Consider the following 243793-nt stretch of genomic DNA (forward strand, 5'->3'; position numbering starts at 1 on the left):
TCTCCGAATTCGCCGCTAGCTCCACGGTCCTTCTCAGCTGCGAGTAGCAGCGCTCGCAGTACATAGAGCTTCGCAAGGACCGAAGACCCGGAGGGAAGTATCGCACACGATAATGTGCCAGGACAGAGACGTGTTCTACGTTGTCCCTTCTCGTCATCCAGTTTGTGCCTCTGCTGCTTCTGCTGTTAGGAATCGCTCCTTGAAAGACGAGCGAGAGCGTCCTTCTGGGTGCATTGCACTGAGTCGAGTGCTCGCTCGGGACTTTGCTCTCGGGGCCAAGGCAAGAGGGCGTGCTTGCCCGCAGAACTGAGAACACGCTGTTGGGCAGAGCTGAAACTGACCGCCGGAGTTCCGCTCTCTCCGGACGGCAGAAGGCGAAGAACGAAGCCGCTTGCGAGCGGCGCAGTGCAGCGAAGAGCTCTCCGAATTCGCCGCTAGCTCCACGGTCCTTCTCAGCTGCGAGTAGCAGCGCTCGCAGTACACAGAGCTTCGCAAGGCCCGAAGACCCGGAGGGAAGTATCGCACACGAAAATGTGCCAGGACAGAGACGTGTTCTACGTTGTCCCTTCTCGTCATGCAGTTTGTGCCTCTGCTGCTTCTGCTGTTAGGAATCGCTCCTTGAAAGGCGAGCGAGAGCGTCTTTCTGGGTGCATTGCACTGAGTCGAGTGCTCGCTCGGGACTTTGCTCTCGGGGCCAAGGCAAGAGGGCGTGCTTGCCCGCAGAACTGAGAACACGCTGTTGGGCAGAGCTGCAACTGACCGCCGGACTTCAGCTCTCTCCGGACGGCAGAAGGCGAAGAACGAAGCCGCTTGCGAGCGGCGCAGTGCAGCGAAGAGCTCTCCGAATTCGCCGCTAGCTCCACGGTCCTTCTCAGCTGCAAGTAGCGGCGCTCGCAGTACATAGAGCTTTGCAAGGACCGAAGACCCGGAGGGAAGAATCGCAAACGATAATGTGCCAGGACAGAGACGTTCTACACTGAGTAGAGACACAGACAGACAGAGAGTTCTACATTGTCCCTTCTCGTCATCCAGTTTGTGCCTCTGCTGCTTCTGCTGTTAGGAATCGCTCCTTGAAAGACGAGCGAGAGCGTCTTTCTGGGTGCATTGCACTGAGTCGAGTGCTCGCTCGGGACTTTGCACTCGGGGCCAAGGCAAGAGGGCGTGCTTGCCCGCAGAACTGAGAACACGCTGTTGGGCAGAGCTGAAACTGATCGCCGGAGTTCAGCTCTCTCCGGACGGCAGAAGGCGAAGAACGAAGCCGCTTGCGAGCGGCGCAGTGCAGCGAAGAGCTCTCCGAATTCGCCGCCTGCTCCACGGTCCTTCTCAGCTGCAAGTAGCGGCGCTCGCAGTACACAGAGCTTCGCAAGGACCGAAGACCCGGAGGGAAGTATCGCACACGAAAATGTGCCAGGACAGAGACGTGTTCTACGTTGTCCCTTCTCGTCATGCAGTTTGTGCCTCTGCTGCTTCTGCTGTTAGGAATCGCTCCTTGAAAGACGAGCGAGAGCGTCCTTCTGGGTGCATTGCACTGAGTCGAGTGCTCGCTCGGGACTTTGCTCTCGGGGCCAAGGCAAGAGGGCGTGCTTGCCCGCAGAACTGAGAACACGCTGTTGGGCAGAGCTGCAACTGACCGCTGGAGTTCAGCTCTCGCCGGACGGCAGAAGGCGAAGAACGAAGCCGCTTGCGAGCGGCGCAGTGCAGCGAAGAGCTCTCCGAATTCGCCGCTAGCTCCACGGTCCTTCTCAGCTGCGAGTAGCAGCGCTCGCAGTACACAGAGCTTCGCAAGGCCCGAAGACCCGGAGGGAAGTATTGCACACGAAAATGTGCCAGGACAGAGACGTGTTCTACGTTGTCCCTTCTCGTCATGCAGTTTGTGCCTCTGCTGCTTCTGCTGTTAGGAATCGCTCCTTGAAAGACGAGCGAGAGCGTCCTTCTGGGTGCATTGCACTGAGTCGAGTGCTCGCTCGGGAATTTGCACTCCGAGCCAAGGCAAGAGGGCGTGCTTGCCCGCAGAACTGAGAACACGCTGTTGGGCAGAGCTGAAACTGACCGCCGGAGTTCAGCTCTCTCCGGACGGCAGAAGGCGAAGAACGAAGCCGCTTGCGAGCGGCGCAGTGCAGCGAAGAGCTCTCCGAATTCGCCGCTAGCTCCACGGTCCTTCTCAGCTGCGAGTAGCGGCGCTCGCAGTACATAGAGCTTCGCAAGGACCGAAGACCCGGAGGGAAGTATCGCAAACGATAATGTGCCAGGACAGAGACGTGTTCTACGTTGTCCCTTCTCGTCATGCAGTTTGTGCCTCTGCTGCTTCTGCTGTTAGGAATCGCTCCTTGAAAGACGAGCGAGAGCGTCCTTCTGGGTGCATTGCACTGAGTCGAGTGCTCGCTCGGGACTTTGCTCTCGGGGCCAAGGCAAGAGGGCGTGCTTGCCCGCAGAACTGAGAACACGCTGTTGGGCAGAGCTGCAACTGACCGCTGGAGTTCAGCTCTCTCCGGACGGCAGAAGGCGAAGAACGAAGCCGCTTGCGAGCGGCGCAGTGCAGCGAAGAGCTCTCCGAATTCGCCGCTAGCTCCACGGTCCTTCTCAGCTGCAAGTAGCGGCGCTCGCAGTACATAGAGCTTCGCAAGGACCGAAGACCCGGAGGGAAGAATCGCAAACGATGATGTGCCAGGACAGAGACGTTCTACACTGAGTAGAGACACAGACAGACAGAGAGTTCTACATTGTCCCTTCTCGTCATCCAGTTTGTGCCTCTGCTGCTTCTGCTGTTAGGAATCGCTCCTTGAAAGACGAGCGAGAGCGTCCTTCTGGGTGCATTGCACTGAGTCGAGTGCTCGCTCGGGACTTTGCACTCCGAGCCAAGGCAAGAGGGCGTGCTTGCCCGCAGAACTGAGAACACGCTGTTGGGCAGAGCTGAAACTGACCGCCGGAGTTCAGCTCTCTCCGGACGGCAGAAGGCAAAGAACGAAGCCGCTTGCGAGCGGCGCAGTGCAGCGAAGAGCTCTCCGAATTCGCCGCTAGCTCCACGGTCCTTCTCAGCTGCGAGTAGCAGCGCTCGCAGTACACAGAGCTTCGCAAGGCCCGAAGACCCGGAGGGAAGTTTCGCACACGAAAATGTGCCAGGACAGAGACGTGTTCTACGTTGTCCCTTCTCGTCATGCAGTTTGTGCCTCTGCTGCTTCTGCTGTTAGGAATCGCTCCTTGAAAGGCGAGCGAGAGCGTCATTCTGGCTGCATTGCACTGAGTCGAGTGCTCGCTCGGGACTTTGCTCTCGGGGCCAAGGCAAGAGGGCGTGCTTGCCCGCAGAACTGAGAACACGCTGTTGGGCAGAGCTGAAACTGATCGCCGGAGTTCAGATCTCTCCGGACGGCAGAAGGCGAAGAACGAAGCCGCTTGCGAGCGGCGCAGTGCAGCGAAGAGCTCTCCGAATTTGCCGCTAGCTCCACGGTCCTTCTCAGCTGCAAGTAGCGGCGCTCGCAGTACACAGGGCTTCGCAAGGACCGAAGACCCGGAGGGAAGAATCGCAAACGATGATGTGCCAGGACAGAGACGTTCTACACTGAGTAGAGACACAGACAGACAGAGAGTTCTACATTGTCCCTTCTCGTCATCCAGTTTGTGCCTCTGCTGCTTCTGCTGTTAGGAATCGCTCCTTGAAAGACGAGCGAGAGCGTCCTTCTGGGTGCATTGCACTGAGTCGAGTGCTCGCTCGGGACTTTGCACTCCGAGCCAAGGCAAGAGGGCGTGCTTGCCCGCAGAACTGAGAACACGCTGTTGGGCAGAGCTGAAACTGACCGCCGGAGTTCAGCTCTCTCCGGACGGCAGAAGGCGAAGAACGAAGCCGCTTGCGAGCGGCGCAGTGCAGCGAAGAGCTCTCCGAATTCGCCGCTAGCTCCACGGTCCTTCTCAGCTGCGAGTAGCAGCGCTCGCAGTACACAGAGCTTCGCAAGGCCCGAAGACCCGGAGGGAAGTTTCGCACACGAAAATGTGCCAGGACAGAGACGTGTTCTACGTTGTCCCTTCTCGTCATGCAGTTTGTGCCTCTGCTGCTTCTGCTGTTAGGAATCGCTCCTTGAAAGACGAGCGAGAGCGTCCTTCTGGCTGCATTGCACTGAGTCGAGTGCTCGCTCGGGACTTTGCTCTCGGGGCCAAGGCAAGAGGGCGTGCTTGCCCGCAGAACTGAGAACACGCTGTTGGGCAGAGCTGAAACTGATCGCCGGAGTTCAGATCTCTCCGGACGGCAGAAGGCGAAGAACGAAGCCGCTTGCGAGCGGCGCAGTGCAGCGAAGAGCTCTCCGAATTTGCCGCTAGCTCCACGGTCCTTCTCAGCTGCAAGTAGCGGCGCTCGCAGTACACAGAGCTTCGCAAGGCCCGAAGACCCGGAGGGAAGTATCGCACACGAAAATGTGCCAGGACAGAGACGTGTTCTACATTGTCCCTTCTCGTCATCCAGTTTGTGCCTCTGCTGCTTCTGCTGTTAGGAATCGCTCCTTGAAAGGCGAGCGAGAGCGTCCTTCCGGGTGTATTGCACTGAGTCGAGTGCTCGCTCGGGACTTTGCTCTCGGGGCCAAGGCAAGAGGGCGTGCTTGCCCGCAGAACTGAGAACACGCTGTTGGGCAGAGCTGCAACTGACCGCTGGAGTTCAGCTCTCGCCGGACGGCAGAAGGCGAAGAACGAAGCCGCTTGCGAGCGGCGCAGTGCAGCGAAGAGCTCTCCGAATTCGCCGCTAGCTCCACGGTCCTTCTCAGCTGCGAGTAGCAGCGCTCGCAGTACACAGAGCTTCGCAAGGCCCGAAGACCCGGAGGGAAGTTTCGCACACGAAAATGCGCCAGGACAGAGACGTGTTCTACATTGTCCCTTCTCGTCATGCAGTTTGTGCCTCTGCTGCTTCTGCTGTTAGGAATCGCTCCTTGAAAGACGAGCGAGAGTGTCCTTCTGGGTGCATTGCACTGAGTCGAGTGCTCGCTCGGGACTTTGCTCTCGGGGCCAAGGCAAGAGGGCGTGCTTGCCCGCAGAACTGAGAACACGCTGTTGGGCAGAGCTGCAACTGACCGCTGGAGTTCAGCTCTCGCCGGACGGCAGAAGGCGAAGAACGAAGCCGCTTGCGAGCGGCGCAGTGCAGCGAAGAGCTCTCCGAATTCGCCGCTAGCTCCACGGTCCTTCTCAGCTGCGAGTAGCAGCGCTCGCAGTACATAGAGCTTCGCAAGGACCGAAGACCCGGAGGGAAGTATCGCACACGATAATGTGCCAGGACAGAGACGTGTTCTACGTTGTCCCTTCTCGTCATCCAGTTTGTGCCTCTGCTGCTTCTGCTGTTAGGAATCGCTCCTTGAAAGACGAGCGAGAGCGTCCTTCTGGGTGCATTGCACTGAGTCGAGTGCTCGCTCGGGACTTTGCTCTCGGGGCCAAGGCAAGAGGGCGTACTTGCCCGCAGAACTGAGAAGACGCTGTTGGGCAGAGCTGAAACTGACCGCCGGACTTCAGCTCTCTCCGGACGGCAGAAGGCGAAGAACGAAGCCGCTTGCGAGCGGCGCAGTGCAGCGAAGAGCTCTCCGAATTCGCCGCTAGCTCCACGGTCCTTCTCAGCTGCGAGTAGCAGCGCTCGCAGTACACAGAGCTTCGCAAGGCCCGAAGACCCGGAGGGAAGTATTGCACACGAAAATGTGCCAGGACAGAGACGTGTTCTACGTTGTCCCTTCTCGTCATGCAGTTTGTGCCTCTGCTGCTTCTGCTGTTAGGAATCGCTCCTTGAAAGACGAGCGAGAGCGTCCTTCTGGGTGCATTGCACTGAGTCGAGTGCTCGCTCGGGAATTTGCACTCCGAGCCAAGGCAAGAGGGCGTGCTTGCCCGCAGAACTGAGAACACGCTGTTGGGCAGAGCTGAAACTGACCGCCGGAGTTCAGCTCTCTCCGGACGGCAGAAGGCGAAGAACGAAGCCGCTTGCGAGCGGCGCAGTGCAGCGAAGAGCTCTCCGAATTCGCCGCTAGCTCCACGGTCCTTCTCAGCTGCGAGTAGCGGCGCTCGCAGTACATAGAGCTTCGCAAGGACCGAAGACCCGGAGGGAAGTATCGCAAACGATAATGTGCCAGGACAGAGACGTGTTCTACGTTGTCCCTTCTCGTCATGCAGTTTGTGCCTCTGCTGCTTCTGCTGTTAGGAATCGCTCCTTGAAAGACGAGCGAGAGCGTCCTTCTGGGTGCATTGCACTGAGTCGAGTGCTCGCTCGGGACTTTGCTCTCGGGGCCAAGGCAAGAGGGCGTGCTTGCCCGCAGAACTGAGAACACGCTGTTGGGCAGAGCTGCAACTGACCGCTGGAGTTCAGCTCTCTCCGGACGGCAGAAGGCGAAGAACGAAGCCGCTTGCGAGCGGCGCAGTGCAGCGAAGAGCTCTCCGAATTCGCCGCTAGCTCCACGGTCCTTCTCAGCTGCAAGTAGCGGCGCTCGCAGTACATAGAGCTTCGCAAGGACCGAAGACCCGGAGGGAAGAATCGCAAACGATGATGTGCCAGGACAGAGACGTTCTACACTGAGTAGAGACACAGACAGACAGAGAGTTCTACATTGTCCCTTCTCGTCATCCAGTTTGTGCCTCTGCTGCTTCTGCTGTTAGGAATCGCTCCTTGAAAGACGAGCGAGAGCGTCCTTCTGGGTGCATTGCACTGAGTCGAGTGCTCGCTCGGGACTTTGCACTCCGAGCCAAGGCAAGAGGGCGTGCTTGCCCGCAGAACTGAGAACACGCTGTTGGGCAGAGCTGAAACTGACCGCCGGAGTTCAGCTCTCTCCGGACGGCAGAAGGCAAAGAACGAAGCCGCTTGCGAGCGGCGCAGTGCAGCGAAGAGCTCTCCGAATTCGCCGCTAGCTCCACGGTCCTTCTCAGCTGCGAGTAGCAGCGCTCGCAGTACACAGAGCTTCGCAAGGCCCGAAGACCCGGAGGGAAGTTTCGCACACGAAAATGTGCCAGGACAGAGACGTGTTCTACGTTGTCCCTTCTCGTCATGCAGTTTGTGCCTCTGCTGCTTCTCCTGTTAGGAATCGCTCCTTGAAAGGCGAGCGAGAGCGTCATTCTGGCTGCATTGCACTGAGTCGAGTGCTCGCTCGGGACTTTGCTCTCGGGGCCAAGGCAAGAGGGCGTGCTTGCCCGCAGAACTGAGAACACGCTGTTGGGCAGAGCTGAAACTGATCGCCGGAGTTCAGATCTCTCCGGACGGCAGAAGGCGAAGAACGAAGCCGCTTGCGAGCGGCGCAGTGCAGCGAAGAGCTCTCCGAATTTGCCGCTAGCTCCACGGTCCTTCTCAGCTGCAAGTAGCGGCGCTCGCAGTACACAGGGCTTCGCAAGGACCGAAGACCCGGAGGGAAGAATCGCAAACGATGATGTGCCAGGACAGAGACGTTCTACACTGAGTAGAGACACAGACAGACAGAGAGTTCTACATTGTCCCTTCTCGTCATCCAGTTTGTGCCTCTGCTGCTTCTGCTGTTAGGAATCGCTCCTTGAAAGACGAGCGAGAGCGTCCTTCTGGGTGCATTGCACTGAGTCGAGTGCTCGCTCGGGACTTTGCACTCCGAGCCAAGGCAAGAGGGCGTGCTTGCCCGCAGAACTGAGAACACGCTGTTGGGCAGAGCTGAAACTGACCGCCGGAGTTCAGCTCTCTCCGGACGGCAGAAGGCGAAGAACGAAGCCGCTTGCGAGCGGCGCAGTGCAGCGAAGAGCTCTCCGAATTCGCCGCTAGCTCCACGGTCCTTCTCAGCTGCGAGTAGCAGCGCTCGCAGTACACAGAGCTTCGCAAGGCCCGAAGACCCGGAGGGAAGTTTCGCACACGAAAATGTGCCAGGACAGAGACGTGTTCTACGTTGTCCCTTCTCGTCATGCAGTTTGTGCCTCTGCTGCTTCTGCTGTTAGGAATCGCTCCTTGAAAGACGAGCGAGAGCGTCCTTCCGGGTGCATTGCACTGAGTCGAGTGCTCGCTCGGGGCTTTGCTCTCGGGGCCAAGGCAAGAGGGCGTGCTTGCCCGCAGAACTGAGAACACGCTGTTGGGCAGAGCTGCAACTGACCGCTGGAGTTCAGCTCTCGCCGGACGGCAGAAGGCGAAGAACGAAGCCGCTTGCGAGCGGCGCAGTGCAGCGAAGAGCTCTCCGAATTCGCCGCTAGCTCCACGGTCCTTCTCAGCTGCGAGTAGCAGCGCTCGCAGTACACAGGGCTTCGCAAGGCCCGAAGACCCGGAGGGAAGTATCGCACACGAAAATGCGCCAGGACAGAGACGTGTTCTACGTTGTCCCTTCTCGTCATGCAGTTTGTGCCTCTGCTGCTTCTGCTGTTAGGAATCGCTCCTTGAAAGACGAGCGAGAGCGTCCTTCCGGGTGCATTGCACTGAGTCGAGTGCTCGCTCGGGACTTTGCTCTCGGGGCCAAGGCAAGAGGGCGTGCTTGCCCGCAGAACTGAGAACACGCTGTTGGGCAGAGCTGCAACTGACCGCTGGAGTTCAGCTCTCGCCGGACGGCAGAAGGCGAAGAACGAAGCCGCTTGCGAGCGGCGCAGTGCAGCGAAGAGCTCTCCGAATTCGCCGCTAGCTCCACGGTCCTTCTCAGCTGCGAGTAGCAGCGCTCGCAGTACACAGAGCTTCGCAAGGTCCGAAGACCCGGAGGGAAGTATCGCACACGAAAATGTGCCAGGACAGAGACGTGTTCTACGTTGTCCCTTCTCGTCATGCAGTTTGTGCCTCTGCTGCTTCTGCTGTTAGGAATCGCTCCTTGAAAGACGAGCGAGAGCGTCCTTCCGGGTGCATTGCACTGAGTCGAGTGCTCGCTCGGGGCTTTGCTCTCGGGGCCAAGGCAAGAGGGCGTGCTTGCCCGCAGAACTGAGAACACGCTGTTGGGCAGAGCTGCAACTGACCGCTGGAGTTCAGCTCTCGCCGGACGGCAGAAGGCGAAGAACGAAGCCGCTTGCGAGCGGCGCAGTGCAGCGAAGAGCTCTCCGAATTCGCCGCTAGCTCCACGGTCCTTCTCAGCTGCGAGTAGCAGCGCTCGCAGTACACAGAGCTTCGCAAGGCCCGAAGACCCGGAGGGAAGTATCGCACACGAAAATGCGCCAGGACAGAGACGTGTTCTACGTTGTCCCTTCTCGTCATGCAGTTTGTGCCTCTGCTGCTTCTGCTGTTAGGAATCGCTCCTTGAAAGACGAGCGAGAGCGTCCTTCTGGGTGCATTGCACTGAGTCGAGTGCTCGCTCGGGACTTTGCTCTCGGGGCCAAGGCAAGAGGGCGTGCTTCCCCGCAGAACTGAGAACACGCTGTTGGGCAGAGCTGCAACTGACCGCCGGAGTTCAGCTCTCGCCGGACGGCAGAAGGCGAAGAACGAAGCCGCTTGCGAGCGGCGCAGTGCAGCGAAGAGCTCTCCGAATTCGCCGCTAGCTCCACGGTCCTTCTCAGCTGCGAGTAGCAGCGCTCGCAGTACACAGAGCTTCGCAAGGCCCGAAGACCCGGAGGGAAGTATCGCACACGAAAATGTGCCAGGACAGAGACGTGTTCTACGTTGTCCCTTCTCGTCATGCAGTTTGTGCCTCTGCTGCTTCTGTTGTTAGGAATCGCTCCTTGAAAGGCGAGCGAGAGCGTCCTTCTGGGTGCATTGCACTGAGTCGAGTGCTCGCTCGGGGCTTTGCTCTCGGGGCCAAGGCAAGAGGGCGTGCTTGCCCGCAGAACTGAGAACACGCTGTTGGGCAGAGCTGCAACTGACCGCTGGAGTTCAGCTCTCGCCGGACGGCAGAAGGCGAAGAACGAAGCCGCTTGCGAGCGGCGCAGTGCAGCGAAGAGCTCTCCGAATTCGCCGCTAGCTCCACGGTCCTTCTCAGCTGCGAGTAGCAGCGCTCGCAGTACACAGAGCTTCGCAAGGCCCGAAGACCCGGAGGGAAGTATCGCACACGAAAATGTGCCAGGACAGAGACGTGTTCTACGTTGTCCCTTCTCGTCATGCAGTTTGTGCCTCTGCTGCTTCTGCTGTTAGGAATCGCTCCTTGAAAGACGAGCGAGAGCGTCCTTCCGGGTGCATTGCACTGAGTCGAGTGCTCGCTCGGGGCTTTGCTCTCGGGGCCAAGGCAAGAGGGCGTGCTTGCCCGCAGAACTGAGAACACGCTGTTGGGCAGAGCTGCAACTGACCGCTGGAGTTCAGCTCTCGCCGGACGGCAGAAGGCGAAGAACGAAGCCGCTTGCGAGCGGCGCAGTGCAGCGAAGAGCTCTCCGAATTCGCCGCTAGCTCCACGGTCCTTCTCAGCTGCGAGTAGCAGCGCTCGCAGTACACAGAGCTTCGCAAGGCCCGAAGACCCGGAGGGAAGTATGGCACACGAAAATGTGCCAGGACAGAGACGTGTTCTACGTTGTCCCTTCTCGTCATGCAGTTTGTGCCTCTGCTGCTTCTGCTGTTAGGAATCGCTCCTTGAAAGACGAGCGAGAGCGTCCTTCCGGGTGCATTGCACTGAGTCGAGTGCTCGCTCGGGACTTTGCTCTCGGGGCCAAGGCAAGAGGGCGTGCTTGCCCGCAGAACTGAGAACACGCTGTTGGGCAGAGCTGCAACTGACCGCTGGAGTTCAGCTCTCGCCGGACGGCAGAAGGCGAAGAACGAAGCCGCTTGCGAGCGGCGCAGTGCAGCGAAGAGCTCTCCGAATTCGCCGCTAGCTCCACGGTCCTTCTCAGCTGCGAGTAGCAGCGCTCGCAGTACACAGAGCTTCGCAAGGTCCGAAGACCCGGAGGGAAGTATCGCACACGAAAATGTGCCAGGACAGAGACGTGTTCTACGTTGTCCCTTCTCGTCATGCAGTTTGTGCCTCTGCTGCTTCTGCTGTTAGGAATCGCTCCTTGAAAGGCGAGCGAGAGCGTCCTTCCGGGTGCATTGCACTGAGTCGAGTGCTCGCTCGGGGCTTTGCTCTCGGGGCCAAGGCAAGAGGGCGTGCTTGCCCGCAGAACTGAGAACACGCTGTTGGGCAGAGCTGCAACTGACCGCTGGAGTTCAGCTCTCGCCGGACGGCAGAAGGCGAAGAACGAAGCCGCTTGCGAGCGGCGCAGTGCAGCGAAGAGCTCTCCGAATTCGCCGCTAGCTCCACGGTCCTTCTCAGCTGCGAGTAGCAGCGCTCGCAGTACACAGGGCTTCGCAAGGCCCGAAGACCCGGAGGGAAGTATCGCACACGAAAATGCGCCAGGACAGAGACGTGTTCTACGTTGTCCCTTCTCGTCATGCAGTTTGTGCCTCTGCTGCTTCTGCTGTTAGGAATCGCTCCTTGAAAGGCGAGCGAGAGCGTCCTTCCGGGTGCATTGCACTGAGTCGAGTGCTCGCTCGGGACTTTGCTCTCGGGGCCAAGGCAAGAGGGCGTGCTTGCCCGCAGAACTGAGAACACGCTGTTGGGCAGAGCTGCAACTGACCGCTGGAGTTCAGCTCTCGCCGGACGGCAGAAGGCGAAGAACGAAGCCGCTTGCGAGCGGCGCAGTGCAGCGAAGAGCTCTCCGAATTCGCCGCTAGCTCCACGGTCCTTCTCAGCTGCGAGTAGCAGCGCTCGCAGTACACAGGGCTTCGCAAGGCCCGAAGACCCGGAGGGAAGTATCGCACACGAAAATGCGCCAGGACAGAGACGTGTTCTACGTTGTCCCTTCTCGTCATGCAGTTTGTGCCTCTGCTGCTTCTGCTGTTAGGAATCGCTCCTTGAAAGGCGAGCGAGAGCGTCCTTCCGGGTGCATTGCACTGAGTCGAGTGCTCGCTCGGGACTTTGCACTCGGGGCCAAGGCAAGAGGGCGTGCTTGCCCGCAGAACTGAGAACACGCTGTTGGGCAGAGCTGCAACTGACCGCTGGAGTTCAGCTCTCGCCGGACGGCAGAAGGCGAAGAACGAAGCCGCTTGCGAGCGGCGCAGTGCAGCGAAGAGCTCTCCGAATTCGCCGCTAGCTCCACGGTCCTTCTCAGGTGCGAGTAGCAGCGCTCGCAGTACACAGAGCTACGCAAGGCCCGAAGACCCGGAGGGAAGTATCGCACACGAAAATGCGCCAGGACAGAGACGTGTTCTACGTTGTCCCTTCTCGTCATGCAGTTTGTGCCTCTGCTGCTTCTGCTGTTAGGAATCGCTCCTTGAAAGACGAGCGAGAGCGTCCTTCTGGGTGCATTGCACTGAGTCGAGTGCTCGCTCGGGACTTTGCTCTCGGGGCCAAGGCAAGAGGGCGTGCTTCCCCGCAGAACTGAGAACACGCTGTTGGGCAGAGCTGCAACTGACCGCCGGAGTTCAGCTCTCGCCGGACGGCAGAAGGCGAAGAACGAAGCCGCTTGCGAGCGGCGCAGTGCAGCGAAGAGCTCTCCGAATTCGCCGCTAGCTCCACGGTCCTTCTCAGCTGCGAGTAGCAGCGCTCGCAGTACACAGAGCTTCGCAAGGCCCGAAGACCCGGAGGGAAGTATCGCACACGAAAATGTGCCAGGACAGAGACGTGTTCTACGTTGTCCCTTCTCGTCATGCAGTTTGTGCCTCTGCTGCTTCTGCTGTTAGGAATCGCTCCTTGAAAGGCGAGCGAGAGCGTCCTTCTGGGTGCATTGCACTGAGTCGAGTGCTCGCTCGGGGCTTTGCTCTCGGGGCCAAGGCAAGAGGGCGTGCTTGCCCGCAGAACTGAGAACACGCTGTTGGGCAGAGCTGCAACTGACCGCTGGAGTTCAGCTCTCGCCGGACGGCAGAAGGCGAAGAACGAAGCCGCTTGCGAGCGGCGCAGTGCAGCGAAGAGCTCTCCGAATTCGCCGCTAGCTCCACGGTCCTTCTCAGCTGCGAGTAGCAGCGCTCGCAGTACACAGAGCTTCGCAAGGCCCGAAGACCCGGAGGGAAGTATCGCACACGAAAATGTGCCAGGACAGAGACGTGTTCTACGTTGTCCCTTCTCGTCATGCAGTTTGTGCCTCTGCTGCTTCTGCTGTTAGGAATCGCTCCTTGAAAGACGAGCGAGAGCGTCCTTCCGGGTGCATTGCACTGAGTCGAGTGCTGGCTCGGGACTTTGCACTCGGGGCCAAGGCAAGAGGGCGTGCTTGCCCGCAGAACTGAGAACACGCTGTTGGGCAGAGCTGCAACTGACCGCTGGAGTTCAGCTCTCGCCGGACGGCAGAAGGCGAAGAACGAAGCCGCTTGCGAGCGGCGCAGTGCAGCGAAGAGCTCTCCGAATTCGCCGCTAGCTCCACGGTCCTTCTCAGCTGCGAGTAGCAGCGCTCGCAGTACACAGAGCTTCGCAAGGCCCGAAGACCCGGAGGGAAGTATCGCACACGAAAATGCGCCAGGACAGAGACGTGTTCTACGTTGTCCCTTCTCGTCATGCAGTTTGTGCCTCTGCTGCTTCTGCTGTTAGGAATCGCTCCTTGAAAGGCGAGCGAGAGCGTCCTTCCGGGTGCATTGCACTGAGTCGAGTGCTCGCTCGGGACTTTGCTCTCGGGGCCAAGGCAAGAGGGCGTGCTTGCCCGCAGAACTGAGAACACGCTGTTGGGCAGAGCTGCAACTGACCGCTGGAGTTCAGCTCTCGCCGGACGGCAGAAGGCGAAGAACGAAGCCGCTTGCGAGCGGCGCAGTGCAGCGAAGAGCTCTCCGAATTCGCCGCTAGCTCCACGGTCCTTCTCAGCTGCGAGTAGCAGCGCTCGCAGTACACAGGGCTTCGCAAGGCCCGAAGACCCGGAGGGAAGTATCGCACACGAAAATGTGCCAGGACAGAGACGTGTTCTACGTTGTCCCTTCTCGTCATGCAGTTTGTGCCTCTGCTGCTTCTGCTGTTAGGAATCGCTCCTTGAAAGACGAGCGAGAGCGTCCTTCCGGGTGCATTGCACTGAGTTGAGTGCTCGCTCGGGACTTTGCTCTCGGGGCCAAGGCAAGATGGCGTGCTTGCCCGCAGAACTGAGAACACGCTGTTGGGCAGAGCTGCAACTGACCGCTGGAGTTCAGCTCTCGCCGGACGGCAGAAGGCGAAGAACGAAGCCGCTTGCGAGCGGCGCAGTGCAGCGAAGAGCTCTCCGAATTCGCCGCTAGCTCCACGGTCCTTCTCAGCTGCGAGTAGCAGCGCTCGCAGTACACAGAGCTTCGCAAGGCCCGAAGACCCGGAGGGAAGTATCGCACACGAAAATGTGCCAGGACAGAGACGTGTTCTACGTTGTCCCTTCTCGTCATGCAGTTTGTGCCTCTGCTGCTTCTGCTGTTAGGAATCGCTCCTTGAAAGACGAGCGAGAGCGTCCTTCTGGGTGCATTGCATTGAGTCGAGTGCTCGCTCGGGACTTTGCTCTCGGGGCCAAGGCAAGAGGGCGTGCTTGCCCGCAGAACTGAGAACACGCTGTTGGGCAGAGCTGCAACTGACCGCTGGAGTTCAGCTCTCGCCGGACGGCAGAAGGCGAAGAACGAAGCCGCTTGCGAGCGGCGCAGTGCAGCGAAGAGCTCTCCGAATTCGCCGCTAGCTCCACAGTCCTTCTCAGCTGCGAGTAGCAGCGCTCGCAGTACACAGGGCTTCGCAAGGCCCGAAGACCCGGAGGGAAGTATCGCACACGAAAATGCGCCAGGACAGAGACGTGTTCTACGTTGTCCCTTCTCGTCATGCAGTTTGTGCCTCTGCTGCTTCTGCTGTTAGGAATCGCTCCTTGAAAGGCGAGCGAGAGCGTCCTTCCGGGTGCATTGCACTGAGTCGAGTGCTCGCTCGGGACTTTGCTCTCGGGGCCAAGGCAAGAGGGCGTGCTTGCCCGCAGAACTGAGAACACGCTGTTGGGCAGAGCTGCAACTGACCGCTGGAGTTCAGCTCTCGCCGGACGGCAGAAGGCGAAGAACGAAGCCGCTTGCGAGCGGCGCAGTGCAGCGAAGAGCTCTCCGAATTCGCCGCTAGCTCCACGGTCCTTCTCAGCTGCGAGTAGCAGCGCTCGCAGTACACAGAGCTTCGCAAGGCCCGAAGACCCGGAGGGAAGTATCGCACACGAAAATGTGCCAGGACAGAGACGTGTTCTACGTTGTCCCTTCTCGTCATGCAGTTTGTGCCTCTGCTGCTTCTGCTGTTAGGAATCGCTCCTTGAAAGACGAGCGAGAGCGTCCTTCCGGGTGCATTGCACTGAGTCGAGTGCTCGCTCGGGACTTTGCACTCGGGGCCAAGGCAAGAGGGCGTGCTTGCCCGCAGAACTGAGAACACGCTGTTGGGCAGAGCTGCAACTGACCGCTGGAGTTCAGCTCTCGCCGGACGGCAGAAGGCGAAGAACGAAGCCGCTTGCGAGCGGCGCAGTGCAGCGAAGAGCTCTCCGAATTCGCCGCTAGCTCCACGGTCCTTCTCAGCTGCGAGTAGCAGCGCTCGCAGTACACAGAGCTTCGCAAGGCCCGAAGACCCGGAGGGAAGTATCGCACACGAAAATGTGCCAGGACAGAGACGTGTTCTACGTTGTCCCTTCTCATCATGCAGTTTGTGCCTCTGCTGCTTCTGCTGTTAGGAATCGCTCCTTGAAAGACGAGCGAGAGCGTCCTTCCGGGTGCATTGCATTGAGTCGAGTGCTCGCTCGGGACTTTGCTCTCGGGGCCAAGGCAAGAGGGCGTGCTTGCCCGCAGAACTGAGAACACGCTGTTGGGCAGAGCTGCAACTGACCGCTGGAGTTCAGCTCTCGCCGGACGGCAGAAGGCGAAGAACGAAGCCGCTTGCGAGCGGCGCAGTGCAGCGAAGAGCTCTCCGAATTCGCCGCTAGCTCCACAGTCCTTCTCAGCTGCGAGTAGCAGCGCTCGCAGTACACAGGGCTTCGCAAGGCCCGAAGACCCGGAGGGAAGTATCGCACACGAAAATGCGCCAGGACAGAGACGTGTTCTACGTTGTCCCTTCTCGTCATGCAGTTTGTGCCTCTGCTGCTTCTGCTGTTAGGAATCGCTCCTTGAAAGGCGAGCGAGAGCGTCCTTCCGGGTGCATTGCACTGAGTCGAGTGCTCGCTCGGGACTTTGCTCTCGGGGCCAAGGCAAGAGGGCGTGCTTGCCCACAGAACTGAGAACACGCTGTTGGGCAGAGCTGCAACTGACCGCTGGAGTTCAGCTCTCGCCGGACGGCAGAAGGCGAAGAACGAAGCCGCTTGCGAGCGGCGTAGTGCAGCGAAGAGCTCTCCGAATTCGCCGCTAGCTCCACGGTCCTTCTCAGCTGCGAGTAGCAGCGCTCGCAGTACACAGGGCTTCGCAAGGCCCGAAGACCCGGAGGGAAGTATCGCACACGAAAATGCGCCAGGACAGAGACGTGTTCTACGTTGTCCCTTCTCGTCATGCAGTTTGTGCCTCTGCTGCTTCTGCTGTTAGGAATCGCTCCTTGAAAGGCGAGCGAGAGCGTCCTTCCGGGTGCATTGCACTGAGTCGAGTGCTCGCTCGGGACTTTGCTCTCGGGGCCAAGGCAAGAGGGCGTGCTTGCCCGCAGAACTGAGAACACGCTGTTGGGCAGAGCTGCAACTGACCGCTGGAGTTCAGCTCTCGCCGGACGGCAGAAGGCGAAGAACGAAGCCGCTTGCGAGCGGCGCAGTGCAGCGAAGAGCTCTCCGAATTCGCCGCTAGCTCCACGGTCCTTCTCAGCTGCGAGTAGCAGCGCTCGCAGTACACAGGGCTTCGCAAGGCCCGAAGACCCGGAGGGAAGTATCGCACACGAAAATGCGCCAGGACAGAGACGTGTTCTACGTTGTCCCTTCTCGTCATGCAGTTTGTGCCTCTGCTGCTTCTGCTGTTAGGAATCGCTCCTTGAAAGGCGAGCGAGAGCGTCCTTCCGGGTGCATTGCACTGAGTCGAGTGCTCGCTCGGGACTTTGCTCTCGGGGCCAAGGCAAGAGGGCGTGCTTGCCCGCAGAACTGAGAACACGCTGTTGGGCAGAGCTGAAACTGACCGCTGGAGTTCAGCTCTCGCCGGACGGCAGAAGGCGAAGAACGAAGCCGCTTGCGAGCGGCGCAGTGCAGCGAAGAGCTCTCCGAATTCGCCGCTAGCTCCACGGTCCTTCTCAGCTGCGAGTAGCAGCGCTCGCAGTACACAGGGCTTCGCAAGGCCCGAAGACCCGGAGGGAAGTATCGCACACGAAAATGCGCCAGGACAGAGACGTGTTCTACGTTGTCCCTTCTCGTCATGCAGTTTGTGCCTCTGCTGCTTCTGCTGTTAGGAATCGCTCCTTGAAAGGCGAGCGAGAGCGTCCTTCCGGGTGCATTGCACTGAGTCGAGTGCTCGCTCGGGACTTTGCTCTCGGGGCCAAGGCAAGAGGGCGTGCTTGCCCGCAGAACTGAGAACACGCTGTTGGGCAGAGCTGCAACTGACCGCTGGAGTTCAGCTCTCGCCGGACAGCAGAAGGCGAAGAACGAAGCCGCTTGCGAGCGGCGCAGTGCAGCGAAGAGCTCTCCGAATTCGCCGCTAGCTCCACGGTCCTTCTCAGCTGCGAGTAGCAGCGCTCGCAGTACACAGAGCTTCGCAAGGCCCGAAGACCCGGAGGGAAGTATCGCACACGAAAATGTGCCAGGACAGAGACGTGTTCTACGTTGTCCCTTCTCGTCATGCAGTTTGTGCCTCTGCTGCTTCTGCTGTTAGGAATCGCTCCTTGAAAGGTGAGCGAGAGCGTCCTTCCGGGTGCATTGCACTGAGTCGAGTGCTCGCTCGGGACTTTGCTCTCGGGGCCAAGGCAAGAGGGCGTGCTTGCCCGCAGAACTGAGAACACGCTGTTGGGCAGAGCTGAAACTGACCGCTGGAGTTCAGCTCTCGCCGGACGGCAGAAGGCGAAGAACGAAGCCGCTTGCGAGCGGCGCAGTGCAGCGAAGAGCTCTCCGAATTCGCCGCTAGCTCCACGGTCCTTCTCAGCTGCGAGTAGCAGCGCTCGCAGTACACAGGGCTTCGCAAGGCCCGAAGACCCGGAGGGAAGTATCGCACACGAAAATGCGCCAGGACAGAGACGTGTTCTACGTTGTCCCTTCTCGTCATGCAGTTTGTGCCTCTGCTGCTTCTGCTGTTAGGAATCGCTCCTTGAAAGGCGAGCGAGAGCGTCCTTCCGGGTGCATTGCACTGAGTCGAGTGCTCGCTCGGGACTTTGCTCTCGGGGCCAAGGCAAGAGGGCGTGCTTGCCCGCAGAACTGAGAACACGCTGTTGGGCAGAGCTGCAACTGACCGCTGGAGTTCAGCTCTCGCCGGACAGCAGAAGGCGAAGAACGAAGCCGCTTGCGAGCGGCGCAGTGCAGCGAAGAGCTCTCCGAATTCGCCGCTAGCTCCACGGTCCTTCTCAGCTGCGAGTAGCAGCGCTCGCAGTACACAGAGCTTCGCAAGGCCCGAAGACCCGGAGGGAAGTATCGCACACGAAAATGTGCCAGGACAGAGACGTGTTCTACGTTGTCCCTTCTCGTCATGCAGTTTGTGCCTCTGCTGCTTCTGCTGTTAGGAATCGCTCCTTGAAAGGCGAGCGAGAGCGTCCTTCCGGGTGCATTGCACTGAGTCGAGTGCTCGCTCGGGGCTTTGCTCTCGGGGCCAAGGCAAGAGGGCGTGCTTGCCCGCAGAACTGAGAACACGCTGTTGGGCAGAGCTGAAACTGACCGCTGGAGTTCAGCTCTCGCCGGACGGCAGAAGGCGAAGAACGAAGCCGCTTGCGAGCGGCGCAGTGCAGCGAAGAGCTCTCCGAATTCGCCGCTAGCTCCACGGTCCTTCTCAGCTGCGAGTAGCAGCGCTCGCAGTACACAGGGCTTCGCAAGGCCCGAAGACCCGGAGGGAAGTTTCGCACACGAAAATGTGCCAGGACAGAGACGTGTTCTACGTTGTCCCTTCTCGTCATGCAGTTTGTGCCTCTGCTGCTTCTGCTGTTAGGAATCGCTCCTTGAAAGACGAGCGAGAGCGTCCTTCCGGGTGCATTGCACTGAGTCGAGTGCTCGCTCGGGACTTTGCTCTCGGGGCCAAGGCAAGATGGCGTGCTTGCCCGCAGAACTGAGAACACGCTGTTGGGCAGAGCTGCAACTGACCGCTGGAGTTCAGCTCTCGCCGGACGGCAGAAGGCGAAGAACGAAGCCGCTTGCGAGCGGCGCAGTGCAGCGAAGAGCTCTCCGAATTCGCCGCTAGCTCCACGGTCCTTCTCAGCTGCGAGTAGCAGCGCTCGCAGTACACAGAGCTTCGCAAGGCCCGAAGACCCGGAGGGAAGTATCGCACACGAAAATGTGCCAGGACAGAGACGTGTTCTACGTTGTCCCTTCTCGTCATGCAGTTTGTGCCTCTGCTGCTTCTGCTGTTAGGAATCGCTCCTTGAAAGACGAGCGAGAGCGTCCTTCCGGGTGCATTGCACTGAGTCGAGTGCTCGCTCGGGACTTTGCACTCGGGGCCAAGGCAAGAGGGCGTGCTTGCCCGCAGAACTGAGAACACGCTGTTGGGCAGAGCTGCAACTGACCGCTGGAGTTCAGCTCTCGCCGGACGGCAGAAGGCGAAGAACGAAGCCGCTTGCGAGCGGCGCAGTGCAGCGAAGAGCTCTCCGAATTCGCCGCTAGCTCCACGGTCCTTCTCAGCTGCGAGTAGCAGCGCTCGCAGTACACAGAGCTTCGCAAGGCCCGAAGACCCGGAGGGAAGTATCGCACACGAAAATGTGCCAGGACAGAGACGTGTTCTACGTTGTCCCTTCTCGTCATGCAGTTTGTGCCTCTGCTGCTTCTGCTGTTAGGAATCGCTCCTTGAAAGACGAGCGAGAGCGTCCTTCCGGGTGCATTGCACTGAGTCGAGTGCTCGCTCGGGACTTTGCACTCGGGGCCAAGGCAAGAGGGCGTGCTTGCCCGCAGAACTGAGAACACGCTGTTGGGCAGAGCTGCAACTGACCGCTGGAGTTCAGCTCTCGCCGGACGGCAGAAGGCGAAGAACGAAGCCGCTTGCGAGCGGCGCAGTGCAGCGAAGAGCTCTCCGAATTCGCCGCTAGCTCCACGGTCCTTCTCAGCTGCGAGTAGCAGCGCTCGCAGTACACAGAGCTTCGCAAGGCCCGAAGACCCGGAGGGAAGTATCGCACACGAAAATGTGCCAGGACAGAGACGTGTTCTACGTTGTCCCTTCTCATCATGCAGTTTGTGCCTCTGCTGCTTCTGCTGTTAGGAATCGCTCCTTGAAAGACGAGCGAGAGCGTCCTTCTGGGTGCATTGCATTGAGTCGAGTGCTCGCTCGGGACTTTGCTCTCGGGGCCAAGGCAAGAGGGCGTGCTTGCCCGCAGAACTGAGAACACGCTGTTGGGCAGAGCTGCAACTGACCGCCGGAGTTCAGCTCTCGCCGGACGGCAGAAGGCGAAGAACGAAGCCGCTTGCGAGCGGCGCAGTGCAGCGAAGAGCTCTCCGAATTCGCCGCTAGCTCCACAGTCCTTCTCAGCTGCGAGTAGCAGCGCTCGCAGTACACAGGGCTTCGCAAGGCCCGAAGACCCGGAGGGAAGTATCGCACACGAAAATGCGCCAGGACAGAGACGTGTTCTACGTTGTCCCTTCTCGTCATGCAGTTTGTGCCTCTGCTGCTTCTGCTGTTAGGAATCGCTCCTTGAAAGGCGAGCGAGAGCGTCCTTCCGGGTGCATTGCACTGAGTCGAGTGCTCGCTCGGGACTTTGCTCTCGGGGCCAAGGCAAGAGGGCGTGCTTGCCCACAGAACTGAGAACACGCTGTTGGGCAGAGCTGCAACTGACCGCTGGAGTTCAGCTCTCGCCGGACGGCAGAAGGCGAAGAACGAAGCCGCTTGCGAGCGGCGTAGTGCAGCGAAGAGCTCTCCGAATTCGCCGCTAGCTCCACGGTCCTTCTCAGCTGCGAGTAGCAGCGCTCGCAGTACACAGGGCTTCGCAAGGCCCGAAGACCCGGAGGGAAGTATCGCACACGAAAATGCGCCAGGACAGAGACGTGTTCTACGTTGTCCCTTCTCGTCATGCAGTTTGTGCCTCTGCTGCTTCTGCTGTTAGGAATCGCTCCTTGAAAGGCGAGCGAGAGCGTCCTTCCGGGTGCATTGCACTGAGTCGAGTGCTCGCTCGGGACTTTGCTCTCGGGGCCAAGGCAAGAGGGCGTGCTTGCCCGCAGAACTGAGAACACGCTGTTGGGCAGAGCTGCAACTGACCGCTGGAGTTCAGCTCTCGCCGGACGGCAGAAGGCGAAGAACGAAGCCGCTTGCGAGCGGCGCAGTGCAGCGAAGAGCTCTCCGAATTCGCCGCTAGCTCCACGGTCCTTCTCAGCTGCGAGTAGCAGCGCTCGCAGTACACAGGGCTTCGCAAGGCCCGAAGACCCGGAGGGAAGTATCGCACACGAAAATGCGCCAGGACAGAGACGTGTTCTACGTTGTCCCTTCTCGTCATGCAGTTTGTGCCTCTGCTGCTTCTGCTGTTAGGAATCGCTCCTTGAAAGGCGAGCGAGAGCGTCCTTCTGGGTGCATTGCACTGAGTCGAGTGCTCGCTCGGGACTTTGCACTCGGGGCCAAGGCAAGAGGGCGTGCTTGCCCGCAGAACTGAGAACACGCTGTTGGGCAGAGCTGCAACTGACCGCTGGAGTTCAGCTCTCGCCGGACGGCAGAAGGCGAAGAACGAAGCCGCTTGCGAGCGGCGCAGTGCAGCGAAGAGCTCTCCGAATTCGCCGCTAGCTCCACGGTCCTTCTCAGCTGCGAGTAGCAGCGCTCGCAGTACACAGGGCTTCGCAAGGCCCGAAGACCCGGAGGGAAGTATCGCACACGAAAATGCGCCAGGACAGAGACGTGTTCTACGTTGTCCCTTCTCGTCATGCAGTTTGTGCCTCTGCTGCTTCTGCTGTTAGGAATCGCTCCTTGAAAGGCGAGCGAGAGCGTCCTTCCGGGTGCATTGCACTGAGTCGAGTGCTGGCTCGGGACTTTGCTCTCGGGGCCAAGGCAAGAGGGCGTGCTTCCCCGCAGAACTGAGAACACGCTGTTGGGCAGAGCTGCAACTGACCGCCGGAGTTCAGCTCTCGCCGGACGGCAGAAGGCGAAGAACGAAGCCGCTTGCGAGCGGCGCAGTGCAGCGAAGAGCTCTCCGAATTCGCCGCTAGCTCCACGGTCCTTCTCAGCTGCGAGTAGCAGCGCTTGCAGTACACAGAGCTTCGCAAGGCCCGAAGACCCGGAGGGAAGTATCGCACACGAAAATGTGCCAGGACAGAGACGTGTTCTACGTTGTCCCTTCTCGTCATGCAGTTTGTGCCTCTGCTGCTTCTGCTGTTAGGAATCGCTCCTTGAAAGACGAGCGAGAGCGTCCTTCCGGGTGCATTGCACTGAGTCGAGTGCTGGCTCGGGACTTTGCACTCGGGGCCAAGGCAAGAGGGCGTGCTTGCCCGCAGAACTGAGAACACGCTGTTGGGCAGAGCTGCAACTGACCGCTGGAGTTCAGCTCTCGCCGGACGGCAGAAGGCGAAGAACGAAGCCGCTTGCGAGCGGCGCAGTGCAGCGAAGAGCTCTCCGAATTCGCCGCTAGCTCCACGGTCCTTCTCAGCTGCGAGTAGCAGCGCTCGCAGTACACAGAGCTTCGCAAGGCCCGAAGACCCGGAGGGAAGTATCGCACACGAAAATGTGCCAGGACAGAGACGTGTTCTACGTTGTCCCTTCTCGTCATGCAGTTTGTGCCTCTGCTGCTTCTGCTGTTAGGAATCGCTCCTTGAAAGACGAGCGAGAGCGTCCTTCCGGGTGCATTGCACTGAGTCGAGTGCTCGCTCGGGACTTTGCACTCGGGGCCAAGGCAAGAGGGCGTGCTTGCCCGCAGAACTGAGAACACGCTGTTGGGCAGAGCTGCAACTGACCGCTGGAGTTCAGCTCTCGCCGGACGGCAGAAGGCGAAGAACGAAGCCGCTTGCGAGCGGCGCAGTGCAGCGAAGAGCTCTCCGAATTCGCCGCTAGCTCCACGGTCCTTCTCAGCTGCGAGTAGCAGCGCTCGCAGTACACAGAGCTTCGCAAGGCCCGAAGACCCGGAGGGAAGTATGGCACACGAAAATGTGCCAGGACAGAGACGTGTTCTACGTTGTCCCTTCTCGTCATGCAGTTTGTGCCTCTGCTGCTTCTGCTGTTAGGAATCGCTCCTTGAAAGACGAGCGAGAGCGTCCTTCTGGGTGCATTGCACTGAGTCAAGTGCTCGCTCGGGACTTTGCACTCGGGGCCAAGGCAAGAGGGCGTGCTTGCCCGCAGAACTGAGAACACGCTGTTGGGCAGAGCTGCAACTGACCGCTGGAGTTCAGCTCTCGCCGGACGGCAGAAGGCGAAGAACGAAGCCGCTTGCGAGCGGCGCAGTGCAGCGAAGAGCTCTCCGAATTCGCCGCTAGCTCCACGGTCCTTCTCAGCTGCGAGTAGCAGCGCTCGCAGTACACAGAGCTTCGCAAGGCCCGAAGACCCGGAGGGAAGTATCGCACACGAAAATGTGCCAGGACAGAGACGTGTTCTACGTTGTCCCTTCTCATCATGCAGTTTGTGCCTCTGCTGCTTCTGCTGTTAGGAATCGCTCCTTGAAAGACGAGCGAGAGCGTCCTTCTGGGTGCATTGCACTGAGTCGAGTGCTCGCTCGGGACTTTGCTCTCGGGGCCAAGGCAAGAGGGCGTGCTTGCCCGCAGAACTGAGAACACGCTGTTGGGCAGAGCTGCAACTGACCGCTGGAGTTCAGCTCTCGCCGGACGGCAGAAGGCGAAGAACGAAGCCGCTTGCGAGCGGCGCAGTGCAGCGAAGAGCTCTCCGAATTCGCCGCTAGCTCCACGGTCCTTCTCAGCTGCGAGTAGCAGCGCTCGCAGTACACAGGGCTTCGCAAGGCCCGAAGACCCGGAGGGAAGTATCGCACACGAAAATGTGCCAGGACAGAGACGTGTTCTACGTTGTCCCTTCTCGTCATGCAGTTTGTGCCTCTGCTGCTTCTGCTGTTAGGAATCGCTCCTTGAAAGGCGAGCGAGAGCGTCCTTCTGGGTGCATTGCACTGAGTCGAGTGCTGGCTCGGGACTTTGCTCTCGGGGCCAAGGCAAGAGGGCGTGCTTCCCCGCAGAACTGAGAACACGCTGTTGGGCAGAGCTGCAACTGACCGCTGGAGTTCAGCTCTCGCCGGACGGCAGAAGGCGAAGAACGAAGCCGCTTGCGAGCGGCGCAGTGCAGCGAAGAGCTCTCCGAATTCGCCGCTAGCTCCACGGTCCTTCTCAGCTGCGAGTAGCAGCGCTCGCAGTACACAGAGCTTCGCAAGGCCCGAAGACCCGGAGGGAAGTATCGCACACGAAAATGTGCCAGGACAGAGACGTGTTCTACGTTGTCCCTTCTCATCATGCAGTTTGTGCCTCTGCTGCTTCTGCTGTTAGGAATCGCTCCTTGAAAGACGAGCGAGAGCGTCCTTCTGGGTGCATTGCACTGAGTCGAGTGCTGGCTCGGGACTTTGCTCTCGGGGCCAAGGCAAGAGGGCGTGCTTGCCCGCAGAACTGAGAACACGCTGTTGGGCAGAGCTGCAACTGACCGCTGGAGTTCAGCTCTCGCCGGACGGCAGAAGGCGAAGAACGAAGCCGCTTGCGAGCGGCGCAGTGCAGCGAAGAGCTCTCCGAATTCGCCGCTAGCTCCACGGTCCTTCTCAGCTGCGAGTAGCAGCGCTCGCAGTACACAGGGCTTCGCAAGGCCCGAAGACCCGGAGGGAAGTATCGCACACGAAAATGCGCCAGGACAGAGACGTGTTCTACGTTGTCCCTTCTCGTCATGCAGTTTGTGCCTCTGCTGCTTCTGCTGTTAGGAATCGCTCCTTGAAAGACGAGCGAGAGCGTCCTTCTGGGTGCATTGCACTGAGTCGAGTGCTCGCTCGGGACTTTGCTCTCGGGGCCAAGGCAAGAGGGCGTGCTTGCCCGCAGAACTGAGAACACGCTGTTGGGCAGAGCTGCAACTGACCGCCGGAGTTCAGCTCTCGCCGGACGGCAGAAGGCGAAGAACGAAGCCGCTTGCGAGCGGCGCAGTGCAGCGAAGAGCTCTCCGAATTCGCCGCTAGCTCCACGGTCCTTCTCAGCTGCGAGTAGCAGCGCTCGCAGTACACAGGGCTTCGCAAGGCCCGAAGACCCGGAGGGAAGTATCGCACACGAAAATGTGCCAGGACAGAGACGTGTTCTACGTTGTCCCTTCTCGTCATGCAGTTTGTGCCTCTGCTGCTTCTGCTGTTAGGAATCGCTCCTTGAAAGGCGAGCGAGAGCGTCCTTCTGGGTGCATTGCACTGAGTCGAGTGCTCGCTCGGGACTTTGCTCTCGGGGCCAAGGCAAGAGGGCGTGCTTGCCCGCAGAACTGAGAACACGCTGTTGGGCAGAGCTGCAACTGACCGCCGGAGTTCAGCTCTCGCCGGTCTGCAGAAGGCGAAGAACGAAGCCGCTTGCGAGCGGCGCAGTGCAGCGAAGAGCTCTCCGAATTCGCCGCTAGCTCCACGGTCCTTCTCAGCTGCGAGTAGCAGCGCTCGCAGTACACAGGGCTTCGCAAGGCCCGAAGACCCGGAGGGAAGTATCGCACACGAAAATGTGCCAGGACAGAGACGTGTTCTACGTTGTCCCTTCTCGTCATGCAGTTTGTGCCTCTGCTGCTTCTGCTGTTAAGAATCGCTCCTTGAAAGGCGAGCGAGAGCGTCCTTCTGGGTGCATTGCACTGAGTCGAGTGCTCGCTCGGGACTTTGCTCTCGGGGCCAAGGCAAGAGGGCGTGCTTGCCCACAGAACTGAGAACACGCTGTTGGGCAGAGCTGCAACTGACCGCTGGAGTTCAGCTCTCGCCGGACGGCAGAAGGCGAAGAACGAAGCCGCTTGCGAGCGGCGTAGTGCAGCGAAGAGCTCTCCGAATTCGCCGCTAGCTCCACGGTCCTTCTCAGCTGCGAGTAGCAGCGCTCGCAGTACACAGGGCTTCGCAAGGCCCGAAGACCCGGAGGGAAGTTTCGCACACGAAAATGTGCCAGGACAGAGACGTGTTCTACGTTGTCCCTTCTCGTCATGCAGTTTGTGCCTCTGCTGCTTCTGCTGTTAGGAATCGCTCCTTGAAAGACGAGCGAGAGCGTCCTTCCGGGTGCATTGCACTGAGTCGAGTGCTCGCTCGGGACTTTGCTCTCGGGGCCAAGGCAAGATGGCGTGCTTGCCCGCAGAACTGAGAACACGCTGTTGGGCAGAGCTGCAACTGACCGCTGGAGTTCAGCTCTCGCCGGACGGCAGAAGGCGAAGAACGAAGCCGCTTGCGAGCGGCGCAGTGCAGCGAAGAGCTCTCCGAATTCGCCGCTAGCTCCACGGTCCTTCTCAGCTGCGAGTAGCAGCGCTCGCAGTACACAGAGCTTCGCAAGGCCCGAAGACCCGGAGGGAAGTATCGCACACGAAAATGTGCCAGGACAGAGACGTGTTCTACGTTGTCCCTTCTCGTCATGCAGTTTGTGCCTCTGCTGCTTCTGCTGTTAGGAATCGCTCCTTGAAAGGCGAGCGAGAGCGTCCTTCCGGGTGCATTGCACTGAGTCGAGTGCTCGCTCGGGACTTTGCACTCGGGGCCAAGGCAAGAGGGCGTGCTTGCCCGCAGAACTGAGAACACGCTGTTGGGCAGAGCTGAAACTGACCGCTGGAGTTCAGCTCTCGCCGGACGGCAGAAGGCGAAGAACGAAGCCGCTTGCGAGCGGCGCAGTGCAGCGAAGAGCTCTCCGAATTCGCCGCTAGCTCCACGGTCCTTCTCAGCTGCGAGTAGCAGCGCTCGCAGTACACAGAGCTTCGCAAGGCCCGAAGACCCGGAGAGAAGTATCGCACACGAAAATGTGCCAGGACAGAGACGTGTTCTACGTTGTCCCTTCTCGTCATGCAGTTTGTGCCTCTGCTGCTTCTGCTGTTAGGAATCGCTCCTTGAAAGACGAGCGAGAGCGTCCTTCCGGGTGCATTGCACTGAGTCGAGTGCTCGCTCGGGACTTTGCACTCGGGGCCAAGGCAAGAGGGCGTGCTTGCCCGCAGAACTGAGAACACGCTGTTGGGCAGAGCTGCAACTGACCGCTGGAGTTCAGCTCTCGCCGGACGGCAGAAGGCGAAGAACGAAGCCGCTTGCGAGCGGCGCAGTGCAGCGAAGAGCTCTCCGAATTCGCCGCTAGCTCCACGGTCCTTCTCAGCTGCGAGTAGCAGCGCTCGCAGTACACAGAGCTTCGCAAGGCCCGAAGACCCGGAGGGAAGTATCGCACACGAAAATGTGCCAGGACAGAGACGTGTTCTACGTTGTCCCTTCTCGTCATGCAGTTTGTGCCTCTGCTGCTTCTGCTGTTAGGAATCGCTCCTTGAAAGACGAGCGAGAGCGTCCTTCCGGGTGCATTGCATTGAGTCGAGTGCTCGCTCGGGACTTTGCTCTCGGGGCCAAGGCAAGAGGGCGTGCTTGCCCGCAGAACTGAGAACACGCTGTTGGGCAGAGCTGCAACTGACCGCTGGAGTTCAGCTCTCGCCGGACGGCAGAAGGCGAAGAACGAAGCCGCTTGCGAGCGGCGCAGTGCAGCGAAGAGCTCTCCGAATTCGCCGCTAGCTCCACAGTCCTTCTCAGCTGCGAGTAGCAGCGCTCGCAGTACACAGGGCTTCGCAAGGCCCGAAGACCCGGAGGGAAGTATCGCACACGAAAATGTGCCAGGACAGAGACGTGTTCTACGTTGTCCCTTCTCGTCATGCAGTTTGTGCCTCTGCTGCTTCTGCTGTTAGGAATCGCTCCTTGAAAGGCGAGCGAGAGCGTCCTTCCGGGTGCATTGCACTGAGTCGAGTGCTCGCTCGGGACTTTGCTCTCGGGGCCAAGGCAAGAGGGCGTGCTTGCCCACAGAACTGAGAACACGCTGTTGGGCAGAGCTGCAACTGACCGCTGGAGTTCAGCTCTCGCCGGACGGCAGAAGGCGAAGAACGAAGCCGCTTGCGAGCGGCGTAGTGCAGCGAAGAGCTCTCCGAATTCGCCGCTAGCTCCACGGTCCTTCTCAGCTGCGAGTAGCAGCGCTCGCAGTACACAGGGCTTCGCAAGGCCCGAAGACCCGGAGGGAAGTATCGCACACGAAAATGCGCCAGGACAGAGACGTGTTCTACGTTGTCCCTTCTCGTCATGCAGTTTGTGCCTCTGCTGCTTCTGCTGTTAGGAATCGCTCCTTGAAAGGCGAGCGAGAGCGTCCTTCCGGGTGCATTGCACTGAGTCGAGTGCTCGCTCGGGACTTTGCTCTCGGGGCCAAGGCAAGAGGGCGTGCTTGCCCGCAGAACTGAGAACACGCTGTTGGGCAGAGCTGCAACTGACCGCTGGAGTTCAGCTCTCGCCGGACGGCAGAAGGCGAAGAACGAAGCCGCTTGCGAGCGGCGCAGTGCAGCGAAGAGCTCTCCGAATTCGCCGCTAGCTCCACGGTCCTTCTCAGCTGCGAGTAGCAGCGCTCGCAGTACACAGGGCTTCGCAAGGCCCGAAGACCCGGAGGGAAGTATCGCACACGAAAATGCGCCAGGACAGAGACGTGTTCTACGTTGTCCCTTCTCGTCATGCAGTTTGTGCCTCTGCTGCTTCTGCTGTTAGGAATCGCTCCTTGAAAGGCGAGCGAGAGCGTCCTTCCGGGTGCATTGCACTGAGTCGAGTGCTCGCTCGGGACTTTGCTCTCGGGGCCAAGGCAAGAGGGCGTGCTTGCCCACAGAACTGAGAACACGCTGTTGGGCAGAGCTGCAACTGACCGCTGGAGTTCAGCTCTCGCCGGACGGCAGAAGGCGAAGAACGAAGCCGCTTGCGAGCGGCGTAGTGCAGCGAAGAGCTCTCCGAATTCGCCGCTAGCTCCACGGTCCTTCTCAGCTGCGAGTAGCAGCGCTCGCAGTACACAGGGCTTCGCAAGGCCCGAAGACCCGGAGGGAAGTATCGCACACGAAAATGCGCCAGGACAGAGACGTGTTCTACGTTGTCCCTTCTCGTCATGCAGTTTGTGCCTCTGCTGCTTCTGCTGTTAGGAATCGCTCCTTGAAAGGCGAGCGAGAGCGTCCTTCCGGGTGCATTGCACTGAGTCGAGTGCTCGCTCGGGACTTTGCTCTCGGGGCCAAGGCAAGAGGGCGTGCTTGCCCGCAGAACTGAGAACACGCTGTTGGGCAGAGCTGCAACTGACCGCTGGAGTTCAGCTCTCGCCGGACGGCAGAAGGCGAAGAACGAAGCCGCTTGCGAGCGGCGCAGTGCAGCGAAGAGCTCTCCGAATTCGCCGCTAGCTCCACGGTCCTTCTCAGCTGCGAGTAGCAGCGCTCGCAGTACACAGGGCTTCGCAAGGCCCGAAGACCCGGAGGGAAGTATCGCACACGAAAATGCGCCAGGACAGAGACGTGTTCTACGTTGTCCCTTCTCGTCATGCAGTTTGTGCCTCTGCTGCTTCTGCTGTTAGGAATCGCTCCTTGAAAGGCGAGCGAGAGCGTCCTTCCGGGTGCATTGCACTGAGTCGAGTGCTCGCTCGGGACTTTGCTCTCGGGGCCAAGGCAAGAGGGCGTGCTTGCCCGCAGAACTGAGAACACGCTGTTGGGCAGAGCTGAAACTGACCGCTGGAGTTCAGCTCTCGCCGGACGGCAGAAGGCGAAGAACGAAGCCGCTTGCGAGCGGCGCAGTGCAGCGAAGAGCTCTCCGAATTCGCCGCTAGCTCCACGGTCCTTCTCAGCTGCGAGTAGCAGCGCTCGCAGTACACAGGGCTTCGCAAGGCCCGAAGACCCGGAGGGAAGTATCGCACACGAAAATGCGCCAGGACAGAGACGTGTTCTACGTTGTCCCTTCTCGTCATGCAGTTTGTGCCTCTGCTGCTTCTGCTGTTAGGAATCGCTCCTTGAAAGGCGAGCGAGAGCGTCCTTCCGGGTGCATTGCACTGAGTCGAGTGCTCGCTCGGGACTTTGCTCTCGGGGCCAAGGCAAGAGGGCGTGCTTGCCCGCAGAACTGAGAACACGCTGTTGGGCAGAGCTGCAACTGACCGCTGGAGTTCAGCTCTCGCCGGACAGCAGAAGGCGAAGAACGAAGCCGCTTGCGAGCGGCGCAGTGCAGCGAAGAGCTCTCCGAATTCGCCGCTAGCTCCACGGTCCTTCTCAGCTGCGAGTAGCAGCGCTCGCAGTACACAGAGCTTCGCAAGGCCCGAAGACCCGGAGGGAAGTATCGCACACGAAAATGTGCCAGGACAGAGACGTGTTCTACGTTGTCCCTTCTCGTCATGCAGTTTGTGCCTCTGCTGCTTCTGCTGTTAGGAATCGCTCCTTGAAAGGCGAGCGAGAGCGTCCTTCCGGGTGCATTGCACTGAGTCGAGTGCTCGCTCGGGACTTTGCTCTCGGGGCCAAGGCAAGAGGGCGTGCTTGCCCGCAGAACTGAGAACACGCTGTTGGGCAGAGCTGAAACTGACCGCTGGAGTTCAGCTCTCGCCGGATGGCAGAAGGCGAAGAACGAAGCCGCTTGCGAGCGGCGCAGTGCAGCGAAGAGCTCTCCGAATTCGCCGCTAGCTCCACGGTCCTTCTCAGCTGCGAGTAGCAGCGCTCGCAGTACACAGGGCTTCGCAAGGCCCGAAGACCCGGAGGGAAGTTTCGCACACGAAAATGTGCCAGGACAGAGACGTGTTCTACGTTGTCCCTTCTCGTCATGCAGTTTGTGCCTCTGCTGCTTCTGCTGTTAGGAATCGCTCCTTGAAAGACGAGCGAGAGCGTCCTTCCGGGTGCATTGCACTGAGTCGAGTGCTCGCTCGGGACTTTGCTCTCGGGGCCAAGGCAAGATGGCGTGCTTGCCCGCAGAACTGAGAACACGCTGTTGGGCAGAGCTGCAACTGACCGCTGGAGTTCAGCTCTCGCCGGACGGCAGAAGGCGAAGAACGAAGCCGCTTGCGAGCGGCGCAGTGCAGCGAAGAGCTCTCCGAATTCGCCGCTAGCTCCACGGTCCTTCTCAGCTGCGAGTAGCAGCGCTCGCAGTACACAGAGCTTCGCAAGGCCCGAAGACCCGGAGGGAAGTATCGCACACGAAAATGTGCCAGGACAGAGACGTGTTCTACGTTGTCCCTTCTCGTCATGCAGTTTGTGCCTCTGCTGCTTCTGCTGTTAGGAATCGCTCCTGGAAAGACGAGCGAGAGCGTCCTTCCGGGTGCATTGCACTGAGTCGAGTGCTCGCTCGGGACTTTGCACTCGGGGCCAAGGCAAGAGGGCGTGCTTGCCCGCAGAACTGAGAACACGCTGTTGGGCAGAGCTGCAACTGACCGCTGGAGTTCAGCTCTCGCCGGACGGCAGAAGGCGAAGAACGAAGCCGCTTGCGAGCGGCGCAGTGCAGCGAAGAGCTCTCCGAATTCGCCGCTAGCTCCACGGTCCTTCTCAGCTGCGAGTAGCAGCGCTCGCAGTACACAGAGCTTCGCAAGGCCCGAAGACCCGGAGGGAAGTATCGCACACGAAAATGCGCCAGGACAGAGACGTGTTCTACGTTGTCCCTTCTCGTCATGCAGTTTGTGCCTCTGCTGCTTCTGCTGTTAGGAATCGCTCCTTGAAAGACGAGCGAGAGCGTCCTTCCGGGTGCATTGCACTGAGTCGAGTGCTCGCTCGGGACTTTGCACTCGGGGCCAAGGCAAGAGGGCGTGCTTGCCCGCAGAACTGAGAACACGCTGTTGGGCAGAGCTGCAACTGACCGCTGGAGTTCAGCTCTCGCCGGACGGCAGAAGGCGAAGAACGAAGCCGCTTGCGAGCGGCGCAGTGCAGCGAAGAGCTCTCCGAATTCGCCGCTAGCTCCACGGTCCTTCTCAGCTGCGAGTAGCAGCGCTCGCAGTACACAGAGCTTCGCAAGGCCCGAAGACCCGGAGGGAAGTATCGCACACGAAAATGCGCCAGGACAGAGACGTGTTCTACGTTGTCCCTTCTCGTCATGCAGTTTGTGCCTCTGCTGCTTCTGCTGTTAGGAATCGCTCCTTGAAAGGCGAGCGAGAGCGTCCTTCCGGGTGCATTGCACTGAGTCGAGTGCTCGCTCGGGACTTTGCTCTCGGGGCCAAGGCAAGAGGGCGTGCTTGCCCGCAGAACTGAGAACACGCTGTTGGGCAGAGCTGAAACTGACCGCTGGAGTTCAGCTCTCGCCGGACGGCAGAAGGCGAAGAACGAAGCCGCTTGCGAGCGGCGCAGTGCAGCGAAGAGCTCTCCGAATTCGCCGCTAGCTCCACGGTCCTTCTCAGCTGCGAGTAGCAGCGCTCGCAGTACACAGGGCTTCGCAAGGCCCGAAGACCCGGAGGGAAGTATCGCACACGAAAATGCGCCAGGACAGAGACGTGTTCTACGTTGTCCCTTCTCGTCATGCAGTTTGTGCCTCTGCTGCTTCTGCTGTTAGGAATCGCTCCTTGAAAGGCGAGCGAGAGCGTCCTTCCGGGTGCATTGCACTGAGTCGAGTGCTGGCTCGGGACTTTGCTCTCGGGGCCAAGGCAAGAGGGCGTGCTTGCCCGCAGAACTGAGAACACGCTGTTGGGCAGAGCTGCAACTGACCGCCGGAGTTCAGCTCTCGCCGGACGGCAGAAGGCGAAGAACGAAGCCGCTTGCGAGCGGCGCAGTGCAGCGAAGAGCTCTCCGAATTCGCCGCTAGCTCCACGGTCCTTCTCAGCTGCGAGTAGCAGCGCTCGCAGTACACAGAGCTTCGCAAGGCCCGAAGACCCGGAGGGAAGTATCGCACACGAAAATGTGCCAGGACAGAGACGTGTTCTACGTTGTCCCTTCTCGTCATGCAGTTTGTGCCTCTGCTGCTTCTGCTGTTAGGAATCGCTCCTTGAAAGACGAGCGAGAGCGTCCTTCCGGGTGCATTGCACTGAGTCGAGTGCTGGCTCGGGACTTTGCACTCGGGGCCAAGGCAAGAGGGCGTGCTTGCCCGCAGAACTGAGAACACGCTGTTGGGCAGAGCTGCAACTGACCGCTGGAGTTCAGCTCTCGCCGGACGGCAGAAGGCGAAGAACGAAGCCGCTTGCGAGCGGCGCAGTGCAGCGAAGAGCTCTCCGAATTCGCCGCTAGCTCCACGGTCCTTCTCAGCTGCGAGTAGCAGCGCTCGCAGTACACAGAGCTTCGCAAGGCCCGAAGACCCGGAGGGAAGTATCGCACACGAAAATGTGCCAGGACAGAGACGTGTTCTACGTTGTCCCTTCTCGTCATGCAGTTTGTGCCTCTGCTGCTTCTGCTGTTAGGAATCGCTCCTTGAAAGACGAGCGAGAGCGTCCTTCCGGGTGCATTGCACTGAGTCGAGTGCTGGCTTGGGACTTTGCACTCGGGGCCAAGGCAAGAGGGCGTGCTTGCCCGCAGAACTGAGAACACGCTGTTGGGCAGAGCTGCAACTGACCGCTGGAGTTCAGCTCTCGCCGGACGGCAGAAGGCGAAGAACGAAGCCGCTTGCGAGCGGCGCAGTGCAGCGAAGAGCTCTCCGAATTCGCCGCTAGCTCCACGGTCCTTCTCAGCTGCGAGTAGCAGCGCTCGCAGTACACAGAGCTTCGCAAGGCCCGAAGACCCGGAGGGAAGTATGGCACACGAAAATGTGCCAGGACAGAGACGTGTTCTACGTTGTCCCTTCTCGTCATGCAGTTTGTGCCTCTGCTGCTTCTGCTGTTAGGAATCGCTCCTTGAAAGACGAGCGAGAGCGTCCTTCTGGGTGCATTGCACTGAGTCGAGTGCTCGCTCGGGACTTTGCACTCGGGGCCAAGGCAAGAGGGCGTGCTTGCCCGCAGAACTGAGAACACGCTGTTGGGCAGAGCTGCAACTGACCGCTGGAGTTCAGCTCTCGCCGGACGGCAGAAGGCGAAGAACGAAGCCGCTTGCGAGCGGCGCAGTGCAGCGAAGAGCTCTCCGAATTCGCCGCTAGCTCCACGGTCCTTCTCAGCTGCGAGTAGCAGCGCTCGCAGTACACAGAGCTTCGCAAGGCCCGAAGACCCGGAGGGAAGTATCGCACACGAAAATGTGCCAGGACAGAGACGTGTTCTACGTTGTCCCTTCTCATCATGCAGTTTGTGCCTCTGCTGCTTCTGCTGTTAGGAATCGCTCCTTGAAAGACGAGCGAGAGCGTCCTTCTGGGTGCATTGCACTGAGTCGAGTGCTCGCTCGGGACTTTGCTCTCGGGGCCAAGGCAAGAGGGCGTGCTTGCCCGCAGAACTGAGAACACGCTGTTGGGCAGAGCTGCAACTGACCGCTGGAGTTCAGCTCTCGCCGGACGGCAGAAGGCGAAGAACGAAGCCGCTTGCGAGCGGCGCAGTGCAGCGAAGAGCTCTCCGAATTCGCCGCTAGCTCCACGGTCCTTCTCAGCTGCGAGTAGCAGCGCTCGCAGTACACAGGGCTTCGCAAGGCCCGAAGACCCGGAGGGAAGTTTCGCACACGAAAATGTGCCAGGACAGAGACGTGTTCTACGTTGTCCCTTCTCGTCATGCAGTTTGTGCCTCTGCTGCTTCTGCTGTTAGGAATCGCTCCTTGAAAGACGAGCGAGAGCGTCCTTCTGGGTGCATTGCACTGAGTCGAGTGCTGGCTCGGGACTTTGCTCTCGGGGCCAAGGCAAGAGGGCGTGCTTGCCCGCAGAACTGAGAACACGCTGTTGGGCAGAGCTGCAACTGACCGCTGGAGTTCAGCTCTCGCCGGACGGCAGAAGGCGAAGAACGAAGCCGCTTGCGAGCGGCGCAGTGCAGCGAAGAGCTCTCCGAATTCGCCGCTAGCTCCACGGTCCTTCTCAGCTGCGAGTAGCAGCGCTCGCAGTACACAGGGCTTCGCAAGGCCCGAAGACCCGGAGGGAAGTATCGCACACGAAAATGCGCCAGGACAGAGACGTGTTCTACGTTGTCCCTTCTCGTCATGCAGTTTGTGCCTCTGCTGCTTCTGCTGTTAGGAATCGCTCCTTGAAAGGCGAGCGAGAGCGTCCTTCTGGGTGCATTGCACTGAGTCGAGTGCTCGCTCGGGACTTTGCTCTCGGGGCCAAGGCAAGAGGGCGTGCTTGCCCGCAGAACTGAGAACACGCTGTTGGGCAGAGCTGCAACTGACCGCCGGAGTTCAGCTCTCGCCGGACGGCAGAAGGCGAAGAACGAAGCCGCTTGCAAGCGGCGCAGTGCAGCGAAGAGCTCTCCGAATTCGCCGCTAGCTCCACGGTCCTTCTCAGCTGCGAGTAGCAGCGCTCGCAGTACACAGGGCTTCGCAAGGCCCGAAGACCCGGAGGGAAGTATCGCACACGAAAATGTGCCAGGACAGAGACGTGTTCTACGTTGTCCCTTCTCGTCATGCAGTTTGTGCCTCTGCTGCTTCTGCTGTTAGGAATCGCTCCTTGAAAGGCGAGCGAGAGCGTCCTTCTGGGTGCATTGCACTGAGTCGAGTGCTCGCTCGGGACTTTGCTCTCGGGGCCAAGGCAAGAGGGCGTGCTTGCCCGCAGAACTGAGAACACGCTGTTGGGCAGAGCTGCAACTGACCGCCGGAGTTCAGCTCTCGCCGGACGGCAGAAGGCGAAGAACGAAGCCGCTTGCGAGCGGCGCAGTGCAGCGAAGAGCTCTCCGAATTCGCCGCTAGCTCCACGGTCCTTCTCAGGTGCGAGTAGCAGCGCTCGCAGTACACAGAGCTTCGCAAGGCCCGAAGACCCGGAGGGAAGTATCGCACACGAAAATGTGCCAGGACAGAGACGTGTTCTACGTTGTCCCTTCTCGTCATGCAGTTTGTGCCTCTGCTGCTTCTGCTGTTAGGAATCGCTCCTTGAAAGGCGAGCGAGAGCGTCCTTCTGGGTGCATTGCACTGAGTCGAGTGCTGGCTCGGGACTTTGCTCTCGGGGCCAAGGCAAGAGGGCGTGCTTCCCCGCAGAACTGAGAACACGCTGTTGGGCAGAGCTGCAACTGACCGCCGGAGTTCAGCTCTCGCCGGACGGCAGAAGGCGAAGAACGAAGCCGCTTGCGAGCGGCGCAGTGCAGCGAAGAGCTCTCCGAATTCGCCGCTAGCTCCACGGTCCTTCTCAGCTGCGAGTAGCAGCGCTCGCAGTACACAGAGCTTCGCAAGGCCCGAAGACCCGGAGGGAAGTATCGCACACGAAAATGTGCCAGGACAGAGACGTGTTCTACGTTGTCCCTTCTCGTCATGCAGTTTGTGCCTCTGCTGCTTCTGCTGTTAGGAATCGCTCCTTGAAAGACGAGCGAGAGCGTCCTTCCGGGTGCATTGCACTGAGTCGAGTGCTGGCTCGGGACTTTGCACTCGGGGCCAAGGCAAGAGGGCGTGCTTGCCCGCAGAACTGAGAACACGCTGTTGGGCAGAGCTGCAACTGACCGCTGGAGTTCAGCTCTCGCCGGACGGCAGAAGGCGAAGAACGAAGCCGCTTGCGAGCGGCGCAGTGCAGCGAAGAGCTCTCCGAATTCGCCGCTAGCTCCACGGTCCTTCTCAGCTGCGAGTAGCAGCGCTCGCAGTACACAGAGCTTCGCAAGGCCCGAAGACCCGGAGGGAAGTATGGCACACGAAAATGTGCCAGGACAGAGACGTGTTCTACGTTGTCCCTTCTCGTCATGCAGTTTGTGCCTCTGCTGCTTCTGCTGTTAGGAATCGCTCCTTGAAAGACGAGCGAGAGCGTCCTTCTGGGTGCATTGCACTGAGTCGAGTGCTCGCTCGGGACTTTGCACTCGGGGCCAAGGCAAGAGGGCGTGCTTGCCCGCAGAACTGAGAACACGCTGTTGGGCAGAGCTGCAACTGACCGCTGGAGTTCAGCTCTCGCCGGACGGCAGAAGGCGAAGAACGAAGCCGCTTGCGAGCGGCGCAGTGCAGCGAAGAGCTCTCCGAATTCGCCGCTAGCTCCACGGTCCTTCTCAGCTGCGAGTAGCAGCGCTCGCAGTACACAGAGCTTCGCAAGGCCCGAAGACCCGGAGGGAAGTATCGCACACGAAAATGTGCCAGGACAGAGACGTGTTCTACGTTGTCCCTTCTCATCATGCAGTTTGTGCCTCTGCTGCTTCTGCTGTTAGGAATCGCTCCTTGAAAGACGAGCGAGAGCGTCCTTCTGGGTGCATTGCACTGAGTCGAGTGCTCGCTCGGGACTTTGCTCTCGGGGCCAAGGCAAGAGGGCGTGCTTGCCCGCAGAACTGAGAACACGCTGTTGGGCAGAGCTGCAACTGACCGCTGGAGTTCAGCTCTCGCCGGACGGCAGAAGGCGAAGAACGAAGCCGCTTGCGAGCGGCGCAGTGCAGCGAAGAGCTCTCCGAATTCGCCGCTAGCTCCACGGTCCTTCTCAGCTGCGAGTAGCAGCGCTCGCAGTACACAGGGCTTCGCAAGGCCCGAAGACCCGGAGGGAAGTTTCGCACACGAAAATGTGCCAGGACAGAGACGTGTTCTACGTTGTCCCTTCTCGTCATGCAGTTTGTGCCTCTGCTGCTTCTGCTGTTAGGAATCGCTCCTTGAAAGACGAGCGAGAGCGTCCTTCTGGGTGCATTGCACTGAGTCGAGTGCTGGCTCGGGACTTTGCTCTCGGGGCCAAGGCAAGAGGGCGTGCTTGCCCGCAGAACTGAGAACACGCTGTTGGGCAGAGCTGCAACTGACCGCTGGAGTTCAGCTCTCGCCGGACGGCAGAAGGCGAAGAACGAAGCCGCTTGCGAGCGGCGCAGTGCAGCGAAGAGCTCTCCGAATTCGCCGCTAGCTCCACGGTCCTTCTCAGCTGCGAGTAGCAGCGCTCGCAGTACACAGGGCTTCGCAAGGCCCGAAGACCCGGAGGGAAGTATCGCACACGAAAATGCGCCAGGACAGAGACGTGTTCTACGTTGTCCCTTCTCGTCATGCAGTTTGTGCCTCTGCTGCTTCTGCTGTTAGGAATCGCTCCTTGAAAGACGAGCGAGAGCGTCCTTCTGGGTGCATTGCACTGAGTCGAGTGCTCGCTCGGGACTTTGCTCTCGGGGCCAAGGCAAGAGGGCGTGCTTGCCCGCAGAACTGAGAACACGCTGTTGGGCAGAGCTGCAACTGACCGCTGGAGTTCAGCTCTCGCCGGACGGCAGAAGGCGAAGAACGAAGCCGCTTGCGAGCGGCGCAGTGCAGCGAAGAGCTCTCCGAATTCGCCGCTAGCTCCACGGTCCTTCTCAGCTGCGAGTAGCAGCGCTCGCAGTACACAGGGCTTCGCAAGGCCCGAAGACCCGGAGGGAAGTTTCGCACACGAAAATGTGCCAGGACAGAGACGTGTTCTACGTTGTCCCTTCTCGTCATGCAGTTTGTGCCTCTGCTGCTTCTGCTGTTAGGAATCGCTCCTTGAAAGACGAGCGAGAGCGTCCTTCTGGGTGCATTGCACTGAGTCGAGTGCTGGCTCGGGACTTTGCTCTCGGGGCCAAGGCAAGAGGGCGTGCTTGCCCGCAGAACTGAGAACACGCTGTTGGGCAGAGCTGCAACTGACCGCTGGAGTTCAGCTCTCGCCGGACGGCAGAAGGCGAAGAACGAAGCCGCTTGCGAGCGGCGCAGTGCAGCGAAGAGCTCTCCGAATTCGCCGCTAGCTCCACGGTCCTTCTCAGCTGCGAGTAGCAGCGCTCGCAGTACACAGGGCTTCGCAAGGCCCGAAGACCCGGAGGGAAGTATCGCACACGAAAATGCGCCAGGACAGAGACGTGTTCTACGTTGTCCCTTCTCGTCATGCAGTTTGTGCCTCTGCTGCTTCTGCTGTTAGGAATCGCTCCTTGAAAGGCGAGCGAGAGCGTCCTTCTGGGTGCATTGCACTGAGTCGAGTGCTCGCTCGGGACTTTGCTCTCGGGGCCAAGGCAAGAGGGCGTGCTTGCCCGCAGAACTGAGAACACGCTGTTGGGCAGAGCTGCAACTGACCGCCGGAGTTCAGCTCTCGCCGGACGGCAGAAGGCGAAGAACGAAGCCGCTTGCGAGCGGCGCAGTGCAGCGAAGAGCTCTCCGAATTCGCCGCTAGCTCCACGGTCCTTCTCAGCTGCGAGTAGCAGCGCTCGCAGTACACAGGGCTTCGCAAGGCCCGAAGACCCGGAGGGAAGTATCGCACACGAAAATGTGCCAGGACAGAGACGTGTTCTACGTTGTCCCTTCTCGTCATGCAGTTTGTGCCTCTGCTGCTTCTGCTGTTAAGAATCGCTCCTTGAAAGGCGAGCGAGAGCGTCCTTCTGGGTGCATTGCACTGAGTCGAGTGCTCGCTCGGGACTTTGCTCTCGGGGCCAAGGCAAGAGGGCGTGCTTGCCCGCAGAACTGAGAACACGCTGTTGGGCAGAGCTGCAACTGACCGCTGGAGTTCAGCTCTCTCCGGACGGCAGAAGGCGAAGAACGAAGCCGCTTGCGAGCGGCGCAGTGCAGCGAAGAGCACACGAGCAGCCAAAGAGCTCCTTCACAATCGCTTTCACTTCTCAGTGCTCTTGCTGCTTGGAAAAGCAGCACACAGCCGTTGCACGCCAGGGCAAAAGCTGGGACAGTGCCCGTCCTCACTCCTTCGCTGTGCTGTACTCCATGCAGCTAGAGCGAAGCGAGAAGGACGCGAGGAAGAAAAAAGCGTTCTTAAAGTAGCCCCCTGGCAGCAACCCTGAAAGGGCGCCTAACACACGGCGTCTCGCTGCCCTCCGTTCTACATACTCGCGGCTCTCTTTGCCGAGTTGCAAAAGTTGCTACCAGAGCAGAGGCGGCCAGATTGAAGAGGCAGTGCCTAGGTTCACCTTCTCCTTACTGCACGTAAGCCACGTCCAGCTCCTCGCTGCACTCTGGATTTCCCTTCTCCGAGGCACTTACCGTGGTGCTGTGTGCAACTCGGCGCCTAGAAGCGACCGCCAAAGCTTTCCCAGCGGGTTGCAAGGGAACCACGGAGCAGCACAAGCAGCAGTGCTTCAGCTTGCTCCTTCCGACTGCTAAGGGCACTTGGGAAGGCAAGCGAGAGTCAACCACCTTCCTCTCCTAGTAGCCTGTAATGTGGTGCACACAAGCACGGGACTAGTGCCGCTTCGTTCACCGCCCTCGCCCAAGCGTGGAGTCGCTTTCACTTGCCGGCGGCCAGAAGCCGCTGCAAGGGCGCCACACAACCACAAGTACGCCGGCAGCCAAGAGCTAGAGAACGCTGCTTCTGCCCAAGCCCGCCTAGGGCGTGCACCTTTATTCTCAGAGCTCCGTGCAACAGTCTGCCTCTCTCGCAGTTCGAATGGAAAACGAAAGCTTTTCGCCTACGCCCGTCACAGAGATCCGTTGCCAGGACGAGAATGCTTTGTGGCCGGAGCTCGCCCCCGCCGCGAGGAAGCTGCTATTAACACCGCATTGCAGGGACACGTCTCGCTTCTTGACTTCGTGCTTAGCGCTCTCCGAATTCGCTGCTAGCTCCACGGTCCTTCTCAGCTGCGAGTAGCAGCGCTCGCAGTACACAGAGCTTCGCAAGGCCCGAAGACCCGGAGGGAAGTATTGCACACGAAAATGTGCCAGGACAGAGACGTGTTCTACGTTGTCCCTTCTCGTCATGCAGTTTGTGCCTCTGCTTGTCGGAGAAGGGAGACCCGGACACCATATGGTCATCAGCAAAGTCTCGTTTATTGATACGCAGAGTGGCGATTAAATACAATGCTTAATTAGCTCATGCATAGTGCAAAATCTTAGCTCCTCATTGGTCTAGATGTGCTGCTTAGCTAAGCACTTCGGCATTCATGTTTTTCTCAATTCTACGTGCCTTCCTTATCTCAAGGACACTGTATCCTTGAGACTGAGGCCTGCTTTGCTAGCCTCACCAAGTTGATCTGACTATTGCCTTTTTCTTCCAGCCATTCCTGCACCAGGCTCTCTACACTTCCCCCGTTTTCTTTTTGAGCTAAAAGAGTGGCATGCCAAGCTTTGCTAACAGTTTTTTGAATAAAATTTTGTAAGCAAGTTATCAAGCAAGGTAGCAATAAAGCTAAGCACAAGAATATACCTAACACCATAATAGCATACTTAATAACGGTTCGAATCCATCTCCCAAGACCTAGGCTTTTTAACTACTCGTCGATGCCCTAACCATTTTTTTCTTTTAGGTTGTGTAATTTCTGCTGCATGTCTTGTATCTTTTTGTGGATGGACTCAGAGTGGCACTTTTGTTCCTTGTGAGTTGTATGAGGGTAGTTACATTGGGGTGAAACATGTTTAGTTTTCCTAGATAGCAAGGCCCCCCTTGAGGCCTTGCGGGGATGCCATTCCAAGCACGGTCCCCACAAATTAAAAATATACCTGGGGGCAATGCCTTGGCCTTGGTGATGTTACTACCGTTGCAATTGGAGTAAAGCTGGAGAGAGATGGTGTCTGACTGAAGGTTAGAGTCTCCCGAGGCGCATGCTGCATTGGAAAAGATTTTGTGCGAGTAAAGTTAGCAAGCATAAGCAGTGCAATGATCATCATTTTGATTTCTTTGGCGGCCTATTCTTTTTACGCCCTGTATTGCTCCCTGTTATCTGCAGTTGTTTCACCTTTTCTATACTTTGATTCAATACCTCCTCTGGGTCTGTACCGGGCTTAACCGGTCCTACCCGAGGCCAAGGCAGGTGTGGGACTTTATGTCTGCATCTTGCAGCGATAATGTGCGAATTTGCATAGATGTGCTGCCTCTTAATCCAGTTGGTAAGTTCCCACCGGGCCCAAGCTAACAGGAGCTGTTCTGGTGTCTCGTATAGGTTTCGTACCTGGGCATATGGCACTCCTGCTTCTTTTTTTTAGGGCCCGACCCCAATTTGAATCTCTTAGGTCGTCACTTTGACACCTCCAGCACCACAAACTAAACACTGTTCTCTGTTCCACGCAAGAGCAGTCCCCACAGCCCCCGCACTTTAGGGCTACCCAGGCTTCACACCATGACCCCCCACACGCACAACAAGGACGGCTGCTGAGAGGCTGTACTTCTTGGTGGACGTGGCTCTCAATCCAATCAGCCCAATTCGGTGGTGGCTGCCTTAGTGCCTCACGGGCAGCGCTGTTATAGCATCCCAACTTCTGTAAATAGGGCCGTAAGGTCACCGTCAACCTCTGCTGGATCCGCTCTTGGTCGACTGGAGCCAGCCGCCTCCTCAGGAATCTTTCTACCAGTTCGGTCATTTAGAATGGGCTTCACCCACCTAGCAGGGACCCAAAGTGTTCCTGTGGGGGTAGAAACACAAACATAGCCTCTCCCCCAATATACCACTTCCGCTGGGCCATTCCATATTCCTGTCTTTGGATCCCGGTACTTTACCCATGCCTTCATGTGCTCTCCTCTGTTACCTTCCCTTCTCCCTCTATGCCTGATTGCAGGCGGCTCAGATTCATCCCCAAACACACACAAATAATTCATGACATAAAGAGCTTTAGCTAGTCTTTCTTGCGGATCGCCTATGGATTTGTGTTTGAGTAGATATAGCTTGAGTGTACCATTGGCCCTTTCTACTATGGCCTGTCCCGTGGGTGAGTGTGGTACTCCTGTAATATGTCTGATTCCCCAGAGTCTCATAAACTGACTTACTTTCCCACTGACATATGCAGGTCCGTTGTCGGTCTTTACCTCCCTAGGCGTTCCCATAACTGCAAAGCAACTTGTCAGGTGTCTAATTACATGGATTGCCTTTTCCCCTGTCTGTGCTGTGGCCCAGATATACTTACTATAAGTGTCTATGGTAACGTGCACATACTTGAGTCTACCAAACTCTGCCACATGTGTGATGTCCATTTGCCAAATTTCATTACTTTCCAGACCCCGAGGATTTACCCCACACCCAAGGCCTACCCCACTATTGTGATGACTGCAGGTGGGGCAGGCTCTCACTATTGCCTTAGCCTCTTGCATGCCTATTTTGAACTCACGCACCAATCCTTTAGCATTTTGGTGAAATCGTGTGTGTGACTCCCTTGCTTCAATCCCCCTGTCATCAGCTACATTCATAACCAGTCTATCCGCCCTGGCGTTGCCTTCTCCCAAGCCTACGTCCCACTTATGACTCCTGACGTGTATTATACAATAAGGCTTGAACCTTGCTCCTACTGCTCGCTTTAGCTGCAGCAAGAGGTCATAGATTCTCTTGTTCTGCACCTCTTTCACAGAGGCGTCCTCAATTCTCTGTGCTACTCCTGCTACATAAAATGAGTCAGTGACCACATTCAAAGGCCCTTGCAGTTCACTTAGTGCCCACACAACGGCAAGCAATTCCAATGTTTGTAAGCTGTCCTCTGGGGCTGCATCTATTGTTTTATTCCTCCACCGAGGGCCTTCTTTCCAGGTGATCGCTGCTCTTCTCGTCTTTTTCCCGGCATCCGTGAAGGCTGTGGTGGCGCCCGCTATTGGCTGCTCCGATCGTAGTGGCTTCGCTATCCAGTCCCAATTTCCTAGCCACTGAAGGTGACGTGGCATCAGCGGTCCGGTGTGGATGGCTGCTCCGACTTCCAGCAAGGCCGTTTGTAGATCTCCTGAATTGAGGAGGTACCAATCTAAGTCCTCCTTTTTCATGGGCAGATAAATTGTTGTTGGGCTCGTTCCGGTGATTTCCATGATCCTTACGCGACCTTTCCGAATCAGGGTAGCTACCTGTTCAATTTTTGTGCTGATTGTCCTTTTTGCTTGTAAAGGTGGGGTTATCCATTCTAGTACCCGTGTCTCCCGCGTTTTCTTTTGTAGCTGTGTGAGTGCACCGAGTAGGTGGTTGGCAGTACTCCAGATGGTAAGATCGATGGGCGAGGAGATATCTCGGCGGGAGACAAACCCCTCATCGATGCAGCGTATAATACCCTTGAGGGCTTCATGTTGTTGCGGGGTTACGGTTACGGGTGCGGTTGGGTCAGTTCCTTTAAGTAGTGGCCTGAGGGAGTCTAGCAAGGAGTTGGGTATCCCAACAATCGGCTTGAGCCATTGCAGATCTCCTAGCAGTCGCTGTGCCTCATTTAGAGTGGTGATCTTTGTTGCAAGCTGGAGCTTCTGTGGCCGTACGATTTGGTCTGTGATAGACCACCCCAAGTACTTCCATGGTGTGGATCGCTGTATTTTTTCTTGAGCTATTATGAGGGATGCCTTTGCTAGGGCGCTTTGAATCTCCTGCATCTGAGTGTCTGTAAATGCTGATTCTTGAGCAAAGAGGATATCATCCATATAATGATAAATAATTGTGTTGGGCCACTGTATCCTCAATGGTTGTAATGCGGCATCAACATACAGTTGGCACAGGGTAGGCGAGTTCTTCATTCCTTGTGGAAGAACAGTCCATTCATACCATTTATCAGGTTCTTCTCTGTTTATTGCTGGTAGGGTGAACGCAAATCTTTTAGTATCTTGAGGGTGTAAGGCTATAGTAAAGAAGCAGTCCTTTAGATCAATGATCAGAAGAGGCCAATGCTGTGGGAGCATTGCTGGGTTGGGGAGGCCTGGCTGTAATGCCCCCATCACCTCCATCTGATCATTCACTGCTCTTAAATCGTGCAGAAGACGATATTTTCCTGACTTCTTTTTGATCACAAAAATTGGCGTGTTCCATGGGCTTGTCGAGAGTTTTAAATGTCCTTGTTGGAATTGTTCCTTTACGAGTTGATGTGCTTGTATTAGACTTTCCCTTTTTAGAGGCCATTGCTTAACCATTACCGGTTCATTGGTAGTCCAGGTGATTGGGATCGGGAAAGTCCAAGCAATGGCAATTACCCCAAAGGGTGCTCGTTGGATAAAACGACCCCCATCTGAGCCAAGATGTCCCTTCCAACCAAGCAATGTACCGATGGCGGTAACGCAGCTACGGACAACACAGTCACCAAATCTTGCCCATCTATAGTGACCCTTATTGGAGGTGTTTTTCTAGCGAGGGTGAATCCTCCGACGCCCGTGACGGTATCCGTAGTCTGCAGTGATGGCCAGTTGTGGGGCCATTTTTCTGGAGAGACAATGCTGGTATCTGCCCCAGTGTCTAGGAGTCCCATCATTTCTATTGTCTGTCCTGCATAGGTTAGTTTCACCTTCTTTTTGGGTCTGGTATGGAGATCCATTGTGAGCATAGCAATACCTGATGATCCGAATCCTTGGTCTCCACGTGGGGTTTGTCTTTGTGGTTGAACACCCCGGCTCAACTGTGGAAGTGGAATAAATTGAGCAACACGCTGGCCCTTTTCAATCGTAATAGGAGGGAAAGGAGTATATACTATTATTTGTATTTCCCCGGTGTAGTCTGCATCAATGACGCCTGGAAGCACAAACAGCCCTACAATGGAGCTCGACGAGCGTCCCACTATTAGTCCTCCATGAGCTTGTCCTTTGATATTTATCGGGCCATAAACTCCAGTTGGGACTTTGACGGGGCGAGCTGTCATCAAAGATGTTTTTACTGCGGCTGCCAGGTCGAGTCCCAGGCTCCCTGTTGTGGCTGGTTGTAGACAGGAGATGGCGCTGATGTCACGACGGCTACTTGTGTCCGGGCGCGGCTGCCGGGCGCGCTCCGCCGGGAGTTTCCCGACTTGCGGCGACAAGCTGACGTGTTGTGCGTGTTGTTCTGGCAGTTTTGGCACCACACTTCTGAAGCTTGGCAGTCCCGCCGGAAGTGGCCTCCGCTTCCGCATCTATAGCATCGCGCCGAAGGAGGCCAGTGGTCGCTCGATGTGGCCGGGGCTGCTGTAGAAGCACGGAGCGGAGCAAGAGCGGCTAGCACCTGTGACTGTGTGGACTCGGCTTGCTTTTGTAGCCCCAAGCCTAATTCTTTTAGTGCATTAACTAAGAAAACCTGCGCCCCTGTCGGCTGTAGAGCCATCCTTTCCAATGCCTCTTCTATCGTCCAATTGGCCCCCAAAGTTGATAATACCCTTTTTGTTGCCTCATTGCTATTCTGCAACGCACATTGCTTTAGCATCGCCCCTCTCATATACTCTGGGACTCCTGCCTTTTCAATAGCAGCAGCAGCCTTATCTACAAAGTCCCCAAAGGATTCATTTCTTCCCTGTTTTATTCCCATATACATGGGTATGCCTGAGCTATCTTTGACCTGACCGATGGCACTCCTTACTAGACGCATGGCTTCCCTAACCTTGTCGGGTCCCGAAATCATTTGAGCCTCTGTCCTGCGGTATTGACCCAATCCCATTAGTTCGTCTACGGTAATTCCAGCTAACGGATCTCCCGGGCCCCTCTGTGCTGCAACTGACTCCTGAACAAGAGCTTGCCAGTGGGCGTTAAATAGCAACTGCTGATGTTGCGTGAAAATCAGTTTCACTATACTTCTCATATCATTTGGCAATAGCAGGTATGTATCAAACAAGAAATCTAGCATCTGCTTAGCTGGCTCACTCCGGAAACCAAACTGACTCACTGTCTGTCTCAGCTGGGCTAGCAGCTTCCAGTCGGGAGGCGAATACGCTCCCACTTGGACGGCTTGTCCCTGTTGATTTATTCCCTGTGTATACGTGACGGGAAAAGCCCAGGCTTTCGCTGCGTCAACAGCGCCCTCGTCCCCAGTCTCCAAGCCGTGTCTGGCTAGCATACTCCACGCCTCCCCCAGCCGTCTTGCCATCTCCTCCCACAGGTCGCTTTCCGCCCTAGGGACCGGAGCTGGCTCCGCGGCAGGCTTAGGGACGCTAGGCTCAGACCGGCAAGGGGATTTTTCGCCGCTGGTCTGGGGCCCTTCGCCCTCGGAAGGCGGGGTTACTCCGCCTTCTGCAATTGTCTCCGCCGCCGCGGCGGAATCCTCCTCAAGCTTTTCTAAGGGAGGTGCCGAGGGCCAAGCGCAGCTGGCCATGTCCGTCATTCCTGCCGTCTCCCCAGAGATAGGTATTTCAACTCTGGTTGTGCTGGGTGCTTGGGGCTCATTATCGCCATACTGAGCATTTCTTTTATATGCCTCTACTGCCTCCCGAGCCACCCTTCTCTCCGCCTGCTGCTTCAGTAGTGTGTTATGAACTACCCGCCAGATCTTTCCCAGTTTTTTTGCTGTTTTGTCATCCTCTAATACCGCCTCCCACAGTGCATCCCCTAACTTACGCCACTCATTCAAATCATGCACGGTGTGAGGATTAGAGAATAAACCTTTAGCATAACCCCAGGCTAACAACCCCGGTATGTTCTTCCTGGGATTAATTTCTTTCAGCCCTAACTTATCTATATGTACTATAAATAAATCATATGCTGCTTGCCTGTCCATTTTTTGTCGTCAGCGCTGTTGCAACTCTCCGGCTTCGGCAGCACGTATGGCCCAGGACTACCTTTGTAGCTCCTGGGGGTGTCTTCCCTACGTCGTTTGACACCGACCCGGTTGCAGCAGGCCCCAACTCTACTTCACCGACCGTGGCGCGTTCTCCCCCGTTTTCTTTTCAGCGACGGAGGGACATCGGGGTTCACCATTTGTCGGAGAAGGGAGACCCGGACACCATATGGTCATCAGCAAAGTCTCGTTTATTGATACGCAGAGTGGCGATTAAATACAATGCTTAATTAGCTCATGCATAGTGCAAAATCTTAGCTCCTCATTGGTCTAGATGTGCTGCTTAGCTAAGCACTTCGGCATTCATGTTTTTCTCAATTCTACGTGCCTTCCTTATCTCAAGGACACTGTATCCTTGAGACTGAGGCCTGCTTTGCTAGCCTCACCAAGTTGATCTGACTATTGCCTTTTTCTTCCAGCCATTCCTGCACCAGGCTCTCTACATCTGCTGCTTCTGCTGTTAGGAATCGCTCCTTGAAAGACGAGCGAGAGCGTCCTTCTGGGTGCATTGCACTGAGTCGAGTGCTCGCTCGGGACTTTGCTCTCGGGGCCAAGGCAAGAGGGCGTGCTTGCCCGCAGAACTGAGAACACGCTGTTGGGCAGAGCTGAAACTGACCGCTGGAGTTCAGCTCTCGCCGGACGGCAGAAGGAGAAGAATGAAGCCGCTTGCGAGCGGCGCAGTGCAGCGAAGAGCTCTCCGAATTCGCCGCTAGCTCCACGGTCCTTCTCAGCTGCGAGTAGCAGCGCTCGCAGTACACAGAGCTTCGCAAGGCCCGAAGACCCGGAGGGAAGTATCGCACACGAAAATGTGCCAGGACAGAGACGTGTTCTACGTTGTCCCTTCTCGTCATCCAGTATGTGCCTCTGCTGCTTCTGCTGTTAGGAATCGCTCCTTGAAAGACGAGCGAGAGCGTCCTTCTGGGTGCATTGCACTGAGTCGAGTGCTCGCGCGGGATTTTGCTCTCGGGGCCAAGGCAAGAGGGCGTGCTTGCCCGCAGAACTGAGAACACGCTGTTGGGCAGAGCTGCAACTGACCGCTGGAGTTCAGCTCTCTCCGGACGGCAGAAGGCGAAGAACGAAGCCGCTTGCGAGCGGCGCAGTGCAGCGAAGAGCTCTCCGAATTCGCCGCTAGCTCCACGGTCCTTCTCAGCTGCAAGTAGCGGCGCTCGCAGTACATAGAGCTTCGCAAGGACCGAAGACCCGGAGGGAAGAATCGCAAACGATGATGTGCCAGGACAGAGACGTTCTACACTGAGTAGAGACACAGACAGACAGAGAGTTCTACATTGTCCCTTCTCGTCATCCAGTTTGTGCCTCTGCTGCTTCTGCTGTTAGGAATCGCTCCTTGAAAGACGAGCGAGAGCGTCCTTCTGGGTGCATTGCACTGAGTCGAGTGCTCGCTCGGGACTTTGCACTCCGAGCCAAGGCAAGAGGGCGTGCTTGCCCGCAGAACTGAGAACACGCTGTTGGGCAGAGCTGAAACTGACCGCCGGAGTTCAGCTCTCTCCGGACGGCAGAAGGCAAAGAACGAAGCCGCTTGCGAGCGGCGCAGTGCAGCGAAGAGCTCTCCGAATTCGCCGCTAGCTCCACGGTCCTTCTCAGCTGCGAGTAGCAGCGCTCGCAGTACACAGAGCTTCGCAAGGCCCGAAGACCCGGAGGGAAGTTTCGCACACGAAAATGTGCCAGGACAGAGACGTGTTCTACGTTGTCCCTTCTCGTCATGCAGTTTGTGCCTCTGCTGCTTCTCCTGTTAGGAATCGCTCCTTGAAAGGCGAGCGAGAGCGTCATTCTGGCTGCATTGCACTGAGTCGAGTGCTCGCTCGGGACTTTGCTCTCGGGGCCAAGGCAAGAGGGCGTGCTTGCCCGCAGAACTGAGAACACGCTGTTGGGCAGAGCTGAAACTGATCGCCGGAGTTCAGATCTCTCCGGACGGCAGAAGGCGAAGAACGAAGCCGCTTGCGAGCGGCGCAGTGCAGCGAAGAGCTCTCCGAATTTGCCGCTAGCTCCACGGTCCTTCTCAGCTGCAAGTAGCGGCGCTCGCAGTACACAGGGCTTCGCAAGGACCGAAGACCCGGAGGGAAGAATCGCAAACGATGATGTGCCAGGACAGAGACGTTCTACACTGAGTAGAGACACAGACAGACAGAGAGTTCTACATTGTCCCTTCTCGTCATCCAGTTTGTGCCTCTGCTGCTTCTGCTGTTAGGAATCGCTCCTTGAAAGACGAGCGAGAGCGTCCTTCTGGGTGCATTGCACTGAGTCGAGTGCTCGCTCGGGACTTTGCACTCCGAGCCAAGGCAAGAGGGCGTGCTTGCCCGCAGAACTGAGAACACGCTGTTGGGCAGAGCTGAAACTGACCGCCGGAGTTCAGCTCTCTCCGGACGGCAGAAGGCGAAGAACGAAGCCGCTTGCGAGCGGCGCAGTGCAGCGAAGAGCTCTCCGAATTCGCCGCTAGCTCCACGGTCCTTCTCAGCTGCGAGTAGCAGCGCTCGCAGTACACAGAGCTTCGCAAGGCCCGAAGACCCGGAGGGAAGTTTCGCACACGAAAATGTGCCAGGACAGAGACGTGTTCTACGTTGTCCCTTCTCGTCATGCAGTTTGTGCCTCTGCTGCTTCTGCTGTTAGGAATCGCTCCTTGAAAGACGAGCGAGAGCGTCCTTCTGGCTGCATTGCACTGAGTCGAGTGCTCGCTCGGGACTTTGCTCTCGGGGCCAAGGCAAGAGGGCGTGCTTGCCCGCAGAACTGAGAACACGCTGTTGGGCAGAGCTGAAACTGATCGCCGGAGTTCAGATCTCTCCGGACGGCAGAAGGCGAAGAACGAAGCCGCTTGCGAGCGGCGCAGTGCAGCGAAGAGCTCTCCGAATTTGCCGCTAGCTCCACGGTCCTTCTCAGCTGCAAGTAGCGGCGCTCGCAGTACACAGAGCTTCGCAAGGCCCGAAGACCCGGAGGGAAGTATCGCACACGAAAATGTGCCAGGACAGAGACGTGTTCTACATTGTCCCTTCTCGTCATCCAGTTTGTGCCTCTGCTGCTTCTGCTGTTAGGAATCGCTCCTTGAAAGGCGAGCGAGAGCGTCCTTCTGGGTGTATTGCACTGAGTCGAGTGCTCGCTCGGGACTTTGCTCTCGGGGCCAAGGCAAGAGGGCGTGCTTGCCCGCAGAACTGAGAACACGCTGTTGGGCAGAGCTGCAACTGACCGCTGGAGTTCAGCTCTCGCCGGACGGCAGAAGGCGAAGAACGAAGCCGCTTGCGAGCGGCGCAGTGCAGCGAAGAGCTCTCCGAATTCGCCGCTAGCTCCACGGTCCTTCTCAGCTGCGAGTAGCAGCGCTCGCAGTACACAGAGCTTCGCAAGGCCCGAAGACCCGGAGGGAAGTTTCGCACACGAAAATGCGCCAGGACAGAGACGTGTTCTACATTGTCCCTTCTCGTCATGCAGTTTGTGCCTCTGCTGCTTCTGCTGTTAGGAATCGCTCCTTGAAAGACGAGCGAGAGTGTCCTTCTGGGTGCATTGCACTGAGTCGAGTGCTCGCTCGGGACTTTGCTCTCGGGGCCAAGGCAAGAGGGCGTGCTTGCCCGCAGAACTGAGAACACGCTGTTGGGCAGAGCTGCAACTGACCGCTGGAGTTCAGCTCTCGCCGGACGGCAGAAGGCGAAGAACGAAGCCGCTTGCGAGCGGCGCAGTGCAGCGAAGAGCTCTCCGAATTCGCCGCTAGCTCCACGGTCCTTCTCAGCTGCGAGTAGCAGCGCTCGCAGTACATAGAGCTTCGCAAGGACCGAAGACCCGGAGGGAAGTATCGCACACGATAATGTGCCAGGACAGAGACGTGTTCTACGTTGTCCCTTCTCGTCATCCAGTTTGTGCCTCTGCTGCTTCTGCTGTTAGGAATCGCTCCTTGAAAGACGAGCGAGAGCGTCCTTCTGGGTGCATTGCACTGAGTCGAGTGCTCGCTCGGGACTTTGCTCTCGGGGCCAAGGCAAGAGGGCGTGCTTGCCCGCAGAACTGAGAACACGCTGTTGGGCAGAGCTGAAACTGACCGCCGGAGTTCCGCTCTCTCCGGACGGCAGAAGGCGAAGAACGAAGCCGCTTGCGAGCGGCGCAGTGCAGCGAAGAGCTCTCCGAATTCGCCGCTAGCTCCACGGTCCTTCTCAGCTGCGAGTAGCAGCGCTCGCAGTACACAGAGCTTCGCAAGGCCCGAAGACCCGGAGGGAAGTATCGCACACGAAAATGTGCCAGGACAGAGACGTGTTCTACGTTGTCCCTTCTCGTCATGCAGTTTGTGCCTCTGCTGCTTCTGCTGTTAGGAATCGCTCCTTGAAAGGCGAGCGAGAGCGTCTTTCTGGGTGCATTGCACTGAGTCGAGTGCTCGCTCGGGACTTTGCTCTCGGGGCCAAGGCAAGAGGGCGTGCTTGCCCGCAGAACTGAGAACACGCTGTTGGGCAGAGCTGCAACTGACCGCAGGAGTTTAGCTCTCGCCGGACGGCAGAAGGCGAAGAACGAAGCCGCTTGCGAGCGGCGCAGTGCAGCGAAGAGCTCTCCGAATTTGCCGCTAGCTCCACGGTCCTTCTCAGCTGCGAGTAGCAGCGCTCGCAGTACATAGAGCTTCGCAAGGACCGAAGACCCGGAGGGAAGTATCGCACACGAAAATGTGCCAGGACAGAGACGTGTTCTACATTGTCCCTTCTCGTCATCCAGTTTGTGCCTCTGCTGCTTCTGCTGTTAGGAATCGCTCCTTGAAAGACGAGCGAGAGCGTCTTTCTGGGTGCATTGCACTGAGTCGAGTGCTCACTCGGGACTTTGCACTCCGAGCCAAGGCAAGAGGGCGTGCTTGCCCGCAGAACTGAGAACACGCTGTTGGGCAGAGCTGAAACTGACCGCCGGACTTCAGCTCTCTCCGGACGGCAGAAGGCGAAGAACGAAGCCGCTTGCGAGCGGCGCAGTGCAGCAAAGAGCTCTCCGAATTCGCCGCCTGCTCCACGGTCCTTCTCAGCTGCAAGTAGCGGCGCTCGCAGTACACAGAGCTTCGCAAGGACCGAAGACCCGGAGGGAAGTATCGCACACGAAAATGTGCCAGGACAGAGACGTGTTCTACGTTGTCCCTTCTCGTCATGCAGTTTGTGCCTCTGCTGCTTCTGCTGTTAGGAATCGCTCCTTGAAAGACGAGCGAGAGCGTCCTTCTGGGTGCATTGCACTGAGTCGAGTGCTCGCTCGGGACTTTGCTCTCGGGGCCAAGGCAAGAGGGCGTGCTTGCCCGCAGAACTGAGAACACGCTGTTGGGCAGAGCTGCAACTGACCGCTGAAGTTCAGATCTCGCCGGACGGCAGAAGGCGAAGAACGAAGCCGCTTGCGAGCGGCGCAGTGCAGCGAAGAGCTCTCCGAATTCGCCGCTAGCTCCACGGTCCTTCTCAGCTGCGAGTAGCAGCGCTCGCAGTACACAGGGCTTCGCAAGGCCCGAAGACCCGGAGGGAAGTTTCGCACACGAAAATGTGCCAGGACAGAGACGTGTTCTACATTGTCCCTTCTCGTCATGCAGTTTGTGCCTCTGCTGCTTCTGCTGTTAGGAATCGCTCCTTGAAAGACGAGCGAGAGCGTCCTTCTGGGTGCATTGCACTGAGTCGAGTGCTCGCTCGGGACTTTGCTCTCGGGGCCAAGGCAAGAGGGCGTGCTTGCCCGCAGAACTGAGAACACGCTGTTGGGCAGAGCTGCAACTGACCGCTGGAGTTCAGCTCTCGCCGGACGGCAGAAGGCGAAGAACGAAGCCGCTTGCGAGCGGCGCAGTGCAGCGAAGAGCTCTCCGAATTCGCCGCTAGCTCCACGGTCCTTCTCAGCTGCAAGTAGCGGCACTCGCAGTACATAGAGCTTCGCAAGGACCGAAGACCCGGAGGGAAGAATCGCAAACGATAATGTGCCAGGACAGAGACGTTCTACACTGAGTAGAGACACAGACAGACAGAGAGTTCTACATTGTCCCTTCTCGTCATGCAGTTTGTGCCTCTGCTGCTTCTGCTGTTAGGAATCGCTCCTTGAAAGACGAGCGAGAGCGTCCTTCTGGGTGCATTGCACTGAGTCGAGTGCTCGCTCGGGACTTTGCACTCCGAGCCAAGGCAAGAGGGCGTGCTTGCCCGCAGAACTGAGAACACGCTGTTGGGCAGAGCTGAAACTGACCGCCGGAGTTCAGCTCTCTCCGGACGGCAGAAGGCAAAGAACGAAGCCGCTTGCGAGCGGCGCAGTGCAGCGAAGAGCTCTCCGAATTCGCCGCTAGCTCCACGGTCCTTCTCAGCTGCGAGTAGCAGCGCTCGCAGTACACAGAGCTTCGCAAGGCCCGAAGACCCGGAGGGAAGTATTGCACACGAAAATGTGCCAGGACAGAGACGTGTTCTACGTTGTCCCTTCTCGTCATGCAGTTTGTGCCTCTGCTGCTTCTGCTGTTAGGAATCGCTCCTTGAAAGACGAGCGAGAGCGTCCTTCTGGGTGCATTGCACTGAGTCGAGTGCTCGCTCGGGACTTTGCTCTCGGGGCCAAGGCAAGAGGGCGTGCTTACCCGCAGAACTGAGAACACGCTGTTGGGCAGAGCTGAAACTGATCGCCGGAGTTCAGATCTCTCCGGACGGCAGAAGGCGAAGAACGAAGCCGCTTGCGAGCGGCGCAGTGCAGCGAAGAGCTCTCCGAATTCGCCGCTAGCTCCACGGTCCTTCTCAGCTGCGAGTAGCGGCGCTGGCAGTACATAGAGCTTCGCAAGGCCCGAAGACCCGGAGGGAAGTATCGCACACGAAAATGTGCCAGGACAGAGACGTGTTCTACGTTGTCCCTTCTCGTCATGCAGTTTGTGCCTCTGCTGCTTCTGCTGTTAGGAATCGCTCCTTGAAAGACGAGCGAGAGCGTCTTTCTGGGTGCATTGCACTGAGTCGAGTGCTCGCTCGGGACTTTGCACTCGGAGCCAAGGCAAGAGGGCGTGCTTGCCCGCAGAACTGAGAACACGCTGTTGGGCAGAGCTGCAACTGACCGCCGGACTTCAGCTCTCTCCGGACGGCAGAAGGCGAAGAACGAAGCCGCTTGCGAGCGGCGCAGTGCAGCGAAGAGCTCTCCGAATTCGCCGCTAGCTCCACGGTCCTTCTCAGCTGCAAGTAGCGGCGCTCGCAGTACATAGAGCTTTGCAAGGACCGAAGACCCGGAGGGAAGAATCGCAAACGATAATGTGCCAGGACAGAGACGTTCTACACTGAGTAGAGACACAGACAGACAGAGAGTTCTACATTGTCCCTTCTCGTCATCCAGTTTGTGCCTCTGCTGCTTCTGCTGTTAGGAATCGCTCCTTGAAAGACGAGCGAGAGCGTCTTTCTGGGTGCATTGCACTGAGTCGAGTGCTCGCTCGGGACTTTGCACTCGGGGCCAAGGCAAGAGGGCGTGCTTGCCCGCAGAACTGAGAACACGCTGTTGGGCAGAGCTGAAACTGATCGCCGGAGTTCAGCTCTCTCCGGACGGCAGAAGGCGAAGAACGAAGCCGCTTGCGAGCGGCGCAGTGCAGCGAAGAGCTCTCCGAATTCGCCGCCTGCTCCACGGTCCTTCTCAGCTGCAAGTAGCGGCGCTCGCAGTACACAGAGCTTCGCAAGGACCGAAGACCCGGAGGGAAGTATCGCACACGAAAATGTGCCAGGACAGAGACGTGTTCTACGTTGTCCCTTCTCGTCATGCAGTTTGTGCCTCTGCTGCTTCTGCTGTTAGGAATCGCTCCTTGAAAGACGAGCGAGAGCGTCCTTCTGGGTGCATTGCACTGAGTCGAGTGCTCGCTCGGGACTTTGCTCTCGGGGCCAAGGCAAGAGGGCGTGCTTGCCCGCAGAACTGAGAACACGCTGTTGGGCAGAGCTGCAACTGACCGCTGGAGTTCAGCTCTCGCCGGACGGCAGAAGGCGAAGAACGAAGCCGCTTGCGAGCGGCGCAGTGCAGCGAAGAGCTCTCCGAATTCGCCGCTAGCTCCACGGTCCTTCTCAGCTGCGAGTAGCAGCGCTCGCAGTACACAGAGCTTCGCAAGGCCCGAAGACCCGGAGGGAAGTATTGCACACGAAAATGTGCCAGGACAGAGACGTGTTCTACGTTGTCCCTTCTCGTCATGCAGTTTGTGCCTCTGCTGCTTCTGCTGTTAGGAATCGCTCCTTGAAAGACGAGCGAGAGCGTCCTTCTGGGTGCATTGCACTGAGTCGAGTGCTCGCTCGGGAATTTGCACTCCGAGCCAAGGCAAGAGGGCGTGCTTGCCCGCAGAACTGAGAACACGCTGTTGGGCAGAGCTGAAACTGACCGCCGGAGTTCAGCTCTCTCCGGACGGCAGAAGGCGAAGAACGAAGCCGCTTGCGAGCGGCGCAGTGCAGCGAAGAGCTCTCCGAATTCGCCGCTAGCTCCACGGTCCTTCTCAGCTGCGAGTAGCGGCGCTCGCAGTACATAGAGCTTCGCAAGGACCGAAGACCCGGAGGGAAGTATCGCAAACGATAATGTGCCAGGACAGAGACGTGTTCTACGTTGTCCCTTCTCGTCATGCAGTTTGTGCCTCTGCTGCTTCTGCTGTTAGGAATCGCTCCTTGAAAGACGAGCGAGAGCGTCCTTCTGGGTGCATTGCACTGAGTCGAGTGCTCGCTCGGGACTTTGCTCTCGGGGCCAAGGCAAGAGGGCGTGCTTGCCCGCAGAACTGAGAACACGCTGTTGGGCAGAGCTGCAACTGACCGCTGGAGTTCAGCTCTCTCCGGACGGCAGAAGGCGAAGAACGAAGCCGCTTGCGAGCGGCGCAGTGCAGCGAAGAGCTCTCCGAATTCGCCGCTAGCTCCACGGTCCTTCTCAGCTGCAAGTAGCGGCGCTCGCAGTACATAGAGCTTCGCAAGGACCGAAGACCCGGAGGGAAGAATCGCAAACGATGATGTGCCAGGACAGAGACGTTCTACACTGAGTAGAGACACAGACAGACAGAGAGTTCTACATTGTCCCTTCTCGTCATCCAGTTTGTGCCTCTGCTGCTTCTGCTGTTAGGAATCGCTCCTTGAAAGACGAGCGAGAGCGTCCTTCTGGGTGCATTGCACTGAGTCGAGTGCTCGCTCGGGACTTTGCACTCCGAGCCAAGGCAAGAGGGCGTGCTTGCCCGCAGAACTGAGAACACGCTGTTGGGCAGAGCTGAAACTGACCGCCGGAGTTCAGCTCTCTCCGGACGGCAGAAGGCAAAGAACGAAGCCGCTTGCGAGCGGCGCAGTGCAGCGAAGAGCTCTCCGAATTCGCCGCTAGCTCCACGGTCCTTCTCAGCTGCGAGTAGCAGCGCTCGCAGTACACAGAGCTTCGCAAGGCCCGAAGACCCGGAGGGAAGTTTCGCACACGAAAATGTGCCAGGACAGAGACGTGTTCTACGTTGTCCCTTCTCGTCATGCAGTTTGTGCCTCTGCTGCTTCTCCTGTTAGGAATCGCTCCTTGAAAGGCGAGCGAGAGCGTCATTCTGGCTGCATTGCACTGAGTCGAGTGCTCGCTCGGGACTTTGCTCTCGGGGCCAAGGCAAGAGGGCGTGCTTGCCCGCAGAACTGAGAACACGCTGTTGGGCAGAGCTGAAACTGATCGCCGGAGTTCAGATCTCTCCGGACGGCAGAAGGCGAAGAACGAAGCCGCTTGCGAGCGGCGCAGTGCAGCGAAGAGCTCTCCGAATTTGCCGCTAGCTCCACGGTCCTTCTCAGCTGCAAGTAGCGGCGCTCGCAGTACACAGGGCTTCGCAAGGACCGAAGACCCGGAGGGAAGAATCGCAAACGATGATGTGCCAGGACAGAGACGTTCTACACTGAGTAGAGACACAGACAGACAGAGAGTTCTACATTGTCCCTTCTCGTCATCCAGTTTGTGCCTCTGCTGCTTCTGCTGTTAGGAATCGCTCCTTGAAAGACGAGCGAGAGCGTCCTTCTGGGTGCATTGCACTGAGTCGAGTGCTCGCTCGGGACTTTGCACTCCGAGCCAAGGCAAGAGGGCGTGCTTGCCCGCAGAACTGAGAACACGCTGTTGGGCAGAGCTGAAACTGACCGCCGGAGTTCAGCTCTCTCCGGACGGCAGAAGGCGAAGAACGAAGCCGCTTGCGAGCGGCGCAGTGCAGCGAAGAGCTCTCCGAATTCGCCGCTAGCTCCACGGTCCTTCTCAGCTGCGAGTAGCAGCGCTCGCAGTACACAGAGCTTCGCAAGGCCCGAAGACCCGGAGGGAAGTTTCGCACACGAAAATGTGCCAGGACAGAGACGTGTTCTACGTTGTCCCTTCTCGTCATGCAGTTTGTGCCTCTGCTGCTTCTGCTGTTAGGAATCGCTCCTTGAAAGACGAGCGAGAGCGTCCTTCTGGCTGCATTGCACTGAGTCGAGTGCTCGCTCGGGACTTTGCTCTCGGGGCCAAGGCAAGAGGGCGTGCTTGCCCGCAGAACTGAGAACACGCTGTTGGGCAGAGCTGAAACTGATCGCCGGAGTTCAGATCTCTCCGGACGGCAGAAGGCGAAGAACGAAGCCGCTTGCGAGCGGCGCAGTGCAGCGAAGAGCTCTCCGAATTTGCCGCTAGCTCCACGGTCCTTCTCAGCTGCAAGTAGCGGCGCTCGCAGTACACAGAGCTTCGCAAGGCCCGAAGACCCGGAGGGAAGTATCGCACACGAAAATGTGCCAGGACAGAGACGTGTTCTACATTGTCCCTTCTCGTCATCCAGTTTGTGCCTCTGCTGCTTCTGCTGTTAGGAATCGCTCCTTGAAAGGCGAGCGAGAGCGTCCTTCCGGGTGTATTGCACTGAGTCGAGTGCTCGCTCGGGACTTTGCTCTCGGGGCCAAGGCAAGAGGGCGTGCTTGCCCGCAGAACTGAGAACACGCTGTTGGGCAGAGCTGCAACTGACCGCTGGAGTTCAGCTCTCGCCGGACGGCAGAAGGCGAAGAACGAAGCCGCTTGCGAGCGGCGCAGTGCAGCGAAGAGCTCTCCGAATTCGCCGCTAGCTCCACGGTCCTTCTCAGCTGCGAGTAGCAGCGCTCGCAGTACACAGAGCTTCGCAAGGCCCGAAGACCCGGAGGGAAGTTTCGCACACGAAAATGCGCCAGGACAGAGACGTGTTCTACATTGTCCCTTCTCGTCATGCAGTTTGTGCCTCTGCTGCTTCTGCTGTTAGGAATCGCTCCTTGAAAGACGAGCGAGAGTGTCCTTCTGGGTGCATTGCACTGAGTCGAGTGCTCGCTCGGGACTTTGCTCTCGGGGCCAAGGCAAGAGGGCGTGCTTGCCCGCAGAACTGAGAACACGCTGTTGGGCAGAGCTGCAACTGACCGCTGGAGTTCAGCTCTCGCCGGACGGCAGAAGGCGAAGAACGAAGCCGCTTGCGAGCGGCGCAGTGCAGCGAAGAGCTCTCCGAATTCGCCGCTAGCTCCACGGTCCTTCTCAGCTGCGAGTAGCAGCGCTCGCAGTACATAGAGCTTCGCAAGGACCGAAGACCCGGAGGGAAGTATCGCACACGATAATGTGCCAGGACAGAGACGTGTTCTACGTTGTCCCTTCTCGTCATCCAGTTTGTGCCTCTGCTGCTTCTGCTGTTAGGAATCGCTCCTTGAAAGACGAGCGAGAGCGTCCTTCTGGGTGCATTGCACTGAGTCGAGTGCTCGCTCGGGACTTTGCTCTCGGGGCCAAGGCAAGAGGGCGTGCTTGCCCGCAGAACTGAGAACACGCTGTTGGGCAGAGCTGAAGCTGACCGCCGGACTTCAGCTCTCTCCGGACGGCAGAAGGCGAAGAACGAAGCCGCTTGCGAGCGGCGCAGTGCAGCGAAGAGCTCTCCGAATTCGCCGCTAGCTCCACGGTCCTTCTCAGCTGCGAGTAGCAGCGCTCGCAGTACACAGAGCTTCGCAAGGCCCGAAGACCCGGAGGGAAGTATTGCACACGAAAATGTGCCAGGACAGAGACGTGTTCTACGTTGTCCCTTCTCGTCATGCAGTTTGTGCCTCTGCTGCTTCTGCTGTTAGGAATCGCTCCTTGAAAGACGAGCGAGAGCGTCCTTCTGGGTGCATTGCACTGAGTCGAGTGCTCGCTCGGGAATTTGCACTCCGAGCCAAGGCAAGAGGGCGTGCTTGCCCGCAGAACTGAGAACACGCTGTTGGGCAGAGCTGAAACTGACCGCCGGAGTTCAGCTCTCTCCGGACGGCAGAAGGCGAAGAACGAAGCCGCTTGCGAGCGGCGCAGTGCAGCGAAGAGCTCTCCGAATTCGCCGCTAGCTCCACGGTCCTTCTCAGCTGCGAGTAGCGGCGCTCGCAGTACATAGAGCTTCGCAAGGACCGAAGACCCGGAGGGAAGTATCGCAAACGATAATGTGCCAGGACAGAGACGTGTTCTACGTTGTCCCTTCTCGTCATGCAGTTTGTGCCTCTGCTGCTTCTGCTGTTAGGAATCGCTCCTTGAAAGACGAGCGAGAGCGTCCTTCTGGGTGCATTGCACTGAGTCGAGTGCTCGCTCGGGACTTTGCTCTCGGGGCCAAGGCAAGAGGGCGTGCTTGCCCGCAGAACTGAGAACACGCTGTTGGGCAGAGCTGCAACTGACCGCTGGAGTTCAGCTCTCTCCGGACGGCAGAAGGCGAAGAACGAAGCCGCTTGCGAGCGGCGCAGTGCAGCGAAGAGCTCTCCGAATTCGCCGCTAGCTCCACGGTCCTTCTCAGCTGCAAGTAGCGGCGCTCGCAGTACATAGAGCTTCGCAAGGACCGAAGACCCGGAGGGAAGAATCGCAAACGATGATGTGCCAGGACAGAGACGTTCTACACTGCGTAGAGACACAGACAGACAGAGAGTTCTACATTGTCCCTTCTCGTCATCCAGTTTGTGCCTCTGCTGCTTCTGCTGTTAGGAATCGCTCCTTGAAAGACGAGCGAGAGCGTCCTTCTGGGTGCATTGCACTGAGTCGAGTGCTCGCTCGGGACTTTGCACTCCGAGCCAAGGCAAGAGGGCGTGCTTGCCCGCAGAACTGAGAACACGCTGTTGGGCAGAGCTGAAACTGACCGCCGGAGTTCAGCTCTCTCCGGACGGCAGAAGGCAAAGAACGAAGCCGCTTGCGAGCGGCGCAGTGCAGCGAAGAGCTCTCCGAATTCGCCGCTAGCTCCACGGTCCTTCTCAGCTGCGAGTAGCAGCGCTCGCAGTACACAGAGCTTCGCAAGGCCCGAAGACCCGGAGGGAAGTTTCGCACACGAAAATGTGCCAGGACAGAGACGTGTTCTACGTTGTCCCTTCTCGTCATGCAGTTTGTGCCTCTGCTGCTTCTCCTGTTAGGAATCGCTCCTTGAAAGGCGAGCGAGAGCGTCATTCTGGCTGCATTGCACTGAGTCGAGTGCTCGCTCGGGACTTTGCTCTCGGGGCCAAGGCAAGAGGGCGTGCTTGCCCGCAGAACTGAGAACACGCTGTTGGGCAGAGCTGAAACTGATCGCCGGAGTTCAGATCTCTCCGGACGGCAGAAGGCGAAGAACGAAGCCGCTTGCGAGCGGCGCAGTGCAGCGAAGAGCTCTCCGAATTTGCCGCTAGCTCCACGGTCCTTCTCAGCTGCAAGTAGCGGCGCTCGCAGTACACAGGGCTTCGCAAGGACCGAAGACCCGGAGGGAAGAATCGCAAACGATGATGTGCCAGGACAGAGACGTTCTACACTGAGTAGAGACACAGACAGACAGAGAGTTCTACATTGTCCCTTCTCGTCATCCAGTTTGTGCCTCTGCTGCTTCTGCTGTTAGGAATCGCTCCTTGAAAGACGAGCGAGAGCGTCCTTCTGGGTGCATTGCACTGAGTCGAGTGCTCGCTCGGGACTTTGCACTCCGAGCCAAGGCAAGAGGGCGTGCTTGCCCGCAGAACTGAGAACACGCTGTTGGGCAGAGCTGAAACTGACCGCCGGAGTTCAGCTCTCTCCGGACGGCAGAAGGCGAAGAACGAAGCCGCTTGCGAGCGGCGCAGTGCAGCGAAGAGCTCTCCGAATTCGCCGCTAGCTCCACGGTCCTTCTCAGCTGCGAGTAGCAGCGCTCGCAGTACACAGAGCTTCGCAAGGCCCGAAGACCCGGAGGGAAGTTTCGCACACGAAAATGTGCCAGGACAGAGACGTGTTCTACGTTGTCCCTTCTCGTCATGCAGTTTGTGCCTCTGCTGCTTCTGCTGTTAGGAATCGCTCCTTGAAAGACGAGCGAGAGCGTCCTTCTGGCTGCATTGCACTGAGTCGAGTGCTCGCTCGGGACTTTGCTCTCGGGGCCAAGGCAAGAGGGCGTGCTTGCCCGCAGAACTGAGAACACGCTGTTGGGCAGAGCTGAAACTGATCGCCGGAGTTCAGATCTCTCCGGACGGCAGAAGGCGAAGAACGAAGCCGCTTGCGAGCGGCGCAGTGCAGCGAAGAGCTCTCCGAATTTGCCGCTAGCTCCACGGTCCTTCTCAGCTGCAAGTAGCGGCGCTCGCAGTACACAGAGCTTCGCAAGGCCCGAAGACCCGGAGGGAAGTATCGCACACGAAAATGTGCCAGGACAGAGACGTGTTCTACATTGTCCCTTCTCGTCATCCAGTTTGTGCCTCTGCTGCTTCTGCTGTTAGGAATCGCTCCTTGAAAGGCGAGCGAGAGCGTCCTTCTGGGTGTATTGCACTGAGTCGAGTGCTCGCTCGGGACTTTGCTCTCGGGGCCAAGGCAAGAGGGCGTGCTTGCCCGCAGAACTGAGAACACGCTGTTGGGCAGAGCTGCAACTGACCGCTGGAGTTCAGCTCTCGCCGGACGGCAGAAGGCGAAGAACGAAGCCGCTTGCGAGCGGCGCAGTGCAGCGAAGAGCTCTCCGAATTCGCCGCTAGCTCCACGGTCCTTCTCAGCTGCGAGTAGCAGCGCTCGCAGTACACAGAGCTTCGCAAGGCCCGAAGACCCGGAGGGAAGTTTCGCACACGAAAATGCGCCAGGACAGAGACGTGTTCTACATTGTCCCTTCTCGTCATGCAGTTTGTGCCTCTGCTGCTTCTGCTGTTAGGAATCGCTCCTTGAAAGACGAGCGAGAGTGTCCTTCTGGGTGCATTGCACTGAGTCGAGTGCTCGCTCGGGACTTTGCTCTCGGGGCCAAGGCAAGAGGGCGTGCTTGCCCGCAGAACTGAGAACACGCTGTTGGGCAGAGCTGCAACTGACCGCTGGAGTTCAGCTCTCGCCGGACGGCAGAAGGCGAAGAACGAAGCCGCTTGCGAGCGGCGCAGTGCAGCGAAGAGCTCTCCGAATTCGCCGCTAGCTCCACGGTCCTTCTCAGCTGCGAGTAGCAGCGCTCGCAGTACATAGAGCTTCGCAAGGACCGAAGACCCGGAGGGAAGTATCGCACACGATAATGTGCCAGGACAGAGACGTGTTCTACGTTGTCCCTTCTCGTCATCCAGTTTGTGCCTCTGCTGCTTCTGCTGTTAGGAATCGCTCCTTGAAAGACGAGCGAGAGCGTCCTTCTGGGTGCATTGCACTGAGTCGAGTGCTCGCTCGGGACTTTGCTCTCGGGGCCAAGGCAAGAGGGCGTGCTTGCCCGCAGAACTGAGAACACGCTGTTGGGCAGAGCTGAAACTGACCGCCGGAGTTCCGCTCTCTCCGGACGGCAGAAGGCGAAGAACGAAGCCGCTTGCGAGCGGCGCAGTGCAGCGAAGAGCTCTCCGAATTCGCCGCTAGCTCCACGGTCCTTCTCAGCTGCGAGTAGCAGCGCTCGCAGTACACAGAGCTTCGCAAGGCCCGAAGACCCGGAGGGAAGTATCGCACACGAAAATGTGCCAGGACAGAGACGTGTTCTACGTTGTCCCTTCTCGTCATGCAGTTTGTGCCTCTGCTGCTTCTGCTGTTAGGAATCGCTCCTTGAAAGGCGAGCGAGAGCGTCTTTCTGGGTGCATTGCACTGAGTCGAGTGCTCGCTCGGGACTTTGCTCTCGGGGCCAAGGCAAGAGGGCGTGCTTGCCCGCAGAACTGAGAACACGCTGTTGGGCAGAGCTGCAACTGACCGCAGGAGTTTAGCTCTCGCCGGACGGCAGAAGGCGAAGAACGAAGCCGCTTGCGAGCGGCGCAGTGCAGCGAAGAGCTCTCCGAATTCGCCACTAGCTCCACGGTCCTTCTCAGCTGCGAGTAGCAGCGCTCGCAGTACATAGAGCTTCGCAAGGACCGAAGACCCGGAGGGAAGTATCGCACACGAAAATGTGCCAGGACAGAGACGTGTTCTACATTGTCCCTTCTCGTCATCCAGTTTGTGCCTCTGCTGCTTCTGCTGTTAGGAATCGCTCCTTGAAAGACGAGCGAGAGCGTCTTTCTGGGTGCATTGCACTGAGTCGAGTGCTCACTCGGGACTTTGCACTCCGAGCCAAGGCAAGAGGGCGTGCTTGCCCGCAGAACTGAGAACACGCTGTTGGGCAGAGCTGAAACTGACCGCCGGACTTCAGCTCTCTCCGGACGGCAGAAGGCGAAGAACGAAGCCGCTTGCGAGCGGCGCAGTGCAGCAAAGAGCTCTCCGAATTCGCCGCCTGCTCCACGGTCCTTCTCAGCTGCAAGTAGCGGCGCTCGCAGTACACAGAGCTTCGCAAGGACCGAAGACCCGGAGGGAAGTATCGCACACGAAAATGTGCCAGGACAGAGACGTGTTCTACGTTGTCCCTTCTCGTCATGCAGTTTGTGCCTCTGCTGCTTCTGCTGTTAGGAATCGCTCCTTGAAAGACGAGCGAGAGCGTCCTTCTGGGTGCATTGCACTGAGTCGAGTGCTCGCTCGGGACTTTGCTCTCGGGGCCAAGGCAAGAGGGCGTGCTTGCCCGCAGAACTGAGAACACGCTGTTGGGCAGAGCTGCAACTGACCGCTGAAGTTCAGATCTCGCCGGACGGCAGAAGGCGAAGAACGAAGCTGCTTGCGAGCGGCGCAGTGCAGCGAAGAGCTCTCCGAATTCGCCGCTAGCTCCACGGTCCTTCTCAGCTGCGAGTAGCAGCGCTCGCAGTACACAGGGCTTCGCAAGGCCCGAAGACCCGGAGGGAAGTTTCGCACACGAAAATGTGCCAGGACAGAGACGTGTTCTACATTGTCCCTTCTCGTCATGCAGTTTGTGCCTCTGCTGCTTCTGCTGTTAGGAATCGCTCCTTGAAAGACGAGCGAGAGCGTCCTTCTGGGTGCATTGCACTGAGTCGAGTGCTCGCTCGGGACTTTGCTCTCGGGGCCAAGGCAAGAGGGCGTGCTTGCCCGCAGAACTGAGAACACGCTGTTGGGCAGAGCTGCAACTGACCGCTGGAGTTCAGCTCTCGCCGGACGGCAGAAGGCGAAGAACGAAGCCGCTTGCGAGCGGCGCAGTGCAGCGAAGAGCTCTCCGAATTCGCCGCTAGCTCCACGGTCCTTCTCAGCTGCAAGTAGCGGCACTCGCAGTACATAGAGCTTCGCAAGGACCGAAGACCCGGAGGGAAGAATCGCAAACGATAATGTGCCAGGACAGAGACGTTCTACACTGAGTAGAGACACAGACAGACAGAGAGTTCTACATTGTCCCTTCTCGTCATGCAGTTTGTGCCTCTGCTGCTTCTGCTGTTAGGAATCGCTCCTTGAAAGACGAGCGAGAGCGTCCTTCTGGGTGCATTGCACTGAGTCGAGTGCTCGCTCGGGACTTTGCACTCCGAGCCAAGGCAAGAGGGCGTGCTTGCCCGCAGAACTGAGAACACGCTGTTGGGCAGAGCTGAAACTGACCGCCGGAGTTCAGCTCTCTCCGGACGGCAGAAGGCAAAGAACGAAGCCGCTTGCGAGCGGCGCAGTGCAGCGAAGAGCTCTCCGAATTCGCCGCTAGCTCCACGGTCCTTCTCAGCTGCGAGTAGCAGCGCTCGCAGTACACAGAGCTTCGCAAGGCCCGAAGACCCGGAGGGAAGTATTGCACACGAAAATGTGCCAGGACAGAGACGTGTTCTACGTTGTCCCTTCTCGTCATGCAGTTTGTGCCTCTGCTGCTTCTGCTGTTAGGAATCGCTCCTTGAAAGACGAGCGAGAGCGTCCTTCTGGGTGCATTGCACTGAGTCGAGTGCTCGCTCGGGACTTTGCTCTCGGGGCCAAGGCAAGAGGGCGTGCTTACCCGCAGAACTGAGAACACGCTGTTGGGCAGAGCTGAAACTGATCGCCGGAGTTCAGGTCTCTCCGGACGGCAGAAGGCGAAGAACGAAGCCGCTTGCGAGCGGCGCAGTGCAGCGAAGAGCTCTCCGAATTCGCCGCTAGCTCCACGGTCCTTCTCAGCTGCGAGTAGCGGCGCTGGCAGTACATAGAGCTTCGCAAGGCCCGAAGACCCGGAGGGAAGTATCGCACACGAAAATGCGCCAGGACAGAGACGTGTTCTACGTTGTCCCTTCTCGTCATGCAGTTTGTGCCTCTGCTGCTTCTGCTGTTAGGAATCGCTCCTTGAAAGACGAGCGAGAGCGTCTTTCTGGGTGCATTGCACTGAGTCGAGTGCTCGCTCGGGACTTTGCACTCGGAGCCAAGGCAAGAGGGCGTGCTTGCCCGCAGAACTGAGAACACGCTGTTGGGCAGAGCTGAAACTGACCGCCGGACTTCAGCTCTCTCCGGACGGCAGAAGGCGAAGAACGAAGCCGCTTGCGAGCGGCGCAGTGCAGCGAAGAGCTCTCCGAATTCGCCGCTAGCTCCACGGTCCTTCTCAGCTGCAAGTAGCGGCGCTCGCAGTACATAGAGCTTTGCAAGGACCGAAGACCCGGAGGGAAGAATCGCAAACGATAATGTGCCAGGACAGAGACGTTCTACACTGAGTAGAGACACAGACAGACAGAGAGTTCTACATTGTCCCTTCTCGTCATCCAGTTTGTGCCTCTGCTGCTTCTGCTGTTAGGAATCGCTCCTTGAAAGACGAGCGAGAGCGTCCTTCTGGGTGCATTGCACTGAGTCGAGTGCTCGCTCGGGACTTTGCACTCCGAGCCAAGGCAAGAGGGCGTGCTTGCCCGCAGAACTGAGAACACGCTGTTGGGCAGAGCTGAAACTGACCGCCGGAGTTCAGCTCTCTCCGGACGGCAGAAGGCGAAGAACGAAGCCGCTTGCGAGCGGCGCAGTGCAGCGAAGAGCTCTCCGAATTCGCCGCTAGCTCCACGGTCCTTCTCAGCTGCAAGTAGCGGCGCTCGCAGTACATAGAGCTTCGCAAGGACCGAAGACCCGGAGGGAAGTATCGCACACGAAAATGTGCCAGGACAGAGACGTGTTCTACGTTGTCCCTTCTCGTCATGCAGTTTGTGCCTCTGCTGCTTCTGCTGTTAGGAATCGCTCCTTGAAAGACGAGCGAGAGCGTCTTTCTGGGTGCATTGCACTGAGTCGAGTGCTCGCTCGGGACTTTGCACTCGGGGCCAAGGCAAGAGGGCGTGCTTGCCCGCAGAACTGAGAACACGCTGTTGGGCAGAGCTGAAACTGATCGCCGGAGTTCAGCTCTCTCCGGACGGCAGAAGGCGAAGAACGAAGCCGCTTGCGAGCGGCGCAGTGCAGCGAAGAGCTCTCCGAATTCGCCGCCTGCTCCACGGTCCTTCTCAGCTGCAAGTAGCGGCGCTCGCAGTACACAGAGCTTCGCAAGGACCGAAGACCCGGAGGGAAGTATCGCACACGAAAATGTGCCAGGACAGAGACGTGTTCTACGTTGTCCCTTCTCGTCATGCAGTTTGTGCCTCTGCTGCTTCTGCTGTTAGGAATCGCTCCTTGAAAGACGAGCGAGAGCGTCCTTCTGGGTGCATTGCACTGAGTCGAGTGCTCGCTCGGGACTTTGCTCTCGGGGCCAAGGCAAGAGGGCGTGCTTGCCCGCAGAACTGAGAACACGCTGTTGGGCAGAGCTGCAACTGACCGCTGGAGTTCAGCTCTCGCCGGACGGCAGAAGGCGAAGAACGAAGCCGCTTGCGAGCGGCGCAGTGCAGCGAAGAGCTCTCCGAATTCGCCGCTAGCTCCACGGTCCTTCTCAGCTGCGAGTAGCAGCGCTCGCAGTACACAGAGCTTCGCAAGGCCCGAAGACCCGGAGGGAAGTATTGCACACGAAAATGTGCCAGGACAGAGACGTGTTCTACGTTGTCCCTTCTCGTCATGCAGTTTGTGCCTCTGCTGCTTCTGCTGTTAGGAATCGCTCCTTGAAAGACGAGCGAGAGCGTCCTTCTGGGTGCATTGCACTGAGTCGAGTGCTCGCTCGGGAATTTGCACTCCGAGCCAAGGCAAGAGGGCGTGCTTGCCCGCAGAACTGAGAACACGCTGTTGGGCAGAGCTGAAACTGACCGCCGGAGTTCAGCTCTCTCCGGACGGCAGAAGGCGAAGAACGAAGCCGCTTGCGAGCGGCGCAGTGCAGCGAAGAGCTCTCCGAATTCGCCGCTAGCTCCACGGTCCTTCTCAGCTGCGAGTAGCGGCGCTCGCAGTACATAGAGCTTCGCAAGGACCGAAGACCCGGAGGGAAGTATCGCAAACGATAATGTGCCAGGACAGAGACGTGTTCTACGTTGTCCCTTCTCGTCATGCAGTTTGTGCCTCTGCTGCTTCTGCTGTTAGGAATCGCTCCTTGAAAGACGAGCGAGAGCGTCCTTCTGGGTGCATTGCACTGAGTCGAGTGCTCGCTCGGGACTTTGCTCTCGGGGCCAAGGCAAGAGGGCGTGCTTGCCCGCAGAACTGAGAACACGCTGTTGGGCAGAGCTGCAACTGACCGCTGGAGTTCAGCTCTCGCCGGACGGCAGAAGGCGAAGAACGAAGCCGCTTGCGAGCGGCGCAGTGCAGCGAAGAGCTCTCCGAATTCGCCGCTAGCTCCACGGTCCTTCTCAGCTGCAAGTAGCGGCGCTCGCAGTACATAGAGCTTCGCAAGGACCGAAGACCCGGAGGGAAGTATCGCACACGATAATGTGCCAGGACAGAGACGTGTTCTACATTGTCCCTTCTCGTCATCCAGTTTGTGCCTCTGCTGCTTCTGCTGTTAGGAATCGCTCCTTGAAAGACGAGCGAGAGCGTCTTTCTGGGTGCATTGCACTGAGTCGAGTGCTCGCTCGGGACTTTGCACTCGGAGCCAAGGCAAGAGAGCGTGCTTGCCCGCAGAACTGAGAACACGCTGTTGGGCAGAGCTGAAACTGACTGCCGGAGTTCAGCTCTCTCCGGACGGCAGAAGGCGAAGAACGAAGCCGCTTGCGAGCGGCGCAGTGCAGCGAAGAGCACACGAGTAGCCAAAGAGCTCCTTCACAATCGCTTTCACTTCTCAGTGCTCTTGCTGCTTGGAAACGCAGCACACAGCCGTTGCACGCCAGGGCAAAAGCTGGGACAGTGCCCGTCCTCACTCCTTCGCTGTGCTGTACTCCATGCAGCTAGAGCGAAGCGAGAAGGACGCGAGGAAGAAAAAAGCGTTCTTAAAGTAGCCCCCTGGCAGCAGCCCTGAAAGGGCGCATAACACACGGCGTCTCGCTGCCCTCCGTTCTACATACTCGCGGCTCCCTTTGCCGAGTTGCAAAAGTTGCTACCAGAGCAGAGGCGGCCAGATTGAAGAGGCAGTGCCTAGGTTCACCTTCTCCTTACTGCACGTAAGCCACGTCCAGCTCCTCGCTGTACTCTGGATTTCCCTTCTCCGAGGCACTTACCGTGGTGCTGTGTGCAACTCGGCGCCTAGAAGCGACCGCCAAAGCTTTCCCAGCGGGCTGCAAGGGAACCACGGAGCAGCACAAGCAGCAGTGCTTCAGCTTGCTCCTTCCGACTGCTAAGGGCACTTGGGAAGGCAAGCGAGAGTCAACCACCTTCCTCTCCTAGTAGCCTGTAACGTGGTGCACACAAGCACGGGACTAGTGCCGCTTCGTTCACCGCCCTCGCCCAAGCGTGGAGCCGCTTTCACTTGCCGGCGGCCAGAAGCCGCTGCAAGGGCGCCACACAACCACAAGTGCGCCGGCAGCCAAGAGCTAGAGAACGCTGCTTCTGCCCAAGCGCGCCTAGGGCGTGCACCTTTGTTCTCAGAGCTCCTTGCAACAGTCTGCCTCTCTCGCAGTTCGAATGGAAAACGAAAGCTTTTCGCCTACGCCCGTCACAAAGATCCGTTGCCAGGACAAGAATGCTTTGTGGCCGGAGCTCGCCCCCGCCGCGAGGAAGCTGCTATTAGGACCGCATTGCAGGGACACGTGTCGCTTCTTGACTTCGTGCTTAGCGCTCTCCGAATTCGCCGCTAGCTCCACGGTCCTTCTCAGCTGCAAGTAGCAGCGCTCGCAGTACATAGAGCTTCGCAACGACCGAAGACCCGGAGGGAAGTATCGCACACGAAAATGTGCCAGGACAGAGAGGTTCTACACTGACTAGAGACACAGACAGACAGAGAGTTCTACACTGCCCCTTCTCGTCGGCCATCTTGTGCTCTGCTGCCTCTGCTGTGACGAATAGGTCCTTGAAAGGCGAGCGACAGCGGCTCTCCAGGCACTGAAGAGAGTTCCCTAGGGACTTTTCGATGTAAAACTTTTTCCACCTCCAAAAATACATGGGTAAGCCCTAAAAGTTTTGGTTTTCTTAAGAATAGTTTCGCCCAAGTTTTGCTGTTCTAAACACCCATGGTTTCAGTCTTCACTTAACTGCTTGTTTCTGTCTTTTTGGCTAGTGGCAATCTAATTCTAAGGTAACTAGATGTGTTGGAAATCCATAAATTACATCTCAAGTTAGGTGGGAAAATTGGCTCGGAAGAAAATGGAATTGAGAATTTGGAAAGAATCCAGAGTGAGCTGATGTCACAATCCGAGATTCCCTTGGGTTCCAAATCCTTTCATTTGTGTTTTTGTGGGCTTTTTGAAGGCGGTGTACAGTTGAAGCCATGATTTAGCTGCGGTGAGACCTGCTCTGCTGTAAAAGCATTATTTTCTCAGTGAGCATGGACAACAGTTAGAGTGTCGTCTTTTAAGATTCCCTGCACTCCACTTATGGTGGCAAAAGCAGTGCCTTGACTGTAATCATAAAAGTGATTACAGCTTCATTGCTTTGACATCATGTAGGATGCTTCCTCCATCTGCTGTGGTCAGCATTAAGTAACAGATTTCTCAGTTTCTAGGAAGAGTCTAGCAAATAATCACCTTGCTCCTTCTCTTGCATTTATTCATCACTGCTATGCTGCTATACAGACAGGTAGTCTGTTTATGATTCAACAATTCAATGGGACATCAAGTAAATAACAAAGCAAAACTAACTACCGAAAGCACTATAAGGGCCAGAGATTAGCTTGGATCAAAACAGGTATTCTCCTAGCATTGTTTACAAACGAGCCAGCATGTGAAACAGAAGGCACAATGTAGTTTGTGCCTTGTTTTGGGCATGCCCGGAAGAAGGAAATTCTGATTTCACATACGGGAAAAGAAATGTTGACATTTGAATGAGATTGTTCATACTCCAGTAAAGGTTGCTTTGAAAGGTTGTGGAAGTCCTGTTAGGAAACATGGCTTTACAAGTCCTTTCCACCAGGAGACAACAGCTGCAGAACATCTGGGTGTGCCAGTGTTGAGAGCACCAGCAAAGATCAAAGTGGAGAAGTTGGTGAACAATGGCAGTGGCCTGGCGGAGGGCAAGTGGGGTGCTGGCTGTGGGACCAGGGGAGTCCTGACTGATTTAGGAGGCGTGTGATGGTCTGTGCCAGCAAGCGGAGTAGTGCTGTGGCCTTGGCACACTGCTAATACTGGAATTCAGTGGGGTCACTGGGCAGGCTGAGTGTGTGAGCTGCTGGAGGGACCCAGGTTGCCCACATGTAAACATCCAGTCTCACTCTTGCCAGCCACAGAAAGGAGCAGGATGTGGCTGCTGGCGATGCCTGTCACGTATACGCAGTGTATATGTGTGCTATCCCAGCCTGCTGGGAACACTTCTTCTTTGGGACTGCTTGGGCTGAGGGAGAGAAAGCAGTGGTAGTTTCTGAGGTTTCGAGTTTGTTCGAGTTTCTCAGGCTGTTTCTGGAGCCACCCAGAGTTCTCTTCCTTGAAGCATTTCAAGTCCTGCTAATTTTCAAAATTCAAACAGACACAGCCCTAAGCTAGTTGATCTGACTTCAGAGCTATTCTTACGCTGAGCTGTTGCATGATCTGATCTCCTGAGATGTCTTCCATCTCAGTTTATGACCTGGTTCTTGTGAAAAGTAGGATCTTTTAGCCTGGAGAAGAGAGGTTTCTGGAGAGACAGTATTGTGGCCTTTGAATATGTAAAGAGGGTATAAGACAAATGGAGAAAGACTTTTTAGGAAAGTTTGCAGAGACAGGACAAGGGGCCATGCTTTCAAACTGAGACTAGGTTTAGATTGGCTAAAAGGAAAAACTTTTCTACAATGAAGCTGGTGAGACACTCAAACGGGTGTTCCAGAGAAGTTGTGGATGCCCCATCATTGAGAGTGCTCCTTATCAGTTTGGCTAGTCTTGAGCAATTTGATCTACTGTAAGATCTACCTGGCAAGGAAGTTGGACTAGATGATCTTTAATCACAGACTGTTGTATGATTCCGTGAAAGACAGAATGCAATAAAGTTCATATTTCAGATTTTGGCGCAGACATATTTATTATTTCTCACTTTATGCATCATTGCAATGACAACTTGTTAGCTTCTGAAATGATTAGCTGAGATTGATTTCCTTCCTTAGTTTCATTTTCCCTGTTATTCCTTCACTCTTGGACTTTTTTTTTCACTAGATTCCCTCATTCAGTAAACTGCCCTTAAGTATCACTTTGCTCCCCACCTGGCTTTTTTTTTTTTTTTCAATGACACCTTTTCACTGGTTCGTTTTGGGCCTTTGCTGCTTGAAGTCCAGCAGCCTCCTTGTCTGAGCATTACGGAGCTTTCTTTACAGCTTCATCACTATGCAAAAAGCCATAAATTACTGTGTTCCATCTCACATACCATCAAGTATCACACTAATATTCCCTCTGCTGAATAGCTGGTTGGCTTACATAGACCAGCCAAACACCAGGAAATCCGGATGGGAGCAAGAATCTTGTAGACTACTCCCGCTGTTCATTTAAATTCTGGAGAAGTCACGTGAGGTATCACATTCTCTTGAAAGAAGTGTCTATCATCTCGGACATTCTAGAATGGGCTATTAATATTGTCATGAGTTTCTGGCTAGACTTTTTAGTATGCAAATTCAAATTCAAATGATCTGAAATGATAGAACTTCAAGAAATTTTTTTTCCCAGAATCGAAGTATGATGGAGTTCCACAGGGAGAATCTTAATCTTAGTTATTCTATTCCATCTCACATCATGGCTGGGGGCAGGGAGAAGGGAGTATCTTTGGGGGACAATGGGTTCCGGTGTAGTCAGTAAGCTGGGCAGAGGAGCCATCAGGTATTTTCTGTTGTTGGGCGGGGGGGGGGGGGGGGATTCGTGTGAACTCTTCCTTTCTTGTACCCTGCCACTAGTATTGTTGCTAAAATTGTTTGTTTTCTCATCCAAGTGACAAAATCAGCACACTTAATGAGGGATGAAGAGGGAGCAGCGACCTCAGAACAGGAGGAAGAAGAAGCAGAGCCTGCTGTCCTCCAGAAGAAAAAAACACTACCAGCCAACTTTGCATCATCTGTGAACTTCCTGGGCGTGTACTCTATGCCCTTGTCCAGAACACTGAGCAAGATATTAAACAGGACTGGGCCCAAGACCGAGCCTTGGGGACCAGCTGGATGAACTCTATTTCCCACCACTCTGTGGGCCTGGCCATCACCCAGTTTGTCACCCAGCAAACAGCCCACCCATGCAAACCATAAGCAGACAGTTTCTTCAGGAGAATGATGTGAGACTCATTGCAAAAAGGATCAGGGAGATGCCTAGGAAGAGTCTCAGGTGAATCCAGGAGACTATAGTGGAGGACTATTCAGTTTTCCAATCAATTTGCTTAAAAAACTCTACAAAACCGTAATAAAAAAACAAACAAAAAAAAAAGCAGACCAAACAAACACACAAAACCCCCCAACCAATAATCCCCAAAGAGACAAAAAAAGCACCCAAAAAAGCCCACCAAAAAACCCACCCAAAACTGAAAAAAAACCCCAAACCCAACACAAAAAATCGGGGTGAAGGTTTTTAGTAATTTTAAAAATAACAAAACAAAACAAAACAAAAAAAACCCCAGAAAGTCACATTTCTAAAGGTGCTGTCCCAGCCTCTTCTCTCAGCAGGGAGGACATCCTGAAGTGGAGCCAGTTGGAGGAAAGCGGGACAGGGCAGCACCTGGGCCATTGTCACAGGACGGCCCTGTGGCTGCCCCATTGCCAAAACCTGGACACATAAATCAAACACAGGTATGCACATGTGCTTAGACACAGCAAAAATATATTTGTCTGAAAAGAATACTGCTCCATTTCTATCACTGGAAAGAGCATAATGCCTCGTCTCAGCTTTCTTTTCAGTCATTACAAATGTTTCAAAAATAAAGGAGTGCAGAAAATGGAAATATCCAAGATCAACATGAGGACCAGTAACAAAGATTCCATTTTTGAAACTGCATTGGGAATCCTCTGCAGAAATTGACTCAGAGCTCTAAGATTTACAAAAAAGACCAAGAGGACTGGAGTCAATACAACACAGTGTCTGGAGACTTCAGCTGGTTGCCTTGATTTCTCAAATATGATGGAGAAAGCACCTTAGCAACTACAGCTGCCAGTTCTCTCAGGGCCCTGACATGCCTCTGGGTGGGTCCCATGGTCTTGCATGCTCAGGTTCCTCAAGTGGTCTGAAAGCTGACCTGCTACTATGGGTTAGAATCAAGTCCACCAGTCCAATAACCTGCGAGATGTGGAAATAGTGACTGGCAGTAAAAATTGAGACCAACACTTGTTGAGTACCTCAGCCTTCTCCTTGTCTGTTGTCACTAGTCCTGTCTGGCTTATGGGGGTGGGGGGGGGGGGGGGGGAATAGGGGAGGTGTGATAGGTTTCTTTTCATCTTCCTTTTCCCACTGAAATACCCGTAGGTGCCTTTATTATTCTTAGTTTTGGCATGCTTTTCCAAATTCAGCTTCAACTGAGCCTTAGCTATACTGATCCCATCCTCACACACTCATGTGTTACCACTGTATTTTTCCCATGATTTGTCTCGCTGTGTATTGTCTGCATATTACCTACTTGCATCACATCTATTAATTTTCAATAACCTTCTGGCTTTAACTTTTTTTCAAAAAAACCTTTTTGTATTACTTGTGTTGTCTCCATTTTACCTTCCTGCTTTTTGAAAGAAGGAGATCCTTAGTCTGCCAAGCTGGTCTCCTGCATTCCTTGACAGACTTCTTAAAAATGGAAATTGTGAGTTCTTATTCTCTAGGAAAAATATATTTAAGTGGGTGTTCAGCTCTATTCAGCTTCATTATCCCTGAGGGCAGTTTCCAGGGCATCCTATCCACTACTTCCCTAAAAAACTGAAAATTTCTTCTCCTAAACTTTAGGGTCTTAATCACTGCCAGACTCTTAAGAGCTCCTGCATATAAAATTCAATATATAGACAAATGTTTACAAAAGCCAGTGTGAATGAGCGTGGGGGGAAAACATTTTAAAAGCAGTTCTAATGCCAGAGATTGCAACCCAGCACTCAGAATTCACAGCTGGCACTCACTCCCAAATGCTGCAGCAATTGTCCCAAGTCCCAAGGCACGGGAAACTGCCATTGCCATTGCACCCCTTGCACTATCCTGAAAAGGCAAGTGCTGGCACACTGCTGCTGTCCTTCCCTACACACGTATTTCAGCACAGACCTTATTGGTTCTCGTGTTGCGCATTCTCAGCTGTAGACTGCAAATGTGGTACGATGAGGAAATGGTTCTTTGTTACACTGCATCAGCAATGGTGGAGATTATTCCATTCCTGATAATTCAACAGAGTATAACTTACAGGAAGAGTAAGTCACCTGTAGCCAAAATTAGGTTCTGTTGCTAATTATTTCACAGAAATTTTGGGGGACTTTGAACATGCCCTCTAGGAATGATTATCAGGCTCCCTGGTTTCTTTTCTTTCTTGCATACTGGACTACTCAAAGGGCTGTGGTACTGATATGTGGTACTGATTCTTTATGACAGACTCCTCTCAGCTTTGTTCTCCACTTAAGATTCTTCAGCATTCCGGAAAAGACCTGTTTTCCCCTTGCAGTCTGTTTATTTTCTGCTACACCTTGGCAAGTAAAAAAAAAAAAGAATTACTGAACTGCTGCTTTGGAGAGGAGAGAGAAATCACCACTGCAACTGAACATGAGCCAGCACATACCCAGGTATGCAAGAAGGTCAAGAGCAGTCTGGCTTCTACCAGGCTTAGTGTGGCCAGCAGGACCAGGGCACTGACTGTCCCCCTGTTCTGGGCACTGCTGAAGCCAAACTTCAAATCCTCAGGTTATTTGTGGGACCCTCATGACAAAAAAGACATTGAGGGACTGGAGTGTGTCCACAAAAGGGAAGAGCTCTGGAGAAGGCGCTGGAGAACAAGGAGCAGCTGAGGGAGCTGGGAGAAGGGGGTGGGGGGTGCTCAGTCTGGAGAGAAGGAGGCTCAGCACAACTTCTGGCGCTGCACAACTCCCTGACAGGAGAGTGTGGCCAGGTAGTGATTGGACTCTTTCAGTTAACAAGTAACAGACAAGAGGGAAGGGCCTCAAGTTGCACCTGTGGAGGTTTGTCATGGAATCATTGAGTAGGCTGAGTTGGATGGGACCTACCAGGATCATCCAGTCCAACTCCTGGCCCAGCACATGACACCCTAGGAATCTCATCATATACCAGAGCATTGTCCAAATATTTATTGAACTCAGTCAGGCTTGGTGCTGTGACCACTTCCCTGGGGGAGCCTGTTCCAGTGCTCAATGACCTTGTGGGGAAAAAACCTTTTCCTGATAACCAACCTAAACCTCCCCTGATTTAGCTTGGGGAGCCAGATTATGCTGAGCCACTGCTTTGGGGCTTTTGATTAATGCCTATTAACATTATCATTATTGATTATTTATCAGAGGTTGAGACAGCAATAAATGATAAACTTTCAGACCAAGTTTGAGCTCTACGGAACAATCCCTCAGCAGGACAGTCTATAAGCAACTGTTTTGAAACACTACTCTGAAATATGAGCAGCCCACATCCTCCACAATTCTCTGTCCCCTGAAAGGAAAAGCTCCAGAGTTCCTGGTCAAGATTTTGTCCATTCGCAAAAGCACTTGCTTGTGACCTCTATGTATGACCAGCAGACATGATGAGCTTATTGCTCCAGCAATACCCTCCGGGAAAGTCTTTTTTCACCTCTAGATCACCCTCTCTACTTGTCGCACATTATCTCCATGCGAGCAGAGTGTACTGCTCTCTGTGCCTTGGTGGCCTTGCCAGCTTCGAGCCTTCCCCACTACTGCTCCCTCCCACAGCCCTGCTCGCTGCCCCTAGGCCGCTTCTTCCCCTGTCCCACATGCCAGCAGTACATTGGACCAGAAGACCCCTGGGGCAGAGCCGCCACTTCGGCTACACTGCCACAAAGGCGCCAGAGCTTCCCAGTTAGACACTTACAGAACTTCAAAATACTGTCATTAAAACGGCCCCTTTTCCACCAAAGAAAAAAACTCGCAAACGGCGGAGTGGCAGGCCATGCTGGCCATGGGTGAACAGCGAGCTCATGAGCTGCTGCCCAAGCGGCGCTGAGCTCAGCTGAGTGACAATGAGTGCAACCAAGTGACACCGAGGGCAGCCGAGGCCAGCCGTGAACAGCTGAGCCCGGCCGAGCGCAGCCAAGCCCAGCCGAGTGGAGTGTGTCGGCAGCAGTGGCGCCTTGCAGGGCCAGTCCAGGCCGGCCCGGGCATTGCTCCGGACTTGTGGTGGCCACTGGCTAGTGAGCAGGATGGTGCTGAATGGCATAGGGGTGGCAGTCCTGGGTGCCTGCGCCCTTCCAGAGTGTAGGGTGCTTCTGCTGGTTTGGGACAGACCACCCAGTGGGAATGCTCATGCCATGAGCTGCTAGGAGAAACTGGAGGGTGATCGGCTCCTGGCAGAGACGTGGGCAGATGCAAACACCTGGAACGGTGATGGGGAACGATCTCTGTGGCGTCCGTGAAGAAAGCTGCCCTGTAGGCATGCTGAGGGTCTCCTGGCCCAGCCAGAGCTGTCTCCATGGGGAAGTGGAGGGGTCCCCAGAATCCTTGATGCAGGGATGGGACAGTGTGTGGTGATCTTTCCCATCAGAGCCCCCATGTCAGACTGCCCTGCTCAGCAGCACAGACGTCCCACCACGGGACCCTGGGTGCATCCCTGGGGCACCAGAGACTGGCTCAGCTGCAGCTGGGGAGCAGGGATGTGGTATGGCAGAACATAGCACAGAGCGCCTTTATCTTGGCTGTCTTGCAAGCAGTGTAAGAAAGAAAATGAAATCCAGACAAAACATATTTTTTTCCAATTTCTGCTCCTTTACCTGCACACCAGAACAATGGCATTTCTTAGCCGCAAGGCAAAAAAAGGCGTTAGTGTAGCCTCAGGAATAGCAACTGCCTAGGCATTAAGTTGAGAGAGCACGTCTGAGGGAGTCTTTAGAGGTTTCCTCCCCCATGGCACAGGTGTATTCTCATTCTCGTGCTGAACTGAAAAGTCCGGGCATGGCAAGTCTGGCCTGCCTTGTGCAGAGACGAACACAAATGTGGGGCTATGATCCTCAGTTCCGGATGTGAAAAACACGTTTCACTGTCCTGGTAAAATTTAAAAGGTATAATAAAAAGACAATAGGAGACAAACATAAAGCAAAGAGTTAAAACGGCCGGGTGCTTGGCATGCTGCTAAGAGCACATTGCTGCTTCGGAAATGCCCCTTTAAATACGTTTTACAATACATCAACCCGTTGCATATTCATAGTCCTTTATGCATAGTCAAACTTTTTCTGGGAGCTGTTTAGCACGGCCACTCCTTGGGTCCGCCTTTTTAGAGCATGCATGTTTCTTGGCTTGTGGTTTTAATCCTCTTCTTATCACCTTTTAATTTTGGTGGTGGTCCCGGCCTTTTGCAGCCGGTGAGTGTTGATAATTGTCTTGTCAGCTGCAGGGTTCCCATCACACGTTCACGGGCTGTTATCTTAACTAAGCGGGTAGTTTAAGCATACTGTCTCAAAAAAACTTATATCTAACTTTTGCTATTAGAAGAGAAAGAGGAAAATAAAACGATATTTGTACAGAAAAGCTATTTCAATATTTTACATACTGCATTTATCCCAATATTTGCAAAAAGCCAACAACATGTCATGTACTTATAACAATAACCCCCTGTCTTTCTTTTTATGCATCATTTGGCTTGAGCAATTTTCCTTGTTTTCTAGCCTCCATTATTTTCTCATTTTTTTCATAAATCATTTTCGCTTCCTTTGAGGGGTTTCTTTGGTTACTTTGTTCCTTTAACACCATGATCTTTTGTGCTGTTCCAGATGTAGCTGATTTTGGGTCTGTAGGCATTGTTACAACTTGCATGCCTTGAACTACACTGGTGATTAGCCAAACAAAACAGGGGATCAAACAAGGAAGAAAGATCAAGCCAGCTGTAGCATATAAAAGGAAGAAGCCTGGCTTCTTCCACCATTCTACTCCTAATACATTATCCCACCAGCTAGTGTTTAGCATTGATTCCCATTTTTGTACTGGTACATGAGCTATTTTTCTGATATCATTGACTATATCCAGTAAAGCATCCCCGTTGTCATCTATCTTCAAACAACAATCTGATATATTAAATTTTCCACACACACCTCCTTCTTCAGCTAACAAATGATCTAAAGCCAGTCTGTTTTGATACACTGCAGCCCTTGTTTGGCTTTGTTGATTTGCTAGTAATTCCATTGCTCGACCAGTTTTGTTTGTTATTATCTCCACCACTGCCTGGAGCCTTATAATGCTATTTAACATGTAAATTGGGGTTTGGTACCCATCTCCCATCTTGTGCCCAGGTGGCTGACCCATATGTTTCAATTATGCATTCAGGAGGCCATTCTTCATCTCCCCATTTTTGGAACCCTCCAATCAATTCCCTTTTGTTTTTCTATAAGTCCTCATAAACTGGTATTCCCAATTTCTCTCCCTTTGGTCCTGGTAAAAGAAAAAATCCTGGCTGTATAATTCCCAGAGTACAACTCCCTTTTCGCTGGGAAGGGGGTTCAGGGTATGATCTTTTTCCACATATCCAAAATAAGCCATCAGCTGCTCTCCAATAATTATTTTTCTGTTGATTTATATTTTCCCAGAATTTGGATATTCCTAGGATTCCTTAGTAAGGATTCTTGACTGTATCATTACATTGAAAAAGTCAAATTTTGTTATTATATTTACAATTTTCCCTTTTTGTTTTGCCTTGAGCCCAATACTGGTTGGTTCCTCGGGGATCCACCACGTCTGTGTTACATTACTTACTTTATATCTCTTACAAGGAGTATTTCCTACTTCCTTATGAAAATTTTTCCCAGTGCGCCAGAGACATTCTTCCCCTATCACTGTTGAACTTAAAATCCACTCTTCTGGTCGCCTTCCCCCTTGGTATTTGTCTGGTTTCACTTAAGGAGTTCAATTGGACCTAAGCTACTGCCTTTCCATGGCCATTCTTCTGACATCAGAGCCCCCTCACAGACCCAACAGTTGGTTACATTAAGCTCCTTACTTATTCTTTCTCCTAGGTCTACAAATTGGTTCTTTTCCAGTCTCAAAATACCCATCTCTCTCTTTCCAGTTGCTTTTCAAGTCTTGCATACAAATTTTGAAGTGCAATTGGCACAATTTTAGGCTGTGGTGCTATTTTTCCTTTTATATTTACTAATTGTTCTTTTACCAAATCTTGGGCCTTACTGTCAGTGATATATGTGAAACAAATCAATTTTTCTCCTTTTGGACATTCACTTCCCAACTGGTTATCACTTATTCCGAGTTTTTTTGCAATCCAATATTTTTTGCCATTTTGTTCACAAGTACTTAGTTTGGATGGGTTATAATAGTGGCTGTTGACATGGGTATGTGTAATAAGGAAAGAACCTTGGTGTCTTTCCATGTACAGCTTCTGGTAGCATCTGTAACATGGTCTTGCTGACCTCCCGACAGGGAAAAAGCAAAAGTTGAGTGACAGAAAAAAGAATATCAGAGGTCCAGTATGGCTTATACCTCCACCTCCCATGCCTATGGGGTTGCAGCCCACAGCAGGTGTTATGATCCTCTCAGTGGCAGATATAGAGGCCAATCCAGTCTTGCCCTCTATTTCCTTGTCACTTACTGTTTTTGACACTCCTTAGCTGTAGATTCCTACCGTTTCCTCAGCTCAGGTATTCCCCAGTCAACAGGCATTAGTAACTCCCATCCACGAAATAGTTATTATTTCAGTGTGTTGGGGGTTGGATTGTTCCCCTTTTCTTTCTGTGGAATTCCTCCCATTGTTATGCTAAGTAATTGTGGCTACACCTTGAAACGACAGATAATGTTCTCTCGTAGGGGGGTGGGTGGAGGGCGAGGTGGGGGGGGAACCAGAAAAGGAAAGGTGGGATGGGGGGTCTGGAGCGGGGCTCTCACTCTCTCTTGGCTTGTGGAGTGGGAAGACAGCCTGGGCTCCACTCTGGCATCTCCCCCTGCCATCCCAGCACTGAGATCCACGCTCCCTGCCTTTGGACATCGCTCTGCTGCTCTCCCATCTCACCCTACTATCTCCGGACACTCTGCTGAGCACCACGACCGACACCGTGAGGGGGAGTCACTTTCCCCATCCCCGCTCACCCCTGGGCCGCGGCCGCCATCACTCCAGCCCTCTTCAACTGCGCGGGACCTGCCCTGCCCCCACAGCACCGGTAACTGAGTGCAGGGAGACGGCCTGCGGCCAGAAGGGACTGGAGCGGAGCTAGACTGTTCTGTTCTGTTGCCAATTTTTATACCTGTTGTTGTTTTCTGCTTTGTTAGATACCAGTAAAGAACTGTTATTCTTATCCCCATATCTCCTGCCTGAAGGCGTCTGATTTGGACCTAAAATAGTTAAAAGGGAGGGGGGTTGCACTCTGCACTGCAGAAAAGGGGGTCCTGCCTTTCCTTAGACCATACCTGTCTTTCAAACCAAGACACAGTGGTTCTTAGTTTTTATCTGGATAGGGAGAAAATTTTGTATCCAGAACTTCCTATAATGAGAATGTTGATTGTATGTATTACAACATCAGTTTTTCTACAATTTAGATCTTTACACTTAATCTAGTGAGTATGTCCAGTGTTTAGGACGAGTCAGACACAATATACTGTATGGCATTGATGGAAGTTGTCATTTGGGTCCTTCCAGTTTGTTACCAACTGGTCCTCGCTTAAGAGTCAATCTAGTGTCACTAGGTTCAGATGCTATAGTCCACTCCTTAGGTTTCTCCACAGGTCCTTTGATTCTGCTGGCATGGATCCGCCCGTGTTCCCTGGTCTGGATAGCAGCTTCAGTTGTCAGCAGTACCTGAAAAGGACCTTCCCACTTTGGGGTTAAAGATTGTTCTTTCGATGTTTTCACCAGGACCCATTCCCCTGGCTGGATATTGTGGATTTTAAAATCTAGAGCTGTGGTTTGAGGGATTATCCCTTTTGACCGCAAGTTTTCAAGGGTTGTTTTTCTCATTACCTTTTTATTTACCTTTTGACAAATTATACATCTTTCAGTTATTTGTTTTGCTAATCCAAAAATCCCAATACACCCGTAATTCCTTAGGAAGTGATCACACAGAGCTTGAGCACCCCAATGAGTCTTTTGATGCATATCTTCTAATATTTTTCTAGTAAGTGCCTTATTAAGTAATTGCCTGCTATCAGGAAGTGTCCATTTCCCATCTGACTTTCCCCCTATCCTACTAATTCCTTTTCTTCTGCTTCACTGAATTTTGGTATTTCTAATTCTTCCCTTTTTGGGGTCAAAATTAGCATAACTTTCTCGACCCCATTTTCTGCTACATCTTTAGCTTCTTGATCTGCAAAGTTATTTCCCTTTATTTATGAAGTCATTCCCTTTTGATGTCCCTTGATATGTACCACAGCTATTTCCTTAGACAATTTTAATGCCTCTAAAATTTCCAAAATGAAGCCCTCATATATTAATCCCTTTCCTTTTGAATTGAGTAACCCCCTTTCTTCCCAAATTTTTTCTGAAAGTGTGTACTACTCCAAAAGCATATCTTGAGTCAGTATATACGGTTCCTTTTTTATGTTTTAAATATTCCAATGCTCTTTTTAGAGCATATAATTCACAGGTTTGAGATGACCAATTGGAAGGTAGTTTTCCTTTTTCCATAGTTTGCATATTTTTCCCATCAATTAAAGCATATCCTGACATTCTTTTTCCTTGTATGCATTTGGAGGAACCATCATCATATATTCTTTCCCCTTCCAAGAGGGCCTGTTCTGCCAGATCTTCTCGAATCTTTGTTTGGTATTGGATAATTTCTAAACAATTACGTGCCAAATCATTTTTTTGGTTCTCCCTATAAAAATTGGGCTGGGTTTAAACTTTTATCTCTAGTGTTAAATCATCACTGTCTATTAAAATTGCTTCATATTTTAACATTCTAGAATCTGTTAACCATTTTTCAGCTTTCTGATTTAACACATTTCGGACTGCATGGGGTGTACACACAATCAGTTTACTTCCAAAAGTAAGCTTATGGCTTTCATCTACCAGAATAGCAGTAGCTGCTATAGCTTGGATACATACCAGCCAGCCATGGCTTGCTGGATCCAACATTTTTGATAAGTAGGCAACTGGTCTTTTCATTCCTCCCCATTCATGAGTCAGAACTCCATGAGCTACCCCATTTTCCACATTCACATACAGATGAAAGGGTTTTTCCAATGAGAGTAAGCTTAAAGCTGGTACTGAGGCTAATTTTAACTTCAATTCTTCTAATTTACCATCATCCTCTTTAGTCTACTTTACATTATCTCCCTCGGTCAATTTTTTTCATACAAAAACTTTACTGCCTGTGTGTACCCTTCAATCCATATTCTACAATAGCCTAATAATGAAAGTAGCTTTCTAATTTCCCTTTTTGAAGAGGGAGGAGGAAGAGATAAAATGCCTGCAATCCTTTCGGGGTTTAGCTTTCGGGTACCCCTGCTTATTAAATGCCCAAGATACTTTACTTCTGATTCCAGAAATTGTAGTTTTCCCATTGTACTCTTAATCCCTTTTCCCTGAGAAAATTCAAAAGTTTTATAGTAGCCTCCCTAACTTTAACTTCAGCTTCCCCAGGTAATAAAAGATCATCCACATCTTGGATAATTTGTATTCCAGGAGGAGTGGGGAAGGTTTGTAATATTGTTTCTAAAGCTTGTCCAAATAAGTTTGGAGATTCTGTAAAACCCTCTGGTAATTTTGTCCACCTTAGTTGCTGCTTTCTGCCAGTTTTTGGATCTTCCTATTCAAAGGCAAAAATATGCCGGCTTTCTTCTGCTAATGGGCACGCCCAGAAAGCATCTTTGAGGTCCACCACACTAAACCACTGATGCTGGGGTGGCACTTTACTCAGAAGGGCATAACGGTTGGGTACCACAGGAAAACGGGTCCGAGTTCTCTTGTTAACCTCCCGTAAATCTTGTACTAATCTCTATTTCCCATCAGGCTTTTTTATTGCAGAATAGAGGTATTATGAGGAGACATACAAGGTTCCAATGTCTCATCCTTTATTAGTCCCTCTATTACCGACTTTAAGCCTTCTCGCCCTTCTAAGGATATAGAGTACTAACGTACACATAAGGGAAATTCTTCTCTCTCAGTTGTGACCCTTACGGGGTCAATATCTAGCCCCTCCCTATTTCCTTCCCCAGCCCACACTTCTTTATTTATTTTATACTCATCTTCTTGGCTAAATTTTAAAATTCTAGCTGTCATTCTCCCCTCTTCTGGTATCACCTTTATTCCTAGCTTTACCTGTAAATCCTTCCCTAATAAATTGCTGCCTGCCCCAGGGACCAATAAGACATCTCCCAGCCAAATTTTTGTTTCTCCCTCAATTATTACATCTTTAATGATAGGCACTGTGAAATCTTCTGCCCCTGTTACTTGTGCAGTGTCTTTGCTTATATTGCAGCCTTTTGGGGGTTCTAATAGGCAGGTTCTTTCTGCCCCTGTGTCAACCACAAGCTCTAATTCCTCCCCCTGGGGACCCACTTTTAACGTTATCACAGGCTCTAGATGGTATTCGTCCCCCAGGAAATAGGGCCTATGACTCCCTGACTCCTCATTTTGATTCCAATTAGGAGGTGCTATTGGCATTTTCTGGTCCCCCGGTGGTCCTTGCTGGTTTTCCCTTTCCCAAAACTTTATTCCAGCATTTCTAATCATTTGTCTCTCCTCTTGGGAAAATATTATTTTCATTATTGATTGCATCTTTTCCCAAGTAAAAATATTTGGGCCTAAAAACTGGTCTAATTGTTCAGCTGTATCTATGAGATCTTCTAATAATCCTTTACTTTCCCTTTTAATTTCTCTAACTTCTGAAGAAGTTAAAAGGGAGCTAACAAACCCTGTTCCCCCTCCTCCTACAGGAACTTCTCGTAAAGGGAATAAATGAATCTTTTCTCCCCAGTCCTTTTGCATACTGTCCCTTATATCCCTCTTTTTTAGTTTCGGGGAAGTATCAGAGGAAGTCTGATGTATTTTGGTACGGCGCTTCCCCTTTAAGAGAAGAGGAGCCTCGCACAGCCGAGGCCACCGTGGCTGAGGGAACGGAGACAGAGGCGGGCGCCCCCTCAGAGCCGGAGTCCTTCGGGGATGCGGCGGGGGTGTGGGCGGGGACTGTTACCGGAACCTCCGGCAGGGCAGAGCCTTCCGGCGGAAACCAAACTAGGGCACGGACAGCCACATGGTTCATGGCGGCCGGAGCGGCGGTGTCTGCCGCCAGCGCGGACAACGTAGCTGGGCCGAGGATGGCCGGGAACGGGGCAGCCGGGGCGGCTGTGGGATAGGCAGGCGGGAGTGGAGTCGCTGGCGCTGCTAGCGTGGCGGCTGGGGCGGGGGCCGTTTCGGGAGGAGCGGCCGGCGCTGGCGGGGGTCCCAGCACGGCCGGCGGGATTCCCGCGGACAGCGCCGCCGGGGCCGGGGCGAGCGGGAATTCCAGGGTTGGAGCGAGGGGGAACTCCGCGGCCGGGGCGAGCGGCGCAGTCCTGAACGGTGCAGGAGCAAGCGGGAACGGAGGGGGCAACATATCTAGAGGGTCCCAGTCTCTTTCTTTTTCTTCTCTTTCTCTTGGATTTCTGATATTTTATAAACTTTTACTCCCAGTGTCTCTTTTTCTCTTAATCCAGCATGCATCATATTCTCCTTCTTCCGGTTTACCCAGTTCTTTTGAATTTACAAGTATGTTTAAAGCCTGGCAAATCCAGGCTTCTAAAGAGCCATATCTGGGCCAATAAACATAGCCAGATCTTATTTCTGTTTTTGCCCATTCTATCATACAAAACTGAATCATCTTTACTTTTTCCTTTTGTTTTTGTAGAAGGGTCAGTATCCCAGTTAGCTAACATAACTCCCAGAGGCCCATCTTCAGGTATCTCTGCTGACACCGTTTTACCCCCTTTTTCTCCTGAGCCTGTTTTACTATTTTTTGTCCCATTTCTCAGGATTTTATCTATTCACACCTGGCCTATTTCTCACTTCCCCAACACTGGAATATTACTCCTCTCTCTCCACCAACAGTGTATTTCACCTCACTTCAGAGAATAAAGTTAAGATTAATAATCTATCCTACATACGCTTTCATTCATTCACACTCATTTTTATTTCTTTATTTCCTCTTTCTCACTCTCCCCTCACTCACAACAAGACACAGACACAGAAATAAAGTACCTCTGTGGACACACATTTAGAGAGCTAGGAAATTACAGCTTGGCCTTTTTTCCCCAAAAGAGGTCCGTGTGTGTTGCTGTCTTTTCTCTCTCTTTGCAGCGCAGTAACCACATACTTTTTAAATCAGTTATTAATATTTACCCATGGGTATAAAACCTCTAAAGCCCAGATTTCTTGGGGTCCTCAACCTGGCAGCTTTTTAAAGCCCAGATGCTCTTGGATTTCCCCTCAACTTGGCAGCATTTTTTTTTGTGGGGCCCTCACTTTTCCTGTTTCCCAGTGGATTGTGCCAGGAAACCCTCGACTCCCTCCGGGGGATCCTTAACCCCTCACCTGGGACCCAGCCCCGATTACCCACGGGGGGGATTCTTTTACTCTTTTTCTCGCTTCGTCTCCTGGCTGACTGAATGTCTCGCGACGCTTCATAACTGCAGCTCTTGGAAAGTCCACACTCGCTTTGCAGGTCTGGGGTAACCAGCCCACGTCTCAGACACACACCACTCGTCCCCCCACGTATCCGCCCCCCCGAACAGTACTTACGATCCTTTTTCTTGTCCGGGTCTTTGTGCACAAAAATTCAGAGGCTAATGCTGCCGTCTTAGGGAGCGCTTTTTCTTCTCCTTAATTTGTATCTTTTACTTTACCCTCTCCTTGTCCTCAGGGTTGTCCGACCTGCAAACCCCAATCCACACCAGGGGAAGCAGAGTGAGGCTGCTGAAATCAGGCGGGGGGTGCCCCACCGCTCTGGGAACCCTGAGGTCTTGGAGGCGAGGTATTCATCCCGGAGGAGCCCCCAGTTGTGAAAAACACGTTTCACTGTCCTGGTAAAATTTAAAAGGTATAATAAAAAGACTGTAGGAGACAAACATAAAGCAAAGAGTTAAAACGGCCGGTGCTTGGCATGCTGCTAAGAGCACATTGCTGCTTCGGAAATGCCCCTATAAATACGTTTTACAATACATCAACCCGTTGCATATTCATAGTCCTTTATGCATAGTCAAACTTTTTCTGGGAGCCGTTTAGCACGGCCACTCCTTGGGTTCGCCTTTTTAGAGCATGCATGTTTCTCGGCTTGTGGTTTTAATCCTCTTCTTATCACCTTTTAATTTGGGTGGTGGTCCCGGCCTTTTGCAGCCGGTGAGAGTTGATAATTGTCTTGTCAGCTGCAGGGTTCCCATCACACGTTCACGGGCTGTTATCTTAACTAAGCGGGTAGTTTAAGCATACTGTCTCAAAAAAACTTATGTCTAACTTTTGCTATTAGAAGAGAAAGAGGAAAATAAAACGATATTTGTACAGAAAAGCTATTTCAATATTTTACATACTGCATTTATCCCAATATTTGCGAAAAGCCAACAACATGTCATATACTTATAACACGGAGCTCTGCTTCCGGGTGTGTGGGCCGCCATGAGCCCGCAGCAGCCGCCGAGGACAGTGTGGATTGTGGATGAGTCTGGGCTGGCCCCCCGCCCCCCCGTTGGTCTGACAGCGGCAGAAGTGGCGTAGGAGCGGCATCGCCTGAGGGCCCCATGGGGGGCGGGAAGAGAGCCGGGAGTGACCCCGAGCGACACCGGAAGCGATATCCGTAGGGCCCGGAAGGCCAGCGTTGCCATCGAGTTTGGCCGGTAGGAGGCGTCTAAGGTGCTTTGAAAGGTGGAGCTTCTTTGCTCTAGGACAGTCTGGGAGAGCTGAGGGTGTCCAATCTGGAGAACAGAAGGCTCCAGGGAGATCTTCGAGCCCCTTGCAGTGCCTGCTGGGGCTCCAAGATAGCTGGGGAGGGACTTTGGAAAAGGGTCTGGGCTCGCAGGACAAGGGGGAATAGCTTCAAACTGCCAGAGGGCTGGGATAGATGGGATATTGGAAAGGAATTCTTCCTTGGGTGGGTGCTGAGGCCTGGCACATGTTGCTCAAAGAGGCTTTGTGGGGGAGCCCCATGGCAGGAAGTGTCCAGAGCCAGGCTGGAGTGGACTTGGAGCAAGCTGGGCTAGTGGCAAAATGTCCCTGCCCATGTCAGGATGTGGGAAGAAGATAATCTGTCTCTAAGGTCGCTTCCAGTCCAAACCATTCTGGGATTCTAGGATTCATGGAAGGCCCCTTTCCAAGTGAAGTGTTGTATCTCTTGGCTCCCAGCTTGTAGTTGCCAGTTCTTCTGGAAGCAGGCGTGGCAAAGCAGCTGTGATGAGCCATGGGTTCTCAATAGGACGAGTGTGATATATTTGCAGAGAGGAAGGCTGCAGACAGATCTTCAAGGTCCAGGTAAAACAAGCAAAGGATTGAATAAAAGCCAAAGATTGGTTGTGTTAGTCAGTTTGCTGGCTGTTGAAATGGCCCCAGGTCATTTTCAACATTTCTAATTTGGATTTGTTTGAGTAACAAATGAATGTGTTACCTCCAGCGTAGGCTCTCCAATGCATCTCCATGTGCTCCCATCTCTTTGTTGTATATCGGGTTCTATTAACTGAAGACAGAATCATAACACAGTAGTAAAACATTTAGAGGTGTAGTTAGCCAGCTTCAGGAGTTTTCAACTCAGCTGTTGACTTTTCTGGTAACTGTAGGCAAGGCAACACAATCCAGTTACTCCACTTTTCCTCTCTGAGGAAAAGATGATCTTTTTTTTTTTTTTTTTCTCATTTTGAAAATAGCCTTGAATGAAGAGAGTTATGCACGTGGCATGTAGGATTCATTATTTTACCTTTCTCTTCTGTTGTCTTTCGCGTACTAGTCTTTTTAAAATTTTTTTGTCTCTGTTCTCCATTCAGTAGGTTTGAAAGAATTCTAATTGTTGAGATGATGGTTCTTTGAAGGCTCACTTAGCCCACCTTTTGGGTGAAGGAAAGAAGAAGACAAGGTCCTCTAGGAAGAGTAAAAAGCATACTTTCAAGAGACATTCAGAGATGTCTGCTGATGCCACGCAATTACCGTGTAATCAGCAGAAATGTGTTGGAAAAACACCCATCAGTGACTTCACAAGAAAGCCACACTCAAGACAGGTAAAGAACAGAAGCATAAAACCCCAAAGGTATGAAATGGACAGATTTTCATTGGGAATGAGCAACTCCTGAATTCTTGGTTCTAGAACTAGGGGCTTGTAATAAATAGACTGTCTCCTTGCCAAACGTAAACTTGGTGTCATGAACTGCTCACTGCCCGTTGAAGTGCAGGGCTAGTAGACTAATATTTGCCATGGCAGGCATATTGTATGGCTTTCCTGTTAAAAAGAAATTGGTTTTGCTCATAGCAATCTAGATATGTACCCAGTCTGACACCTATTTTTTAGGCTATATTTCCAAGTAAATGGCTTCCATGATGATGCAGTAAGTTTATGTCATGAACAGGAATGAAGTGATTGCATGCATCCTTTTTTACCCTAAGCCAGCTGCTGAGTAATGAGACAGAGACTCTCACTGACGCCAAGGAGTGCCCGTGCTTTTGGGAAAAGCACTGGGCAGATAAAGCCTATTTCCACATTTCTTGCTAGCGTCTCCTTCAAAGTTCATGGGTTTGTGCATCTTTTAGAGCTGTTCTAGATGTTCTTTGTAGTTTACATGTACTAAATGTAGCAGGTATTGCTTTCATGCCGTCCTACTAGATTTGAAGTTGGGATCTACTCAGGCTTCAATGTCTCAGAAGAAGCAACGTCGATTCTTTGAATTCTACTCTTGAACGTGAGAATGCTACTTATGTAGTTAATGAATTAATTAAATCGAATTCACTTGAATGGAAAAATTGTCTTGTTCATGTAGATTTTAACTTGGGAAATTGATATTTGAGTTCTACTTTTCATTGTTGTTGCTTTTCTGTATTCTTTGATTGCACAGATAGCAGATGTACTGACCAAGTATTGTGTGAAACTGGAGGAAATGTCCTTCCTCTTGGCAGCTGATGTTCACAAGCTCATTAACGCTAAGGCCATGGTAAATGTTTTACCTGGGGCAAGATAGCAGTCTGAATATTCCTAGAATGTCTTTCTTTCCCCAGATGAAATTCATTTTTTCTGCCTATCAATCACTGAAATATAGAAGAAATTTCTACTTGACGGGGTATTGGTTATCATTTGTGTTCTTTTCTCCCCTCATTTTCTGTAGAAGAGACAATTTTTGGTTTGTTTTTGCATGTTGTATGCTGCTTCTACTTCTGGTTTTGTTTTTTAATACACAGAATATAAACGGAGCACTGCTGGATAATGAGAGGGCAACTGCCAAGCTACTCTTGAATCGAATGAAATCAGAGCTTGAGAAAGAAAAATGGCATCAACTGAAATGGCAAGGGACTGGAAGCTCATGCAAAAGAAGTGTGGAGTTCAGAGTTTCAGGTCAGAAATTTGGCAGTCTTCTTTTGGACAATGAGCAACACCAAGAGGCTAGTGTTCACTTTTGGTTTCTGTTAAAGTAATACTTGATCATTTTTTCTTTCTACGTGATACCACGTATGATATCACATATATCATGTGATTCCATTCTACATATCTACTTTCCATCCTGCAGAGAATTTATGGCAAGTGAAGAAATACAGAATCCCCCAACTGTGAATATGGAAATGGAAAAGTTGATAAAGGAGCAGATGGTACTCAGTGAAGAGAGACTGAAGGTTTTGCAATATATCGGGTATGGCAAAAGAGGGTATAGCATAAAGGAAAACAATTGTTGCTGGAGTTAATGAAGGACTTGGCTACAAAATGCACTTTGCTTCCTGTCAATGTGTGATTGCTAAATGCAGCAGTAAGGCAGGGTCTACATCTATTTCTGTACAGCTCTTTTGAATGGAAAAAATGCATTCTTGATTTTCAGTGCCCCAGCTACACTTAATAGGTGGCGATCAGGCTCTAAAAATGGAGGAATGCAGAAGTAAATCTCGAAACATAGCAGAAATGGGCAAAGAGGGGTGGAGAGCTAGAACTTGGTGTTTTTGTCAAGGCATTTTTTTCTCCATGGCGTGGGATTTTATTTGCGGAATAAATGAAGAGAGGAGTCTGGATAGAAATCTAACGTTGCTACGTTTGAATATCCATCCTGAACACAAGACACATTGGTGTGGGTGCAATGCATTACGATCTTTACAGGGAGGTTTTTTACGGTGGATGTAGGAACCAGGTAGATGACAGTTAGTTCCTTATCGGGCAGTAAACAGTTGGCCTTGAACAACAACAATCTCAGGTTTATTTTCATTGCCAAGATGGCTGTAAATAAAAGAACGCCCAGTAGTATGGATATTCGGATTCATAATTTTATATTTGAAGTACTGACTGGTTTGTATTTTAGGATACCTGACTCTTGTTTCCTGCTTTGATAGCACCCTGTTGCCTCCAACACGTGCCAAATCTGATGGAAACGAATGGTGCAGAACTCTGGAGAATTGAAACAAAAGTCTAGGTAGGTCGGGAAATCCTAAGAACAGTCTGGAATTCAAGCAATATTTTCTTTTCTCCTGGGCAACGATGAGGCAGACGGTTGCTTTGAGAGTGCATGTTTGCTCTATTCTTTGTTCCGTGTGTTGCCACATACCTTCTCAGTTGCTTGGAGGTGGCAGTAAGAGCCAAAGAAGCTGCCTGTGGCATGGCTTTCCTTTGGCCAGTACAAACACCTGTGCATGGGGAGATCTAGCAGGAACTGGCTCGGTTAGAATGAATCTGGGGGAAATCAAATGTTAATTTTGACGTGGATCCCTTCTCAGTCATACAAAAATACTCCTTTTTAACTCCTGGAGAAGAAGAGGGGAAGTATGAGAAGAAGAGGGGAAGTATTGGAGATACTTCCTTTCTCTGTGTCCTTGCAGCATGCCTTCCCGCTCTGTGTCTGCCTTCTCTTGCTCCAGAGCACATCCAGTTGGGATGTTTGTAGCCTGTATGGTAGCAAAGAAGTTGGTAGCGATTGTTAAGTACCTTGCTACTTTGAAGCATAATGATAAACAGCTGTGTATGAAAATGTCTTGATTTCTTTGGCTGGTAGTGTCTGGTGTCTGTAGGCACTGCTGGCATCTGTTCCGTGTGCTGAGATTCAGCACATGGCCTCTGTCACGTTTCCATGTCACACTGCACTGTGAAAGATGGGAATTTTGACTGTGGTCTGTTCCGTATCATTCAGACAGCCCTAATGTGGAGTGTGTGGAGAAAATGAGCATCCAGTATGAGCTGGTCGAGGGCAAATGTCAGGAGAAAGGGCAGATGTGCAAGTTGAGTGCCACAGCTTTTGGCTGTGATAGCCGTGGTCCAATGTGTCATTGGAGTAAAATGCGTCTGAGGATGCACCAGACAGTGAGATAACAAGTGGAATTCCTTTTTAACCTCCGCCTTACTCTGTTCAAAAAGTAAGCCATCCGTTTGGTTTCACAGTAGTAGTTGGTATTTGTGCTTGAAATGTGGAAAAGCTGTAACAAATGCCAGTAATGAAGGGAGTGCTGTCCTACATGAATGTGGAAGATGCAAGGAGCCTCAGCCCTTGTGCTAAATCTGTCTTATCTTGGGAAAGAAATTCCACCTCTGCCTCAATTTCTCCCTTTGTGTCCAACCAGATGGTATTGTTTAGTAATCTAATATGGCATGTAGGAGGCTGAATCTATCTCTGTCCATCACAAGAAAAGAAACACTACGTTTAGCCAGGTTCTCTGAAAGCCACACAGTATTTCTTCTGTGCATGTCAATAATTTGTTCTTCTTTTCCTTCAGATGACCCTGTTGGATGTGAACATTTGCACAGCAGAAGATGCTGAAGTTGTGCACTCCAACATGCTTCAGATGACTGAGAAACGAAAATGTAGGTTTGAAGAAGTGGAGCACGTGGATGTACGTTTCTTTTATTTGATGACATATATCTTCATCACTCCTTGGGATTAGTCTGTTCTTCCTGTGCTCCCACCTGCAATGCCTTCTGCGTGGTAGGCTATTGATGTCACCTTAGAAAGAGGTCCATAGTGTGACAAAACACTCCAGAGAAACAGTTTGGTGTGGAAGAGTTTCATGTGGAAGTGTTCATAATTCATGTGTTTATTATTTGTAATAGAAATAGATTGTATTTTTATGATCATTTCTATCTGAAATACATATGATAGCGATGAATGATGTATGGCCCAGTCTGCTTAAGATCAGACTTCAGGAAGAGCTGGAAATGATCTCCCAAATGTCTTCCAATCTTTTCTATACATAAAAAAAGTCGGGCAGTTGTTTCTAAAGGGATAAATTATAGAATGTGATTTGGTGCTTTATGGTGCCAGAATAAACAGAAGTTTTGAGAATCCGCATTCTTACCAGTTTACTTGGAGACTGATTTTTTTTTACTCTCCAGATAGAAGACGCCATGTTGGATACCAGTCGTAAAATTCCAGGCAGCCTTTTATCATGTTACATATCCTCTTACTCATTCATTTCACCTTCCAGCAGTTTAGAAAGAACTTGTTCACTTGAATGTTTTTCTTTGGAGTGATTTGAAGGAGACAGCTAAATGGCCATAATCCAGGTAGAAACATAAAAACAAGGGTGTGCTATAAAGACAGGACTTCTTAATGCAAAGAGCCCTCTGAAATTCAAAATACCTGCTATAAAATTAAAAATGTAATCTTTGACTTTTAGATGGGAATTTCTCCTCTTCAGTTTCATTCTGTCAGGTGCATTTTTGCTAACTGCTTGATTCACGCTGAATGGACAGTCCTGTCTTATTGTTGGTATGGCAACAGCGATAGAGATCACTGCTGCTTTCTGTAGAAAGTGGCTGCAAGTTGCTATGACGAGATCTTGTGCAGGTCTAGAGTCTGATTGGATGTGAGGTTCTCATTGTTTCAGAACACCAACTTGGGGTGGCAGTGTCAGAGGTGTTCATTATCTAGGAAGATTTTCATAGGCGATGAGTTTTGCTGAGGTAGCTTTCTCTTCTGGGTGTAGAAGATATGTGCATAATTAACTTCCTTGAATCCTAAAGAGCTGGGGAGATTTTAGTATCTACGAAACCATTTTTACTAGCTTTTTTATGTGGCCTTAGATGATGAAAGTGATCTGGATACAATCTTAGAAAAAAGGCAAACGGTGAGCTGTGAGGAAGAGCTGAAGGAGTATTTGGAGAACACCCTTTCTTCTTGAGATCAACTTAGAACAAGGTATGAATTTGGTATGTTTTGTAAACTTAATAGGTAGAGCATCTTTGAACATTGGTTGTACTACTTAGGCCTTGTTTTAATGCTGTTGTGTGAAGGTATGGAAAAAGAGTGCTTTTCACTTCATGTAAGAATATAGAATAATGTCCCTACTGAACAAGGTTAAGGCAAATAATGCCCACGCTTTAGGAATGGGACAAAGGAAGACTGCTATCATTCAAAAACCATAGCACATCAGTATTACTGTGCATACCATCACATCCTTGCCTTATTCAGAAGGTCAAAGTAGTAGAAAGTAGTAGTGCAGATGCTTGGATCACTGGAATCAGAAGTTGGTCTGCACCATCATCTCTTCACTCATAGATTTGATCTCATTCAAAGTTCTAGGAACTCAGACGTTTAAGACAGCCAAGCACCGGCAACTTTAAAAACCATCTAAAAATGGGTACAATACCGCTCTCCTTCCTGAAGATCTTAGCAGCAGCTCTGAAGCCGTAGAGGAAGCAGCACTGTTCACACAGCCAGGAGGTCTTTCCTACCTGCTCGATCAGAGGCACATTAGAAGAGCAGTATGGACCTGAGGGGCAGATGCACATACCTTCACACACCTCGCAGTGGGACTGTGGTTAGAGCTGGAGGTTTGATACTCTTCCTAATAATTTGAGCCGTTAAAACAAAGCCAGAGGTAACAGACCAAGTGAAAATACAATGCCAGGTTGCGGAAAGAGAATGTTACCTATCTGAACTCGTACAAAAATTCCCCATCATTCTCTTTGTTTAGGAGACCAAGCCAATGTCCGTGTAAATGAAAACAAGTGTGAATATTGATTTTTCTTGAATCAAGACTCAGCTTTATGTCCAAGTCAAAGGCAAATAAACCAGAAAGGCTCCGCTGAGCACAGTGCAGAACTAACATGGAAGACAGTCATTTGACCTCTTATGTAAGCAGTGTTGGTGTGGTTCCCCATCCAAAAGGAAGGATGTCAAATGCTTCTTTGGAAATATTTTAACTTCTCTGCGTTTCTTTCTTTGTAATGAACTAATCTCTAACAAGCCAGGACGTGATTGTGTTCAGTAGAAACAGATCAATGGCAACATTTAGCCTAAAGGTTTTATGAGATTGATCAGGAAGTTCGATTTAGATTTAAAGGCACTGTAGTCATATTGAATTTTATTTCTCTCCGCACTTGAGTCTCTTAAACAGGGACCTTCAATTGGACAGGAACGGGACACTGAAGCAAATTGTAATGGATGACGTAATGGCTTACCCAGAAGCATTTTGTGGGAATTGATTTCTTCTAGGTATCCATCAGCCAGCATTTTAGTGTGAAGGGAATCTTCAAACAGGTAAAACAAAAATTCCCGTTGGTTTCAAACTTGACTGCTATATTAATTTTTCACTTTGGAGAAAATCTTCATGACCTTTAAAATTCAGACTGTATCAAGTATTGTTTCAGCCATTGAAGAAAGTGCTTTTGATGGAGATAGGAGAGGGAAACCAAAACATTTCTCAGAGCCACACTTTGAGCTCTGTCCTTGTTACAAACGGCACTTGAGCAAATGCATTTGCCTTTGGAACAGAAAACGACAAGGTAACAGGCTTATCATTACGGATTTGAGTGTTCCAGGTTCTTTAGATAGTAAGTGATCTATTCAAGATGATCTCTTCCTGAAATAGATCCATTTTGAGAAGAGATATGGATTTCTTAGAAGAAAGCAAATCCCTGTTAAAACGGTGTGGTGGGTGTTTTTTGTTGTTTTGATTTTAGAACTTGCAAGGCACAATCGACTTCATAGTTCGAGATGCAGATAAGACCACGACATTCCAAACAGGTGTTTCTTTCTGGTTGTTTTTCAATCTGTCTATCTTTGGATTGTAACCAGTAGAACTGTGCTTGAACTGGAAAGAAGTAGCGGAGGTTTCAGAAGTGGAGCATGCGGTGGAACAGTAAGCTGAGAGCATTGTGCAAGGAGAGGAAAGAGGGGAAAATGGTAAGAGTTTCCTGAGTCGGAAGGGACCCCTAGGGATCGTCAAAGTCCAACTCCTGGCCCTGCACAGACACTCCAACAGTCCCACCCTCTGCATCCCTGAGAGCATTGGCCAAACGCTCCTGGATCTCTGGCAGCCTTGGGGCTGTGCCCATTGCCTGGAGAACCTATTCAGTGCCCGACCAGCCTCTGAGGAAAAAAACCTTTCCCTGATAGCCAGCCTAATCGTCCCCTGACACAGCTCCTGGCATTCCCTTGGCTCCTGTCCCTGGTCGCAGAGAGCAGAGAGCAAAGCTGTCCCTGTGCTGCCCTTGGGAGGAGCTGAGAGGTCCCAAGTGAGGTGTGAGCTCAGTGTCCTCTCTGCAGCTGAACCAAATGCCCTGAGCCACTCTTTGTATGGCTTTCCCTCCAGCCTCTTCGCTATCCCTGTGTCCCTCCTTTGGACATTTCTCCAATAGCCTGAGGTCTTTCTGACGCTGTGGCATCCAAAATTGCCCCCAGGGCTTGAAGAGAGCGCAGTCCCAGCCCAGAGCAGAGCGGGACAATTGCCTCTCTCGAGCGAGCGGTGCCAGAAGATAGGGACAGTTGTCAAAAAATCAGCTGGAGAAAGAAATCTAACAGAGAAACGGGTGATCTTGGCACAGGAAATGGAAGAAGCAGAGGAAGAAGAAGATGAGGAGAGGATTCCTTGTAAAAGTGAAGAAAATGAGCATGCAGAACAGGGACTAAGCATTATGCAGGTAAGTGAGCAAGAGAATAAGTTTTAAAGTGAAGGCAGTTTTGTCCGAAAGAAGGAGGAATAGGAAGTCTTTTTGCTGAGAATGAATAGAAAGTTTTTTTGCATTTAGTTTGTATACGAAGCGCACAGGGCTCTAGATCCTTTTGTGGGAAAATGGAGTGTGTAAAGTTGCCAATCATTTTGGAGTGAATTTGGAGGGTTTTGGGGTCCCAGGTGAATTTTGGGATGAATGTGGGGGGATCCAGGTAGGTTTTGGAGTGAATTTTGGTGATTTTGGGAGTCCCAGATGGATCTTGGGGTGAACTTGGTGGATTTTGGTGTATCTGGCTGTGTTTTGAAGGGGATTTGAGACATTTTGGGATGAATTTGGAAGGTTTTGGAGGGGACTGGGTTTTGGGGGAGATTTGAGGGATTTTGGAGGTTCCAGATGGGATTTTTGGGCCAACGCTGGGGATCTGGGGGTCCCAGGGGATGTTTTGGGAGTCCCGGGTGGATTTTGGAGTGAATTTGTAGAATATTGGGCATCCCAGGTGAGGATTTGGGGGAATCCAAGGTGGAAATTTGGGGTGACTTTCTGGAATTTTGGGGGTCCCGGATGGGACTTTGGGGTTCCCAGGTGAATTTGTGCAATTTTGAGGGTCCAAGATGTAATCTGGGGTTCCAGGTGGGATTTTGGGTGATGCAGGTGGAATTTTGGGGTGAATTTGGGGGATTTTGCTGAATCCAAGGTGGATTTTATGGTGAATTTTGGGATCCCAGGTGGGTTTTGGGGTTCCCAGGTTAATTTTGGGGTGAATTTGTGGAATTTTGAGGGTCCCAGGTAGAATCTGGGGTTCCAGATGGGATTTTGGGAGAAGCAGGTGGTATTTTGGCGTGAATTTGGGGGATTTTAAGATATCCAAGCTGGATTTAAGGTGGAATTTTGGGGGTACCAGGTGAGGGTTTGGGGAATCCAAGGTTGGATTTTGAAGTGAATTTGGGGAATTTTGGGGGAAATTTTCTGTGGGTCCCAGGTGGAATTTTGGGGGAGTTTTTGAATTATAGGTGTCCCAGGTGAATTATGGGGATCCCAGTTGAATTTTGGATTGAATTTGTAAGATTTTGTGGGTCCTAGGTGAATTTTGAGTTGAATTCTGGGGATTTTGGTGTTCCCAGGTGAATTTGGGGGGGGGGGTGTGTTTGGGGGATTTGGGGACATCCAGATGAGTTTTGAGGGCTCCTAGGTTGATGCTGGGGAGAATTTTGGAGATTTGGGGGATCCTGGGTGAATTTTGGGTTGAATATGTGGAATTTTGGGGGATCCCAGGTGAGATTGGGAATGAATATGGTGAATTTTGGGGGTCCCAGGTGAATTTTGGGATGAATGTGGGGGGATCCAGGTGGATTTTCGAGTGAATTTTGGTGATTTTGGGAGTCCCAGATGGGTCTTGGGGTGAATTTGGTGGATTTTGGGGTATCTGGCTGTGTATTGAAGGTGATTTGAGAACATTTTGGGGTGAATTTGGGAGGTTTTGGAGGGGACTGGGCTTTGAGGGAGATTTGAGGGATTTTGGAGGTTCCAGGTGAGATTTTGGGGCAAAGTTGGTGAATTATGGGTGTCCCGGGTGAATTTTGGGGTGAATTTGTGGAATTTTGGGTATTCCAGCTGAGGATTTGGGGGATAGAAGGTGGAATTTTGGGGTGAATTTCTAGAATTTTGGAGGTTACCAGATGAGTTTTGTGGGTTCCAGCTGGGACTTTGGGTGAATTTTGAGGATTTTGGGTTTCCCAGGTGGATTTTTGAGGTGAATTTTGGGGCCCCAGGTGGAATCTGGGGTTCCAGGTGGGATTTTGGCAATTGCAGGTGGAATTTTGGTGTGAATTTGGGGGATTTTAGGGAATCCAAGCTGGATTTTAGGATGAATTTTGGGGGATCCAGGTGGAATTTTGGTGGTCTCAGGTGTGGGTTTCGGGGATTCAAGGTGGAATTTTGGGGTGAATTTGTGCAATTTTGGGGCATCTGGGTGGGTTTTGAGGAAGATTTGAGAGATTTTGGGCATTCCTGGATGGATTTTGGGGGCATGGGAATGATTTTGGATGGTCGCAGATGGGTTTTGGGGTGAATTTGGGGGATTCTTGGGGGTCCCTGAGGGAGTTTTTTTAAGATTTGAGGGATTTGGGGGGATCCCAGGTGGTTAGTGGGGTCCCTGATGGATTTTATTGATAATTTCAGTTGTAGGGGTTCCCGGGTGGGTTTTGGTGTGAATTTGGGGCATCTCAGGTGGATTTGGGGGGAATTTGAGGAATTTTGGAGGGTTCTTAAGGGATTTTGTTGAGGTTTTGGAGGTGAAATTCGGAAGACAGCTTAATTCAATTTAAAAGCCCTTGAAATCTCCACCCCCATGCCCGGGTTTCTCTTTTTAAAAGCCAAAACGGCCTTGCATCGCCTGCTGTGGTGCAAGTAGTGCCTTAATTGACCGCCGCGAGCCCTCCACCACTAATTAGGTTAGTTAAATTAATAAATGGAAGAATTAATGGCTCAAACCGCACAAGACACCACCAGCCTTGACCACTGCCAGCTCTGGACTGAGCCTAGGTGGTCCCTCCCCCTTTGCCGCCTTTCAGCCAATCACGAGGCCGTCTGCCTGAGAACAGCCCGCCCTTTTTCCCGCCCTGTTCTTTCCCGGCCAGCCAATCAGTGCACGGGTCTGCCCTCAGCAACAGGCGTTGGCCAATCAGACAGCGGTACGGAAAGCGCGAGAGTCATCTTCTGACAGTTTCCACCTCTTGAAAAAAAATGAACGTTAACCCTCCAGAAGCTTTAAAAACGAAAAGCTTTTTTAAAAAAATTAAACCCTATTTTTAGAAATTAAGATGTCTCAAATCTCTTCTTTAAGTTTCTCAAACATTTGTAATTCACCCATTCATCTAAACGTAGTTTTAGATATTTATGCTGGATTTATTTTACACTACCCTCTGGCCACTAGCTGACTCTATTTCTGAGGCTGCATGAACTCTGGTGACAAAGAGAGCTTCCTCTGTGCCAAACAGGAGAAATTGAAAACTATCTGATACGACAATATTGATAATAGTGCAGAGAAGCACTTTGGACTTCTCCTAAAGGGCAGGCTGATCTTCATTATCTTCTGTTTGTATTTGTTTTTGTCCCATGGAAGAGAGTTTAGGAGACAGCCAGCTTAGCTCCTTGTTTAGCAGTAATATATATAGAAGATGATAACTGCAGGTACACATTGTTTACTTGATCAATAAGAGTGACTTTGGAATGCAGTCTAACTTGCTTTCTGAGTAATTGAAGTAAATAGACTTCAGTTCCCAAATGCTGCCTAACTCCCAACTGCCAAAATAGGGATTTTTAAATTACTTGCCTCCTACAGCTGGTTAGTAATAGGGACAGAAATTTGTAGGCACCATCCAGATCTTCCTTTGTAAAATAATTTTCCTTGTTTTGCTAAAAATCTTGACTAATTTAAATAAAGATCTCAGTGTAGGCACCTCTGTCTTGCAGAAGGTGAGGCACAGGACGAGCAGAAGGATGATGGAGATTACACAGATTGTGCAAGGCACAAATGTTGTATTCTTTACTAAAATGAAAAGTGCTTGCTAAAAAGCAATCCTCTGGTAAGGCAGTCACCTCAAGAAGGGAACCAGCAGTAACCAGATTTTTATGTTTCTCAGAGCCTGAAATTGTTTTCCAAATACATCAGTTAATGTCAGCTTTGCCTACTTCTGGTCTTGTTTCTAACATTCCTCTATATTTCACTCACAGACAAATGTTTAAAGCTTGGACATTTTCAAGGGATAGCTCTACAGGAGCTGGAAAAAAATCCCAAATTACTTTAAGATATTTGAATACTTGAAACAATGAAAAATAATGATTGAATTACCTCACATCACCAAGCTCCTAGAACAGAGTTTTTGCAGGGCAAATGTAACCTTGCTGTCCTTCCTCTGCCTGCTGCTGTGGGAGTATGAGGTGGGTCAGGATGCAGCCCAACAGCCTGGTGCCAGCCTGGTACTACCACACTGTGGCTCAACCTAAAACCTCTTATAGCCTTCTCTCTCTGCTCTTGGCACCTGTGCTAGAGCCCTGGTGCAGGTGGAAAGGACAGGTGCCAGCATCTCCCCTTCCCATCAGGGCACTCATGCCCTCCATTTGCAGCACTCGTCCTTCCTGTGCAGATGTGGGAGCCACAAACTAGAAAGTGCTTTGAAGTCTAATGGCTTGGTAGCACAGTGAAATGTTAAAAAGACCTCTAAGTCTGCCAGGGGAAAATCTTTGTCTTTGAGGCTGCTATCACAGGTATTTATGGTAAAGAAATGCTGGCCCAAATTCAAGATTGCCTTCCAGATTGGCATCTTAAAAGAGGTAAAGCACAGGGAAACCGTGGCTGACCAAGGAGCTCCTCCCAAGCTTATGTCCTGCAGCACGCAGCACATTCACAGACAGAAAAAAAATGCTATTCCAGGTAAAGGGGAAATGGTAATAAATATCCTAAGCACCTCTCCAGTCTTTGCTGTCCTGGTGTGTTGGCATACTGGTAGTGTCTGAAAGGAATCAAACACGGATTCTGCCTCACTTCTCTTATCCGAACATCCTTCTGATCAGCAATGTGTCACCCCAGGTGGCTGGATGGGTGCATGTCTGTCTGCACTCACCAGCTGAAAACTGCCACCGTACACTTGTGGCTGGAGGAGATGGAAGTCACCACACTAGGAGCAGGAGTTCCCAGGCTGGGGCATGGCATGACTAGCAGTGCTGAACTGCACTACCGGCAAAGCGCACAGGGTCTGACAGCCCAGGAGAAGAGAAAACCCTAGGGGCAAGAAAGCAAAACAGTCCAAAAATAAATATAAGTAAAAGGGGTGTGCAAAGGCTCCCTTCCATGGGCTGGTAGTTGCAGGCTCATGCCTTCATCCAAGGGCACCTGGTGCTCACAAAGTCCTTTCCACCACTGATTTTGTCCTCTCCAGCAGCCCTGGCTGTGTGATAGAGGTTTCTGCCTGCCATGGAGACAGTGTGTTGGTCTTGGATGAGGGACAGCCTCTGATGTTTGGGCTGGGGATCGTCCCTCTGCTCCAGAGCAGGGTCTGCACCACAATTCTGCACATGAGCAGACATCTCCTCATTGGAATGGCCCCTTCCCATGTGGACTCACTTATTAGGGTTCGCCCTGGGCTTCTTGTAGGCTCTTAGCAGAGCTGTGGGCTCCATGGCAAGATCCTGACACAGAAAGTGGGAAGGGATAGTGGAAAGACTCGAGAGGTCCAAGGAACCCAGCACAGCCACATGATAACAGACTAGCAGTAAATTTGTCTGCTGCTTGCAGGTCCAGCTACTTGCTTCTACTGGTTTTACTGGGTCAGATTTGGATGTGGTTGTAACATTCTGCTCCTCCATTTCCTTTTCTTAAACATGAACATTTTGTTTCAGGACATGAAAAGGGAGTGGGGTTTGGGTGCTGAAATTTCAGAAAGAAGGAAACATTGTGCCTTGTCTTTCCAGTTCTTTGTAATTATTTGGCTTTCTGGGTCTTCCCTGAGGGACTGTCCACTTCCGTCTGCCAATTGTATACAGAAATTATTTACTGATTCATATCCTGGACCCTGGCACCTGCTAATTAGGTGTCCATAAGGGCTGCAAGTGGGTATGTCCTACACAGGGCTTCCAGAACTTACCTCAGAAACATAGTTAAATGAGGATTTCCTTTAGTGCCAAAGTTCACTCAAAAATCTCCCTCCTTCATTTCTCTACCTCAAACTACTCATTGTCCTCCTCCTGGACTTCTCCATCCCCCAAGTTTTCTTTATAGTACAGCAGAGCTCCACAGAGACTTACATGGGCACAATCATGAAATCAAGGAAAGAACCCGGAACAGCAAGAAGACAAGTGTCTGTCCTCACTGAGTCTCTGCAAAGGACTTCTAGGTTCCAATGACGTCTCCTGGCATCCAAGCATCTAAGCTTTAGCAAGACTAGAAAATAAAGCAATTTAGACTATGTCTCTTAAGTGTTTAATGCTCAATATCTGTTAAGTGTTTAATGTTCTCAGGAGAACCTGTCTTAGCCGTACACAGTTATATTGCACACCCTGTGGCTGTCCCCAGTGGGCCATGCAATGCAGGGGGGTCAGACCACTCTGTGTTACTTTCACACTCGTTTTTGTTCCTCTCAAGTTATTTCCTGCTGACTTGACAGCTCTCGTGATTCCTGCCTGTGTCTGTGTAAAAACCAGCCGCTGATTCAGCTGTGGCTCTGTCAGGAAGGGACCTGAGTTTGGGTTTTGAGGAGGCAGGCCAGCATCTTAGAGTTTTCGCCTGTCCCCAGTCGAACCCCAGAGCCAGGAATGAAGAAGAAGACAAATTTTGGTTTCAATTCACTTTTTAAAACTAGTGCCTTTTCAAAAACCAGTTTCCATAGTGACAGGAAACTGTAGTACCATTGTAAAGGTCCAAAAAGCCCTGGCTGAGTATTAGCCAGAAATTCAGCAGTGTGGCCAGCTCCTGAGCAGCTTTAGCTTTCCCCAGCCCATGCTGTGCTCACAGCAGGATTCTGCTTCAAACACCTTCCTGCCCACCAGCCACACTTTTAGCTGGCTGTGGGCTGTCCTACTCCTGAGCACTAGGGCTTAATCACAGGTAAAATGATGTTTGTGAAAAAAAGGAATTTACTTCGGCTGCATTTAGCCCTTTCATATAAAGGGAAAAGCTAGATTTGAAGACAGCTTTCACCCATTGTTTCCTTTTGCAGAATGGTGCAGAAACCATGAAATGTGCTCACGATCATCCATGGAACCAGCAGAGGAGCCCGGCTGGAAGCCCAGGTCCTATTTAATTCTTATTTATTATAACGTGCTGCCTCTCACCTTCCCTTTTGCTGTTATAGGGGGTACTTCATCCATGCTACAATCCAGACCTCCCAAAAGGGTTTAGAAACTCTCACACTATCATATTGTTGTCATGGGCCCCACCACAACACACAAGAAGCATGCCAGAGAGAACATCCTCCCTGCTGGGCTCAGAGCCAGGTGGTGGAGGTGACAGACACCATCACTTCCTCATGGATCTTCTTTGCCCTTATCCTTTGTTATCTGCTGGATTATGTTGCAGTCTGTAGTATGCAAAGATACACAACCCCAGCACTCTTACAAATTAACTCTCAGGTAAAGTTACAGGCACCTGTCAAGTGATTGTGTTACCTGTAGCTTTTAGGCAATATATGTTATGTGTGTGTAGGAGGCAGAAAAAAGTGTGGTTGTGCTATTTGTACAAATCTCAGGAAGCCTTTCAGTAGGTCTGGACTCAATGCCTTTCCTCAGGAATAGCTAGGACTGTGGGAGACTGTGGACTTCAGTGAGGGTGTCTGTGGCCTGTGTGCCACCCAGAGTGCAGAGCCAGCCTGCCAGGCGGGGTGAAGATGCTGCCCAAGGGATACAGGAACGTAACAGCCCCAGCATGAACCACTGTGCATGTGGCAATTCCAAAACAGAGCCCAGACACTGAAGGCAGGACACCAACCTGACTCAAAGCATGCACCAGCCACCTCCTCCCTCCCCAAACCAAGCACTATTATCTCTTTCAGTTTTATGATAAACTATAATTTTTCTCAAACATTTAACAATCGTTATTCCCTTCCTACTCCTCCTATTTTTGCCTGCATATCCATGCGACAGTTTTGGGGCTGAGATCACATGCAAGAAAACAGAGTGAAAATGGCAACTAACATAGTTTTTGTTAGAGTTGAATGTTTTGCATGTTGCTTCCTGTTAAACCACTGGAAATGGCATACTCAAACAAGAAATTGTCCTTCTGGTGCAAGACCTTAACTCAGACGAAAAAGGCCAAGTTCTGCAGGAAAGAAAAAAGAAAGGCATATTTGAACTGGTTTTTATGCCAGTATTTTCAACATGAGGGTAGATGTATGCACCAAGCTAAGGGTTTTTCTATCCTAAGGCTGCCAGTGGAGCCCCAGAAGAGGCCAAGAGGCCAGAGATATTTGCTTTGCATTTCCCAGCTTCCAGCAACCAGCAGCTCAGGGAATTCATCAGACAGAGGTGAAACTGTGTCTATATTACCAGGACAAGCTGAATAAAATAAGAACTCTGCATGTCTTGAAAATTAATCATCAGGATTCACCACAACTTGAGAAGTGCACCACTCTGACTGTCTTGTCATTGCAAATGAAGGCACTGTTTTAGGGAGGTACTTCCTGCAGGAGACAAATTTTTCCCTTGCTTCCTTGAGACCTTCAAGTGACCCCACTAAATTGTTAAAATTCCATTAGAAAGTGGCTGGTGGGAATATGTGCAATATATAGCTGCTAAGATCAACGGCAGTCTTGCTGATTTAAAATCAATGTATTGCTTGCTGACAGTGCTGGCAGTGTTTTCCTCTGGGAAATGTAACAGTGATTGGCTTTAAATAAACACAGTGGTAAAAAACTTTATCTGAACTCATTAGTGACTCAGACTCATTTTAGAGTAATCCAGAAAATGCCTGTTGCCCACAGACAAGACTTGGAAGTGATCAGTGACTTTGGATACTGCCATTTATGGTGGGACACTGGAAAGCATCCTGGAACAGAGAACTTCTGAACATGCTCTATGAAAATTAGATACCTAGGGTACCTAGACCACTACCTGGTCTGAAAGCCAACAGTCACTTTTGAAAAAATGACATGAACAGCATTAGGTTACTGTGGCTCTAATGACTACCATCCACTCTTTCCAGGCCCATTCCTTGTTCCCCTCCCAGCTTCTAGCTGGCCTTCATCCCATGTGACACCATGCATTCGCGATGGAAAAAACCTAAAAAACCAAAACCTAAATTGCCTCCACAAGTTGGTCTCATCCACCAGCCACCAGCAAGCAGCTTTGAGCTTTGAGTTGGGATCCTCTCTCTCTTTTTCTTTAAAGCCTCTCTCCCACCATGAGTAGTTTTTCCTCAGAGGCTCAGCTAGATTGCTTTAATGAAAATAGACATGAAAGCATTTGCCCTACCTATACTCTGTTTTGTAACCTAACCATTTAATTGCATCATGCTTTTTCCTACAAATCATCTGATGATGATTCCCAGGACAAGCCTTCACCTCTTTTCCTGCATGTTTTAATACTTCACCTATTACTACATCCTGCTTGTAAATATCACTAAATCATGAGGGGATTGGTCACTAGATAAATCAGAGCTCTTTTTTAAGGATTTCTAACCTGGAAAGTGGAGCACCTGAGTGAGAAACAGAAGCATCAGAACTCTGTAGTCGATGCCTACAGACTGTCCAAAAGGGACAGGCAAGGACAGAGGGCAGAATGTTTGCCCTACATGTGAAAAAATCGAGTGCACAGAACTGTTTTTGAAAACCAGTGATCAAGAGCTTGAGGGCTGAAAGTCAAATCTCGGGGCAAGCCAACAAAGGAAAACTCATGTTTGGTCTTCCTGCAAAGCACCAGAGCAAGGGAAGCTGTTGATGAAGTGTTCTTTGGCTGCAGGAAATGCTGTGCTCCCATGCTGTGATCCTGCTGGGGCACTCCTTGATATCTCTTGGAAAAGCAGCTCAGTAAGCTGTAAGCAATCCAGGAGACTCTTGGAGAGTGTTGAGGATGATTTCTTAATCCAGGTGACAGCTGGACCACAGAAGCATTACCAGTCCTGTTGCTTATCAACAGGCATGAACTATTAGAGATGACAAAACTAGTGTTAGGTCAGACTGCAGCAATCCTGCTCTGGTGGAATTCAGTCTTGAACACCTCCCCTGTGAAGAAAGGCTGAGAGAGTTGGGGTTCTTCAGCCTGGAGAAGAAAAGGCTTCAGGGAGATCTTACTGCTGCCCTTTAGTTTATAAGAAATACATAGAAAGACTATAGTGATAAGAGAAAGGGCAGTGGTTTTCAACCAAAAAAGAGGCTGGACTTAAATGGAATATACAGAGGATTTTATTTTTTTTTTTTAATTATTAGAATGGTTATGAACAGGGCCAGAGAAGTTGTGGATGCCCCGTGATGGAAGTGTTTGAAGTCAGGAGGACGGGGCTTTGAGCAACCTCATGTAGTAGAAAGTTTCCTGCCCAAGGCAGGGGCTTTGGACTGGATGATCTTAAAAGATCCCTCCCAACCCAAGTCATTCTATGATTCTATGATAAACTGTAAATGTTTTAGATTTTGTGATTTACTTCCATGATGAATGGAATTATTTTTTAAAATGGGGACTTTTTTTCCTTCCCTATTAATGTTTTTATAAGATTATAATGTACTTGTTTTGATGGTGATTAGGATATAAACCAATAAAAACAAGGAAAATCCCATAATGGACCTGCATTCTGGATCCTCCTCAGCTATACACAGGCTCATCCCCAGAAATACTAATTTTTTCATAAACATGGACACAAACACATACACACTCACAGACACACACCCCATTTATTAAGCCCAAACAGCAAAGTGGTTTTATGCCTGAGAAAAAAAAAACTTTCAAATAGATAGCCTATAAATAAATTATATGCTGCCTTTCTGGTTCAGTAAATAGTCTGAAAAAGTGCTCTCAGGAGACATGAATTTGCAGTGTCTCCCCCTTTATGCCACTGAGATGTTAATTCTGCTGGCTAAATTTAATACTTTATTGTCAGTATGGAAATTGCCATCATGAGGGAAGCAATTGTACTTTCTGAATTTCTTTAGGGATCAGGAAATAAATCTGTACAGAAAGAAAACAGCCCCCTATCTCCTCATGTGCAGAAGGAAGCACCAGGTTACTTGACATGAAAAGCATTGGGAACTTGTGCAATGGCCAGTACACAAACCACAAATGAGCCTAGGTAAGTTGGATATGACAAAATAGAAAGCCACACTGAATGTATACTGTAGACATTGCTGTCCTAGGAACTGGGATGCTGTGCTTGGAACAGCCAGCAAGAAAACAGCTCAGGAGCATCTCACAGAGATGAATCCAAATAAAAGCATTCCAGCTCTCCATGGTACACTTGTTTTGGTTCTTGAGTAGTTTAATTCCTAGTCACTTTTGTATTAACAGTGAATCTGAAAGTGCAAAACAAAGCATGTGGCTCCATGACCTACTGGCAGAGCCCGTTCCATCAGAGTGAGAGAAGATGCAACTCCTCATTCCAGAGGCACCTGCATGTAAAAAACATTTCGCAATTTTTCCAGCCATTGCTGGAGGTAGGACAACCTCCTCCCTGTGTAATAAACAGATTTCTCTAGCTGTCTTTTCCCCCCCTGCACACCACAAACATGGCCCAGCAGAAGTGCTTTTCAAGCAGAAACATGCACAGAAGTACTTAATGTTTTGTGTTGCTATACCAAACCCCCATAAATTTATGCTCATGTCATTACTGCTCTCTGTTAGCCTACTGATAGCGAGTTAAAAATACCACACACACCCCATATTAGAACTGATTTCTATTTTTTGTTAAATTCTTGCAGTTGATATAGAAGAAAATTTTATGATGAGCCACATGAGATCCCTCTTGCCTGCACTGTCCTGACAGGAGACTGCAACAGTACCAACAGAAAAACCCTACCAAAGGCATGGCATGCACAGACCAAGACAAATTTGACTGTGTTATGATGGCACCAGTCCTGTATCCCATTTCCTTTCTTCATCTGGTGCTTGGTGTTTCTACACTGGGAATAGATTTGAGCCAGGATCTTTTCTATCAGAGCCTGCATTTATATAAAATCTTGCTGCAATATCCAAAGTCCTAGTTTATACTCCAAGGTACTCCTAACTAAGATTAAACATAAAATATTTATGTTATTTAGATAAAATGTAAAATGATATGCAAGCCATTTCTGCTCTATCCAAATTCCTAATTTATACTCTGAGGTGTCTCTCACTTATATGGAGCTACTTACCATTGATGAAACACGTATTTTTGTAGTAGAAATATGGACATAATCAATGAATAATCTTGCAGGTCTTTGAAAGAACATAAAATTAATGTAATATTAAATAAACAATAACAAAATTCCAACTTATATTCAGTTTGTAAAATCTTTGTCATATGAACCATCTCTTTATTACATACAAGTACCATATTTGTCATTTAAGCTTCTCAGTCTCTATTTTAAAAAGCTTTGTGGAAGGAATTGTCTGGAAACCCCATAAGGTCAACCCCTTCCCAAGCAAAACTAATGAGATTGAGTTTCCCAGTGCCTGTTTGAGGTGAGGAAGTCAGGACATGCACACAGTTTCCTCTTCACTTCTGATAGGCTACCCTGAGAAAATAACATTGCATGAAAACCCAACCTGAGCTATTATGTTAATGTATTTTCAATGTTTGCATAAATAACACAGAGAAATACCTTATATGTGAGACCAGGTGAAGCTTCAGCTGGCAGCCAATGGAGACAGAAACTGCATTAGAAAAAAAGAACTAATCCAAAGCTGCAATCTTGCCAGTATCCTCTCACACTTTTGGAGCAGCACAGACAATACCAAATGCAAACACGCCCCTGCTCACTGCACAGGCCTAGATCATCACAGAGAGGCTGGGATAAGCAGATGAACATTTGGCTAAGGACCAAGGAGCAGATTTACTTTTTTTTAATATTGCAAAGCCAAGACACAATCAAGGTCCCAGAAGGATTTCCAAAAGCGATTAGGAACCCAGGTTCCATTCGTCCTTCTGAAAATCCTGTATGGTAGCAAGTGAACTGCACCACTAAACATCAAAATACCTCTGTGCTCCTGCTGCTTCTGCTAGGGTCCTTGATTTCAGAAGGGCAAAGTCTTTATCATAAAAAGGTTAGAAATGTTTTCCCCTTTTTTAGTTCACCTACCTTCCCCCAAAAATGGCAAAGCTTATCCTCTTCTTGGTTAATAAAATTGTTACTGCCCTATGAACTATTTTAACTGAAACTGTAATATCAATCCCCTGGCTATGGTCACCCAGATCTTTGCTTTAATGAAAACAATTTGGTTTCATTTGATTAAGGTTTACCTAGCATAGAGTTCCCTGCAATGCCTCTCTGATCTGATAGTGCAGAGTTGCAGGGTCTTTTTTTTGGGCAGAAATCCCTTTTGGACTGGTAAATGATGCAGAGGTTGGAGTGTCCATCCTGGTGCCATCAGATGGTGGTGGGCCAAACTCTGCCCTCTCTATTTACACATCTTTACTGACAGGAACTGTGCTGTCCATCTGGGACCTTAGGACTGCTGCTCATATACATTTTGTCCTCAGAAATGTGATACCCATCTATTGCATAAAGACTGCAAAAGAATTGGAGATTTTTATTTTTTTTTACTTTATAGAAGAAAGTGTTCCCTCAATGTGATAAACACTGAGCATGACTTTTGCTCAGGCTGCAAAGACCAAATTATTTAATCATCAGCTATTTAAGTACTTGTTTGTTTTGTCATGAAGTGAAACCTGTGAGCGAGATCGTATTACACATAAAGCGGCTTCTTGCATCCTTAAATATTAATCCTCAAGTAAAAGAAATTAAAGGTAGTCCCAGGGTCACTTTAGTAAGTCTGAGCTGATGCGTCCTACTATCTTGTATCCTACATTAAATGTTCCTTGCCATATCTTTTTGCCAACACCAACGTTATTGCAGCATCTGATTGGCCTTGGCAGAAGGATGGGGATGAGGATGTAAGGGACCCAGTCTTGGGAGGGCACAAGGGCCATTACCAGCCACTGGCAGCAGGGACAGGGCTGGAAAATACAGTCAGCCCTGCAAGGGAGAGGGTTTGCTAAAGACCTGTGGTCTTTAGATGGAGATGATGGGAAGAATTAAGGGAGTTATTGTGAAACGAGAGAAGCCCGGGAAAATGAAAAAAATATGTAAACATGAGGTAGGGGAGACTCAAAGTGGAGGAGAAAGAATGGAAGGCCGCAGGGGACTGTGCAAAAAATAGCGCTGCAAAAGGAAGGGCAGGAGCAGGAGCGGCAGGCAGGAAGCTACGGGAAGGGAAGGGAAAGGAAGGGAAGGGAAGGGAAGGGGCCGGGGCTGGGGTGTGCGGGCACAGGCAGCGGACCAGGTGCGTGGAGCGGGGAGCCGAGACGGGATGGGGCTGGCAGAGAGCGAGGGCTGAGGGATGCGCTGAGTCTCGCCCAGCGCCTGGCACCGCCGGTGCCGGCGCCCCGAAGCGCGGGAGCGAAGAACGCGGTCCCGCCCCGTGTACCTGGCCCGGGGCTCCGCTCTCTGACTGGCGGGAGCCCCTGCGGTGCGGGGCTGGCCCGGCCTCGGAGCCCCTCGGCTGCTCCAGGCGCCTCCGCTGCCCTGGGACAGCGCTGGCGCTCGGAACGGCCCGGCCGCCGCCGGCTGCGGAGGGCGCCCGGCCAGGAGGCGGAGATGCGGCCGGGGCCGAGCGAGGCGCTCGCCCTCACGGCAGCGGGCCCGGGGCTGGGGCCGCCCGCTCCGACAGGCGCCGCCCGCCCGGGCGGGTCCGGAGCCGCCCCCTCCTTCTCCCCGCAGCGCATTCGCCGCGGGGGCCCCTCTCCAATGACGTCAGCGCTGACTAAAAAAGCACCCCGGCAAGCGGGTAGGGCAGCGGTAACAGCAATAGCGGCGACAGCTGCAGCCCGCCCCGCCGCCACCGACATGGTGTCCCCAGTCACCGTGGTGAGTGCGGGCCGCGGGCGGGTAGGCGGGCGGGGCGGCCGCTCCGTCTCCCATGGTTACGCGGCCGGTGTCCCACTCCCGGCCGGTGTCCCGCTCCCGGCCGGTGTCCCGCTCCCGGCCGGTGTCCCGCTCGTACCCCGTGTCCCCGCTCCCGGCCGGTGCTTTCCCACCCGCTCCCCGGGCGCTGTCCCCGAGCGCGGCGGGCGCTCCTCTCCTCCGGCCACCGGCGGCCACCCCCACCCCCGGGATGCTCACCCCGGCCTCCCTCGGCAGGTGTTGCTCCAGCGGTGCGCCTGCCCGGGCGGCTCTGCGCTGCGTCCTCCTCTTTTCATGTGTGTTTTTAAAAACATCTCCGGCACATCTGCTCGACATGCGCTGCATCTGCTCAGAGCGGCGCTGTCCCAGCTGCCCTGGGCTCGCATCGCGGCAGTGCTCGGCAGCATCCTCCTGTCCCCGCCGCCTCTCTTGCTCTCGTAGGCACCTCTGCCTCGCCATCCGGAGGTGGCTTTGCTGTCCAGGTCCTGGTTTGAGCTGAGGCGTGTGTTGACCCCTTGTGGGGCACCGTAGGCTGGGTGACCTCTCGCTGAGACCTCGTCTCGTCTGCAAGTCAGTCAGGCACTTCCACCACCTAACGACATGAGATTGGGATTGGTGTCACCTGCCTGTCTCATGGGGAGTCACGATGCTTAATTAACGTAACCAGCAATAATGTAGCAAATCCCTGCTGTCCTGTCAGTAGGTGATGTGTGCAGCGGAACTCTTGGATTGATGGAACCAAGCTGGTAACCGAAGGAGCTGTGGCTTGTGCCAGCAATACAAGGAACTGCCCCTGCAGGTGAACAGGGGCTGTTCCAATGCTGAAAGAACTGCCAGAGCAGCAGAGAACCTGCACTGTTAGACACGCTGCTTTGTATGTTCCCCTTTCTAGAAAGTGAGGGATTTGTTGGAATACCCCAGCAGACTTAACACATGCTGTAAGGACAACTGCTGGTAGGAAAATTTCCTGGTGCTTTGCTGCAGCACTGAACACCTACTGCTGATATCCTGGTTCCCTGTAGATCCATTGTCGTCTTGTTTTGAAATACTTTGGTTAAGGGGAAGGCTATTGCATACTCTCTGGCAGGTAGAAATCTTGTCCTGATCTTAACCCACAAAGCTGGCGTTCAAAACTTTTAAATTGCTTTGCCAGTTCTGCACAGCAGACTGTATTGTTTGATTGTTTGGATGAATTTTCCCCCAGTTATTAACATGTACCTGGTAAGTTCATCAGCAGCCTGGGGATGACTTTTATCTCTAGAGACAGAGGGAAATAGCTTGGAAATTATAACATTGTAGTGCCAAACTTCTTTGTTGGTGTTTTTCCAAAATAATTAAAAAGATTCGGTATCTTTGTGCTTCTATGCGATAAACTAAATTTGTCCCTCAGTAATGCTTTTGGTTATAGTGAATTATGGATGTGTATCTTGGAAGTAAAATCTCATGTTGGGACAGTATTGGAATGGCTCAGAAACTGACAGGATTTGTTTCACAGTTTGCAGTAGGCAGTACTTGGCTGTTGTGATAGCACATCGGAGTGGTCTTGCAGAGTGTTATTTCAACCGAGCTTTGAGGCAAATGACTAAAGCATGAGTACGTGTTGGGAAGGGTGTACAGAGTTCAGACCAGAAGGCTTTAGGAAGGTAAACTGGGGAGGAAAATGAAAAAACCTTATTTTCTCACTTGCCCTTTTGATATGTAAACAAAGCACATTTCTGCTCTGTCTGTATCCCTGACGCAAACAATTTACTTCTCCAAAGGCAACTAATGCAGGTGTGAAGGTATGGGGAGCTGGAGGGACAATAGGACTGGGAGCTGTGACCAGAGCTGCACCTGTTTGCCATTGCTGTAGAGCTGGGAGGGAAGGGCGACTGATCCTCCACACAGCTCACAAAAAAAAAAAAAAAGATCTGCAAGCCTTCAGTGTTGGGAGGAGCAATTTTTCTCACATGTCTGTCAGTGGTTGTCACGTTGCTGTTCCTCTGAAGGAGGGCACCATGCTGCTCCATGCTGGCTGTCCCGTGGCCCAGGAAGAGCGGCTGGAATTGATGTCTTGCAGCAGCCTTTGCTGCCCAGGAGCGTGGCCCTTGCACAGCTAGGGGTGAGAAGCAGGATGGCTCTACAGATGGTGGGCTCCCTCCAGCAAGTCTCTTGCTGAAGGGAAGGGCAGTGGCCATCAGTCTGGCCACAGCTGGGTGCTCGCCTTGGGGCCCAGCCCTTATCTCTGTACTGCAGTGCCTTTGCTGCGTAGATAGACTAGGTCTTTGGAGCCAGCATGGATATCACTGCCATGATGGGGAGATTTTCTGGAGGGGCAGCACCTGAGGCATAATCAAATTAACCAGAGGAATTGAATTTTCTGTAGTGTATGTCCTCTTCCAGCACACTGCAGCATCAGCCTCAATGAGAAGAGCACCAGAAGAGCACATCTGAGAGTGACAGGATTTTTCTTGCCCCTCTCAAAGTGATGGCCTTTGTACAGTACTGCAGCAGGTGGTCCTGACTGCTTACACACAACTTGCTCTCCTGTGCCTCCCCCTCTTTCCTTCCTTAGGACACTCTTTAAACAAGAGTCAAAACCCATGAACTCCAAGCCTGATGTACAACTGATAGCGGGAAGGAATCACGCAAGAAGGCATGGTCCATGGAGAGGATCAAGCTAGGACTGCTTGTTTGTGCCAGCTGCCAGATATGCATCATTGCCTGGAGGCTTGGAATGTCTGCCCAGTGCACACAAAGAATCCACAGCATTGTGCAGAGCTCGTCAAGCTGTGGTCTCTGATGCTGCACAATTCCTGTGTGCTGAGCGAGGAGCATGTCCACAAATAAACAAGTCTGGTGTCAAAGTACCTTTTAACATATTGTGCCAGGTCCTCAGCTGGGATAAAGCTCTGGAGCCCTGCTGATGTCAGAGTCTAGACTTGCATGGCCCGGGGCTGTGGCAGGGAAGATGCATTTGTCTGCCATCCTGTTCCATCTGGTGAGCGATGCTCACTCTGGTTGGAAGTCACCTTGGAGGGAAGCTTTCACTGCTTACTCTGCTAGGCAAGCAGGAGCATCCTGCTTTGAAATTGTTATTCTTGATACTGCTCTGACTAAGAGTTGATTTTTCTCCATAAAGCTATGTGGGCTGAGAGCCTGCAGTTAGAGCACAGTACTGATAAATAGCATGTTTGCTTCATGGATATATGAGGTTTAATTCCATTTTTGTTCAGTCATCACTGGTCCCACTTTAATAAAAGAGCACTTAGTGATTTTTGTCCAGCTCCCCCCCCACACAACACTGTTGTCTAAGCAGTTTTTAGTGTGAGCTTGTGGGAGATAGCTCTTTCCCTAAGGACCTTTCTACCCAGCAGGCACCATGATTGCAGGAGCTACAAGTGTGCAGGAGATGAGCCTGGAGACATGCAGTCATTCTGACATTTACGTAATGCTCCTTGCTCAGAGGGACCCTATTTTGTCCTTAAAGTTAGGACTAAACTTAGTGTAGAGCTTCACAGCACTTTGAGGAAAACAGAGCATGGGAAATACAGATATTAATTGGCTGAGGGTAGATCTCTTTAGGGGGAAGTTATAAATGGTATCAGTGTGTCTTTTAGAGCAAGATGAACTAGGGACTCTCATCCCTACAACATTCTCTCCACACCTGACTTGTACTTGACCTAGCACAGCCATACATGTGGGAGACAGGTGAAACCATATCTTAACAATCCCTATCCCTTCCCTTTCATCCTCTGGTGTATTTGCATCTTTAAACAGAGATAGCTGGGTTGGGAAAGGATACGTTGTTTTGACAGCATGAAGGAAGAGGAGCCCTCAGCCTCATCCCTTCTAGGGGGGAAGCAGCAGCATCCCTCTGAGAGCATCCCTTGTCAACCCTCAGGAAAGATGCAGGATGTCACCAAGACAGAATACAAAGCTGACTTGCAAAAACTGGGCAAAATACCTGAAAGGTACAGTCTGGAAAGATATTCACCAGCAAGAAATATGGAATAGGGCTGGAGAACTGGATGAGTATCATTTGTGTTTCTGAACAGGGGCCAAACCACACGGATCCAGATGGATATGGATACCTGATGTAAATCATGTTGCATAGAGACTCTGCTCTATGGGCAATTGTAGCAGTAGTAGGTCTAAGCATAGTTTTAAAGGTTTATTATTAGAAAGGGTGCTCCATAATCCTCAATCTTTTTCTGAAAACAAGAAAGCCAGATCACCCTGGAACTATTTCAGCCCTTGCTTCTTAAAGAGAGGATGTATTGTTTCTGCATTAATGAATGAAATGTTAGCAACCGTCTAAGTTAGAAGTAACTCTTATGGTTAATTTTACTTTTATGGTTTAATTTTACTCTGTTTATATGCAACGTTGTTGCTTTCATTGTAATTTCCCCCATTACTTAAATGCATCATAAATTGGGATTTTATTATGCAGGAAGATTGTAGAAATACATATTCAGATAATGAACTGACAATTATGGAAATATGGCACTACTATAAACACCAAGCCAGTGTAAATGAATGAAAATATTTCTAAACATCTGAGCTCACTGAAGAAGGAAAGAGAAGAATCACCTTAGCAAAGCTTAACTGGGTCTTAGTAACATTTATGTCAGTCCCACCTTTTGGGAGAAGCCTAAAAACTTTGGTCCTACTGAGCAAAAAGCTGTGCTGATTTATGCCAGCTAAAGCCCAGGCACAGTGTTACATGCCACGATTTATTTTCTCAGACGGAACTTGCACATTCTTGCTGTGACATTGGCATTCTTTGCCGTAGCTGTTGCTAGGGGAGGGCGGGCTAGCGGAGCCTGCAAAGTGCGGGCTTCTCTCACGCTCTTCCCAGTGCCAGGGAGGGAGTATTAAGCAGGCAGCGCTGATCACTGCTGCAGGCAGTGCTGTGGATTCAAGGCTTCATTAACCCAAGTGTATCACTCAAGGCACACGTGTCTGTTCAAAATGTGCTTTGAGCGTTAGGATTGTGGATACAGTTAAGAAGTCTGTACTTACACGTAAATTCCTCTGAAAGGACAGAGATGCATTTCTTCTGTTCTCTTTTCCTGTCCATATATCTCTATCCAAAATACACTGCATGCGGCAGAAGAGCCAAAGTTATCTTTTCTGTGGGTAACTTCATAGTGCTGAGGAAATAATAACTCCATTGAAATTAGACTCTTAGAAAAAGATGGCATCAGGAACCCATCTTCTGCTAGCATGTGGAAACTCTTGAACAGCAAAGACATTATTAGTTACATAATTCCCTTCCCTCCTGGAGGCCCAAGTAGTTATTATATCACCACTTAATTTTTCTACTGTCCTTCATGTCACACAATGCCCAGTAGACTTGTCATTGCAATAGAGACGTAGGTTTTGCTTACTGCAACATACACAAAATGAGGGTGATGGTTATTCCTTCTTCTAGCCTGCTTGTGCCCTTCCTATATCCATTTCTTATACTATCATACTCTAAATGGCATTTCAGCTAATGACAGGTTTCTGTGTGACAAATATGTCAGTCTAGAGCATCCGTCCATATAATGCTGGATGTGAACAAATATCCAGGTGACACGGCACAGAAAACTGTCTCGGAGTTTATGCACCACCAGAGCTGAAAGGCAGTAGATGGGCTGGGCAAGAGCTTTCCTGAAAATTTCATGCTGGGCTGGGAAGGATTTCAGACACCAGCAGAGCCCAGGGTCTCACACTTCAGCGTCTGACTTAGGAGTTGCACAGTTGCACAGGAGATGCAGTTTCGTTCTGAATAAATGCAACTTGTCTCTCTTCTTGCATTAAGTCAGTGTTGCAAGGCTCACTCTTGTATTGCAGATCTGCCTGTTAGTGAGGATGGTGGCTCCTTTGATTCACCTTGCTGCAATCCTATGTAAATGCCTTGTTTCTACCAGCAGGCTAGTCTTCTCCAAAAACTAATTCCTGCAGATTACTGCAGGACATGTTCTTGCCAAAACTGAGAAAAGATGAGATAACCCTTGTTACCGAATTGACCTTGGGACTTTTGTCAAGTTTGAATGAATGGTAAAGTTTCATGTTTTACTTCTCACCAGATACCAGCTTTGGAGGCAGATATGGCATCAGCTGGCATTAGGCATTAAATTTCCTGTTATGTATCAAAATGAGTGCCTTTCTGCTGGTCTCAAGTAGCCTTTGATTGAATCATTGCTTGAGACTGAGGGAAGTTTGACCTTAAGCCAGCTGCTTGTTTTTCAGCGCATTCTAGGCACACCAGACAGATCCTCAGATTTACATGTCTCCCATGACTTCAGCAGAATTGGGCTGAGGCCATGGCTTGGCCACTATATTGCTATTTGCCTGTGTCTTTGATTTTTTAGAGTATGGATAGCAGTGCTATCCAGAGCACAATGACTTGTGCTCGATTGCAGGAGGAACTAAGCAAGTTTTGTGGCTTTTCCCTGCAACTCTGATATAAAAGGAGTGTGATGATCACTTAATTGATGTTTTAATTGAAGTTTCCGCTTTGCTTGGTTACAAATCTCTGGATTTGTACCCTCAATATAAAGGGCATAATCCTGGTAAGCAGCTGCATACTCATTTATGAGTGTGGTCTGTATTTGTTTATGCAGCCTGATTACAGCAGGGGTTTTGCAAGTGTATCAGTGTGAGTCCTGGAAATGTGTGGGTTAGTGTTTGTGCAAGTTAGTGTTTGCACTTTCCCACTCCACATCTGTTGAGACTGGCTGGGAAGATCCAATTTGTCTTCAGGTAAGTTGTGTCTGATACTGACCTATCCAGATCACAGCATCTTGACGCAAGAATAGATATTGGAAATAAAATCTGTGGCTCTGCTGTTATCCTTTGACCTTAACACCCTCCTGTCTCTTAAGCATATTGATCCCATGATAACATGACGAGGGCTGCTGCTTTTTTGTAAGGTATCAGAGCAGCCTATCTCTAAATACACATCTTTATTGTGATTCCTTGCTATTTTTCCCTTCTGATTTTCTTTAATATCAGTATTTCACAAGCTTTCGACCTGCAGGACATGATACACAGGGAGAGTAAAGCATTTAATTCAGCTTCCTAATAGGCATAAGACAAGCTGAGCGGTCTCTGCTGGGCTTCCCAGCACAGCCCTATTTGCCTTTGCTGGTATTATTGCAATCCCTTGTGAGGATTCATACAGCAGAAGTCTCTTGTGCAGAGCCGCCAGCTTTCCCAGACACTGGCAGCCGCCTTCCCCTCCTGTTTCAGCTCCTCCTTCCTGTTCCTTTTGCAAAAGCCTCACCTCTGCCAAGTGTGCACCAGTCTGTTGTGCGAGCCAGAAAGGTGAGCTGCAAAAGTGCCTTTTGAATGCCTGAGGTAGTTTCACCCTTGGCACATCTTTTTGGCAATGGCTGGTAGGGCTGTACAGCCTGTCGTGTGCCACCTGCCATCTGGGCCGCTCTCCTGGCTCTTCAGCTGTTCCTGCAAATGGCTGTGTCAGCACCAGTGCCTGCAGTGCCCTTCATTTAGACCCACATTATTCCACACAGATTGTAGGTAAAATGACATTTCTCTGCTGAAGAGGTTGCTTCTGGATGGAAGGGGCTCCCCTTACCTCACAAATATCAATCCCTGGTGCCAAAGCAGGATGGGGCAGGATAGAGCTTTGCCAAGTGCCCATTTCCCTTCCATGCATCCCCTCTGCCACAGTGAAATGACAGAGTGGCTGGGGCCCTCCAACAAGCACATAAATGTTGCAGGGGGTTGTGGGGTGCAAATAATGCTGGAGATGGAAAAGTGCAAGTAGAAGATGGATTTCAGCCCTGGGAACAAAGCACTCTCTATGCAGATCGCTCTCTGCTGTTACCTGGAGATTCAGCCTGCCCTTGGTGCTGACAAGGAAAGAACTGACAACTCTCCCTGGGGTATTTTATTTTGGGTCTGCACCAGAGGCTGGAGAGAGGTTCCAGTTTTGCCACACAGCTCTGGGGGCAGATGTCAGTGGGTGGCACTTGTCTGTAGCAATGGGCCTTGCATGGATGTGCTGCTTTTTGCTGTGTCTGCCTTGCAGCTCGCATGTTGGGCTTACCTAAAACTGCTTCTTCGTGGGTAACAGAAGTCTGCACTCCCTTTCACAGAAAAGTGTGATATAAATAACGATGAGTATCCTGAGAACAAGTGCTTGTAGTCTGGAAGCCCTCCCCAGGATAGGCTGTGGAGACTTTTCTGTAAGCAGTTAGAAATTTTTAATCTGGATTCTAGTGTGACCATAAAATTGCCCCTTCCCATCCTGAGAGAAATTGCCTGGGACAGGTACGAACTGTGCATTTCAGGCTGCTGGCTACCTGGCTTCTGAAATTCCCTGTGGCTTCTCAGCCTCCTCCTGATGTCCAGGGTAGCAGAGGGATGTGGCCCCAGCTGACCTCACTCAGGAGGAAGGGTGTGTGCCCTTGCTGTGGCAGCGCTGCAGCTCTGATGAGCAAAATGAAAAAATAGACCCATTGTGGCTCAGGTTTTTAAGCATTTGCCAGGGGTTCTTTCTGTGAGTCTTAGAGCAAAGGAAATGTTTGGAGGGGCTTGCTTTCTGCTACACAAAAAGGAAGACCTGGAATCTCAGGAGGGAAAAGCAGTCTTTGCTCTGAGATAAGATGTTTTCAGGCAAATACTGTATTTTTGCTTTCACTTCTGAGAGCCATTGAACTACCCTGAAAGCACTAGTCTATGTCAATCCCTGCAGGCTTGAAGAGGCTTTTGAATTCCTGACTAGTTTAATATTAGTTAATATTGACTAGTTTACTATTAGTTTAATATTAGTACTTGACAGTGGTACATTATTGACCATACTCTCCAAAACTGCTGACAGCTATAGCATTGATACAGATGTAGAGTCAATCATTACTACCTTAGGTTAAGAAGAGGTTTTTAAAATAGCCCTGCTTGGGGTCCTGTGCCAGTCTGATAGACAGGACAGATGATTGGTCATGGAAAAAAGAAAAACCACCCCCCAAAAACACCCTAGCAAAAATACGTACTTCCAGGCTGAGTCTTCAGGGTGAAAAGTATTTGTCTGTGATTTTTTTATGAGTTAACATCTGCTAAAGAAAGACTTCACCACCTTGAAGGCTTCCCTGCAGTCTCAGAAAGCCAAGGGCAGGTACTCCAGTGACTTTGTAAGGTATTGGTGGGTGTAGCAGTGCCTGGCTTGATTGCAGTAGGTCCTGGATAGTGCAGAAAGGTCCCAGAGACGCTGTTGCTTAGCTCATTAACCAAGCTAACAGGATTTCATATTCTTTGTGGTACAGGAGATAACTTTTATGGATACTGTAACTTCATTAACAGCTGGAGGAACACCTTGCTCCAGTGTTTCAAGGATAGCTTTGGGCAATGCCACAGTTTAATAGGCAAGAAGTGGGAGTGGGCTCCTCTTGCAATATGTGGAACAAGTGGTGCCCTGATGCAATGGGAAGATTTCCTTGGCTCCAGAACCTCCCTCTTCTACTTTAGGCTCCTAAGGAACTGTTCCCTCACATATCTAGAGCCTCCTACAAGGAGTCTTTTGAGTGCAAGACTCCAGTTTCTCATTTGTGACTTTCTTACATACCGGGTATCTGCAGGTGCATGTTTTTTATCTCACGGATGTAGCAGCAGAGAGCTGCGATGTCCAAGAGCTCCCAGGTGACAGTGGCTGCTGAGCCAGCACGACCTCATCAGTGGCCCTGTGAGCGTGGTCAGTGTGATTGCTCAGCATCTAGCGTGTTTTATATTCTTCTTCCCTAAGCACCTGACGACAAGATGGGGCTGCTGTTTTACTCACACTGCAAAAGTGATGTCTGCAATCTCCTGCCACTGCCACAGCACAAGTGATGAAGAGGTGCTCCCCACCACTCCTGGCACAAACCAGCCCATTTTTGATGCTCAACTGGGTGGCCACACCATGCCCCATGGTGCCCGGGCATGCAGCCTCACTGCGGGGGCTCAAGCTGCCATTCCTTCCACCTGGGAGAGGCTGGCACAGGCAAACATTCATTGCCCTGCTGCCAGGCATCTGCAGGGAACCTCCCTTCTCTCTGCACCTGACGGGAAGTTGGTCATCTGGAAGCAGCCTCGGTGCTGACAGGTTTTCATCCCCTCTGTGGTTAATCTGGACATCCCGTTGAGTGTTAATGTGACTGCATGTTGGGTAGCATTTTGACTTGGTACTGAAAATAAGTTTTGTTGTGATTCTTTTTCCTGCTGGAGCACCCAGCCATGCACAGGGGGCCCCTGTTAAATGCCAGTTTGATTGATCCTCACCCATTGCCTGCTCCTCTGTGCCTCCACCAAAGGGTGACTTTCCTGGTGCTAAGAATTTGTGCAGTTGCAACTCAGCAATATAGCTGAGTTCACCACCCAAGAACTGTGAGGGCCTGTGCCAATTTTTAAATTGTATTTTTCTGGCAAATAGGCATAGCTTGGTCTTATGAAAAAGAAGTCAATTATTTCTAGCTTTCAACCCTCTGTTAAGTCTGTTGTGGAGCAAAGCTTGGAAGTACAGATGGACCTTACTTTGCAGGAGTTTAAGAGACCCTGGGAGTGGAAGAGCTGCCTTGGACATTCATGTGTCTGAGCCGGGAGGATGGTCCTTTTGCAGGCTGGAAGTGTTCAGGCAGAGTCCTGTTACTTTAAGCTTGTGCTGGACAGCAGAGGCTCCTGTCAGACAAATCCATGTTTTTTTGACCCCTTGCAAACAGGTCTGACTGGACAGCTGAGCATGAGCTGAGTTTCACTGCATTACCCCTGTGGGAAAAACAGAGGTCCCGAGTTATGCTAGGGAGTGCCAGAAGCTGCAATAAAGACCTGGCAAACTCATTGCATGGCATAAGCATGATGAAGCCAGGATTACCAGCATGTGAATTCTCCCACATGCAAAACGTGTACCATCTTCTGGGTGATTTATTTGCTATTTTACAAATCCATCTTAGATGCAGCCTCTTGTCTTGTCTCCACATGAGGGGAGGAGGGTTTATCTATCACCCTGAATTTTCTGCAGCATGTTAAGCCTGTTCAGGAGCCATGTGTCTTGGATGCTTGGCCCTTGGCATCTCCAGCACAAACATAAACCCTCCTATTAATTGCAAAAATGTGTTGCACCAACACAGAATTTCAAGCAGGTTGACTGGCTGTTTCAGTAACTCTTCACCACCCTCCATAACAAGCACTTATTTTCAGTATTTTATTTAGGAGCAACTTGGGACATGCACAAGCCAGTACCTTCCTTGACAAATGGCAATAGGCAATCATTTGTCCCCCATGAGCATGTTTGTTCCTGCAGGAGAGCAGAGCTGGAGAGCCTTGCAGAGAGCCACATATTCTGGGCAATGAGAAACAAGACCCATGGGCTTGCAGTGGCAGAAAACATGGCAACAAAGCCAAATAAATATTTATTGGCACACAACTGGGAGTGAGAGCTATTGTCACAGTAGGGCAAAACCAAGGCAGGATCCACAGTGCTGGATTCCAAAAGCCAGGAGGAGCAGCTCAGACACAAAATGGTACAAGGCTGATGGGAGGGCTGGGTGGAGGATAGCAGCCCAAGTTTTTCTGGCCAGTGCACACAGTTGTGCTCCAGTGTTGCTCAATGTGGAATAGCTGAAGCATCATTTTTATAGCACTTTTCCTGGAAAGCAGCACTTTGCAACCCAGTTGGTGTGAGCCATATCCCCACAGCGGGTTGGCACTCAGCTGGTGTCTGTATGCTCATTTTCATTGCAGGATGATTTAGGGGGCTTTGCAGAGAGAAGAACATTAGTTGATACTCCACATTGTTTCCTGGGACCAGTGCAAGGCTTAGGAACAGTGAACTCTGTCCAACTTTAGCATTTCAATGCAACAAGCTTCTGATGTTCTTCTGTACATCAGGAGGAAGAGGTCTCCCTCCCTCTGGCAGCTAGATTTGCTTTCCCACTTGCGATACAGACAATTGGCTCCAAAATGTTAAAGAAAATCAGGGCACTGTCTTATAAGTGTAGTTCTGTGGATGGGGCTTATTCTGAAGTAGAGGAGCCAGGTGTAAATTTTTTTGTTTGGTTATATGCCTGCAGCAGTCAGAACAGGCCATATACAGCAGTATCTCAAACTGGAGCAGAATGAGCACAGACAAAACAAGAAGGGATCCTGTGAACCTTTGAACACCTAGGGAGGTGGATATCCAAGCCCCAGGCCTCCAGAGAGCTGCATGTGCTGCTACCATGTTCTGTTTGTTTGAAGATCACAGAATCACAGAGTGGTTGAGATTGGAAGGGACCTCTGGAGATTATCTGGCACAAACTCTTTTGGTAAAAGCGAAGACAAAACTTCCTCGTAGTCTGCCTGAGTCTTGGAGGGTTTCATTGGATTTGGTTGGATACAGATAATTTAATAAATAATAATTCTACTGTAATTCTACAAATACAGAGATAGTGACTTTACAGCAGTTTAAACTAAGTTTTAAGGACTCTTAAGTAACTTAGTACCCATAGCAGTTGAGAAAAGCAGTTGAGAAAAGCATAAAATTATGCTTGGTTTAGAAATTCAAATCTTGGAAATACTGCCTTGTTTTTGCATTCAAGATTTTTTCTGTACTGCATTTCAGCACAGAGTAAATTAGAAGTGGCAGGAGAAAGGATTTGGGAAGAAAAATGCAATAGAATTTGTAACAAAATGGCAAAACCCAGCTTAAAGCCATGACAGTCACACACATTAGCAAAAAGGATCTTGTCACCTCTATCAAGTGCTTCCTTTTCCAGCTCCATGGTGCAGCCCCATCTCACATTCTTCTCTGAGACACAGGGACAAAGGACATGGGTGGTTTAATCCAATTTATCCATGCAGACAAGAAATAATGTTCCCCTTCCCTGTGGTACAGCAAGTCCCATCATGGATTATATGCTTGGCTTTCCTCAAGCCACAGCTTCCAGTCATGTTGGTACATGGTTTTCCAATACTAGTCTTGACTTGTCCTTCAGGTGGCAAATTGCCCCACCACCTCTTTCCAAGCCTCAGCCACGTGACCAAACAGAGGATAATCTCCAGCCTCACCCTCTGGTTGCCTCAGTTTTTCTAGGAGAACTTTTCCAAAGTATTTCCAGTGCTATTCATGGAGCCCTCATCTTGGTCAGAGCCATAAAAAGGTTCCAGTGAGCTGTGGCATTCAATGATGAGCAAAGGCATGGTTGGAAATAACTCATCTGAAGTATACTTGGAGAAGAAGTGTTAAGAAATGAAATGTCAATGATGAGAAGCCTGTAGCCCTTCTAGAAGTATGAGATCATTCTTACATGAGAGCGCTTTAACTCTTATGCATGAAGAACTCCTCAATTATTATTAGGATGGAAATAATACAAACCATTATTCTAAAATAAAGCTGTCTGGGCTTGCAAAATTCACACTCAGATAGTGAGAAAAGGTAATTCCAACCTTACCAAGCAAACATAATCGTTCTGCACAAGTGTGTATCTTAGCTTCAGTAAGGCGAGGTTCCTGGGGAAATGACAAATGTAATTAAAACCTGTGTCATCATGTGTGCACACAGGGGAGGGCAAGCTGTGATGGTAATTGCAACTGCTCCTAGCAGGTGTTTTTCTGTTAATATGAGGTATTAAATAAAACCTGTCATGTCTTACTAACCCAAATACTCTCCTGTATGCTTCTATGCACTCTTTCCCTTACAATATGTGATAGTTCCCAGGCAGCCCCTCTGTGAGGAGACTACATGGTTTTTATGACTTTTATTTCAAGTTCATTTGCTATTTGCTGCCAGAATTTTCCCAGGAATGCAGACAAGGAGTGGTAAATGGTGATTAATTTAGACAGCCTAAGCAGAGGACTCATGACAGCTCGCCATGTATACAAGAAAGTTAACGGCTTGCTGATGTCCTTTTGTTAGCGAATTGTGTAGCCTGGTTGTTTAATGGATTGTTTAAAAATTGTGTTGGCAATAGCCTATGAATAATGTATATTGAAATACCTTACTGCCAAGAAACTGCTGATATGCTGGGGAGATTTCCATCAGATGTGAGAAAAATTTTGAAGGCACTGTCTTCTTGGGATGCCCTTTATTTATACCCTCACTGCTTCAGAGATTGCATTCCCTTTTTAGATAGTACATGTGAAGATGCCCTCCTCTGCCTCTGTCTTCCAACTCCACCGGACTCCATTTGCTTGTGCCCATCAAAGTTCTGGAATTTTTAAGAGATTAGGCTTTATCACCTGAGTACTGTAAGCATGGAATATTTCCTGTGCAATCTTCACCTGTTCTAAGTATCTGCACCAAAGCATCCTGCATCAAAGGAAGATGGACACTGGTCATGACAATGTCTCATGATGCAGGAAGCAGAAAAAGGGTCAAGTTATTTGGGGGCGGGGCGGGGAGAGACAACTTGGATTTCACAGTGTGAAATCAGTTTGGATGCCACTACATTTTCACCCATGTCCTCCTCCAGTGCAGGCCTCTGTGTGCTTTGGCCATGACTAATGGGAAATCATTGTGATATGTAGCAAATAAATTTTGCTTGACCAAAGAAATGAGAAGACTGAGGGTGAATTCCTGCTTTCAGGGGAGCTCTGAGGGTTGCACTACCTTAGGTACAAGAGGAAACAGGCCTCCTGTAGGCTCTAGGACATAGCTCAGGCAGGCATGGAAGCAGTTGCAGTCTTTTCCTTTGCTCCTTGTTTTGGCCCTCAGATCTTCTCCAGGAGAAAATAAAATCATAGCTTTGTTTCTCACGTGGAGTTTTCCCCACCTGCACTGAAATAGGAGGGCAGGTGAACAAAATATATATCACTGTGCAGAGTGGCCTCAGCTAAGTGTTTGTCAAGAGCAGAACCAGCTTGTGGAGCCTGTAGCTCTGTGCCCTGATGTGGTTTTGTTATGAGTTGCCAAGTGCTCGTGCTGCATTTTTGTCTCTGTATTTCCACAGTAGAGCCCTGAGTCAAAACATTTCCTGCAATATGGGTACTGTACTATTAGTGTAATGCTAGAACAAAGCCACACGAGGTTCATGTTGGTATTAGTCAGCTGAGGAAGTGACATCCTCACCTGGGAGGTTGATGTGTTGGGTTTTGATGCTTGTGATGCCAACAGCAAGCTCCAGGCATGAGACTACAGGGCAGAGAAAAAATGGGTTAGGAGAGGGTTTGTATCCTCAGGGTGATCTGCAACTGGCTAAGCAGAAGAATTTATGAAAATGGGAGAGAAGATTTGTGCCTTTACTGGCTTGTTTGCTGCTGGGATATAGCTGGGCATGCAGTATTTTCACAGCTCCTGGAAAAGTGTATAAAAGGGGTTAGCCTAAACACAACATAGGTGACAAGGAGCACCAGAGGTGTTTGACTAATGGCCTAAATATTTTCAGTGGAACAAATAAAGAGAAAAGGTTCTAAAACCTCCTCCAAATCCACCACCCAAAGCCCATCCTGCCAACTGAGAGGTGCTTTCAGCAGAGAGAATCACAAAGGTCTAGGCAGAGGATTGTGGCCAAGTTCAACCAGCATTTCTTGGGGTAGGAACACTGCCAGCTGGCAGTATACAGAAGAGCAACTTTCAAAGGGAAGGAGCCAGTTCTGTTATGAAGTTTATTCCACTGATGCTTCTGACGATCCTATTAATTTCTTGTTTTTTAATGTTTGTTTTATTTAGGCGAAGAGTGAAGGCCCCAAACTGGTCCCCTTCTTTAAAGCCACTTGTGTCTATTTTGTTCTTTGGCTGCCAACTTCCAGCCCATCCTGGTTCAGTGCCCTCATTAAATGTCTGCCCATCTTTTGCCTGTGGGTTTTCCTCCTGGCTCATGGGATTAACTTCTTAGTGTCACACCGGAGTGCCAGCTGCATCCTAGCAGGACTCATATTCTCAGCAGTGGGAGATGCCTTTCTCATCTGGCAGGAGCAGGGCTACTTCATTCATGGTGAGTACAGTGTCAGTCCTAACGGGATGCCACATTGCTCAGCTGCTACCCTCTTTATTTAGTAATGAGTTACTAGGCCACATGTTTTGTTTATTCATGTACAGCTTAAGCTCCGGACACTGGGAAGCACTCATCCCTTGACTAAAATCCGTCATGGTTTGAGGAATCACGTCATGGATGAGTCTTGCTCTTGAGCTTCTCTTGAGGTTAGAGAGGTAACTGGTTCAGGTTAGGTTTCCTGGGATGTGCCACAGCATCTGGGCTGGCTGGAGTTGAGAAGGTGGCATGCCAGAATCCCTGGGGAAGAGAAGGAAATGCTCATGGCACTCGTTAGTTCCTATGAAGCTACGGGAAGTATTTACCTCCTATCTCTCTGCAGGGAGATCTGTCAGCCCTTTGCTGTGAGGATTGGGGATGGAACATATTGTCCAAAGGTCCTCAGTGGAGAACAGGTGGAGAGGACATTTATGTTTTGATAGACAAGCCCATAGCCTGGGGGAGGCATTAAGTGGATGATAGAAACCAAAGCAGCAGCAATCTTGTCCTACTTGCAGGTTCATCAGTGTGAATCATGCAGTTGTACAAGACATGTCTGTTTTGCAAAACATTTAAATGATGTTCAGTCAAGGACAAACCTTACTGCAGTGGTCTGTATTCTCTACAGAAAGATCCACATCTCAGAGCAAAATGAGCTTGGTTTGTTTTGCTAGTTTGCAGACTGGAACATAATGATTCAGATTAGTCATTTAAAGCCATGTTGAATCTGCCTGCAGCAGCTCTCTCCCTGGCCTTGGACTGTCACAAGAAATCAGCAGCAGTTGAGTCCTTCACTGAACCGACTGGTGGGGTTTCTGAAGTTAATTTAACCAGCACAGGGATCACACAACACCCATCATTAACTGGCTGCTGTGACTATCCCACTGGAAAATGTGATGAGATGAGGGAACTTTCCTGACTTGTTCTGTTGTCAGCTCTGAAAGTCAAAGGCTTATTTTTTCCCCTCTCTTATGAGGTTAGTATTTAGTTTTATTCTGGTATTCCCACAAGCTGTTTCTTTATGAGAAGGAAGTATGTACAGTGCCAGATATAAAAGGCCAAATGCTCTGAATCTGCTTTTTATCCTGCTTCCCAAGGGCTTATCCCCATCCCATTAAAAGTTCATGTAAAAAAAATGTTTACTGATTTTGCTGGGGTATGGACTAGGCCCTGAGGATTGCATCTATCTGGCTGAACCTTGGGTATGTTCCTGAGGAGCTCCAGCTTTCTTGAGGTGCCATCCCTTCTGTGCTGAGTGTTGACATTCACACCCAAGGGTCTCCTCCCAACAGGAGTACCTGGCTCAGTCACCTCAGCCCAACTGCTTTTGCCTCCTGGAGTTGCTCCTTGAGCTATGGCTTGGGAAACATTCAAGGCCCAATTCTCCCTGTGATCATTTTTGTGCACGGACTGTTCCATGCTTCTCCATTCCCATGTAACTGGTATATCTCTGAGTTTCCTCTCCATGTTAGTGCTAGAGGAAGGGTAACCAGTCACAGTAATTGAGCATCTTGTTGATGTGCTTTAATCTGCAAAGGAGTTGGGTTTTCAACTTTAGTCTCACAACTGAGAAGTTCTGCTTTGTGGGTTCAGACACATTTTTTTCCTCTTAAGGAGAAGGAAAACTCTGTTGGAGCATTTTGAAAATCTCAGCCCACTGAGCTGAGTTGAATGAGTAAACCTGGGAGCTGACTCCCTTGTTTGTGACAGCCTCACCACATATCACAAAACTACCTTCTGTAGGGAAGTGTTAATATTTACATTTCAGATATAAGCGGATAAAGTGCACCGCTCCACTTCATCCTTCACTTTGCCTGAAAAATGTATTTTCTCCTATTTAAAACTCATCAAATTGCTGTTGCTGATAGCTGACAATAGTTTTGACATCATCAGTTGTAGGAATTTGAAGTTTCAGGAGAGAAGAGAAAATACTGGATAAAAATCTACATTCTGTTCAATTTCTGCAGTTTTTGGACTGAAAAGGGTTGGAAACTGGGCTCATTTGAAAAGCTTTTGAGACAATGAGTTTATAAAAGGACATTTGTTCATTACTTTATAGGGAAGTGAGTGCCTGGGAACCTACTCCTGACACGTTTGACTTTTTTTCATTTTTGCTGTTTCAGTCTGCTAATAGCATGTTATTTTCTGACTAGTGTCTTACTGCATGTAGAAGATACTTTACCATGTTAATATCCACCTCCTTTGATAGAAGGCACTTAGAAACAATTTATGCATTTGGTAAAGAAGACAGGGACTAGCAAAAAGGCCTTATTACTAGCCTGAGGAAACCCAGAGGAAGAAAGTGGGAGAAAAGGGCTGATCTCCCTGATGTAGTTAAGAGAACCAAGCTAAGGACTGAGAAATGCACCCCCTTCCCTGTGCAGCCATCAGTTTTCCCCAGTTCCTGGCTTGATTTGTGGGTGTTGAATGAGTAAACCTGGGCGCTGACTCCCTTGTTTGTGACCAGCCTCACCACATATCACAAAACTCCTCCTGCCTTTCCAGGCTCTTTGCCTGCCACATCCTGTCCTCTCCTCCTCCTCGCTGCCAGATGCCTGCATGAAGGACAACACATTCTTCAGTCCCCTGTTGCAGAATGTTCCATATAATGCCACTGAAGGAAAAAAAATTCCTCACTGCTAGGGTGACATATTCTTCTTCTTACCACCTCCCTGGGCTCTAACCTTTCCTGCAGTATAACCTTATAAAGAGCTCTTGTCCTAAATCCCTTCTCAGTTTCTTCAGTGTTCTGTCCATGAGGTGCAATAGCTCTGTGAAACATCAGCTTCTTGTTGTCCTCTTTTGTGCTTCTTTTCTTTCCCCTTCACACTGTACATTTTCTCTAGCCTCACCCTGCAAAACACCAGTTCTCTGCCTTTTGTGGATTTTTCTCATCCCACCATGGCTGAGCTCTCTGTGGGTGTCTGATCTGGTCCTCCCAAAGGGAGGGAGACACTTCCACTTCCTTGGGCTGCCTCAACACAAGAGTAGTAGGATGAAGCAACATCTGCCAGCTGCAGGTTTTTGTGACTGCCTTTTACACCAGTGCATCATGTGTTAAATGTTAACAAGTGTCCTGCTGGAGAACTCAGCTTCCCAGATCCTTTTCTCCATTTCATGCTGTAGAATTGCATGAAAACTTCCAGCTCCTCTAATAACCCTGCCAGGATAAAGCTGGAGAGCCTGCAGCTGCACCATGTATGTGTCTGGGAACCAGAAGACCCAAGGAGCTGGGCTCTGTAGCCCATTATCTACAGTTGTCATGACAGCTTGGAGACAGCAGCTGTACCAACACATTGGGACATATTTTTGTCAAATGGATTAGTGGCAAGTGAATAACATATGGGCAACACCTTCTAACACCCACATTTGGCACTTTTCAGGGGTGTTGCACTTGAAAGGGAAACCAGCATTTTATTTTCTCTGACTGATTCCTGGTAAGGTTCATCTGAGTCTTGCAAATAGCCATAAAGTTGTTGGCAGATCACATTGGTGCAGTCCCATATGAAATATGCCAGCTGTTTCTTTCCAGCTTAGGCAGAGATGGAGAAGCAGCCAGATTTAGTCCTCAAGTGCCTTTGGGTTTGTGGCTAAATATGTGCAGGCTTTGTGTCAGGGTTCAGAGGGGTTTGTGTCTTTTGTCATGTTTTGTTCCTACACTGCTGTGGTTCCAGTGTTCATGTTCCACATGTGACCTATGAAGAAAACACTGTGGATAGTTAGAGGGGGTGATCTTTGGTCTAACTTCCTCCCAACCTTCCATCCAAAGCAGGGGAAGAGGAACTACCTGAAAAACAAGATCAATTCCTTCTCAATCAGCTTCCATCAATTCCACCCAGCTTATCAGCAGAAAGGCTTTTGTCACAGCAGAGCTATACTTGGCTGCAGCTGTAATTGTGCTGGGGCTTTTTTTTAGGTTGGGGACTTGGTACTGTCTGCCATGTACAGATTTTTGTAATAAAATGGTCCCAGATGGTCAGTATGGTTATCACTGGTAGTGTAACTGGTAGGTAACACTGCAAGGAATGCTTTCCTCTGGCAGCCACTGATGAAAGATCACACTTTCTGTGACAATGCCTCTCTTCAGGTCTGCTGATGTTCTCCATCACACACATCCTGTACTCTTCAGCCTTTGGCATGAAGCCTTTGGACCTCAAAGCCGGCTTGCTGATGGGCGTTGTTTCCAGCTCCTGCTATGCCTTCCTGTACTCCTACCTCTCGGGCCCCTTCACCTACCTGGTGGCCGTCTACATCGGCCTAATCGGCTTCATGGGCTGGTGGGCGGTGACGGGCGTGCAGCTGTGCAATGACCTGTGGACGTGGACCAAGCTGTCGGCCTGCGTGGGTGCCATGCTCTTCATGGTGTCGGACCTCACCACCGCGCTCAACGAGTTCTGCTTCCCTGTGCCCTACTCGCGCTTGATCATCATGGCCACCTACTACGCCGCCCAAATGCTGATTGCGCTGTCGGCCGTGGAGACCAGAGAGGAAGAGGACTTCAGGGAGAGGAGCTAGGTGGAGTGCCAATAGTCTGTGAACACATGGGTTGTGTCTCAGGTGCTGTAGCTGCATTCGCCCCTGAGAGAGATTGCCATTTCTCTAGGCACACTGGTGTTGATTTTGCTTCTTTGAAGCATTACCTTTGGGAATTACTTTTTTTTTTAATTGGCTTTCTCTGAATACAGCTTACTTCAGTGTGGCGTCCCCATCAGAATGCTTAGACTGTCCCTCCAATAGCTACTCATTCAAATTTTTCTCCTTGGAAGTGCTCTACTACTGCATTTTGCTTGTAAGTCTTGAAATTGATGCTGAATGTCTGGGAAGAGGAGGTCTGGTGGAAAGGAGGTTTGGCCATGAACTGTGCTAAAAGGCTTGCTCCCGACTGTAGGCAGACAAGCACAGATCTCTGCTAAAGTCATAGGTAAAAGTTAATTTAACCGATGTTTGTCTTTTTTGTGCATTACAAACTCAGTATGCAAACTGGAGCTGAAAGGAAGCTTGGAGGGAGAGTAAAAACATACCCAGTGGGGAGCTGAGCTCTGGAATCAGTGGCAGCATGTGGGGCAGTACTCAGCAGAACCAGCATGAAGGCAGAAACCCAAGCAGAGGCCACAGAGCAAGAGGTGTGCTGGCAGTGCCGTGTGCTTTAATTGCAGTGATCACTGTTCCAGGGCAGGTCTCTAGGTGCAAGTCAGCATTGCTGCTTGTGGCAGAACTGTAGAAAGCAGGAGTTTGGTGGGATTTCAGGGATATCTCGGTAGCCAGGCCAGCATGTTCTCCCTCACCACGTGCACACAGTTACACGGTGCCTACAGCCACCAGTGAGATGTAATGGGCACACGAGGAACTTTGATTTTTAAAGCAGAACTTACTCCTTCTCTTACTTAGTGTATGCCCTAATTATCCCAAATCTTCATGCCTTTTTTCTCCAACGTCCTAACAAGTAATATTCCATGTACCCATTAAGCTTTAGTAGCACTTTCAGTAGTACCTTTAGTACTGCTGCCTGCAGTATCTTAAATCTTTGTGTGAGCATTTCCTGTGATCAAGGCTCTGATTTTGGATGTAGATTGCTATGGTTTGCCAGCTGATGGAAAATGATCCTCTTTACACCACTTCTTTTTTTCTTTAGAAAGTTCTTTTCAGCAGAGCTTCCTGAAAAGCACTGTCCTTTGTCTTCAACATGCCTGTCACTTCCTTCTCAAGCTCACATGGACTCACATAGACCCTTGCTAGCTTTTCCCTTGTGTTGAGAGGTGCTGAGTGGGTCTCCTGCTCCTCTCCAGCCTCACCTGGTGTGCCTGGCAGGGAATAGGCATTGCCTCCCCATGACTTCTCCATCAGTGCAAATGCAGCCAGTATTACAGAAATCTGGGTTAACCACCCTGATCCCGTGGGGGCATCTGCTGCTTTTCAGACAGGGATCAGAAAGGTCAGCTGCATTATGGAGAGGGAAAGCACTGTAGGTAGCACAGCCCCATGTAATCCTTTCCCTTTAATGCTGTTATGTAATACTGTCAGTATTCATTCACTGGCACATCGGGACCTGCCTGGAGTAAACAGCTAAGGGAATTTAGGGCCATAAACCATTTTCATTCATCAGCATTGCTTATCTCCTGGCCACACATTGAACCCTGCACTGTAGTTCTCTGCAGATGTCACCTGCTGTTACTCATCTTGGCTGTTTGCAAGTCTCCTCCTGCAACAGGGTGACCCAGCTAAGCATTTGGGGTGAGTCCCAGCATCCTCCCAGCATGTGAGCAAACAGCACACTGCAGTCTTTGAGTCTCAGCTCCTTGGCATGGGTCAGTCCAGCACACTCAGTCCTTAGCTGGCAGTTCTTCAGAGGAGCTCCCCCACATCCTGAGCTTCCCTTTGCTTTGAGGGAAATGCTTGTGTGATAAAGTAAGCTTAATTTAAAAATCTTGAGTTTTGATTCTTTTTTTTCCTCTCTAGAAACGAGTAGTCTGTCTGAAAATAGCTGAGTTGCTTTTCTATGTGCTTTTTCTTCTTGGCTTGCTTTTCTGTCCTGCTCTACCATCAGCCACTGGATACTTGCAAAAAAGAGTCTTAATGTCTTATTAGGAGGCCCCTCCTCTCCACACTCCTTCAGAGGTGCAGTTTCTGGTGGCAGAGGTCTCTAGGTGGGACAGCAGAAACTTGTGCAGCCTAAGTGGGCTGTTGTTCCCGTGCTGTCCTGGGACAGATCACCTGGAGTGACTTGGCTGGGACACATTGGCCAGTCACATTAGCTCCATCCCAGTGCTGCAACAGCTTCAGCCTTCCTGGGAACACGAGGCAGAGCCCTCAGCATGCAAAGGAGAGTCCTGGTTGGCTTGGAGGTTTGCTGGCAATAGGCTCTTGATCTTCAAAATCTCTCTCTGGCTCTGCATTCCTCTTTCTAATCTATATTACTTGAATGAGACTGTTTTCCTGAATGCTCTTTCCTGCTGGGAAGAGACCAGTTGCTGTGGACTGTGATCTGACACAATTCTGAAATGCCTAAATCCTGAGAAGTACTAAGCAGTATTGGCCGGCTGTTAAATAACTTTTCTCGGGAATAAAACCGTTCCCTCAACCCCAGCGAGGCAATCTTCACTTGGAAATAGAGCAAAAAAATGAGTGGTGTTCATATGTGACAAATAATGTTGCTGTCCTGTTGCCTCTTTGCATTGTAAAACTGAGGTTTCATTCTTCATCTTTTCAGCACAGTCCTTAAGAGTCCTTTGGCTCTTTAACTGGACATATAAAAGATGCAGCGCATTCACTTCAGCCTCTTTCTGTAGGCAGATCCTCCTTGCAAAGAACTCCCAGGGTCAGTCAAAGAAGCAGTGCTAATTGCAACTTGTTTTTAAGTGCTAGTAATTCTTCTGGGCTGTGTCACAGTGTGATGCTCATGTACCAATGGCAGGTCAAGACAAACAAAGCCAGAGGATTTTAACTTCAAACTTTATTCTTACTCTGTGCTGAATACCTGGCTTCTTACTCCTCCATATTGAGGCATCTGTATGACCAATTGGTTTAAGAATTGATCTTACATGGCTTTTGACTAGATTACTGAAGGTTTCATGTTGTCGTCAGTGGAGGTAATTTATATATTTTTGCACAAGCTTATAAAATTCCCAAGAGGAGCTTGGCAGCTTTAAGTGGCTTTTCAAAGTTTTCCAGTCCTGTTGCTTGACACTTAACACCTGCATTTTCATCTTGCTATCATGGTATTTTTGGGAGCTGTTCTGGAAGAAGCAGATCAAAGCAAACAGCAACTGTAGAGCTTAGTGGCAGGTGCCTCTTTCTCTTTGCTTGGTTTCTGAATACAGACAGGGTCTTTTATGCAGAGGCATCATAACTATCTTCTTGGAAGAGGATGGGAAGTTGCTGTCGTCTCATGACAGAAATCCTCCTGGGTAATTCTCTTGCCTTTTATCCATGCTCACTCCTTTTATGGCCTTGGGTGAGTCACTTAAATTTTCTGGGGCCAGGTCCACATCTGGTGTATGAGGGCCAGTGCAATGCCGAGTTATTCCAGCAGGGGACCAAGCTCTCACCCCATTCTAAAATGGAGCTGCCTTTACCTACCTCACAAGGGTGACGTGAGGATTGATGTTCATACAGAACTTTGAAGATGTCAAGTGTCACAAGTATTATCCAACTTTAATGTTAAAATTCCTTTTAGGGATCTGCAGGACTTCTCTTAAAACATGGAATGCGTGACTGCCTTTTCAATTTGCATCAGATAGAAAAAAAAGCAAAATATTTATTCATGCTGGTTAACGGGATGTGCTCAGCTATACTTGAACTCTGAGGGAGGTTTAGCTTAAAAATCTGAACTCTCTAATTTCAGTTTTTTAAATGGTTTTTAGTTCTTCTAAAAGGCTTGACCAAATTCTTAGATGCAAACCTTGCATCCAACTTTTGCAGTCTGCTCTTGTCCCTCACTGTTAGCTACAGTAAGTATAATCCAGCCAAAACAGAATATTTCACAATCTGCTGGGGCTTTTGAACAAGCTGGAACAGAAAATGAAGTCATTCTGTTCAACCTTCAGTCTGCAGAAGGTCAGATGGGTTTCATGAGGCAACTTTCAAAGGGATGTTTAATTTCTCTGATTGTAAGTTTTACTGGTTTGAAAATCAGCAGAGAGAGAAAGCTTTGATGGAATCAATAAGGTCAGCACATCCTTCTTGAATTCCTTTCTTTTCACGTGAATCAAGGAAGCAGTGGGTTTTGTAGCAGAGGAAGTGCTTGTACCACCAGTCCTATGGCCCAGAACAGAAGTTGATCTAGAAATACAGCTCTCAACAATCACCATGTTCTCAACTAAGATAAAAATGCTACTGTTCACTGATCTAAATCTGGACCACAGCTAGAAACTACCTAGTTTTTGTAGCACTAGCTGCTGTACAAACACAAATGAAGGCAAGGAATTACACACCAAGGAATGTGAACTGTGTACATGCGAAATGGACCATAATTTTGAAGCAGCTGCGGTAAAATTTTCATATGAACTCAGAAGCAGACACAATGCAAATTTTTATGGTTTCTTTAAAATATTTGATGGGTTTTCATTTTCTTAGTCTGGGGAAAATTTTCTTAATGTTATTTTAGTTTCACTCTTACTGTAATGAATAAAAACACACAACTCTACACAGACTCCAAATGAAAAAACGTGGCAAATTGGCAGGAATGCCAAAAATTCTGTGGCTTGTATTGTTTCTGTGGTGACAGTATGCTGCTGTTGGGTGAACTACTGGAGTGGTGTGATGGCTCAAAAGTCAGGCTGAAACACATGATGCAGGGGTTGAACCACCAAGACTTCAGTGGGAACATGACTGGGCCAATTCGGATCAGTCAAAAGACAGAGCATACAGAAATAAAAGACACCTTTTCCTGACAGAAGAAAAGCAAGAAACCATTGCCCGTTGGGCAATGGTGCTGAATCATTATAAACATATTTATCTAGACCCTGCTGGTGCAGGTTCCTGCTGGACCAAGCCTTGCTCCTAATTCAGCTGGAGAGGCTTGCTCCAAGCCTGTGGTGCTGGCAGGTCAGGACAGCAGAACCTGAATCTTAGTTAAATAAAACTCAAAAAGCAGAAAGCAAAAACAAGAACAAAACCCAAAAAAAACCACAAAAAAAACCAAACAAAAAAAACAAGGAAGGAAAAAGCAAATGATACCGGGCAAGTGGCAGTTCTGCCTGCCTGAGAATGCAGAGTGGCTGGTCTGTCCTGAACACTAATCTTTATCTTGGACCCATGTGAGTGTCTTGCTCCAGCCCCTCTCCCACACATTCCAGGCCAAGTGCACTGAAAGATGTGTCTGAAACAGCTGCTCTCCTCTGGGGAGTCAAGCACTTTGCCATGTCTGAAAGTCTCTAGCACTTACTTTCTTTACTGTGATTGTAAAGGTGACCACATACAGTACAGCCACTTGATCTGGGATCTTTTCTTAACACATTTTTATGCTGATTTTACTATTTTAATTCTTTGTTTGGAATGTAACTTTTTTCTCATTTCTTCAGTGTGTAACAGCAATTAAAAATATTAATTTACTGGATATTTTTACTGTCCAGATATATCTCCTTGCTTATTTTCTGTTGCTGTCACTGTTTCAGCACAGAATATGAGGCCCCTCTGCGGTGGGCAGCTTTGTGCCAGTGTTATACCCTCCAGCATAATTTGTGCTGGAGCTGCTCAACACTCCACTAAAGCTGATTGTCACAGTCAGCCACCGGATTCCTACCTGGGGAACCCTGAAAAACACCCACATGCAGCCTACAGAGCACATCCAACACAACCAGGCACCTCGCTGGTGTTATACCACATCCTGGGTGCCCTGGGATGCCAATCTCTGGAGCAAGCTTGCTCCAGCCTGTCCTAGAGATGATGGCAATTTGTCCACACTTCCAGGGAGAAGGGAGCTTGCTGCACAAGACTGCTCCAGGAAGACTGCTCACTGCCAGGAATTCCCAGACTAATGGCCAAATCTCTCTCACCCCTTGCCCCAGGAAAAATCTCCAGGAGGAAAGGAGTAGAGTAGTCTGCACATTTTTCTCTGGTTGGGGATCTGATGCCAGCTTCTTCAGCTGTTTGATGCAGTGGCACAGATATTTTGTTCATTAATCCTGAACCAGGCCATCTGTCACTAGTGGAACAGGTTTCAAGGATTTATGGCATAGAAACACATTGGGTGTAAGCACTCCCAGTCAATTAAATGGATCTGCTTGTCGGCTTAATGGAGACTCTTTCATACTCCCTTTCTGAAGTGGAATGGTTCCTGAAATACAACCAAATTATTTTCAGGGCAGCCTAAAGGGGTTAGCAGGAGGCAAAGGAGCATTCTCTCCTCTCCCTTTTATTTGGTCTTTCACAATTCCTTTCAAACACTTAGAGGCCTGCTGGGAGAAGCATCCTGTTTCCTGCTACCTCCTTCCTAGCTCCAGATGGAATAGAAGTGGCACAATATTCTCAGACTGTGTCTGAGATTCTCTGAACAGATTCTGACTCTGACTTCTGATTCTCTCACACAGATTCTCAGGGTGTCTGAGTGTTGGCGACTGCTATATTTTTATTCCACAACTGGGTCCTGGAAGATTTCAGTCTACGTTAAAAGAACCAGCATCAATGTATGTATATTTGTATTGATCTACCTGCCAGCCTGTTCAGTGGTTCAGATTTTCTGCAGTCCCTTATCTAGGCATGGCCATCAGCAGTGAAGTTCCTGCACTTTCTGTGGCCAGCCGTTCGTAAAAGTGACTCCCTCATTTGCAAAACTCTAGTTACTTTCTCGGTATTGTGAGGATTTAAATATTTCAGATTTATGGCTTACTCTGTGTCTATATACAATCTCACACAAAGAAGCCTAGAATATCATGGAGCTCCTGCTGGGCTATCTGGAGAAAAGGAGGCAGAATCCAAGTTTCTTCTTGAACCTGGAAGCAGGATTCTCTCCAATATTTGGCCCCTTTTATTACCATTAAGATACACTATCAGAGGGTATTAGAAATATCACCTTTAACATCCTACTGCAAGGAATCACTTAGAGAGAAGGAAGATGGAAACACTGGAAGTGCTCCTGCTCAGCAGAAGCCCCACTCTGCCACCTGGTCTAGCTGACCTTCACAGAAGCCAAGGGCAGCTGCATTTTGAGCCACGTGAAGACAAACTACACAGCCACAACAATGCTGTTCTGCATGCCAGTCCAGGCACAGCTAGTTCCACTAATTATATCTTGTGTTTCAACTTCTGCAAACTTCCTGTCCCTGTGTCCATCTTTAAGGAAAAGGACTAAGTGCCATAATTAGTGCAGTCAATCCCATGTTTTGAAAGCAGGTGTCATAAAATTATGGATAAAAATCTTTACAAAACTTTAGAGAGTTCTCATTTTCACTCCCCTTTCCCCTTTTTACTTCAGCACTGTTCTGAACAATTCACTTTGGGTCTAATAGTCTTTGTGTTCTTTGCAACCTGCCCCCTTCTGGCCTAAGGAAAATTATATTCACCCCTTCTGAGCTACAACAGCAGCAAAGCTGCTGCTGTGTTTCACTGAGGTGGTGCAATGCCCTATTTGTTTTTGCAAATATTACAGAAAGGGCTAAAACTCAAAAACATGGCTAAGCAGAAGAGTGCAATTAAAGAAGAGAAATAGAAGAGTACGTAAACTATTGGGTTTGTGTGGCAAGGCTTTGGTGGCAGGAGGGGACTGCAGGGATGGCTTCTGTGGGAGGCTGCTGAAAGCTTCCCATGTCCAGTAGAAGCAACAGGTCCAAGTGCCTCTGTGTCAACACTACTGAGACGGGGAAAAAAACTGCAACAGCAAATGCAGCCAAAGAGAAGAGTGAGAATATGTGAGAGCAGAGGAAAGAAGGGCAAAGACAAAGCAAGATGAACTGACCACAACCCCCATTTCCCATCCACCTGCACCAGTGGGTAAAGGAGGTAAAAATTCTGAAATTAAGTTAAGCCCAGGAAGAAGGGAGGAGTAAGGAAAATATGTTTTAAAATTTAGGGGTTTACTTCTCATTACTGTACTCTGATTTGATTGGTAATAAATTAAATTCCACAAGTTGAGTGTGTTTCGCCTGTGATGATAATTGGTGAGTGATCTCCCTATCCTTACCTTGCTTCATAAGGCTTTTGTAAATTTACTCTTTCCTGTCCAGCTGTGGGAGAGTTAGTGATAAAATGGCTCAGGTCTGCACCAGGTGTCCAGCTGGGGTAAACCCACCACAATGTATTAAGAGGAATTGAGACAGAGGTCTAGTCCCTGTAGAATCAACACAGAAATCAGCTACCCCTTCACAGTTATTCAAATCAGCAGATTTGCTCAATCCTTAGGTCAGTCCTTAGTCCTTTCCCATAGGACAGCCTGTCAGCAGGTAATGACCACTGAAAGTTTCTGAAAAATGTCCCTAAAGAAAATCTTTTAAGTCCTGGTCTGAAGGTGCTTGTGTCCTAATGAAGAGTGCTGGTTTTCATGTGAGGTATGATGCCCTCCTGCCTACAGTACCCAACTCCAGGCAGCAACTACCCCTCCTACAGAACTAAAATTATCAAGAATATAATTCCTAACATAATAAAAATAAATGTGCAGTTAAGCTCGATTTGACATGAATGCCTTATCTGCTTAAATCAGTTTTACAGTCTCTTATTCTGACCCCTGATTTCCCACCTCATTCAGCTGCAAATATCTGGCATCAGAGAGACCCTACCCAGAAACTGCCCAGGTCAAGACAAGGAGGAGCCCCAGGAGCCCTCAGCCATAGTCTGCCATTGAGGAATCCGAGTATAAATCAGCACCTCACCAATACAGTGCTTTTGCAAGCCTTGCTCCTCAGACTGGTCTGCTGTAAACAGGCTGCTTTGAATAACTTTGAAGAGGTGTGTTCCTGTTGTAACAGTGCTCACCTAAACAAGCTCAGTGTGGGAAGACAGAAGGTAAATGCTACCCAGCAAGCACATCTCAGAGGGGATAGGGAGCTGTTCTTGTGCCCCTTAGGCCTGTCTGCCTCCCCTGAACTGGGTGAGCAGTGCTATCAGGATTCCTTGCATTAGCCTGGCTGGCAAACAGAGAAGGCTCCCACTGATTTTAGGGACAAAGAAGCTGTGCTCCAGCTGTGGCTTCAGGGAGGAGTGTAACAGGGTGCATGCAAAGTGGGACACATGGTAACAACAGAAATTATTAGAAAAATGGTAAAGAATTGCTTTCAGTCTTTTGGGTGGGCAATTGCTGGCTTCAGCGAAGAAGTATTGCGTGTATTGTACACACAGAGATGGGTCAATTTGAAAATCAGAGCAGGAAACCCAGTGTGAGCATCCTTTCCCTGTGAGGTAGTACCACATTAGCAGAGAGAACCAAACCCTGGGTGAGGTGTGTTTGTGTGCTCAGCAGCTGTGAGTAGGCTGTCCAGAAGTAATGATCTTGGACAAAAATAACCCTGAAACATCTTTTCAAATATAGTCACTCATTATTGGTACTGTATCAGTTTCATTCCAAGCTGTGCCTGGCAGCCTCTCTCTTTTGTCCCACTTATGAGGACACTAACAGGTTTGAGGTGCCAGGGCCTGTCTCTAAAAGTGTTGGTAAAACTTCACCCTATGTACCTGGAAGTGTCCGTGCTCACACCACCAATTTGAGCCAGCTGGAACCAAGCTCTGTGTTATGACCTGATTTAAAGCTTCACTGGGTTCAACAAAAGAGGGAAGGGAGAGTGGGATATAAAATAAGTGATTTTCTTTGTCTTTTTGTCTTGGAAACCTTACTAGCTGTCATACAGTGTTGGCAAAATCTTTCCATTTTACAAAATAAGAGAACAGATGTACCCAGTGCAGTGTCTGTGCAAAAAAAAAGCACAAAGCTATTGTCAGAGTGCATCCATGGACTTCTTATAAGTGTTAAGTATGCCATGGATGCAGAGGAAGCCTGGTTAGGGACTGAGAAATGGCCATGTTTGATTCTGAGCTGTTTAGGGAATTAATGAAGCCTGCTGGCCAAAATAAGCCATTTTAAGGGATACAAGACTGCCTTAAAGCAACTGAAGATAAATCTCAATGACTTCGAAGGAAGACAGAGTTAGGCAGCTTTTTTGGATATGAAGGTAAGCTCCCACAATGTGTCCCTTGCAGCTCCAGCACCTAAAAACTGAGCAATCTCTTCCTCTGTGGACAGGGAAAGGGCCCAGAGGAGTGTGTTCCACACACAGTGCCAGTCCCAGCAAGTGTGCTTGTCCTGGAAAATAGCAGGGTGTGAACCACATTCAGACAAGAAATCTGTGGTTACTCAGCCTGGAGGGAATCACCCCCAACAAATTCCAGTGGCTGCACACCTGAGCTATCACAGATGATCAGCTGGCAGCTGCAAAGTTGTAGGTGTCATAAGTGGGCAGGTGCTGCTTGTTGAGGCAAGCCACAGCTTAGGCTTGGCTGTGATACTAATGGTGCCCCTGTACTGGGTCACTAGTGATGGGGGTTGCTGATGAAAGCCTAGCTCAGGGCACAGCTTTTGCTGTCACATGCTGTGGCTCCTCAGTGGGGCCAGGAAGCAAGAAGCACTGTCCTTCCTGGGGTGCTCCATCTTGAAATCAAATTGCTGCTGAGGACAGTTACTGTGGGCTGCTTCCCACTGCACACACAAACATGCAAACAGAGCCAGCACCATCAACACAGAGAGTCTTCTCCTGCATGAGTACAAATCTTAAAGAGCTTGGGTATGACATTTCATGACCTGGACCTTACTTCCCATCAGGGAAAACCCAAGGAGTATGAAGAATGAACAATACACCACATTACTCTTGGCATCTGACCAGCATACCTGTCTCCACATGCAAACAAATACAAACTGAAAAGCAAGAGGGGAAGGAATTGGAAATCTCATTCTTCCATTAATCTGCTATGCAACTGTAAGCAAGCAATTAATTTCTTTGTTTCTTCAGCTATAACTGAGGTGTCAGACTTTTGCTCCGTGGGGATACATCAATGCCTTCTTACACTAATGCCATTACATTGTGAAGTGCTTTCAGATATTTGGCTCCCAAAGCACTTTAGAAATGCATGATTAAATTATACCCAATTATAAACCAAAGCAGGTGATCCTGTAGAGGAAGGGATATTGCTCTGCTGATGTTTTTCTGAGGCATTAATAGTCTACAGAATGCTCGGGGGAAATCAAGGGGAACTGTGTGTACAATTTAATTTCCAGTGTCCACTACAAAACTATTTTCAGCCTGTATTTGAACACATTTCTTGAAGTACTTAATATTGCTTGCTGCATTGACATGGGATCTCATCAGTTAAATCCCCTGGATTGTAAGTGCAGCACTGTACAGCAAAATTCTTTCATGAGACCTCATTCTCAGAAAAGAGCTTATCTCCTCATTCTCCTTCAGAGCTTTTCTACCATCTCTGAGATTTATGCAAATAAACCTTGTGACTTGCCATTTATAATGAAGAATAGGAAATCAGTTCACATCTGTGTCCTGCTGGTTTTGCCTGAAGACAGGTAGGCTGCTATCAAAGGATTGTAGTGCAAGGCACCTCCAACCTAACTTCCCTCCATTTACAACTCTCCTACACTTGCCTAACGTGCACAGAAGTTACTGAAGTAATTTCAGACTCTGTAGAAGCCAGGCCTAGAGCACTTCCACACAAGAACACAACTACATAACTGGAAGTGCTCTTTCTCACCTGCACACGTAGCCAAAGTACCATACCTATGGTTTAATCCATCAGGAAAGGCGGACTGGTAAATAAAAATACACAGTTTGACACCTCATTACTCCTTTTAGTGTACCACTCATTCTGTCAATTTAATGTGTTGCCCATTACTCTTAATGGGATTAGAAGACATAGCAGCATGTAGATAGGCTTCTGAAGAAATAGATGCCTTATCTAGTAATATGTATTAATATATAATTTTTTATATTACTGTCTTGTTTATTACACTAGGCACAGGCCAATCCAAAAAAATTGTCTTTGATCTCACCATTTAGAGTCACTGCATTCTGCATTTCCCCAGACTGGGCAGAAGGATCACTTACCATTTTGCTTTGATGAGCTGGGCCATGTTCAGTTATGTTTGGGAGCACTGCTGATTAGACATCCATGTTACGATTAGGCACATGTAGGGAGCAACAAAGAAGGCAGCATTTACCTGACAGGATGATGTCTAAATGTTTAATTTAATGTGCTTTTAGGGACTTTTGGGCCAGAAATGCTGTCACACAGTCTCCAGCATGTCACAGACTTCTTTGCTTCTCATTTAAGGAACAAATCCCAGTCAGACTGAAAACGTGCTACAATACAAATGATTTGTAACAGCAATCTTCTGTTCTGTCAAGACATGATGATATCACCCTCTGAGCACATGAATGTCGTGAATTTTAATTTAAACAGCATCTGTATAAAGTGCTATGTAATGGGCTACACACACATGTAGTAAAAGGAAGCCTGGTCCTGAAGAGATTGCCAGCAAATGGAAGGGATAGAAGAGGAGATATTTTTATATCTAATCCCCAAGTGAGCAAAGCTGGTCAGTGACATACCCAAGGCCACACAGGGAGCCTGAGCTTAACTCCAAGTCTTGTGCTTACCTCTGTGTTTGGAGATGTTCCAAAGCTCCTGTGAATCCAGAGGGTCAGTGTCTCCAATGTCCTTGCAGACAATGACTCAGAAGAAGTATTTCCTCCCTGGGAGCAGGCCTGTGACAGGGAATTTATTGCTGTAAACCTTCTGTGTGCCTGTGAACCACACGTCAGTACTGACATCACATTGCAGGACACCATAATACATCTCCTAGTTGTCTTCTGCATCTGAGCTGCGGTTTAGGGTCATGGTGTCTTGGACTCCTTCAGCCAGCTGCAGATTGCTGGGTGGTCAGGGAAAGCTAAGAATTAACGAGCCATTTACGCACTAGTTTATTCTGTTTGACTCCCTCCCTCTGTCCTTCTCTGGGACAAAAATATTCACTTCCAAAGTCACTGTATATCTAGGAAAGTACTTCCTTCCTTGATTTCTTCTATCCTGAGCAACCTGAGGGCCAATTTGTACTGTGTAATTACCTTCTGACGAAAAAATAAGGCTGTTAGTTTTGAATAGCATTCTCTGAAAGGATGACAGGTACATAGGTCTGTAACACCAGCAGATCATTGCAGTAATAGGAATCTCTCTAAGGACCCAAGCCAGCCTGCCTCAGACCCACTGGCAATGAAAATGGTGCCACCAGATTGCTGAGGGGACAGACACTGTTGTGTCAGTGGTGTTATGGGGATTTGCCTGTTCAAATTATGATGTGAAAAACAAGGTAGCATTGGGAGTGTCTGAAGCAACAACTGCTTCACCCCTTCCCTCCACATTGAGCAGAGTAAATAAAGCCCTCGCAGTACCATCCTAATTCCTTAGCCCTGAGCCATGCTGCTTCTAGGCTTCAGCTAACATGAAGGAGGGAGTTGGGAAACAACATGAAAGTCTTTTCTGGCCAGGGAGTCTTTCTCCCCTTGAGTGGAAACATTTTGGATTGCTCCCATGGCCTTTTTTGGATAACAGGTTGTATCATTGGAAGCATCTGGGTTTTTTTATTTTAAAGAAAAAAATCCAACCTTCCTAACTTTAGTACTGACACAGAAATTGTGTGTAATTTCCATCAGCAGAAGAGTATCTCCTGGCAGTACCCCAAAATGATGGAGTTTTCTCTGTACTGTACCTGCAGCTCACATGTTAATGTTGTAAAGGACATCTCTGCAACTATTCTTGAGGATAATGCAGTACAGGTCAGAAACAAATCACTTGGTGCTGTGGATCAGGACTGGGAATGATTCTTGTCCTCCCTCTTTTTGCCACACCACTGCTGATGGTGGTGAGGAGCACTGGCCAAGACAACTGCAACCATAAAGTTCTGCTTCCTGGCTTGGGCAGCAGCAGTAACAAACCCCATCTTTGAGCACAATAGGGATGTCTGTGGCTACAGGAGGTACTTGTATGGAATCAGCCCAATAGAAAAATGTTTCAGAGACACAGGTGCTGGATATTTCTTCAATCTGCAATGGCAGGCTTTGTCCCCAGCAAAGTGCACACAGCTGGCATGGCCCGGGAGATTCCACATAACCTCATGCTACAGCTCATTAGTTTGATCATCTTTAAAGTGGAGGGAAAACAGCTGGTGTGATACAGATCAACTTGTACAATTTAAACTGGGAGGTACCTTCTTACAGTGGGGCTCATTCTGCAAGGTCCTGTGGAACCTGAGTTCATATAGTTCTAAGATTAAAAAAAAAAAAAAAGGAAAGCATATAAATTGCTGTTAGCATCTATATAAATGAGCTCAATATCCATGTCAATATAAATTGGACCTCAGACAAGGCAGTGTTGGGACCTCAAGCATTGTCTTTACAACCCTCAACCACTCAAGGTTTAATCAAGAATTATTTCTCTTCACCCAACATGAACTGTAGTGCATGCTTGAAAAATTCTGCTTCTCATGGTGAATCACAGAGCCTCCCCAATGTTCTGTGGTTTGTTGAGCACTGATGCTCCCCATGTGAAGGGCTGGGCTGTGCAGCTGACAAACCTGTGTGTGCAGAAGTCCCTCTATCACCACTGAGGGGCCTATAAAAAGGCTTGCCATAAAAACAGTGAGGAGTTATGCAGGGCTTTGTGAACCTGAAGCTCTGCATGAGTTTTCTCCAAGAGTCAACTTTTAAACTAAAGTGAAAGCTTGTGATAAAGGCCAAAGGGCGACTCCAGCCTCCAAAACCCTGCAGCTGTATTTCATCAGATACCCAAGAAAACACTAATTGCAGGATTTCTCCTCTGACAGCACACAACACAGAAGCTCACTGAAAAGATGTGAGAAGGCATGGTGCTGTCCCAGCACAAACCACCATGTGGGTCTTCACCCTCACAGTCAGATCAAACCTGGGTGGGTGGGAATAAAAGAAAACAGAGAGAGAAAATTTTAAAAAATAAGAGAATGAGAGATTGCACAGAAAGGTACAGCCATTCTTCAGCCTGTTGAGTCACGTCAGAGAATGTAAGAAGAACCCTTCAGACTGCTTCAGCAGAAGGCACTACATGTAAGGGTTAAGATGTTGTTAGCTCTTCTCTCAATAGTTGTGCAACCACAAGAAAAACATCAATGCAATCAACTGCTTTCTGAGAAGCACCTACTCAGGACAATTTCGGGTGATTTGGGTGGAACAGGAATTTTACATTATTTAAAAATAACGTAAAAAATGTGCCAAAAAAGGTGTAGTTTACATGTAGTGTACATGAGAACAAAAGAAAGGAAAAGCATTAATGCCTCATTTGATGATTTTACTGTCCAAGCTACAAGCAGTTTTGTATAATGTCTGTTTCTTACAGGACTTCTCATACTCTTCAGCACAGTACTTCATGTTGCCATGCCACACCAGAGAAGTTTGCAATCTCTCTGGGATTTTTTGGTGTTTACTTGATGATACAGTAACAAAGCCATGCCTCATAGATGGGCAGTGTAGTTTCAAAAAGGAGACTAAGAAGAGAAACGACCGTTTTTCATATTGGCCACCTGGATTGTTGCCTTCTGAGACTTCCTCAGTGAAATATGAATGTCCTTCTGCTCTACTCATGACTCACCTATTCCTGCTGGCCTTACTGCTGCTGAGGACAGCCAGCACCATGCTTTGTCACCTGGGTGTATCAAGACAAAAAGCCCAAATTTTCTAATTAATAATGAAGCAAACAAGTTCTAAACAATAAAAATTTAGATGCTTTGCCACCTCAATTAGTAAGGTAGCTAGGGATTTCATGGCAGGTCATTCTCATTTGTATCTTCATTCTCAAGACATAATTAGTGTACTTGAAGCATGACCTCTGCCAATATTACTTCAGCTTTTGTTGCCAGAACGCTGAGTGCTCACTGAGGGCATGAAAGGATTATAATCCTGTCTCAGTAATACCACATATTTACAGCAAATGGCTGTTTCAAACATGATGGTTTGTTTACTGTAGCATCAACTGTCCTAACTCATCCCCGGACTACTGAGTCCATGTCAGAAATCAGAGAATTTTCCAACAGTGACCTCTGTACCCACATCTGAGGTGTGATGTGAGAAGTCATGTGGTGGAAAAAAACCAACTATTACATCATTAAACCTGACACATTCAGGAGAGAGCTTAGCAAGAAGAATGGCAGAATGATTTAAATTTGGCTCAAGGACTGCACAACTTTGTGCTGTTCTCCATCTCCTCTCAGAACCTCTGAAAACTGAACGAAACCCAGCCAAGCTGTGATGATAAATGCTTTTTTTTGGTGCAAGATGAATCTAATAAAAGTTTACAAAATGTGGTATATGTTAAAAACAAAAGAAAGTAACAGCTGACAGATAAGAATTCCAGCTAGATGAATACTGCAGGTCTCACCTAAGGGTGACGTTGCTAGAATTCCTTCCTCTAACAACTCTGCTTCTCCCATACCAGATTCAATCACAGCTTGGATTCATAAGTAGTATTTGTCTATAAGTGGTACTAGAGATAGGGATCTTGGTGCATTTTGTCTACTTTTTGGTGTCCTCAACTCATGTTTCTAACCTGTATTCTGACAGAACATCTCCATGATCTGGTTCCCTTCTAGGCTAAGCCAAGGCTGGAGTTGAAAAATCCACCACCTTCAGCAGTTCTGAAGGCTCTGTGACAGCAGGAGAGTCCACAGCTTGCAGATGTGAATATAGAGCTGGACCCATTTCAAGATGCCAAACCTGCAGGGTTTGGGGATATTAAAAAAGCCCTAATAAACACAGAGCATATTCTGTCCAGCAAAGCAATGTGGTTCCTAACTTGGCACATTAATGGAGACGCTGTTTCAAGGTTGGCCATTTAAGAAAAAATCTCAAACATTCTGGCACAGAATCATCTGGGAGTCTGCTATGAGCACTGCCTACTACTCACAAGTGCTTAGAAGAGGTGTTTAGCATTAAAGGTTTGCTTCTGTCTCTTCCTAGCTGGCTGGTGAGCTCTGCAGTACATTTCCTACAACCTGTTTTCTATGACTCTGAGTCCCTTGTGTCTCTTCTTGTTTAATAAATCCCTCCTACAGTTTGTGGGAAGTAGTCAGGTGCTATGTGGACTGGGATTAGGGAATGTGCTGACTTGCAAGATCCTCTTAATGTTCTTCAAGTTTATTTGCCAAAGATTACAGTACTCCTAATTAATAAGCATTTTAAAAAATACCGACCTTGCTTTTTGCTCTTTAGTCCACTTGCAGAAGCCCCCATAATACAGGAGAAGAACAAAAGATCGACTGTTAAAAAAGCTGTATGTTTTCAATCAAAATAATAGGGAGTTGTGTATCCAAATTCAAGTCCTGCTCTGAAATTCTCAGCTAAAATGCAACAACCTTCCCCCTGGCACCAAAAAAAATATCTAGTGCAGCATGCCACAACAAACTTGATGCACTGGCTTTTTTACAAAGCTCTCATTTGAGCACAGGGAATACAGTACATATGGGCAGAGGGTATTCTCCTCTCCTAAGCTAATGTGAGATAATGCAAGAGTTCAGATAGGAGAAGAATCATAGCTCCAGGCTTTAAATTATTTTTTGTTGTCTTTTGATGTAAAGGAGCCTGAATGCTTTCCCATCTGAGTAACTTTAACCTCAAGGCTTTCATCTACTACATAGAATTCTCTGTTTTTCAGCTATACTGGCTTCCACACTTGGCCATTTCTTTTCCTGAATTATGTGCAACTACTAAGGCCCTCTTCAGTATCTCTTACAGGATTCCATCAATAGTTTAGGATATTTATTGGTGACACTGACAGTCTTTTGTCTGTAAAATGCTTTAGCCATATAGAGAAAGAAGTCTCTGCTAATGGCACAAAATAAAGTCTGCCCATTTCAGCATTTCTTAAGCTACTGTAAATCCTTTGGAATTTGTGGTATTGATCAGTTCAGAACTAGGCACAGATTCTTTACTACTAAAAATCTAGTATTAAAATAAAAGAATGTAAGCAACTTTCATTAATCTTATGGGAATTTTCTTTTTAAAGGGTTAATGGGAGGGTTGACGAGCATAGTAACATGTATGACAAATTATATTCTTTGGCATACATTAGGGCCTTTGGCAACCTCTATATGACCCTTCAGTACTAAAACTACCTACACCTCAGAACACCTTCATCACATTGATCTCTGCTGTTTGCAGATACTTAATTGCCCCTAGCTGGAAATCTCCGTGTCCTTGTTTTAATAGCTACGTAGGGATTACTAATTTAATCGATACCATGAGTGACTGCAATTCAATTAATATGAAATCCCAACATTCTGAATGAGACAAAGGAAAGAATCCAAGAAAGAACTAAAATATTAACAGACAAAGAAGAGCAACGGTCTCATTAGTCAGCTGCTGCTGCTGATAGAAACACTCCCATGTGTTGCACAAGCTGTGTTAAACATGGATCATACAGTTGCTATCTGATGGATACAACAAAATCAGTCACTTGTTCAAGTCAGTTCTGGTCTAATTCAGGAAAAAGCAGTCAAAATTGGCCAAATCTATAGGTGTGACTTTCAGAGGTGCTGAATGCTCTTGCCTCTCAGTGTTGCTTGTGGGTAATAAGCCACTCAAGCAACTTTTGTGAGACACCCCTCTCAGAGGCTCTACACAGAGGAAAACCAAATGAGCACAGAAAAATCACAATTTATTTACTCCAAATTGTGTGCATTTGTTATATTTGTGTGTGTAAAGAAATATATGTATGTCTAGCAGGAAGTCAAGGAGGGTAATTTATATGTTTAGATTTATTCATGGTCACAGTGCTTTTCTAAAGACTATTTCTTTGCCAGCTACTTCCCTTGGTCATTTCAAATGTTTAAACATTTCAATTATTGCACTTATTTTGAAAATGAGTTCTTTCTGCAGTGTATTACAGAGCAGCTCAGAAACCTCTTCCCTAATCCATAGGAAGTTTGGACAAAAACCTGAAGCCTTAGGTCAAAAGTGATATATTGCTTCAAGCTGTTAATTTACTTTCTTAAATGTTTCAATAGCCCAGACATGCTGTCTGTCTTGTATATCCTGTGATGCACTCTGGTCTTGGGAATAGGGACTATAAAATTGCTTTCATTGGGGATCAAATATAGAAACAAGAGGTCTCACAGAATAGTTTGAGTTGGGACTTCTAAAGCTCATCTAATCCAATCCCTGTGCAATAAGCAGGGACAGCTTCAACTAGATCAGGACCTGAACTGTAACTCCCAGAAGATAGTTCAGTAGTGTTTTCTAACTAAATTAGTTTTTCACTGAATGATTTTGGTTGTAAGGAACCTTAAAGATCGTCTCCTTCCAATCCTCTGCCATGAGCAGGGACATCTCCCACTAGACCAGGCTGCTCAGAGTCCATCTAATCTAATCTGGAACATTTCCAGGGATGGGGCATCCACAGCTTCTCTGGGCAACCTGTGCCAGTGCCTCACCACCCTCACAGTATGGAATTTCTTCCTAATGTTAAACACTGAAGCCATTGCCCCTTTTCCTATCACTATATTCCTCTCCTGACAGAGTGATTTTTTCAGATTCAGCACAATGGCTCCACTGTCTTTTCTCACCAAGATATTGGTTGTAATGCAGTCACTGGCTTTCTCCAACCCCACGTTTTCTTCCTCTGTCTCCTCCATGCTGTCCTTGATGTGACTTTGGGCCTAGGCTTTGCCTTGGAAAGGACCTCCACGTTTGCAGTCCACTTGGTTCTTCACAGTGACACTGTGTCACAAAAAGCTCAAGGGCAGATTCTTCAATAATTGGAGAATCTGGAAAGAACAGAAGACAACTGAAAGTTGCAGCTGCAAACTTGACACCTATCCTGTATCTGCGAGTTCCCAGAAAAAGTAATCCAAAACTGGGCCCCTCATACACTCCTTCATGTTTTTACTATCAGAATTTTGTATTTTGTGAAAGTCTTCAGGGACACTCAAATTTTTGTCTTATGCTTTGACTGATCATGTTTTGAATCGGTTGATTTAGTTCTGTTTCTTACACAGTGAGTCACCTGCCCTCCTTTAGTTGTTCACCTCAGCAGAAAAAGAGGGAGCTCTGGGGAGCAGCAAATCCCAAAGCCCCACATTTCCCCAGGACCTGGAGATTTGATTCCAGGCAGTTTCTCGGTTTTGTAAAGCATCTTTCTGCTGCTACTCTAGGGACTTTCCCTAAAGTCCCATGGGGATATATACCAAAGATGACAATAACGATAGTAGAATCAGAGTTGGTAAAGAAAATGCTCCCTCATTTGTAGCAGAATAATCTGGGGGTTTGATGAGAATATCTTGCACATGATAATAAAACCCCCCAAAAAAACCAACAGGTTCCCAGTACTTGAAGGGAGCCGACAAGAGAGATGGGGAGAAATTATTTACTAGGGCATGTAGTGTCAGGACAAGGGATAAAGATTTCCAACTGAAAAGGAGTAGGTTTAGACTAGATGTTAGGGAGAAATTCTTTACTGTGAGGGTGGTGAGGCACTGGAACAGGTTGCCCAGAGAAGTTGTGGATGTCCCATCCCTGGCAGTCTTCAAGGCCACGGGAAGTATGGGGCTAGTGAAAGATTAAAACGAGATGATTTTTAAGTTCCCTTCCAATTTGAGCCATTCTATGATTCTAAACATATTTGTTGTTTTTTATTTCTTTCTTTATTTTTGTCATACAACGTGTAGTTTCAGAAAACACAATTCTCTGCTGATACTCAGGAAAACCCACTCTCCCTAAACCAAATCTTTGCTGTGGATGTATTTTCACTGCAGCACAGGGTGATAAACATTCAGTGTGGCAGACACAGCATCCGTGCTCCTGTTTGTCCTGCCAGTGGACAAACCACCGCTGCCCTGCTCCAGCAGGCAGAAGAGGCTTTTTGCCACGCTGAACCCCCATCTGGCGCCATCTGCCTGCCAAAAGCCGAGCCATAAAAATAAAAATAATTTAAAAAAAAATAAAAATAAGAAAAGAAAAATTGCTCACACTCTGTTTCAACTGTAGATAAAGAAATAGGTAAAGAAATAAAATTGTCCTAATAAATATCCTCCTTATGCATAAATATAACAAGCAAGTTTCCCGCTTCTATTCATCATTTCAGAAAAGGTGTTTTTCTTGTCCTCATGACATCAACGTCTGAAGCAAAGGTTCAGGCCAAAATTCTTGATCACTGACTTAGCGACTTCAAATCAAGCAGTATGACTGTTGGATTTTCTCCCCTCGAGGAACAAAGAAGCAGCAGGAAGAGGTTTTGCTTGTGCACAAAGATAAGCCTGTAAAATGCTACTGGCCCAGGTGAGGAGAGCTGGTGAAGCACTGATTCTGCAGGTGTTGGTGTACACCTGGTAAAGAACAGGAAGGACATAAGGTGGCTATGTCCTCTGGCAACTCTGCCCCTCTGCTCCTCTCCCAGTCTGTCAGTGATGAGTTTGTGTGTTGTAACTCACTGGATGTATTGGAAATGGTAGGTTCCATGACCCCTGCAATGTCCTGTGGCCTGGTCCCTCTCCCCTCTGGCCGTTATCCAATTTCTTCCCGCCCCCTTACAGACCCTAGAAAAGACCTATGCACCCTGACCTCGCCCTCTTTTTGCTCCTGAAAGCCCACAAGAAATAAACCTCAAATTCTCCCCATGGGGGAGCCTCTTTTGTTATCTTTTCCTCATGTCCATGTAGTGGATCCCAGAGGCTTCTTCCTAATATCTGAGCAAGTCGGGAATGAGGGAGAAGTCTCAGGGACCACTACATGGATGTGGATGGCTCCCTGCTTCATTATCTAAATCCTTTTCAAGCCTGTCACTTGACAAAAAGATTGAGGCAGGAAACTATACAAACTTCAAGGAACAGAATTTTCAACAATGTCCCTGAATCCTCTGATCAGAGTTTCCTGCCCTAAGATGTCTAAGCTGCCAGGATTTCCAGCTCCTATTCAGGTGAAGTGATCCATGGACAAAATTAATTCAGTATTATGTGGATCTGTGCATCTGCCTAGATGAGCCATGAAGGTGTGCATTCGCATGCAGAGGACACATTTACTGATTACTCTGAAAATTAGAGACCAGGAGAGGGAGAAGGGTGGGTGGTGAGAAGCCAACCTCGTGGGAAAGAGTGTGAGCCTACAGGCTGAGAAAATGGGTTAGCCTATGCGAAAGCATCTTCATAGGAGACTGCAAAGGAAAATTCTGACAAAGCCAAGATCCAAAGCCAAAACTTAGTAAGACTGAGACAGTAGTAGTGGGGGAAGGGAATGACCCGTTCTTGTCTGATTTGTCCATCTGTTTGTCCTCAGCTAGAAGCTCTTTATCAACACCAGGCCAAGTCCCATTAGGGTTTTGCAACCTTTCATTATACTGATCATCCCATGGGCATTTTACCTGTTTGCCTTCTTGAGCCATATTCCTCCCAGCTTTGTATCATTCAGGACAACACATCTTGTCAGGATCCCCAATTAAAAGTATGAACTTCACACTTTATGGTTGCAAAATATCATAGAATCATAGAATAGCTCAAGTTGAAAGGGGCCTAAAAGGATCTTCGATTTCAAGTCTCTGCTCCTTGCAGGACTACCCAAAACTAAACCATATGACTAAACATCAACCAGACACTCCTTAAACTCTGACAGGTTTGGTACTGTGTCTCTGGAAAAAATCCCAGTGGAAGCATATGAACAAAAAAACTATTCTTAATTGTCAGATGAGCACTTCAAACACCAAGATGTTTAGCAGCAGGGAGATTTAAAAAAAAATTGACAGATCACAGGATGAAAGTGGTTTAGTAAATTGGAAGAAATCCTGTGAAGAAAGAGGGATGGAAAAAGGCTGTTCCTAAGTAGTTTTTACTCTCCTTTATGTGGGTTCACTGAAGGGAATGCAGCTATAGGAATCCAAAAGCTGAAACTGAAAGCTGTCCCATTGTTCCTTTCCCATAGCTGGCCCAAAGGAGCTGTCACACTAGTCAAGCACTTCCTCTACTGCCTATACAATATTTGTATCTGAACCTGGACTCTGATGGGTCTACATCTAGCAGAAGTCATCTCAAAGACTAAGAGGCACTAAAATCCACACCCTAACTTTGAAATTCTTCTCCAGCCTGTGCTGAGAGCATGAAGCTAAACTTTCCAACTTTTCTTCCTGGTTTTCTTAACAGCTGTATGTATTTCTGTAAAGATCATAGACTCAAGTTTACAGCATCAATAATGCTACTGCAAAATTAATTCACAAAACAAATGTGATATTAAATATTTACCAGTCTTCTGTTGTGCTGCTGGTCCTCAGCAGTCAAGTCCAAGTCCCATGGGTCACTGTAAAGAGCCAGGATAAGAATTCATTAGGGCAATCCTGACTAAAATAAAACATGCCCATTTTACTAGCCTGGTTTAGGTGACAAGTGTAAGGACTTAAATGAAAGATTTACTGCTTTATGCTTCTACCACTTCATACAGCTAAAAGTCTTCCATTATTACCTTCACACTACCAATAGAAGGTAAAGACTAACAGCTTATTCCATGTTAAACAATAAAAAGACTGCACATCAGTGTTATTTTACAAGTTTCCTAGATGTTCCAGTAAAGCAGCACTGCCCCATTGGAGAGTTCACTGAAAAACAGTGTAAAGACTAAATATTCCTCCTCCTCTTCCTCTCAAGTCATCCCCACTTACCTCCCACAGCTGCACATGGCTGTACGGCCCATGAGGTTCACTGTCTTGTGCATCCTATGATCACTGTGCCACCTCCCTCGTCGCTCAGCTCAGCAGCATTGAATGATAAGCTCTGCTCTCTTCCCTTCCTGCCTCCTGGTGTACTCAGGAGACCTCTCTATCACTCATCCATTCTTCATCCCCTTCAGGAGTAAGCACACACTCCAGGCAGGCTTTTCCCTTCCTTTTCACTTGGGTTCTCTTGAGATTGCTGACAAACTGAATTGGGATCCCTGGGAAATAGGAGGGGATGGGCAAGAAAAACTGGCACATACCAGCAAGTACATTATAAATCAAAGCAGGCGTCTTTGTCTTTGCAGGATATAACATGGGCTCCTGTGCAAGAGAGATTCCAGGCTTGGGATTTTACTTCCAGTGTGAAAAGGAGGTCTTGATGCTCCTCTGCTTGCCTATCACACTAGCTTTATGAGATTGTGGATTCCAATTGTGTCAGCCCAAACTCTGGGGGTTTGTGTTTTTGCTTCATGGATTTCGCAGCTCAAACTTTGCTGTCTCATATTTGATCCACCCACTGTGCAAAGATGTTTACTTTCTATCACTTATGATCAATGAAGAGCAGAGTGTTCTGTACAGACCTCCAGCCTCAACACCCAAGCCTTTAAAGTAACTGGGCTGAACACCCTTAATTTTCACAGTGTGGGCCAATCCATCATCAGTTGAATCATCATTCATACTTATCATCCCACTTTGACTCTTTCCCGTTGAACTTCTAAGTGAAGCTTTGCACTTTTCTTTACCGGGGAATTCCAAGCACTGCTGTCAGTTGTTCACTTTTAGTGGTTGCAGTTCTGCCAGGAGTTAGGGAGCACATCTGTTAAAATACCAAAAAGACAAACGACAAACAGTCTGTTATTTTTAGTTCTTGATATCCAAATTCTTACACTGAACAGCAAAATGTCAGTGAAATACTTTTGATTTCTCAACTGGTAGCAGAAAGATTAAATCATTCCTTTAACTTCAGTAGAAATTAAGCTAACTATAGCTCATAATGCTCACTAAAAGTTGCACATAATACTATAAAGGTGTTTACCAACAGACACATCTTTTCTCTTCAGTTCTTCTGTCCCAGCCCTGCTCTTTTTTCTCTCCTTGTCATTGTAAAGTAAATGATTTCAGGCAACTGCAGATGACATCTGCAAGCATACCTGGAACCATTTAACAAGTTCAAGGATGACTGCCATATTATTGCTTTACCTGCCAAGAATGCTGCAGTGCCTTGCACAGGATCACTATTTGTTTAAGTAAGTTGATCTACCACACTACCAAACAGCCTGTGCCCAAGCTCTGCCTAGGGCTTAATCAAAAGGTAAGTATTATACTTAAAAGATGATGCTTATGGCAAAGCTCATCTTGGAGAGATGGTCCTGCTGCAATAAAAGGTAATGCAGGCAGGTAGCATCACTGTTACTCAGCACTCATTAAAAGCTAGTTTGCTGCATAAAATGTGGTTGGTTTTCTTTCAAAAAGCAGGCACATATTTATTCAGTCATAGGAAACCCATGCAGATGAAAAACAGATCATTCTCGTTATGCCCAGGCCCATCCATTCACTCCAAAGTGCTGCAACAGTGTTTGGGCAAATTTTACTGGCATTTGACAATGCCAGGGTGCATTTTATCATTCCCATCTTCTTGGCTAAAACTGGTCCAAATTCAGTAGTGACTCACACCCCTTCCACACTGATATCAGTGGAGAATTTGGCTTATGTGTAATAACCAGGCTTCAAACTGAAATCTGCTTTCTCTTGAAAGGTGTTTTCATATGGGTGCTGTGGTAATTGTGGGTTGGTTTATGACTTGTACAAGTCAGGTTCCTGTTCGAGCCTAAAAAGACCAGTGAATCATGAATGTTGTAGAGACATGTAAGAAAAGATAGTTACAGTTTGGTCCACTAATTCTGACCCTCAAATATTTGTCTGCAGTTGATGTTGACATTGTACAAAGAGCCTCGTGGGTCTGAGAACAAACATTACCTATCACTCTGCACAACAGTTTCCTGTCAGCCACAGAAGACTGTAGGTGCCTAGGTCTGCCCCATTCCCACTGGAGATGCACAACATGTATTTCAAACCTATACGCTTTGTGTTATTTTTTTTCAGGGAACACAGGGAACACAAAGGCTCTCCTCCATAATAAGCACAATGCTTGCACCTGTGCAAATACATCCTTCTTTTTGTGCAGTGGGCTCAGAGGGCAAGAGCCATAGAGCTCAAAGCCAGCAGGGTGTAGGTTCTTCCACCCTGCTTCACCTCCATCTACTTGTAGCAAATCTGCCCTTTGCCTAACTTTGAAGTTCTTACAAGCTTGATTGTTAGTAACTGGCCTAGCAATAGTGAAGCCAGACCTCTAGAGCTTATCTTTAGTCATGATCAAGGACATTGTGCAGATGGCATCAAGTGTAGGTACAGGACACTGCAGACTTGTAGTTATCTGTGTCGTCTCAGGAGCAGCATTCAGACTGGAAAGAGAAAAAAACCATAGAGAAATAGTGAAAACCTCCCAGTAGGCTGGGGTGGTAGGGAGTGGGTATGACAAACATACTAGTGAAATCCTCTTTTTATTTGTGTTTATATCAGTGTTTTTTTAATCACTAAAGAAACTGACCTGTTGAAAATACAGAATCTCTGAGGGCAGGAATTTTGAGGCCAAATCCAATTCCCTCTCATCCCTAAAGGTTCCTCACAGCCTTCCTAAAACCCCAGAAACAGATGTAAGTCTTTCCACTGATAGCGATGTATTTTGGATCAGGTGAATTCTTGGCCTAAGGCAGAAAAATGAAGCCACCTTTCTTCTCAGAGACATCCATTTGTTCTGATGCTCTGCACTGTCAGTGAGTATTCCCCCAGCACTGCATGAGGAATACAGAGACCAGAGAAGGGGATATGAAAGCTGTTGGACTTAAGATTCTGAAGTACTGTGGGAAGAGTTAGACTTGGACTGACTGGAAGATTTTCAAAGGACAGCCTGAGAGAAGAGGTGAATTAGGGTGAACTAAGAATTAAGGAAAGAAGAAAGAGAGGGACAGAGGAAGGGCAGGACTTTTGCAACCACGGGACATTGCAAATTAAACCAGGATGAATTGGGATATGCGTCCTGAATAATACTATGTATTACTAAGATTTAACATTGTTCTTTGCCTGAATGACACTTGAAGGAAGGACATTGCCCTGTTGGAGTGAGTCCAGAGAAGGCCACCAAGTTAATTAGAGGGACGAAGCACCTCTCCTGTGAGGAAAACCTGAGATAATTGGGATTGTTCAGCCAGGAGAAGGCTTTGGAGTGACCTAATTGTGGCCTTCCAGCACCTGAAGGGAGCCTACAGGAAAGATGAGGCAAGACTATTTATAAGGGCAGTAATATAGTGACAGAACAAGGGAGATTGGCTTCACACTGAAAGAGAGTAGGTTTACATCAGATATTAGGGAAAACATCCTTATTGTAAGGGTGGTGAAGCACTGGCAGAGGTTGCCCAGAGATGCTGTGGATGCTCCATCCCTGGCAGTGTTCAAGGCCAGGCTGGATGGGGCTCTGAGCAGCCTGGTCTAGTGAAAGGTGTCCCTGCTCATGGCAGGGGGTTGGAACTGGATGCTCTTTAATGTCCCTTCCAACCCAGGCCATTTTATGATTCTATGACACACAACAGGCATTAGGGCCTCACTATTCTTAACACAAAACTAAGTAACAAAAATAACCCACTCTCTCTTTTCCATGTTACATTAGGACTTGGTTTGCTTTTATATTTAGCTCAGAATATTGCTTTGTCTCCTAAAATTCAAGAAGAAACATTGCAGTTAATGAATGAATGAGTGAAATGGAGCAGTGGCCTGTTACTTTCTGTGTTTGAGTTTATTTTAAATCATGATTTCTTTTCCTCTCTGCTTTATGGAAGAGATTAGATTAACCTTGCTTTATTTTACTTACCGTACTTCTTACAACTTTACATCCATCACAGATAGCACTCTAGAATGAAATTCTTTCATTAGCAGCTCTCTGCACACTGACAGGAATGATTTGTGACTTTTTGTGATAATATATCTCAAAAAATAAAGACTAATACGATATTTCTGTCACTTTAGTCAGTCACAGATCTGTCATATGGGAGAGATTATACATGATGGAAAAGCTTACTTACTTATGCATTAAAGGTCACATTCTTCCAGCCATAGCCAAATCACTCAATCATGAATTCTGCATAACAAGAACTGCTGCATTTAAATCAATAAGGACAAGTTTCCAGCAGCTTAAATGAACAGCAGTTTTCCCACTGATCTGACTGATCCATGAAAAATCTCTAAAAACAGTGAGGATGGATATAGGTAACTGCAGTTTGCACCTCTTTTTGTTTACCCCTCTTCTGGTTATGGAAGATGACAGACTGTATTTCCTTGCATGGGATGAGTGAATGCACTGGAGAGCACCTGGAAATACAATCAGTTATTGGCATGTGCTAGCTAAAGGTCTTCCAGAAAAAGTATTTTTTACTCACCTTTGGGATTTTTCAGTGGACAAGGTTTTCCCACAAATTCAGGAAGGGTTTCTCCAGTAAGGATCTCAAAGGAGCACATCAGTATGCTATAAGGCTTCAACGAGGCAGAAGACTTCCTGGAAAACACTTCTTTGATTGGAGAAAAAGTATGTTAATTAATTGAACAGCAAAGTACTATTTGCAGGATTTATTTACCAGGCATGGGAAAGAGTGGACACAAGAAGCCCCAAAACATAAATCTACACAGAGAACTGCTCATTACCTAAAACTCCTGAAGAGAGAAACGTTTGTGCAGCAGGAAGAGTTCTAGTTGTGTGTAGGAGGCCGCTGATCAGCTCCTCACGTCTTTCCAGAATTTCTGCAGGATTCTGGGCAAGTAATTTGCTCTCTCTGTGTATATCTTGTCATCTAGACAATGACAAAATGAGGCCGCCTTGCTACACAGGAGTGCTGTAAGGTGCTCTGATGTCAGATGTCATTCAAGAAGGCTTCACAGCTGGATGTGTCAAAAAGCCCATTAGAACTCACTCTGCTCTGCACAAGCGGCATTAAACTCTTTCAGTGCTGCTCATACCCTATGTCTAGGTAAACGTCCATAATTTAGGACAAATCCTTCTGCTTTAAACTGCTTAATTGCAGAAAGCTTCAAAGAGCTACATTTTTCTATCAGAATGAAGACATTTAGTTTAATATTAACTAGTTGTTAAGTTTAAGTAAAATTGTGTTTTTTCCCCCAAAAATTGACCAGTAAGGAGCTGTCCCTAAATATTAATTTCTAAAACTCTGTGTTCTCACTAAAGATATTTTCTCTCTGAAGCCGAGTTATTTTTCTGTGGTTAATAGCAAAATGTCTCCATTTTACACCAGGAAAATCAAGATAAACTTGACTATCAGCTTGAGTTATTCCATTTTACTAATTTAGACTATTTCATTGCACTTTTTTTCAAATCAAGGACCTCCCTAGCTCTCCTAAGTATATCACATACAGAGGGATTTGTGAATTTCCACAAAGGCTTGTGCATTACCTGCTCCCAATGGATGGGCTGGGAACTGCATCATTGTCCTCACTGCAGTGACAAGACAGTTGGAAGGCTGCTTTAAGCCAAGATAATCTAAGATTGGTCCATGTGTGAAGGGCAGTTTGGGGAAACTGGACTACTTTATTGTAGTCCTTGAGCGATGAGTATTAGTCATCTAGAAACTGCAGCTCCCTAGTTTGAAAAAGTCTTCTGTGACAAGATAGATGCAGTAATTTTAGCCCCTGACACAGTTGTTTATGCCGCTGAAAGATCTTGGGGAAGAAGAAAATCAACTCAAAGCCCTTCCAAGATTTGGGGGCACAAATGATAAAGTTAGGATTATGCATGGCAACCCAGAAAATACAGTCCACAGGAAAGACAATGTTAATAGCATATGACCTTGAGAGTTTTATTTGTTGCCAGCAGGAATTACAGATATGCCAAAAGTGCCCTGTTTGGGGCATCCTCCCAAGGAGATCCTTTCCCTTTACAGAATATACATACCCTGATGTCCATGCTGAGCTGGCTTTTGCCTCCAGGCTGCCTGTGTGATAAACAAATGTCTCCTTATGCCTGGTTTGCCCAAAGGTGTGCCCATACCCTTTGCCACCCTCTCTCACTGTCCTGTTCTCGTCCCTTCGCTCCTGTGTACCAACGGTCATGGGTGTTGGTGACAGCACTGATTTGGGCTGGTTAGGAAGAGACAAGATGTTACCCTATAATCTCAGAGGCCCTTGAAAAGAGTGCTGTGGGTTTTCCCCTCAGCCACTGTGGGCCAAATCCACAGCAGCAGCACCGAGTGCTAAAATGAGAAGGGATATAGGATGCTGTTTGGCTCACTGCTCTACTGCTCTGTATGCCTGCAGATTTGGATTTTCAAATCCTACAAAAGCTATGGTGACATGGGCTTAAAAGTCAGGCAACCACCTTTACAGTTCCTCCTTTCACTTAAAAAATGGAATTCCCTTTACTTAGATTTTCCTTTGCCTGATCAAAATTTTCATCCTCGGCCACAGATTTTTTTGAACATGAAAATGAATTACAATTCAGAGTGGTACTTTACAAAGTTGCTTTCTTTGTAAGGGAAGGAAAGGAAAAGCGAAGCAGATAGGAGTCTAAAGGTGTTGGACTCACAGCCAGTTTCTACCCTGCTTGACCACAGACACAGAACACAAAGAATTATTACATTCTTGAGAATATAGGTTTATGTAAATGTTACCTTTTATCCCAGCTGATAAGGTCCTGGTCATGCCTACCACAGGAGATTTCACGACTATTACTGACCCTTCAGTGTCCCTCAGCTCACATGAAGTTGTGTAGCTTGTTGCATTCCAAAGAAGATGCCTGGGTCCCTTTACACTGGACAAATATGGCTTTGAATAGTTCAAAATTTCACTACATATTGGCCTCTTGTGGGCTGCGTTGTTACATCCTTTATACTGCCTTCAGCACTTTCTCATCGCCCAATAACAGGGCGATAAAACTTCAAGTATGATGCTAAAAGGAATAAACCTTCTGTAGGTTGAAAGGATACCTTTTTATTTAAAAATAAACATTACCTCCCCAATCCCAGGTTTTCTTATGATTGATTTTGACACAATTTCAGAACTTTGATCAAAGGCAGACTACAAAATAATTTACCAGCTTTTTTTTCAAGCTAAAACCAAAATATGTCTGCCTAGGTTTTAAACAGTTAAACATTCAAAAAATCCTGCTTTGATGTTTAAGTAATTTCCCGGTGCTGCTTTCATAACTCCAGGTTTTGTCTTTGTTTACTTATATATATAAAATTGTATATGCAGCACTTTCTGTCATTTCCAAGTCCAGCCAGTTCATTCAGTTACTCAAGCAGGAACTCGGTGCTTTAGAAGATCAGTTCACAAGTTCAGGTTAGAGGTCATTCTTTAATCAGCTCTCTTCTATTCCTTAAGTCAGATTCTGCCACACTTCTTCATATGGAAGGCTTCATTCCCAGTGGGAAGGGTACTTCTCAAGGATGGAATGAATTACAGATCTTAGCTTGTGTATTTAGCTTTTTTAAACTTTACTCGTGTTAACCACAGTATTGCTGGCATAGGGGCAGGAGATTGTTTTAGGTGGCTAAGACCAATGCATTCTCCAGGACGCAAACTACCTATCTTGCTTGCAACAAAGGCTTAACAAGATATAGAAGCAATAAACTGCTTAACTGACCATACTTGATTTCTGTTTGGAACAGAGTATCTACTCCCTATTTATGTTAAATTCAGCTGAAAAGGAAGTCTAGTGCAGGAGACACTTGGGTTATACTTTGCAAAACACAGGAACTGAGAAAACCAAAGACAAAATCGATAAAAATCGAGCCAATTTACACAGGCTGATGGGGGTAATTCTACACGTAAATTCTGGAAAAAGCAATGGGCACCCCAGCCTCCCATTCCCCTCCAGGAATATACTACCTTTTCCTGATGATTCCTAGGTGATTTCTGCTAGTCTCGGAAAGAAAGAGGAAGATGAAAACTTTGACAAAAAAACCAAGAAAAAACAGTGCAGAGACTGAAACATTGTCAGCTTTTCCAGTGAGCAAAAAATACCTCGTAGAGCCAGTCAAAACAAACATATGCTGTTTCACAGGCTAAAGAAGGAATCCAGCAAGACAGACACTCTGTGCTCCCTTGTCTGGAAGCTTGTGTTCTATCAACACAAATGAAATTAGAAGTGTGTGGAAATGGGACTGGTCACGTCATGAAGGGGATAAGGTGTTATTTATTTCTTATTTAATAAAAGCATGAAGAAACCAACCTTCACTTATCTCTTCAATATTCTACTTCGGGACCAAGAGCCCAACTTAGCTACAAAGAAAGTTGCTTTCTGCACTGAAAGTTGTGTTTTCCCCAACAAAAACCAAAGCACTGCCAACAAAATCCAGTTCCTTCCATCTATCTAACCTGACACCCTGACCTTTGTGTTGCCTGAGTGTTTGCTTTCTGTACTCCTCACAATATCCTAAATACCAAAAAGACAACAGTGAATGTAGTAAAACCAATCACACGTGGCTTTCCTTCTTTTGTGATAGCAAAGCTAATTTACAAGAGGAGGTTTCCATTGTGCTCTATCAATTTTGACTTAATTCCTGACAGGTTTACTTGTGTCCACTTCAGAGGCAAACAAGCTAAACATGCAAAGGAGATCTATGCAGGATTTTCCTCCTCCGATCCATGGAAATGTTGCCTTTGGCTTTTCAGAGGAAAGTTGCACCTGGTACTGGGAACAGGGGAGTTAAGGTCAGACAAATAAAAAGCTTTAACTCAGCAAGCAAACTGTTTCTCAGTGGAGAAATGCCATTAGTAAGATGCACATAACTGCAGATTTCTACTCCCAAAATTCTGGGATGAAGATATATGCAGAAGAGGTTGAGCCCTCTGAAGGGTGTCTAGCAAGACAGGCTCTGTCCAAGGAAAGAGATGATTTCTAGAAAACACTGGCTATCAACACATTGGGTTAAAAGTAGTGCAATACAGTGACTTACTTAATTCTATTTTAAGTATAAGCAGCAACAGGCAGATAAGAGATAAAGAACCGAGAGGGAACACAAGTTGAGTAGCACAGTCCAGCAGACAGAAAGGGCCAGGAATTGCAATACCCGAGTTCTTTGCCAGACTGTTTAAGCTTTATGTTCTCAAATTTTAAGCTTTACGTTCTCAAATATTGCCAGCTCTGGTGCCAACATGGCTCTTAATTCTGAGTAAATTATTAAGTCTCTCTCTTCATTCAGCTTTGCTATCATCTGGGTAAACCTGACACTACTGCCCTGCTGGGTATTACATGGCCCAAAATCTTGGGCAGGTCTAATCATATCCCCTTCCCTGACTTTCACACCACACCACGAGAATGCAGCATCTGTTTTATTCAGGTGCTTGAGCCTGATCTCTATCAGGGCTCAAATGAGAGTGGATTCTTCTCTTTCCTTGCATGTAATTGAAGAAACTAACTTCTTTGTGAATATCTGAAATTCACATTGAGACACTTGAAATCCATGCTTGTGTTGCCTCGAGCATGCAGATCTTTGACTGCCTGTACCTTATGCACAAAGCTGAAAACGCTGCTTTCATTCACGTGCTTTCATTCTTCTGTGCTTTTGAATGAAAAAAAAAAATTAGCTTGCAGGAAAAACGCTTCCTTGAGCTGCCCTACTTTGTCCTAAGGTGACAGTCATTCTTGAAGACACCAGGAAATACTCATCTACAGACTCGGCAGAAGAGACAAGGTTATCTCCAGGGACTTTAGAAAAAGTGTTTTGTTTTTTCTCCACTACAAATCTATAAAGCATGACCATCTATATGCAAGCTGCATGATTCCTCCACTGAAGAGACAGCAGGTAAGTGACAGGAACCAAGGTCCTGTTTTGTCCTCTCTTCATTCTCAAGTAGATTTTGCAACTTCACATGTTAAGATTTTTCCATTGTCGACTAATTACAGAAGAAAAAATCCAGAATAAATAGATACCTTTGGAAGTCTTGGAAGAAATGCAGTTCTCTTCCCCACATGACTACTAGGTAGTTGACACTTAAGAATAATTTGACCGCATCATCTTTATCTTGATCCTTCAGAGAGCAAGTCGTGCTTTATCTGAGGACAGCTCTTACACTCAATTGCAATCTTAGTTTTTGTTTTTACATAACTTTGGCATCTGCTGATCTCAGATTACCTGCATGAGGACAGAATGTACCATTAGTCTGTTACCACGACAGAAAGAGAAACAGGATAAAACTGCTTAAGTGCAGTGACCAAATTGACCAGCAAACAACCAAGGCACTGAGCTAGGCTCTGCCTTGTTCAAAGTGTGAAAAAGCTTATCAAACAGAAGACATCACAGTTGGTTCTAAATAAAATCATCTCACGTTTGTTATATGCTTACCCACCTGAGGAGAGGAATTCAGTTCTCTAGGAAACAACTGTGTTGTAGGTACTAATGCTGTGGTCTCTGGTACAAAGAGTCTCAGGCACTGAGCAGGAGAGAGTGGATGAAGTATGCTTGGAATTTTCATTTAATAGAGAAAGAGTAAAAAGACAAGTCTAGTCAGAGACATAGCTTAGGTTAGTTCTTATTGTTAGCTCAGTTTCAAATGCACTTATTACAGAAGCAGCAGCCCCACTCATCTCAAGGGCTTGCATACGGCCAGAGCTCCCTTCTGCTAATCTTAAGCACTTCTTAAGACTACCTCTGCTGCCAGAAGAGATCAGAACAGCTGATAAAAGGTCCTTCAGATCTCAAATTCTATTGAAAAAAAGTAAAGAAAAAAAGAGACATAAATATGTTAATTATGATAAGGCCAGAGGATTAGCGCTACATCTGTTATTTTGTCTAACACTTTAAGAGGCATTTGAATATTTTGATCCTGACAAAGTGGTATTGCTCTTGCCTGGTATCAGGTGGCAGCAGTGCAGCCCTCATCACCAGAGCATGCAGTGAAGCTGACATGTGCTTTGCAGTGGTGAATTGATTCCAACCAACCTGATTTTATCAGCAACCACACTCTCAGGACATTCCAGACACATAGAATGGGAAGGGAGAGCAGGCCAAATTTCCTTCATTGGTGTAAATCATTCACTTCTACTCAAGTCAGTGAAGCACTGCCAACTGATACCTGCTGAGGATCCCAGCAGGGACCTTGAGGCCAGTATCTTAGAGCCCTTTATACCTTGTTTGCTATGAAGTTATTCTCCTCTAGAAAATCTCCTTGTGCAGGAGGCAATTTATATGTTGAAGTTACCTCCTATATGCACACTGTCCTCCAACCAACAAGCATTCTTTAGCAAATGAATAGGAAGCTGATGACAGAGCAAGTAATTTTATTCACTGAGTCAGTTTTGAAATGGAAGGGCACTGAAAAGCTGAAAAACATTTATAGGGAATTCCACTTTCAATGTTATTCAGAATATCAGTGATTATTTTGTTATTTTTAAGGAATGCTTAGATGGAATAGTGTTACCCCTTTGAAAAAGTTGGTAGCACAGTGGAGAATATAGCTATCAAGATTTACATAAAACTAACAGTCATGTTATGCTCAAAAGCTTAAGTTTATTGCTCTCTTTAATGACTATTCACCAGTATTTAAAAAAAGAGTGCCAGTTCTTTCTGCTAGCTTCTCACTGAAGGAAATATTTTAAATACAGCAATAAAATCAAGTGGTTTAAAGATAACACATTTTGTCACACATTCATGCAAACCCTGCAGACAGGATTTTTACAGGTTCATGGATACAGAATAAGCACAAAGATGTGTACTGAAATATTGGGAAACTTTTTCCCCACAGTGACAAAGTTGTTTGTAGGCGTAACATTTCAGGCCTTACCCTGCACCTGCTGACGTCAATGGCAAAACATCAGTGGGAGCAGGATCAGCCCTTATTGTTCTGAGAGCTGCTTTACCTTCTCCTGATTAGGAAGCGCAGTAAATTCGCAGAATCTTCTGCACTAATAGAAGCAGTGGGGTTTGCTTATAGTTACAAATAAAGAGAAGCAAATTTTTTTTTAGTAGGTCATCAGAGCTTCTATTCACAAAACACTCATCTTTCATGTTAAGGATATTGTATACCTCCATTTTTCTCTGCTCAGTGAAGCACTAAAATGTGTGCTCACCTCTAAGCATTAAACAGAAACTACAATCTTCCCAGTATAATTGAAGTCTAAACCAAAAACACAGGCAGCAGTCTTTATTGGGAAAGGAAACACTGTTGCCTGGGCCATTGGTTAGAACGGGCTAACTGTTGTCTAAATTTGGTTTGAGGGCACATTTATCACAAAGCAGCCAACAAGTTCATACAGACTTTTTTTAAAGCTGCCTTTAGGATTTGCATTTATTTTAATAGGCACTGGACATATGGTTACCCTAAAAGCTTTGAAACAAGTATAAATTCATAGAATAAAAGTGATTTTATTATTAGATTTTTAATAAAGATGGACTAAAAAAAATCCTCACCTGATTTAGAATCTCAGATTTCAGGAGGAATTGTATTCCATGTAAATATAGAAACTATTTGCAGAAATACAATCTGTCTGACAGATGTCTAAGATGTCCAAATATTGACAAAGAAAAGGTAAAGCACAAAGCATTTATGTTCAGATTAATGTCTACTCAGATTCCCCCCGCTGTCATGATACTGGGGTACACTGCTGGTAAGAATTCGAGGCAAGAATTTGACATATGTCGTTGAAATATTGTTTCCCCCTTAGTTCTGATAACACTGGTAGTGGACTGATTTAGGAAAAATAAAGAAGCAAACATGATGTGTGAAACATCATTTCAATGCAAATCCACTTGAGTCTTTCAATGCAGAGGCTCAGAAGGTTTACGATACACACAGTATTCGGTAATTGTGTATGTAAAAACAATCAGAAAGAGGCAAAAATTTACTTTCAAGCTTAGTCAACATACGGCACATTTCAGCATGACAATTCAAAAAGTTTCACACTATATTTGAATATATTAGCAATGACCTTTTAAAAAATAGCAAACTGAAGACACTGGATTTTTCTTCTGTTTTTCCTTCTTGCTTTTGTAACAAATGAAGCTACTATTATTATTTACAGTATAAATAAGCCTTTTTTGGTGAAGATTATGTCCTGTCACATATGTTTAAGACAAGGCGTACTTTAGCTTTTAAATGTCAATGCTAACAAGAGCATAAAAGCAATATCAAAGTAAAATAGTATCTTTCCAGCTAAGACAGCCAGATTACCATGTGTCTCTTATCAGATCTGAAATATATCTGAACGCAGTCAAAAGTTCTCCTGGCTTTAGCCTTTAGGAATATCATGAACACTTATTCTTCTGCTGCTCTAGAAAGCTGCTTCCCGTACAAGCTCATGACATGATGCACAAATTGATACTGTTCACAAGTCTGGATCATTCCTCCCCTGAAAGGCAAGAAGAAAAGGGGAGGGAAACAGCAGTCTTATTACTTGCAAACACGTGAGCAAGTAGCACAGCTAAGATGAAGCTTGTGCTCCACAAGCTTTGTATTCCAAAGCTTTCTGAAATGAGTGAGAAGTGCCCTTTGATTGTAACCAGCTTCAAGTCTGACCTTGAGCTCCATTTTGAAAGCCTCAGCTAGGCAAGAAACAGAAAGCAGTGAGAACAGGAATGGGCTTTACATTCATTTTCCTTGGCAGAGTTTCTTCAAAGTTCTCTCACTGAATTTGGGACCAAAGAGGGCTAGGCCAGACTAAGCCAAACCAGCCCAGACAACTGATGCAATTTTCCCATTCTGCAATGAGGATTCTTGCCTCTGTACCAATCCACAGGCTTTAAGCAAGTTAACCAGAGAACTAGGGACAAGTGGATTCGAGGAGCATGGGAACCCATGGGTGACTGGAGCCAACCAGACTGTGTCAGTTTGAGGAAGGACATTCCCTTAGAAACTTCACCAGAGGACATTAATGAAAAGTTGCTTCCTCTAAGCCAAATGGGGAGCAGACTACTAGCACCCTCCTTTGGGATGTCACTTTTCTATGGGGTCGAGGTTGACCATTATGGGCCACACAGTAGCCATATCAGGAAGGGGGAGATGAGTGGGAAAGACAACCTTTTCCTTTAGCCCCTTGCACTTAACTTTGTTAATAAGTAACACTTAGCAATGAACAGGAAAGGGCAGGGACCTATTCTCCAACCTCTCATCAACTAGCAAAGATGAGAAACACACTGTGTTTCAAAAAGAAAAATTTCCTAGCTGAGCATCTCCTCCCCACCTGCTCTACTTAATACAAGCTCACAGTTAATTTGTTTCTGAGTCCCTCTGTGCTCCCCACAGCACTGAAATATATCTATGTCAGACTGTGACACACAGGGAACATTAGTCATATCTTACAATTTCTCCCCAAGAAATTCCATTAACAGTCGGGTTGCACCCTGTAGTTGTAGCAACAGAAGCACCAGGGTGGCCATTGAGATTCAGACCACAGGAAATTATTTTCCTTTTTATCCTGTTTCCTGCTATGTGGTGGCTTCCTCCCTTGCCACACATGCACACCATGACATGTGCTTGCTGTCCAGGCTTTGGCACAGAATTGTGTTTTCACCCCTATTTGCCACAGAAACCTTTGAAATCTGAGTTGCATTGTGGGAAATGACAGCAAATGTCTCTCAGCACTGTGGGAAGGATGCAGGAATGATTACTTCCTCTCTTTAGTCATACTAGGTTATTTTAGGACCATCTGTTGGCCACTGGTGCAAAGCCTAGTGCACAGAACTTTTCCAAGGGATTTGTGAGGGAATGAAGGGAAAAAAAACCCCTTTGTTCTCTCCATACCTATGGCAACCTCAAAGGTGGTTCTCAGGGCTAATGTCAACCTTTCTAACTCTGTGTAAAGCAGGGAGGTGCATTCCTTCCGACGTCTATTCTGGCCTGCATTCAGCCATCTTTCCCTAAGTCCCTGGTGACTCCTTACTATCCTAGACAGTAATGATCAGGCAAGAGGAGGAGACACAGTCTTCCCTCTTATAGCTGCTTGGACACTGTCTCAACATCTCATGCTACTTTTGAAGTCTCCTCGAGATTTTGGGGGGAGTTAGTGAAAATGAGAGTGGGTGGCAGCATGACTTCCAAGAGACTATGAGCCCTGTTTTTCAGTCCTTGAAGAAATCATGCTTTTCTGTAGGAAGGATGGTGATCTGCTTTCCCTCTTCAATATTTTACCCCATGACATTTAAATGGCTTTTATCTATTCCATCCCACTCCTGAGAGCTACATGGCAGCTACAGAGGATCCTACAGTCTTCCTTTCCCCCATGGTGTCCTTTAAGTATGATTTTCCTTCTTCAGAGTCTTCAAGTGACTGCCAGTTCCCCGCTCCCTTCAAAGCTAGTATTTGCAATTGGCCTGCTGTACCAAACACATTTGTAAACAGGCACCTTCAGCCTTCATTTGTGTGGTGATTTTCCTGTGTAGTATTAGTCACAGAGATAAGATATTTCACATCCAGATAGATATTTAACCGGACCATGGATAATCACCACTCATTGTTCATATTCTGGTTTTCTTTTTCTCAAGAAGCCTTCCCTTGTCTGGGCTAAAATCCACTGAAATAGCCAAATCTCTAAGCCCCTGCAGGTCCCTATCTATCAGAGCCTCAGCAGGGCAGCAAGCATTTCATTTTTTGCCTCCCACTGAGCATAATTTCTTCTCTGATATAAAGTTCAGCGTGGGGTTGAGGTTCTTTTTTTTCCCTCAGAAAAATCTTTGGTATGTATTTCGTGACATCTCTTCCCCCGACTACATTTATCATTATCATTAAAGAGAACACTGAGACATGTTTTGATGGCACTTGAAACCAGTGGGAGAGGAAAAATAACATTCCTGCTATAAAATTCAAGTCTGTTTACTTCATAATCAAACTCAAGGTGGTGCGTTAAGAAATGCTTAACTGGAAACCATTGAATTTGTGAAGATTTTCACAGAGCCTTTCATATGACTGCAAACACTCCAGGTTGTGCATTCTCCTTCCTCAAGCAACGTCTCTCCCACTATGGCTCACCGCTCGAGTATATGAGATGAATTTTCAATACTCCTTATGAGTGGAAAGTGATAATCTGTGGCTCTGAACTTAAGCACAGCAGATCTTTGAGCCTTTGCTTCTGTATGAATACGGGGCCAACTCCTCAGCTGGTAAAAGGTTGCCCCTTGCTGCATGGAGATGGGCAGCTGGGCAGACTTTGATGCCAGCTGTGAACCTAGATCAGCTCTAGGGGTGTACTGCTCAGGCAAAGATTACAAGTCAGAGGAACATTCTCTCTTGGCCTCCACTTGGGCTTGTTCTTTCCCTCTCCTTATTTGTTTCTCCTTAAATGAGGGGAAATATTACCGTTTTTATCTTTCTGGAAAGGAAACAGGCTTTCTTACCTGTCTAACCGTAACTGGCAGGCTGTTCGCAAAATATCAACTATGCCCTCGTTCTTCAGCTGTTTACAGCAGACACTTGTGGCAATAAAGCAGCCAGTCCTCCCGATGCCTGCACTAAGGAAGGGAAGAGCAGAGAGAGGCAGTGGAGATATCACAAGGATTTTGGAACTTTCTTGTCAAATGACTGCCACTAAACCGGCACAGACCCCATCATCCCTTTTGTCCCTTTAACCTTTGCCAGCAAGGTGCTTCCAGATGGAAAGTCATAACTAGGAAAAGATATCAGCTTGGCTGGATGACATGATTAAGTATGAGCCACTCACAGCAAAAGGGAGAACATTGCAGATACGGTGCTAAAAATGGACTATCAGAGACTCATTGACCCAACATGTCGTTGAACTTCCCACTGAAGCATTGAAAAAGAGCTTCTGCATTTCTTAGTAAGATTTGGTTTGACAGCAATGCTTGCTTTGAAGGCAAACTTTGCTTTGAAATTTTCAATTCTAACAGCTTCTTTGAAAGCTATTTTCATTCACAGGTAGAGTAAAAAAACCCCAACCCTTGGTTAGATAATTAGAGCTAACAGCAGTATTGTAAGTGTGATGTAATTTTCTGATCAGATCTACAATCTAGTAATTTGAATTAAAGCAGAAAACAACAAAATCACTATAAAAAATTTTTCTTTAAAATTTCCTGAACTCTTTTTTATCTGATACATTCCTTAGGTAATGACCAGAACAGAGTTTATTTTCCAAGACACAGTGCTATAGAAGCTACGAATTCTTCTCATCACCTAACAAACTACCAGCAAATGCTGGAAGACCTTCTTATGCATGAAATAATTAAGTGAGCATACTCAGGAATAATTACTTGACACAACTACAGGAAATCTTGTTTTCATTTACATTGTGAGAAAATCATAATGCAAAACCACTGCATTTTGCATTTTGAACAAATGTTCAAGCAACACTTGAGTTCACGGTTCACAGCTGCCCACTTGATCACAACCAAACAGACCACAGCACACAGCTCCTGATACTGCTTACTGTCCAGAGACCTCAATGTTTTTCAAAGGGAAGGAACAACACCCATTTTTAGATAAAGGAAACAGTGCTTCTCCCAGGACAAGCCATAGGTCAGTGGCTGAGACAGTGTTGGGTGGCACATCATCTACATAGAACACTCCATAATCCTATCACCATGTCTCTTAGTATTTTTTTTTTATTAAAAATGCCCCATTTCTCCCCAGATTATTACTGTGTCATGGGGATGACACCATACAAGAGGACAGAACAAATATGCAAAGGAAGAGTGACATGGTAATCGGCAGCAGATACCACAGTTCTCCAAGGAGCTCCTAGAGAGTCACAAATTTCTGTGGACAAAGAGGACCTCCTTACAAACCATTTCTTATTTTTATCTGAACTCTCCCAAATTTTTACACATCAGTTTTAAAACACAGGCAGAAAAACCGGACATGTGGTATCACACAAGGGTTTTAATAGTGATTACTCCATATTAGCTTATAGTCAGATCTTTGATGACACCAGGCTATCAACCATTTCTGCCAAGAGGCTCTTTAAAAATATTCTCATTGTATAATACCCATTTACTACGGCTTTTGGAGAGCGACCACCTGCTGTTTCCTAGAAAACATTATGCAAAATTAAACAAAACTCCGTACAAAAATAAATTTGGCAAAATGTATGTTATTGAAATTATGGAAGATTACCCTGTCAAGACAAACTGCATCTTTTATCACGCTTTCTACAATTTACCTGGAACAAGTGTTTTGAGGACAAAACAATTTTTTTAGTTTCCAAGTAATCACATTTAACCTTTCTAAACAGTGGCAAAACAAGGCTTCTTTTTTAGACCCCTGGAACTCTTCCAATTTTCCAAGAACTGTAATTCATCTACATTAAACTTTAATGGTTTAGAGTGTGTGAACCAACTTTTTTAGAACACTCTTGGATGAAAATCAATTAGCATATCTGATTTAATAGTGGTTGCTGATGCTTAACACGCTCCCTAGTTAGCAGTGCAAAAGAATATACTTCATAGTGTCTACAAATGATAAGCACATCATCCCACTTCTTTCTGAGGATAGAAGTATCTATCCTCATCTATTTTTATTCTGCTCTGATTGATAATTACAATTTTATCATCAGGCATCAAACCACTGTAAAGACTTTGCTTCTTCCATAGAAGTTTTCATCTTTGCCAGAGATTTTTACTGATACTTCAGTTTTACTAACAATTACATACATTTCGTGACTATTGATTAGTACTTGCTGTAATCAGTTTTGTCACTCTTTCGGTAATGCGTTATATTTAAATTATTGTCTTTGGTCTAATAATGATTTATTAAAAAAAAAAAGAAAAGAAGGAATCTCCAAAACAGGGGGGTTTGATGCTTGAAGTTGAATGCAATATTTGTCTGCTTGCATGTGTCTACCTACTCAGTTTCCCCTAACGTATGTTAATCTTCGTTAACCTGGCCCTTAGAAGATAATTAAAGGCATATATTACTGGTAAGGCAAATTAAATAGAATTATTCTTACAAGTAACTGAGCCACTGCCAGCTTTTATGTTCAACTTAGTCTGTATCTGAAAGCAACACTTGATAATAGAAAATAATTGTCATTAAAGCTTTGAAATTCCAAGCATATTTCAGAAGCAGTAGGGCAAGATTTCACACACGACTGATGGCCTATATGGCAGTGTCTGCACAGGGTCACTGTATGCGAAGAAGCCCTTGGAATTCAGACACAAACATTTATTTACCTGCAGTGAACAATCACTGGGGCATTCTTCTCCTCTGCACTCTGCATGGCCTCTTCCACTTCCAGTACTAGCTGTAACAGAGGAGGGGCCTGGTCTGGTGTCTTCTGGTCTGGCCATGACGTGTACCAGTAATGTTTCAGGTTTCTGACTTCTTCTCCTTTCTGCAAGCCAGTCAAGACAAACACCACAAAAGTTCACAAGAACTTCTCATTGTAAAATTGATCCTGAAACATGGCCTTCCTTTTAAGACTGAGTAGATTAAATCAATCTGCTGGAAAGACAACACAGTTGGGCACACACAGTCCAGGGGTCTGCTGCAGAACACTGATGAGATCTTTTTGACACAATTGGTGGAGGAGCCAACGAGGAGAGGTGACCTTGTATTAGTACACAGTTGGGCACATGAAGGTTGGGGGTAGCCTTGGCTGCAGTGACCAAGTTATGGTGGAGGATCCTACATGGAAGGAGCAAGGGCAGTAAGTAGGATTACAAGCCTGAACTTTGGAAGACATAACTTTGATTCCTTCAAGGACTTAATTTCAAGAATCCCTTGAGTTATAACCTTAGAAGACAGGGGATCTAATACAGCTCATTAATACTCGAGAATCACTTCCTCCAAGCTCAATTTCCATGCATCCCTCTGGGTAATAAATCATGCAAAGAGGGCAAGAACCATGGATGGATGACCAAGAAACTTCTTTCAAAAAAATAAAACAACACAAGAAGGAAATTTATCGAATATGGAAAAAGGGACAAGAGAAATATAGGACTGTTGTCAAAGTATGCAGAGATTTGACAAGAAAGGTAAAGGGCCATTTGGAATTAAATCTGGCAAGGCATGACAAGAACAACAAGAAGGGTTTCCTCAGTTGCATCAGTAGCAAAAGGAAGAGCAGGGAAAATGTGGGCCTGCTGCTGAATGAAGTGGAAGCCCTGGTACTGGAGGATACAGAGAAGTTACTGAATGCCTCCTTTGTTTCAGTCTTCATTGCCTATGCTGGCCCTCAGGAATACCAGGCCTTGAAGGCAAGAAATTCTGGAGAAAAAAGACAACATTCTAATCCAATGCTCATCAACCAAAGGAAAGAATTTAGGTAAACCTGACATCCACAAATCCATGGACCCCAATGGAGCCTACCCATGAGTGCTGAGGGAGTGGGTAGATGTTACTGCTAAGTCACTCTCCATCACCTTGGAAAGGTCATGGAGAACAGGAGAGGTGCCTGAAGACTGAACAAAGCCAATGCCACACCAGTCTTCAAAAAGTTGGCAAGAGAGAGGACCCAGTTCTAGTCGGCCTCAGTTCCATCCCTGGAAATGCAATTAAATAATTCACTCTGCATATCACTTCTAAACATGTGAAGGAAAAGGTTATCTGGAGTATTCAGCATGGATTTACCAGGGGGAAATCATGCTTGATCAATCTGAAAGGTTCCTGTGATGGTATGACTGGCTGGGTGGATGAGGGGAGAACAGGAATATTGTCTATCTTGACTTTAGCAGGGTATTTGACCCTGTCTCCCATAATCTCCTCATGAGATAAGCTCAGGAAGCCTAGGTTAGATGAGTGGAGAGTGAGATGGATTGAGAACTGGCTGGATGGGTTCAGAGGGCTGTGATCAGCAGCCAAAGAGTCCAGTTGAAGCCCCATAGCCCGTGGCCTTCCCCTGAGATCAGTACTGGGATCAGCACTGTTCAATTTACTCATCAGTGACCTGGATGAAGGGGCAGAGAGTACCCTCAGCTAATTTTTTGATGATGATACAAAACTAGGAGGAGTGGCTGACACACCAGAAAGCTGTGCTGCCATTCCATGAGACCTGGGCAGGCTGGAGAGTTGGACAGAGAGGAACAGATGAAGTTCAACGCAGGCAAGTGCCAGGTCCTGCAAGTGGAGAAGAATAACCCCAGGCACGAGTACAGTCTGGGGGCTGGCCAGCTGGAAAGCAGCCTTGTGGAAAAGGATCTAGTGAGCAAGCTGCCCACAAGCCAGCAGTACCCTTGTGGCCAAAGAGGCCCATGGTGTCCTGTGGTGCATTAAGAAAACAGAGTCATCAGACTGTGAGTGATGATCCTGCCTCTCTATTCAGCCTTAGAGAAGCCTCATTTGGAGTGCTGTGTCCAATTCTGGACTTCCCAGCTCAAGAGAGACAAGGCACTACTGGAGAGGGTCCAGTGGAGGGCCATGAAGATGATTAGGGCACTGGAGCACCTCCCTTAGAGGGAGCTGGGCCTGTTTAGCCTGGAGGAAAGGCAACTGAAAGAGGACCTTATCAAAATTTATAAGTATAGAAGGGAGGGTGTCAAGAGGATGGGTCAAGGCTCTTTTCAGTAGTGTTCAGCTACAGGACAAGGGCAGTGGGCACAAACTGTTACACAAAGTTCTATCTGAATATGAGGAAAAATATTTTGAGGGAAAATTTTTTCCCAAGCACTGGAACAGGCTACCCAGAGGGTTTGTGGAGTGTCTTTTTCTAGGATATTCAAAACTTACTTGGACACAAGCACATGCAACCTGCTTTAGGGGAACTTGCTTTAGCAGCCGGGTTGGACCAGATGATCTCCAGTGCTCCCTTTTCCAAACCCAACCATTATGCGAATGCTAAATGGAACAGAAATCCAAATGGGAAGCCACACAAGAGAGAAATCTGAACTTCAAATATCATGATTGCACTTCAGTAAACTGCTTTACAAAACCCGCCCCAAAATTTCCTCCCCATGCAAAGTATTTTGCTCTTTTAGTTCCAAGAGCTGTGTGCAAAACACTCCAGGAAGTCTGTTCCCTCTTGACAGATTCATTCAGCAAAGCCAGAGCTGTGCTTGTGATATAATTGCTTTCATAATGTATTTGACAGACAGAGTCAGGAGCCATATCTCTGTCTCTGATAGCTAGATAAATAGATGAGGGAGAGAGATGGGAGCTTATTTTTCTATCTCTTCTGACAGACAGACTTGTATCAGTCTCCTGTCAATTCTACTCTTCTCTTAGACATGGTGAGAAGCTCAGAGGCAATATAGCAGGTGGGAAATGTATATAGCTCTAGGCCAGGTCTTTTTGAGAGACACAAATTCTGATTCTCTGTCTCAGCATGGTTATGAATATAGCAAATGTGTTGTTTCCTTTTTGGAGTGCCAAGCAGCACTGTGAGCTTCTGATTTTGTGTGTTCAAAGTGATATCCTTCTGTCTGATTTCTAAAGGTGGAAAATAGTAACATGGTGCTCAGGGAACTGGCCTTACCCTTGCAGCCATTACATAAGCCAGCTGGCACAGGGCAAAGTAAATGTTTGCAAAAGGTCCAAGAACACAAGTGTTAGCTTCCACAACCCTCCCTTCAGCACATGGCTGGCTAAGTTGGAGAGGGGTAAACAAAAAGACAAATATAACTTTTTCTAAAGAACAAGGCACAAAAATCTGAAAATAGTTTCTATCATATATACTCCCAAGACCGTCTCTATGCTTGTCAGATATTGGATGCTAAGAGTGCTCTGTGGTTGAGCATTTTCCATTCTTCTATTTGGATGACAGAGCTTTTGCATAGGTCCACAGTGAACTAGATTGGGAAAACAATCACGTTAGATCTTTTTCCTTTCTTGAGATGGATTAATTTTTGGATGGATCAATCTCTTTCTCCTTTTTGCTTGTCACAGAGTCACAGGGAACATGGGAGATGGTGCAAGGGTCGGAACAAGAGAGCTGGACAAAGGGAGGCTTGGCTTCATTGAGTTACTGTTTGATCTTACACTGGGTTTAAAATGCTCACTGAAGCATAGCTATAGGATCCTCAAGGCTGTGTCTAGCTCACTTCAGGAAAAGAAAATCTTACTATCATAGCATAGAATCTGGCCTTATGTTATATATCCTAGGGAGAAAAAAACTTTGTTTAAGAGAGCATAACTAGTTATCATGAATAGCACTCGAGCTCACTACAGCAAATCTGATCAATGCTGCTCTGAAACGCAGTTGCTTTTGAATGTGTGACTATGTCACAGAAGTTATGAACACCAAATTCTTAACTCAGTTGTGAAAAATTATAATTAAAATGTTGTCTATAACACTGAGGGAAATGTAAAAGTCACCTGCAGAAAAACATGAATCACTATGTAAATAATTTAGTTGACAGCAACAGAAAACAAAGTTCTAGTGATGAATTCTGGATGCCTTCAGTTTTATCTGCTGTGTTAAAAGTTTAATGCTTCTGCTCGGAGAACTCTGACTTCTGTGGTTCTGTATACTTCTGCTTTGGCTTGAACAAAACATTCTCTATTGATGGCTCCATAAGACTGAGAAGACTTGGGAACAGCTAGGAGGAAGCAAGATTTAATTGGCGGTTTGAAGTCTGCCATCATGTATGCTGTAGCTGAGACTATGACTTGGTGGCTAGACACTGGTAGCTTTCTCTGACAAAGGAAAACAAGCCTTGCCTATAGCCAGAGCTTTTTCTAAATTCCCAAAACCTGATAAATCTTGTCCCCTATACTGAGAGAAAAATGACAGTCTACTCTATAAAGCATGCAGTATTAATGTATTTCTAAACACTCCTGTTCAAAGGCAAACTGAAGTCAATTCAAGGCTTTTCCAGTTTTCACTACCAAGTCACTTAATGTATGCATAGTTCAGAGCTGCTGCTCCACGCTAGCCATTAAATGACAAATGTACAGCTCTAGGGAACGTTAAGTTAAACAGAATCTTTATTTCAGCTCTAGAACTCAACAATTCATATTTTGACATTTGGAGGTAGAGGAAAGAGACATTGACCCACTAGTACTGAAAAGAAAACCATTGTCTAACTGCAAAGCAAAAGCAGATGAGCTGCAAGTCTGCAACGTAAATATTCTTCACTTCCCACTTGTCAGGGAGTATGATTTTCTCCTTGCTGCCTTCACCAAAAGCATGAGTGACAGACTTTCTACACTCTAAAATCCAGACATGGGATGTCATGTGCTGGCTTTATGCCCATTAGCATATGGCTGAAACTGGTTGGATAAAAGGAGAGTTTTTCCAAGAAATTGTCACATTACACAATTTGGGGGTTGGGGTAGATCTGGCAGATGAAACATGTATGAAGTTTCTGTAAACAGACTATTAGTAAAACCTGTAGTTTGATATTCTAGAACCTAGCAATGAAAAGAGTTGTAAAATAGGACTCTAGTACTTCGGATTAAGTAGTATCTAAGTACTTAAAAGATTAAACCAGCATTAAAACTTTATATTCACAAAATGATAGAATGGTCACTGGTATATAAAACTACACTTGCAAAGTAAGAAGCTCTCTGCGAGCTGACATTTCATTCTAAATGATCAATGAACCCAGAGGACAAAGGCACAGAATGAGTCACTAGTTTCTTACCCAGTGAACCCCATACTACAACTGGCCTGGTGGCTTTCAGGCTGTACACATGCAGCCTAAACCTCTGACGGCTTATTTTCCTGTAGCCTTCATGCTGGTGATCTGGGCAAAGCTACAACTTCAGTAATGAAAAGTGGTATTTGTACAGCAGTGCACTGTGCAGAAGCTTTCTACACAACTCTTCCTGAACATCTGCATTTATAGGTTTAGACAGCTAAGCTACTGTAAGTACATTGGAATGATTTACCTTTAGGGTGATGAGCCTTAAACGGTAATCGTCTGCTTGTATGACTCTGTTAACTGTGATTTCTATTCCTTCATAGGTGACCTGTTCCTCTGGCCAATATTCTGTGCATTTCTGTGTGCAATATAAAACAAATTCAGTTAAGCAGGTATGAAGGGAGGCTCGGCTTTTTTCTCCTCTGAAACTGAATATAGCACATGCATAGAGGAATATGAATAAATTTTATTTCTATAATAAGTACAAGCTTTCACTTACTAAACAGGGACCACATTTCAGCTGATTTTTGCTGCATCCATAATAGCCTGATTGCTTGATTAAAAATGCACAAATCAAGTAATTACTAACCAATGCTTTTAAATACAGACATCCTTATTTATCTTTATGCAGCTGATGTGCATTTTGAAGATTCATTAGAGAGGCTGGTGGCAATGTGCTTGCATTTTCAAATTAATCCTTTTCTTAGGATAATAATGATTAGTATAATATACACTAGTTACCAATATATCTGTGCTGCATATATACTGATGTAGAAACACAAAATACAGCTTTTCTAATTTTTATAAAGGCTCAATGCTCTCTGAATATAAAATTATCATTTGCATATGTTTTTGCACAAAATAACATGACTGTGGATGTTTGGGGAAATAGATTATGTATCAAAATCCACTTAAAATTGTCAGTGAGAATCTTTCAAAGCTAGGGAACTAAAAGGCAGCAGTAGCTCAGAGAGATCGGACTACTGCATTTCGTTTTGCCAAAACCAGCAAGAGATGCAGCCAGCACAACCTGACAGTAAGAAACACAGAAATATAGTCCGTTTGCAGATCTGCTTTGTGGTACTGATACACTAAAGATGAGGCAGTGAAAATTTGTAAGCACTCTGATCCTGGAAGAAAGGCTAAAAAGGACTGTGGTTTTGTATTTACTTTCTCTAAATTAATCAATATGCAAAGGTAGACAGGCATTTCAAGATGGTGCACTAATTAGTTCATGGACAAGGAATGACGTGAATGTTACAGAGTCTGAAGTTATATCATTATCACAGGGGAGTAGGTATCTGCTATTCAACAAATTTCAGTTAAGATGATGCTTGTGAGATTCCTCTTTTACACAGCTGTACATAATCTTGAAGAAAACAAGTTGAATCATTTTACTCTCCCCCACCAAACGTAATTCCACTTGAGGAGAAAGACTAACAACAGAAAAGTACCTTGCATAGTTACTGAGTCAAAATTTTTGTGTGGGAGAACCAGTGTTGTTCCATCTGCACAGTGCATCAGTTAATAACCCACTGGGAGTGTGGCCCACTGTGTCTCTGTAAAATTATTTATGCAGACTGTGGTTTTTCTTCCTCTACTCACAAACTGCAGAATACACTGCAAAAATTGTCAAGAGCGCTACCAGCTATCAATAGCACAGACATTGCTCTGCTAAAAGGAGAGGAGTAAGATTGCCCACTCATTTCTGTGGGCTGTCTGTCAGTTCAGATTAGAAGTGACAGAGAGCTGAGGTGCAGAGCTTTCAACACTCACATTGTGAAGTCAGTGCACTGAGGAGGAACACAAAGCCTCTCTTACTAGTATCATTGCTAAAAAAACTTTTGGGTTTGAATCTATGTACTTTGAGTCCTGTTATTCATCTATTAATATAAGTGTTGCAGATAAATTGAGTGAGTATAGAAGACATTTACATGAAAGGACCCTATATTTATGGCTGAGATTGCTGACACCATTACACTTTTGACACAAAATGTGTCAGGAAAGTATCAGCAGCTCTGTTGAGATATACAGGTTGTAGCAAGCTCCAGTTCTATAGTGCATCAGGACTGCAGTGCACTGCTTCCCAAGACTGATAAGAGAGGTGAAACACTTGGTCAATGTAGGCAAGAGGCAATCCGGACAAAAAGGTTATTTTGCCTTCCTGTTATACAATCTCGTTATAAAAACTACAGAGGAAGAACATATCACCAAACGTGTCATTCAGGACCAGCATTTCCTCTGCACCTTCTTTAAACCTCAGAGTCCTCAAAAGATTGTGGTGCACTGACTGTCATGACATTTTAATACCATATGTGCCAGAAACTGGCAACTTTGATTAATGAGCAAGATAGTGCTTCAGTGCTGCTGCTCAGATACAGGCAGGCACAAATTTCAAACATGAGTGAAAACAAAGCATTCAGATCAGCAGCATACTCTGTTGTTGTGCATCAGCAATGCCTTGACAGGACGTGTCCAATGAGCCAGCTGTAATAGCTGACCATTTTTAACTTGCAAAACATGATTATTCTGTATCAGTCTTGTTCATGCCTTTTTTTTCACTGAAGTTGAAGGTTAAATTTATTTACTTTATAACTATGAAAATCTAAAGGTTTGTGCATTTTGGGCACTAAGCTTCCAGCTAGCAGATAAGCCATTACAACTCTGTCTGTATGCACACCCATATTCTTTGGCTTCTAAGCATCTAAAGCTTCTTCTCCAACCAAAAATCTCTAACCTAAATGACTAACCTGTTCTCAAGGACAAGCCTGGCATACACTGCTGCTGCAGCTTAAGAAACAACATTTGGGTATCTCCACTCAACCTTGCTGCTTAGTGGTGAGGGAGAATGCAGAGCCCAACACATGCCCAGACCACTTTCTCACATCTTACACGGTCAGTAAAGGCAGATGTAAGCTCAACTACTTGTCTGTGAGCTGAAGCCCACAAAAAGTTCTTGCAACTCTGCTATGGGGGAAAAATTTCAGCAGGTAAGTAATGAACAGCTGGAGGGCTGCAGTATTATAAATAGAAAAAAAAAAAAAACTTTAGGTGGCTTAGCAAACCATCACTACAGTTTAATTTATGGAAGTAGGTGGCAAATAGAAATTTTCAGCATTTCAATTTCAATGTTTCATAAGCATTCCCTAGACACATTCAGGGGAAGGTCCTCAATATTCAAGTTAGTTCTAGTTGTTGATTATCATACAGAAATCCAGTACTTCCTCAATGAAATATGAAATATAGACATCAAATCATAATAAATGCAAGATAAAGCAGCAACAACTCTACTGATTAAAGATATCCAACCTTAATAATTACTAGGTACTATTGTTTGTGATTCCTTTAGAAAGAACTTCAAAGGGTGCCTACAAATAGAACTGGGTTAGGAGGGGTTTCAAGTCAGCCAGGAGAGGAAAACAGCAAAACCAACAGTAGGAGACGTCAGACAGCGAAACAGGACTTACAGTAAACTGAATTCAAAGAGAAGGCCACATCTTCTGAGCCTGAAGAATTTAATGCTGGCTCTGATTGCACAGGCCACTGAACTAACTTCTGTTTGCTGGCTTAGTGTCTATGCTGAAAATATCTGCTGGAGTACAGATAAAAATAATAGACTGGATGTAAGAGCATTACCTCATTCATCTCTTCTATATTGGTAATCATGACAATGATGGGAGAACGCTCCTGCCACACCATTCTCCAGAAGTCAGTGACAGTATTAACTATTGGTCCCTGAGTAGCAATATATACCTTTTCCTCTCCTCCATAGCCCTGCCAACAAAAGAACAAGAGATCAGTTTTAACGGTGATGTCCACCATAACCTTGAAGGTTTGCTCTTAAAAAAAACCCAGAGAGCTATCCTGGTGGAAATGCTGACTCTGTGCTACCAGCTCTCCTCTCTATCTCTCTCCTGCACACGTGTACCTGGAGCGAAGGCACAGTATGGACTCGCATAATTCCAGCAAAGAGTGTCCAACAACCTTGAGGTGACTCTGGCTAGGTCATGAGCCTTATTCAATCTGATTATCCAGTGCCTTGGTTAGGCCAGCTGACAAGGAATTTTGCATCAAGAACTGCAGAAGTATGTTTCTGTCAAGTCTGAATCTGTACAGGTGCACTTTGAGATTTGGGTTTCAGCTAATGTAAGCAGGAGAGAAGAGCAATCAGATCAGCTAGGATGCCTTTAAAAACCAGTGTATGCTGTGATTCTGTTTACATTAATGGCAGCTGATAGAGGCTGGGCAGACACACTGGGCTAGGGGCTCTTACCCTGATGTAGTTAGCATTGATGTAAGAGCTGAGGGGGTCGTCCTGATCAGCTGAGGTAAGGCACACTCTGCTGTGAGGATCTGAAAGGTGTAAGGAGATAAGGTATAGCTTATGAGTTGCTCAGAGGAAAGAGACACACAAGATTGTTTAGTACAGCAAGACATTTACATGCATTCATGGCCATCACAGCAGATGTGAGTGGCCTTGGAAAACCCCCATGTTAAAACCACTAAAAAAGGGGAGAAGGATGGTTGGGGTAATTTGCAGTGAAACTTCTGACAGTTTTCACCCACTCTCTGAAGCCTTCCTGAATTGGTCCTGTTGCAGAGTCAGTTTTTCATCATGATTCTGGAAAAGCAGTTTTCTGCTCCAGGAAATTATTTCTCAGTCTGTTAGGTCAACAGACTCATTCTGGCTTCAAAGACATTGGAATACTGTTCGTGAAATGACAGCAAAGAGCTTTTCTACCAAAACATAAACATGCACTTCTTGCACCCAGGCAAGCCAGATAACAATAACTCTCTCCCTGTTTCATCTTGCAATGGACTGAACTCCAAGACATGCTATTAACAAATATAATGGTTATAGAGAAATTAAATCATATTAACAGGTCCCTTGCATTTTAAGTTTCTTCAGTACTTGAGTCTCCTTCACAGAGGCTGTTTATGAAGCATTATTCTTGTTCTAATAAGATGACAAAAGAAAACATTATTCCAGTGAAGAAGTTCAGTCCAATTCCTACTGAAGTCAATGGCTGTTTCACTGATTTTAATGGGAACTGACACAGGCCCACATTCATTCACTTTGACCAGTGCTACCCAGTTTGTTATCATTGACAAGAAACAGCCTCCTGACGGAGGCCTCAGCAAACAGCAACACTGGATATGAACAAGATAATATTAAAAACAAACCACAGGTGCCTTTTTCATAAAAAAATTTCAACCAGCTTCGAAAGAAGAATAAAATAAAATTTATGCCAAAATTGTGCTTTACCCAATATCATATTAAGGACTAAGCACACAGTAATTTTTACAGTACTACAAACACAGACTCAGCACAAAATGCTGTCCTCAGACAGACTAGATTCCTGTTTACTGGGATCTTTGGCTTTGAAGCATAAAGACAATGTTTAGATCTCCTTGCTACCCCTCTTTACTGCCAGCCCTGTGAAATGTAGGCAGTGGGATAAGAGTAAGCACACTCAGCCCTCTCCTTCCCTCAACAACATCCTGTGGCCACAGTTAGAGACAAAGTCTCTCAAAGTCCATTCAGAAAAAAACTCTCAGAATAAAGCTGTTAACCTTTAGAGTGATAGTTGGGTAGAAAGCAATTATCAGAGAGGAAGAGGTCAAAGTGGCTGCTGGCAGAAGATACCGATATGGCTGAGACGAAGAAATGCCAAATTCAGAATATAAAAATCACTTAGAGATCTGGCACCTTGGGCATCTGAAATCAATATCCACTTTTGCAATCCTCCCATTCCACCAAAACCATGAATTAATTCTTGAACAAATCACGTCAGCCATTAGCACAGCAATAGTGAAAGTGGTTAAATGCTTTTAGAGTTCTGGTCTGAGGTAGAGAACAAAGTCATCAAAAGAGTTGCACACATTGGGCTGCAGTTACTGGAGTCTGAAGACATTAAAAAAGTCTTTTTTTAAACTACTTCCAATCCAGATTCATTGACTTTTAGGTACAGCTGAGGACATTTTTGACTTCACTGCACTTGTATTTGCTAACCTGACATTGAACATTTTGGATTTTGCAAAAGACTACTGTGGATGGTGGTACCATCTTCCAGCAACAGCTTTGAGAAAAAAAAAAAGGTATGACATCCAATCATATAACTTCTCAAAGTATCTTAAAGTATGAGAGAGGGAAAAATGATGACACTTGTAAAAACGTGTACCAAGATATTTGTCAAAACTCCTACTCCTGCCTATTGTAATGGAAAAGAAAAATACATTTTTGTGTCGTCTTAATGCCATCAGGCCAGTTCCTAATATTCTCAGTCTGCATTTGAAAAAACATCAGTCAGAAAAACAACGTTGCTAGAATTTGGTCTTCAAAAGAAATTTAACCAAAGAAATCATTAAGTAACATCTTAATAAAGCAAGTTTTTGGGTACAACTTTTAAGCAGTGCCAAATGATGCAATTCTAACTAAAAAAAGCTATGTTTCCCTAAAGATCAGCAGCATTTTTGTTCTCCATGCTCTGTACCTCTTTGGAAATTTGATTTATGATTTGAAGCTGCTGCTTTATAACATGGCTTTTGGACAATACATTGTGATGACAGTACACTTCATGCACTCTGGAAAGGAAAATGCAAAGCTCTCCAGCATGTGGAATAAACTACCCTGCCTCAGTGACTTAAAAAGCAAAAACTTACTTGGGAGAATTGTTTTGTAGCGATTCTTACGGACTAGGCCTGGAATATCATATTCCTTTGGATCAACAAAGTTCATTGGAATTTCCTGTTTAAAAAAAAGAAAAACAAAAAACCCATATAACCATAAGAGACAGTCAGTAGTATTATTAGATTCACAATAGGTATAAAAACCTCACGCCCATTATGTCCTCCCTGAGAGGGAGGCAAAGTGATGAAGTCAGCTGGGACATATTGTGCAGCACCTCTAGCAACTTATCCCCAAAGTATGATTGATATTTCCTTTTACTGTCACTGGCTTTCTTTTCTGAAATCCTTCATGAGAAAACGCTCCTAGTGACTAATTCATTGAGTAACACACATGACATGTTCACTCCTAATATTAGTAGAACTGAATTGCAAGTGTAGGCACAGAGCGATGCAAGAGGCAGAATGCAAGACACTGCTCCAAGAGGATGGACCTCAGCACCATCCTTTCTGACTCACATCGCTTCCCCTCTGAGGGTGGGAGTTAATAATTTCCTGGGGACTTGCACCAGCAACAGAGAATGACACACATTATGACAGGCTGGTGTGCGGACCTGACTCCCTGGAGCTGGGGGAGCGTCACTGCTTTGCTCATCGTGCTATTGAGCTCCAGGGAAAAGCACAGCAAAGGGGCGTTCGGGCATTGCCTGTGCTCTCTATCACTGATGCAAAGAGCACACAAAGATGTAGGGCCTCCCTATTCCCCACTGCTCATCCCCTGCCACAAACGACCAATGCCAGGCAGGAACAGACAGAAACCTTCCACCAGTTGGAGTCACCAGGCAGGCAAAGAGAAGGGATGTGTTAATAATCTCATATCTCAGCAGAGATATGGCTCATGGGAACCAAGCTGGTCATCCCAGCTGCTGCACACTGGATTGGAGAGACCACTACAGGACTGATTGCTAACAAGAATCAGGGTTGGTTAAGGCAAGCCTCTCTATGGGAAAAAATAAGAATGAGCAGAGCTATAGACTGTAGAATCATAGAATTGGTATAAGGCTGAAAATGAGCTCTAAGATCATTGAGTCCAACCTTTCACCTAGCACCTCCATGTTTACTGCTAAGCCATGTCCCTAAGCGCCACATCCATATGTTTACAAACACTATCATGGATGGTGATTCCACCACTTCCTCAGTCTGTTCCAGTGCTTCATCCTTTCAGTGAATACTTTTTTCCTAATATTGAATCTAAACCTGCCCTGGAACAACTTGAGGTCAATTCTGGAACCTTAGAAGACTATCTGCACTCTATCTCTTACAAAGCATTGAGCACACTGTTAGCTTTTCCCAGAGTCAAATAAGGACAAAAACATTTTGTTGAAGTAATTTCCTATCAATTTTGAGAACTGCACAGGAACAAAATCTTCATATTTTTCTCTATTGTTCTTTGGTATGTAGTCAACCCAGACTCTTCCTGAGCCAAACTCCATGGGCTGTTTTTGGGTTTTAAGTCATTCACCACACTAACCAATTCTTGGTGAAAGCAACAGGACTATTGTCTGAGTAAAAATTCTAAATCTTGTACAAATTTCAGGATTTAGCCCTGTTAATGTCCTCCCTGACTTTTCTTCCAAAATGAAACAGCTTCTTGCTTCATCTGGGACCTGGACTTTGAAAACCAAGTAGGTTAGACAGAGTGAAAACACATGATGAAGAGTTAGCTGGTGGTAACTGCTTCATAAAAAACGAACTCGTTTACAATTTTTAATTACAGAAATGACATTTCGATTGCACAGCATTTTCTGCTCTTTCAGTTTTCATTAAAGAATGAAAATAGCTTGGTATGGCTTGGCCGATGAATGATTATATGAACACTAGGAAATCTAATTCAAAATCTCTCAGACAAATGAAGTGTATTTTTTCCTATTTCTAACATTATTTTCTTTGCTTGAAAGGTACAGAGTAGCTCAAAGACTGATGAAACTGTATGTGGACTAATCCAGCAGTCAATTCAGACACTAACATTCCCTCCCTAAAAGAGCAATTGATGCTTTACTTTAAAAGAATCAGGGCTTTGCCTACACAAAAGCTGCTTTCCTTCAACTTGCACAACACTAAAGGAAGTAAGGACCACAGATACCTTGCATTCTATTTGAAAATAGTAGCCCACACTATCCCCCTGTTCTTGTAAAGGGAAAAATACCCTGAAACTGCACAAGGAGGGAGGACAGCAAGTGATAATCAGAGTGGTCTTTCCCTTTCAGACACTTAGAGGTCATGAAGAAGACAGGGTGAAAGGGCTGTAATCTTGCAAAACAGTCTTCCTCCTGCTCTGCTGAGATTTCATGTGTAAGAGAATATTTGACGGGGCAGTAGTAACTTCAGTAGTAAATTATTTTTGTGCAGAGAAAAACCCCATAACACATACTTTGTATAGCTCCTGCTGAATGACAGAACCACACTGTTTCAAGCAACCAGAGAATATTTAGATTTGCAAAGTAGCTCCATATTAGGCATTCAACAGCAGAGAGGGTGGATTAGGACTACTTTCATCCCTAGGGCAACTCCGGACACATTTCAAGAAGTTATGCTTGTAGCAAATGTGTCCTTTCCTCTGAATTCCAGTGATTTTTTGGGTTGCTTTTGCTAAAATCATAGTATACACCAGCAAAAAAACGCAAAAAACCAAAAACAACCTAGTGAAAAAAACTTGTTGTAGTTGTTTTTGCCAGAACCAATTCGCTAGTTTTCAAGTGACAATATCACTGAAAGCTTTCAGACATTGTAATTTAAAGGAATTATAAATTTGGAAATTGCATTAAATGTTTAATTGACATAAGTGGAGTTTGCATGTGCTACTTTTAAAATAATGGTAGAAAATAATACCAAGGTCTTCTATGGAAAGACAATTTTTATTGATGCCCCTAGAAAAGAGAGGTCAGACGCTCACAAAGAACTCTGCCTGGAGTATGAAAGGATCCAGTGCTTTCTTGTGCAGCTCCTCTTCAGTCAGGATGTTCGATGCTGTCTGGAGATATTCTCGGGCTGACTGTTCCCGTGGAGACATGACATAGCCAAAGCCTTGCTCAGAGCAGCCTGGGGTGCACATATCCAGTGTGAGTGAAACATTTGAACCTCTCCTGCAAAACAGAGCAGTCAAAGTTTGCTTACAACAGACCCATCACTGCCAGCAATGACAGATGAACAATTTAGGAAACCAGCCACCTGGTTCTGATGGGGACATTTTGGTCAATACCTATTAGAAAATGGGTGATGCTTCTTGTGTGGACAAGAGAAGAAGATGATTTTGTACACTGAAACATCTCGGGATAAACGACCAGTACAACTTTATTAAAGACATGAAAAGCCAACCACTGCAGTGAATAATTTTTCTATCTGAAAAATGTTTTTTCCACAAGTGTCCATCCTAAGAAGGGTAAAATGGAGGTCCCAACACTAACAGTTACATTATAAACAGAGACACTGTTGAGTGTGGAATTTTTAGTGTTAGTTAGCCACACAACAAACCAAAGAAGTCAAAATGCCTACTATGAATAAAGTTTTAAAGCACTTCTGAGCTTCTGTTAGTCTCACATATGACAGACAAAAGTAAGATTCAAAAGCTGTCAGCGAATCTATATTTAAATGTCTTTAACATAATAATAAAGCCACACAATATGATGATTACTAGGTAAAGGTTCTATACATCCACACAGTAAATCTATTTTTGATGAATCTCAACTCGAAAAATTTAGTTAAAAGGTATGTGCAGGAGCTATTAAAAACCATGTAAGCACACAGGCATGACCAGCTTACAGAGAGGACAGAAATCAACACTTGGATCAGAGCCCTTTCCTGGACTCTGGAGTTTGTCCAAAAGAATTTGCAGCCAGCTCCTGCTATGATTCATAGCCATAGGGAAATGCCACTAGTGTCAGACATGGAATCTTTAGTGATACCTTCCAGAGGATTTCACCTTACCCTCCTGTGTGCTATTAAACAGCTACCACATTTCTCTGCAAAACAGATGCATTTTACAAGGATTATTTTTGGTTCTTTCAAGGTAGAACAGGCTACCTACATTAATAGTTCTTCAGTGGAGGAAATGAGATTATTTCTTCTTCAGCAACATTCAGTGGTGCTTGTATTTAGCTGCTGACCACCCTTATAATTGTAGAGGTGGTTAAAGAATGAGAGGAAAGTAAGAGAAGAGCAGAATAGATGCCTAAGAGGCGCAGGTCGGTAATTTAACACACCACCAAACAAAGGAAAAGTGATCAATGTGTAATGTAAGTTAAGTTTGTCAGGGCAAGGTCAAACCTGAAATGATGTCTATCTTCTCAAGGACACATGTTTGTTGAAAACAAGTTTATATCTTAACTGTTGTACCTAGTTTGAGAACTTCAAGCAATTGCTTTCATTCTCCCACTTATAGTTGTTTGACAGGTTTTTCATTGCAATGCATTACTTTAACCAATTGATTTTTCCCCAAGTGATACTCCCCAATTCTCTTGATACAGTGAGTATCTTTCATATAGGCTAGCAGACACCTGCAGAGAAATGTCACATCTTTCAAGTGACAGAAATTGAATGAAATCAGAGATGGTGAAGAATACAAATGACTCGCGTATTTCAAGCCCAATCTCGCCTGCAATGAAAAACCCACAAAGCAGCAGCTTCAGGGACAAGCCCCAGAGATTACTGTGATCTCATATAAAGGTAGAATAAACTAATAAAAGGTGTAAGATTTTAGGAATATGTTATAAAAAAATATAAAGCAAGAAAAAACATTCTAAACCACAAGAGTGCAAATTGAAAGCCTCTCCTGTAACACTCCTTTTTACTGTGTCCCGAAGAGATTTGGAAAATCAGCATTATATTCTTAAAATCTAAGTTCTGTCGTTTGTTTTAAGCTTTAGAGATGAGAATTAACTATGGTTAGCACTCCAATTAAGCTTGAAAGCTGAGAAATAAAGAAAGGTCATACTTTGCTATGCTGGGCCCTTCAGTAACTTCCTTCTTATTCATAACATTGTCACTTTTGCAGAATTTCTTCACAGAAATTCTATCATCAAGACCTTTGTTCTATTTCACTAAGACAACTGAAAGGACACAAAATTGAGAAAGATTTTCCTTTAATCTTGGAACTGTCCTTTCCCAGCTGAGAACCTCTCTGAGAAGCTCCTGACTTACCTGAGAATATCCCCTTTTCAAGCTACCCTTATGGTTCAAGTGGCGAACACCAGCTCACCCCAGAGGTTCATTACTAGGTTCATTTGAATCAAATTCATTTACTTCTGGATTAACTGATTTATATAAGGAATACCAAAGACTATCACTTTTTCTATGGTTTGGTTTAGGAGAAAAGACTAGTCCTCCAGTATGAGTGACAGGGGGAAAAAAAAAAAAAAAGAATCAACAAGACCCATCTCTTTCAGAGGTAAAAGTTTTCACTGCTCTATAGAGGATTTCATGCAATGCAGTTGGTGTTTTGATGAATGGAGAGAGACTGATCAAACACAAATAGATGTATTCAATGGAAGGAAATGATGCTTTAGAACAGCACTTGTTGACAGCTGTCTAGAAAATGTGTGCTGTTCAGCTAGCATGCTTGTATTTATGACTGGACTGAAAACAGGAAAGGAAATAAAGCAGGTGCTTGACTTAACAACCACATTTGAAAGTGACATTCACAAAGGCAATAAAGTTTCCTACTAGGCACAGAGCTCCTAAACCCAGAAAATCTGGGAGCAGACTCTTCTCTATTAGTCACATCTACCCTACCTTTCTTGCAAGCCCACGGATTTAACTGTCAGAGTAGCTGGGTCTGTCTCCGCTTTAATATCCATTACGCAGTCAAAGACTGGAGTCTCTGGCACGGGATCCATATCTAGGAAGTCATCCTCATTTTTATCCTCTGTCCACTCTGAGTACGTGAAGGAAGGCTGCCGGCTCACAGACTGGCGTCTGTCCTCTTGCAGCAGAAAGGGGGGGTCTGGTCGGGCTCTGAGGAGGTGCCAGAACTGGAGGAAACAAACATTTTAAAAAGTTTCTGCTTGTAGGCAGCCCTTCCATACAGCCTAGGGCACAGGTCTTTAGGGCAGCATCCCAGCTGTCTGTATTAGAATTGGAGAGTACTGAAGAGAATAGGAATGTTCCATGCAGGAGTGGCTTTGTGGTGCGTGTTACAAGGATTCACATCTACGCATTCAAACCTGCTTTCAGCCACAGAGGTTTCCACAGAGCTAGTTAGGCTTAACTCAGGGATACAGTGGAAGTGGAATGTGCTTGTGACTATCATATGCAAGCCAACGTGATACCGCTGTCCTTTTGTTCAGTTTCTTATCCTTCTCAGGCTTGTTTACAAAACAAAAATCCACGATAGTATTCTACAAATCACACCTCTCCCGATTTAATGGCTTTCTATTTGAAATTTACATATAGCTGTCTTAAGTTAATAGAATTGAGCTGGACATCTTTAATAACCAGGCACTGTATCCCAAATTTTTGCATAAACCCATCATTTATTGAAGAGGCCTCAATTTTGATGTACCTGATCCTGGGGCCCAGAATGCCCATATCAGTTTTTGACCAGGGTCAAAGACATGGTTATAATTTAATTATCTGATTTGAATATGGTATAAACATTAAATAATGAAACCTGTGAAGTTCTAAGATATAAGTGCAATATGGAAGTTTATATTACAAATTAACAGAAGGTTTGAAATTGCATTAATCTGAAAAATTTCTGCATCCTATCAGTTTGCTGTGATAGAATAGGTGATTTGGAAATCAAATCTGTAGACTTCAAATCCTCCACACAGATTTCAGTTAAAAATTTCAAACCCACCTCTGAATTCCAGGATCTGTAACCCTAGACCAACTTCATCCATCTAACATAGAACTAGGAGTTAGTATCACTCAGGAAAATGCCATCCAAACTATACTGCATTGTCATGCATCCTTTTGAGACTAAGAACAGGTCTCATTTTCCAAAAGCCTCTTTTGTCCTTTTCTTAGATGATCAGTTGAATTTTTAAAAGTGCCACTAAAAAAGGTCAAATTTTTCTCTTCCTAGGCTACTAAAGCACATTAGGATATCATGCAGGACAGTGTTAATTTCAACATTGGGAAAGAAAGGCTTGGTCATAAAGGTGTTCCTCAAAGGAGAAGATCCTTTCAAGGTCTCTTCTAGGCAGCACTTGAAATCAATTTTGAGTAGAGAGGGAGAGAAATATCACTCAGCTGAGACAAAGGGGAAAATAAATTTTCTTCATGCAATAACCTGTTGTCCAGCAAGCTGGGATTGCAGAAACTCTGCCTGGTTCAATCACCATTTTCAATGCTCTGCCAATGACTGTTACATCTTATTCCACAAATAACTGACAAAAGCAGATATTTCCAAATTTGTAAACTGCAAAGCACCAGGACCTCTGAGAGGAAGGTGACAGGTAGGCAGGAAGGGACAAAGCTCATGTGCACTCTCTAAACAGTCTCTCCTTCCTAATGTCCATGCTAGAGAGAACATACTGGGCAAGATGGACCATTGCTCAGAACTTACAGGACACTTATAATTGGCTGCCTAGTGACTTATCCAGACATTTGTGCCACTACTCTAGCTAGAAAATTCTTAGCACAGACCACAGGAATACAAAACAGTGCAAATTCACCAACATGGAAACTGTTAGAAAATGTTTTTCTATACACAAATTTTAACCAACACAAATACAGGCCAAGTCGTCTTTAATCTATAGTGGTGCTCATGCTCACTTGCAAGGAGTTCACGTGCAAAGAGAGATCAGAATTTTTGACCACGGAGAGCTTTCACTCACTTTACCTTCTGTGCTAAGAATGGGTCACCAAGAAATAACTGAATATGCAAAAAATCACACCCCTGCTACTCAGATTTTCAGCCCAGAATGTTTTGCTGCAAATTTATCTGGAACTCATAACATTCTTGACAATTCTTAGGTGTCTTTTTTTTCTTTAATATTTGCAATTACAGAATTACCGAAAGTTTATTTTTGAGGACAAATTTAATCTGGATAAGGTACAGCAGCATCAAAAACCCAGAAAACTGCGTAAACTTCGCTAACTTCCTTGCCTACATCAATGATCACAATAATGGAGGCATTAACTATAATCACTTGGCCTTGTGAACAGTTTTTAGAAAGTCCATTTTCCTGACACATTAAACAGAAGATTTTGCCACTGTGCTGCCTCTGAGTGGATTTAACCATGACATATAATATGAAATTACTTCCTAGCAGGGAGTGTGGCTAGCAAATCAAAGGAAGTATTCCCCTCTCCTTGGCACTGATGGAGCTGCACTTTGAAAATACTGTCTACAAATTTAGTTCCCCCAGTTTAAGACAGATATGGAAAAATTGGAGTGGTCCCAGTAGAGGATTTCAAAGCAGGTCAAGGGTCTAGAGTACATGAAAAAGGTGGAGAGAATTGAACTTGTTCAGCCTGGCAAAGAGGAGGCTGCAGTGATCTAATAGTGGCCTGCAACTACTTGAAGGGCAGCTCCAGAGATGCAGCCAGACACTTCTTGGTAATGTCAGCTGATACTACAAGGGACAATGGCCACAAGCCTGCAGAAATTCAGTCCAGACATTTTTATATTTGTGAAATTCAGATGAGACACTAAGAAACATCTCTTCCCCAAAAGTGCCACGTGGTTGTGGCACAGGCACAGAGAGATATGATAAACCTTCCTTCCGTGAAGGTTTTCAAAACCTGTGTGGAAAAATTCATGGCTGACTTTACTGAGTGTTGGCAACAGCCCTGCTCCAAGCAGGATATTAGATTAGCAATCTCTGCCCACCTACAGTCCCATGATTCTGGGATGCATTTCATTATGCTGTGCATCACTCAAACAGCATGTGCAGAGCACTGCTTCAACTTCCTGAGCTAACTGGAGTGCACCTCTGGAAGGACAGGAGGTGATGCTCTGCCTGCATGTTCAGTAGCTTCATTCCCCCTGTAAGAGAACAATGCAGAGGGGTTTGAAAAGCCACATTCAGTCAGAGCTTCCTGACAAGGCAGAGTTCTCCATAGCTCTCCCATCTACCACACAACTTTGCACCAGTTACACAATCCATGGAGAAACACAACACACTGCTGCTCCCCAGCAGCTGACAGCTAACTACATTAATTGTAGTCACACCGCTTAAGCTTGTTATGCAGCTGGGGCCTTGGCCTACATCTAACAGGACTTCACATTCAGAAGAACAGTGGCACTCTGGAACAGCTCCTTCTGCCATTGAAATCAATAGATGATGGTCCTGTTAATGGACCACATCCCTTCTACTTCAGTGCAAATAGTTTGCCCATCTGTGGATGGAAAAAATAAAAAACATTTTTATATACCTTTCTACTTCAGTGCAATCCCCAACTCATCAAGAACTTGAGTAACATAAAGCAAGCAGATGATTATATAGAAAGACCCCCAAAAATGATGCTTTACAATCCACTTGGGCATAATACCAACAACTTTGGATGAATTACACATCTATAAAAACTCACTGAAAAAGGGCATGAATATAGTTTTGTACTGTACCATAACTTACCAGAGATCCTACAAATAGAAGTCCTAGAGAAGCCAAAGACAGTAAAATGTATGATACCACAACGCTTCCAACTGTAGTCAAGCTCTGTGGAACAACAGAATAGACAATGATTCATGAAGCATTTAGGGCACATTACAGTGTCTGCATGCATGTTCTTGGCCAACTGTGCATTATCTCCCATGAAGATTTACTGATATCACACTCATCTGTGGAAAAGCTGCCATCACAATCAAAAAAAGAAGCCAGGCTTTGGAGAAGATGGAAACTGAAACCATCTCTAAGCCCCAGCACCCTAGGAGGTCTAAACCCTAGACTTCACTGTGAAGGCAAACAGGAGTTCTGCTTCCTACCCTCACACTTTGCCAAAGTGGAGATCTGAACCCACAGTTCAATTTTGCAGACTGAACCAGCACATTATTGCTTCAGTCAGTGTGATTTTATACTGTGGCAGAGGGCTGTAAACAAAGTTTAATACTTTTCCTAGGTTTGGGGATCCTTAAATGGAATCTAGCCACAGAGGAGTTTTCTGTGTTTTCTACACATTCAGTGAAACACCATCAGTTTAACTCACACCACTGGCAGTGGAATTAATTCTGTTGTCTTAGTCATTTTATAGTAGTCTATAGTTCAGTCTGTTCTCTGTAGTAGGTACAAAATTCAGTTCTAATGGGCTTCAGTAAGCAAGGAATTTTACTCTTTTTCTCCTACTAGAAAAGCTAATGAGAAATTTGGAGTAAAGAGCTTCCTTTTGCTTATCTTAACATCAGAAGATTTCTTTGCCTATACTGTTTTCAAGTGTAAATTTGCACAATAAATAAAAGTCCTCAAACACATGCATGAACATCTGCATAGAATCATACTTGGGGTGTTCTTGTGATGCATTCTAGGAATCAGTTTCCTCCGTGAAGGACAATTATTGTAAGTCAAAATTATACAAATCAGTGATTTTCTGGTGGGAATAACAAATTGTTAATCATTGAGCCACTGCAAATAAGACATAGGCAACAGTCTGTGAAGAGCTCTGTGCATAATAAAGCCAAGTGCAAAAGGGCAAAGAAAAAGTGCTTCTTTCAAAAAAAACCCCAAAAGAGCAGGTGATATGCAGCTCATGAACACTGAGAAAAAAGAAAACAGTCTCCACTGTCCTTCAACCACAAGAGGTACTGAATCAGATTTTCTATTAGTACTGCAAAGCCTCTGCCTACAAGATTATGTACAATGGAGCTAAGCATTTTGGTAGCAAACATATTTAATCAGATTTTTTAAAGTAGCTGCTCACCACTTAATTAAGGTTCTGTCCACACTAGAAAAATCTGCACTGGGTATAATTACCAATAATTTATCAGATGAATCATTCTGGTATACATGTCATCATGTCATGATGAGAAGCTAAGCAATTTTACTGGGGTAGCTCTGTAGATATAATGAATCTGTGCACCTAGTACACTTGAAATACACTTCCTGCACACAGATATGTTCCAAACACTCAACAAAAGTATATTTTTGAGACTATGGTGTGATTTGCTCCTTTTATATAGGTTGATCCATTCTTCCAGAATTTAAGCTTCTATTCATCCTAAGAAATGAATTTCCAGCTCTCCCTTTTACTGTTGGTTAAAGCTTAATGAGATGACTTCTTATTTCTTTGTTTCATTTGCAATAATTTGTAAATAATAAAAAATCTGCAATACTAACCTAACATCATAGCCAAAATTTCAGCCCAGTATCTCAAAACATTCTTCTGCTTTCAGAAAACTATTCTGCCATTTCAGGGCGTACACATGAAATACACTTATCAGAAGAGATATTAGAAGCATCACCCAAGGCTACTGACATCAACTATATAACCAGAGAGGAGCACAGGGACTTACCTCGCCTTGATCTGAAAAAACCTGTTTGAATGGGGTAAGCAAGTAAGAGAGCAAGTCGAAGGCATTCTGAGCTGCTGGGATGGTCCCGTAAGTGCTGTACCACAGCATCATGCAGAGAAGCTGTGCAATCAGTCAGAAAAGACATAATTAGCATCTCTCATTATACACGCATTCATTTTCATTTCAAGACTGCATAATTAACTAATTTAGTTAGCATTGATTTCATGTTGATTACCACTTTTGCTTTAAGAAGTCAGGTATTTTCTAGGCTGTAGCTTAACAGGAATAAAAAGACTGAAGGCTCCAAGCTCAGTTACTATTAACTAGATATGCATCACTGAGTTACAAAGGCTCCCTCCGACCCTCACTAGAAAAAGGGCTGCCCAGAAACAGCAAGTAGAGCAACACTGAAAGAGCAACAGATTCCTCTGCTTCTGAACTTTCAGGATTACTACTTTTAGATCAAAATTAGTAATTCCATGAATTTAGGATGCTATTAAAAGACTCTTAAGGCCTCTCTCAAAGCTCTCACAAATAGCCATGTTCCACATAGGAATCACTATAAATACACACACACACAAACATACACACATGGAAACTTTTCATTTGAACCACTTAAGGGTGAACATGCCACAGATAACATAAACTACAAAAGCAGTGGCTTTATATTTAACACACTCACAGAGGGGTACAACCTCATCCCCAACTGTGAAGGGCACACCCCAGCTTTTAAGAATACACCTCCCACTCCACTTTTTAACAACATGGGTCTTTATCCCCATATATACCAGTAACAGAAAATTGATTTGGTGGGATAGTAATCATTTGGCAAAGGAGGCATTTACAGAGAGGCAGGAAACAGGATGGGATTCTGGGACACTAAGAGGCAAGGGCTGTTCTCATGGCAAAGCCGTGAGAGGTGGCTGCAGAAATAAGGACTGCACCTACTTCTCGTTCACTGCTACATGTACAGTAAATGAGGAAACCTCCCAAGCCAGCACAGCCTAAAGGAAGGGTTCCAGCATTCCAAACCTATGGCAAGCTGCCTTACCAGTATCTGTGAGAGGACAAACAGGTACATGCTGTCTCCAGGTATTAATCCATTCCACCGGGGAGGCCAACTGAGCACTGCTGTTTTCTGGGAGGCTTTCAGGGACTGCTCCTTCATGTTCAGCTCTCCTTGCCGTCCTTCAGCTTCATCCACTGACTCCATAACAGCCGGACGGGAACAACCTTCACGTGAAGACGACACGTGCAGGGGATGAATGGGATGTGGCCCTGCAGGCACCGCGGAGGCTTCGGGGCTATTGTTTTCCTGGAGACGATGGTTACCTCTCAGTTCCGCCTCAGCAAGTGCAGCTCAGGATTGTGAGCGTCACACTCTATTAGTGCAGCTTTATTCACCTGCCTTCATCAGAAAAAAGTGAGTGTGGGCGGATAAATTATTTTCCCTCTCCTTCCGGAGGTGTAGATTCTGGGCTTTGTTATTAACAAATTCTCATTTACATTGCTGCACTTTTTAATTTTTACTTTTTCAAAGAAGCTATCTGTGCTATCGCCTAGCTACACACTTCCCAGCTACATGATGGCCCTTCCTGTCTCATTTTCTCCATTTCTTTTATTTGTCTGCTTTGTCTAATCCGATTATAAATTTCTGAGGTAGAGACTGTTTCTTGTTATGTGTCTGAATAGTGCTTGGGGACACTGGGTTTTGACTGAGTGTCCTAAGGCACTAATTTATTATTAGTTTATTCCAATAACCTACTTCTTGGATGAATTCATACTCAAGACCTATTTAGTAATATTGCAAAGCTGCACTCTTCACTGGAAATAACCACTGGTGTTACTGAGAGTATTCCCTCAGTAATAGTATTTTGAATAGAGTCACTGTAGACATAAAATAATTTACAAGTGAGGAGTGAAAGATCAGAACCATTGAGTGTGAGTATTACTGACTTATATCTTTGTACATGAGGAATGCCCCAAAGCTGCCCTGTGTACAGCACTGTAGACTTAAGCCTAAACCAGCCTCCTGTGTCCCAGAGAAAAGCCACACCATTGGTCCTTACATGGTTTGTTGAAGTCAGGTTTCCATAAAACATTCCTCTCAGCAAACATTTCTCTAAATGTCTCACAATAGTAACTCTTAAGCACCCATTAACTAGCCACAGCTCCAATCAGGCAAATGAAATATATCTTTGTATCAGCTGATGGTCTGCCCATACTAAGAATTCATTTTTAATGCTGTTTTTATCTAATGATAGATATCACAGCAAGTCTACCTCTCAGTCCTTAAAGTTGAAGAGTTTCAAGCTTCCAAACTGCTTCATATCTCACTAGATTTGAACAAGAATCGAGAGGAAAATACTTGTTAATGATTGCCAATTTTTTCCTGCTATTTTTGTGGGATGTTTATGTTCTGTGTTTTGGAACAGGAATTTTAAATTTAGCAGGGACAGAATCATCGTGTCAGAAACTATTTTTGTCATCTTTGCAGAGAGACATGCACCTGTGGCTGAGATCTAAAGCTTCAAAAATATCTATTTCTTACAGTTTATTATTGTTTGCTTCTAAAGTCTCTAACCTTCAATTTTCACTAAACATAGTTTAAGTTCAACTTTTCCTTTATGTGCATTAAATAATACACTTCTGTCACTAAGAATGATTAATGAACATATTTGCTGTTTTTCCAAGTTCCAATGATTTCCTGTCTTACATACTCCTCCCCAAATCTCAAAATAAAATATATACAGTACAAAAGTAAAACAGCATTGGAAAGACAACCAGACCAAGGAATGCAAGGAGCCAAGGAATGCAGATTTCACACTCAGCCTTCAGCTGGTTTTCATAATATTTCATATTTCAGAACACTTTTTTTTTACTGACCAAAGGTGCTGCCTTACGTAGCACATAAACAGCATATCTTTGCTTCATACTTGTAATAGTCTGAGATTCTACAAGGTCATTTCTGGTTGGAAACAAATCCTTGACTATAATACAAGGACGTGAAGGCCACTTAACTGCATCTTCTGGAACAAAGATGTCAAAGTTAGGGCACTGCTCTGTGTTGGTAACCATGGGGATCTGTGCCTCTCCACAGCCCAGAAGTCCAACTCCTGGAATTCCAGTGTTGTCTAGTAACACCTGTATAACTGTAGGGGTCACATTCTCTTTCTTACAACTGCCCTATATGAAGGACAATAGACCACTCTTATTTTCAATTATTTTCACTGCATAAGGTAGAGACCTGGCCTGTGGACCTGGGAGCCCAGGATTCCAGCTCTGCTGAATTGACACTGCTATCAAGAGGTATTTTCACTAGCATGACAGAAGGTAAAAGGTGTAAGAACTGAAATAATAGAGAATTGGCTGAATCCATGCATATAAATAAACAGATACATGTCTTGGATTTTGTGATAAATGTGATTCGTGCTAATTAAATTGCAACTATATTAGCAAAATTGTATTTAGATCAATAGAAGAAAATTGTTACAGAGTGAGGGGGGAGATGGGTGAGACAGGGCAAAGGACATCTTCCAGATGTTGGGAGTCAAAGAAAGATGTTGGAAGGGAATCGTAAAAGGACATAGGCCTGACAAGCAGCATCTAGAAATACAAAGCTTTGACCTTGAAATGGGCCAAAATGGGATGATTCCAAACATGGGACTCAATTAAAGTCTTGCTATGGAAAACATCTGCTCAGTCACACAGGGCGCCTGCACTACCTGCAGGTCACACCTCAGTCACTGAGGAAGACGATGAGCCTTCATTGGAAATAAGACCCTCAAAAGGATGAGAGACCCCGTAACCCATTAGTAGAGCATGCACTGTACACATAGTGGTGTAGATTTTAGGAATAGAAACTAGGAGGAGTTTTTTAGAAACTTCTGTAGCCTACAGTATATAAGTGGGATTGTTAGCCTGGATGCTTTGGTACGTGAGGAATGGCGAGCCCTCCCCAGTCAGTTTTGTTTATGCTTTATACGAACCTCAATTATACTAAATTACTTACTGCCAAATTTTGTATATTCTCAAATATATGCACTTTGATTGTATTCATCTCCAATACTTTAATTGTATACATTTATAATTGTTAGTATTAAAAATTTGCTGCTACATTTAATCTTGTTGCTTGATAAACTGGAAAAATAGAACATCATTCATAATAGATTTACAAAGAGAAAGTCTATAATTAACTGAAATCCACTCAAAAATTTTCCCCTAAAAATCACAAAAGATTTGATTCTAACAAATATAATGACACGCACCTCAGGTTCGGTATTGATTTAACTACGTTAGATTTAAACAATACTTCAATTAGCACTCACATGTCATCTTGTCAATCCTATATTCCTGTATTGTTTGCCCTAACAGGCCCAGGATTCTTTCAGTAGCAGATGAGATAATGAGTGAAACACCAGTGAAGCTTTCTTGTGTCAAGGTGAATGTGAAGGTCCTGAGAGAGCTGGCAAGGATGACTGCGTCCAGGAAAGAACTGAGCCTCTCCCCTGCTAGTGATTTGACTGACAGTGAAATGTAGCATCCATGTGATAAGCATCCTCATTTCCTCCATCACAGAGATCGAGATTCAAGTTCCATGAGTACTGCTGTGGCACAAGACTAGACTTGCTAGGGAAAAAAAACCAACCCTTTGGCAGAAGAATTAAAAGGTCTCTGACATCTGTAGCAGCCATATGGCTTGTGAAAGCAAGTTGAAATTTCAAAACAGCACCATAAACTTAAACTCATCCTTGCTGTTCAGGGAAAAACACTTTCTGGATCATGCCAGGGATCCATTCATCCAGTATTCTTTCTTTAAGCAGTGCTACCAAAACAAGCTGTCAAAAATACATGGCATAGCACTGCATGCTATCATATTATGGAATAATATATATAGGGAAACATCTTTCTTCACTCAGGAGGTAAAAGCTGGCTTCTGTAACTCTGGCAATGTCCATTTTAACCCCCCTGTATCTCTCTATATTTTTTTTCTGATTATACATGTGGGTGCATAACAGGCAGAAGAATGAAAAAATACCTATATAACTCTCAGAAAAACGAGTGCTTAGAGTACTAGTCTTAGCTGAAACACTAAAAGGCACTGTAGCAATAATAAGCAAGTCAACAAAGCTTTACAGTAACAAACATGCCACGATCTCATCAAATCCTGCTGTGGGTGAGGCATTAGCAGCTTTGTAACTCAACTGATTCATATTCAAAGCCTTCAGAGAAAAACAACTCCTCAGAACCTCACAACCTGGCTGTATTTCCTAATGAAGTTAACATTTTAAAAGGAACTTGTGCACAGGTGCTAAGGCTCAAGGAATTGGCACAGCTCCATTGGCAGACTTAATTTAACAACGCATTTTTGAGAAAAAAATCTTGTTCCTCAAAAAAACTGTTTTTATAAAACAGAAAGAAAATTCACCCCAGCAATGAAAAGACAGTGCTCATACAGTTAGTAGACATTTATGTACATCCATCACACTGTCCCTGTGGGAATTATGCTTCTGGGTTGGATATGCTTCTGCGATCCAATTGGAAAATACAATTTTTGTTAATGGTGGATTCTACTTTCCAGACACAGAAGACAGGAGGGCAAAAGGGGCCTCACCTGTTCTGCCAAATCTCAAGCTGCAGCAGCCAACACACCACAGCAGCTGGCTGCATTGCCCCTAATTGTTTTAGGTACATTGAGATATATATCCCTCTGAACCTGTCCACATCTTCATGATGGCCATGTGTGATGAGAATTCGTAGGAATGGACTACAGAGTGGAAGCACAACAAAGTATGAGTCATGCCAGCAATACCTTACATCCATCAAGATTACCAGCATTTCAGACCAGAGTCATAAGTCCATTTATAAGTCCATTCAGATGTCCAAATGCAACTGCCTACTGAAATCTCTGCCTCTAATTTCCATCTAACTGCTAGGGAGAAGTGCTATTGATGAAAGAACAGTAGATGAAAGTACACTTTTGAGATGGGTCTCAGTCCACTGCTGACAAGAATTTTAACATGCACCTCAACTGCACACACAGGACACAGCCCTTGGCAGGCAGTTCACAGATCTGGTCAAGACCTTGTTAAATACACACATCATAAGATATCCTGACTGCATGCAAGCCCAGATACTGGAAAGACACATCAAAGCTGAATGAGCTGCCTCAGAGTGCACATGAACAAGAGGCAGCTTGTGCTGGAGGTTTAAAAGTCTGTCTATCCAAGGATTGGAGCTTTAGGAGAATAGTATTAACTAAGAAAACAATCTCTTATTTGGTTGTCACTGCAGCATGATAAAGTTGGAAACTGAATAATTAGCTTTCCTTTGCAGTGCTGTGGTATGGGACAAAGTGGGCAAGAAGAAGGGGATCTCTCATACTTGCATGGCAAACACAACTTGTGTACTTACGTTGTTCACTCTGTAGGAAACCAACTAGTGGGTCACTACTTCATAACTCTGGAACTTCTACTGAACTTCTCTATCAACAGCAACCTAATTTATTAAGTAGTAAACATGACAGCAGCTGCATCATTATGTTTACAGACAGATAAAATTCACCACCAAGTAAAGTCTGTTTCTTCTTCATTCTGTCTGCACCCCTGACTCACCTGGTAAGTTATGTTGAAAATTTTCACTAAAGATATAATGATCTGTGTTGAAAACTGGGGATGCTAGCTCCCCCATTACTCATTTTTTTGGCCTTTCTGATCATGACTACTGCTAGTCTGCATGATCCCTGACCTGCTCTGTTTACAAAAGTTCAATACATTTATAGTTTCCAGATGGCTGAGTAAAACGCTGCTCAGGAGGAGAGCATCTAGGCCCCAAAAGTATCCAGATTAAAAGCTGCAAATAAAAACATCCCCAGATGCACCTCACAGCTACCTACTACTGACTGACTGGAGATAGAGGGGATTTACAACAATGGAATCTCCTCCAATTCCATTCTGGATAAAGCCCAGGTTTTAGCTGCCAAGAGCTTGTGGTTGGTAGATCTTGCATTTGTAATGCAAAACCACACTGAGAGCTACTTCAGAAAGTATCAGACAGCTTAATTCAAACACAAGCAACAAGCCAGGCAGATCCATGGATCCCACTCCATTTACACTATTTTTGCACTAAATAATGCAAGGTGCCAAACCAACCCTGAAATCACTTTGGCATCTAACTGGAAGCCAGTTAGATCCATCCTATGGTCCTCTGTAGGACTGCAGACTGTAACTGCAGACTTCAAACTCTTCTCTGTAACAGAACTCATGAAAAAATAAACCTGACATACTATCAATTTAAGTAAGAGGATCAAGAAACTAGAACTACCCTCTTTGACACGTGAGGGAGGAATGGAAGACTCTTCACCAAGACTAAGTCTACACACCAGCAAGACGGGTGTCAGTCTCGTATATTACTTAACCTGAGACGAATTTCAGCTTATGATTTCTAATGCTTCTACACTACTAAGTGTATCTACTCTAGACTGTAAGAACAAGCTGAGCCAGGCTACAGGTAGTCATAGCTGTGTGGGGAACAACTGAAATTTCTAACATTCAAGGATTCTGTTTGGGAAAGATGAGTATTTTTGCTAAAAGCATCACACTGGAAATATTTGTATTTCATTCACACCAGTTCATGGGTTGATATGCCCATCAAGGGGAACTCAGCTGCCCAACAGCTCTCCAGCAACACTGTTCCAGTCACCACCCCAAAGCTTGCTTTTTTTGCGTGCATGTGTCGGGGAAATTCAGTGCCAATGATGCACACTACAGCTTTAAAACTGAGCTTTTAGTAAGTACAACCACTGCTATAAAATGTCTACCCTGCTGTTGATTAGTCTATACAGAAAAATCTACTTCAGTCCTCATTCTGAAAGACAAACATAGAATTGCTTAAAATAGCACAACTTTTTCATCACTACAAAACCACTTAGACAGACAGTGCAATGGCCCCTCTCTAATAGCGAGTGAGAAGGTTAATTTACCCTTGTTTGCAGAGGATAACCCACAATTATCAACTTTCCTTTGTGTTTACTTGTCCAGGAGGGGCAGGTAGCGTGGGGAAAGCCAGAAGCCTCCTTCTGAGGAAGGCAGGGGGTCTCCATGGAATTCTTTGACAGTGCAGAGGAAAAGGGGTGTCACCTACTTGCCAGGAAAAGTAGACTTGTACTTCCCAAGCTCAGCTGGTGGATTCTGGCTGCTGCTTATGCCAAACTCTAATTACCAAAAGGGAAAGATGCATCAAGAGAGAAAGAAAGGAAACGCAGAAGTCATGCAGAAAATCTGTGAGTGAGTGACGCACATAACTGTGTGTTGCCAGCCCGATGCTACTCCCTTTTCACTGGCAACATTTCTAACAAATTTGAAGAAGAAACTTTCCTATCTACTTAAAATAAGTTCTGCTGAAAAGAATACACAGTCCCTTTGCCATACTGGGGAGCTGCACATCTCCATCCGTAAAGGGCCTCGTCTCATCTCTGAGGGAGCAGCAATCGATGCCAGAGTGTGCAAGGAGAAGAGCTGCCTTTCTGCCCAGCAGCTCCCTGCTGAACTGCTGAATCACACGTTTTCTCTGCACTGGGTTCACACTGCTCCCACTCAGTCCACCTGCCACTTCATCTGGGATGGGTGGGAGGAGAGAAAGAGAGGTGAAGGGCAGAAAAAATGTTCATCTTCACCCAGGACCATTATTATGATACTGTGGGGTCACATAGAAAAGCAAGCCTGCAAGCTGCTAGAGAGGGACAGAGAAGAGAAATATCAGACTGCAAGAAAAACAGCCTCCCCCTCTTCAACAGGAGGAGACTGGCCATCAAACAACCTGCAAACCTCATCTGATTCCCAGTCAATCACTGACATTATGTGCTTGCTGATATGTTCTGTGCATTTAGGGTACGGACAAGGCTCTTTGCTGTAATTTAGAAGAGCTTTCAAGTTGCTGTGATTTTTTCAACAGTCCAACAGCTACTGTGTTGTAATTGGCTGCCACAGGGAAGTGCCACAATGATAAGTGAAAATATCATCTGGGTAGATTCCAGTTCCTAAGGGCATCTTCAGCTGAGTTGCTGCAGTGGAAGTGTCCACCAGCTCCAACTTCCATCATTAAGTAAGATCAAGAGAAAATTCTAGCCATTTTATTGCAGGTTCCATAAAACTCAAGTGTAACAGGATCCAACATCTTCTAATCTGTTACATTCTTGTACAGAAAAGGGACTCTACTATCAATGGAGGGAAAAATGTTTATCATGGTTACAGAGGGTGCAGATTATCCTTAGGTTGGGTTGTACCCATGGAAATAAACATTTAATTAAATTACCAAGGTAGTATTTTTTTCTGTGATTAGAATTCTGGACAGTACATTTTATAAGTCATGAAAAAAAAATGCCTAGAAGTTTCCTAATTTATTAAATCCATTTTTGAAAAACCACTTCTGAAACTAACTTTCAGTCTATATGAGGACAACTGTGACTAATTTTCAGACTAATGTTTAATCCACTGCTACTGTTAGCAGAGAAACTGAGGGACTGTTAGGAGCTAAATAAGGACTTTGTTTTATTAAACAGAATTAATGATTCAAAAAGTAAGCTTGTTGTTCCCCGTGAGAAAGAATCTGTTCTTAGTTAACATTAAGTCTTACTTTTTAGTGATTCTAGTATAAATCTCTGCAAATGCACTTGTGCTTTACAGACTTAAAATGCAAACACAAAATCCAGTCTCAGAGGGTGAAGTGACATAGCATTAAAATGCCTTACTATATCAACTTCCACTGCCCACCCCACAGGGTAGCTCACTGTGGTGTTGCTCAAGAAATAGTTCATGAAAAAATGATAACTGCAGAGGAAAGGAAATATGGGAAAGAGAAAAGCAGAACTCACAATCTTCTCCAAGTCCCCTGCTTCTGTATAGTCATTTTTGCTCCAAATAATCAAAAGAGTTTCCAAAACACAATTTTAAAAGACAGAATGCTGGCCTATAAAGTCATCCCTGGAGGGAGAAGGATGCAGCCTGATACCATAGATCTTATTTTACTGAAGAGTGAGTCTGGGCGACTTCATTTGATCTGTCCCCAGTCCCTTTCTGGAAGAAACCAAATATTCCATTCAGCACTCCTCTCATACCTAGGGTCCTACACACTGGTGTTTACTGATTTATTATATATAATTAACGTTTGCTAAAAAAAAAAAAAAAATTAAATATGGTGCCAAATCACAGCTCTTGAGTGAATGCAGACCCCCAGAAGGCAGAGACACTGAATATTAACTTGTATTGCATCCACACATAATTAGCACTTGTCATCTTTCAATCAGGGCTCAATTCAAAGCTTCTTTTGCTTGATTTTGTCTTTTCTCCTTTCCTCTTAACCCTCTTACAGAAGGTCCTTCTGATTCCCACTGAATAATGAATTTTAGGTTTTTCTTTTTTTTAATAAAGAATAAATTTCTTTGTTATGCTGTTTTCTTCACTGAACAGTTTCTAATGCCTGGTGATAATTTTGGAGCTGTCTTGAGCTTTTGTAAACAGATTACAAGTTGACTTTTAGTGGAGTTAGTTGTCCCAAATTAATCTCCGGCTGCAAGCTCCCTTTAACACTGAAAATGGAAACTCACAAAGTAGCTCTGTAATTCCACAGTTAAAGAGATAAAGGCTTAGACTGCTCACTAACCCACCTTGCACAGTCAACACAGGCAGGGAGAACTGTCAGTGGTGCAGCAATGCAGATTGAAGTGTAGAGGCTTGAACTCTCTGAAACAGGATAACCAACTCTCCTCTTCCAAACCTTAATTGTAATTTTTGTGCCTTTACACTTTAACTACAGGATATACTTAAATGTGCCCGAATGCATAATCAAAGAATAGCAATAATTTAGAACCAGACAAACATCCTCTTCAATAAAAGAGTGACTCTGACAATTAAAAGAAACAAGCACATTCTGGTATCACACACTTTTGAAAGTATTTGCTATTCATACTGCTATAATCTCTGTTGGTGTTGCCACACTGCTATTGTCAGAAAAAAAGAGAAGGATATTTATTTTGTTAAATTAATAACCTCTGCAGTACTTCTACAGTCATAATGCTAATACTACTGTGTATTTCTAATGTCTCCTCGGTGACTGGCCTGGCATTCTGTGGATATTAGATCTGCTTTCTGCTCTGGTGAATGAGAGGGTTTGCACCTTGAAGCAGAGGGGTGATTTGCTGGCTTCCTGCCAGGTTCAAATAAGAATGTTTTGATATTTGGGGACAGCCTGCTTTATTAAGTGATGCAAATCTTATGCCCTGGAGCCTTCACAAAAAAAACATTTAGGAAAGCCACTATTACATTCATTTCAAAGACATTCTCTTTCCTGAGCAAAGCAAATTGTATCAAGACCAGTCTCAATAGTCATCTTCAGCCACAAACCTGATACGTGCCCCAAGGGTATTACGCCAAGTACAAGCATTTTGCTTTCTTTCATACATTTAAAAAGGCTACGCTTGCACTGCTTGGCTTCCTCAGAAAGCAACAGTATCACTCAGACCCTCTAATCTGGACTTTGAAATAAACACTTGTAGAGATAAAGATGTGGACATCCACAAACAGGATCAACTTTCTCTGTATTAGAGCCCTATTTCCATTCCAGGCTACACCATTATGGGCCCTAATGGAAACTCAGCACAATTAGATATCATCGTTTCCAGTTCAGCATTCTGCTACCTCTGTAACTGTAGTCCCTTCATGTTAGAGGCATGCTTAGATTACTAAAATGTCACAAAAATAACAGTTTCAAGTTCTCCTTTTCCCTATGTATCCACACAGGAGCAGGAAAAGCGACCAATGCAAGTAGAAAGTGGTAACAGTCCCATGTCTAGTCTATCTGGGTTCTTATACCACGCTCGTCAACATGGATACACAGTCTTAAATAGTAGTGCACTAAAAAGACGCAACAGCTTGCCTTCTTATCCTCTTCCCAGGGAGGAAACATGCACTGAGCAATGTTTTGTCTAGATAGATAAGCAGACATGCACAAGTTGTTACAGCTCTCTGTTGGAGAGGGTGACATGAAAAGAGCACATGCTGGTGATGAGCTTTGCAATTATTCCGGGAGCATTTTGCACCTCTTGTCTGCAATTGTGAGCTTCACTCTACAAAACAACCCAAAGAAACAAACCTCTCATGGACTCACGTATCCCAGGGCTCCACTCCCCCTCACATCACACAGCCTCATGCTGAGTTACCACAGCAAGAGCTGACACTAATCAACAGGTCACCAAGATGGTAAGCAAACACCATTTTGGATCACACATAAAGCAGAGCATTTCTAATTCTGTCTCCAGACCAGGATCACAGATAGCCTAGAGATTTTCATTCTGTACTCCAGCAAATGCTGCAGAAATGATGATGCTCTGAGGTTGCATGGAAGCAGGTGGCAGGTGTGTTGCATCTATGGGAGGCAGGCCAAGGAGGCACACTTAAAATCTCCCATTGCTTCAGGTATAAAAGGCATCATATGCCTTTTTCTGAGGATGTCCTGTTCTGAGGATGAAAAGATAGGAATTTACTTCGTCAACTATGCAACACAAATCAGAACTGTTAAAAAAACAGTTGTTTCATCAGGTCTTGATTGGAGCATTTCATTCTTTTCAGAAGCTCCTGATTTCATAACATTTATAATTCAGGTCACCACAAAGGAACCAAACGTATTCTTATAGACGCCTAGTTGCCCCACAGTTTTGTCTCTATGTTGAAATATGCTGTGTATAATACATGTTTTGGAATATGAGTAGTCAATCGCTTCCTTTAGGATGCTCTTTCTCAAGTGTGGGTGACAGCATGTGTCAATGGGAAGCAAGACTTCATCCACAGAGCTGTATTTCTGCTGTGCTATCCAGAACACTTCATCTGCATTAACAGGAGATGCCAAATGCCTCGTACCAAGTCTCCTCCCACACTTAACTTCAAGATGAAGAATAAAGTACTGAGTAATCTTGTAAAGCTCATTCTTAGCTCCTAAAGACCAGTGCAGCACTTCCAAACCATCCCACCTCCCTCTTCTTCCAGATTACTTCAAGATTCTACTAAAAGAATTTTTTTGTTTGCATCCCTCATCTCCCAATGCCAATTATGTACACCAAAACTGTTTGGTCCTTTCCTGAAGGGTTTGTGTAACAAGGTTTTGGTAGCAGGATGTCGGGGGGACTACAAGGATGGCTTCTTTGAGAAGCTTCCCTATGTCTGACAGTTCTAATGCCAGCCAGCTGGCAAAGGCCAAGCACATCAGATGGTAGGAATGCCACTAGGATAATCTGTTTAAGAAGAATGAAGTTATGGCACAGAAGTAAATGTGGCCATGGAAGAAAGGAATGAGAATATGTGAGAGGAACAGCCCTGCAGACACCCAGGTCAGTGCATGAGATGCCAGAGCTGGGATTCCCCTGCACCTCACGGAGGAGCAGAGACCCACCTGCAGCCTCTGGGGGAGCTCACGGCACAGCAGAGAGATGCCCAAAAGAAGGTTGTAATTCCATGGTAAGCCCATGCTGGAGCAGGATCCTGGAGCAGTTCATGAAGGACTGCAGCCTCTGGGAAGGACTCACATTGGAGAAGTTAACGGAGGACTGCCTCCCATAGGAGGGATCCCATACTGGAAAAGGGGAAAAAAACTTTTTTCCTGAGGAGGAAGCAATGGCAGGAACAACATGTGATGAACTGGCTGATAACCCCCACTCTCCATCTCCCTGAACCACTAAGAGAGAGGGAGATAGAGAATCAGGAATGAAGTTAAGACCAAGGAGGCAGGGGTAGGAGGAAGGTGTTTTTAAGACTTGTTTTACTTCTCATTATCCTGCTTTGATTTTGATTGGCAATAAATTCAACTGATTTCCCTGAGTCTTTCCTGGTGAGTGATCTCTCCTGGTCTTATTTCAACTCATCAGCCACTTGTTTTATTTTCTCTCCCTTATCCAGTTCAGAAGGAAGGTGACAGAGTGCCTTTGGTGGGTGCCTGGCCTCCAGCAAAGGTCAAATCACCACAGGAACATTAATTATGCTGGGAAGATCATAAAAAGAATGGGCAAGAGCTACATTTTATCCATGGCCCAGGTAGAAGCCCTGTGATCTATTTCAGACATGCTGAGCAGAGGCACAAAAGACAAAAGAGTAAGCAGGGTAGTATCAAGTCCTATTTGTGAGGGATAACTGTAACATCATAGTTCATCCTTTCATTTCCACAGATCTTGAAATGATCTTATCAGCTGAAGAGACAATAGCATCCCTAAATCCATATGTGTATCGAATAGGACTAGCACTTTAGTAGCGTGTAAAAAAAACTTCAGGAACAAAGAAAGCTTCACCTTAGAGCTGTTGCAAAAACACTTTTCCATACAGAAAAATAACACAGGCTCTTCAGTGTGCTGGCAAAGGACGTTCAGAATCTCAGTAGCAGTGAGGACACGGGATTCTAAAAGGGGCCATTTTGAGAACGCCTGCACAAATCTGACAGAAAGAAAAATGACCTATTCTGAAAAATAGGTCTGTATTTATCTTTGTCTTTCACAGAAGGCATACAAAATGGAAGGCATTTACTGTCTTTCAGGAGTGCCATCCCTCTTATCAAAAGTCCGCAAAATTGGTCAGATGAAACTTTTACCTGTTTCAGCAGTAATGTTTCCTGTGCAAGGAAGTTGGGACTAAGTCTTTCTAACCAGCTCCCCTTCAATTTCTGTAAGAGATATTTTTGACAGACACAGAGGAAAGGTAAAGGCATTCAAACTGCTAAAGACTGCAAAGCAGCAGCTTTGTACTGTCATTTGAAGGTCCGTCTCCAACACACAGTATTTCTTTTCCTATTGTCAAACAACCTGAGTAGAATGGACTTTTAATAGACTATGCTAGTTAATTGAATCTGGAGCATTATTAGGTTTTTCACAACACTGTGGCACTTTTAATATGAAAAGCAATGAAAAAATGGTTCTATTTAAAAGTGGTAGTAGCTGTAGTCTTTGAACATATGCTTAATGAATAAATCTGTTAGGAAAAAAAGCCTTGTGTGTATTGGAGGGAAGCAGTGTGTTTGTTCTCACTTAAAGCATGCCATGATGGCAATTATCAACAGCAAATGGCATCTATTGTTGGGACTAAAAAAAAAAAGCTTTTGGCCATTTACTTTCAGGTGAAATTACTTTTTTAAATAACACATTCCTTTAGTTAAACAGCTGAGTTGAAAATAAAGCAATAGCAGATCCATGTCATTAAGGGCACCTGATAAGCTCTTTGGTAGGTGCAAAGAACCACAACAAGCATGGGGTAGAGCACACAGAAAGCCAAGAGCCCACAGGGAAGATGTATTCAGATCCCATGGGGAGAACAGCCTAACAACCCAGTGCTACCACCTACTACAATGGTGGGAGCAATCCCAAGGATGAAATCCCAAGGATACAGCAAAACACAGGACCTGAGCAGAATAAACTCTATAAAGCTTAAATGACAACCAAAAACCTGTGATGAAATACACGAGAACAAATTCAACCTGCTGCACTGCTATTTGCATGAGCAGGTGGATACATCTAATAAGCTGGTAGATTTGTTTGTGAAATTAAAATGCCAATTCCATACACTGGGAAGTGTGAAAAATATCTATAGTCAAACCAGAGCTGGCTGGGTATTTTTAAAGGAAGCTTGACAGATGTTATGAAAATGTATTGCAAAATAGTTAAACCTGTCAGTATTTACTCAACTCTTCTGTTGAAGAACTCCATATTCCTCTCATAGAGTGCCTGAATCTCTCTTCACTTAAACAGAGTTTAAGCTCCTCAGTTCCACTCTGAATGCTCCAAAGGAAGGTTCACAGAGGCAGATTCCCCTTCCTGTTCTTTTTTTCAATAACATGCTTGACTTGACTCTTTTGGCAGCACAGCCAGATCTCAGTTAGAAGACTCATTTTGTGGTGAAAGAGACACAGGGAACTCCCTAGTTGCATTCAACCAAATCTCCTGGTGCAACACACTGCAGTTGAAAATCTAACAAATCCAATGGTGAGACCATACCATGATCACCTCTTCTTTGACAGCTCTTCTCAGATAGCAGGGTTGGGAGTCTGCTTCAGCCAAGCATGAGCCAGTGCCTGCTCTCCATCAGTTTTTTAATCCTTTTCAATCCTTGCAGCCCTTCCTCTCTCCATTTAGAGGTTCCCTTGTGAAGACGCAGAGCAGGCCCAATCTTAACAAAGATCAGAGACCATGTGCAGGTGGAAAGAGAGAAGATTGACAAACAAAGCAAGACTTAGCTTCCAAAGACAGAACAGTGACACAACGAAGAAAACATTCCACCATTAAAACCTCTAACTCCTGAGGCTGGTACTCCACAACTACTGACCTCTTAATGCTATCCTTATTGAAGTACTTTGTTTGTTGAGGTTTCTTGCACTTCCCCATGGTGATGTCACCAGCAGGCACAAGGAAAGCACGAAACCTCAGTCAGCAAACTAAGGCAGAGGTCAAGAAACCACAATTTCCAGAAACATTAGAGGTTTGAGATATGGTGACAACATTAGTCTTCCAAAGGGTGTCAAATTTATCTTCGCTAACAGTCCCTATTGCTGAAGGATAAGCTTGAAAAATAAGTTTATAAAACTGTTGCACACAGACCATGTGGCACATCAGCAAGGTTGTGTTCTCAAAAATCACTGATTGTTTTACTAGCTGATTTTCAGCTTGTTTCAGTTATGATATTAGTTTGTCCATTAATTAATCAATTAGTCCACCAAACCAAACCAGCACCCATGAGGCATAAATATAATTTAGTATGTAACAACATGTGCAATTCAAAATATTGCACTGTTTTGGATCTCACATCCCTGAAAAAGGCTCTTCAGTATTTTTGACTTACAAAATGTGTGTTCTATGACATTAAACTGGGTCTATAAATCCACTTTTATCAGTTAAGCTAGACAATGGACTAGCAGCAACAAGCAGAGAAAGAAGATAAAATACAGATGGCAAAAGAAGGTGTATGTTTGGGAATAATGGAAAAGAGAATATCTGATAAGAAATGAAAGAAGGAAAATAAATACAAGGCCATAGAAGAGAAGCCCACAGGAGGAGGAGGAGTGTGAAAAGCCTGACAAAAGGACTGAGCAGAGACTAAAAACAGCATCTGGCAGTAGCTCAAATCAAACAAGGTAGCATATGCAAGAAATATAGCATACTGAAAACTTCCCTCTTCTTGGGTATTAAATAACCTCAAAATTAAGACAGAGAGTCTTCCCTCCCTCTCCTCTGAAGTATCTTGCTCTAAACTCTGAAACAGAAAAAAAAAATCTAGTTAAACTTTTTGGTGATTTTCATTTCCCAATTACAACTGTGAGCTCTTACTGAAAATTTTCAGACGTAAAACCACAGAAATCAGGCATTGATTTTGATTACTTTTTAGTGGGAAACATGATTGTGGATATCTCATGCCTAACAGGCTTAGGACATCAAGAGGCCAGATTCTGAAAAGGCCTAGGAAAATTTTCAAAAGCTCCAGTGCCCCTAGATAGAGCTCTAGTTCTGCAGAAACAATTTTAACTGTTCTTCAAAAGAAGGGCCTAAGTTGCATTTTCAAAAAGGAGCTTTAAAATATGGATTAAATTTCACACTGACAGTGAGACAATACCACACAGTTGTTTTTGAAACTGAGACTGACACGGTTTTCAAACTGCTGCCTATCATGTGCTTTTGCTTTCTCTAATTGTGTCTGTGAATACAGCACATATGTGTTGTCACTAACAATTAAGAAAATCCAGGTACAGTTGTGAGAATATCAAATACTACAAACTGGGCAGTGTGTGCACAGCCTAGCATTCCAAATCTTACACTGCAATTGACGTTTATGATATTTGCACCAGCACAAAAGCTGAGAAAGTCCCACACGAGAAAGAGGTACAGGGATTAGCACTTCAGTTCTGTCAGCTCTCACAGGGGTGGAACATGGCCTTACAGGTAGACGTGCCAAGGCAAGCAATGCAACTTCAGGGAATATTCCTCCATGCCCCACTTCTTTCCTGTCATGATGCACAGGCTGCCACATCTACATCTGACTGCACTGCAGGAACAAACTACAGCCACAATCCTTCACCCTGTGACCATCTGGAGCAGGGCAGTGATTGGAGTTTGCTGTTGCTCTCCTCAGGTCCATAGACCCGTATTTCCTTCACCAGAATACAGGAAAACAAGAATAAAAAGTTGATGCCACCCAGACCTCACTCTAACAAAGAGCACCTGGTCAAATTTATGTTCTGTGACAGTCTCCATTGCCAAAGAACAAGTTCAAAAGGTAGTACCTACACACAGAGGCATTAGCAACAAGGCGACAATTATCCTAATATGAATGATGAAAGGAAGACTGACAAAATAGCCCTGAATAATCCTTGGAGGGGAGTGACAGCCCAGAGATACTCTTTTGCTGCCTGTGTAGCAGTGGAGACACAGTAGAATGTACTTTTACCTTGGGCTTAGGATGCCAATCCCCTTAGGGACTGAAAGAAACTGTTTTAAAAACCCCAAACTCTGTGATCTATCTTTGAAATATACCTGCCTGCCTGCTAGAGGTCCTGGATCTTACCACTTAAGTACGCTCCAATGTTCTGTCAGTATATGCTCATCATTCTCCATACATCATTAAACTTTTTAAGTGATATTCTTGTATTAAGGTTTGAAGACTGAAACCTAGGAACATATCAGCAAATGATTCTGTTGTCTTTTCATGAAGTATGCCTGAAAGGTATCCAAAAATTCCAACTTTCACTGGACCTTCTTGGAAAGCAAATAATCAGTTCCCTTAAATGCCATGTGAAATCCCAGTGTGAACAACAAACTAATACCCTGGGTATTCAACAATAAAGTATCCTTCATATTGTGACTTCTGTGCTGGGCTAATGGGGCTGGCAGAGGAGTAAACATGTATCAGGGGACACCATCAACAGGGTCAAGTCTCTAAATTACAAATGCCAGTCTACCAATTACCTTTACTTAGTGTGAAGCAAGATAACAATTTTATGTGCAGCATAGAAGGAGAATGAAGAGCACCAAGTCAACTCACCACCTGTCTAGTTTGAGAAAGGATAAGTGTAAGAACAGAAAAAAACCCCAAAAACTAAGAACTTATCCAGCCCTTAATAAAGATATGATAATACTGAAAGAGACTGTATTAAAACTGCTCTAAATCAATAAGGATCGTAGAATTAAAACTGGCACATGACAGTTTACCAAAGAGATGGTTATCAAAAAGAATGGACTGATTTTTAATTTAACTCTTTATTGAAATCAGGGTCCCTGATAGATACCTGTAGATAGTGTACCTTGGCACTGCAAACTGCCTCATCCTCATCATCTCTCTGATTCTTAAATGCCATTAAGAGATGAACTGAGATTTTACTTGGTTTAATTTTCTCTAGTGTTTTGTGTCCACACTGCAGAATAAACTTGCTTTTATAAAGATTTGACTGAAAGGCTTCAACTTCAAACTGTCAACCCAAGTGCACACTCCTTCAAAAATAGCATGGTAATTTTGCTCATCCCCACAGACCCATGTGACCTCTTTTATCTGCATCCTGTTTCCCACCTGCACAAGAGCAGCTTGTGGCTCTGTCGTGCAGCTACAGCAAAACTTTTCAAGCCTCCAGAAACACCACCCAGTTTCATTTAATTCTCTCTGTTTTTTGCTTCAGGTACTGTGCTGGACGTATGTGAATATGAGGCAGTTCTGTGAAATAAATAGACTGCTGGTTATTGAAAATTACCATTTTTCAATCTAGTCCATAATTTTATAGTTTTACCATCTGTATTAACTGGCAGCATAAACATATCCTAATAGTTTTCAAAGGAATCTTTCAGAATTTTAATTTGTCCTCCAACCTACTCTAATCAACCCATGCCTTAGAAGTTTTTTATTAGCTCCTATGCCCTGCAATGAAAGCAGTATTTTCTTTGTATGAATATAATCAATTACTCAACTTAAGCAATACAACATTGAAGACCTTTGGCCACATTCTACATGACATTTTGTACAATACTGAAGCTTACTATTGTGTTTCTGACAGCTGAACAGAATGATACCCTTCTTTTTGCCAAATTTGAAACAAGGGCCAGTCTACAGTCCTATGACAATGTCTGGAGAATGGCTTCTATTTCAAACAATTATTGGAGCATCTTCCATCAGATTAAAGACATGGATTTGAATTTTATACACCTGGGCATTTCCTGAAATTAGCATCACTGATACTTTCTAAGTGCCTTTGCCTCTTGTGCCAAAAGCAGTCTGTTCAGCCCCCTCAGACTGAAACCTTTCCAGGGCACTTTTCAGCAAGCACACTTGCCAGGGGTAGCCTACAGACACAGAATTCCTTATGGTACTTTAGCAATGCTTCCATGCTGGCTCTGTCAAATTAACATGAATGCAAGTGCATGACCTTCAGCTCACATTCAGTTGGGAAGTTTTAGCACAGTTTCTTTCTTGGAACTGTTCACTTTGTCACGTGATAAATGACTGTCGATCTTTTCTTTCTCCCCTCCCACACCAGGTTTTTCCAGGCTAAGCTTTTCTGCAAGGCAGAACTACCCACGCCTTATTCTGCAATAAAAACAAAACTGCTTGAAAAACTTCCCTTTGTATTGCCCACATATAAAGTGTAAGCCTCTAATCACTGCTGGATTAAAGATCTTTTCGATGAACAGCCTGCAGGCTCTGTGCATGAACAGTGGGTATTTTGGCCTCAAGACAAGAGAAGGGCAGTGTCAAAGCCTATGCAAAGACACAAGGTGAAGAAGTCCCCTAGAAACCAGGAGGGGAAAAAAATAATAATAAATAAATAAATAAATAAATAAAATCCCTAGTTGCTCTAAGAGCCCTCACTATGCACACAGGAGACACTTCCTGTAAGGGACAGAATATGTTTCTAAACAAGTCCAGAATGGCTTGAAAATACCCACTTCCTTGATGATTAAGCAAAATTAATTTGCTTACTATTTACCACAAATAGATTAAAAAGAAAAAAACTGTTTGAGACAGCTATGGACTAGATTTAAAAGGACTTCCTAAGGAGCTCTTAAGAGACAAAGGCTCAATCCTTAAGGCTTCCCTAGAAATCCAAGCTAGAAAGAATTGCACAGACATCAAGTAGGCAATGGAGGTAAAATGGACTCTGAATGATGCAAGAACCACAGCTAGGTTAAAAGACATACTCCATCACGAAAAAATCTAGCAAAAAGTACCTTCCGTGCTAACTGGGCTTTGCAAAACACTTAAAACCTGAAAATTAGAATAAGTTTTGAAGAGTGTATGGTGGTGTTTTTCATCTGTACTGAAATGACAGCATGATATATCTCCTCTTCCCTGTCTTACTTACCATCTGACTTGCACTCACTCCTTTCACTCACATAGTAACTTCGTTCCAATGCCTGCTCCAGGACAGATGGTCCTCTGGGACTATCATCATTTACGTCCTTCATGCACTAGAATCCTGAAAAATAAGGGAAAAATCTAAGCTTTAACACAGGCTAGTAAATCCAAGATTATTTAGATATGCAGACTTTACCTCTGACACTGGGACATGAGGTGATTACAGCATATATAGCAGCACATTTGTATGTTAAAGAAGAACGTATTTAAAAGTAAGTCACATTCTTAGAAGATGCCAGTATACAAGAAGACAGCATCTAAGTAAAAGCAAAACAGCAAAGCAATGTGTGAGGCACCTCTCAAAAATCACCTGATGCAATATAGCACATCTTATCACTAAGCAATCCTCTGCTACTCAGGACAAAGGATTATGAAGGGATGAAACTGGCTGGATACATGCTGTCTCTTTCACTTGTAGCAACACAAACATAGTATTTAAGTGCAAGAATAAGAAATATTGTCTGTGTAGACAGTGCATCTCCAAACATAATCCAAAAGTTCTTCCTAAACCCAGAAAAAAATAAGACTATGTCATACAGATGGTATTTATACTTTTACAGCCACTTAGAAATACCTCTCCCTCCTTCCCAGGAAAATATGACAACCAATTATTTTCAGCTAGATGTTTTTATTAAGTTAGTTTTCTGATGTGATTTCTTCCATCCAGACTCAAACCAGAAAAAATATCTTACAGGAGAGTCCCAAAGGAAGTCAATCTTCTTTTACAGAGCAGGTGCTACTCAAAGCAACTTAAAGGCACTATAAAGAGATGTTGTGGACAGTTCTGAGTCTACCATCAGCACTCCCACTGCCCCTCCACCTTGCCAATGACTTAACTGCCAGTTGTGTGCAACAACTCCTGAGAAACAGGCTTTGCAATGCACTCATGTACCTCCAGCAGAACTGTCATGAGGTTCAGGATCAAGGAGTAACTGGATTTTGCAAGGGACTTCATGTCTTTTGGCTCAATGCTGAAGGCCAAACATCCCTAAACTGCACCAAGTGATCTAACAAAGGATGTTATACCTCTCTATACAGCACTTCTTGTCTTGACACAAAGGGCTCTGGTATCTGAACAGGCTGCCCCAGCAAGCAAAGGTTATTACTTCTGCTAAGTGGAAATGTAATTAACTCCGCATGCACTCAGTCCAATGCAAGCAGAAGACAAAAGCTAAAATTCGAGCTAGAAGTGGTTTTTGCTTCTGGAAAAAGTAGAATAAGAATGTTTACATTTAGTTACTGTGGTTCAGCTGACACAAGGTAACCCAATCACACCTAGTTTTTAGTATAAATCTGTTTACAATGACAGTAGCCCCAAATGCTTTCTTTGACCTCTCTTAATGCCTGCAGTTCATCACAATATTGAAATACTGGTATAAAACTGTTTTCTTTACACAGTACAAAGAACTTAGTATCACATTTTCAGAGATGCCAAACGAATAAGAATTAATGTTGAAGTTCTATACTCTTCTACAAAGAAAGAGTTGCCTCTTCTTAAACTATATTCTACTGTTGTATTCTGCATTCAGTGCAGGTGCCTTGCCAGACTCCACAGTTAATTCTGTTCTTTACACTGCCTCCAAACGCAAGCATTCCTCCTCTGCTTCCTCATTCCCCATCATGTAATTTAGGGACAGGTGTAGTTTTACACAGGTGAAAGAAATACCCATCTATTGCCTAATATGCCCCATCTTTATGTCTCTCCGACAGCATGGGAATGATCAAAGGAAAATACCACTAAAGCAAAGCAGGAATCACTCCTGCCTCTGAAAATGCATTAAGGCTTATTCTCACTTAACTTACACCTTGCAGTTATTATCGTGCAAAACTCATGTGAAAACAATGCTGAGATCTGGCAGCATTTTACACCTACTGTACACTGATGAATAATAATTCAATCTGCCTTTGACTACAGGCAAGGCCAAGTAGTTTTACAGAAAGCAACTCACATTAAACAATAAAGGCAATACAACTGCATGACCTTCCTTTTGAAACTCTGGTGTGTCCTTTGTTATTCTGACACAGGCAGCTAAAACCAGTCACAGGGAACACTCAGTCATATGCAAAAGTGCCAGCAAAATCAGGCTCCAAGTTAAGAGCAGATTTTGCCTTTCATACACCTAATTTTGAGCTGTGTGAAACCCCTAGAGGATGTGTCATAGAGGACTGAAGCAATTACCAAATTTCTGGTAGCAAATACCCAGAAGCACATTAAGACTACATGGAACCAAGAGTGACTTTATCTTGTGTTATGCATGAGGAAAATCCCAAGTTTTTAAGCTATCAAGTTCATTTTTGCTGAAAACAATGACATGGTCTGCCCAAATGCAAGTAAAAAGTGTACACACAATTATCTGTATACTTATCCTGGCACTGACAGGGTAACAAGACAGGTTAAATTTCAGGAGCATTATCACAGAACAGTAATGCAATTGAAGAGGATGGAACACAAAATGATATAATGGTTCAATGCTACTTTCATTTTTTCCCTCTTCTGGGAAGGATATAGCATCTATTCCAAAGGACACATCATTCAGACAATCTGTAGCAATGTTGTAAGATGTTCCCTCATTCAATCTACAACCCCCAAACAAGACTATTTGCCCAAAATGAGACTACACAGAGCACCACACTCTCCTTTTGTCCTTACGTTCCCTTTTCTCCCTCTTGACAATGGACAAACCAGAAGATAGGGCTAAAACTCTTGGGGCAGAGGAACAGAAACACATTATTAAAATGAAGTGTGCACATAAGTGGTTTCTGTCTTGGGATCTGAAGACCAAGTTTAATTAACCACCTGGGTGGAAAGCACAGCTTATATAATGTAGACTATCTGAGGACTGCCATCCCTGTCACACAACCCTTTCTAACTGCTAGTCCATATAAGAGTAATTTTTACTGGCAAAACCAACATAATAGGGATGAGGGATCTGGATGCTAACTCAGTGATCAAGAATGAAGAAATAGGTGTTTACAATAGAGTAAATAGAGACCAATCCATATAAAACAGGCTACTGAATAGCTCTGTAAGGGAAATAGGGCTTTATTCCTTCTTAAACTCAAAAATTAGTTTGTCATCAGGTAAGTTACTCAGTGCCAAATGACGAATTCTGCCCCTGCTAATGAGAGCTTGTCCTGGAAAACATCTGAGGACTTCAGCTCTTCTCTACCTGTACTCTGAAAGTCTGCTTTCCACAATGCTCTATGCTTATGTCAGTAAAAAGCATAATAAACTTGAAGAAATTCTAGCTCTGCGAACAAGAGAGGTTTGTTCATTGAACATTGAATCATCTGGTTGTGAGGCCACATCTCGATCTCAGGAAACCAAAGACAGACTCTCAAATCACTGTTTCTCCATTTTTTTTCAGATTCAGCTCAAGATACTGCCTACTATTCTGTGGTTTTATAGTTCATAGCTCAGAGGGTCCCTTATATTTCTGGAAGAATTTGTACGAGTCTACCATCCAAACCATCAACATCTGAGTCTCACTTTGTGTTTAGCATGATCTGACCTTTCACTGCTACAGAAAGAAAGGGGTTTGTTTCATCCTGTTCAAGTTCCTCTACTGCATCCTATCCCCGTCTTAGCTATCTGTGCAGCAAAAAGGCTGCTTCAGCTTACAGAACTGACAGAAAATGACTTAATTGGGTGAGGTGTGGATTAGCCATCACTGGGGAAAAGAAAAGGGGACCTCTTCAGAGGAAGCTCACTGCTAGATTAAATGTTAAGGTGAACTGCTCCCTGCTTACAGAGATTTACAGGACTTTGCTAGGGATTCAGCTCATTGTACATCCACATGTACACTGTAAAAGTAAGGCTAAACAAGTACCAAATGAGATTCAACTCCTTTGTTACAGCATGATAATTTTTGTGAACACCTCCCACCAATTTTACCCAAAAAAGAGTGATCAAAATTTAATAAAGGCAAAAATATGAAAAAAAATTAAATAGAAACCCAATATTAAATACAAAACTTCATTACAATATTCCCACTACAAAAAAAAAAATCTCACTTTCCTTAAAAAGCTATTTTCTAGCCACTCTTTCTTAAATAAAGGTAAACTCAGAAAATTAAACATGATATGCACAGCCATCCTAGAGAGCATTAATAGCACTTACTTGAAATTCTGATGTCACTCACAACAGATATATCAGCTGGTAGTTCAAAAAACTTGATCATATATTAAAAGCTATGACCAATTGTTTTCTATGCATAAACATCCTGCTCAAAGATCTGAACTCCTATTTAAAAACAAAACCAAACATTAAGAATAAAAAGCACCTGGCATGGTTCTGAGACACATATGTGGCTGCATTGCATATTCCCTGCCTACACTGGCAGTGTGGGAGCTGTTAGTCATCTAATGCGCATATTTGCTTGGCACCATGCCTTTACTTCTGCATGCAGGCAGCAAAGATGATCACCTATTTATTGTATCCTTATATCTTCACTGCATGTTCATCAGGCAGCATGACCAGGACCTCCCAGTTCAAACTGCTGGCTTCTGGGAGGCAGACCAGTTCAAAGTGAAGCCCAGAGACTGGGAGGTTGTTAAGCACATTTGTAAAGGAAAAGGCAACTTTTAAATTCATGCTGATTAGACATATTCTCTGTTGGGACCTAACAACATGTTTATTTAAGAATAAGAACTTTTTATTGAATAGAGGCCCAATTTAGTTTTGCTTTCAACCCCGGCACAGATCTTTCACTATTTTCAAGGGCATGAGAGGTTCTCAAGCTGGTATGCTTTAACTGTCCTGCTCTGCCTCTGTTCTGGAGGGGCCAGCAACAGAACCTAAATTTAGTTTTCAAGGAAGGCTGTCATAAAACTTAATTCCCCAGACTACAGCAGCATCAGACACCCCATTCTTTTGGGATCCCAATTTCATTTGAGCCATACAAAACACATACAAGAAAGGTGCGGTTTTTTTAGTGTAATGTGGATGGTGAAATCTGAAGAGTAAGGGGTGCCTCAGCGTTGTCAGACTTTGAAGGAAGAGCTCTGGCCATTTCCCGCCCAATGTCCTTGAATACTGCAAGCTGGTGTTTTACCATGAGATACTTCACGTTACAACCTCCTTTGTGCAGAACTAACAAAGCACCAAAGCAGCTCTTTCTGACACACAAGGAAAGAAATGTTTTGAGTGGAGGTAGCTCATGCCATTGCTTGCATATCTCAGTGGTGAAACCACTTCACACTGATGACTGCACTGCTCCACTCCACTGTAGAAACTGGCAAGGCCAGCCTTCAAGGGTAATCTGGGACTACCTTGCAGGACCTCTCTAAACCCCTGGCTTATTCTAACTGCCTTCAGTAGTATGGGCTGCCATGTCCCAGCTGCTTTGACCCAAATGTGCACAAGTTTAGATTCCCGAGTACTGCTGTGTATTGCAGTTACTTCCTTGGTGTAATGTCTGCTGACTGCACTTGGTGTTCATACCTAGCTGAAGGGAACAGCTTTTAACAAGCAGGATTTCAGAACAGATAAGATATGGCCTGATCTAGTGGAGCTCTATCTTTAAATCTGACTGTTGTAAGAAGGAATATGTGGAAAGCATCCACAATAATCAGCCATCTCAAGTTAATGAGCAATTAATTTAGTGAACTACTAAAGTCTAGTGAAGATAAATCCTGGGAGATTATGGTCACAGTTTCCCTGATGTAAATCTAGATTAACTCCTAGAGAGAACATTAATCTCCATGACAGTTACTTCAGATTTACACTCAGCTACTCTGAATTTGTGCACTTGTTTTCACAGCCGTGTGGAAGATCTGTCTCAACATAAATCAGCTCTGCTCTCATGCAGATTCTGTAAGATACACAAAGTTACAGTTCTGTAAAAATCCAACCTCTGTGAAATGGGGAAATTAAATTCTCCACTGATGAAACCTAAGCCTCCCACATAACACACGAAAAAACTCTGCTACAGAGCCGGCCACTACAAGTGGTCACAATAGCTTCCTTAGTTCTCAGTCTTCATGGAGTAAGGATAATTCCCCTCACAGGATTTCACAAAACAGCAAGCATCGAAATTACTATATTCTTCTGCCTAGGACTTCTAAATGTATTAAGGACATTAGATCCACAGAGTCAGTTTTGAGTCTAGTCTTACAACCCCAGGAAAATCCACACAATCATTCAAAGTAATTTTTCTAAGAGGCTACAGAGAGAGCAAACACCTTCTGACACTTGTGATACAGACTGCATCAGAGAAATTTGATATGGAAACAGAAGATATTTTCCAGCCACATGGCCGGTCACCCTTTCACCAGTTTTACTCAGTTCTGCATCCACTTCTCTGCACAGCCACAACTTTCTCCTTTCTTTACCCATAAGTGAACCACTGATGTAATGCCCTTCCCCACCCACATGACTCTCAATACTAGTGGTGCAGCCCTGATCATGAAATTCTAACTTGATTCAAAGAAGGTGTACTCCTGCCTGCGTGCTTCCTAGTGAGCCAGAGTACAGGTCACAAAATTAACAAAGAATAAAGTGACTGAAAAGGATTTTACAAAAAACTAGCTGAAAACAAAATGGTAACGGTAATTTTAAGGAGGGTACTCTTATAAAAGATGATACTTTTTCTAAGCAGTTCAACACAAAATAAATTTCTTCTATATAGGCCACTTTGGGTCTTACAGCTGGAGCTCTCCAAAACTGTGTAACATTTATGACTCTGTTTACAGATACAAGTTATGCCACAGTATAAAAGGATGAGTATTCAAACAATAACTATTCCAGAATGACTGCGCCTGTACCTGAAATTATTTAGAAAGTTATTGCACAAAAATGTTGTATGGACAGCATGTAAGTACTGCAGAATATTGTAGCATGTCACAATAAAAGCAATTCAACACTTTAATGAGATGAAGCAAAATAATCTCCCCTCCAGATGTACCAGGAACTAAGTACATTCCACAGTGCCCTATAGTTCTTATCTCAACCCCCATAAAATTACAGAAAATAAATAAAGCTACAATTACACACAAGTCTCAGGTGCCTTTTCTGAACTTCACCAACAGGTGAGATAGGAACTCAACTGGTTACTGATAGCAAGGCATAAATATGCTGCATAATTTCCACAAGAGTAAGTGGCCTCAAAGAAATCTTTCTTTGTACTATTTCTCAAAGATCACACCAGCTGACTCATCCTCCTGCCTAAAGTACAACATGAAAGTAAAGCAAAGCAAAACAACACATCTCAAATTATCAGAACCAAAATTGCTTTCTATAGTAGCAGGCGACAGACTAAAAACAAAATTGGATGCCAATTCACAAACTGCCATTAAATTTCCAGGAAGCCAATCCACCAAGGAACATACTGCACCCTAGAGAGTCATTAATGAATAGTGACACATTTGCAATAGGCTAGTTAAGGTTTTGCCAGCATTTAGGTTTTAAATCCCTCATATGTTAGCAAAACAAACCTGGAACTTCCTGAAAAAAAATATACAAGGTTCCAGTCCAGGAAACGAGACTTGGGGAGGGAGGTGGGAAAAAAGTGTTAGTGCCACAGTAGATTGGATTTCCTGTTTTCATTTTTTAAATAAACTATAAATTAAATTTTGGTGAAAAAAAGGAGAAGCTTTGAACCATTACAAGCTCCAAAGGCAGAAAACATTTCGGCAGGCATTTAAGGCTGAATCTTGCAGGTAGTAAGTGCCCTTGAGTCTAATCTTGTCAAGTATCAAGTTGTCAGTGTCTCCCCAAGGAATGAGGGATCCCCAGAATCTGAGTACACATTTACATCCATGGTTCTTAAAGCACAAAGCTGTTTCTGTGGTCTGGGTCACTGTCCATCTATACTTTCTCTGTTATTCTTGCATTAGAGGGCTTGATCTTTCCTCCATCACAGGACCAATGATGTTAACAGTCTAGGGCCCAGAAGATAAGCACTATAAACTTGCAGACACTATGAAATACACAGTACATATAAGAGCTTTACACACTGAATATAATTTGCATTAGATGGAGCATTACTCTCCCCTTGATGTTTAAAAGTGGAGTATTTCACGACATCTGGACACTGTTTTTTTTAACTAGAAGCTATATAGCATCCAATTTGGAGCCCCTACAGTTTCCAACCCCATCAACTAGAACAGACTGCACACTTCTGACTTCCCGTTCTTGGAAATGGATTGCAATAGTGCAAAGAGAAGCAGCATTAGACATTGTTAAGAGAATGGACAGGGCAGACAGGCACTTCATGACCAGCCAAATCTGCATTAAATCATCTCAGTACTCAAGCAAGGCCAGGACAGTTAAAAGTAAGGATAGTAAGCTCAAATTAAAGTCAGTAAGTGCTTTCAGGACCAAATGGAGGTCCATCAAGTTGACTGCCTCCATCCTTCACTGTCCTAAATCCTTCAATACTCCTGGTACCTTCACAGCTGTGCTCATGTACCCAAGACCTGCCTGCAGAGTGCCTCAGGCCTCAGCTGCAGCCAGGTCTGTCCCACTTGTGAACCCCAGCCCCAACAGTGGCTCATGCAAGAATCCCCATTTTATCCTGCCCCATGCACTGTGGCTGTGTAACACGTGACAACAAACAGGTATTGGGGCTCCAGGGCCATGCCACAGCCTTCCCTGCTTGTTTATTGCCAGCTCAGCTAATTACTGCCCCTTTGAAGCACCTACCCATTTTAAAAAGCCTCATGTTTCTCAGAGTCCAGGCTGTGCTTTGGGAGGCAGTGGCAGTCTACTATGACTTTTCTTAGAAAGGAAGTTGGATACAACAACTCTGTTCCTAGGTCAGGACTCAGGAGCTCTACACCCTGTCCGATACAAGACTTCCCACAGCAGGCCAGTATTGTTTTAATTTTACTTGATTTTTTAAAAGTATTTAGACATTACAAGCTACAAAAGAGCTATATATATATGTACCTGAAACATGAGCACCTTTAACATAGCCAGGTTTGAAAAGCTTGTCCATTCACAACATTAAGATCCTGCGAGTCAACAATCAACTCTCATCCTGACTAGCAATTACTGAGGAGCAATCAATGTAGCTCAGAACCTTGTCTTTCACACATTATAGTCTCCCCAGCATAAACCATCAGGCAAGAGCCTGACCTTCTTGCATAAACCCCTTTTCTACAAACAGGTGGAGTTAGTAGCATGGTAAATGAATCTTAAGAGGATTCAGAGAGCAGAAAATGCTCTAAAAAGAACAGTTTTATTGTTTCCATTATTGTACCAAATGGCATCTTCCTGTTTACTAAGCAGCTGACTTCTCACGTTAGACTGACCCAGTGATCTTGGGGTGCCACACAATCTCTGAAGGAAGCAGAACTGCTTATCCCAAAAGGATGAATGCACTATCTCAAACCACCAGTATATCACGACTGTATCCATTTAGCCTATTGCTGCTACAGCCTTAAAAATTAATGAGTTCTCCTGGGAATAGACAGACATAATGCTCAAAGCAAATGAAGCTGCTGCCAACACTGTTTTCCTTTTCCCTAGACACCACTTCAAAACAAAACAGAAGAGCAGATTTTGGTCCTCAGCTGAGTATCAGAATCCTTTCAGACAGAAAAAAAAATACCTATGTGTGTGTGGACAGACCTTGAAGTTTCCCTTCTTACCAGCCAACACCATATAGTCTGACCTTGTTCCCTCTGCCACCTGAGTTCAACATGAGGAAACATCAAGCTTCATTTTGGGGTAATGTCTGAAGTGATCTTGGTCCAAGTTTTGTGAAGATGCTAAATCTTGCTTAGAAATGATGATCTGCATACAACTAAAAGGGGAGCTTACTTTCTCCAGCCCTGAAACTGACTTGATTTCTCACTTTTCTGTGCAGTAGTTAATATGCCCACAGACATGATATCACATATACACAGAAAAACAGGTCAGCAAAGGCATTTATGTAATACCCCCTTCTTTGAGAAGCAATCTCACATAAAAGGGAACATCAGCAGATGGAGCTCTGCTTCTGCATCACACTCTTCAAATGTGAAGGTACAGAGAGGGATAGGAACAATCATTCTCTCACCCTTTCCAGCTCTTGCTTTCCATGGCACCACTGCACACAAAAGAGAAACAGCGTCTTCTGCCTTTCAATCCCTTTGCTTCTTCAAAACCACTCCAATCAACCAGTGTCACTGAGTGAGTCTGCCAGGAAAAGGTTAGAAATCCTCAAACAAAATGCATTAAGCATCCAGAATTATTATCAATTAACAACTCCAAAGCAATGCAATGAGGGATTAGCACTGCAGAGGACCTCTGAAATTTACACTGATCTAAGGTCTGAGACCTGTTCTCAAACAACAGGAAAAAAAAATACTTCTCTAGGACAAATCACTATGACAAGCAAGCAAGACTTTGTCTAGCATGACATGTTAGCAGGATCTCAGATTTCTGCTCATCTCTACCTCTGGTGATTTATGAAGCGCCAGCTCCTAAAGTCATGCAGCAACCAAGGAAGAAAATTAGCAATTACAACCAGGCAAGTGCAATGCTTAAGTTCAGTATTGCAGGAAAAGGCCTAAAAGTGGCTGGCTGGATCAATGAGGTATTTTCCAGGACATTAGGATGATGTTTCTGAATACCTGCTGTGTTCTCAGAATCAGAATGGTGTCCATAGCAATCAGTAGCAGAAGAGAACAACAACAACAAAAAAAGAAAATTACTTTCGTGTATCCTGTGGTGGTGGCCATCAGCTCATTTCAGCCCACAATTAAGTCCCTTACAACCATGGGATTTCAGAGCTCCTGGTAAAGCTGCTTCTTTCATACTCGGCAATATCATTATCAATCAGAAGCCGCTAATCTGACAGGATGCAGTGGACAAAGAGGACAGTTTGTACTTCCTTGGTCTGAAACCTTTGTGGCAGAAGGTTACTCTGCTCTGAGAGGAAGAGAAATACAGAGCTACAGGAGCTGACACTTGGGCTGGAGAGGTGACAGACACAGATGGACAGAGTGGAAGCCATGCACAGAGCAGAAGAGATTGGTATCAGCTGGGAAAAGAAGAAGAAAAGCTTGTAGACACAGATAGGAAACTCTATAATCCAAACTGGAATAAACATTTGGTTTCAAGGACAGACAATAAATTAGCTTAGAGACTTACTCTCCATTTCTGTTCAGCATCAACAACCAAGGGAGTAAGCTGGATGCCTTAATAAAGCAAATTCCCAAATGACAGCAGCCACTATTCCAGTTAGCTTTGGACTGCCTGCTCTTCCCAGTGTAATCAGCAATCTCATAGGCACAGCTTTACAAATTCCAGGCCACTAGACTGTGACAGAACACAGTGAAGCCACAGTTAGCACCAGCAGGACTTTGAAGCAAGCTTACCAAGCAGAAGAGAATTTTTTTCTAAATCCTGGATACATAGACAATAAGCTCTTCTGTCTAAACACTGGAACCAGCATCATGCCTACATCAGTATCTTACCTCTGGCACCATTTTTTGGGTTTAAAAAACCCCTTTATTAAAGTTAGTAAGTTTAACATTAAAGTCATGCCCAGGGCTAACACAAAGCAACAATTCTCAATTTAAACTAATATAATGTAATCTAATCTACTCACGGATAACAGACTGAAAATTGATGTTCTGAGTTGCACAGACTACACTGCAGATAAAACATTGTTGGTTAATTGCTGGTTCATTATTTAGCATCACTACATAACTTTAGAGCACTGAATCTCCATTTGTGAGCTACTCTCCACTGGCAACACGCAAACCTGTGACAATGGCCAAAACTACATTCAAGATCTACACCATTTCCAATTAGAAGTCTGAGGGGTTGCAGTGCTAGAGAGCTCATAGGAAATTCAAAGGGATGATGGTTTTTCCTAACAAATTCATACACCATTGTACATGATGTAAAAAGCTCAAATGGGATAAAAGAGCAAATGTCAGTGCCTGCTTTGGGGACAATATACATAATTCAGAAATTTGGGATGTTAGAAAACGTACCTAGCATGGAGAATGTTACATGTGCTTGCAGTAATTTACCACTAAGAACAGAGCACCATCTGAAAACTTGGTTTAAAGCAATAACTAAGAGCCTGAAATATAGACAGAATTTGGGCACTCAGCTTGTGTCTGTTGGTGCAAGTCAGGCATCATGCAAGTATGAGAGAAGTCCTCTTCTAATTTAAAAGAAAGTAATAACTATTTTAACTATGTGACCATTCCAAACAGACGCTAAAGTGCAAAAGCAATCATCAGCACAATAAAATAGTCATTACATGACTTTAGTCACAGGATTTGTTACAATAATTCTTGAAGCTCCCAGCAGTTTCATAGCAAAGTAGTCACATCTGCAGTTTCACAGAAATTACCACATCTGTGCCAACATTTCATCTTACAAATGTTTGCAGGCTCCAATTTCCATGTTTAGAAGAGGAATGAAACAAGGCAACTACTTAAATTATTCCACCTCTCTGGCTTGCTATTCTGAGACTTAAGGAGCAGAGGCTTCAGTCAGGGTAATGGAATGGTGGCAGTGATCTCCACTGGCAAGGGAGAGATCTGCTCCTGAAGGAGCTTCAGCCAAGCCCCAGTCTGGTAACGTACACTGTTACTGATACTGAAAATGAGGGAACAGATGCCATTGGAGTACCAAATGGTAGGCATTCTGCAAAAGACAATAAACAAACCTAGCCATACTCAACCAGTCAAGGTACAAGAAGGAAGCAGCAAGCCTGTGTTCTTAAAAGTAAAAAAGACTCTGTAGAACCACCAGAAAAAAATGCACTGTCTCATGAATAAAATAAATTCCTTTTACCAGAATCTCTGGATGATGCTAGGAAAAAAACATATTAAGCATACTTTATTTACCTGCATTAAAACACAAAACCAAACAACAAACCAATCAAAAAACCAAAACCAAACCAAACAGGCAAGTGTAAACCAGTCAACTGACAGTAAATTCAAAAGTGTTATCACTTATCCAAGAATGCTTCAAATAACATCTCTGGTAAAACAAGTATTCTCTTAGGGAGGCTGAATCAAGATGCCTAGCTTGCTTCTAAATGTCCTGACCTAAACATTATGACCTAAATCTTGCAAGAGTGGAGAAAAATGAAACCTCAAGCCTATATGGATTCTCCATGCCATTAGCAGGCCTGCAATGGACTCCTTTCCTTAAAATTTTATTGGAGTACATGCCTGTATTTTAATTATCCCAAAATTTTGGTCAATTCCAAGACACCAGTATGAGCTGCAAAATGAAACACATGGAACATATCCAGGGAGATCCAGCAGCCTGTCTTTTGAGTAGTAGCTAATCAACAGCTAATGGTAAAAACAGGTCTCAAGAGTGTCTGTGTGGAAAAGCTTCTGCTGTTTGTGTTGTCACCATAACTGCACATGACAACTGCCAACCTGCAACCCATGGACTGCTTGTGACAGCCCAAATTTCAGAGACCATTGAGCAGGTCCAATAGGCTGTTCTGCTCACCTGGACTTCTCTTAACCAAAGAAGAAACTTCTCAAGTGCTCTTCTCCCCATCCCTTTAAGGTTTACTTGACAACTCTCATTACACATAAGCAAAGTAAAGCTGTGCTCCAGGCAAGCTGGTGGGAGGCAGGAGTGAGGCTACAAAACCCAAGCTAACTTGGGTTGTTCGTTTGGCCTCTTAAATCCTGCCTTGCCAAAGGACACAAAGCTTCCTATACCCCAGTGGAGCCTTCCCCTTGTCTTGCATCCAGGAAGTGGTCACATCCACCTGCAATGCTGTTGGCTGCTAAAAATCTCCTGCCATTGAAGCAGCAGGAAGAGAAAGAAGACAATAATTGGAATGACCTGCTTTTACAGACTGCGAGTCATCTATTATGAAAGTGGTTATTATTTATAGCAACTGAGAGATAAAATTCAGAACAAATACCCTCTCTGTGCAAAACTCTGAGCTTTTTTCCCCTCAATGGTTTTGGTTATTCAACAATATCCAGAAGAGTTCTTTACCAAGCGACAGCATTTGTATTTTCTAAAACACTCTAAGATACCATTAGAGGCTTGTATCACTGGTGTTATGAACAGAATATGGTTTCCCAGTGAAGAGGAGTAGCAACTATCTAGAGGCAAAAAGGAAATGTTTGTCTCAGAGTAGAAACCACAATGATTGCTATTTTCTAGAGTGTGGAATTAGGGGGGAAAAAATGTATATAACCTGATCTTGAAAGTGATGTGTACGCTGGTCCAAATTAAGCTATCACCTAAATTTATCTAAGCTACCCTCAGAGGTGGAATCAGAAGGGAATCAAACTAAGAGGTAAATTAGAAGGGAACTAAACTATATAGAAGCAGTAACCTAAGTAGTATGCTATAGTTTCAATAATGAAGGGAGCTGTGCACAAACCTCATATTAGTAAATACAAATGGTCCTGTTCAGTCGTTAAGAATGTGAAAGTTTCAAGTCTCTTCTTCTAAGAAAATCAGAAACAATACAGGTAGGTTGTTAAAAAAATTAAAAATTAAATAACTGAAGGTAAACAAACATCCTAAATATATCTCCTCAATAAAACACTCATTTAGAAAAGTTTTTCAGTTTAAATTCAATCACAATTTTAGGCCATATTTTCTCACAAGCCAGACTTAATTTGTTGTAATATGTCTTCTGACTATTTTTGCAGTGAGTTCATAGGCTGATGTGGTCTCACAGTGCAAATACTCCACTGCCAATTACTTCAGAATGTGACATGAGAAACAAAACTTGTGCACTATAAAGAAAATATAAATTGTTTACTGATTTTTAACAAATATTCCATTTTTTTTAAACAATTTCTTTCAAGTATCTTGTTTGTTCCTTTGCATCAATAGCCCCACTGTCTTGTGTCTAGTCTTCCTTTGCCATTTATTTAAAACAATTTTATATTTAATTGACTTAATTTTACACACAGTGCTATTCACATGCCAATTTTCAACATCTAATTCTGAATAGTACTTAATGTGAGTTATCTTTGTCTTTATTCATATGTAAGGGGTACAGATATCTCCAGACACACAGAACTCTTGGGATCTAGGGACATTGAGATTTCTAGGCATAACTGTGATTTCAGTAATTATGAATTTCAAGAAATAATAAATGTTTATCACAGAATATTGTGAGTTGTAAAGGACCCACAAGGATTGAGTTCAATGTCACAGACTCACTTTGCTGCACTAGTAACACAAGACACATCATTACCTGAAGAAACACCTGCAGCTCTAAATACAAAGTATTCCTCTAAATTGAAAACATTCTGTTCACCAACATATACAGAACAAACTAAGGAGTGGATATCTAGAAGGATTTTTAACCTCAACTTCTCATATTGGGTTCTCAGACGAATGTATGTATCTTTTCCAATGCACATGTACCTCAAAGATCTTTGTGCTCTTACTTCATCTCTACTTGCACTGATAAAGGGCTCCTTTCATTGTTTTATTCTCCTTCAGGTTTAGATTTGATTTCACCAACTGCTGCAATACTAATTCAAATCTAAGAGTCTGTCTACACACGGCTACACACCAGAATAGTCATTCCAAATATTCAGGCATATACATTTCCAGTATACAGTCTGATTGTATAATGGTCACGTGCATGTGGAAAACAAGCTTGGTATGCTAATGTTTGTGAATTTCCATATGTAGATTAGCTCTCAATTTCCCAATTAAATAAATCCATCTCCCACATCTCTCAGGGTCACATAGGAAAGAGAGACAGCATTTGATAACTGCCTACTTACAAATACAAATAGAACCATATTTTGCAAGATTCTTTCTGCATTTGTTGTTTTTTTACAAGAACTGTATAACAAAGCCTAAAGGAAATACTAGGCAGAGATAAAATTCTTCCATTTTTTGAAATGGAAAAATCTACGTCTACTGGACTTGCCCACTAAAATATCCAGTGATTTTTTTTTCCCCAGAGCTGTGATCAACCATCAAGAATTACATTGGGTTTGTATTTAATATTGTGGTTACAGCTGTGGAATGTATTTCAGGGCATTGCATGCAGTGTTAGTGTCCTGGCCTCCCAACTTCCAACCTGCTCCCTACTGACAGCAGCCTATTCTGCAAAAGGCCCCACTGATAAAAAAAAGTTCTGCAAGGGTATGGAAATAATTCGTATGAGATTTTGCATATTTAATTACATCAAGGACTTTTTGACCTTTGTCAGCTGCAGGTTTCAAAGGACCATCTGCAAGTGAACCAACAGCTTTGGAACACACAGCTTCCAGACAGAGACTCCTTTGGAACCAGTAATGTTATACAGCTTACACCATCCATTTCCTTGATTTCCAAGCAGTTCTGGAGAAAAAAAGTCATTCAGAACTGATAGGTGCAGAACACAAGTTCACCAGGATAAACTAAATGTCTTCCTCTAATGTAGAATTCTTCAATTCACATTTACATGTAGAACAAAACTAATTGCTCCATAGTCATAATAATGCAATTGAACAGAAACAAATACCTACACAGCTCCTGAAAGCAGTTTCTACCCCACTATTAAGTTTCTTCAGTGTAAAAACTTCTTGTGAAGTCAAGGACATCCAATTATTCTTAAGACATACAATTTCAGACTAGACTACAGTGACATCTTATGCTGTCAGTGTCTGCTAGGAACTCTATCCTCCATCAGCTTCTTTAAGGAACACTCTTATCTTGCACAAAACTGCTGCCTTCAGAGTCCTCTCAGCACTTTTAATGAAACCTGATCTTTAGATAATCATTCTAGCCATACTCAGACTACAACATTTGAATGATTTCTAAAAAGCAGGCTAATTAAGACTAGCTGTGTCATATGAAGCTTGATGAAGCAGTGAATCCACACAGATATCAGTTTAGATAGTGACATGTCAGCTGTGGCAGTGGGCAAAACTAGCAAGGAACAGGCTCTGCATGCTGCAGTGATTGGTAACTTCTCATTGAAGCTTTGAGGCCTGCCTGAAACTCTGGCCCATCTGGAGGTAACAAGTTTGCACACACAGGATTACAAAGACAGCCATCATCCTAAACAAATGCATGTACGTTAAATATGTTACTCGTAGTTTCACCCTTGCTGACACCCACTGTTGTTTAAGCCCGGCGTCACATTTTTAATTATTTTCTAAAATATGGTCTAAGTGGCTTTATTATATACTGCAATAACAAAAGGCATTTATCTGATGACAGATAAGGGAGGTCACAATCTCCCTGAAATTTAAGCAAGTTGCTCATACCTGAAGGGTGAGTTTATGTCAAAAACCAGTTCCTGTTGGTACACACAGTTGTGTCCACAGGACAGAATTGCTATAAAAGTACAGAAAGCTGCACTGTATACCCCCACACACAGAATGACACTAAATATGATACTGAATGACAAAACAAACAAGAAATAATTTTTTTATGCTAGAGATCCAACTCCTAAAAATACTAAATATTTTTGGCAGCTACTCATGACCTTAAACCATGGTTACCAGTTTCTATTACATCCATCTCCTAGAGCTACAAAGATCTGAGCCCTACTGAAACAACTTAGGAAAGGCTGTTCCTGCCCCAGAGAGGTTAGGAGTCAGGTTACATGCAGCAGGTCACTAAACAAGGAAGGATTAAGTCAAAAAGACACAAACCAATAACATATGACTTCCTGGCATTCTAGCTGGTCACAGATCAGGACTCTTACAACACAGTCGCTTGAATCTGATTTCTAAGATCTGAATTATTACCATACTAGCTCTTTAAAGTTGCTCAAAATCGCAGGACATTCTGGTTCTGTAGAATTAAGAGACAAGTCTGAAAAGAACATGAACTCCATCATGAGATAAAACATACTGTGACCTTCCAGACATGTTCAAAACCCTTGCCTTTCTTGACTACCATAGCTTGCTCTCTATGTGGCAGCATGGATACATACTCTACATCTCTTCTGGCCTTATTCTACTTAAGGTGCTTTAGGGCAAATCAGTCCTTCAGTTCTTAAATTTCATTTGTATGTTCTCTTTGCAAGTAAGTCTCAAATATTGTCTAAAGTAGAAACACATTATCTCTGCAATCTCAAGATAAACTCTCAACATCAGTTTAAACCAAAAAGCTGTGTCCTATCGTAGGTTGAATCTTGGGTCACATTAGTCACATGTTGCTGTGGCCTACAGAGGGTAAGCAGGAAACTGAAAAAGAACTGTGTGAGCAAAATTCTCAGTTATGGGATTCTGTCGTGTGCCTTTTGAAAAGCTACGAGTCAGAAAGGCTCTTCTACAAAAGCCTACATGCCTCTAGTCTCCACGGCCTCTTCTGCCTTTGGACTCAACACTCCACAGGAGAGAGAGGTCTGGTTAATGAACTAACAACCAACCAAACCTTGCAAAACTCCCTGCCTTTCAGAATGGGTTGGCTTGTGGACAATTGTGAGGGAAAGCCAAGTAGGTGAAATTCTTCAGTGCAGTTGGTTAGGCAAATTTACTCATTTTATTCCCAAACTAGAAATTTCCTAACTGTACATTACTTCACTCCCTTTGTTGAACAAGCTTAACTTCCCTGTCTCATCTCTTCTGTTGACAAGCCCAAACAAGAGCTGCATGGCTGACCTTTTTAGACAGAGGCAGAAAGAACAGATTTTTTTTTTCACTGTGCTGCAAATCAGTGTAATTGCTCCTGCTGCAGCAACATCTGCCTTTCCAGATACTGGAAAGCATCCTGCTACATAATGGAATTCTGAGATCCAGAAAACAAAAGAAATGCTTGTAAAAATTTCTCTGATTTTTCCCCCACCCCACACGTTTTTTAAAAGCATAAATTATGTAACAGAAAAAAAACACAAAAACCACCTCTTCCATTTCAAACCAGTTTAGGCACTTAAAAGCTGTGTGTGTTTATTTGCTTTTTGTGCTTTGTACTTCATCAAAATTAATACCAAAAGATGCATGCTATAGTTGTTCAGATTTGCATTCTTTTTGTGCATTCTGCCATTTATCACACTAAGTTGTTACTAAATTGATGGTTTTGCTATTTAAAGGCTCTTGTTCTAGTTTTATATGCATGACATTCAGTTGGCAACTCTTTCTGCAGTGGAGTGACAAACATTTTAAAAGCCCTTAAACAATAATACTGCTAAATAAGAAGTAAGAAAAGCTAACAAACCAACGACACAATCCTACAAAGAATAATGCCTGTTCAATTATAACAAAAGGAATAAAACTACCAAATATGATGTGCTTACCTTTCCGCACATACCTACTAAGAACACTTGGACTCATAATATGCAAATATAGAGTAAGAGTTCTCATGTCCATTTCATTCACATTCAAGTCAACCAGCTAAATTTTCTCTCTCAATGAGCACATACTGAGCCTCTGAACTATCCTTGGCTTCAGATGTACAACACTAAGACAAATATATCAATGAGAACATCGGCAAAATCACTACATTCTACTACTCCAAAGGAACAAACTGGAAGCAGAGCAAGCAGTGAGAAAATTTGCTTTGGCTATCCCACACAGGTAAAATTCGGCACTATTGTTATGTACCACAAAACTTGTGTTGAAATCAACGTGACCACTGGCTCTGTCCGAGATTTGAACTTGATCCATTAACTGTACAATTTATACAACAAGGAAGTTATCATCCCAAACTGACTAACGAAACATTATGATAAATTTTTAAAAAATGCTTCCTCAGTGTATGCAACATTTTGGAAGGAAAGAAAAAAAAAAAAAAAAAGAGGGCAACGCAGCCACATTTCATCTCACTCTGGGATTTGTTGCACTAACACAAACATAGAATCTGACCACCAGCTGTAAATCGTTGCCAAGCAGGTGGCAGCCAGCGGAGCTGGATCCGAACCTCGTCACCTTTATAAATAACACTGCAAAACAAAAGGCTTAATCTACTAAATTTGTTTTTCCTTTCTCTCATAACGTAACAATCACAGTCTCACCAAAACGCAATTGCATAATAAGACAACCATATGTAAAGTTTGAAGAAAAAAATTGTCTTGATTGCAAATAAGCTCACAGGGCCCGTGTGAATGCTGTTCTGTTCCACCCATAACTCTGCCAAAAGCCAGCTGCACAGGTCTCCAGGTTCCCAGCACTTTACTGCCTACACGGGCAGCTATCCTGCTCTCAGCACTGCCATCTAGGAGAGAGCGCCGGCATACCGCCGGCCGCCGGCAAGAGTAGCTCCCAGGCAGCAGCATTCCCGGAAAGCATCGCAAAGCTGTTGCTGCTGCTGCTAAAATTTTAACTGCAGCCGGTAGTTAACTACCGGCTATGCCGGCTGAAAGCAGCTTTCCCCAAATCTCCCAGCCCTTCCCAAGCGAGGTCCGCTAGGCGCATACACTGACATCTGCTGCGCGTATCCTGGCGTTCTGTAGCGGGGGAAAACGGGGGAAAAGCCCATCTCTGCGCTCGCCACCGCCGCGCCGGGGCCCTGCGGGCGCCCCGGGAGTGCGAGAAGCGCCGGACGAGCCGGGCTGCGGCCGCCTCAGCGCTCCGCGGCCGGCTGCGCGGACACCGCGGGAGCGGCAGGGCACCGCCGGCTGCTCCTCCGGCCCCTCGCCCGGCAGCCTCACCGCGCACCAGCCGGGCTGATGTCACTCGCCCACCTCCGAGCCCCGTCCTTCCCCGAGGGACCGGGCTGCCGCTGTTGCATCTCTCTGCGCGCAGCAGGACGAAAGGGGAAACGGCTGCAGAAAAAGCTAAGCAAGGGACGTGCCGTGCCGTGCCGTGCCGTGCCGTGTCCGCAGCCCCCGGCGCGCAGCGGCCCCTCGCAGCCCCGGGAGCGCCGCAGCACGGCCGAGCCTCGCCTTACCTCCCCACCCCGGCTCCAGGGCTGCGCCGCAGTTGCTGCCGTGCCCGCCCCCACCTCCGCCGTCCCTCCCAGCCCGGCGCTCAGGTGCGGAGGGAGCACAAAGGCAGCTCTGCGGTGCGGTGGGGGGCGGCGGGCTCTCCCCTGCCGAGCCCTAGAGCCCCGCTCCCGCCGCCGCCGGCAGCCGCCCGCTCCCTTCCCGCGCCGGTACTAAGCGCCAGCCCACCTCAGCCCGCTGCGGGGCCGCCCCCCCGCCCGAAACGGTGCAATTTGCCCCGAGCCTCCCTTCGCCAGCCCCCCATGGTGCGGTTGGTGCCGGCACCACGGAGTGCCCCTCAGCCTGAGGAAGTTCCCCGGTCCTGCGGGGAGCTCAGGAGGACACGTCGCCCCACGTACCCCCCATCACTGATACTGCCGGGCTCGCCCCCCTCCGCTGCCCCGGCAGACACGCACGGGCAGCCCCCACAGCGCCGCGGGTACGGACCCTGCGACAGGTGCTCGCCAGACAGGGCGGCCGCCCCCCTACCCCCCCGCCGCCGGGTGCGTGTGTGGGGAGGGGGGGACAGGTGACAAGCGGCAGGAAGGGTCTGTGGTGCAATACTGCTGCCGCCTTCCCCCCACCCCGTCTCTGCAGATGCCCCCGAGAAGGGCTGCGACGCTGGCAGCCGACAACAGCCGTCCCCTCCCCCGGGAAAGCTGTTCAGCCTCCTTCTCCCTCTCTCGCCTTCTTTTCAGCTCGGCCGCTTGACTGACAGGGAGCCTTCCAGCGGCCGCCCACGCGCGCTCCCGTTTCCCCTCAGCCTGAGAGGGAGATGGCGAAAGAGAAAGCATGAATGAAAGAGCCAGGTAGCGAGGGATCCCTCCGGCCCGGCGCTGTGGAGAGGGTCCCCCCGGCCCCGCGCTGTGGATTAATGTCTTCTCAAGCCAGAGACATGAATGTGGCCTTAGAGATGCCACAGCAACTGGTTAGTTCCTCATCTATGAACCCACTTTGCTCTACCAAAGGCAATTCATTTTGTGCTCATAAAAACCCAGCACTGAATACCCGAACTAGGACTCTCTTCCAGAGGTAATAGAAGGGAGGAAACAATCTCAAAATTCATTTAAAGTCCACTTGGTTTTCCCAGTGTTTAGTTGGTACTATGGTGTAGCCTTGTAATTCTTTTTGTCCTTCAGATCAGTTGTCCAAAAAATGCTTGTGACTTGTTAAACACACACTTCACAATTCTCTGGCTGGAGACCAGAGGTTGTCCCCAGGGCTTTGGCATGACTATTGTTGAGTTTAGTTTGTGGTGTTAGTTTTAGTAGCCTTACTGCACAGTCAAAGCATTAAATGTTCAGGTAGTGGGAGACTACAAAGTACTTACTTTGGCTACCTCACTATCCATTCACTGGAAATCACTAGTTCCTTTAATTAATATTTTATATATTTTCTTGATTTTTATTCACTGGAGTTCTTGATTTGAACACCCAAAAGTATTTGTTTATTTAAATCTCATACAATTTAAATTGAAAAGAACATTTTCTACTTCTGAATATGCATGGAAAATTTTGTTATACACTGGTACATACATTACATGCTGCACTTGAGACATATCTGCATTTGCAGTTATATAATCAATAAGCATGGGGTTTCGTCCCATGAATCTAGAATCACATTCTGAGCTGTTTTAAACCAGTATGCTTCCACAAATTTAATGCCTGCCAGAAAATTTATATCAGCTAAAATTTTAGCCTCTGAATTTAAAAAAAAACCTACTTTTTATTTCTGTGGGGAGAAGCATCTTAGGAACTTCACTTTTTAAATTTTGTGTTCCTGAAATCTAAGTGGACATTATAGCATTGTCAAATCTTTTGCTATAGAACAAAGAACGTATCATGTATTATGTATTTGTTTTATAAGGTTCTTATGCTTTTGGTAATAGTTCAACATGACTCGCCTACACTACATATCACTGCCACAGCTATTGTAAACCTTCTTCTGAGTCAGAGAATGACTTTATGACCCAGAATTCTGGCAGTGAGTACTATCCTAGTGATTTTCCCAATTAAGAGAGACTTGTGAGTTAGTATCAGAGCAGGGTGAGTCAGTTTGATGTAAGGCAAAACTAAACTTGTCAGTTACTACAGCACTCGGTCAGTTTCCTCTTCCCTTCCAAAGTCAGTGTTATGAAAACCTGGCATCATCTGGTGATGGGCCTCCTCTGAGAAAGGCTGAAAGACTTTCAGAAAGATTGCAGTGAACCATGGAATAATTTCTCCTTATTCCCAAATGCTCCAAGCTACCGTACCAGCCATCTATTGCTCACTGCCATGGGGTGCACAGTAGCTTTGCAGGGTTTGGGGGCTTGCAGCAGCAAAGAGCTGAGAGGCAGCAGGGTTTCTCTGCTTTATTCTAAGAAATCATTTTGCTTCTTGAGTGTTCCAAAGTGCAGGAGGTCTGACATTAAAACCACATGTGGTTCTCTGCAATTTTTCACTGAAAAACATCCGAAATCTGCCTGAATTATTTTGAATAACAGAATCTGGGTACCCCATACTCCGCAGAGAACATGGTGGAACTGGTCAGCCACCTACTTGCTATTAAAATTGCGTCAGAAAAAAAGGGGCCATAATTTGGGATTAAGTACATGGATGAGCTATGAGGGCATGATGAACTTGAATTAGGCTGGTGGCAACCTGAGTTTGCTCTGGTATTTTGTCACCCTGACACAATTAAGAAGGGTTTAAGTGTGATATTGTGGTAAGGCCAACATCATACAAAGGGCAGAGAGTGGAGACACAGTGACAAGCAAGCTATGTATTGCCAGCCATGCCAGGGACTTCAGTGTTGACCCTGGCAGTAGCTCCCTACTGGGCAGGCAGAGGTCCTAACTCAAGATCACAGCTGGGATCAGGGTTGAACTTTGGGTGAAGCACAACTGATGAGGCAGGTTTGAAGTAGTGTTCAGAAGATGTAAATAATTTCGGGGCACCCACTGATACAGCTGTAGAACAGAGGCTATTGGTGAATTTTGTATAAAAGTTTGACCTTTCTTAGAGTGAAGTATTTGCACTGTACTGCGTCTGAGGCAGCTGTTAAGGATCCTGGTGAGGGTTAAGGTGGGAATAGCTGGGAATTTGTAACGTTTTAAGTTGATTCCTGTATTCATGTCCTTGTTAATAGTCTTTATTCATTTGATTTCATGGTTCAGAAAGTCATTGAAATATCCAATCCATCTGGTTTCTAAAAGACTTTGGGTTTTATTTCCTGTTTGGCATTCTGGACATGAGACACATTTGACCTTGGCTGATCTGCTGGGAAGCAGGTCTGTGGAAAAGTACCTGGGGGTCCTGGGGGACAACAAGCCATCCATTACCCATCAGTGTGTGTCCCTGTGGCCACGAAGGTCAATGGTGTCCTGGGGGCATTAGGAAGAGCACTGTCAGCAGGTCAGGAAGGTGATCCTGTCCCTCTGCTCAGCCCTAGTGAGTCTCACCTAGGGTACTGTGCTGAACTCTGGGCTCCTCAGAACAACAGAGACATAGAGCTCCTGGATTGGGTCCAGTGGAGGGCTATGAAGAGGGTCAAGGGTCTGGGGCTTCTCTTCTTTGAGGAATGGATGAGGGAGCTAGGCCTGTTCAGCCAGAACAGGTTATGACCAGAATCTCTGGGAAGAGTCTTTGCAGTGGATTCTGGTTAGAGAAGGAAGAATATGCATGTGGGCCTTCTGCAGGAAGTGAATTGGGTTGGTGTGGAAGCACAGACAGAATGCAGGGAGCTTTGTATGAAATGCTGCCTGCTTCACTGGCCTCTTTGTTTTGTAGGACCTTCCATGTCTTTCCCTCTGACCAATGTTTTTATAT

General features: G+C 47.0%; 3 protein-coding genes and 3 long non-coding RNA genes across 33 annotated transcripts; 3 read left to right on the forward strand and 3 right to left on the reverse strand.

Moving 5' to 3' along the window:
* Positions 1-73179: 73179 nt before the first annotated feature.
* Positions 73180-87189, reverse strand: LOC148223266 (uncharacterized). The gene is made up of 2 exons (XR_015804360.1): positions 87051-87189; positions 73180-86500 (listed from the first exon to the last, which is right to left on the reverse strand). It is a non-coding gene; the product is annotated as an uncharacterized LOC148223266 (long non-coding RNA).
* On the forward strand, positions 87178-88711 carry LOC148223267 (uncharacterized). Its single transcript, XR_015804361.1, has 3 exons — positions 87178-87307; positions 87813-87938; positions 88445-88711. It is a non-coding gene; the product is annotated as an uncharacterized LOC148223267 (long non-coding RNA).
* A 1131-nt stretch (positions 88712-89842) lies between these two features.
* On the forward strand, positions 89843-108455 carry LOC148223268 (uncharacterized). 3 transcript variants are annotated; one of them, XR_015804364.1, is made up of 9 exons: positions 89859-89997; positions 90170-90289; positions 90975-91054; positions 92346-92462; positions 93652-95755; positions 96397-96492; positions 103239-103311; positions 104441-107293; positions 107919-108455. XR_015804364.1 is itself a non-coding variant. In XM_088166634.1 (8 exons), exons 5-8 carry the CDS (start codon positions 95699-95701, stop codon positions 107978-107980), a joined length of 288 nt encoding a protein of 95 aa, XP_088022760.1. In that variant the 5' UTR covers positions 89843-89997; positions 90170-90289; positions 90975-91054; positions 92346-93531; positions 93652-95698; the 3' UTR covers positions 107981-108445. The 3 variants fall into 3 exon arrangements, 1 of the variants encoding a protein (XP_088022760.1); XR_015804365.1 differs by having other exon boundaries at positions 92346-92433; XM_088166634.1 differs by lacking the exon at positions 104441-107293 and having other exon boundaries at positions 89843-89997; positions 92346-93531; positions 107919-108445.
* Positions 108456-110897: 2442 nt separating this feature from the next.
* Positions 110898-149492, forward strand: LOC106859790 (lysoplasmalogenase TMEM86A-like). Of its 4 annotated transcripts, XR_015804363.1 has the most exons (6): positions 110898-111065; positions 126709-126973; positions 131097-131524; positions 138037-138132; positions 142251-142404; positions 148110-149492. XR_015804363.1 is itself a non-coding variant. In XM_014887292.2 (4 exons), exons 1-3 carry the CDS (start codon positions 110946-110948, stop codon positions 131522-131524), a joined length of 813 nt encoding a protein of 270 aa, XP_014742778.2. In that variant the 5' UTR covers positions 110898-110945; the 3' UTR covers positions 131525-131566; positions 138037-139571. The 4 variants fall into 4 exon arrangements, 2 of the variants coding, with proteins under 2 accessions (XP_014742778.2, XP_088022759.1); XR_015804362.1 differs by lacking the exon at positions 142251-142404; XM_014887292.2 differs by lacking the exons at positions 142251-142404; positions 148110-149492 and having other exon boundaries at positions 131097-131566; positions 138037-139571.
* On the reverse strand, positions 122252-165189 carry LOC148223269 (uncharacterized). 2 transcript variants are annotated; one of them, XR_015804367.1, is made up of 7 exons: positions 159959-165189; positions 159697-159825; positions 157555-157668; positions 155153-156023; positions 154740-154794; positions 144094-151280; positions 122252-127270 (listed from the first exon to the last, which is right to left on the reverse strand). It is a non-coding gene; the product is annotated as an uncharacterized LOC148223269 (long non-coding RNA). The 2 variants fall into 2 exon arrangements; XR_015804366.1 differs by lacking the exons at positions 122252-127270; positions 144094-151280 and adding an exon at positions 151330-152408 and having other exon boundaries at positions 159697-165189.
* Positions 165190-166756: 1567 nt separating this feature from the next.
* Positions 166757-240542, reverse strand: PTPN5 (protein tyrosine phosphatase non-receptor type 5). Of its 22 annotated transcripts, none has more exons than XM_088166615.1 (16): positions 240432-240542; positions 230300-230467; positions 229224-229342; positions 219167-219280; positions 198858-199039; positions 197807-197926; positions 195936-196019; positions 192145-192383; positions 189311-189500; positions 186394-186478; positions 184004-184083; positions 183367-183504; positions 179978-180088; positions 174382-174542; positions 171595-171708; positions 166757-168614 (listed from the first exon to the last, which is right to left on the reverse strand). In XM_088166615.1, exons 4-16 carry the CDS (start codon positions 219267-219269, stop codon positions 168521-168523), a joined length of 1701 nt encoding a protein of 566 aa, XP_088022741.1. In that variant the 5' UTR covers positions 219270-219280; positions 229224-229342; positions 230300-230467; positions 240432-240542; the 3' UTR covers positions 166757-168520. The 22 variants fall into 22 exon arrangements, with proteins under 22 accessions (XP_088022741.1, XP_088022748.1, XP_088022749.1 ...); XM_088166622.1 differs by having other exon boundaries at positions 198858-199214; positions 240432-240541; XM_088166623.1 differs by lacking the exon at positions 240432-240542 and adding an exon at positions 239951-240073 and having other exon boundaries at positions 198858-199214.
* Between the last annotated feature and the right edge of the window lie 3251 nt (positions 240543-243793).

Source organism: Sturnus vulgaris, chromosome 6 (genome assembly GCF_052056855.1).
Source record: "Sturnus vulgaris isolate bStuVul1 chromosome 6, bStuVul1.hap1, whole genome shotgun sequence".
Taxonomy (NCBI): domain Eukaryota; kingdom Metazoa; phylum Chordata; class Aves; order Passeriformes; family Sturnidae; genus Sturnus; species Sturnus vulgaris.

Coding starts and splice junctions, on each gene's coding strand:
- LOC148223268 (XM_088166634.1), top strand. CDS start 95,699: ATGCGGTGGAACAGTAAGCTGAGAGCATTGTGCAAGGAGAGGAAAGAG. Junction 95,756..96,396: donor AGAGGAAAGAGGGGAAAATG/GTAAGAGTTTCC, acceptor ATCTTGGCACAG/GAAATGGAAGAAGCAGAGGA. Junction 103,312..107,918: donor GAGCCCGGCTGGAAGCCCAG/GTCCTATTTAAT, acceptor AAATTCTTGCAG/TTGATATAGAAGAAAATTTT.
- LOC106859790 (XM_088166633.1), top strand. CDS start 111,118: ATGGTTACGCGGCCGGTGTCCCACTCCCGGCCGGTGTCCCGCTCCCGG. Junction 111,421..126,708: donor TGTTTTTAAAAACATCTCCG/GCACATCTGCTC, acceptor TGTTTTATTTAG/GCGAAGAGTGAAGGCCCCAA. Junction 126,974..131,096: donor GCAGGGCTACTTCATTCATG/GTGAGTACAGTG, acceptor GCCTCTCTTCAG/GTCTGCTGATGTTCTCCATC.
- PTPN5 (XM_088166615.1), bottom strand. CDS start 219,269: ATGAAGGACGTAAATGATGATAGTCCCAGAGGACCATCTGTCCTGGAG. Junction 192,384..195,935: donor TTCTATTTGTAGGATCTCTG/GTAAGTTATGGT, acceptor TGTTTCCTCCAG/TTCTGGCACCTCCTCAGAGC. Junction 168,615..171,594: donor TGCCAGTTACGGTTAGACAG/GTAAGAAAGCCT, acceptor CTTGCCTTTCAG/GGGAGGAATGATCCAGACTT.